Below are 288,358 nucleotides of genomic sequence, written 5' to 3' on the forward strand. Positions count from 1 at the left end.
TAGTGCATTTTAAAATTGATCTAACTTTACTATCTAGGTTAACATTTATTTTACTTTTTTAAATTTAGACCATGTGTGAAACACTGCTTACACAATTAAATTGATGGAGTATTTTGACCTTGCTGTTGAAACCTTCTAAGTCAACAGATGTTAAACTGATACTGCTGAAACCGAACAGCCTGCGCAGAGCATAGTTTTTTTTTCTGATATTATGTTCAGTTTATTCAATCTATTCGCTTTTATCAAGAATATATGATGCAAAGTGATGAGAGATTTAGACATCCACTACATTATATAACATCGCATAAATAAAATGTTTAGAGTAAATTATAAACCGTTTTTTTCTTTTGTTGATTTTAACTCTATAAGCGTAGAGTTAAAACACAACATTTCAAATGTAACATACATTTATTTTTCGAACCTAAAACATGTTTATTGAAATAGAAACAATGAAAAGGTATAAAAAATACACCATTTAGCTACTTTATATCACATTCTATTTGAATAAAATTATAAGATTAATAAAAAACAAACATAGCCCTTTCCTCCTTTCTAATATCGTTGCAATCTACATTTTAAATAAAATAAGTACTTATTTTAGATATAGTTCTTTGTAATATCTTACAAGTAGACGGTGGTGGAAGATGTCTTCCCTACAGCGACAAAATTAAAGCTAGAAAATTAAAAGCAGGCACATGAAAGAGGAACCCCTCACAAAGCTAATTACAGATAAATCAATAATGGAGATTTTTAACAAGCCTATGGGAAAATGAATAACAAAATCAGACTTACAAAAAACTATAGAATACATAACATTGAAAGAAAACCAACTGTGTAAAATCGTGTATATAGGTGTTTGTCACACAAAACACAGAGCAAGTAAACATAGTTTCAAAAATTTTAGACACAACTACAAAAAATAAATATTATATAATGACAAGCATATTGGAATGCTAAAGGACAAACACGACAAAATGATTATAATATTGCAATTGACATGTCTCTGTTAGGCAGGGACAAGCATTTTTACTCAATATACAGTTAAATACAATCCAACAACAATGAGCCGTGCTGTGCATTTCCCTTCCGATATATAAAATAATACTCTCCTCATAAAATTATATTTACACAACTTAATTTAATAAATTTGCCATCTCACAGCAAAATTAAATGTAATGTAACTTGTATAAAGCTAATTTCATCACTTATTTAATATTATTAATATGCAAGTTTTAGTTCAAATAATAGCACAATCAGATATAAAGATATAAAACATCATCAATATGTAATTTCTTTTATTAAGTTAGGCCAGAACAACAATTTAATATCAATTTGTGCACTGAAAAAGTTTAACTAGTTTGTAATTATAAAATTTTTATTACAACTTTTAAGTAGAACTAAACCTAAAATAAGTCAATATAAACAAGAATAAGACAAAATATAAAAATGTTTAATTAAATGTAATTAATTATATGGTATATTACACAAACTTCCCTTGGAAAAACATTACCTAATTGTTTACATTTTGCCAACTTGGAAGAGTACTAAAAAGCTTTCGTCAAAGTATAATTTGTTGATTACAATTTCAACATTACAATGGATAACTATAAATTTTAATTCACTTTAGCTTGCTCTATTAAATATTAATAAATAGTTTTATCTCTGTTAGCGCCAGTCGTACTGGTCAGTATGTACAGACAAGAAGAAAATTTTATTTGGAGGACTCAACAGTTTTGTGGAAGCGGGTGAGCTAGTATGAGTTGATGGGTGCACAGCTCAGGGAGGGAGGAAGGGGTCTAGGAGGGGCGTTCCTCGTTGATGGTGGGGGTGGTGGCAGGGGACTTGCGGTTGGCTTCGGCTTCACGCAGTGCCTCTTCGAAATTGACCATGGAGTTCGAGCGAGATGTCGTTACTTTAGTCTGAAACAAGTATTGGGATACATGAGAACATATACGGAACACTTTATGACATGATACTTTCTAAGACACGCATCTTTGTTTTTAGTACAGTATTTTGGTAACACTGTTAATTCCTGATTACCTAGAGAAATAATGAGGATGATTATATAAACTATCCAAAATAAAAATTGAAAAACGGAATGAGGAAAATTTAAATTCTATAAAGTTAGTTAGATATCTTTTCAAAGATTTTTCTTTATTCCACCTGTCATGTTTTCTGTATCAAAATCTTAGAGTATTCAATAGTTTATTTATTGAGTCACCATAATTAATCCAAAATATGGATGACCCACTGCTAGATAATAAGCAGTTGACTGTAGTTATAACAGAGCTACTATTTCTCATTCTGTTCTGAACATAAAGTTCCTTCTCTGTATCCTTTCATGGAACGTTCTGTGTTCATTACCTCACCATTTCACCTCCACATAGCTCATGCAGTTCTGGTGGTCCAAGTATATTTTTTACAATGCTAGCAACATAGACAAAGTGGAAAACTTAAATAAAGATGAAACAAAATACGAAAGTGCTGGTACCGACACACTGACTACAATTTAAATCACCAGATTCCCAAGTGTAGGAAGGTGGACATAGCTCTTGCAGCTCTGAGGGTCATTTCATACTTGCCTCGGTACCTGATACACCAGTACTGATTCCTCCAATCTACCAAGATGTGAACCAAACTTATAATGAAATCTACATTCCGAGATAACCGTATTCTGCACCAACTGAAATGTATGATGAATAAATAAATGTATGTATTAGTGCCCAAAAAACAATGCAGGTCTTTACCGTATCAACTTAGTTATGACAGTTAACCATTTCTCGAATTACTGCAACTTTATTGTCCTTTGACCTTTTCACCCCAAAATCAACAGGGTTCTTACTTGGACCAAGAAGATCCTATGTACCAAGTTTCAAATCTCTGTGACCTTTCTATCAAGAGTTATCACTCAAGACAGACAGACAGACAATTATACAATTTTAAGAAGGACCTATCAGGTCCTGAATAAAGTAATTTTTGAACAAGGAAACATTAATTTTTAATTGGTTATTCCTATATCTGGTGTGCAATTCAATCGATGCATAGACTCCAATCACTCCCAATAACACAAATATACTGGGTAATGAGGCTGTCATTAAAATCATACCATTGCTCTTGTACCACATCCAGCCAACCAACATCATAGAGAAAAAAAAATCAATCATTGAGTATTAACATCAGTTGCATTATGCATGGCAGAAGATATAAATAACAATTTATAATTTAATCATCAAACATTTTTAACAAAATTCAACTATTTCTTTATTTAACAAATAAAAATAGAAATTTTTCTATTCTTTCTTTGTGGGGGAAGGCGTAGGTGAAACAATATGTATTCAGTTGATAAATGGAAATGTACAATATTTAAAGCAACAATTTCTGGGAAGCTTTTGTCAGCTACTCCATATCTTCTTGTTCAAGTGCGGCTGGAAGCTGAGAACAGCAGCTTATATATTTATTTACAAGGTGACTCGTAGTGTTTATATTTGGCTCAGAAAATTGTAACACTGTTTGCACTGGTCTTTAACGTTAATCATGTATGTCTTATTCTCATATTACAGATATTTTTCATGAATATAGGAAGTGTAATAAGACTTGATGGACACAGTGTATACATTAGGTAGTACCTAATGAAAATATTTGGTCGTTATTAGACTATTAGTTAAATTATTTACACACATAAACATGCTTAGTTATTTTAACAAGGTTTTATCGTAGTCTTTTATATGAGTTATTATTTCTTTCACCAACTTGATTAATATTATTGTTATCTTACGCAAAACAATAATATTTATATCTGTTATATAAGTGTTTAAGTATTAAAATGTATGGAGTAAAAACCGGAATGATCTGTAACACCGAACCGACCGAAATGATATGTATTAACAAGAACTAACCAAGGAAGGATAACAAGTTCTATATGAAGGATAGAACTAACCAAGATAAACTTCACTATACTGTTGGAGGCAAACTTGGCTGAAAAAATTGTATTATTTTTCACAGAGGGCTAATTATAAATTTTTGTTGACATATTGAGAAAATGTTCGGTTTTACACATGACAAGTTTAACTCAAACTCAATAAAAGCATAATATTTTGTCATAATATAAACAGCAAATCACTGTGAAGATATCAATATGGAACACAATAAACTAAAAGAATGAATCTTTTGTTTTAAAATTAAATTTTTTAAGAGTAGCATTGCCACTTACAGAGTTAAATATTCTACTACAAAATATTGACCTATATTTGTATATATCAATATTTATGAACTAAATGTTATATATAAACAAATAAGAATTGTCTAACTACGTCTAAATCACAAAACTATTATATTATTATATTATATATTATATATAATAGTTATATTATACTTAGATAAACTCTATTTCCCATAGTTTATATCTGCTTAATCTAAAATTAGGTTAGTTGGTTAACCATTTAATTTTGTCTTTGCAAACAAATCTATAATTTTTACCCTCTAATTAACAAAGTAGTTGTTAAACACCAGAAATTCAAATCAGACATGCTCAAATCAACAACAGAATGACATAACCTTCGTTCGGAAAATCACTTCTGATAAACTACGAATTTCGGCTGCTTTGGTCACACAAAGTCGTCAAACTGCCCTAGAACAGGGCTACATGTTATAAAATTACCTAAAATGTTTGCTATATTCAGTGACAATAGTTTACTCACTAAACTATAAAAAAATACTGATAGTTAAGTACATATTTAAATTAAAGTTAAAAAAAACTGACATATAGCTTGCAAACATTAAAAGAAAAGTAACATGATTTACAGAACCTTATCTATGAGAAAATTTTGAGCGAGTAGGAAAGTGACACCATTGTTACTGTAAACTTAGAAGATTAGGAACTAATAGATTTTTTAATTGTTTTTAAATTCTAGTATTAAATGTGATCCAACTTAAACCCCTTACTATTTTGAAACTACCTGATTTTCAATATTTTATTCAAATTATGTTATTGTCACCAAATCACAAGTATGATTATTAGCATAATGAGTTAATATTAAAAGAAGATTGATCCCATCAGAGTGTGTATAGATACTTTATGGTAATACTACAGCTAAAAAAGGTATGCTATTAAACATCTGGAGTTAACAACATCTATCTGTAAGTCTTTATGGGTATCCATGGACTCCCCACAACTGGTAGTGTTTATAAACTTTTCATACAACTGCAATAAACAATATTTCCTAATTACTAGCATTACATGTTTTGGCACTGTTATTTTCTGTTATGGAGAGTAGTCTGATTAGTTTACAGCACGTAACTATCAAGTTTCAACTGAAATTCTCACTAGATGACTGCACAGTTAAATGATATTCATTCCTAGAATCTCTAAGAACACCTTATAAGTTCCTGTAAAAGTTTTGCTTAACTTCAAACAAAATTTGACAGAAACTCCATCACAAAAAAAACCTGTGCACAAGATACCTGTCACTTTAGATCACCTACGCTGTAAATGTCCCAAATAGTGTTTGTAAAAGTTTGATTTTACAAGGGTTGCTATTTATGTTTCTGGCCTAAGGATGAAATTACAAGAATTAACGAACAAAATCGGTTTTACTGTTTTTAAAAATTTTCTCCATGAAGATTGATACACTTGTGCATGCGTCGGAACCAATTTTCAAAGCACTGTTCTACTTCGACTCAGGGACTTCTAAAACATGGGTTTTGAATGAAACAACTGATTCTTCATGTGTAAGAAACCGTTGCCCACATAGCTTTTTCTTCATATTTGCGAACAAAAAAATGTTAGTAGGTTTTTGTTCCAGTTTCAAAAAACTCCGTTGTTTCAGTTGATCTGTGGCAGCTCACACATTGTCATGATGAAGAATGATGCGTCTTTTTTTTTACTTTTCCCAAAGTTTCTCAAAGACTTCTGGCAAACAAATAGTGGTGTACCATTCCAAATCGACCATCCTACATTGTTCTAACTGCACAGTCACCACATGACTGGTAATGCTGAAGAAACAGGCATCCATTTACTTTGATGTCTTTCTTCCACGAACAACTTTGGCTGGAATTGGCTCATCTTGAAAGACCCCATATGGTGGATTGGTTTTGATGCACCTTGAGTGAATTACTTCAAAATTTTCTTGCACCAATCAACACGAGCCTCCTTTTGAGCATTTATCAGGTTATGCAGTATCTAACGCGAACAAACCTTTTTTTACATGCAAAATCCTATTGATGCTCGTCATACTAATACCTAAAGATGCCTCAATCTCATGATATGTCACATGACGATCATGCTTTATCAGCTCATGCACAGCATCAATGTTTTCTTTCACAACAACCGATATTGGAAACGGTTCATACTGGAGTGATCATCGTCCATAAATGAGTTTGTTTAACCAGTTTTTTACGGTGCTGTAGGTAGGCACTTTATTACCATAAAAGGAACTAAGTTAATCTGTTCACTCTTGTCTGTTAGGGCACGAAAAAAGTTATGCAAAGTTATTGCACGAAAATGTTCACGATTTAATTCCATTTTCATCTAAGCTCAATTTTTCAACCTGGTGCATTAACACTAAAAATGAAATAACAAAATGTTTTGGTTGAGGTTATGTTTAACAATGTGAATTTTGCATTGGAAACGTCAGCTTGCGCCTAGCAACAATAAGTGTTACCAAGCCAGAAACATAAATAGCATTGCTCGTACAAACATCACTAAATATGGAGCAAAATTATGATTATAATAATTTCATTATCAACCAAAAGTAGGCTTTAAGCATCTAAGAAAAGCTCTGTTACCTTGACATTTTCGTAAGCTGAGCCGATTTTATCTTCAAACGAGCGGAAAGATTCTGAATTCTTCAACGCACCAATTTTTGACGTCAGTCCAGACCCAAGGCCACCCAGGATAGAGGTTGTCTTCTCAGCCGTTGTTTTTATCACAGATTCAGTCTTTTGATATCTGGAAAGCAGTACAAAATAAAAAATCTGAACACAAAAATAGGCCAATCATACTTAATTATATCAAGTCAGAAAAGGGATTTTTATAATTTATAAAAACATTTAAAAAGAACAACTATTAAAATAATAATTATTTACAATGATCAAAATATTAAAATAATAAACACTTGGGTAACTAACAATCAAACATTAACATTAGTCAAAACAAATTAATTCTAATTTCAATGATAATACTTGAGAAATGTCATATTTTACTGGGAAAGTTAAAATAGATTTAAAACAAGATGAAATCACTATAGAAGTTTAATTTAAATTTTAGTTCACCTAAGGCATGAATAAAAACTCAACTACTGTAACAGCTAATCAGGATATTTTATCATCTTGGAAAACTTGTTCTTAGAGATATATTAAAATTCCTTTGAAGAAGTCACGGAAGTCCATATAGAAATATTGAAATGGGAGAGAAACTTTTCATACCTTAACTTATTGCTTGAGCTAGATTTTGCTTACAAAGGGTTAGCATATGCGATGCTCTTGGAAATAACATGCTTTTGTTTTCACATAGAGGGAATAGTTATGACTTTCAACATTTTAAAATAATAAAAGTATTTCATTATTTCCTACCATCATACAGGTATTGTGCTAAGCAGTCCCTTTTTTTTAACCCTTTCTGAGTGGTGGCCAACTGACAATGCCCTATACAGTAAGCTAGCTCATTTGGAGTTAAAAAATAAATTTTGGAAAAAATATTTTTTGTATTTTTATTTAATAGCTTTAGTTTATTAGTTTTGCTTTCATTAACGAAATAATTTTTTATTATTTTTATGACCATAATTAGTGTAAAACACAAATATTCGCTCATTTCTTGTAAAATTCAATCATATACAAATATATTTTAATTTGGAATACATGTGTTACACTAATATGTATCTTATAGTTGATAATGTAAATGTAAATCGTGATAATAGAAGGTTAGAATCCCTAAAATCATAATCCCTCTCTGTGATACTTTTGTTCAATACATTGATGATATTATCTTCGAAAATTGGTGTTTCTTGGTTTGAAGATCATTTTATAAATCAACAGTTATACACTTACACAAAAATACTTGGTCCTTTCAGTTGAAGTGCAGTAAACTGACTAGTTTAGTAACAACAAGAAAGTATTTATTCAGACAAACTCACAAACTCAGCAAAATAACTCACAGCTGATGTTAAAACAGTATTGCCACCTCACGAATTGAAAATGTACCCACGAAAATAAACAAAATTACTATGTAATAGTTTTACAATACTATGAATAACACAGGAACAATTTTATGACTGCTATATTATGTTAACATGTTTGACATAAATACATCTGTTAACACTTTTAAGTGTAAATCTATGTAATGTGTTTTGTCAAACACTCGCAATGGACAAACCAATGTATATATGTCCAACATTTAGGAAGGGTTAATATTTTCATAGTATGAGAACAGCTGCATTATTAAATACACATGTTTTATGTAGCATTTTACTTGCGTGAAGATTCCCAAACCACACAAAAAGTTAGCAAATAAAGTTTTACATATCTTTAACAAAACATAGAAAAGAAATTTTGCAGCAAAGCATTATCAAATCAGTATTCAGTTTGTACAAATAATTTATTTATTCATTAAAAACTTATCAAAATAACATAGTGAGTCCTCAAATGTTCGTAACACAGTTCGAATTATCTAAAACCTCCAAAGAAAGGGCTCAAGTCACAAAGGTAAGATATACAGTTTATATTAAAATGCTCTTTTCGACTAAATATTATATATATTTTTATCGATTGCATTGAATTTTCCACTCATTTAACACACTTGTCCTGTAATCTTGTAAAGCTACCACTAAGTAGATTTTGATTAACTTAAATAATTTCATATACAAGGATGGGAAGTAGTCTATAGCTCTATAATTAAGAACATCATTATTTAACTAATCATATTAAGGCAGGTGGCAACGAGAAATGTTGTCTATTACTACAACACACACTTTATTATACCCTGCACCTTGGGTACACCAGGCATTAAAAGCTTGCATTTGTCATGTTTTTCTTATGTGTTTATCAGTACTAAAGTGAGAGATTAGTAGATTCAAATGTGGCTACAGGAATGTCAGATTACATATCAGACGCATTGTGTTAAGAAAGCAAGCTGTGAGTCATAGTGTTAGTTCAGTGAAAGTGCTCTGTGTGCTGTGTGAAGGTACTGTTCTATCTAAGGAGATTGATCCTATCATTAGACTAATGCATAAATATTCACTTTCCTCTGTTTTTTGCATAACGACGAACATCAATAGTTTGAAGCTGTTGGGACTGGGACAGATGATGAAATGAAAATAAATATCAACATCATTTCAACGTAATTCTCGCAAAATACTATTAACAATCAGTAATTTAAGAGTAAAATTAATTATAACTCTATTAAATTGCTGAAATGTTGAATTTAAACTATAACCAAATTAATCTGTTAATAAAATATCAGAACTTAACTGATTGTTGTAATTTGTTTAATAAATTATTTTGACACAATTGTTTATAACGTATCAATTATCTGAACTGCCTAAACTAATTTATACATCCAACTACAAGGGTCATCCAGAAAATAAGGTCCGATTCCTTATTAAAAATAAATAAGTCGATCGGTGCCAAGTCGGGGCTGTACGCCGCCGGGTGGTCAATCTACTCCCAACCAAATGATCTGATGAGATTTTGGATTTGGATGGCAGAGTGGGGTCTGGCATTGTCATGCAACAAGAGGACTACAGATGTCAATACGCCACGTCATTTATTCTGTATTGTTCGCCAAAGTTTAATCAGAGTATCACAATAAGCAGCTGTATTTATTGTTCCTCTTCGTTCCATAAACTTAACTAACAATATTCCATGTCTAACCCAAAACATGGTAGCTATAACCTTGCTTGTTGAGATTGTTTGTTTAGCCTTGACTTTAAATGGAAACGTTGTATGATGCTATTCCATTGACTGGCATTTTGTTTCTGGTGTTATGTTAGAAACCCATGTCTCATCACCTATGACAATGTTCTCTAAAAGTATATCGCTTTCCTCATAATATCGGACCAAAAACTAAAGAGCTCAACCCATTCTTCTAATTTTGAGCTCTTCAATAAGCAGCCTGGGAACCAAACATGAACACAATTTGCGAAATTTCAAATGTCCACAAAACAATTTTGTGTTATATTGTTCTTACTTAAGGTGGAAATTCCAATGCTAATGATGAAATGGTAAAATATCGATCCTCCGAAATCTTTTCGTCATCTAGATTGATCAAATCTTCCATGATCACTGATGGCCAGCGAGATCGTGGATCATCATGGACATTTCCCCATCCATCTTTGAAAGCTCTCACTTACTTTCCCACTCTGCTGTTACTCACCGTATTAGGGCCTTACACCTCACTTATCTGTCTATGAATATCTGCTGCTGGAACGTTCCTTGCTTCAAAAACCAGATAACTGATTGTATTTCACATTAGGGGGTTAATCAATTGTTTTGAACATCTTAAATTCGCACATAGTAAACAGCACTCTACAACGATTTCACTGCAAATGGCGTCGTTATATGAAGGGTGTGCTGGGAGTCAGCGCACATGCGCATTGCACTGTCCTTTCGAATAGTTACCGTGAAATGAACCTTACTTTCTGGATGACCCTCGTACTTCCACTTTCACTCAAAACTCAAGTAAGTGATGCTATTGTTAACAATTAAGTGAAAATTTGCCATTTTATAGAAGGACTTGTTTCAATAATAACAAGCTGCACCCATATTGTCTCCAAAATGTCACGAAAAACTATAATAATGTGTCCACGGTGAATCTAATGGAAAAAGTTCTGTTGAACACTTAACTATAACTTAAGTTGTGTGTACTTTTAAAACATTCCTTATATTAGTTTTCAACTCCAGCAGCTATCTCTTTCATACGTAGGTAAGTAAGTTATATTTACTACTAAATAGTATTGACATTCCAGAAATTTACTTTCTAATTTATTTTAAGCTGGTAGTGATGTCCCCAAACGTATATAATTAATATTTCTTAACCCAAGATTATTTATAATTCCTTTGGCATTAAATACAAGACTTTTATCTGAATATCAAACAAATTGAAGGAGAGTATATCAGAGTTGGAATGTCATGGGGAGTTCTCTGCTAGTGCTAGCAATTGTACTCTATGGAAGGAAGCAGGAGCTAGTTGTTCCTAGCCCAAGCATAAGTGTACAGTTTCTCATGCATAAATTGTTGGCTGGTTCTAGCCTTCTATAACTGAGTTTTTGTTCACAAAAACAATTGTCAATAGAAATCAGTACAAAGTAATCTCCACACTCACAAGTCACATCCAATCACTATGGCTAATTAGTAATAAATTAATTAGTGTGGTTTCCATATTCAGAATAGCTTTATTATCATAAGAATTAAAGTCTTTTTGTAACTTTTGTCTAAAAGTGAAATATATAAAATTCTCTTATTATTTTATATATTATTTGGTTCCCATTTTTTTCCTGAGGGAAAGAGACAATTGTCTCCGCACTTAGTTCTAAAAGGACCTTTGCGCCTCACTTATATTTGTCCTCAGAATCTGAGACTTACAAAGGCCGATCAGATTTGAGAACTCCTGTTCTCTCATGTTCTTGGGACTGAAGAGATATTTTCTTTTTTTGGTTCCTTACTCTTAAGAACACATAACGAAATTACTTTCAAAATATTGCTTCTCTAACGGGTAAATGATTAATATTAAGTAAGATACTGTTTAGACATTCATAAATGCATAATTAACAACATTAAATTTTAAAGTTTATAAATTATTGTAAATTTTTTGATAAAAAATATAAATAATTAAAAAGATTAGTACAAAGTAAAATTTTGATTTCTGAATAAGATATGTAGAGTTTAACCTTAATTAATTTGAAAACTATAGTTACTAACATGTATTGTTAAACAATATATTTCATAATAATTTCTACAAAAATGATATACGAATTTTTATATTAGTGTAAACATTTATTAAAAATAGGAAGAAAAAAAAATTATAGTAAATTGATTAATTTAACAACAATCAACTGGAGAACATACAAAGCCGATAAATAGGCCTCCTTACAATTTCTGATTCTTCTGAGTACAAATATAAAAAATAAGTAAAATTTTGGAACACCCCTCAGTAGACATTACATTATAATGCATTAAGATAACATGCAATAAATCTCTGCAATGTTTTGGCAATGCCAATTATTCTATTAGTGAACAAAATATTTTGATTTTGCGTACCTACCTTGTATACATCATAACGTATTCTACCTCACATTGAACTAATTCATGTTAAAGTATTTATATAAAGGAAAAAAAAATTGTGTACAACGTTTAGATAAATGTTAAAGGAAGCTAAAGAAGGAAAGTACAAAAGCCTTTCTGATAGGATTCACTTAATGATAGTTTCAAAATTGAAATAGGTTTAAAATATGTGTAAAGTACAAGAAAATATGTAAAAAGGTGAGGTAAACTGTATTTTTTTCTTTTTAAACAGAATAAAGGAACAAGTAGAGGCTGATGAAAGTCAGGGTCTAGTGCCATTACTCAGGGTGTTCACTAGTTTTCATAAATTAAGACTTTTTTCTTCTTTGATTAAATTATAAATTAGTTCACATTTTAAACATTTACTTGAGAAAATCCTCAATATCAAATTTATATACACTAATTTACTGTTGTGACCTTCTGTACCATCATTTATGTTGTTACCATTAATTCAGGGGAAATTCTTTTAAAAATAATTTATTCTTTTTATAGAATAATTTAATCTTCTTCTTTGAGTAAATTTTAAAACATTTATTTCAACCACAACCTATGTTTAAAATGTAACATGTTATACATAATCTTACTCATAAAAACATTTAAAAATATGTTTGAATTCTTTTTAACATTTAGTGAATTATAAATTTATGACTCTTCAAAAAGTATATAAAAAACAAACTTTATCCCCAAATTCTGTTTGAAACCTATCTTGTCATGTGTAAAAACCCCAATATGTGAAATTGAATATAAATATATAAATTTGATTTAAATTCTTTGTTAATTTTAAAAATATATATTTTATGATTTACAAATGTAATCATATGAATGTGTTTATATAAAGTAAGAATGTTTAAAACATTTTCTTCCCTGAATAATTGAGCTTTATATCTGATTTCAAGTGTACAAAGAAAAACATTAAATTTAAAAAAATCTATCCAGAATTGTATGCTGTTTCAGAAATATATTTTATACAACTTTAAAACATATTTATACTGTGTATATATTTCTTATATAAATTTATAATGTAAAGGAAATATATTCTTTGTTTGATTTTAGAGTGTTTAAAATTAATACTTCAATTAATTTAATTATGTAATGTAATTAAGTTTTATAAATTATTATTCAAGAAATATCACTTCTATAAAACATATGAAAATAAACATAATAATGTCCATGACAGTAATTATAGCCACCAGCTAATAATGGGACAATAAAGAAAACTAGAAAAAAAAGATAATCTAACAAATCCCAATATTATAAGAAGTTTTATTTTACCTCTGTGACTACATGCATTTTACTGAAATCTACTTCAATATTATCTACTTTAATATTAACTCCTTCAAAAGTTAAGTAACATTGAAAGTATGTAAATGTAAGCACCTGATGAAGTATAATTTTAATTTACAATCATCAGTAATTGTTTTGAAAACACAAATAATGGAATATGGTACAGGAAGATTATATCAAAATACAGAACATTGGGAATAACAGAAAATTTGTTTTTTGGCGCAAGTCCACTCAATTGTCTCTGCAACTTGTGACTTCAGTGAACTATCAGATTAGCTTTTCTCTATCCCTCTAAGCCGGTATTTAAAAAAGTGTTTTTCGCTTAAACCAAACACTGTTAGCACAAGAGTATCAGCGATAATAAAAATAACAACAAACTGAACAAAAATATACCTGATATTGTTAAAACTATTGCAAAAATTGGGCGTTTTTGATGGCAATAAATTGTTGAAATTTGGGACAACATGCAACTTACATTGGAGTCTCGACCACCGCCTTGCTGACCTGTTCAAATTTCTCCTCTACATTATGGTAACTGTGGTAAACAAATAAAACAACCAAGTCAACAAGTTGGACAACTTAAAATATAAATACGGCTAAGATAAACAATGCAAATAAACAAAAAAAAGAGGGTATGGGAAGGTATGAGATGAAGAATTAGTTGGAGATGAAGAAATTAGTTGGAGATCATAACCAGATAAAGATGAAGGCCAGAAATTTGCTGTGACTTTAGTTAGAGGGAAAAAACACCATGCAAATGTTAGTTTACACACTGAATAGGGCATATGGAAATGAATGTTTGTACTGTTAATATAATTTAGTTAATTCCATGAAAATATTTGTTAAAAATGTTTGTGCTTTTTAATATCTGTTCTTTTTCTTCATTAGAAAAAGTGTACATTATATTTGTTGGTTAAAATTTTATAATAATTATTAACTTTAGAAGCTGTTTTGTATGAAGAACACAAAACTTAAAAATTCCTGAGACTTCCATTTAGTGTGGACATTAAATTGTCTTAGGTTTACTCGCCACAAGATTATACATGCCTGTCACTTTGAGGTTATGTTGATAGTAATAGGAATTGAATGGTGTATTGATTGTAGGTTGTTGTTTTTATTTTGATGTTTTGTGACATTTATAGCCAGATAGCAGATAGTCATTCAGATTGCTAGTAGTACAGATGGTCTGTGTTTTTTCATATTTATTGTTTACTTAATTGATATTGGTTTGTTTTTATATTATTGGGTGCTTACATTCTTCTTACAGTGTATGAGAAAGGAAGGAGACTAGCCAAGTATTTTTCACAAAATACCATAAAGGAGTCCAACTAACTTGGTTTGGTAATGTTAGGATTCAGTTTTTTTATTTGTAAATAACGTAAACAGTTCTCGGTGTAATTGTGTGCTAACCACATATATTAGGCTTAGACAATTTATTTTACTTTGGAAATACAATTTCGGCTGTTTTATAACAACTAAGTATACCAAATATACTGAAATTTATCAAAATTGTGCAAATTTGGAATTTTATAGAAAAATCTAATATGTGCTCATTTTTATTTCTAAGAGTATAGACTTCCAAATTTTCTCTGGACTAAGAAATAAATGCTGATTTATGATTTAATTTAAGTATATCCTGAGATCTCTACATTTTTTAGCTTTGTTTATGTGGCAAAATAACAAATGAATTTTAGTAATTTTTTCCAAGATCATGATAACTTTTCAAGCAAAACAATGTTAGAATTTAATTGATTACTAAAAAATAATTAAGTTTAAGCAAAAGCTTACATTTTACAAAAAGACTTTCATGTTTTTATAACCAACTATACTATGATTGGTGGTAATATGGATCAAATAAATTATAATTTATCAATAATTTAAACCAAATAATCAAGAGTTTTTTATTAAATTTTATTTTTACTTTTATAAGGAAATTATTAATTTAATACTAGAATAAAATGGTTTAGAGGCAGTAACAAGAAACTAAAAAACACATCAAAAAACCCGCTATTGGTAGGCCGAACTACTTAGATAGAACAATATTTCATTATTCAAAAATATTTAAAAAAAAACTCCGAATGGATAAGATTACCGTGCAGTAGGCCGACGTTAACATAGGTTAAGTCAAATTTTGGAAGACATGAACTAAACTACAAGATCCATGTCTAATAAAACAGAAGTTTGGTGTTTTATTTTTGTTAAGTGCAAGTTTTAAAGATAATGTGCATGTAGTTGACATACAACATGTTCAACACTAGGGTGTGATTAGTTTATTTTAGCCTAGATTGTAGTTATGTTAGTTATTTCCTTCCTTAGGTTAGTTATTAACTGAGGAAGAGATCAGACTGCAGATCTCGATATACAGTGTTACTGATTTCTTGTATCACTGAACAATAGCAAATGTCCAAAAAAACCTGTTTCCTTATTAATCAATGGTTGCAGTTTCTCATTAAATTAAATATTTAATCCCAATAACAAAAATAAATAATATTATACCTAATATTGATTTAGATTGTAATCCCTATAGTTGTCAAATGATTTAAGTGAGAAAAACTAATATTGTGAGCATTAGCAATGTGAATAACTGTGTTGCATTTATTAGTTCAGCACATTTAAATAACATTATTCTCATTGTAATTGCATTTAAATGCAATGGTGGTCATGTTAGTTTTTTATGATGTTAATTTGAAAGATGATTCTACTCCAGCAAGACATAAATGATGCAGTTTATGTGGTTAAATAATTAATGTATCAAGCCAAAGAAAGTTCATCAACAGGCAGAAAAAATGTGTTAGTAGGGTACCAGAAAATGATTTTGATTTTTAGCACTCTTATCTTTATCACCTATCAGTGTTATTAACATGAAAGAAATGACATGAACATGGCCACAAGTTAATGAGAGGGAGAAGGAGAAGGAAGGTGCGCACAAGACAACTTACAGAGGTGCTTCTGTCACAGCCCGTCCGATCTGGCTAAGAGTGCCTTCTACATTCTGGTAACTGCAAATATAACAAGCACTCAAACAAAAACTACACGCTATCAAAATAAAATTAACGCCAACAAGGCAGAAATAAAAAAATTAAATACAAAATTTTAAACAAAAAAGGTTCCGTATATTTTAAAATTTAGTTTTGTAAAACAACTTTTACAGACGAACAAAATCCTGTTTTAAATAAGTCTCCTAAACTGTACTAAAAGCAGTGGTTAAGATTTATATTAGTAGTGTTGAATAATAATATCACAAGACACAAATGTTAGTTGCGTTTTCAGACATAAAACTTTCTACTAAAGATTTGAAAAGAAGCAGCTTAAGCAATTTAAAAATTTGTTAATAAAGCTTTGGTGTTCTTCTGTAAGCCTTCTATTGATAGTTACTAAAAGTGCGGGTTTACAAAGTTCGAGTCTCATTACAGGACAATAATGTACAGCGATTTTGTAGTAGAAAGCATTAGTTGGTTTGTAAGCAGGTTTTAAAAGAACACAGCAAAGATTACATTGAAAATGTACCCTGATGGCAAAAAAACATGTATTTATTTTTAATGTATCGTTATTTTACTCGAAGTACCACACCGATTCTTAAAAATATGTTGTATCTTCTAAATTAAACTCATATTATTCATATAATTTTTTGTTGAATGGTATTAATTACTTTCCACATTAACTGTTGACATTTTAATACAGTAGTAATCAAATTTTAACATTAAATTTGATTTGAATTATTATTACTGTTTAGTTACTGAAGGAAAACTAATAAAAATTAAAATAAATATAATAAGGATATAACAAACTCATTAAAAATAGGAAATGTTTGAATAAAACAAATCTGATACAGAAAATAAATTGAAATACTAAGACAAAGTTTTGAAAACTGTACTCAAATCTACTCCAAGCAGTATAGTAGCTAAAGGATCACTTACACGTTAGACTCCTTGACATTGCGGATACCCTGGCTCATGTCGTCCTGAAACTCCCGCCAAACACTGAATCCCAGTTTGCGTTTTAGCTCCTGAGAGGCCTTCACCTTGGAGGCCAACACGTGTCTGAGGGTCTGGATCTCTTCCTCTACCTGCACAATATCAGTTTAAATAAATACATCTTGTTGGTTCACGCTTTAGTGGAACTTCCACCAGTAAATAAATTCCAGTTGGCACAAGTCTTGGAGATCAGCCATCACTTGTAGGCCATTCCAATTAACTAAATTGAGATACGTTTACTGCAAGGGGAGAGTTTTGGCATTAAGAGATTTGTAAACAGAAATAGCTCAGAAATCAGTGCTTAAATTGAATATTAAGTTATTAATCACTATAAAATTTGTTAAAAAAAATATACATATATGTATATATACCTAATTTGCCAGGTCCTTACTTTTTACAATTCAATTATATTGTACTTGGCCATTTCTGTCACAGTAACTGTCAAACAACTTTTATATACATTAACTAAATTTGTATAAATGACAATAGCAAAATTTAATTTCAATAAACATTGAGTCACAAAAAGTACTTGCTCCGCCGGGTCTCGAACCCAGATATCTCATGTGCTGGGTGAATGTGCTACCACTACACCACAGAGTCCTTACTTTTTACAATTCAATTATATTGTATTTGGCCGTTTCTGTCACAGTACCTGTCAAACGACTTTTGTTTACATTAATTAAATTTGTATAAATGACAATAGCCAAATTTAATTTCAATAAACATTGAATCACAATATATTGGGATTTCTCTATTTTATAGCTCTTACCCTAGAACTCCCTTCAGACAATGAAACTCAACTTGTTTTTGCACTAGGATTGTTCAAGACCACTAAGTCTTTTTAGAGATAATTTAGAGATAAATTATGACTTTATCCTTCCATGATCTGACCATACCCTTCACACCATGCATGTCTTACTAAACAAAAGCTCTCTTAAATATCGGTTTAAAGTCTCTTCATGTTACACTTTTTGTAGTGAATTTGGAATCAGTAGATTTTCAAACATGCAATTGTCAGTATATCTCTTTATCTATCCACACAATGCAATTGTTAGTGGTTTTCCAAAACTATATAAAAATAAACAAAACCATAAGAGTGTATACACCAAGTCAGAACTAATCAAGCAAACTTTAAAGTTATACTTCTTATACTGTAATATAAAACTAATCCTATATAATTTAGGTATACAAGAGTTTTATACTCGTACAGGACATTTAATATAGTTTCACATATCAGTAAAATAGAACACTGTTTTAGTGAAAAAATTCTTTGAAAACAAGTAGTTTTGCTCTGCAGCATAGACAAAACAGTGGCAAGTAAAATAGAACATTGTTTTAGTGAACAAGATTCTTTGAAAACAAAGTAGTTTTGCTCTGCAGCGTAGACAAAACAGTGGCAAGTAAAATAGAACTTTGTTTTAGTGAACAAGATTCTTTGAAAACAAAGTAGTTTTGCTCTGCAGCGTAGACAAAACAGTGGCAATCTAAACATACACACTGCATTGTTGATTTGACCTTGGCCTCTGATATGACTATAAATGCAAATAAACACGTACATAGCCATGAGAGAACTCATACACAGCAGCTGTGTAATGTAATCTTGATGCTTTAGCAAAAAATTAAAAAAAATTTAAATTCAAAGCACAGTATAAAGTAAACAATCTTTGTTTTTGTGTAAAAACAAGATCTGGTGACTTGAACCAGAATAATTAGGAGTTTTATAATATTTTATGCAACACAAGCAACAACCTCTAAATTTTACAAACAACAATGTCAGCACTGTGATAAGTAGGTGTCGTCCACGATCTCGAGTGATACTGTAGATCAATATCTGTAGAGAGAGTGAGACAAGAACATGATTTCTCTTGCCTCACTAAATCCGCACTTGCAAGGCTTCCCAGGCCGCAAACATGGGGCTCCACTCACAACCCTCAAAAATACCTGATCCTAACTGAAGGATTAAGATTTAGGATAAAATAAACCTTCATTAACATTCAGAATTAGGTTCTAACATCCTCATCCTTTACCTTATGTATTTTAAGTTATTAGCAAAATAATTTTATCAATATTTTAAATCATGATAACTGCTTAATTTAACTGGTTGAATTATTTGTTAACCCAAGATCAATTTTATATTCATAGCTGTTTCATAGTAAGTCAACTACTGTTCTACCTATGATGTGATTTACAAATTTTCTTTGAAGTTTGCTATATACATCTAAAATAACTTAAAACAGTATTGCAAATAAACATAGACGCAAAATTACCCAAACACAAGGGCTTTGGTATAATGAAAAGGAAAGTAAGGGGATTAGATTAGAGAAAATGAAAAACCACAGTATTATGTTCAACATAAAAGTCCTATTAGAAACAAAACATATTCTTAAGAAACATTTCTTTTTATCTCCATAAGTCTTAGGTCTTCTTCCTTCAAAAACTTGTTCGATATCTACTACGTTATTTCTTTCCTGCAAGTAGCTTTTAACCACTTTCGTGCTGTGTCCTTGATGTCGAAAGAGCTAATTTTTGACAATATTAATCCATGACCTAGGCAGTCAAATGCTTTGCTCAGATCTAGAAAAGAAAACACTGCGAACAGTTTTTCCTTCCTCAAGGCTGTCTATGAGGTGTTCAACCGGATCTACAAGGGCACTAGTGGTTAATTTTCTAGACATTAAACCATTTTTTTTTCTCAGATAGATTGTGGATTATCTCCAAGTAACGTATGAGACGTGTCAATATAACCCAAAAATCAAAAAGATGGCCCTAAAATTCTGTAAACTTCCTTTTTTGTTTGAGTTTATATTGCCTTGTTTATTCAGTGGGTTAACTTTAGAGGTTTTCATTCTTCAAGAAAGATACAGATAGGGATTTATTGATAATACAAACAATTGGTGTAGTAACTTAATGGCTGCAGAACTTCAATATTTATAATTATTTGTGTTATTTATTTATATTTATTTGTGTTTGAGAGTGCCGATGGGTCTAAGTCGTTGGACTTTGGGTCCTGAGTTAGAGATAATGCAGGGTCAAATCCTGGCTGTGACCATTGCACTTTTTATCAGTAACATTGACCTTGTACTGTATCGACTCTCCCCCTTATTCTGTTTGATAAGATCCTCGCACAGGCCAGTGGCCCTCTGTGGCCCATGAGGGCAGACAGAATAAAGCTTAAAAGGGGATCGGCCTCTCCTTAAAAAAAAAAAATAATAAAAAAGACAAAATAAAGACAAATTTATCCATTCTACTCCTCTCAATATCTCTTCTGATGTTACTGATGGAACTCATTGAGTGCTGTACAATAACAATCTCTTGGTTCCTAAATTACTCAAGTTCTGGGAGAAATGTTATTGATCAGAGTATCTTTCCAGATGTACTGGTGGCAATCTTGATTTTATACATATAAAAACAATGTTAAATCTCAGATTACTTTTTTGCCCTTATTTTTGGTTATAGAATTATGGGAGGTGTCTTGTTTTAAAAATATAATTCATACAAATCCAATCACGTCTTTAGATTTTTTGTCATAATTGTTAGACTTGAAAGTGAAATCTCAAATTTAACAAGTTGATTATTTGTTCAAATTTATCCACTGGATTCAATGAAGCTTAAAAGCCAAAAGAAGAGGAATATTTTGTATCACTATCTCATTCATAAATTTATATGTACACTTTTCATGTAAATCACTGATATCTGATAAGTTTGGTGTTTGTCTTTTACTTCAAAGGTAATGTAATCAGTTTTTAGTTAGGTTAATTGAAAAAGTGTTGATATTACAAAATAGCTTAAACTTATTTTATTTTCAATTGCTCAAGGAGTTTTCAATAAACTCTATATTAAAATACGATGCATATTTACATTTAACAACATTTTTATACATACATTATTAAGCTAAATAACAAAACAAATTTCTTATTGTAGCAAGTAATACTTTGTGTTTTGTAATAACAATTTAATAAACTAATAATACTTTTATGATTTATAATTATTGTACCACAGTAACACAGTAATGCGTAAAGTTAATTACTCCTCTGATTTCTCTACTAGGAATTTTAAAGCAAGAGCAATATTTTTGTATCTTACCATAATTCAATTGTTAAGAGTAATGGATAAATGGAAGAAACACAGAACTATTAACCAAACAACAGCTGTTGGCTCAGAGATAATAAGGTTATTTATAACTTGTTGATATGTGGAAATCTTCTATGATTGGGTCAGACTACACTAATGGAGTTTGGGTTGAAAACAACTTTCAAATTATAATAATTTGGATTGACAGTCAGTTGTAAACTACCATAAACCTGAAATTATTATAATTTTGTTAACTATTTTAATGCAGTCAATCTGGTTAGTTTATAAAATATTAATTCTCCAATATACTTAATTTATTCATTTGATATTGTATTGTCAAATTGTGTTATAATAGTATGTATTATGTTTACACAAGATAACAGTCTGTTTAATTACTTTAGTTTTCAAAAATTATAGCTGGTAAAAATGTTATCTTTAATGTATGTCCCACATGAATAATGTGTGAGACTTTTTTTTTTAAATCACCAATATGTTTTTTAGATCTTTTATTTCATTTACTTATCCAGTTAAAATTTCACAGCTGAACAAATATTTGTTATTATTAACAATCAGTGGAGTAATAAGTGGAACCAGCTGACAATAAGATACTATTAAGAGAATATGTTCAGTGAAATATTATACAAATAAAATGTGCTCCTCCGTAGATTAGTGGATATAGTCACGGCTCTCTAACTGAGAGATCACGGGTTCAAATCCCGGGGAGGAATCCAATCATACAGGAATAGCAGCCACAATGTATTAAACAAGCCAGCATAGCCAAGAGCTGAGGTTTTAAAAGAGATAAGAAAAAAAATGTGCACCTTTCCAGAAATCTTTAATGTTACATCGAGTGGTGAATGATAGGATAAAGCCAAAGTCAAAATTGTTTTATTGTACATTCATCAAAAATTACAATATTGACAATTTAACAAAATGGGGTTGGTTTAAAATTTTTAGTACTACATATTGATTTAAAAAGATCCATAATAACGTTTGTACATAATTAAAACTATCTCATGAAATAACTACCTTTCAGGACTAAATCAGAAGACCAAAACAGACTGACACCTGCATCAAAATAGCTAGATGAAGATGATTGTTCGGGAAAGTTTATCTGTTGCCAAAACAGCAAAACCAATGTCACCATTGAAATCAGCAATTCTTTCTGTTTAGAATGGTATTTAAAATGTGGTGGTCTTAATAACATGGAGTGGACTTAACGCACTACATGTAGTCTAATTATACTGTACTAGCCCTAGTTTGAAGTTACCTTGGCAAGCTCTGCTGTCCACTCCTGCTTCTGTCTCTCCTGCTCCTCAGGGCTGAGCCCTGCCAGCTCGTTGATGCCAGAATCTGGAGACACATCGGTCGGGGGCTCTTCTGCTGCAACAAACGCAGTGTCACTTACTACCTGTCACATTTACTTCTTGTTTTGGAATAAAAATAATACTGTTTGACTTAAAAGTGGTGCCTTTAGAATGTAATAGTTAAACTGGAGCAGTTTGATGTTGAAGTTATACAAATTTTCTATAATACTACTAGTATTAGATAAGACGCTGTGGTGGGAGTGAGGGGAGGGGGATTATTACTGTCAGCAATAATATATTTATGTAGGTATATTCTCACTCTAGCTAACAGTCTGGGATGATGTTTGTGATCAAAAAACATTTTGATCTGCTACCAGTTGTAAATACGATGCTAAGAGTGATATACTAAACAATACAATAGCTATAGTATACAATGAACACTCAATGCCACAGTAGTTTAAGCTATTTGCAGTCGTACAATTATTTAATACTATTACCAGTAATAAATTGGTACTAAAAGTGTTAAATGTAGAAAAAAACTATCTGTAATACAAAAATATTGGCTAAATATATTTTTTAATGAATTAACAAGTTTTGAATTTAACTACTCAATTTTTGATGCACTGAACATGTTGTAATATAAACCCTTACAGTAACTTAAATTTTTTCTACCAAAACAGGTGCCAATTGAAATATAAAGATCCAAAATGTGTGGCATTATAACATAATGCATTCTATAACAGTTATTTTTGACTAGGAAACTAGAAACTTATGTTGAAATTTCCAGTTACCTACCTTTGGTGTTTTATTTTTCTGTTAGACAAGTTACTTCTTAACTAAAAAATAATCAATATTTTAAACACAATATAATACTAAATTTTTGTAAACTGCAGTATTTGTTCCTTCAAATAATCTGAAAATAAAAAAAGATTTCCTATGTAATTTTAGTATTTATTGTGTAATTATTTTTTGTAAAAGTAATAACTTTCTTGAGTCTTTTGTTTCTTGACTAACACTTAATGCAGCTTTATTATTTTAAAAATTTTATGCAAGAAAACTTAATACCTATAATTTTGTTACATTACATTTTTTGAAATTATTGTGTTGTATTTGTGGGTTATAAATTATAGTATTACATCATTTATCAACTATTAATAGCCTACACAGTTATTTTATCCAATGTTTATGTTTTTAATGCAAATATTATAAAACTTTTGTATATTTCAGACTTTGCACATTTCCTGAGAGAGTGATATAAAATAAGTTTACATAGTACTACTTATTGTTAAACTTATAATTTTTTTTTTTTAATTTCGTACATTTCATTTTTTATGCAAGCAGAAATGATCCTAGAATGATAAATATTAATTGATTTTTAAAATCCTTGCAAAATCAGTAAAATCAACCTGTCATGTTTAAAAAAATTCCAAGCTTGAGGATTAATGGCTTAATTTCACTTTTAAACCTAAGCCAATTTGTTTTAGTAAAAACATATTCAACTAATATTTTACTAAACTTTCATGGTATTGGTACTGTTTCAAACGTACAATCATTATTGTTTTAAACTACAATTTTTATTTTGAACTTTATATTCACCAAGTGCTTTACAGATAAAATGTTTAGCCAATGCAGAATAAATGGTTATGAAAAAGAAAGTTTAGATATCAAATTTGTGAAAATTCTGATCCAAAAATATGTTTAATTTCCTTGTTAATGACAACAAACAAAAATGAAGGATCTTTCTATAATCTATAAACATATTTCTATCTAGGTAAGAACCTAAGAACAATGACTGCAATCCTTAGCCTCTGGCATCTCCTCACCCTCCTCCTCCATAGCAACAGGTTCAACAGTGTTCACTAATCCATACACTTCAGAATCATACATCACTTCACTAGTCTGTATGTGACTCTCCAACAAAACTGAACTGACAAATTATGACTGCACTCATGAACATTGTTGATGCGAACGAAAGACCGTTACATCTTACATCGCAATAGATATCGAAGGTCAGGGCCGAAACACTTCAACGGCAAGCCACGCTGCTAAATATGCAATCATTAACCATTAGCCAACAGTAGAGATATACCTAATGATATTGTTAGCTTTATATAGAATGTTATCTTCATCAAGTGTGATGACTTATTTACCTATTAGCTAAGAGAGAAGTAAATTTATACTAAAAGTGGATGACTAAAGATATAGTATTATAGCAGTTTTGCTCTTAAATTAAAAGATAATTAAAAGAATCACCTGTACGTGCCAATTCTGATTAATATAATATGTAACAGAGTTAAATAAGAAAGTAATACTGAGAAAAAAGACAAAAACAAATATACACACACAGTTAACTCTTGATATACTTAATAACTGACATTAGTCAGCCCAACATGCTCAGTACTCCATCACTGTATGATTCTATGGTAACAGTACCTAAAAGCTGAACAACGCCTTGTATTGTATATTTTAGATTAAGTAAATTTTGACTTCATCTATATATATATAAAAATGAATGTTTGTATGTTTGTCCTTTATGGAATCGTGAACTATTGGACCGATCATGATGAAAATTTGTACGTATATGTATTTTTCCACGGAGAAGGTTTATAAGCTATGCCCATCCCTTTCCCGATTCAGGATTCCGCCCCACTGGTTACAGAAATACCCATAAGAAATGCATTGCAGCAAACATATGTTAACGTCTTTTCAAATTTTTAATCAGCTGTTCTTTGTAAACATATATTACACTTATAGTTTTAAAGCATAGAGTAAGCTTAAGAGAAACGACAAATTTTGTTTAAACTGTTTTTGCAATCACTGTTAAACACAGACTTTACTATCCAGATAATACAATTCAAATTTGACGTAAAAATTCACCTTTAACTGCAATATTTATTTAATATAAAACCATGCTCATGCTTGATCAGAAGAGTAATGCAGATATCATAATTACTATCTTACGTTGGCTACAAATATAAAGAATGTTATAAAATCAACCTTAGTTGTTTTTTTTTTTGACAGAAGTATGGTTCTCAAAACTCCGTGTGTACATATTCTCTCGATCGAGACAACAAAGCAAGCTCAATCGTGGCATCGGAGATATAACTAATTTAATCTAAAATTTATTATAGTAAAAAAAAAAATTTACTAAGTAATATAAGGACTTCGGTTCTTAAGATTTGCGTGCGAAGCCGTGGGTAACAGCTAGATAGAGGCAGGAATATGGTACATACCTTCATAATACGCCCAAGAGGCTCACGATGGAACGACTATCAATTATCTCAGCAATGTTTAGAATGTGATAGAAAAAGAATAAGTGAATATAGTGTACTGTTTTCAACGGGAAATTGCGTGCGAAGCCGCGGGCAACTTTTGCAAAAAATTATTGAAATGCGCAGCAAAGCGCGCCGGGCCCGCTAGTATAAAATAAATTGTTGAATAATACTATTGATAGTAGAAAAGAACATTATTGTATGTCATAAATATAATTTTCTTCATTGATTCCAAAAACATTACGAATAAATCTCAATACATGCGTACAACATTGAAATTTTATTATTTATTAATGTATAATAATACAAATTTTAGGTAGATTTAAAAGAAAATTATGCCCGACTTATGCAATCAGTACTATGATATGACTTTTAGAGAAAAATACATCCCCTTCCATTAACTTTTTAAGAACTTTAAAAAATTAAATTGTTCTCATTTAAATACACACATTCTAACCAAATGGGTAACTTGGAGTAAAACCAGAAGGGTTACCTTCTGGCTGGTTCATTCCTTCCAGTTAAACCTACACTGGGTACAGCAAAAACCGATCTGTCACTTAAATCTGAGCAACCCTTTGGATATCCGGAAGAAGCACCTCACTAACTGCAAATATCAAGATATTGGGGTGCAAGAGTAGATCAATAGGTTTTCTCTACTGTGGGGAGTGACTTGGAGGGGGCTCTCTAGGTGTTGTTAGCCTAGACATAAGGCGGGCAACCCCTGCCAGCTTTGACTGGAGAGGCTGGTACAAAGCTCCCCTTCTTCCAAGGCGAACATGACCAAAATTAATGCCCAAAATTCTTCCTTCCTCAAGGATATTGACCGGAGGCAGCCTCTACCCCTAATCTTACCCATCCAGAATATCCTGTCATTTGGGAAGCAGCACCAATGTCCTATTAGGAACTAAGTGCAATGTTTAAGCTTCTTGTCCTAAGAAAGGGAGTAAGGCCTTGGGTTATTTAATTTTAAATATCATTCTGAAACAGCTATTCATTCAGTTTTATTAAAAGTAATCAGTTTATAACCTATTTAATCCTAAAGCAAAAAAATTAATGATTTGTATCAAAATTTTATTAATTCAAACTATGATATTAATTCTATATGAACATCGAAGTTGGAAACATCATAAATTTAAATGAATATATTACATTGTATTTTACAACACCTTTCATTAAAACCACTTCATGTTTCCTGCTTAAAACAGATATTGTGAACTTCAACATAATTCATTAATTTAAAATCACATTATGAATTGTGTTTAAGTCATATAACTCACTATCAAAGACACGAGCAAAAACTACTTGGCATAGGGCTGTTTTTGGCAGAATACAAGCATTCCAATTGGTACCAGCTGCTTCTATGTAGAAATATTTTTTTCTGAATGAACGCTTGATGAATCAGGGATATTTTCAGTGAAGTTTGGCAATATAGTAGCTGATATGCAGTTTCAACACACTTTGAACAATGGCTGTGATCATGTACTACAAATTTAAGATTTTCAACTAAATGGAAACTGTAGTTTAGTTCACTGCACATTTTAGCACAGTTTTTATAGTGTATATTTAAAATTGTATTTGCAAATAAAGTAACCTTAAATGGCAAGTTTTCGATCGTGCCACTTGGAAAGTTTTTAACAAACTAAAAGAACTGAATATTCCTATCAATTTAAGAAATATTCCTTTCAAAAGCAACATGTTTCTGACCATATTTCTATTTAGTGAAATTTTCCTAGTTTTAATACATGATATGCCATAAAGAACACTACACAGTATTACTCACACAATTAATACAGCAATGACACTGCCAACCTGAAGTTAGTCATGCGATTGCCAACATTTTTTATAACAGATAAAATTACATAAAAACTAAATTCATTATTCATGGATTCCTGGCATATATTTCCTTTAAGTATAAGAAATGTGTATTTATTTTAAGTTATAATGCACAGCAAAGTTTTCATTGTTTACATGTTTACAGCATTATTAATCTTACATCACAACTATTAAAAGCTTATATGTACATCATTTACTGACAGATTTTTATGATCTAGGTGTAAAAATGTTTGAGTTAGATTAAGCAACTTTTATTATTCTTTAAAAATTATCACATTTTTGGTTTTTACGGTATTAAGCTTCAAAAAGTTTCAACCGTCCACCATCTTGAAACGTCATATGATAATATAGTATTTTATTTTCCTCGTGATTTTAGACTGCAAGAAAAATAAATTGTACCAAATGTGAGTTTTATAACTTTACAGTTTTTTTTTTAAGTAAAAAAACAAATACAGACAGAAAGGCGGTAAAAAAAAGAATTAGACCACTGGTTCATTTAGTTTTTAATTCCTCTTGGTCCATGGAACAATATGCTACAGTTTGTGTAGAGAGTTTTGTTACACCCTGTATATGCTCACAAAATTAATTTTTACATACCCTAAGAAATATATTCTGCACTGAATGTTAAAATTCCTGGAAATATATTAACTTATTTCTTTTACATCCAACATGGTTTAATCCTTAAGGTTATAACTCTAAACAAGAGGATTGCACTTCAATGCTGGGAAAGCTTGAAGCTGACTTAAAACAAAGATGGAAAATCTTCTTTCAAAGAAGTAATGTTTAATTACGTTTTGGGGTGCAATGTCTAAGTTCCGATAAGTACGCTTACCCATTTTAAACCTACCATCTGAGGTCCACCATACTAAAACCTAATTAAATAACAAATAACTTATATGGTTTCTCAAACTGTACTTTTCCTATCAAATTATATCTTAGATGAAAATGTACGAAAGTGTTTAAACAACATCTATTTTACCATTTTAGATCGTTTATAATCATACATGTGGTAAAGATTGCAGTAATGTGACCAATAAGTAACACGAAATAAAAGGATTCATCAAATAATCTATAATATGAAATAAACAAGAAACAAATTAATATCACGATCCTCAATACAGAAACTTTCAACTGAATAGATATAGTTTACAAACTCAAAATACACTAAAATAGAATCATGCATCAGGTTTGAGTACTATCAGTTAGAAATTCACTATGTTATTTTGAATTTCTTCTTTTATTTTATTATATACATTTAAAAACTTTGTAAGGTCACCATCTTTCAACATTATGATTACGATATGAAACAGTTGAAATATAGCCTAAATACTTACTTTCAAATGTTTAAGTAGCCTCTATATTGAGACATTAAGAGACAAAAATATTACAACTTAAAAAAATAATTTTAAATACTTAGTAGGTTTAAAAAAAATCGTGACACTTTTTGTGTATACTGTTAATAGTCAAGAAAAAATTTTTACAAATGTAACTGTTACCATCTTGAAATTGTTTATTGAGTGGTAGCACAATAATTTTAAATGAATGTTTAAACCCAAAGTCATACCACATTAGATTGGATTCAGATAGAAATTACATTACTGTACTTATTGTAATCATGTTGTCGTTATGTTATTGTATACATATTAAAACTTGTAAAACCTTATGATATATAAAAATTACTGTAAAATTAATAGGAAAAATGTTGTAAATAACGTAAGCATTCTAAAACTTTGATATAAGATGTTTAAAAGCAGAGATATAATTATTCCATGAGCAAAATTGAATGAACTCCTGGATGTTTTTTGAAAATTCCGCCATAAGGACAATTGTGAGGGCAAATAAAAAAAAAAAAAAAAACAATCTAAAAGATATATATTTTCTACAGTACCGGTACATCTTCTCATAGTTTGTAAAAGAGGCGACAATCTGAATCACTGAACTTTCCGCAGTAAGTGGCTTGCTGGGCCAAGTATAAGGATAACCAGTCATTGTGCTGGCTCAGTCCCAGAAGTTCAGAGATGACATTAATAATATTGTCCTTCATCCTGCACAATCACTTGTGCAAAATCTACGGTTCACAGCACTGAGTTTTTATCAGTTATGGATTAACATCATAACTGTCTAGAATATTATCCATCATTAGGAAGTGTAAATCGTGGCATTCATATGAAATACACCAGGAGAATCGAGCAGACCACCAAGAACTATGTTGGGCATGTTAAAAGGGATCAATATTTTGGTATCCCTTATTTAGTTACTTTAGATTCTATATGTTGTAAATAAACAATGGATTGGTCATATGTGCCTCAATGTGAGCATACAACCTTCCCACAGTGTGATAAAGAGCTTTATAAGCTGCATACTCTTTTTTCCTTTCCCTTTATTTTGAGCTTTTTCATTCATGTTACTAGCAATGTAAGTTTTCGTTCAGAAAATCTCACCCCACACTTAAGAATAGGCAGTTGCAAACAAACATTCTTGAAAAGGATCAATTTATAATCAGGCCTATAAGCATAACTAACTTGAGGCATACTATTTTATTTATTATTTACTTCAAAATGTACTAAACTTCACTTAATCTAAACAATACTACTCCTAATTACTGAAGTATGTTACTTTAATGTAGAGGTTTTAGAATTTATATTCGTTTAATTCCTCACTGTCAACGTAGTAGCCTTAGATGTTGGTGCTTTAGTCGCAAATGTGAATGGAATTAAATTAGTACTTTTTAAATAATGTGTTTTGTCTTATGATGTTGAAAACGTATCAAAACACAACCTGTCAATCATCCACTAAATGTGAAATAAACTTGCAATGCAGAAGGCATAGAGATCAGCAAGGATAAATCTGTTATTAACCATGGACAGCACCTTATCATTATTAAATCTCTTAACAATTGTATTCCACTCTAACCACAACATTAACCATTGACAGCTTGCAATGTCTATACTGAAGTTAATCAGATCCTTCGAGAAGTCTCAACCCTCCCTGAAACCCTAAAAATTAAATGCTAAATGGTAGTTTCTGAAAAATGTAAAGATGTCATTTTTCTAATTAACTGATACAAAATGTATTACAGTATCTCACAATGTGTGACACAAATGACATTTAAAATTTAAACTGGCAACCAAGTTAAACAAAAATACGTTTTTAGGGACTAAAACTTTCTTGACCACAGTTTATTTTTGAAGATTCTAAACTATTACTTCCACTGATGAGCAAAACAAAATTATTTAGAACGCCACTTTCACCTATGTGTAGCCAGCTGTTTACCTCCTCTTATGAGTTGTAGGAACCTGGAGTAGCCCTTATGCCCAGTGATGCGCGCCAGATAGGGCTTGCTGAGGTCCTCGAACCTAACCTTCACACCACGTATCCACTTGTTGCGGCCCGCGCGTCTGTCGAACCACTCGGCCTCTACCAGGCCGTCCTGACCGGAGTCCAAACCGAGGCTGACGGGCTCGTCGAACTCCTCCTCGACCACTACGAACACACACTCGTCCTCTTCACCTTCCGCCACGGCGTCGAAGCTCGGAGTCGCGACAAACGCGTAGTAACAGTCCTCCTCGTACTCGAGTGAGGCGGGCCCGTCCCCGTCATCGGCGCCATTCGTCCGATCGCCCATACGGTCTGCCTGAGACTGGCTGGCGCGGCGCTGCTGACGCTGGAACGGTCAAACGGTACCTCTCGCCACGTCACCCCTCCCCCCACCCACGCATCTGTCGCTCCAGTTCCAGCGCTGGACCCTCTTTCCTCTGAATCTACAAGGCCACCGACCGTAGCGTCGTGCCGAATGTACACATTTTCCACTCCACAAAGCTCCATAATTTCGTTAATTACTTTTTCTTGTACTATTAAAAAAATGTTAGTTGGGACGATAATGTTACTGAGAATTGTAGCACGGAATTTGTTGGTATCCATAGTCTTAAGCAGTTCGCTATTTATTTACCCTTAAATTTGAAAGTAATTCTAGTGAAGACCCTGATTTTCTGCAATTTCAATTACTGTAGCGTAGTTATAAATGACATGACGGTTGAGCTTTCGGACAGATTACAACGTGCTCAAAATTAATGTGTTCGCTTTATCTCCAACCTTAGACGATATGACCACATAACACCCTTCATCAATCAGTTACACCTGCTAAAGTTGAATCTACTCCGTCAGTTTAACATTCTTAGCATGCTACATTCTATTTTGTATAACGATTATTCCCCTTTTTATTGGTCTGAACGCTTTTCTTTTATTTCTGAGACAATCAAGTGGAATACTCGACGTGGAGTCTCTTTGTTGTCTATTCCTGTTCATGTATCTTCTATTTACAGTAAATCATTCACAGTCTCTGCTTGTCGACTCTGGAATAATCTCCCGGAGATGAGTAAAGACCATCTGTTTCGGGTCTCGTCGGGTTGACGATTTCATGTCATAGGGGTATGGGACGATGGCTTTGTACGAATAGTGATGGGTGAATGTCCGTTAATTTCCTTCCAGTTTTTATTATATTTTTTTTTTTAGTTTCATGAAGAACCTTCTTTTCATTTTATTATGTCATGTATATATATATAATGTAAAACAGTAATGCAGACTATAATGTGGCTGTTTTACACTAATAGTATTGTTTATACATTTATGGTTAGGTGTAAGAGAGGACTACACAGTTCTAATCTCGCCAATTGAATGTTTTTCCTTATGTTCCAAAAATACTTTTTTCATTTCATTTCATTTTTTTATCTGGACAAATTACCTGTTATTAAAGATGAACTTCAAATATTTGGGACCTCCATAAATAAGTTTGAAGAAAATCCTATTCTGTCCGTAGGACCAAAACCCATGAAGTATATACTCTTGCCAATACACATCCACTCCAAATGGCTACTGTAAAAGTACTACCTGACTACCGGTACTGTGAGTCTACAAACTAGTGGTATGACGTAAAGTATCTAGTTTTTTACGTATTGAAATAAAGCAATGATGACATATGTTATCTCCAAGAAAAACAAAGAAATGAGTCTAAACTCAGAATAAATACGGCATGGAAATTCAATGGAATGATGATTATATTATATCTCTGTATAAATTATAGCTTTATTATTTCACAACTATATCGTATTTGGAATAATTTACTTTATTTTCACTTCTTTGTTGAACGTTCAAGTTCAAGTTCATGAAGAAACAAGACAATAGTGTCTTAAATAGGCATGCAGACATCATCGAGCACTTATTATGGAAAAAATTGTGGCGATTGCCTTTGCCGGTAAGACGACCTCGACGTTACCCCATGACCTTGGCCGCCGCGAAATACAACACCGCTTCAGTGTTTTATTGGTCTGGAGAAGTTAATTGGCACCAAAGTTACAAGTTTTAAATACAAAATTAGATTTACTCACAATTTTAAACGTTATTACTCATATTAGAAAACCGTTAGATCGTAATTTTGTAGGCCTTTGGAATTAGACACACACTTACAGGCCACCTAAAGTCTATGTCTAATAAAGTATCTACACAATTTATTGTTAAGGTGATAAAATTAGTAAAAACTAACGATTTATTAAAAAATGTGACCGAAAAATAAATTATTACGTTACAAAATACTATTAATAGCTGACGGTTGGTGTTCTATCTGCTTTTGAAAAATACGTAACATACGTTTATTAGAATGATGCAAAACTAAAGTAAATAGAATTTTGATTAATATATCAAATTTGGAAAAAAAACTATGTAAATTTTAAAACAAATTTCTAAAGAGACTAATAAAGGTGAAGAAGTCAGGACAGCATAATTACTGAAACATAAAAGTTTAAACGACTGTTGTTTATGAAGTAGTGTTGAAGTTGAAGTAAGGTCAAATCACGTGATGCAATGTAGGAAGTCCGAGCTGTCGGTGCCATCTCCGTATCAGTCCCTAAACTGCCAGGCGTGCATTCGTCTCTTACATGTACCAAAAGTAATATCAGGCCTCAGAGAAAAAAAACAATATCTTTCTAATTCTCGTCACTGTTAATATCGCGTTTTTTACGAAAACTTATTTTGATTATACTTTTATGCATCTAATAACGGATATAAATATCTATAATGCACCTCCCCAAGCTACTTCTGCATGGCTGTAAGTACAACCAAAATACGTTATTTGATTTCTCTATAATTCACTAGGATATGTTTCTGAGCTGACCGGATATAAAACCTCCTAAATATCTGCACGAGTGCATGCGCTCTATCAGAGGGCATCAGTAAAGATGCACCACTAATGCTGCAGGAGAGGCAGTAACTCGGCCCGACGGCGCAGTGTAGTCGAAAAACTTTTCGTTTTCATGACGTTCAAAGTAAAATTTTCAAACTAACAACTACGTTTCCCAGTTCAAACCGCATTGAAGCTTTGCTTACACAATTCAATTCTTGGCATATTTCGGTCTCGTTGTGGAACGCCCATCTTCAGCCAACACAAACACGGTATCGGTTTAACATCTATAAACACATTTCCTTGTGCTTGCAGAACAAAATGATAACATTGCACTAACACTTTGCACAACAATACAAGAAACCCAACTATCTAACCAGGCGTTATCTCTCGCTTGACGATAATCATTTCAGTTTATTATGGAGCAACAGGTTTATAGACACGTAGAAAGTAGCAAAGAACGCCAAAACTGCTACAATATTTTTCCACCGAAAACATTGTTTCTTCTTAAACTCTCCATAGAAACTTTTGAATGGCGTTTACCGGTCATTTTACTGGCTCCGCCAAATACACTGCTTGTCGATAGTTTATTAATGTGCTTAAAGTTTATTAAAGCCCTCACTAATCATTTCCGACCAAAAAATACATTCTAAAATCGATTGTGGTAATTAATAAATTTTTTTACAATAATGTAATGTTAGTGAATTCGAGTAATCTTTATCAAATATTTAAATTTTTTTGTTTTTCTTATGTTTTCAATGCTATTTTAGCCATTAAATAGTTTAAATTTTAATGTTTAGTGTTTCAATTACAATTTCGTTTTATATTCATTTCCACAATTTCCACACAGAGAAAACATTATAAAATAGTCTATATAGGTCTATTATAAATGCAAATTTATCACAAAATGCCCTCTCACGTTACGAAAAGTTCACCAGCTCACTGAAAACAAAACCCTAGTTTCCGGCACCAAGTTGGGTAAACATCAAGTAATCCAGTAACATACAATTGTCTCTGGATCTCTTGCTATATTCTGAGCTATTATTACTAAGTTTAAAGTAGACAAAAATGAGCCATTGGTTGACATTTTTAACAAGAAAATGTCTCAAAAAGTAGTAATTTTTTAATATTAAAAATAAATAAGTAACCCAGCAGTAATCCGCGGCTTCTGACGTAATGTCCTGGTAATAATAGGGGCAGCATAGGCATATCCTTTTTTAAATAGCATACCGAACACTCCTGATATAGTGATGAATATTTAAAATAATCAAATATCGATATTCCAATCTTTTTTGCACTTCCCGTCTGAAAACAGTACACTATATTCACTTATTCTTTTTCTATCACATTCTAAACATTGCTGAGATAATTGATAGTCGTTCCATCGTGAGCCTCTTGGGCGTATTATGAAGGTATGTACCATATTCCTGCCTCTATCTAGCTGTTACCCACGGCTTCGCACGCAAATCTTAAGAACCGAAGTCCTTATATTACTTAGTAAATTTTTTTTTTACTATAATAAATTTTAGATTAAATTAGTTATATCTCCGATGCCACGATTGAGCTTGCTTTGTTGTCTCGATCGAGAGAATATGTACACACGGAGTTTTGAGAACCATACTTCTGTCAAAAAAAACAACTAAGGTTGATTTTATAACATTCTTTATATTTGTAGCCAACGTAAGATAGTAATTATGATATCTGCATTACTCTTCTGATCAAGCATGAGCATGGTTTATATTAAATAAATATTGCAGTTAAAGGTGAATTTTTACGTCAAATTTGAATTGTATTATCTGGATAGTAAAGTCTATGTTTTAACAGTGATTGCAAAAACAGTTTAAACAAAATTTGTCGTTTCTCTTAAGCTTACTCTATGCTTTAAAACTATAAGTGTAATATATGTTTACAAAGAACAGCTGATTAAAAAATTTGAAAAGACGTTAACATATGTTTGCTGCAATGCATTTCTTATGGGTATTTCTGTAACCAGTGGGGCGGAATCCTGAATCGGGAAAGGGATGGGCATAGCTTATAAACCTTCTCCGTGGAAAAATACATATACGTACAAATTTTCATCATGATCGGTCCAATAGTTCACGATTCCATAAAGGACAAACATACAAACATTCATTTTTATATATATAGATAATCAAATATCTATATTCCAATCTATTTAAAAAAAAGAGTCTACTTCCTGTCTGACATGGGTGAGTGTTATAGTTTAGTTTGTTTTATTGCCGCAATCAAGAAAATATGCATTAATTGAGATCTACTTCTGTCATGAAGCATCTATTTTCAGCGCTTGTAATCTACTTCCGGTTTAAGGGGAAGAGTAAAAATCCTTCCTGCAACACTACTAAATAACCGTTTATAACGTATTTAGCGTGATAGAAGTTTCATTCTTTATCGGACTGTGTTCCGGGAAATAATGGTTCGTTGAGGCATGTTATTCATTCCTGTTTTCCTTAGGCCACTGTAAAAATGCCAATCACAACGTCAAAAAACCTAACCAGTTTCTAGTATATTATGTGTAAACATTCCTGATTACAGAAATAAACAGTTCCGTTACTTACAAGACTATAAATATACTAGTTCAACCCAGATTATTCTAATTAGGAAAACAATTTCTAATAGTTTTGAGAAATGGTACCTTCGTACCTTGAAGGGTCCTATAAATATTCTAAAAGTTCCCAAATTGTGTTCCCAACATTTTCAATGTTAAAATATTATGGCAGTAAACGATTATCTTCATCATTTCCATCTTCTACGCCTGGCTCTAACCTACAGAGAGCTATAATGTTATTGCTAATCACGCCCTGCTGTAACATATTGCCAGATCGTCTAATGTGGCGTCTGACGTTGGAAAGGTTGGACGATTAGCGACGTGATCTGAGGTCAGAAAAGTACCGACCGGAAGTGCTCCTGGCCATCAGTGGGGACTTCGGTGGCTCCTTCCGCGACACCACAGACTTTTGGCGAAAAAAGAAAAACATCCCTCGAGATAGTACTTAAATTCAAGTTAAGATCAAGATAGCGGTCATAAATGTTATCTTTAACTCTGCCACAACTAGTAACATATTTATGATCACTTAACCTAAACTTACTTACCGTATATCCCGTAATAACATGTAGTAGATAGGGACGGATTGGTCTCATTACCATCATCGTCTCTTTTTCGAAGGCATAAAACGAGAACCGATTATCATAATGACATGTAAATTTGATAGTAATTAAAATAAAGTATGCTCTTGTTAATAATGTATTTTTAGGTGTCCAGTAAGAAAAACTCTTCTAAAAATAGTACCTCTGGATAATACCAAAGTACCAAAATTCCCTCTAGATACTCGTTTCCAGCTCTACTTCTGTGGAGGCAATTGGTTTCCAGGCTTTCTTATATCTGACAATATGCTCTGTATGAGTACTGCTTTGCTTCTTCGTTGTTGGCAGAAAGAAAAATAAGTCAGACTTCAACTTCAAGAAACCTGAGTACCAAAATGTGTCTAGGTCAATTGGATTGTAAATTGGATAGAGCATGGTATTCTTTCCCCTGTTGTGTCTTGTGTATTATTGGAATCTGTAGCAGTGATCTAATTGATTGCAGTTTGCTATTCATATAGCTTGATGATTCCTTGTCCTTCTTATATTGTATTGTAAAGTTAGTACCATAGCTACTGAACTAACCAGAAACTGAATGGAAAAAGAAAACATAAGTTGTTAAAAGTAACTAGGAAGCAAATGGCTTTGTTTAAACTCTACTTTGGCTTTGTTTGGTCTCCTGGAACCAACCTAACTAAAATGTTCTTCTCTTGAGGTGTTAATACTATCAATAATACAAAATCAACATATTTCCTAAAAACAGCAATCTAATCTGTATTTTAGCTTTCTCAATCACACTTTGGATAGTCTTGGTAGGATCACTGAAAAACACTTGGGTTTCAATACTTGTATTTAAAAATATTGCAACAAAAAATTAATCAATCAGGACTTGTTATTAGCTAGTAAGTGTTCTTGTTACCCAGCAGGGAACATTTCTGGCTGGTTTATACCTTTCAGTTGAACCTACCACTGGGCACAGCAAAAACCGATGTGTTACTTAAATCTGGGGAACCATATGGATGATCAGGAGAGGCACATCACTAACTGCAAATTTCAAGATTCTGGGGTTTAAGGGCAATTCCGTAGGCCTAGTCTACTGTGGAGATGACTGTTGGAGTTGGTGGGATTTGTTAGGGAACAAAACTAAGAGATTCTTGCTAGCCTCAACAAGGGTATGGCACCCCTGCCTACTTTGATTGGAGAGGCTGGATCAGAGCTGGCCTCCCCTTCTTCCGAGGAGATATGACTTTGAGATTAAGTGCCCTAATTCTTCCTCATGGATCTCGATAGGAGGTGAACAATGTTTATTTGCATCATACTTTAATGTAGATGTAATGGAAACAACAAATAAACCACAACAGAAATTTGAATTTCCTTTCTCTGATAGAATCATACGGTTTTAAAACACATTTTGCATCACCAACTAGGGTTACTTTTAATACAAATTCATGCATTGATAATATTTTAACTTTTAAATTTAAGTCATCCTTTGAATCTCAGACAATGAATTTGGAATTGGGTTTGTCGGATCACAGGGCAGTCTTTTTAGATATTTCTAAAGATCTTATTTCTGATAATGACAATACTAAACTTAGAGTAAAAAGACGGATTTTTTCTAAAAAAGCTCTTTATAGATTTAGCAATTTTACAACAATTTTACTTTTGCTGACAACTGTTCTAATTTCTTTAATTGCTTTCAAAATATATTTGAAGAATCATTTCCATTAAAATTCTCTGCTAACAAAACCAAACAATCCAAAAATAAAAAATTGGATAACAAAGGAATTCAAATTTCAAGCATTAAAAAGAGGGAGCTTAGTAAACAATCCAAATGTTATAAATTATGTAAAAAATTATAAAAAAAATTTCAAAAATGTCTGTAATAAATCAAAGCAAATGTATAATTCTAATTTCATAAAAGATTCTTAAAATAAAAAATAAAGCTGCTTGGCATGTAGTTAAATCTGAGCTTGGATGTAAAAAATCTGTCAACAATTTTCCTGATGTTGTGTTGGATAGTGGTAGGGTTGTTAAAGATGGAAAGGAAATTGCACAATTCTTCAACAAAAAATTTGCAGAATTGGTCAAAGAAATTAAGGCTCAACCTTGTGAACAAGAGGCCCTAAATTTAGCACAAACTGATCTTGAATGTCAATTTTTTAAGTTTAATTTTGGTAATGTGTCATCAGATAATGTTGTTAAAGTGATAAAATCATTAAAAAATAAAAAATCATCTGAAAATACCTGAAATACCTTGGTGGGATGAAATACCTTTGGACGTAATGAAACATGTAATGTATAATATAGCTGTTCCTTTATCAGTTGTAATTAATCAATCATTCAAAAATTGTAGTTTTCCAAAAAATTTAAAATGGGCTGAATTAAAACCACTCTATAAAAAAGGGCAAAAACAAAATCCAGATAATTACCGTCCAATTTCAATACTGCCATCATTTTCTAAAGTATTTGAAAAATTAACACTAAACCAAATTACAAATTTTTTAGAATCTAATTCAATTTTGACTTGTGATCAATTCAGATTTAGGAGGGGTCACAGTACATTAGGGGCCATTAATAAACTTGTAAATAAACTTGCCTAAATAAATCTTGTGGATTGAATCTTATTTATTTAGGTGGCTCCTACTCCCTAACCTTACCCATCCTGAATATCTTGTCACTCTGGAAGCAGCGCTTAGGTTCTTATAGGACTAAGTGCAATTTATAAGCTTCTTGTCCTAAGAGAACAAAGAAAAATAAAAGAAAGTGTTCTTGTTGAATAATGACTACTATATTCAACTTCAAGTTTATCTCCACAGATATTGTGGCTGATGCTGTTTCATGATCTATAGACTTAGCACTATTAATTGTCTTACTGTACTCATCGAAAATAACAGTGCACAGTGACTGATATTGTGACTTGGTGTAGTATAATAGAGCTGATATTAGGCAAGAGTCCACCAGGATGAAAGAATGGTATAATTCTTTGTACACAGACAAGGCAAGCATACCAGAAACTGCAACAGTGTACAACAGTAGTGAACTGTTTCATAATGGTGATGGGCCATATAAAGTACTGGCCCCATAATCTTAACTGATAGCCCATTTCACTCCATACTGCTGAATTTTTTGTCATTCTGGACTGTTTTGAAGAGAACCCAAACAATTACTATGGTTAATTCTCAATAAAGTTGAGAGCTATGATCAAATCAGATATCCGTCTCACCTAAATGTAATACAAGGATTGCAAAAAGTTCTGTGTGATAAAGCAGTCTGAGATAGGAAATGTGCATGCATCTTTCTGGTATTGATTAATGGCCAGGCTAGCATAGCAACTAACTAGGTGAGAGAGAGAAGGATGGATTGCGTGTTTCTGGACTGACTGATGCCAGAGAATGGTTGGTGGAGCATGACCATGATGCATGATCAAATGTCTTGAGGTAGGGATTTCTAGACATCTCAGCCTACTACTTGTAATAGTGGTTAGAAACAAAGAAAAATACAATTCTGTGAGGTTTTTAGATGTTACCTGAGCTACAATAACGATAGTCAAGCAATTTACAACTTAAGGCAGTTTCCTGCACATTTATAACTAATAATATTAATTTTACAACAAATATGAATGGTATGTTTTTGTGGAAAACTTTATTTTATTTCATTTAAAACTGAATTTAATTTGGTGATTAACTTAATAGTTTTTTTAGATATTTGTGAAAAACTGTAAAACTGTACCTTTGAACTCCTCCAAATAATACAACTATATATACATAAAGTGACAGACATTTTGATATTTAAAAATGAACCAACTGAAATAGGAACATTTTATTATATACATTTAAAAGCTACACTCTTAGGCTATTTTTCAACCTAATCCCTGTTCAAATGGAAACATTTATCACAACGTAGCACAAGTTGTTCGATTCCAGCTTTGTAGAAATCTGCCACCTGAGATCTTAACCACTAATTAACGCCAGTGTCACTATTATTGGAGAGCTGCGTTGTGAGCCAGGTCTTCATCGCTGTAAAGAAGTAGTAGTTGCTTGATGCCAGATCTGGACTATATAAGGTGGATGATCAAACACTTCTCCAAAATCATCCAAGACTTGTTGTATACGATCGGCTGTATGAGGACATGCATTGTCGTGGAAAAACAACATTTTTACGCTTGTTTTGTATCACTCGCCGTAGCTTCTGCACTATTTCACAGTACCTCACTGTGTTGATTGTTGATCCTTGATCAAGGAAATCAACCAGAATCACACCCTTAGCAACCCAAAAAACAGTTGCCATAATCTTTCTCGCTGACAGAGTTTGGAGACGTTTTCTTTTTTTCTTTCTTTTTTTTGGGAGAATGTGCCCCCATTCCATAGACTGCATTTTTGTTTCACAACTGATATGCTTCACTCATGTTTAATGACCAAAATAACGTTGCAATCGAGAAGTTCGTTAATATGTTTGCCGCACTCATTAAAGAAAGTTAACAATGCACCAGTTTTTTTTTGTGATCTTCTGTAAGGAGTTTTGGAACCCAACCATTGTTAAATAGCGATTTTCATGAACTTTGTCATTGATTTTCAACATCAAATATCTTCAGTCACTAGACTAGGCCGACGGCTATAACTATCATCATGAACAATACACCACTGCCTTACTCTACTTTCACTCATTCCATTTCCATAAACTTCACGCAGTTTGTGATAGATTTCAATTGGTTTATGGTTTTTTGCTAACAAAATCCTTAGCACTGAACACACTTCACCAGTGGCAGGATTTTAAATTGCATTGATGTATACTGAATGCCAGAGGGTTTTAACACCAAGATGGTGGCTGTAGCCCCGCCTACTGCCACACCATTCAAAGACGTCTGTCACTTTCTGGATAGCCCTCATATTTGATTTGCATTCAAAAGATACTTAAAATTTAATCATGCACAATTGTTAGCAACAGGATCTTTCCAAAGATCTATCTAAAGATCTTTCCACCAAGTACTTGGGCACCACATACTCCAAAATTAGGACTAAAACATGATTGATAACTCTGTAATTGTTATTGTCATATTTGCGCTTTTAAAGAGCTCTATATAAAAACAATACTTGCTCACAATGCGATAAGCTGAACCACCTTAGATTCAAAACTTCTTTCATTCATCATGGTTTTCAATTCATCAGCTCAGGAAACCCGGCCATCGCCTAAATGAATCTCCTCTGCACAGCTTCAATTGATATATCTGTATAACTTGCCTTTATTCCTGACAATGGTGGCATATTCAAGATTGCTTCAGACCAAGAATCTCTAAAGACCATGACACAAGAAAAATTCAAGAAATATTATGAAAAAATCAAGATGAACCGAATCACAAGACCCAAATTTTTCCCAAAGCAACTCTGCTAATCGTTCAGAGAAGATTAACTTGGAATCTATGAAAACACCAAGCTTCTTCACAATGTGCTTTTTCCCAACAATTAATGCTTTCTTTCAATGAATGTTATAATAACTCAGATGCTATGTCATTTATAAACAACACACAAAACAGTGGACTCAAATAACAGCTTTAAGAAACTACAATGAACCCCTGACAAGAATACTTCACATAGATAAAATATCTTCTAACCGCATTTTCCATTACACATAATTTATTTCAGGATTTGAGTACTGTACTCTATTTATTGAAAGGAAGGAAGAGAAAACTAAAATGTGGATCGTTTTCACAAGCTCCAATCAATGCAAACTCTAACGCTTCTAAAGAGAACTTACTATGGGGAAAGCAAATCAAATAAATAAGTGCTCAAGCTATTTTTTGAATGTCTTCAAATGGATGAGACTAAGAAGGGCAGTTCTAATTAAATAGTTCAAGAGCTAGTGAAGATATGGTGTAAGTCCCAGCTTGTGCAAACATACCTTTAAAGTGTTCATGCTTGCTTATGCGGTGACAGATTTTGTTGAAAAAAATAAATTGGAATAATAATAAAAATGGCAAAATAGTTGGTATCTTGTACATTTTTATAATTGATACTAAATACCTTTCTAAAAATTAAAGTATACTATTTTAAGAAAATTTTCAAAGTTGTTTTATATCATTTTAGGTAATGTGGCTAAAGTAAACATTAAAACTCATTTGTATAGTATTTGAATCATGGCCGCAAGTTTAATAGCAATGTACATGTTATTTGTGTCACAAGCTGTCAGAAACATTTAACCTTCAAAATAGTAAAGAGTAATTAAGTATTACTGTTATATGTATTACATTTTATAAATACACACATACACTTGATATTTTTTATTGATCATTACATTATTGCTTAGATATAAAAACGGCTGCAGTATAAAAGACCCAACACTCGAATTATCGATAATATCGAATCATCGATATTCATGAATCCTCGATATAGCTACTTAAACCAAATTATGTTATAGGTATTTCAAATTCCAATATAAAAAGTAATAATGTTATGGTGAATAAAAAACAAACTAGGCTACGGCTATTTATAAAATATAATAAACAAAACAGTAAAGCATTTACTTTCTTTTTACTATTTTGAATTATATACGTGCCTATCACAAATAAAACATGTGCATAACTATTGTACTTTCTGCCATTGCAGATGGGCAGTATTAGTGTCAGTAACAGGTAATTCAGTGGTAACCTATTACCAGGATGTTGTTATTTCAATAACAGCTGGGGCTATTTCATGGAAGCAATGAGGCTAGGAATAGAAATATTACAATATAAAATGTTACTATACGATATAAGATGGTTTAGATTAGGTTATTGTAAATGTTACTAGTGTACTAAAGTTAAATACAACCATTAGCTTGAATTTGGGTACTATCTCATGGGAAGTTTTTCTTATTTTGCCTAAAGTACGGAGTGACAGGTGCTACCAAAGCCTGTACGGATGGCCAGAGGCATTTTTTGAAATATTTTCTCGTCCTAGATCATACAATGTGATCTAACATCGAAGAAGTTGGACAATCGGGACATAATATAACGCTGGAAAAATAAATAACTGATCAGAAAAGCCCCTGGTCGTCAGTGCGAGCTTCAGTGGCTTGTAGATAGAGACTTCATAATACCCAATGATTGTGTTGTATAGTGAAAATTTCAATTAACCCGTTTCTAAAATATTTATTAGTTTATCACTCAATGTTACATTGTAGTGAGTTAGTTAGATTTTTGTATAATAACATGTTACCATGGTAACAGGTTACTGGAGCATTATATCTCAACACATTATTTTGCAATAAGTTATTGACAAACAACAGTATTTTTCATCCCTAGCAGCCATTACTCATATACCATACACATGATTTTTTTAATAAATTTGGAACAATAATGTCAAACTGAATAATTATGTTGTAGTTTTTAAGATTGTACTATAGTGAAGATATATTTTTATATGTCAAAGAAATATATGAATTTTAGAGTAAAGAAAACAATACAACTTTGTTTATAATTAGTTTGAGCATTGTAGTATTTTAATTTCTTAAGAAACTACCCAGTTGGGTAAACATGTCAGATTTTGTTCAAATCGTTCTAACCATGATTCAAAATTATTCACCATTCAAGTGTGGGATGCTTACCATACTGCAGCAATAAAAACAGCTGAACTATAATATACTGAAAAATAATTTTAAATTCCTATAGCGTAATTCGGTTTGACATTTTTTGTTCGATAGGGATAGTTCAGATATTAATGAATATGGATTAGTGAATAGTAGTGGTGGCTGCTTATTATACTGCAGCCAATTAAAATTCTTCAAAAATTGTTGTACAATTAGGCTATAGTTAGCGAACAACTATAAATATCTTTTTGGAAATAAAGTATGCTATTTATGAAATTGTTAAAAAAAGGTTTTAGATTGTTTCAGGTAATGTGACTTAGAAGAAGAAATATTATCCGAAAAATCAACAAAAATGTCAAGTGATTATAACAAACAAGCAACCTGTCATTGTTGATTAGCTATAGGATATCTGAAATTGTAACAATCAAGTTGCTGATAATGAAACTTTAAAACAATATACATGTATTGAAGAGGTTATTCTTGTTCTTAAATTACAATGTTATAGATAACTCCCCTACCCATATATTATTACTTTTACCTTAGACATATGCCTAGTCCCTAAAAATGTCATAGCCTATGATTGTAGGTAATTATAAGCCAAACTAATAACAAAACTAGGGCTTCGTCCTTCCACAAATTCAATGTGTACCTCCACCTGTTGCTTATACTACCAGTGGCTACTAACATTATTCATTATCCAGGAATTTTACATCAAAAGGGTTATTATAACGCCAAGTAAGCAGAACACCACCCTATCAGAATAATAATGACACTAACCTGATGATAAACCACTCATTATTGCTTCTCAGTACGTAACAACTGTCAGTTGGATTTTATTTTAATTCAAGTGTGGCACAATATTAACACAATCTGTTAAACTGTCATGAATCTTTGAAAAGTCTTTCACTTAATCCTTCATTAATTTGCAAAAACACCTACACAACCAGACACGAACACGAAAAACTCTAGATGATGGTTGAGGAAACGAAGGATTAATGAAAAAAATACAAAAAAATATTATTAATAATAGCTAACACGTATGTTTAACCAACCAAACAACGCTAAACTACCCTTAGTAAATTTTCTTTGCGTGAATGAATGTACATGTTACGTCGCGTGCCACATCCTACAATAAAGAAAACCTTGTCATATTAGCTTTCACTGGTAAAGTTTTTAGCCAAACTACTGAAACTTTAGATAAAACTAAGGAGATCATTTGTAATGTTCCAGACCTAAAACGCTGTGATCTCATTGCAGTATTCAACTGGCTATCAAACCAATCCTACCCTGTAGTAACTTCAAACAACGTAGAACACTGTTTCTCTACCTTCTGCGCTGACCTTAGCTCTATAGTGAGAGCAAATTGCCCTTTGAAAAAAATTGGTGCCTCTGTTTTCCCCGTCATGGTATTCTTCTGATTAAAGGACTTCATCATCCGTAAAAAAACTGTTCACAAGCTCTACAAGTCAACCCTTAAGTATGAACATCCTGTTAAACTTCAAGCAGCTCAGGTACCATTGCAGACTGTTGGTCTCTCACTGTCGTCAACGTTTTATGAACCGCATTAACCAGTCAGTTATAAGCAACCCTAAGCTCCTCTGGGGCTTTGTAAACCAACTGAGACATGTATCATCTTTCCCCACCAAGATTACCTTCGAAGGTATGACGGCTGAAGACTCCGATTCTATCTCTAACCTATTTGCTGACTACTTCTCCACAATCTTCAAGGAACCAGCAAGTGAGCCCCCAACTTACAACTACACCAAGTCAAAGAACATATCAATCTGGCAAACATCTGCTGTGACCGTCGAGAGGAAACTAAAAAAATCTCAACCCTGACAAAGTAGCTGGTCCTGGCAACATCCCTCCTTCTGTACTGAAGTTCTGCAGCTCAATTCTCGCTCCTCATATCTCCATCTTTTGGAATTGCTTCTTCTCTTGTGGCATATTTCCCTCCTGCTTAAAGCCCGGTTTTATTGCACCTATATTTTAAATCCGGTGACCGCACAGAAGCCAAGAACTATAGGCCCATAGTTATCCTCTCTTCTCTCTCAAAAGTATTGAATCTCTCATAATGGATGCCTGAAGTTTGAGCTGAAACACACAATTATTCCTGAACAACACGGTTTTATGAGTGGTAAATCTACAACCACTAATCTTGCCTTATTCCACCACTACATAACATCTGCATTCTCAAACGGAAATCAGGTTGACTGCATATTCTTAGACTTCTCTAAGGCATTTGACAGAGTGAGCCACAAGCACCTTATGGCTAAACTTGATGCCATGGGATTCTCAAACTCTCTTTTGACGTTCCTTCATTCCTATCTCAGAGATCGTAACACTCAAGGTTAGATGTGGAGGCGCTATTTCTCGGTCATTAAGTGCTTTATCAGGGGTTCCCCAGGGATCTCTCCTCGGGCTCATCTGTTTAACCTCTTTATAAATGATATCGACCACTGCCTTGGAGTTGAGCTGCTACTATTTGCTGATGATGCAAAGATTTTCATAGAAATAAACCCTTTTACTGATCACCAACTGCTTCAATCAGCACTTTTCCATATCGAAAAATGGTGCCTTATGAACGCTATGGACCTTAATATATATCTAAATGCGCTGTGATGACCTTTTCAAGATATTTTACACCCTGTCTCTTCAACTACTCTCTTTACAACACCGTTCTTCATCGAGTAGATAAAATAAAGGACCTTGGCGTCATCACAACACCAACTCTTCACCCTGCTGAGCACATCCAATACATCTGTAATAGAGCAAACTCAACTCTTGGATTTATCTTCCGCTCTACTCGTAATCTTTCAGTAGACGCCCTGCTGATCCTCTACAAAGCACTTGTTCGTCCTCCTCCTGGAATACAACTCTTCCATCTGGTCACCTTCCCAAGAAGGACTCAAAACACAACTTGAAAGAGTTCAGCATCGTCTTGTCAGAACAGCTGGTTCAGAGATGGCCACCACTACATGAATGTTCCAATTGCTGGTTATCAACTACAGCATGGCCTTGCTCCTCTTGAGGCTCGTAGAAAGATACATGATCTTATCTTTCTCCACAAGATCATCATCGGAAGCATTGATTGCCCGCAACTACTCAACAAAATCTACTTCCAAGTTCCTGGGCATACGAGAACTGCGAGACACCTTTGCAAGACTGTACTATTCAACGACCTACCAACAACAGAGTACGATACCTCGACTTCTACGCAGCGGAAATGAGATGGGACATCTTGTTGACTTCTTCGCCACCAGCCCTGCTAGATTTCGAGAAGAAATCATTAAATTAGTATATGGCACTCTATAATTCTGTTTCAACTATACTTTTTTTTTTCTGTTTTTTACTCGCCTTTTTTTAGTAGTACTTTGTTATATATTATAGTCTTTGCATTTAAATTGTTCGATATTGTTGTTGTATTTTATAGTTTATTGATTATTTCATGTACCTGTTTCTCGTTGATCTTGTTTAATCAACCCTGTTTTGCTTGACTCTCTGTGCATCTTAAATCTCCAAACTTTTCTTGTTATATTGTCAAATGGTTACCTGTTGTTGTTATTGAATTATTGTTATCTATTGATTTAGTCGTTATCAAGTTATTGTTATTCAATTGTATCAGTTGTTGTATTCGCTTGTTGCACTCTTATTCTATATTGTTATGTTATTTTACTATGTAATGGTATTGTAAAAGTACGATTGCCGTGGAAATAAATAAATGAAATGAAATGAAATGTAAATCAGCCACATCAATCCAAAAGTGTTAAAATTTAAAATGTTGGAATTCATGCTTGACCCTGAGCTGCTTTGTAGTCAGCACGTTGATAGTGATTGTACGAAACTGGCCCATGCAACATATTTACGTAAGAAACTTAGGGTTCTGCTTAGTAAAAGTCAATTTATAACGTAGTACAACATGGTTTATTTCATTTTCAGCTTTACTACTGTAGGATCGCACTGTATTTTGTGACTTAATATTACACCTCCAGAAATGGGCACTTCCCATAAGGTCTACTGCTGGACAACTGGACGATTAGAGGCACATCTATACAAACAGAATGAGAATGTTACGAGTGTATATCTAATACATTCTGCTGAGCCCCACTGAAGTGAAGTTACTCTTGAAAGCAACACTATCTTCCAAATCTGAAAGTCAGGTGATTCCAACTGAGAGAGTTACAATACGTAAGTGAAATCTAGGCTTTCGGGTAGTGGTCAACTCTACTTGATTTATATGTTTTCCAAAGCATTTCAGAGTGTGAATCACCACCACCTTTTTGCTGGTATAAATGGTAGTTTTTTTATTTAAGACGAAAATGATGTTACAACAACTCTCCCCTGACCCATTTATCCTGATCAGTGATACAGATTTTAAGTATTCAAATAAGCATAAAGTTATTGCAAAGCTCATCACCATTATAGTCTAGATCTTTAGTTAAGATCTTTTAATTAATAGAAGATAATTTCAGTGGAAACGTCAGTACTGAAATCATGCTTATTTTAAAGATAAATCTCAATTTTAAAACATTAAAATATAAAATACTGAAGATCCTGGGACGTGATAAATCTATTCTTATAGAAGTAGTTTCTTTTAAGTATAACACATGCTCACAATTATCGAATAAATTCAGAGCAAAGCTATAGTTTAATGTCCTCCAAGTTTAGTAAGGTAGCTTTAGTTATGTATGGTTTTTTGGCATATTCATCATTTACTCTTCTTGCAGAACACGATACCTTCAATTTGAAAGTAAACGTCCTTTACCTTGACCCAATACCTTCTGAGAGACTGAAATAACATTCTCATAAATCTTGATGTAAACTTTCTTTTCTCAATGGGAATGAGTTAAGATAAATGTTAGTAGCAGAATGACTACATTTTAGGATTTTTATAGAAAAGAAATCTTTACATCCCCATCACCGAACTCAGTGTTTCACATATATAAATTAAGCCTCGTGCGAAATTCCAAGTATATAGGTCAGATAGTTTTTTTTTAATATCGTGTGGACGACAGACAGAAATGAAATTTCTCCAGCCCCACGAGGGCTAGGCTTCTAAAAGGCCCAGGCAATTACAATTACTGTTATCTAATTATTGAGACTACAAAGAAAGTTTGAACATGAAATATAAGTTTTATACAACACAATGCGCATGGATGTACCATACTAGAAAGAGAATTATCAAGTTCTTACGAAGGCCGCTTCATTATCACCAAAAAGTGCGAGGTTTCTGAGATCGTATTGCAAAACGATGGAGTCGGTACTACCACGTATTATACTAATAGTTTGTGTTCCGCTGGTGTTGGCTCAAATTGTGATTATACTTGTAAACACTACTCTATTAGTAGTGACAGTTGCCTGGAATGGAGAGGAGCAAATAACTAAACTTTTACAATATTAAAACAATGCTATAACACTGATAGTTTGAAGAGTGTAGGCACTTTGCAAAACATATTGTATGAATTTATTTACCATGCAGAATATAATATAATTATATAACAGAATTATAAAATCCGCTCAGGAAACAAGATTAGGCTTTAATGAAAAAAGGCACCAACTTTTTCAGAAACATATGGTTACTCACGTTTCGTATCTTTTGAAGAGACAATAACTTTAAATCTGTTGCCAGATCTTCATCGGAAACAGCGAGGTAATAAAATCTCAGATGAAGACATATTAAGCGTAGGAGCTTAAGCATACTTAGACATTTCCAGCATTTTATGTATATCTTAACTGATAAGAAACCTAAACAGTGGATGAAAGTTTCAGAATTGGTTAGACACAATGAATGAGGACTATGAGAATAAAATGAAAAGTTGTCTTGGTTTCTCACTACAAAGTATGGAGTTGACAGTTACTACTCAACCAGCCACTCTTACTTAAAGATAGCAGTAAAACAAATGGTACGCCAAAACTCTAAATAAATAGCAATCATATGATAAATTAAAATTTACTCGATAAAATGTCTTTGAAACTCTTTGTAAAAGATATCAACTTGTGAATTAAAGGCCCCGAAAGAATGTGTCCATGTTACACATTATTAACGGTTCAGTATATTTACAAAATGCTATACAAGATAATAAACTAAAAACATTAATTTAAACACATCCATGTCAACCCATTGGCTCCCTTGACACGTTTTACACAAGAGTTGTATTATCTCTTTGGTTTAATAAATTCGTTTAGGGCGATATGGCTTATAACGGAACATATGTGGAAGTATTTTTTTGTCAATTTGAGCATTCCAATATCGAATCTTTTGTCCCTGGAAAATTCTTGAAGTCCACTCACTGATGGAAATTCAGAAAGTTAGTTGCGAACAAATAGCTGATTGCAATCAACAAAATAACAAATGACACAACAGGTATTAATAACTTTTCCCAACCATATTCCTCTATGCGAAAACAACGAGAAACGCGTGAATCGATTATTTATTGTATTATATTAGATGAGTGAACAAGAAACAAGAGGTGTGGAAGTGAGTTAGAAACTTTGACTGTGGCAGTGCAGTTACATGGTTAAGGACTTTAGACCGTAGCCACTGAGTTGGCGGATGTAAGACAACAAAGATACGAGGGAGGTTTTCGGGTAGTTCCATTAGGAAGAAGCAGGATACCATAGATGGTACTCCTAAAGATGAATTCCATGTAAGGAATCGACGCTGTCGACGCTTAAGATGTTTGGTAAAGCAGCGTGATGCTTGTTTTTTACGTAAATGCACTTGAAGAAGAGGGCTTAATATCTGGTTCTCGTAGAGGGGACGAGAAATTTGAGATTCACGTGAAGTGATCAAGATTCTTGGATAGTTGATCACTTCATTAATTACCTTAAAGAATAGATACATTAGGTTAAAGATAGATGTAGTTGAGCTTCAGTGGTAAAAAAGGCCACGTTAAAGTAGCTGTAACCCAATTTCACACCATTAGTGGTAGAAATGGTTATCCATTGTTTGTGTTGTTTAAAGAATTTATATAGCCTATGGGTTATTGTTCTTGTTACTGCTGTTGTTATTGTTGTTGTGACCCTATTTATTTGTTTTTTGTTATCTAATATGTTGTTATTCATCAGTGTAAAATAGCCGTTGGGAGAAATAAGAAATAAAATAATTTTGAATAATTCTAAAACGTTCAATTGGCCGCCATTTTGTAATGGGTTAAGATAGAAACCTCTAGTGTGCGTTGTTATTTTTCTTTTATCAGGAACTTCAAAAAGAGTGGTAACTCGATGGGCTTATCATTTAAAATGTTTGAGTTGCTCCCAATATGTCCCATTTTCGGTTTGCAAACAAAGTAGTAATTATTCCCAAAATTACTTCAAACCATGACATAAAAGTGGACAGAGTTTAGATTTTAGTACCGTATGAGCTGTTACACTATTAACAAGTGATTTCCAGATATTTTATTTACTCTGTATGTAAAGTGACTGTAGATTTAAGCATACTAAACACATACTTACTTGCTTATACTTGTATTCTTCGTCAATGGACGGATTTCCCGTATAGACTGCGTCAAAAGTAAAAATGTTCATGTCAAATAGTTTATAAAAGTTACATATTTACATATTTACATTTGTAGCGGTGGGTCACCCAAACAGTGGCTTTTCTTCCAGCTCCTTTAAGGAATAAAGCGGCCTCCTTATGAGCTCTTCATGCAAGGCTGTCTTGAACTTGGTATGCTCAAGATGTCTCACACTTAATCGGCAGCAAGTTAAACAGCTTTTGACCATACCTAGGGAAACTCCTTAGTGTACGGAGAGTCGGCATCGTGCGATGTTTAAGTCCCGGGCTCTGCGAGTGTCATAGCCGTGGATGTCGCTTCTGGAGGGCATACTGAAAGACTGCTCCCGTACCTGCAAGATGGAGTTGTAGACGTACTGGCTGAAGACTGTAAGGATATTCAGGCGGATGAAAATTGGCCGGCAGTGCTCCAAGTATCCTGAAGAGGTTATAATTCTTACAGCTTTCTTTTGCAGCTTCAGCACGTCTTCACAGGCTCCAGAATGACCCCATAGTATCAGTCCATAGATAATGTGGCTTTGGAAGAGTGCATGATATGCTGTTTGTAAATAGGGTTCCGTTACCTGGTTCCTTAATTTCCTGAGGAGGCAGAGCACTCTGGAGAGTTTGACACAGACCTGAGAAACATGTGCCGTCCACGTCATTCTTCGGTCCAGATAAAAACCGAGCAATTTTTACGTTATCATTGGTTTGGGAGCCTATGTCTCTCTTGAGTGTGCATATCAGGTGCTGGGTTTTGTCTGGGTTTAACTGCAAATGGTTGACTTTCAAACCATTGTTTTTGCCCTGTCCAGTAACATTATTGCATCATGCCTCACTCTGTTTTAAATCTTTCCCTCTTGTTGTTAAGGTTGAGTCATCTGCGAATAGGAGAGAGCGACCCTCGAGTTCCAGGTCATTGACCAGTATGAGGAAAGAGTAAGGGCCCCAGAACAGAACCCTGAGGCACTCCGTGCTTGACCAGCAAGATCCCCGACTGCGCACCCTCCAGAAAGACGGCCTGTTTCCTGTTTAGCAGATACGATGCTAATGTCTTGTGGACCGTAGAACCTATTCCATAGTGGAGACAACTTGTGGAGCAGTAGTTGGTGTGATACGCAGTCGAACGCCCTGCTGAGATCGCAGAGTGTAAGCGCCATTGATTCACCCTCCTCAAATGCCTTGGTTATTTGTTCAACTAGTGATAATATTGCCGTAGTAGTGGAGTGGCATCTCCTAAAACCATGCTGCCCCCACCATGAACAGGTTGTTTTCTTCAAAGTATTTCACTAGCTGAATTTTCATGACACTTTCCATGACTTTGGCCAATACCGGGATTATCGATATCGGACGGTAATTTGCCAGTTCTTGATGGTCGCCCTTCTTGTAGATGGGGATCGTTCTAGATATTTTCATGTAGTCAGGAAAAACACCAAATCTTAGGCAGCAATTTATGGCTTTGCATAGAGGGTCAAGCTATAGCGTCCGATGACGGACTTCAAGACTTCACCCGACATGCCGTAAACATCCTGACTTTTGGAGGACCTAAAGTTCTTCACTAAAGCGGTAATTAATTTGGGGCTTAACCTCTTCCCATTCCATAAGTGTGCAGTTAGGTGTTGGTAAAAAAAACCCAGGTCCAGGCTCACATCTGCAGCCTGCGGAAACTTAGATACAAATATCTTCGAATGATTTGATGAAAAGGTGTTAAAATCGTCAGGGTACCTGGATATGAAAATTGTTGAGATTTTACCTTGTTTTGGTTGATAACTTGCCAAGCCGCCTTGCATCTATTTGGCGCAGAATCGATGTAGGAGACGTTTTGGGCTATTTTGGCCGCCTTCAATTTACCCCTGTAAAATTTTTAAAATACTTACGGTACTGGGTGTCAAGAATGGGTTTTACCGCTTGCTAGAGTTACTTTCTTAGAAAGGTCATGCAGCATTAACACATGCAATTTAAGGTGTTTTCAACTCATCAGTGAACCATTTCTTGCCAGAACTTCCTCGCAGCAGGCCTCAGAGTTACTTTAGGTTTAGGAGCACCAGTAGGAATAAGAGGAAAAAATTCATTGAACTTATGACAAAAACATGTGAAAAGGGAGTCAAAAACTTCCGGTCCGTTTCTTACCAGTTCCACTGTTCCACCGAGTGATACTTGGAGCCGTAGTCAGTCGAAGAGAGAATCTACCTTAACCAACAGCTTGACATCATCGGCGAACGTAAGACAATAAACTTGAAAATGTTTCGGAATGTCATTTATAAAAATTAAAACAGAAAACGTCCTCCCAGGGAACTTTGGCATAACCCTGATTTGGCTACAATTATAAGAAGGGTAATTATGCATATTAATTAGTAGTAATCTGTCCTGACATAGGTTATGAACCACTTGAGTATTGGCTTAATTTTAAATATGTTGTATTTACTGAGATTGGATAAAATGATAAAGCCTTTGAAGTCAAGGTAAAAGACGTTGACTTGTTCGCACGGGTAAAAGGTGAAGGGATCATTTTCTGCATGGAGAGTAAACTATGAGTCTGTTACAAACCATACATAACTAATCTTTGTTCCTTAAAATCTACGGCCTTTTATATATTACCGATCTTCATATTTTCTGACTACAACATAGAATTTGATCCATCATCTACAGCTTCTTGCTCGTTATTGGATTTAATTTCGCAGATTAAAAACTCGGGAACTTCGTATGAGTTGAATTCATATGAACTAATTATTTCATTGCGAATTTGCTCTCTCCATTAGATTTCCTTTCTTCAAGATCTATGAAAGCTTGAAAAGGTAATCTATCTTGCGATTAGAGTGGTCTATTTGTAGTGATATATTTTGTATGAAATTATTACATTTCTTATTATTGCTAAAAATCCGAACTCCGTCAAGGAAATACTCTCACCAGAAAAAAAACCAAGCACTAGAAGGTGTTTAACTATATTGAATAAAAAAATTTGGTTTTTACAAAGACACAATTTGTATATTTTTGAAATAGGGAACGGATTACAATGCTCAAAACTCCTGAATATTTTTAAACAGCAAGGAAATTCACCATTTTCAAGATTCATGTTTTGCAAATATAATGATTTAGTTGATAAACTTATCTTGCCGCGTTTGCTGACAACGCTGTCTTGCCATTTTATTAGGAACGGTAGATACATACTCCAAAAATATAATAAAGTCAAGTGAATAATCATTTATGATATAAAATTCATTATTTTGATTTATTATATGTATTAATATTTTACAATCCATACTTTTACACCCACACACACATTTTGATGAAATTTTGACTCAAAAACTCATATTTTAATGTTTTTAAACAACAGTATTTTTTGGAACGTAATTTATGATATTTCAGGATATTATTAGTTAATTGATTACATCTGCATTAAAATTGTGAGTTCTTAATTAAAGAAAAAAAATTAAATAATCAATTCGGTAAAATAAGATGTTATTCTGTAATAGTAGAATTCGGACAAAAAGCCCCTTACATTCCTGCTGAAAAATTACCCATGCTGTATAATCACTGAAATATTTCAGTGTAAAGGTAAAGGTGAACGCCAATCACAAAACAGCATTTCGAATCTTTGTCCTTTTCATACTCTCATTGGTCAAAACAGCTTAGTTTTACCGGCTTTTCGTATTTTTTCTTTGTTTACCTGTAATTTTAAAAATGTGTTTGAGGCGGACTGGTTTCGAGTCTGGAGCATCAGAGCGGCTGTGGATTGGGGACGGGCAGAGAAGTGAAAGTTTGATCGGGTCGGACGTTGGCAGTTTGAGTTTCGGTTCGTTTGTGGAAGTGTTTTGTTGATTTAAAAGAAGTGTGATGTCTTGTCGTAGTTTTGCCTTCGTTAACTTTTATGTTAGTTAGTGAGATATCCGATATCCGATAGAACCGAGTAGGAGAACTAATAATTTTGTACAATCTCGAAGGTAAGTCAGTACTATGTTTACCTGAATATGAATAAATAGACTGATTATTTGTACCAATTAACTTAGGTAGGATCATTAGAAATACCTGCCTTCACTTTTTAATTTGATTTACATTCTATCAGGTCTTTATCCCAGAGTTATTATACAAGCTATATTAGAAATCCGTAATTAGGCTTTATTACATGATGAGTTAAAGACAGATTACACTAGGCTTGGGAAAAAATGGTTCAGTTTTAACATATTATTGTTTTGGCTATGGAAACGAATCCTAGGCCTAGTAGGCCACTTGGAGAAGACTCATGCAGATATTAGGTTATGCCTATTTCCTATGAACAAATTCATATTGAACTTTCTAAACTTGTTTGTGCCTTAGACAATAATGTCATTGTAAGTAAGTTATCATTATTCCCCAGAAAAACATTTGAAGTAGTGGAACATAACTCTGGTAGGTATTATGATTTGGAATAAAGAATCTGGAGAAGGCCCAAGGTCATGACATTTTTGTAATGATTAATGGTAGGCTAAGGCTACAGTTCATGTTCAAAATAAGATTCTGGTCAGTTTATTTAGTCTTAGCGTGTTACATAACCCTCAAGTTGGCAGTTGCCACATCAGTAATTCAGCATTAACCCTGGAACGTTCAGTATTATTTTGCATAGGCTATTAGAATTTGGGTGTTAGGCCTATTGTAATTTAAATGGTTTTAAAAGCTATTTAAAACAAAAAATACAAAATGGGTGATTTGGGTCTGGTGCATGTAGAGCCTATATAGGCCTAAGAAAATCACTCGTCCCTACCACGCAAGCCAACCACTGTTAATTTAAGGTGGGCCCTCCTATTGGCTTTACCACAGACCAGTGATTCATAAGTGTATACCAGATCGCGAAAATCCCTAACGTCAGGTGCAAAAAACGAATCCGTGACTCCAAGGCTAACTCCGGTGTCCAAGAGTGACGCCCTAGACTATACAGCCATCCTGACTTGATGTCTTGAATGTTCATGTAGGCTAGCTCACTTAGTATACCTGCTGTTGCTGTTTGAGTCACCTGTATTCAATGGCAGTTCTAGGGTTAAAGGCTTTGATGTGCCAATTATTTACACCAAGCACATTCTACATAAGTTGGGTAGGGTACGATAAGGGGACCCGGTTTTTTATATCGAAATTGACAAACGACATCACTTAATCATAACCACCGTTATAATCAACCTATATTAATTAATTATTTTGAACAAATAACTTAAATAATCTATATCAACAGCTGTAAACACTTTCAAATAATACACGTAAGGTAATATTTCAATTTTACATATAAGTAACATTTGATTATTAAAAATGGCACTCAATTTTAGAAAACTACACGACATTGCTTTGAAAGATGATAAGACATGTTTTACGTGGCTTCAACATGTTGGACTCGTACCGAAAAATCCATTATGTGAAATTGTGGGAAAGAAACAACTGTAACTGTGAGAGGAGCAAATATTGTCGTCTTCAGTTTTCCTAATTTTGCTTATAATAATTTATTTCATTACTGTAAATATTAAATCCATATTTTAATTTAAAACATATGATTGTTATTGAAGACTATAGATACTTTTATATCGATTGATAGTCTAGAATTTGAGATGCGAATATTAGGTATCGATGATTACATTCTTCGATATAAAAACCGGGTCCGCTTATCGTACCCTACCCCATAATTTAACAAAATATGCAGCCTGCAGGAAATGAACACATTAACAGGACAAGTAATGCAACATTTAAGCACTAGTGTACAATATAAAGACTAGCCTATATGCTTATAAATAACAATAAAACAGTATATTCTGAAGGTAATAAATTGTTGTGGGTTTTTCACCAAAACTAGTCTTCTAAACTAGCCTATCCTTAGCCAGTACTAAGCTTAGCCTAAAACAAAAGTTATGAGACAAGTTACTTGGTACAATACACTAACTAGAAAAAGATTGTAGTGGATGTAAATTTGTATAGGGTAGACTACAATTCATTTATCATCCATGATATTTTTCACATTAAGATATTTTTGTTGCTCAGCATGTGAGATTAGGTCAATTGAAGTTGGATGCCCAAAGAAAACAGTAAAATATAAAATAAGTTATTATAATAAATCAATGTTCTCTTTTGTGTAGGCCTACTTGAAGACTTCACAATGGCAGTGTTAGCACATAGGGCATAATGATTATGTGAGCTTGTATTATATTTTTTACTCTTAAGCATTTCGGTTCGTGACATTCTAGAATTTTGATATTTTATTGATAGATACTATCTTGAGGGATGTTTTCCGCCATATTGCAGTGCAGTAATACCATCTGATGGTTGAGGGCATTACCACAGCCTGTATATTCAGTACTAGTTCCTGTTCCATGATAAAAAAAAAAAACAAAATTCACCCTTTGTAGAAATTGTTCTAAGTACTTTTATTAGTTTATTCACTTTCTAAACTCTTACCTTTTGTGAAAAGCAATGTTATTTGAAGGGGCTGATGGTAATGACTCCGGCTTGCAGCAGAACCTGTTCCACGTAATTCTTGTAAAAGACTAAAAACTTCACTTAAGGTGATATCTTGTCACTTAAATACCTTAGCGCCTCCTCAGGTTGGACAAGATAAGTAGTGTGGCATGGCTCGTGGGCTAATGAACATCTTATTGCTGCCTGCACCTAAATTTATCTTCCTGTCTTCAGTTAGTCTGCTTTTTTTACTTTTATCAGAAACACAATCAAGTAATTATAAATTAAACATTGAATAATAATCACGTGAACCGTAGTTAAAATTAGAAAATAAAAATATAATATTTTACGTAGCCCTTAGACCTACTTTTTTTTCATAAAGCCTATTTTATCTCACACATACAACCTAAAATATTCATTTAGTAGTTTATTTTAATAGTAAAACTTTTGGGTTGATCTAGTAATTACTCGAGATTAAAATAAATTTGTTTATGTACCGTTACAATTTAGGCTAAATGTATAGAAAGATTTTTGGTGTATCTTATATTCTCACTTTAGTTTTACAAACTGTTAAAATAAATTAAAAACTAGATAGCTAAGCTATTTCTTGGTACACCAATGTAGCTTATAAATGTACAAAATTAAGAACCAAGATTTTTATGTCATAAGACAATGTAAGTATGCTATGGACTGCATAACTAAACAATAAATAAACTGAAAATATATAATACATTTACTAAAATGTAATTAGACCCAAACTAATATTAAGTTTAATTATGATTTTCTCTATGACAATACAAAACCGTTTAAATGATTCTTGGTGGCCTCTTATTATACTGCAGCCCAATAGGAATAATATGACAAACTAGATGAAGATTATGAAGTATAAAGATACATTATCAAATATTAGGTCTCAAAAGATACCTTAGGCCTGGTTGTTAATAAACATAAAAATATTGGGTTCAAATAAATGCATAGTCCACTAGCATATTTAAATAGCAAATTTAGAACATTCAAACTTGAAGACCATTTCATTAATAGGATGACAATTTGTTTATTACTTTTGGGGATAGGTATAACTTGGCATTTACATCATTTTGTTTTGTGGACCATTTTATATATATGACTTTAAGTAGGTTGAAAAATACTGTTTGTAGATAGAATGTTTTTGCTGTCAACTATTTTGAACCAAAGTGTCTAGATGGAATTTGAAAATAGTTTGACTCTGGAGAAGATTAAGTATCTAGGTTCTGTAAGCATATATAGCTGAAAATGGATTAATACAAATAAAACAAGTTATGTTTTTGATGATTAACACACGTATTTTGCTTGTGTACTCTAGTTAACCCTTTCGGTGCTGGGCATTTTTTCGGATTTTTTTCTAGAAGTGCTAAAAAATTTTATACGATTTATCCCAAAAGTGCTAGGGTAAAAATGGCAATTTTGCATGCTTTTACTTAAAAAATCATATTTTACTTATTATACACTTATTATATTGCCAGATACTAAATTTTATCTGAAATTTATCATTTTTACAGATGGAAAGTAAAAGCAACAAGAGCACACCAGCAATGGATCCAGGACTTTGGGCAAGCCCTGACCTGTTCGCTTGTCATTCGCGTAGGAGAAGAGAGTTGACAAGCACTCCGCATCTCAGCTCTTGGACATTGTTGGAGAATAGTGCAGGCTCGTCTAAGCAAGACAGTGGCTACTGCTCTCAGACCCCAGGTTCTGGGGAGTCTTCTAGGGCTCTGTGTTGCTCCCATAGTACACCACAATGCAGCTGCCAACCCAATAAGTTTTACGGGTCTCAGTCATCACCGCGTTTAGATTTCCTGCAGAGTACCTCTGAAAGCAGAACTTCATCTGCACGTCAGTTTCCTACCCGTATCAGCAGACCTTTTGATTTCTACGATGAAACGATGGATACCTCTCTTTACCCGGATGACATGGAGGTGGAGGAGAATGAATCTACAGAAGGAAACCAGTTTGCCTTAAGTCTTTCAGAAATTGGTGAAGAGAAATCTATTGACTTCGTTGAAAATGGAGTTTGTCTTTCTTCGACTACTCCTGAAAATATCGATAGGTCAAGAGAAGTGCAAACTGATAATACGGCACACGAGTCTGGATTTGAGTCTGAAGATTTTTTCAGTCCTGAGACAGAGGTGTTAGGTTTCAACACAGTGAGCTCTAAAGTAAAAGTCGGAGATACACCTCGTAAAAATGATTGTAATTTTCGTAATGTCACCAAGAAGATAACCACTCTTAATTGGATTGTCAAATCTTTCTCCATGAACGGTGTTGACCGGTTGGATTTCTTGTACCAGTTAGGAGTAAAACGCCACTTTCCCCATATTGTTAGTAAAATTTTAAGTTTTCTATCTGAAAAAGATTTGGATTCTGTTCATAACGTTTCAAAAACGTGGAGAGAGATCATGGTCAAAGACACTCCAGCCCATAATCGATGGACACTCTACTCAGCTACCATGCAGTTGAGAAGGGAGAACTTAACATCACCAGTAAGTTACCAATATTTCCTTTGGTTAAGTAAACAATGTATCATTTATTATATTTAATCTACGATATTCCTTGGCTGTAGAGTATTATTCTCTAATGTTAGGCTGTACTTTAGTAGTACAATTTTAGATTCACTAAAGCAGTGCTAGTGGTGGTATGGAAAGTTTGATGAATATATAAATATTTTATTGGTTTTGGTAATGTACTAAACAAATTGTTTCTTAATATTTCAAATTTCAGTAACCATTCCTGAATTAGTGTAAGTGATTAAAAGGAATTAATAATGGATATTTCATCATGCAGCCAAGTCGAACCCCTTTCTCATTCTTATTACTTTTAGACACTAGCTCAGTTACAGTTTCAGTAATTTAAATATAATTTTCAATGAATGTTCATGACAGTGTATAGTTAAAGGGCATTTTCCAAATTTAGTAACAGTAACATTAAAATATGTATTAATTGATTGTATCATATTTTTGTTTAGTACAGTACAACCTTGTTATTGTTGGTCTGAAGCCAATAATTTTGCTTATGAATTAATTTTTTTATATATTATATGTATTATAATAAAAAAAATTATATAATTTGTGTTAATAAAACCACAAATTACGTGGGAAATTTGAAAAATGGTTTATTCTTCAGAAAATTTGACTTTCTCCGCTCTCTTAACATAAAAAACGATCCGGATTAATTAGGTTCAGATAAATGAGATTTTATTGTGTAATCAATTGGGTGTCTTCTTCCGAAGACAGACCCTTTTGCATATAATTTAATTTATTCATATTTAGAACATTCATTTGGTATGCATCAATTTCTTTATTTTTAAATCCGGAAACATTTTAAAAATGTTTAAGCTAATTTTAAATTGCTAAAATTTTAAAACGAAACATAACTATGCTTTTCTGTGTTGAGCTAAAATTTAGTCTCTAAAACATCATTTTCTAATAATCGATCAAAAAGTTTTGAGATTTGAAATGGTAGGTGGACTTCCCATAATTAAGAAATGTGGTCCAAGTTGATCCATCAACATAAAGAACATTTTCCATCAACATTTTATTATAATTTCGTGGGAATATGGAAGTTATGCAAGATCTTGTAAAGGAAGAGTGTTTGAAACACATGTATGTAATTTACCCACATCAAATATAATAACCCCTATTATATTTGAAATCTGTTAAAAAGTTTGGTTTTTTTTTTTTCAGACAAAGCTTGGTAGCTCAAGGAGGCCTGCGCCCTTCAGTCCTCTACACAATCTAAACAACCAGATAAACGTTCTTGGTAGGAATAGCAATGGAAACAGGAGAAGTCCTCGCCATAGTCCTACAGTCAGTCCTGAGAGTGCCAGATTTCGTTCTTTCCAGAGGGTAAGGAAGATTTATTATAAGTGTAGAGTTAGATAAATAAAATTTGGAGTAGTAAATCATTTAAAAATATTGTTTTTTCTGCAAGAGAAATTTAACAAAGTGTATATTTATACTGCATCTTCATTGTGTATCTTGCATGGATTAACTTTTTATCTTATGAGAATCTCTAATGGTTCTCTTTTAAACATGTACTATCTCAATTTAAGTTGTTTTTCAATACAAACAAAATAAGATCGTAAACAGTTTTGTGTCTGATTTTCTGTGCATTTGTGTATGGGACAAAACTTACAAAACCCATTGCCAACAAGATTTATTTATTACTTAAGAATAACATACAAACCAAATATTAAAAAAAGGGTGATTGCAGAATACCCACGGCATTTAAAAATGATACTTACCTGTAACTGAGAGCCATTTTGATCATTAATGAAATCGCTTTACCAATCACTGAATGGCAACCAGATCGCTCAATCTTCTTAATAGTTTACTTTCATTCGTGAAACTTGTTGAACCATTGATAAATATGGCCAGTTGTTTTCTTAAACCTCCAAAACGAAGGCGACCATTTCAGAAGTACTTTTGCCGAGTGAAAACAAAATTTAATCATGTAGTGCTAGTCCAGTGAAAGCTCCAGTTTTGACATTTTCCACCATGACAACAACTAAAATTATGGTTTTTTTTACCTCATGTGATCATCACTGCATTAGAGTTTGGACGTGACTGTTCCCTGGTGGGTGCGTTGCTTTAAAGCTTAAATTTTTCTGCACAAACCCCACCAGGGAACTGCTGGCTACCGAAGTTGCAGCTCAATAGCCACTCTCATTGTTGTAGAGTCACACTCAGTATAGAGATCCAAGTTCGAGTCCTTGCAGAGAAAGGAAATTTTGTTCAGCTATGTATCCGCTAAATAATGAGCAGATTGTAATATATTATATAGAATATATAAATAAAACATGAATGGTTTAATGAGAAGATTATAAGTACTAAATTTGTATTCCAGGCAGCCAGGTCTTTGAAGCAGGGAGAGCGATTGCTTCATTGTCCTCGGTGTCACTTCCCGTCACACGACCACGGTAGCCCAACCATCATGTGTTCCCGTTCTGGCTGCCGGCACCGGTTCTGCGTGTGGTGTCGTAATGAGGTGGTGACTGGTAAACGACACGACTGTCCTCCCCTGTACACACCACAGTTACGCCGTACAGCACACAAACTGCCACCTATCGGTAGTAAAAGCTGCAAGCGTAACTTACGTCGTCTGTGATCACATAAACATCACTGCCATCATGGACAACAACCCGGCTCAAGTCATGTTCCTTCTAATTTTTTTATTCAATCATTATATTTTAATTGTTATGGCCAATTTTGTCATTTATGCTCTCTTCTTTAATGTTATTCATTGAACGTTTGTCATTTTCTTTTTTTCAGTTTTTCAGTTCCTACATAATACTTGCCCTATTTTTTGTTGTCCTTATTATATACATAATATTACTAAAGTATTAACACGTCTATAATTCTGTTATTCATAATAAAACTACTTCTTTAATTTGCCATAACCTCAATAACTAAAAGTTGAGTGTGTTATAAAATGTAATTATTTCTATTGTATTATATATTTTTAGGTATGAATCTTTGAACAAATAGTGTTTTAGTTGATGTTAGCGAATATTTTTTGTCTGTGATGTAAGAAGTTATCAAAAAGAAATGTACAATCAATGGTTTATATTAATTTAGGCTATGTGACCTTTCTGTGTAATAAATGTAAATAAAATATTTTGTAAAATTCTTCTTTAATTATTTTACAAAGCTGTTAACAATGTATTATAATTGTAAGAGTAGAAATTTATATCATAATTTCAGACAGCATTTTTACTACATCTGCTAACCTAGTCCAAAAGCAAACCTCATAAAAGTATTTTGCAAGCAATGGCAAGTATTTACAGCATTTAAAATGTTAGCATGATATGTTCTCTATGTTTTGTCTGTATTTTATGTATAACATAATATTAGAATTAATTTCATCATTACAGTTTTAAATTTTACAAAATTAAACAAGTAATTGAAGAAAAGCGGGAACACAGTAATGTACAATAATAGTCTGTTTAAATAATATGTGTTTAGTTATAATATTCTACATAATTTAATCATTACATCCGTTGTACCTGATAAATTTTATGAAAGTAATGTAAAATATTAAGATGATAGTAGATAGTTAGTTGTAAGTTTGAATTTCGTATTTTGGGAGGAGGAAATTGTGGTGAAACAAAAGTCTGAATAAGCTTAAAAGTCAATGAACGTAATTTACCCTAAAGTTTATTTGAATTGAACACCACAAAAATACGATTTCTCTCAGAGTGTTGTAAATTTTGTAAGTAGATTAGACTTTTTAAATGAAGTTATATTTATTAAATGTATTTTATAAAAAAACAATAGTCGTAATTTCATCCTTGATTACAATTTTCTTCATAAGGGCGTTCAGTCATTTGAAGTTTCATAAAAATAATCTTTTTTCCGTATAAAATTAATTGATCAAATTCTATTTTACACAAATTATTTATCTGACCCAAAGATGGTGTCATTTAAAACATATGCTTTCGTTTTCATTTAGTCTTTCAAAAATTATGTATCTAATAATTGTCCAGTGTTTTATTTTTGATTCTGTATAACCTTTAATTGAGAATCCAATTTTATTCTTTGTGTCTTAATATAGAAATCTTTATTATTCAGTAATTCTTTAATAATTACTGACAATGGAGAACCATGAAAATATAAAATATTATTGTTTATGTTGTAGTGAAGAATAATAATAACCTTATTCAGAGCTTATATTTAATTCCAATGAAATAGAATTAAGGGTTTCTGATTAATTTAAAAAGAGCAACTCACTATCAAATTAAAAAAGCTCATTATTTGAATTTTTTTATATTTTTTGAAATTTTAGACAAGTAGTAACATTTAAAAGCAAAAATAAAAAATGTATTTTTATTACAAAAAACAAATTGCAATGCAAAAAAATGAGAACTGAACAAGATTATTTTTCTCCAAGTAATTGGGCGGCATTGTTTTTAAAACTAGATTTTTTTTTTTTTTAACAAATTTGCTACCAGTGGTTTGTATATATTTTTGGGAATGAGTGGAGAGTCCTTAAAAGTTTACTGTTCACTGTTATTGAACTCTGGAAGAAGCTTACTTATCAGTCTTAATCTCTGAGGATCGTGACAAAAAATCTGTTTTTAACTTAATTTTGATGTTATCAAATTGCAATGGGTATAAGTGAAAAAGACTATGCCCAAGATAAGCAATTTTCAGATAATTACAAAATAATTCATAACTTGCGTTCTAAATGTTTCTCTATATACTTGTTTTACTAAAAAAAAACTATTCTGAGTAGAACTGCCATGACATTTGAGTTGATGAATGTACAGTTGTTTTTTTTCAGTGAATATACATTTTTTTTATTTTTAAGTTTCCTTCAGTATAACATAAAAACTAAAAATATTTTTATTGCTGGAAGATAATTGATGGGAAAATCTCTTAAAGAAAAGTAACTATGCAGACCTGAAGTGGACAAAAATAAAAACTTTTGAAGGAAAATAAATTGGTTTGTATTTTTAAAAAACATATATTTTATAAAACATAGTCTAAACCTTGAAACAAATTCACTAAAACAGTAAGTAGGTGATGTATTCACAGTATACAAACTATTATTAAAATTAAACATGCTAGTTTATTTTAAGTTTTGTGGCCGAAAACTATTCAGTGACTAGAACCAATACATTAAACAAGTTTTCCAAGGTTATGGAATATATATACTGCAAATTTATTCTTGCGTAAAAAAATTACCATTATACAATATTTAACCCTCTGGACCATCAGTAAAAGGCTGTTACCAGACCCATGACCACCAGTGCCCTATTACCCAAAACCATCAAGGCTCAGTGAACTTGTTAAGTAAACAAGTTCACTGAGTTGTTAAATTGGGTGATCTTTGTCATATTGTAACGAAGTCACCTGTGACTCATAAGATGCATTATATCTGTGCATATGAGTTATCTGTGACTCATGAAGCACTATAGTGCTCCAGGTAAAATTGGTGGAACTACCAGATTGTGTTCTATTAGAGAGCGCTATTGTGTACATTGTTTACTTTGTAACTGTCAAGATCTACCCTGTAACTTAGGGGCTAAAGCAATAACATGGTAGGCTTCAGCAATGACAGTAGCTGAAATGTGAACAAGGGAAACAGCTGCACATCTGAGTCATGGATGACTCGTGCCGCACGTGCGAAATAATTGTAACAGCGTGGCCACCCGACCGGAAATTTTTCTGGGAACCGGGCAAATTAAAAAAAAATAATTTTTTTGCCACCAATTACTTAAAAAAATCATTATATATTTTGAAAGTTTCTTGAATCATAACATAATCTCTTTTGCTTCTTAATCTCGAAACATAGTATTTTACGCGACGTGGTTCGTGAAATTGTGAATAAAGATAGACATATGTTCGTGAGCTACATCTGACGTTGGTTGATCTAAGGTTACCTCCACTAGTGTAGTGGAGTTTATCTTGGTTAGTTCTACTCCTGTGCCTCCCTCCTCCCAAAAATCGTAACAATGAATTAGACAATTAAAATCGATCGACCGTACGAGCGGTATGCTTTAAGCTGTAAAGCGGTAGTGACCGCGATACAAACGGAGTTTTTGTACTTAAGTATTATTTAGTCGTCAAAGTGGAGTCTCCGGACGAAATTTTTCAACTCTTATTCTTGAGTAAAAGTGTTGTTTTGGAAAGACGCGTGTTATATAGATAGGACAGGCCAAAACTGTACAGTGTTGTAAACTGGCTAAAGAGTTCGGTTCGTTGAGTAATATAATGTTTGACGGTTTGATAAGAGGCGCAGCCCGGTTTTTTGAGTACACCAGAATGTCAGTTGGATTTTTACAAAGCTTGATAAGATATCTTTTGGAGAAGAAAGTAGTGGATTAGTTACAACAAATAACGTCGAGAAGGGGGCGTTTGCGTCCTGTTACACAGCAATGACAGAATGAGGGGTGAGCGGCAGGAGAAACATTTAATGGCTACAATTGGTGGCGGATAAGCGCCATAGTGTGGTACTGCCCTGCCGCTCACTTCTGGCTAGTGTCGAGTGTTTCTCATATATACAACACAAACGTTAAACTTTAAGTCCCGCTCGATCCAGCGCTTAGCGCTAACCACTCGTACCGTGGCCCAGGCTTTGGTTGGTCTATGAACGATTGCTCCTCACACACGTTCCGATTGTCATCAAATAACATAGGCTAAAACAAAGAAAGAGATGTTATGTTTTGATATCACGGTCACATCCAAATTTTGACTGAACTGCGTTTACACGGCAAATATGGCGTAAGTTTTGTGTCTGTAAAAATCGCTAGTCTACACGGGCGCAAGAGCTTAGCGAGCGCTGCCGCGACCAGTGTCGGACAGTTAGTTACAAGAACTGGAGAACAGTGTCGGCTATTAAAATTTCAATTATAAACATTGCCGAGATATCACTGCCGTGTGTGAACAGACTTCGTCTTGACTCCTGGAACAACCGTAGTGATACAACTGTAGCAAGTACTTGCGACAGTTCTCGTGAGTGAAATTGCTTATCGTGTTCACATTATGCTACAGTAGTTGTGCAAATTCTCTCTCAACTTTACTTGACAGTGTAAACTCAACTTAATGCTGTTGCTAGTCTACATACGGCCAGCCGATCGAATCAACCACGCTCGTCAGTTTTCGTCGTCAGAACGGCATTGGTTGAACGACGGTTGGAAATCCCGTTCAGTTCTCCGGTCAACTATTTACAGGAACGACTTCTACGCACACATGACGATCGTTCGGACGATTCTAACTGTTCAAACCAAATACAGTAGTCCAACGTGCATGAGGATCTTTTTGTCATGTTGTTTCGTAGTCCTTGACTATAATCTAACGATACTGATGCATTCTTCATGTATTGGCCATTATTAGTGAGATATATTCGGATCCACGATACTTTCTCGGGGCTGTAACCAGGGCTACCACCAACTATGAGCATCTAGAAAAGCATGCATTATGCATGAATTTCGGATTCTGGAAAACGTGCGTGTGCGTGAATTTTTATAATATCCCTGAAAATTTTACTATTGATAGATCATTTCCGATACTCGATACTGTGCTCTTTTCACTCCATTCCGATACCAACAGAAGTGCTTAACTATGCTTGCAACACGATTTCACAACATTACTGATATGGAGAAGCTAAATCTCGAATCATAAAATAAGTCTTGCTAAAACATTTTTGTACTTTCAGTCTCAAAAAATGTAGATAGACAGTCAAATTAACAAACTTTGGCGCTCCGCCGAGAGTCTGCGGTGTCTGTCTATTCGTGGACAAAAACGATCGGCAGTATGCAAATTTCCGATTGGTGAAACACGTTTTTGTAGTTCTTTGTGTATAAAAGTATTTAAAAATATACAGCAACAGAATAACGTGATATTATAAATTTTAATTGAAGTTCGTTTGTTATGTGCCTATATTTGTCAACGGTAGCGTGTCTGCTGGTTCTAAGCGCGTACTTTAGCTCCTCGATAGTAAACAGACGATCGCTAATTTGTATTTTATCCGTACGTCGTACTTTGCGTAGTTGTAAATAAATATATTCTCTATTAATATACAACCATACATTTTTACGTAAATGTAATATGTTGTGGAAGCTCATTTTATAACCTACCATTTCTATTACTTGAAAGGAGAAATGACTTGGAATTTTAAATATATTCATTTCCCTGAATCTCTGCAAATTCCTTTGAAGTAACGTGGTATTAGGCTTCCCCTCCCCCAAAAGATAAATTAGTTAAGAAGAGTTCAGATGAAAGTATTTGGCTTATTTGTTGATTGTACTGAACCGATCTTGTGTACCGGCGAAATCATTGTCTCGTACCGAAAGTTCGTTCACCGCTAGACCTCTAGCCGGCAATACTGGGCTGCAGTCTGCTCCACGGTAGCGCTGTGTTCGTATTTGTTTGTTATCTTTGTATTTCCGAATTGGATACATGTATTTTCTAAAAATCACAAAAAAGAAAGTTATTAGGTATACACAATGTTATATCGATACATCGAAAGACACATAGATAAAAACTAAGGAGCTTAAAATAGGTGATTTCACAGAATTTCTCGCATATCGCTAGCAGCTTTGTGGCATTTCTTGCAAATACTGCGTGACGATAAAATGTCATCGTTGCACTTGGCGTAGGGTTGAACACAGTACCACAGTTGTCTATTTTGTTTGAAAATAGACTGGATAATCAGAAATATTCGACCGCGAATTTGAAAAGAGGTCTTGAGTCGCCATCCTGTGTAAGCAATACAGTTCATGTTCACCCACGATATACGCAATAATACTGTTTATTGTAATAATTATAAAATATACATCTCCACTTAAATAGCCAATAAAATCGGAGAGCCGATCAATCGAACGTAGGCGTTTTAACCTGAACGTTGGTGGCCGATCAATCGGATGTTGGTGGTTTTAACCTGAAACTTGGTGGTCCGATCAATCAGTCATTGGTAGTTTTCGTCTGAACCTTGGTAGTCCAACCAATTAGAGGTAGCGTCCAATAGGTTAATTCAACAGTCTTTCTCACACATGCAATCATAATGGTCCTCAAAGATTAAACATGAGGACTGAGGAGATTCTATCTATTCCAGACAAAATTAATAAAGTGTTTATATGTCCAGTTAACAAGTACTTGGAGACATTAACTATCAATTTCTTTACATCAACAATTTCTTCTGAGATGGAGTGGACTTCATTGAATAGTTCAACCTGATACATGACTACTTTGGTGATGTACACTATGATAATGTTGACTACAATCGTAATGTGGAAACTCACAACCTGTATATATATATATATATATATATATATATATATATATATATATATATATATATATATATATATAACATAAAGGTAATATTTGACAGGCTATGTCTTTGCTGATATGTTTCTTCAATTAGTTTTCTGTGCCAAAGCCTAACCACCAATAAAGCCACAGTTAACATTTATGAAGACCACTCCATCTCAGCAGAAATTGTTGATGTAAATAAATTAATATAACTGAGTGTGATATACCTAAAACAGTCGGAGAGATATTCTTTTGACTCCAAAATCAATAGCATTCTTCATTGGACTAAGAACTAGTGTACCAAAGCAGAAGGGTCATTTCGGGCTGGTTGAATCGAATCTATTTTGGGTACAGCAAAAATCAATATGTCACTTAAATCTGGGCAACTTATGGATGTCCAGTAGTAGCACATCACTAACCGCAAGATATTAGGGTGCAAGGGAAGATTGATAGGTCTAGTCTGCTGTGGGGGATGACTGTGAAGTTCCCCAAAGACAGTTTGCTAGCCTAGGCTTGTTGCGTGAAGAGTGGAACCCCTGTCCGCTTTGACTGGAGAGGCTGGCCTCCCTTCTTCCAACAAGACGACTGAGATTAATGCCCAAAAAAATCTTTCCTTATAGATCGCGACAGGATGTGACACACGATCTGAATATTCTCTTACTCCGGTAGCAGTGCAAAGATCCTATTCTTCTATGGGGCGGCCTATTGCCCTTAATCATCAAGGGTCAATCTGAAAGCACACCTTGAGGCTGACCAGTCTACTGTTTCAGCAATTCTACAAACCGCCGAAAACAACCGATCAGGTCCTTCTAGGGAAATGTGCTGTCCTTGTCCTGCTATTGCAGGACATTCTAAGAGCAGGTGTTTCGTTTCGGGTGACTGTAGTACCATTCTGCTCATTCTCAGACCCAGATGCAGCCTCCACTTTCTCTACTGTTCAGTGTGAACCCATTTCAAGACAGCCCCAAAGGATTCACACCTAGAAATACCACAGAATGGTCGAGGTTCCATCTTATTGGTCGTTCAGCCCAAGTTGATCAGGGCAACTCTTTAGTTCTCAGATATCCCCTCATGACCAGGAATCCAACAAAGAGTCACATTGTATTTTAAATATTGAGCAAATAAGTAATTAAGAATACAGGTTGAGCATGATATGAACACAACCATTTCATTTTTTGTATTAACTATTAAAGGCTAGAAGCCTTAGTTTAAACAGCTTAGTTAGTCAATAGATACACTTTCCCATGTTTCTGTTATACTATATTATTTCACAAGTTTATTAATTTGTATGGTCTTCTAATAACTTGTGTCATGAAAATTTATCTCAATCATTGGTAACCTGATTGGTTGTTCCAATATAACTGTTTAAATGGAAAACATAAATAAATAATAATGAACGAGTACATACATTTATTTATAAATCTTGCTTTTAGCAGGAGACCTACGCAAATAAAAGTCCTGATATTACAAAGCGACCTTTTGGCCATCCTAGTCCTAGCCCTATACAGACAATCTTAAGCAGGAAACTGGATTTTCCCGAACATTTGCCATCGGGCAGGCAATGGTATTAGGAAACCCATGATTGATCGACCGTTTGGACTTCAACGTTGCACCAAAACTTGAACTCAATAACCACGTACTAAATTTTCAAAACAAATTAAAAAATCTTGGTCTTACTATGAGCTCAAGTCTTAAGTGGAATGACCAGGTTACGATAACGTGTAATAGAGTATTTGCTGGCATTCACAGTTTAAAGAGTTTTGCTTTATATCTAACATTCAGTGTCAAGGTTATGCTGGTTAAAACTCTCATACTGCCACACTTCAACTACTGTGACACTGTGATCAGTGACATGACTGTTGAGCTTTCGGACAGGCTTCAACGTGCTCAAAACTATTGTATCAGATTTATTTTCAATCTCAGACGTTATGAGCATGTGACTCCATTTTTCAAACAGCTATCACTTCTGAAACTTCAACAACTTCGCCAACTTCACATTCTTTCAACTCTACATTCAGTTATCAGAAACAAGTCACCTGTTTACCTGTCCGAAAATTTCAAATTTATTTCCGATATAAGTGAGCGACCTACGAGAAGGGGATCCACGTTACTCTCAATTCCTGTTCATCGATCGAACTTCTTCAGTAGGTCGTTCACTGTTCAGGCATGTCGCCTCTGGAACTCTCTTCCTGATGATATCCGTATTATAGAAGGTCGGGCTCGTTTTGGGGCGGGGGTCAGGGACTTGTTGCTGGGCGGTCTGTAGGGGTGGCGGATGGCGGTGCTCGTGGCGTGCTTGTGGTCAGGCTGTGTGTTTGAGAGAATGAATGTAGCAATAACAAGAAATTATTTAAAAAGTAAATTGTTAATTTAAGTTTTAATTTATCTTTGTTTGAAAATTTTCTACATATTCAGCTGATAAATTTGATTTTTAATTATTACATAGTAGTATATATTTTGGTTAAATTTAAATTTAAAATGGAATTTGTTATAGTTTTAAGGTCATTAAATGTGAATATGTATATATATATCTGTATATTATGTGAGGTTGAGTGGTAGAGAGGGCTAAATAGCCCTAACTCCGCCTCTTGAATAAAGGCATATTTCATTTCATTTCATTTCATCGTTCAGTGATACAAAAAAACCAGTAACGTTACGTTTCAAGATCTGCAATCTGATCTCTTCTTCAGCTAGATAACTAATGTAAAATCTAGGTAAAAATAAACAAATACCAGAGCGTTGTGACATGCTTGACAAGTGTTGTGTGTCAACTTCACTAATTCTAAAACATGCACTTAATAAAAACAAAACACACCACTAATTATTAAAACCGAACTACAGAATACAAGTAAAAATAAATCTGCACCTGCCGACCAACCACCTACGACTGTAAAAATCACATAGAGTAAAACTTATTTAACAACAGCTGGTTCTTAAATTGGTTAGCGGGTGTTATAACCAATTAAAATTAGTTTGTAAGTGGATCAAGAATTACTGCCAGAGCAACAAGTGTGTTTTAGTAAGCAGTTGTCTTAAACCAAACAAAAGCACTTTCCTACGATTACACTGAAACTTTGGTAGGCTTAGCTTTACAGTCAAATATACAAAAAGCCCATCTAGAGTGGAAAAGTTTTTGATTGAAACTAAATATAAATATAAAATAATAGTTTACTAGGTGAGCTCCTATTTAGAATAGTATTTTAATGTTAGGCAAATAAGTAATTTAGAGTTTCAAGTCAGATATACCTAAAGTTGTACAAAAATTAAAAAAAAATCTTTGTTTAATATTGGGCTCACATTTGAACCTTGATAAATGAAATACGTGATTACCACAGTTGAGTGATGTATAAAGGTCAAGTAGTTCATTCACATTTTGTCTGTAATCTTGACATGATTACTTGCCTAATTACTGTACATTAGTTAGGCAGTTTGGGTCTTACACTGTACGATTATCAGTGTTCTAACATTTATTACAGTACACGTTTTCAAAGTGATTTATGTTAAAAACATAAATTTTTACAGCACAGTATTTAAATTACAGTTTAAATCGTGTGAAAACTTCTAGTTTGGAAACTTTGAGTGGAGCAAAAAAATGCTAGTGTACTTTATCTGATTTAGGGTCATTCACATGACTGGACAATATAAATTTTTTACCAAAACAAAACTTGCCACTGTACTCCCATTATTTTATAAGTATATTTTACAAATAATAGATTTAGAGCCTGTTAAAATAATTTCAAGTGCATCAAGATTCGAGCTTCTCTTGCTACAGTCGTGTTATACAATGTTAAACGCACGCTAGATTTAGGGTCAGAGTGGTAGGCTTTTTTGTTCACCCTACAGCAGACAAAATCCTCTGGGTTGAGAGACTCCCAATGGACCTACTGTTTTCAATTCTGATATGGAGGTAGTTTAGGTTAGGTTAGTTTAGGTTTGGGTAGGTTTTAGGTAGATATAGGTAGAGAGGTGGTTCCCACACCAAATTTCAACCCTATTAGTTAAATGATTTAAATGTTATCCAGTATACAGTCACACTCAAAAACAGAAACGTGCTGTTTCATCAATTAGTGATAGAGACTCTGCTAAATGCTTAGCCAATTAAAAACGTTTTAAACTTAATGTGTAACAAATTTAGAAAATTAAATTACAAATATACTTTATAGTCGGGCCAGTTTTTGGTTAAATAATGTATGATCCTATTGGACCTTTTGTTACTAAGGAAAACAGTATGGCACATCATAGCATGGAACATGTGTAGATATACTGTAGATAGATGTGCTTACTTAAACAATGTTTATAACTTTGAGAACCACTAGAAGATTAATAGAATATATTTAATTTGGCTGACTTAATAAATCTAACATAATTTATGTACTCTTTGATGTATTTTATTTTATGTGTTAGCTTTATCACAGTGCTAATTAATTTTACTTATACTCCAGAACAATCTTCGGGTGAAATTTTTGTTAGTAAAAAATATGACAGTGGCTCACAGGCATAATGAAATAAGAGATAACAGCAATAAATAAATAATATATTTAAAGTGTAATTACATTTTGTACAAAAATACATCATATCTTATATTTAAAATAGAGTACTTTGATATCTTTCTTTGAACATTTGCCTTTACATTAATATTGGCCAATGTCTCAACGGTATGCAAAAATTAAAATTTCTTGTCCTATCTGTATTACAATCATTCAGCAGAATCAGACACAAACAGTAAAATATCTCTTCTAAACTATGTCACTGTAATTAAAAGAGCACCAACTTATTTTGAATACAAAGTAAACTAAAGAAATGCTTACTCCATCTTGGAAAATACATTAAAACACTCCAGGATTTTTCACAAAGGTAATTTTCAGTTTGCTTACAATGTATGAACAAAATAAACCTTGTTTAATGGAGGAATATAAATAGTGGGCATTTGAAATATGCTCTTAGTTATTTATCAGTAATTAAGTTGCATATTTGCCTTGAGTTAAACACTAATTTTCACTGTAAATCAAAACATTTTGTCTTTTAAATATAAAAACAATACTTACATCTGTTAAACAGTTATTTACATTGATTTATAAATCTAGTATTTAAGTAACTAGTTTAAAAGTAAATAATAGTAATAGTGCTTATTAATTACATTTTACCCTGTGAAACATTATTCAAAAATAAAAGAAGGCCTTTATAAAGGTTTACATTATTATGGCTTGATCAAAACAAATGAATCAGAATCGAATAAATAGAATTCAAGTGGCAAGAAAATCTGAGGTATTAACTTTTAAAATTTGAATAATTATCTGCTGGTCCTAAACCATCCAGAACTCGTGAGCTGATAATTTATCAAAGGTTAAAATGTCAGCTAACTGACAAACTTGGTAGACGTTTGAATCAAGAGTTTATTATAAGTCATGATTTTATGTAACTTTTACAAAAAAGTTCACATAGTATATACCTGTACAATGACTAACTAATGAGTATTTAAATGCAAACAAGTAAAATAAAATGCATTTCTCCATTATAAACATAGCACCTTTACAAAAAGTTCTGATTCAGTTTATAATATCAAAATGCTTAATGTTAATGTTACAAAAATTTTGTAGACTGAATGTAAATTATTATCTACAATATTGTAACAGATGCTAATATTTTTCAATAAAAATGTTTTAAACAAAACTTACAAAATAAATAACTTAACGATAGAGAGTATTGAGTGTTGTTATTATATATCTTTATTTAAAAAGAAAAAAGACTAGTTAGTACAAGTAAAATCTTATGTGTTTTGAATAGATTATAAATACGTAAAATGTACAAAAAAGATGCAAATATTACGAACTAATATTGCTTGGTGCCATCTACCTAACATTTTACCGATGGGTGAGAGTATACATACTGAAGTCCACATGATTGAATGCTTATGATATCACATTGGTGAATACTAGTATTTACATAAAATTTATTTATATAGATCTTAACTGGAAAAAAGTACAGTGAACACTTTAAAAAATATTTGGAAGAAACAAATTTCCATTCATAATAAATATTTTCCTTGACCCTTTGATATAAAATGCAAAAATACTAATGAAAATAATTTTGAAATACAGAAAAGATATATATATATATATATATAATATATATATATATATATATATATATATATATATATATAAAGCATATTTGACAGACCCATTAAGCAAAAATTAAATTGTTAATTATACTATTTTATCTGCTGCTAGCATAATTACTATTTCATTAGGGTCTATACACCAATTGACATCATTTCCTTCTAGAACAAACAAATAATTTTTTCGTTATACACTTCTATATGTTCAATTTGGCAAGAGCCAAGCATGTAAGAGTTGTATAGAGTAAAGGTCACAATTTATAAAAAACCTTTTTCCACAGGCTTTTAAACATGGTGTTCACTGTACTTCCATAGTGTGGCTCACAAATATAACAAAATCTTCAGCTTTAGAATGTGATTAATATCATGTAAGGTTTGAAAAACAATTTTTTAAAGAGATTATGCATGATTTTTGTAGATGTCTTAGAATTAAGAAAACTCATTTACAGCACTTGCTTACTGAAAGTAGAGAAATCACAGTGGAAATAGTTACGGGCTACAAAATAGTTTTGTAAATGTCAAAATACCTTTTTGCCCATATTTCACTAATCTGATAAGAAACACTTTAAACTAAGTTTACTGTCATGATTCCTTTTGGTATCTAGCACATTAAGTTGGGTACAATCGTTGAGTATTTTCCAAATTGTGAAGGAAATCACAGCATCTGGGTTTTGCATATTTTGGCAGTGGTGAAGTGCATTAGCCAAAGCCCATCACAAACTTGGGGATTTGGTAGGTCAGTGCAGGAATTGCCATGATCACGGACATCCTAGAACAGTTCAAAATGTAATTAAAAACTGAAATAAAAATAGTAAAATTTACCCATTGCTAGCTAAAAGCACATTGTGTGTGCGTCCTACCACTTAGTGAAAGTCACACATGCTAATAATTTATGTCTCCCAAAAATATTTTCACTCATTTTACACCACGCATCTGTACTAATATTAGCCAAAATAAAATAAAAATTCCTAACAGACTACAGATCCTAGTAGAAATAACAAATCCTAAGAAATATCTCCTAATGTAAAATTTCTTATTATATTTATTTAAAAGAAGTATGAATAATTTATTATTAGTTTTCAGAGGCTTAAGACATTATTACTACACAGCTGATATCTTTTTGTGTCATATTTGTATCAAAATCATTTAAAACCGTGAAAGTGAAACAAATATGAACACTTTATTTTAATTTGGTATACTCGTATAACTATAGTCTGGGAATACAAGAACAACAATATTACAGAAGGAAAGTTAGGACACTTTTCATGTATAGAATAATAATATAGAATTAACATAAAAATAATGATATAATTATCTTAATTTCTGGTCTAGGAAAATAATTTTTTTACCAAAACATACAGCTTTTTCAGGTTTTTCTTTTATATTGCGACTGATTAAGAACAGCTCTCATGTTTTTTGGGAGCACTTAGGTTAAAGACAAAACGTCACTGAGTGAAGTTCTGTGTCGGTTCGGTGAGAAGACAGTTTAGTCATACAGCATATTTCTGGTTTGATAAGGCTGAGTGATGGGCCACAGGAGCCATAATTGTCTTCTTTCCTGCAGTCTCGTACAGTAACAACCATTGTATTTCTTGATAATTCTGCTAGAATGTGTTTCGATGCTCTTAGTTAGGTTCGGTGTTTTGTTTTTTTCACAGTACACAATAACCATCAGTTAGAATGAGCTCAGGTGTTCTGTTACATTAGTTTTGTTTGTATATGGCAGTCGGTTGTGTGTTTTGTTCACTCCAGAACTTCAAATAAATGTAAATAAAATATTTTGGTTTCCTAATTTTTAGTAAGTATAAAATATGTTTTAGAATAGCAATCATTTCAAATAAGAATCGCTACGAGTAAACTGAGTACTGAGTTCAGATGTTCTGTTACATTAGTTTTGTTTACGTGTGGCAGTCGGTTGTGTGTTTTGTTCACTCCAGAGCTTCAAATAAATGTAAATAAAATGTTTAGTTTCCTAATTTTTAGTAAGTATAAAATATGTTTTAGAATAGCAATCATTGCAAATAAGAATCACTACGAGTAAACTGAATACGTGCCACAGACAGACTGCTGCTGCCGCACCATCTGCCACTACGAATAATTCCAACCACTAAGTGTTTTTCACAGCTCGTAATGGATTAATGAACTTTATCAAAAGAAAGTTCATAAAGACTCTAAAGTTCATAAAGCATTAATTATAATTAAAGATGAATTGAAAACAAATGGCCAACACCATCAATCAGCTGATTTATCTATACGTCTGAAATCTCTCAGATAAATTAAACATGTACTGGTGATCTGTTGACCAATCACACAATCCGATAATGAAGTTCTGACACCAATCCATCTGTGAACAAATCAATTTGAACATACACTGCAGAATTAGCATACAGTAGAACCCCTCATATCCGGCCTCGGTTTTACCGCACCTCGGTTTATCCGGCCACTTCCCGGAAGCCAATATCGAAATTTATTTACCACGGCTTGCAGACGCGCAGTTGCACGCACAAGTCTCCCACGACTCTTGCGTTATTTTTGTGTATCTATTTGTTTACATTTTCCTGTGTTGTCCTCAGTTGATCTAATAGGTTTAACCTGTAAACAGTTCGTTGATTATTTCCAGTGCGGTTAGTACAGTACAGTACAATTGTTTTGTTTCGTCAAGTGCTGTGTACTGTAGGTTGGTTTATCCGGCCGAATCGTTATCCGGCCAGGGGCTCGGTCCCGTGGTGGCCGGATATGAGGGGTTCTACTGTACTGTAAAATCGACAGGTTTTGTTGAGAAATCTATTCAGAATAAATTTGCATAAATGTCATGTTTAATTTTATCACCTTAGTTACTAATATCATAAGGATTATTTTGGAAAAATCTGCAAATCCCTATTTTAACACGTTAAATGCTGAAAATAAGTATATGCAATCCTCCTATGGCTAAAAATATTTTATGTTGATGTATTTTAGTTCGTCTGAAGCCAATATTTGTTCATTCGCTGCTCAGCAGCACTGGTAACACAGACCAAAACCGACACGAGCATTCAACGTGTTAAATACATTTATTTGTTTATAAATCCATAACTTTGTTATAAAATCCATTTGTTATAAAATATGACTGTTTAAGAAAATTTGCCAAAAATTCATCTCCTTGGATATATTACTTACAATATTATTTATATGGTAAACCAAATAGGAAGTAATATTCCATTAAAATATCAATTTTACACTAATTAACACTTGGAATTTTAGGAGTAAGTGTACGGGTCAATTCCATTAATCAAAACAAAAAATTAATCTGAAATGATAAAAGTCAAGTTTAAAGTTATAAATAGGTTAAGGTTATAAATATTTTAGAACAACTGTAACTTTCTATTATCACATCATTATAAAAGAGCTAACATGGTAACGATCATTAAAAACATTTAACAACAAATAGTAATTTTAATTTAAAATAAGTGGTGATTTTAATTAAAAGGCTACACACTAGAAGGAAAACTAGAATTGAAAACATTCAAGTTTAAGCGCACAGAGAATCAAGACTGAGCCATCACCAATATGTATCTTCTCATTGACCATTCATTATTCTATTTTTAAAAGTCTAGTAAAAGATAACTAAAACTTACTAAGTTTTTCTGAAATTAATACAAAAATAACTATTTATTCAATACATTTAAGTTTGCTGTCAGGCAAGTATATTGTGGTTCAAAACAGTTTCAATGAATTTCAAATGACAATAATTTCTTAACTTCTGATTTGTGAATTATAATTTCTTCTACTACGGTTTTCCGACTTGGAAGAAAGATTAGGAGAAAGAAAACTGATAATTTTTTTGTTATCGAAATCCACTGCATATTTGCAATTAAAATTTCTTTAATCCATTAGTCTGCTATTTTTAGTGGCCTGTAGGGCACCTGCACTAAAAAATTAAAATGGTCAAAACTGCAGTTTTATATATAAATCATTGTAGTTTTATTTATGAATGTTGTAATTTTGGTTTTAACATTCTTCTTAAGAATTAAATTATCTACAAATTACTATATAATATTTTTATTCAATTTTTAAAATGCCTATACATGTTTTAACTAACAAAATTAGAATATATATATATATATATATATAAAACCACAGTTTACAAGAAATTAGTTTAAGTCTTCCTAATTAAACATGTTGTTACATACATTTCCAACAGCTATTTCATTACCAACAGCTATTTCATTACAAGTTATTAAAAGCTATTCTAGATGAAGCTGTGAAGCAAACTTACCTGCGATCACCACCACCGTCAACATCACCTCTAGGTTAGACTTGTATCACCTGAGGGACCCTGTGACACAGATAACACTAGTACCTCGACCATTACATGCACATGGTTACATTATCTATGTACAACTGTCACCTATGTTAGAGAGTATTTACATTTTCTAGAACATGAATTGGCTTTTAATTGTATCCTTGTTTAGTCAAACAGGAATAGAGCCACTCTACTAAATACGTAAGTAGGGGATTATCTCTTGACTAGTAACTGAAACTTGACTTTACATTATTAACTCTCGTTGCAATTTGTATTGCACAAGTTGCATAACAATGAGTGAAGTGGTGTGAGTTATCTTTTACGGTTTAATTCATAGTTTTATGTATTTCAGCTTGATTTTACCTTATTGTCCTAAAGCATACCAAAAGTATTGGAAAGTTTATTTATAAACTTATAAATAGACAAAAGTTTATTTATAATCTTAAACTTCAAATTGTATAAACAACAAAATTATTAAAGAATGGAATCATGAAGAATTTGGATTCACTTACCATTTGTTGGAAGCACATGTTTAAGTTTAATTTAAAATTATAATTCACAGTTAAAGAGACTAGTGTATCTTAAATTTGTAACCATAGCATGTGCGTTAATGTGCCAATAATAAATCTAAATTATTAAAAATAGATTTTAAAAATAAAAGAGAACACTAGCCAAAGATTGACTAATGTAGTCTTCCTGCGGCAGAATTCTCCAAACAGGATATCCAACTAACTACAACTTGCACGAGAGTTGATTACTACTGAAAACCAGCTGTTGACATTATCTAATAGTCGGTGCTGGTATCCATGGACATTGACAAGCTATTAAGTAATCATCATTGACACTGTCTCAGTTGCTCAAGTTAAGCTCTGCATTGACTGTACAGATAAAATCAGTAATCAGCAATGATTCTCAAAGACAGTACTATAGCCTATCTGTTTATGTGTGTTTTAATAAACTTTCTTGTTCAGTGTCTATCAGTTTATGTGTTTTTCAACAAACTTTCTTGTTCAGTGTATATCGGTTCATGTGTTTAAAAAAAAATAAACTTTCTTGTTCAGTGTCGGTTTGTGTGTTTTAACGGACTTTCTCGTGTCATTCCTGTAAACAAATTTTAAAATGTGTTTAAACATTCAATTTTTTACTTTAATCTTTTATATATATATATATATATATATATATATATATATATATATATATATATAGAGAGAGAGAGAGAGAGAGAGAGAGAGAGAGAGGAAACACTTGGGAAATTATACAGAGTAAAACATATTTTATAACATGAAATGTATTGCCAAAAAGTGTAATGTTCCTAAGGGATGGAAAAAGAGAGGAAATTGTGAGGAAAAAACAAATAAACAAAGGAAACATTGATGTACAAACAAGATATCCCCTAAAAGGAAGATTTTGAGATCACAACAAGAATTGTCTCAGTACATTCTTGGAAAAAAAACTTTCAATAAAAATTTAAAACTTCAACTTTTTTTACAAAAATGTTTAAATTTACTAAATGAAAATGTAGTTAGGTCAGTCAGCACCCCAACTTTTTCTGGCGAATTAGCATCTGAGGTAGATGAGGGAAAAATTAACTTCATTTTAATAGTACTCCTGTTAGCATGAAACATAATGATGATATTTATTCAAATGATGATATTGAATGAAATGAAAATATTTAGTATTTCACTTCCCATTTTAAGCAATGATTGGATACTGTATGATAGCATTGATAAGTATTTTGAAATATTGAATTTGAAAAAAAAAAAAAAAAAACTAGTCAACAGTGATGTATACCTGGTGAAATCGGCTGTCGGTAAAGCAAATAAATATGAAGATTTAGATTTTATCACTAAACTCTCACAAGCCGCGATCAAAGCTCTAATATTGCACCCTGCTGAAAACAGCTGTTCAGAGTTGCCAGTCAATGTGAATGCAACATAGAAAACCTCTACTTTTGATTTAAAGATACAGGAAATGTATGGACAAGTCCATAAATGAAAAGTAACAAAAACATTCACCTGTAAAAAGAAAAAGAAAAAAACATGCAACTTGAAAGAACTGAGAAAAATCATTCACAATTATTTACTAACTGATCTGTCAAAAGATTGACTTACAGTGGTTAAAATTCATTTGGAATGGTTTAGGATTTTTCCTAAAGTAGGTTAGATTAACGGTATCCTCTTATAAAATATGGCTTCAGAGTAACGATGAGATCCAAATAACACGATTGCCGACATGTACCATTGTTGTGTTACAACAAGAGAAACATGACATATCAAGTACTGTATACACTCTCTTCACAAGGTTCAGTTAACAACAAAACATTGTTCTTCAAAACCATAACTACAAAGTCAGGAGAAGCATGAATAAAAATCATACAAAACATATATACTACTGAAACATATATGTGATGTTGATTTCAATTATTGGTTTATTGTTTAAACATACAACATTTTTGTTGCTGACTTTGACTTTGGTGGCCATCACAATATATTTCGATTGCTAACTATTTTGTATTATTAACTTCATTATTTGTTTAAAATTTGTTTTTGACGATAGCAGGGTTGTTAAGATAATAGGATTTTTTTCGAATATTTGCCAGTGTTCAGTGATACAAAAATCAGTAACAATAAGATTCGAGATATGCAATCTTATTTTCTTTTTATTACATGCATTTTTAGAAATAGTGTGCATGGAGTTGAAACAACATTTTGTTTATAATTTTTGACTAATGTGTTTCATAACACTCTAGTATAATTTGTTTATTTCAAACTAGATTGTAGTTATGTCTTAGGATAGTTATTGACCTGAGGAAGAGATCAGATTGTAGATATCAAATTGTTGAGTTACTAATTTTTGTTACTTTAACTTCAAGTTTCAGGAGTTGATACCTGAAGAAGAGACGAGGTGAAATAGCAGAAGTGGTGTTCCGTTATTGAAACACAAAACATTGTACTTGTCTGCACAACCCTGTTATTTGATCAAATCATCCATCATCAATATAACTCGAAATAAAGGAATCAAGTAGTTAAGTAGTAAGTACCATGCATTCTGTGAAGAAGTAGGGAGTGAGTTTCATGCATTATGTAAAGGTAGGTCGTGAATTCCATGCACTGAGAGGAGGTAGGTAGTGAATTCCATGCACAGAGAGGAGGTTGGTAGTGAATTCCATGCACAGAGAGGAGGTAGGTAGTGAATTCCATGCACTGAGAGGAGGTAGGTAGTGAATTCCATGCACTGAGAGGAGGTTGGTAGTGAATTCCATGCACAGAGAGGAGGTTGGTAGTGAATTCCATGCACAGAGAGGAGGTTGGTAGTGAATTCCATGCACAGAGAGGAGGTAGGTAGTGAATTCCATGCACTGAGAGGAGGTAGGTAGTGAATTCCATGCATTATAAGAAAGTAGGCAGTGAATTCTATGGGAGGAGGTATCAACTTAAAACCCAAAAAGTAGTTCACATACGATAATGCAAAGCCGTTGTAGAACCAGGCCCGCCAACCGACATTCGTGTTGGCATCAATGCGGCTCTCGATCTCCTGACACAATGTCTTCCGATCGTGGGATCGCCCTGAGCGTAGATCACAGATCAGACGCTTCTTACATTCGGCATCACACGACGGCCGCACGGGTGAGTTCTTCCAGTAGAATCTGAAATGTTTTCAGTTGAGATTTAATAATACATATTACATGGCATGTCAGCTACACAAAATGAATTTTTTTTGCATCTAGAAGAAATTCTTAACTCTTTTCATGTCTTGAACCAATTTTTGCTGATTAGCATAAATGTCTACAGTCCAACACATAGCAATTTTATATTTTTACATTTTTAACCACCCAAAGACTTAAAAATTACATAAAAATCTCAGTATTATCTATGCTAAACTGTAAAAATACTTTGGTATATACTGTAATACTGTATAGTATATGTTTTTTAGCGTAAATACTTTTGTGGTCTTTAAATTTTATATGTTTTGTTGGTGACATATAAGGACATACAATAAATCTAATATCCTCTACACATTTCAAGTTTTGTATGCATGTTTAAATACAACCCAAAACAAAATAATCATTTGAAAGAGGCTCATACATTTATATTGCTGCATAGTGAAATAAAGGCAAAACCAGCAGCTTAGTACACCATTTTGTTGCAATGTTGTGGTTGTTCAAATTGAAAAGGAATTCACAGCCTAATTTAAGAGCCAAGAGATATATTGTTTCTGTACAAATGTTGTTGAAATTTTTTTTTGTATTTTAAAATTAACCTATATTAATATTTCAGTTGCCAACAAATTTTAACTACTTCTTCTGACTGAGCCTTAAATGAAATGAAAAACCCTTTATTAAAACACGCAAAAGTTTAAAGGACTATTTAAACTTCATGGTGCCTTCAAGCAATGATAGCAGGAAATTAATTGTTATGTTGTAAATTATCAAATTCTTCAAATGAGGAAGAAATTGAATTTACAGATCATGGACTAGGATTAAAAAACATATAAAATAGTAAAACATGTAATAGTTAAGCTTAATAATTGTCAATGAATAGCTCAATAATTTCTAACTATTGTCTAATTTATTTAAAATTTAGTTACACATGTTTTTCACTAACTGACCATAATTTTCTGTAAGTTACATCAACATAAATAGCATGAATGGCAATTTTCAAACCACTATAAAATCCTCTTAAAACTTGAGTTTTCTAAGTGTACTCAATAGGAAAAGAATATATTAAAAGAAACTAAATTATCATATTTATACATGAAACAAATAGATAGACAAATAATATTTAGTCCTCCTCCGTTGACTAATGGTTATAGTCTCGGCTCTCTAACCGAGAGATCACCGGTTCAAATCCCGGGGAGGTCCAATCATGTACTTTGGCAATAAAAAACCAGTGCACATCGAAGCTGGCATAGCTAAGATGTTGAGGCTTAAATAAGATTAAAAAAGAACAAAAATATTATAGGTTCCTTTCTTACATAAAAAAGTGGCCCAAAATCATGTACCTGTAATACAGGTCAAAGACAGTCTGGTTCTCAGCCATCTTGTTGACCAGGTTGTCCAGTTCTTGTGGCAACAAGGAGGGTATCTTGAACGCTGACTGCATGCTGTACAGTTTGTACCATATCGGGTAATCGTACAGGTTGGCTTCTTTTAAGTTCATGATCCACGTCTCATGATCCACCACCATCTGTAAGTATGACAATGTTGTAACGAACTTGATTGAATCATTGTTGGTGGGTTGAATACAAATAATATAACATTTGTATTACAGATTTGAATTGATCTTCACAATACAAATTAAACGGATTTCAAAATATTCCTCCACAATCTAGAAAAGAGTTGAGGAATCAACTTGCTGACTGCATTACATGAACTAAGAATCTGTTACATGTAAAGTCAAAGCCAAATGAAAACCATTTTAGTTATAAAAGTAGTTTACTAAGTGGAAGAATTTGTGGATCAATGACAAATTCCTCTGATGTCGTGTTTTTGTTGCTCATAAAATGAAATATATTTATATGTTTTCATTTATTGTAATAATTCATATTTTCTGGAAGCAATGTATCAATAAATCATTTGAAATTTTTAATGCCACACACAATTATATAATAGTACAAATTAAATTACTTTATTATTTAAATTTTACACTAACTGTGACATTATGATGTTAACTTCTGCTATTCAATAATTATACAGTAGACTCCCGTAAGTTCGGCCACCTCGGGACCGGACCCTAGGCCGAACTTAAAAGCGGCCGAACTAAACCGATGCCTATTTAAAAAAATTGCCCATTTATTGTTTGCAAGGGTAAATTTTTCAATAAAAGTTATGGAAATAACCGTAAAATTAACCTTTCCAAACATTACCAACACAGAATTAACTACTAAACTAATTTTAAATTTTGTACTTACCAATAAAACACGGTAATACTGCATATGTTGGGAATCAATGCGTGTAGGAATCAACACTTGCACATAGAATACAACACAGAGTAACGCTTTATTTACAAAACCACAGACCTAATGAAATAAAATAAAATAATACAGTACTGCACTGTACATTGGTGGTTTAGCTTCTTAACACTTAAAATAATCTGTCACTTTTTTCTGAATTTTTGTTTCTAATGATTTTTTATGTGCAAACTCACGCCACCTCTTAATAAAAAATTACATCGACTGCAGTTGCTTCTTTTTGCTGTTCGATGTAAGTAGCTGCCAGTTGCAAAGCTGCTTTTCCTTCAGCGTGGCTCATTTTTATTTTCTTCGTCTTCCTCTTCAATCTCAGCACCATCTGCGTCGTTATTCATCTCGTTGTCCTGGCGAATGACACACATCGACGATTTCGTCATCATTCAGAACCTCGTTGTCTAGCTCCTTTTCCATGTTGATCCACTCCAAAACATCTTCTTCAACAATGGGACCACAGTTCGGTTAGTTGCTGAAGGTCGTGCAATAGAGCTGCATTGTCATCAGGTTCGCCATCAAGAATGTTGTTTGGCTCATCTGCTGTTGTGTTTGTTTTGATCTACGCTATCTTCTATATTTGGCCAAAGTTTTTTCCAAGACTTTACAAACGTGGATGGTGGTATTTCGTCGTATGCCTTGGCCGACATGTACACAACATCCTTCATGTTAACTGACTTCAACACTTTGGTAAGGTCTAAGCTGTCATCAGTCTCCAGTTTGGAAAGAACTTCCGAAAGTAGCTTACGACGAATACTTCCTCTTGAAGCACTCAATGACCCCCTGGTCCATCGGCTGTTGAAGACTGGTTACATTGGGTGGTAGGAACAGCAGTTTAATTTCTTTTTCATCGTCACACTGAAGATGTTCATCATGAGTAGGCGCGTTGTCAAGAAGTTAGAAGTGCTTTTGGCGGGGAGTTTCGATTTTGCCAAATGTTTTTTTCACTTTGGGAACAAATTCGCATACAAACCATTCTCTGAACAAGTACGTGTCCATCCCACGCTGATTTCTGTGACCGATAATACACTGGGAGAGCGTCCATGTTTAATGTTCTTAACACGCTCTCGGTTTTGCTGCTTTGCCAATGACAAATAGGAGGTAACTTGTGAGTCCCCGAAGCATTTGAACACAAAGGCGACTGTTATCCTGTCTTTGCTGGTTTTAAACCCTGGAGCAGACGTTTCTTGCGGGGGTGGCAAATGTTTTTCTAGGCAGAAGTTTAAAATTTAACCCCAGTTTCGTCAATGTTGTATATTTGCTCTGGGCAAAAGTTTTCATCATCGATAATTTTTAAAAATCTTGCAGAAAAGTCGGTGGCCGCTGTTGGGTTTGCTGATAACTTCTCACCACAAACTCCAATAAAATGTACGCCGTGTCTCTTTTTCCAACGAGAGAGCCATCCATCACTAGCCACGAACGCCTCTTCTGGTTGAAGCTTTGAGTGTAAGATCATGGCCTTTTCTTTTAATATTGGTCCACTTAATGGCGTTCCTCGTCTTCGTTCTTGAACGAACCACAACCATAGAGCATCTTCCACCAATTCGTGTTTGGCCTTCCTTAGTGTGCAACGCTTTTCTAGAACTTTTTCTCGGTATCAATTTGTGTACAAAAGCCTTCAATACTTTTTCTGTTGCGTCGCCAGTCGTTGACTGTACTTTTGCCCACGTTTAAATCCCTTGCAAATACTTTGCACGGATTCTCCTTTGTCTAATCTCTCCAGAGCTTTGTAGTCTCTGTTCCATTGACTTGTACTTACGTTTACGCATTTCACTCATTTTAAAAAACAGATTAAAACACGATGCAAAAACAGTTTTTGTTCAAACACACACGCACACAACACAAAAACTATGAAAACAACAGTACTGTACATACACAAAAGAAATCACAGAAACCCAACGAGTAAATAAACAACAGTACAAAAACGCAAACTAAAAGAAAATAACTGACTTTGTAGGTCTACTGTAAAAAATGACGAGCACCACCCAGTATGAATGTTCGAGACGAACTGATGAGCTGTTTGACAGAGCAGTAAACTAACCAAAGAATACAACGGCACTGTTAGTAGAGACGTGCTGCCCGCTTTCTGGCTGGCGCCAAGTGCGTGTGACTCATGCTCAGCGACCGGCCGGAGACTAAGCGGCGGCCGAACTAACCGAGGCCGAACTTACGGGAGTCTACTGTACTATCAAAGCAAGTAAATCAAACAAAATCCTATGAGGAACATTATAGAGGCACCTAATCTTTTGTACACTCGTTAGTTAATACTCAATAAAATAAAATTTTCAACTAAAGTTAAACTTTATTCTAACTAGAGAAGTTGAAAAATAATAAGAATTCTGTGATGGCAAAAAATGTATGTTTTAACAACAACTCATTATTATGATCTTGTATGGTATAAACTATTTTTTAAGTGTCAAATGAAATATTAAAAACTATTTTTTAATAAAAAAAAATATAGATAATGTGTGCGAACAACTCTAATTTATGTACACTTGAGAGGTTGCTCAGAAATGGTTTTAACTGTTAAGTAAAATTTGTTAAAAAATTATTACAGTGAAAGCTATTTACCTAAAAATTCCACACAAAGAATATGACATAACAATAATCCCAGATTTACATTCCAAACTTGATTTTCCTTACTGCAAATACGGGTTATAAATTCTGTTACAAGAATGTAATGCAATTGGACCTTGTGGCTCTTTCCATCACTTAACAATTTTAGGACCACCACTCAACAGGCTGACTGCTTACAGAGTGTTCATCTACCTCATGTCACTTATTGTTCGAGTATCCTTTCCTAAAACACTCTTACCATTTTCTTGCTACACACAAACACCCATTAACAATAATTCCTCCTCTTCTCAACAAATGGAGCAAATCAGGTCATCCAAAACCCGGCACATATGTGTCATGTGAGTTGTGGCCTACAGGAAGATCAACTACTAATCTTAACAAGGATTTCCGCAGGATCTGCCTCTCGTACACCTTCAATAATATAGGTCACAAATGCTTGAAATCTTTTACTGCCTGTGTCCTGTATGCACTTCTACATATTTTCTAAAACTGGTGCCAACCATATAATCAGACATTACAATTTTTTAACTCATTGACTTTATATTTTAAGAAAAACTTTGAAATTTAATACAATAACATTAGAAAGCATGGAAATCAGAGAAACTACCATTTGTTGATTTATGTTTTTTGCATTCAGCAGAGAGTAGCCATGAACTTAAACAAGCAAATAACTGAAATTGTAGTAAAGGCCTAATTAAATAAGAAAATTTAGTAAATAAAGTGGGCAGACACATGTTTATGGCAACTTAAAGTCCATTAAACAACAACAACAAAATGATTTGTGAGTTAGACCCAACGAATGATATAAACTATTATGTAATTATCACGATTACACCACTTTTGGTACATGAGTAATTAGGTTCCAAACTTGGCAGTCCTTAATGTTACTGAGATAGTAGGATCAAATTAAAATCAAAGCAACTCTGTCAGTCTTACCCTGGTAGACTTGTCATGGTCGCCGTCTACGTAGTATATTCTGTAGCCAGGATTGAGGTCAGCGTAAGGTGTGACCGACGGTCCCACGAAGGCGATGTTGACAGCCCTGCCGAGGTCCTTGGTGTCGTAGAATAGCTCAAACTCATCGTAATGGGTGTGACCAAAGAACTGTGCTGTTATCGTTGACTCATATCTGTGACATTATTTCATTAGGTTCCAAATAAAAAAGGTGTAAAAACAAATTGGTGTTTGATATTGCATGTTGCATGTTGAGTTTGTTCGTGAAACAAGGTATATCCATTGCTCTCGACCTCCAAGGATGTCTGGAAACTGTAATCCTTGTAACAGAGTTGATGAAATCTGCAACTCCTCAGTTACTAATCAGAACTTCAAATTTAAATTTTATACACTTCAAGGTATTACATACAGTCTCTACTAAATTTAAAAAAATGGGGGCTCCAGACAGAAGTAGCACACTCGTACTACTTCTACTAGTTACATGCTAGTGAGAGTCAATTCTACCATCATCTCACAACACACACACACTTAAAGTTGTTTCATAGTAATCATCATTGAACCTGTCTATGACTGAAGTAACTAAACAAAGTCGAAACAACAGAAGCAGAACTCCATTCTGAAGGATGGAATGGTTGTAATTTATCAATGCAGGCTCTATCAATTTAGAGCTCAGACTAACGCTGTGGCGTTGGGTCAAAATTAAAAAAGCATTACATGCATCAGCTTCGATGCTCGGACATGTCAAGCTTTGGTTTTGAAATCTAATAATAGATGATTGGAAAAGTGGCAAAGGGTTAGTCCCTCACTAATCTTCAAAAGCAACTAACCTGTATTAATAATAGTCATAGTCACCTTAATTTACAAATTCATTGAGAACAGAGATGAGTCCCTCAGTAATCTTCAAAAGCAACTAACCTGTATTAATTAATTATAGTCATAGTCACTTTAATTTACAAATTCATTGAGAACAGAGATGAGCCAGCTTCACCTAAGTGTTTTTTGTGAGCCATAAGGTAATACAATGTTGATAATATGTCACATCCATACAATCAATTTAAAGTTTAAAATTCATAGTAGCCATGGAAAAACCCCTTCAGACTTTAGTGTGGCCGGTTCTTCGACCATTGGTAGATGATCTTACTCAATATCTGGTGGAAGCGATGAGCTTTGATTTCCGTCAGGAAGGATATTCAAGTATTTGGCATCTATGTATGATGGTGGTTTCTCAAATATAGTTAGGCAGTGGAAAGGAGGGTCATAATTGTTGGCTTTATTTGTCTGATAATTTTGGATATCTGCTCCTCTTGTCACATTTAGCTTGATTGCAAAAGTAGCTATTTCCAGGATGAAAAGTTCAATAATAGTTAGGATGTTGAGATGTTTGAATGAGCCACTGCAAGAGTACAGTGGGCCTAGGTCAGAGACCATGAATTGCCTTTAATTGCGTTGATAATTGCATAACTGAGTTAAGGATATGCAGCACAATGAATATGATCGCAGCTATCAAAAGAAGCACATCTAGACTCTAGACAAAATTCGTGTTGGTCAGCTCTTGGCCCATCTGGAGATTGTGTGGATTCCCACAGTCTTTGTATGATTGTTAACTCTGGAAATTGTATGGATCCTTCAAGGAATGAATGGACCTTAATGGATTTCACATTGACGTGGGTAAATAAAATTATTTTAAATTCAACTGTTGGCAGGTCTTGAACAATTCTGTGACTAAGTGTTGGAAACCAAACAGTGAATCACAGCAACTTAAATCTTTGTTCTCTGTGAGTTTTCACGGTAGGGTTGGCAGATCTCCACTCCTCTGCCACAATATTTTAATTGTTCACAGCAGCAAATTGTATGAGAAAATGCTGTAATCGTCGTAATGGTACTTTTTCAAGCTCTTTTACCTATAAACTGGAGCTTATCTGATATAAATAATGTAAAATAAAAAAGAATTAATTTGAAATCTGGAAGAAAATTAAAAATATAAAAGTGCAGTGGTAGTAAATTAAATTATTTACATAGTGTACTAGTATTAATACTAAAATACTAGTAGTAATTTAGCAGTAGGCTACTGTTAATACACTAAAAAAAGCATTTTATGTACCAATGCCTTATTAAATTTACTGAAAATGTAAAGTGAAAGCAAAACATAAATTATAGACTATTCTAGACATCAAAATCAATTTTAATAATACACATATAACGTACAATTTAAACTGCAACAAAACAAGTACAAATTTAAAATATGTACTAGCTAGTAGTAGTTTGAAAAAGAAAGAAGTAGGGGCACAATGCAGATTGTTGAAACCTTTGTAATGTGTGTTTTTAATACTTAGAATTAGAGAGAGAGCTGCTCTGCTGACCTGTTGATGATATCATAGTAGTTTCGACTCCAGACTTTGAGACAGTCGCTGTGGCCGGGTGGTATGTGTCCTATCACATGGACCTTCTCTCCGCTGAACTCTGCACTCTGCAGCTCGTAGATGAACCACTGCAGCTCCTTGGCTGGGTCTGTACTGTTCAACAGCAACCACCTGCCAAAAACAGACACTGTTTGAAAATCATCACAATAAATTCTAAGAATCTGCCTATGAGGGGAATGTTCTAAACACTTGAGCTATTGATAGGTGTTATGAAAATCATATCTTAATATTTGAACTTTTTAAGTTTTAAAAATTTGAAATATCCAAAATTTTATCTGAAAACAAATTGGAAATGTGTTGAAAAGTAACAACTGTAACATATTTTTAGAAAAATACTTCTTTGGTAATCTTGGACTTGCTAAAGCTTTTACAAGGTAACAACAAAAAATACTGCGAAACCATACAACTTTGACATTTTAAAACACCCTGTATATACGAGAAGCAAAATAAATACAACTGTTATTTTCTAAATGATCAGTGGATCAAACTACCTTTACATTGGAAATCTTTAAAAAATAACCCCTACTCCTCTCCACCCAAAGTACCATTTGGGGAATTTTTAGGTGTTAAACATCATTTTCCCAAAATCTTTGGGGTCAAAATATAAAAGTTTCGTAAAAATGAAGGTTTCTCGGTTCAGCCACTATACTTCACGCACAAGTGATCTGCCTCACCCTGTATTAACTTATTGTATTCAATGATTAATACTGCTAATTCTCAATATCCACAGGTGCTACAATATACCTCTGTCAACTTATAAATACTAAATGTTCCATTTTGTATCTGTGCCAGCTTATGAGACAGTTCCACGGACAAACATGTCTTAAACTTGCATGGCCTCCTGACTACAGGTCACAGTGCTACATATGTATAGCACATTGTTCCAGAGGTACTTTCATAACAAAGTAGAGGAAAGCAAACAAGGGGTGAAAGGGAATATTAACATTTTTGGCACATTTCACTGAAAACTCCTCTCTCTTTACATTCACTGATCTATATGGAACTGAAAGAACATTGGTTTTAGAATACAAAACATAAAAGCACTGAATTATTCATAATACTAGTTGTAAAAGTTTCAGTAAAGATTCATATGCAACTTTCTCACTTTCAGGTTAATTTATAACAAAATTAACAATATTCACCAATTAACAAGAGAATGAGAACCTTCTTCAAATTATAGAAGTAAAGCTTTCAAGATTGTCACTGTAAGATAAATACAAAATACATACAAACTACAGAAAATTGAGAGAAAAACAGAATGAAAAAAATGCTAGAAAAAAGGTAAAGAGGTGGGGGTGTGGTTTACCTACAATACTGACATCTAACTTGTACAGCCTCTAGAGCTCTGATAGTCATCTTAATTCATCTGTTATAGGCCATACATCTTCTAGAGAACACTATAGTTATACCCAGAATTCAATTTCTAGAACTAGAGGCAGCAGAACTGTAACCTCCCGGACATCTACTGTATAATGCCTCCCAGAAGATCATCTATGACAGCTGAGACCCCTCTTTAACTTCTTGTGCTGAACACCCCATTAAGAGTTTTAAAGTTATATAGCACTTAAGAAAGGAGAATGAAATTTTCAATTATAGTTCCATTTCAATTCAATTCAAATGGGCTTCATAATTGAAAAACTTTCCTTATTAGGCTATGTAAACACCTTAAAGAAAATAATAATGTTTATGAAAGTCAGTTTGTTTTCAGAATTGGAAGAAGGACACAGGATGATATTTTAGGTTATTTAACGAAAGTTTCTACCATATCGGACAAATCAATCTCTGCTGTAACACACCTTTTTGTGAAAATAACATACTTCCCTCTCTTTGAGACACATTTTCGATATGGCCTAAAAGTTTGGACACTTGTATGGACATTTATATGTCCTTTACAAATTTAAAAACATTCTCGTTTTGCAAAAACAGCTCATTAGAGTCCTTTCTGACCTCCCAAAGCTGAGAATCCTGTAGAGAAGTTTTTAAAGCACAGAACATCTTGGAAATGGTTGCACTATACTTTCAGGAAGTAATCCTGTATGTCGATGGTGAAGATGGCCAAAACTGAATAGCATACACCAACACAACACAAGATATGCCACAAAGTACATTCTACCCAACCACTATCCCACATTGAATGGTAAAAAACCTTTGTACATGGGTAGAAAAATTCCTACTGAATATACTTTAGAAACATGCCACAATTATTGTATTATTCTTTCTTGGCAATATTTGTAATCTTAATGATGACAAATAAAGATGATTCTGATTCTGACCCTTCAAGAGCTTTTGGTGATCGATATAATTACTCTATTATTTTTAACAGTTAAAAATCCTACCTAATTATTGATATAATGTAAAAAATCAATTTAAAATAATTCATTTACAATTCCACGCATAATGCCAAAGTGTGCCAAATGGGATGCTCTGTATTGGGCCTGTTTGTATTTATTGTGTACATAATCTGCCATTTGTGTGAGTAACTGTACAAAAGCAGTTGATACTTCCATTATCATCATTTATTTACCAAAATCAGATCTATTACAGTTCTTCAATTTGATTTTAATAATGCATACATATGGCTTAAAGCAAATAATGATATTTAAAATTCTGAAAATACACAATTTATAAGTACTATAGTTGACAATAAACCAAATTAGAGGAACAGCTTAGTACACCATTTCGTTTCAATACGGCAGCTGTTTAATTTTTCTTAAATTTACATCTTTGTTATTTATGAACCTAGATAACAAAATAAAATGTTTTGGAGTGCTAATTAGATTTATGAACCATTTTATAATAAACCATTTTTTTTCTTCATATCCCAAACATTTTTGAGATATTGAGTACATGTAAATCCCACGAGAATAAATTAACAGAATTTCAATTATCACAAAATCTACCTATTTCTTCTAACTAAATCAGTAGGATTATATACTCATAAAAATAAATGTATTTATTCAATTTTGTAATATTTTAGCTTAGGAAAATAGTCCTTATTATTCTTTTTAGACTTTTCAACCACCATAAAACCACACTAAAAACCACCTTAGTCACTTGAAGACATATTGCTTCAATTCCTAGAGTAAAAATATTTTGATGAAATAAATTACTTCTATTACAGTTGTTATTCCTAAACTATACTCATGTAACATACTATTATAGTCTAGTCCATGACAGTAAACAAAATATAATTTGTGTATTTATCCCATACATACAGCACCAATTTGCATGAAGATTTGGATTTAGGTTCTACTTACTCTGTATTTCAAAATCTACCTTGTGCTGAGGGTTGCTTTTTTAGGGGTAAAAACCACCCCTATTTGAAAATTGTTTGTAATCCCCCCCCAAATAGAGCTTGTAATCAATTGAAATCATATTTATATAATTTTAGTGAACATTAATTGACAATTTTTAATATAATTTATGATTTATCATATAATTTAATATAATTAGTCAATTTTGGCTTTTAACAGCCCCTCATGACAAATCATTAAAAAATAATAATTAACATGTTTTTAAGCAGTTACAGAATTTTACATATTTTGTCTGATATCTCAGATATGGGTGGTCTTAAAGGTCTGGGACGTATTTTATTCAATTTTTAACTTCATTTTACATAAAGTCCGATAAATTTAACATCAATAAATCTAATTGAAGACCCTGATTTGTTGTTTATTTATTGCAAAGATTATTTACAATTATAAATGATTTTAATTGAATCGTAAATTAAACACACTTTATAAATTGATTTATCAATTCTCTACCAAAATACTGCAACATAGAGGCCACATGTAGATCTGAATCGTATTGAAAAATAAAAAAATTCACTTCACTTTGGTTCCTAATACTCTCTGACTGTAACGGCTATAGATGTAAACGTTTACCATAACTCTGACGTTGAGTTACCAGTTTTTGTTGTTGCAGTAGTTCATGTTTAGGGAGATGATGCGGAACCCTGGCCGCACGAGCACACTGTAGAACGCACCGTGGCGCACTGTACGAGACACTGATGCCGGCAGCCACTTGCGCCACTCCACGTCCAGCGCGTTGTACAGCCACTCGATACTGTAGTCATTGTGGACGAACGGAGGCGGAAAACTGTAACAAGGGGAATTTGGTACTTGTAAATTGAACAGATCTCTATGTTTATTTAACCAATCTTTTGTAAACAAACAATTGCCTTTAATGAGTTTGACTCTTTTATAAATATCTTTCATCACAAAAAATATGTGACAAATGTTATTAAATTAAAATACAATTGAACTGAAGTTAAAGAAGCTGGTAACAATTTCAGTACTTACCAATAGAATTCTCCTTATTGAAATAAAGACAAATAATATTCTTTTATACGTTAAGTTTTAACTTGTATAAAAAATGTAATTCTTCAAAGATAGAACTGAAATGTAACAGCATTATTATAATCAATGATTATAAAGTAAAGATAAACAAAACACATCTTTAAAAACCACTCATATTTATATGTAATATGTTAAATTCATATTACAGTAAAACTATTGTACGTGCTCATTTATACATTACTGGACAGAAAATTATAACATTACAACTAAATAAATTAGACGTCATATATTTAAATTACTTATAAATTACAAAATATTTGTACTACACAATTTACATAATAAACTGTTTGAATTGATTGTTACACGTTCATTATATTGTATTTTCATTAATTTAAAATTTTATAGCATTTTAGATTTAGAAAAACATAGGTTCCACTGTCACAATGTGAAAAATATGTTTTACGGAAATGTAATGAATTTTGGCACACAGAAGAAATATTCCTACTAACTCATTACTGTGTCTGAAATAGTTAAAAATATCAGACTTGTATGATGTAAATTATATAAAAATAATAGAATGGCTGATTGCTATTATTAAAGGATAACATTACTTTTACGAGAATATACTGCCACATCAATAATGGTAATGAGCAGTGACACACACACAACTCATAAATAGTTTTGACCTTAGTTATTTATGTTCCATAACACTGACGTTGTCAATGTAAGGATTCACTACAGGGCTTCTCTTTCTAATGCAATATTTACCCAGGAAACGTTAAATGCAAACCTCATCATTAACCTCATCATGCTCTTGCCTTATCATTAAATTTAAAATTAACATAGTTAATTCTTGTGAGTTACCAGGGAAGTATATAATAATGTTCATAAATCCTTAAATATTACAAACTTTCCAGATACTTTTAATTTATAATTATTTAAATTATAATTTTTATTCATTCAAGCTAAAAAAGATTTTAAAAAATGTATTGTATTAGAAGACATCATAAAAATTGTTTATTTAAAAAACAAGAACAGAATGTATCGAAAGAGGTAGTGCACGATGGCCAGACTGGCCTTTTACATTCTGACCCTAAAATCTACATAGCTATTTCTTGGACCAAGAGGAAGGAAACTTTATTCCAAGTTACAAGATTCTACGACTTTTCTATCAAGAGTTGTCGCACAGACAGACTGCCCTTTAACTTTTAGACTCCAAAATAAATCAATAGCGATCTTTTTCTTTGCTAAGAGAAATCCGTATACAAGTTTTATGTCTCTAAGACCTTTCTGGTCTATAATAAAGATTGTTATTTTTCCTTATTTATCTCATGTGATCTACATTAAATTTATTTGTTTGACTTGTATAGTGAGTTTAACCCAGCCTTATTTGCCATAGACTTATCAAGTGTATCTTAAGGCATTTTGGAATGGCTTGTAATGCTTTTTATGCAAACAATATTTTTATGTATAAAATATAAAAAATAATACATACGACACATACAAAATCAATAAAATCAGGATCGTTGTGAACATGTTAACGTGTGAACAGCATAAAATTATTGTCCATAAAAATAGTGATATAAAATTAATTAATAGAAGAGAGAACTAATATCTGACAGCATTATTATAATCAATGATTATAAAGTAAAGATAAACCTTTATATGTAGGGACTATACATATTTATACGATTATCAAATATGCTATTTTAATAGGTCCAATCCTTCTTTAAAATTTGATATTACAAACTGATCCATTGTTAGCAAAAACTGTTAGCCGGTGTCCTTCTTCACATTATGAACTTCAGATTCTAGTGCTGTAGTAAGTTTATTTGTACATTTTATACAGTACTGTCCGAATTTATACCATTTTCTCTTTGTTAAACCTTTACAAAGACTTCTAAACCAGAGGGCAGAGACATATAAGAGCTTAAACATACAATTAATCATATACTGACACGGACAGCGGGAATTCCCTCACATTCATTTTTTGTTTTCATGTTTTTAAATAGTAAATTAGGTCTCATTGCTATTACATTATGGTTTATACAGAAAATTAAACATTAGTATATTTAATATAGCCATTAAAGCAAGTAAAATTATTGAATAACATAAATTAACATTTCATTCTCCGTTATGATTAGTAATGCAATAACACGTGCAGGTGTGATTCCCTCACATCTTTAATATTCCTCAACATCAAAATGCTTTCCTGGTCTTTCATTCTCTAATTTTATAATTACATTCTTAACACGAGTTTCTTCTCCTCCCAATTTTATATTAACTTAAAGAGGAAGCAACGGAAAGCAATGAAACAACATAAAAGTTGACAAACAAAAACGTTACACGTTATAGAAACAGTATAAAATGATATCGAAGTTAAAAATATTATAGAATGCACGGGTGGGGAAACCCCACCAAACGATAATTGAACGTCTGTATATTGACTCTAAATATTCAAGACTAATAGAGACTACAACAGCGATGTGCAGGAGTGGTAGATGAAAGACGTCGTAGAGACACATCCTAAAATAAATACGTATTCTGACTCAGTACAAAAACCCCAGCCCTGGTGTCACATAGTGTTAAAATATATTGGCTTAGGGTAAAATTCAAGAAAAATTAAACATTGTGTTGACATGCACCTGTTAACTGGAGCTGATTCGTGATTTCCCAGAGCTGGGAAGATAGGTATTCCCGGAAACAGCTGAGTCATCTGCTCCACTGTTTGTTTTAGCACCATCAAGTTCTCTTCCCGAGTCTGATTCCAGACATCGTGAGGTGGTAAATCCCCCGTCCATAGAATGTAATCTATGTCCTGGACACAAATTTGAGCCTTAGATTCTAGGATAGAATACTCGTTCGTTAAACAATATATCAATTGTTCAAGTATGTATGATGAACTGGCACCGCTACTTTATCAGTTAACTGATATTTAAAACTTTTTAAAATTTAATTTTTTATATGAGGCTCAAGGAAGGAAATGTTTGCACTTGGCAAGTAGAGTAATCCATGTACCTCCACACATCATTGTAGATATAAAGGGCTATCAATTTTATCCTGTAGCCAATGAGGTGATGTTAATTAAAGTGATGCATTCATTTTTGGTTGGAATAATTGTCAAACAAATTTTTTACCTTAGCCCTTAAACATGCATTTTCTGGAGACAGCAAATATAGAAAATAATGTTTGATTATTCCATGAGCATTGATAGGCATTTGAAGTAGAATTTAGGCACATCTTTTATTCAGGTTTAAGGCAAGGATATGAATTTTTACAATATGTATTTGAAAAATGTCTGGAGGTGAGTGGCATTTGTTTTACTACAAAATCAATTTTCTTAAGAAAACTAAAATCATAAATAATTAAAAAAAAAAAACAAAGTGACTCCCCAACATATCATCACCTCATCACATATTGTAAACACTCACAATTTTATTTCCACTAACTTTTGTTTGGGCCTTGAAACAAAATTGCCTGAATTTCTCATATTAAAAGCCCATGACTCCACATAAGGGTGGGAAAAATGTTTCAATTTTTTCTACTTTCAAGGAAGTTATCTTAAAGAATTATGATTTTATTTTTTTAACTCTCCTAACTAAAAACTGATTGTACCAGCTTAGTAATCCAAATACTCCCTCATTTGGTAGTAGATACAATATAATATCTGTTCTGTTCTAATATCTCCAGTTACTGAACACAGAAAGTGGAAAAATTCAAAGTGCAACATGGATGGATTATACATGAAAAAAAAAAAATTAAAAAATGTGTATTAAATGAACGTGTTATGTGTTCTTTGTGGTGGCACAACCTAGAATATTTAAATGCGCTGGCACCACCAAGAATATTTAAATGGGCTAACTGAAGCTTGAGATTAAAAAGTATATATAAAAAATATCAAAGTAGGAAAATAGAAAAACATGAATTAAAAAATAGAGTTATGAAATACTATAGGAAGAGAAAAGCCAATTATGAAAGGACTTCTGGAAATATGAGTGGAAGAAACTAGACGGCATTGCTACTGACCGGGTGTGTACTAGCAATGTGTTGCAGCATGTGGTCAACTGTGCGCTTGGGCGAGTCACACTTCCGGTAATCACCCCATCGCCCCGCCGCCATGGCAGGTGAGGGAGCGGGCCCGTTAGTGAGCCGACAGCACAACGGCTCCTTGCAGTCTGCGTTGGTCCCCTCCTGGTAGTAAGGGATCGTAATGTGTGTCCGAGATGTGGAGGATCTTGAACGTAGCTGCAGTCGCCTAGACACACCTCTACAACATCATGCTCCCATCTATTGACTCCTCCACCACAGGCATTCAGTTACCATATCAACGAGCAACTATGTAACACTGCTTATTATAGTTCAGTTTTAGAGAATGTAATTTATCACATTTTCTATATAAAAACTAATAGGTCAGAAATTTCAACATTTATAGAAGAAAACAAAAATGATAAGCGTATTCTAAATGAATGAATTCAGTCAATACTAATATCTCTCTGTAACACTATAATACTCAGAATATAAAATAACTTGCATCAAATAATTTTATGTACTGCTAGTTTTGAAAATGCTCAAACATACATGGTTATTAAATATAAATATGTATTAAAATTTAATATGGGTTTCTTTTATAACAGTTCAATGTTACTGTGAGTTTCAAAATGTTCTAAACCTATCTTCACCTGGGAAGAAATAATTAAATTTCTATAAAAAGATACTGGTGCTGTTACCGAATAATAATTATTTAATATTTTATAAATTATACAGTAATTTATGTGAATAGTTTAGCTCTAGTTCACCTTCCTCTTAGTGCAGCGTCTGAAATCTTTTTGTCACACACTTAACTCCCGGAATCTGGAGTCATGTTCATCTGAAGGGATAAAAAAACTGGAAGAAGCTCAAAATGAACTCTTCACATCGTTTCAACATCAGATACCCAGGCTACAAAATATGGTGTATTCCAGATGAAGAGTTTTTTCTCACTATCCAGTTTACTTATTGAACTGTTTTGACTAGAGGAATTTAATATTAAGTTTTAGTTTAGGGTTTTAATAAAAAATTATAAAACAGATTATAAGAAAAGATTCACAAGATTCAGCAATTAAGTTCTTAGTAGAAATTCATTAACAACTTATCTTTAATTTAACTTTATAAAATTATATTAGAAGGAACAGTAGAAACATTGTAAAATGTAGTGTTCTTTAAAAAGAGTAGCCTAAATAAACAAGATGATATGTTATTCACCGATGGAGGTACAGGAGGTTGGATTGGCGGCTTGGGTACAGGTGGGAACACCACCTGCCACTCGTGTGTCGGGTTGTCCACATCTCCACAGGCGTCGCCAATAACAAAGCTGCAGATCTCTTCAGGACCGATCTTTAACCTCTTAAGCACATACACCACTTCCCCCTGTATAGAACAGATCGAAATGATCAATCAGTACCCAATACTAAACTTATATAACTTATAAACTTCTTCCTCTACAGGAACTCCTTAAAAACTGCAAAGGAAAAATTTGGACTTACTTTTCAAATTACTCTAAAACGAACAATAAATAACTTATTAAATGTGAAAGATACTGATCATAACTACAATGTTGCATGCAGAGGTTCAAGTCTATTGCTATTTTATTAGGTTAAAATATGTGCCACTGTCACACGTTAAAATGTCATATGATTGAACTCAGTTTGTTTACAAACTTATTTATTCTGCGGTTTTCTCGTTGCTATCTTTGTTACCCATATAAAAATGTTCGCTAACATTCAGCCAAATGCCATGGAATGGCACGCACCATCATCGGACAAGAAATGAAGATCTTTAAATCAGCTTCTTCTCGAGATATTATGTGTACAGAAACACAGACACACACACACACACACACAGACATTTTTCCTGTCCCTTGACTGATAGGCTTTGCTAGTATTCAGCCAATAATAGGAATAAATGATTAAAATTATTTAAATCATTGAGAGATTTCAAATCCATCAACCTGCGTTAAAATTAGTAATTTCATTTCAATATTGTAACAGTTGAATTGCTAGGTTTAAAGCAAACCTAATAAAAGATGTAACTTACCCCAAACAGCTCTGTGATGCCCTCACACACTCTGGGAGTCTGTAACTTGAGACTGACACAAAACTGATAGGTGATCTTTACGATGTCATCCCTTGTCTTGCCGGCTCGAATGTAGTGTTGCAGCAGACCAGCGCCTGCATGAGAGCAACACGTGTTACCCATTTTGAGATAAATCAATAAATAAGAGCAAAGGGCAAACAATTTGTCAGATTTGAGAAACACATGCAAATAGCAATTGTAGGCAAACATACAGGGACCATAGAGAAAAATCTGCCACTATGTACTGGGCTAGTATAGGCCATACCTGCCTTGCAAGCGGTGCAGGACATTTTGGACATGACACTGGTCTCAACCTCCTGAACGACTTGCTTCAGGTTCATCAGTTTCAAGGCCTTGTCCACGATTCGAGGCAAGTGTCTTCCTGAACGAGAACCAGCATCTATACTCTTGATCAGGTGAGAATAGTTCATCTGGAACAGTCCACACATTGGATACTGTATATATTTCTTGTACCACAGATTCTTAAACAAGTTGCTGAAATTCATTGCATGTAGTTAGGATTCACTAAAAATATTCTTCACTTTATAAAAATTATAATCCGTGAGAATTTATCTCACAGAATGTTATATCAGTGAGATGAATTTTCATCTGGATATTTGAAATTCCCTACTTGAAATGTAGGTTGAAATTAGTGAATAATTTTTGACCCAACCAAAGATTTTAGTCAGCAATCTATATCATTCTTTTGTTTGAAGTTTATTTATGACAATGGAAGGATTGTGAAGGAAACAGGATTTTTCCAGACATTTGCCATTGTTCATTGAAACAAAAAAAATCAGTAACACCTGTATGCTGTAGTTCAGTTTTAATGATTAGTGTTGTGTATAGTTTTTTTATTAAGTGCATGATTTAGAGTTAGTGAAGTTGACACGCAACATGGTGGTTGTGATTCCTGACTTAGGCGTGCCACAATGCTTTGGTATGATTTGTTTATTTTAACCTAATTTGTAATTATGTATTAGGTTAGTTATTTACCTGAAGAAGAAATCATATTACAGATCTCAAAACGTAAACAATTTTAATAAAAAAAAGTATTATTGATTTTTTGTTTCACTGAATGATGGCGAATGTCCGGAAAAATCTTGTTTCCTTCACAATCTATACCAGTTGGAATATCAGCATTTGAAATAGTTTATAGCATAGAATATAAAAAATGGTAATGCAGATAAGTTTGTGAATTAATTTACAATGGTGATAAAAGCTGACATCACCATGAAAGATTAGACTGAATTTTATATATGAATAACAGCGAAGCGCAGCTACCAACCTTAAGCATCCGAAAAGCCTCCATAGTTTGCTGTTCCATTCGCTCATCATTGAACCCTGGCAGTTGGTGCACCTGGGAGCCATTGGTTACCATCAGTACAGGGCTCTCGTCTACATCCGTCTCACTGCTCAGCAGGGCATATTCCTGCCACATCCTTAGATCTGTCAGGTTCCATCCTTGGATCCCTGCTGGGCTTCCTGCAACCGACCAAAACACTCATGGCTGTGGAAACTTTCTTTGCCTTATCTCATTATCTAATACAAATTTAGAGCTTTTAGTCAACAAAATACTTTTTAATATTTTACTGAAAATAATATTTAGCTCTTAAGAGTGGGAGTAGTTTATTGACATGTATTTGCTTATTGGAGCAACACATTAAAGATAGATAGGCCTTCAATTTATTCTGTAAATTCTGTAATTACAGTACTGAAATCTTCTTAAACCATAATTGAATGCCAAAGAATATTGCATAGACATTTTATATCAACTCTATAAGAACATTTTGCTCTGAACTTCAAATCTCTCCACTTCACTTGCCTTTCAAGTTTTAAGAAAAATTACTGCTATCAGTAATTATAGAGATAAATACAAGAGATGAAATTTTCAAGAACTCTTATTATCTTTGAGTAGTTACTTCAAAGAGTTGTGCTCTCTGGTTTTAGGGTTCTGCAACTGTGATGTAAAAATGACGAACTACTGAGATCATCTAAAATAAGACCAAATGGCTAAGAAATTCAAACAGACATCCATGCTACTCTCGAGAAGGGCTCTAAGAAGGTATCGCTACTTACGGCTTCGGTCTCTAACTACATTAAAATGACCTTAAATGATACACTAGCACAACTAAAATCTTTAAAACTAATCAATCAAATACCACAGTGCATTGCGTAGACTGTAGCATGGAATGAACTCATGGCTCCTCATTAAGTAACCTTATTTATATCCACTTCCTTATTTATATCCTTGTTTATAGGGTGTGACCTATTAGCCTTTAACTTATACATTCAATTCAACTTCCAGAAATAATGGTATCATCCACTGATCTTCACTTATCTCAGGAAAGCTAGGTATGCCATTTCAAATCGGATTGATTATTATGACACCCCTCTTCCACTGCTGGAAAATGCAGAAGAAGCGATGGTTAATATTTTTTTCTACTTTTATTTTTGGAAAAGAGGGAAGTTTTTTTAATCACGTCAACCCTTCTGAGCTGAGAGACACATTTCTACAAAGCAACATATTTTTATGATGTCAATGATTCAAATACACTATTCACTTTTACAAACATAAAATTACATATAATACAACTATGCTTATAATGAATATTTTTCTGTTTTACGAATTTTCTTTATAATCTAATGAATTCCACCCCACATTCAGTGAACAGTGACATTAAAATCTGTTCACAAGCAACAATTTCTCAACCGAGAAAATTACCATTGCTACATAAATTGTTTAAACTTTGCTCGGTTTGCTGCTCAGTTACAGGGAATTTTTAAAAGCCATAACTGATTCGATACTAAACAAAAGACAATGTTTTCTCTTTACATTGTTTTACACTGCACCAAATATAGAGGATGTCGTATTCCCACAAGAGTGTAAAAAGTGCTACTAAATAGACTGGACACGGTGAAGATTGGTGAAGATTTTCAATGGTCGATTAGTTTCACTTGGATGACCAAAGATATTGGACTGAACCAGTGGAGCATGATGCTGTCTCCGGAAATTTAGTGTTGGTTTCAAACAATACTTACACACACTGCTGAACAGTGAATGGGCCATAACATAACGGAGTTGTATTAAAGTTAACTAGTAGACTATGTTGGTTAAAAAATATTCATAAAAAGAATAAGTATTTGTATAACTTTTTACTAAGGATGTCTGTTGTTATTCTGAATTGACTTATTTTTATAACACAAGTAAGACATAATTTTTTGTTTATAAATTAGAACTTGAAAAACCATTTTATTTCTCAATAAAATAAATAATGTAAAAAAATATTGTCCCATTGTTTCCTTTTTTTTAAATAGGAATAGCTTTTAAAATGTTCGACTAATTGGGAAAAAGAACCAGTAATGAATAAGAGCATTAATTCTTCACAAGTAAGCTCAGAAGTGACCATTTGGAACTTCTATGATCTAAATAGCAACTTTGTCATAACAAGATAATTTGTTTAAAAAAATAAAGAGTGTTGCATTCTTAAAAATTAATATATTTAAAAGTTTTACAACTTTGCCAAATTTTTGGTAACATTCTTGCAATAAAATAATTTTCAATAGTTTTCCATTATTAGAAAGACAGTATCAATATGGAATTGTATAACAAGTACTAGTATACATTTTACCAGCTTCTTCTTATTGGAAACTAAATGCTTAATATATGATCAAACACTCCAATAAATGACAATTTTTTATTTTTGTGAGGCCTTTCGTGCTCAATGAACACATTGTCAGACCCACATAACTGGTATAAAAGTAAAGTAATAATACAAACAATTTGGACTTAAATAAAAACATATGTCTTGAAAAGTACAAAGAGATAATATTTTAAATATTTATTTAAGTCTAAATTGTTTGTATTATTACTTTACTTTTATTTCAGTTATGTGGGTCTGATGATGTGTTCCTTGAGCACGAAAAGCCTCACAAAAATAAAAAATTGTCATTTATTGGAGTGTTTAATCATATATTAAGCAAGTACTAGTATAGTAACTCACAATTAATGAAAAATTGATTAAATACGTTGAACAGTATATATATATATATAGTTTATAAAGAGTATTTTCAATTTTATAATAAAATCTAATAATACATAATGAATTAATTCAATTAATAGATGGTTATCAAATGAAAATCTACACGAAAAGCTACAAAAAGTATGAAATACCTGTATTTTATTATTCTAATGAACACAAGAGAAAATACCTATCTGAATTCTTCCAACCAGTTAAATAATGATTATAAAACTACTTGTATTAACTAATCCAGAACCTGTCAGTGGTACAAAATTGACCAGTTCAATTTCATTTTATAACCGGACCAACTCAATTTCATAAAGCATATATGGTAATGAGCCATTTAGCAGAATGAATTATTTAATAGGCACAGCGGTCTGTGTTTTGGATTGATTTTTTAGCCTGCAGCATCTGTGGCTAGGTGACTTAGACAATATGTTTGTAATAAACTTTGTTTTGTAAATCTATACTTTACAAAACACTTACTTATATTACTTACTTACTACTATACATATTACTTTTTACTTATATTAGTCTTATTTAACTTTTTTATTGTTTTATAATAAAAGCAAATTAAAATTACCAAAAAACCTTTACTATTTACTACATTTAGAAAATTGCATTAAAATTTAAGGGTAAATACAAAAGCCTTGATTATTCTTTATTGGTAGTTATTCAGAAGTTACAATCAAACTGAAAATAAATCAGTTTTGTGCATATAGCATAATTGCAATTGAAAGGGGACAGGCATTTTTATTATTTCAATTTACCTTGCTGTAAATGTACAGGGTGTTAAAAAATCTAAAAAAGCCCGTTTTAACAGCTTTTTTATTTTTACTTTATTTAACAACTTATTAAACTTCAAATGTTACCAAAAATTACTTATGGACCTACCCTTCCAAGAAATAACCAAGAAAGTCCAGTTCTCAAAATATTTTAACATTTAAAAATTTTTTATATTTTGAAAATTTAAAAATTTTATAACTAAAAAATATATAGTTGGAATTAAACCAAATTAAGGTGGTAAAAACAAAAAAAATTGTACTTAAAACCTTGGCTACATATCAAGCAATTTCGGTTATGTAGGGAAAAATAATAATTTAAATTAATTTATACCAATTTGTTCTCAAACAATCCTATCTAAGCAATGTCCTTATAAAACTCGTAAAATTGTTGCAGGTCCTCAAACTCTTATTTTCCTTTAATACTAGCCTAGTTTCAATGTCTGTCAATGAGGATGCAAGGCAATTTATCTTCATGTTATTGTGTTTTTAGCTTATCTGAAGCTTGACCATCTATCTTTATCAGCTGATAATGTGTGCATTGTTCTTCTGGTAAACAATAACAATAGTGCAGGTTTTGTCATTGATATAAAACTTAACCTGGTGTACTAATTTTGAAACAGCCAATTCAGTACCCAACAAGCAAATGATAGCTAAGAAGCATTATCTTTAATGTTTGTTACTCTTGCAACAATTTTAATACTCAGTTTCTGAAACTTAATCCCCAAAAATTACAGTACAATAATTTTGTTTTGTTTGTAATTTATTTATTTAAATTTTAAAATGGCTTACACCAGTGCTGAAGCGTTTGATACGTTGATTTTGGGTGAGTGTTAACAAAACTTCAATGCAGCAGCTGCATTGTATTTTGAACGGTTTTCTGAAAGACATCACTACTCACAAAAGGTATTTCGAAACTTAACTGATCGTGTTTTCAGTCGCGTAGTGAGGATTTTGGCGCCATGGAGCGACTCAGTCCCTAGCGCCCCTTCCCCGACTTTTTTACCTACATGATCAATCAGTGCCGACAGTTCACCTCACTACCGTAACAAACGTTTTTCTTGCCCATCATTTCATCAGCAATGTAAGGCGTCTTTGACCAAACATCATTTTTTTATAATAACTTACAGTCTACTAATTCTTTATAAAGTTTTGTTCATTGTAAGAGTTTACGTGTATAGCAATATGTATTTAAATCTCAATTCAATTCCATAGGGTTTGGAATGAAAGTACAAATTTCAATATACTTAATAAATATGTATTGAAAACCCTAGTTTAAATTTGAGTACATTATCTAAAACGTGAACATAGTAGTTAAGTAGTTACAAAAACCAACTCGCATATTACTATCTTAACTAATCTTCTTTCGTGACTTCATGCTAGCAAACTGTGTTATTGTGTCGTCCAAGTTGATGTGCCTGGCTCTGCTGCGCTCTATAGATATGGTTGCTAAGGCACTCAGACGTTCTTGGGACATGGGTGCTTGCGAAGATAGTTTCTTTATCAGTTTAAGTTTTGAAAAATGATCTCTCTGCACTTGCAGGTTGTAACAGGTAGTGTCAAAAAAATCAAACAAGCATTCACAACATCTGGAAAGCTGGAACCAATTTTGAGCAAGCACTATTAAAGTATCTGCAAGATCCCTTATACTTTTGAGTTTTTCCACGTGACTTAAAAAAACAAGTTTTTAGCCTTACAAGCTGTGGACCTAAGTTAAGGGAGACGTCATCTTGGTAGTTTAATATCAAAATTTTGCTTGATTCTAAGATTTCTTCATCACTTGCTCCAACTAAAAAAGAAGGCTTCAGACATTGGAAACTACTCATGTGAGTAACAGCCTCAAAACGCTCTGTCAGCTGTGTTGTGATTATGTCAAGGCTCGGTTGAACACCTCAACCGGAAACGTTTCTCATTGTCTTTAATAGGGGGTCATCAACGTGCACTTCATCAAACATTCTTGTCTTCTTTTTTGTTCTTGAGTCAATGAAATGTGGTAAAACTTTTCCATTGCAAACAAAGCTTAGTTTGCATCTGCTTTAACGGTTTGCCACTCATTCCTAAGTTTGTTAATTTTTGTTTTGAGATTTAAGAGCATTTTTGGTTGCGTGTTCCAAGTCTTCTTCGGTACTTTGAAGTTTTTTAGAAATGGTGTCCATAGTTTCAAAGCAACACACTTTCAATAACTATCAATATTACTGTAGGAAACTGCTCAAAATATTTCAAAAGTGATTTAGCTTGGTGTACTTCTTCTTGGTCTTTACCTTCTAACGTTAGGAAAGTCAGTAGTACTTTCATTATGTCAAAATAAACCACATCGAAGAGCGTCGACGGCTTGATTTCTTGAAGTCCACCTTGTTGGACACACTTTCTTTAAGGTTTTTTGTAACATAGCCGACTTAGTCAACAGTGCCCATCTTGACATAGTTTTAAAAAAATACATAAAGACTTTGAACATTATCAAAAAAGGTTCTGATTTCAGGAATGTTTGATACTGAATCGTTGATTACCAAGTTAAGGGCATGAGCACAACAGTGAATATACTTAGCTGCAGGATTTTGTTGTTTTATTCTTGCTTGAAGGCCTGAATATATACCACTCATATTAGCGGCTCCATCGTAGCCTTGCCCTCGAACTTTAGATATATCTGAATACTTTTCTATGATATTAAAAAACAACATTTGATAAGTATTCTGATTTCTGGCTTTCCACTTCCAAAAATCCCCCGGACGCTTCTTCTATGACTAGTTGTACTGGCCTGTCGCCTTTCGTCAGTTTTTATCTTTTATATAAACGAAACACTGTACTCAGCTGGTCGGTTTTCGCTATATCTTGAGTTGTATCAAAGATAATAGGACACATAGGGGCTTTTTTTCATTTCTTCCTTGATTTTCTTTTTTTATCTCTTTGGAATTCAGGTTGATCAGCTCATTTTGAATCTGAGGACTAAGGTAGTTTAACACTACGTTTTGGTAACTTAATTAAATCTGCAGGGACCTGGTCATATCTTGCTGAGCATATGTATTATCTCAAGGAAATTTCCTTTTCGATTTAGTTGCATCTTCATCGTCATTACACAATCTGTGCTCTCTCAGTGGTTAAGTCGTTTGTAGCTAACGTAATAAGGACGTCCACCACTCGCCTTAAAACTTGTCTCCAGTAATCAGTGGCTTTTTTAATCTCCTCCAGATTCTCACTATCAACTGTTAGGCCTAACTGCCAGCGATAGTATATTTCACACGCAATTGCATGACTTTGCGAATCTTCTTCATGGTCTTTTATGTTTCGACCTAAATGTACCCAATCAGACGTACCTTTCGAAAATCCCACATCAGTATAGGCCATATTGAAAAGCCAGCATGGCTGACAATAGCAAACATGAGGATGTTTGAATAGCATAACCAATTACGTTTTATACTCAATTGGTTTTCTTTATTCTTTTGAAAATACCCATTTCTCGTCAAATCCCCTATTTTTATTTCTCCCTTCTGATTCTTTTGGAAATGGCCCTTTAGGCTGATGAGGGCCTAATTTTATTATTTGCCGTTTTTGTTCGGCGCTGTAAGAGTGTTTTCAAAAATTACCCTTATCAGAAGAACTTATAACAGCTGTTACATTTTCTAAAAGGTTCCTGAAGAAGGGCGTGGTCTTCTGCATCTTCAGGTAAGCCTACAGGTTGTTTGCTCCAAGTCCTCATCGCTTGTAGGTACTTGTGAGCTACAAGTGGGTTCTTGAGAAACTGCAACTACTGAAGGGTCCCTCGAAAAGTAGGTAGATAACTTCTTTACTTTCTTAAGTTCAAGATTTTCCTGCGTGACTTTTCTCTAACCTTCGTTTCCGATACTCAGCACCACTTAGTTTTTTTGACATTATATACCAAAGGTAATAAATCAACACCACACAAATCACATCACAACAAAATAAATAATATAATCAATACTTTTGCACTAACGCTAAATCTGCAATCACTACGCAAAGGTAAATTGATGTAAGTCAATCACTCGGTGGGTCTGTTACGGACGCTTTTGTCTCAGCCAAGGTCAATGACAGACTGACTGACACAAAGACACTGCACGGCCGTGATGTGCGTGGAAGGGGCTGCTTCCCGCCATTTTATCGTCCGCCCGCCGCCCCCCCTGTCGCCCCCGCCCTGGAGCGGTGGCTCCACTCGCTCCTCTGTCGCTACGCCACTGCGTGTTTTAGAAACTGTACATTATGATTACAATAAACGTAAGAAGATTGTGAGGCCAGTTAGAAGCGAAAAATCTGCCAATGTTTTAGGGGCTCCTCTTAAAAACCCACAGGACTCAAGCCGAAGAATAGCAGCTGACTCTGGGTTGAGTCAAATGACATTTTTGAGAATCCTTTATGAAAACAAGATGCACCCCTACAAGCTATCGTTACATCACGAGCTTAGCGAAGCTGACTATCTTCAGCGTATCAACTTTTGTTTATAGGCTCAAGAGAGAATAAATAAAGAACCTGTATTCTTTAATGATGTCCTCTAGTGTGATGAGGTAACATTTAGAAGTAATGGCGAGGTGAATTGCCATAACATATTGTATTAATGGTTCTTCGAGAATCCATGTTGGATGCATGCAGTAGACAATCAAATGTACGGAACACTGGACTTGCAATGTAGCATAATTGGAAACAAAGTAATTGGCCACCACTTCTTTGAAGGAAATTTAAATGAAGATGTGAACAATTATTTCCTTAACAATGTCTTGCCTAATCTACTGATGGGTCTCCCGAACAAGATTAGACAAAGAATATGGCTGCAGCAAGATGGCACCTATCCACATTATGCTACCACTGTTCATAATACAATTAATTAATGAACAGTTTTGTAATACACTAAATGAATAGTCGGTTATCCTGCCCGTTCTCCAGATTTGACCTGTTTGGACTACTACTTTTGGGGGAGATTTAAGGGTATGGTTTATGCTACAAAAACCAACTACCAGGTGGTCAGAAATTTCATGAAATCTGAATAATACATTTTTTAAATCAAGTGTGAATTCACTAAGCTTTCTAATTTTGTGATTTAATCTTTAACAATAAGTGTGTGTCCCTAGCTCTCTCTACCTTTGTTTTTTGTAAACTAAACTTTGATACCTGAAATGTACAGTTATATTGTCAACTTTACATGTTTAAATTTACGCTTTTATAAAAAATATCTCTAATTCCATTTATCATATTGTGTTAATTCAAGTTTAAAAAATCTGAAACAGTTTTGTTGAGTCAAATATAACAGTTTAAATTAAGCCCATTATATTGATCAATTATTTAATCATTACTTTCTGTTTTCTTAACTTCGTGTCCTCGTTGCCTGGTTGGTTAGCCAAGAGTATCTGTACACTTTCACTAATAGCTTAATTACTTTTACCAAAGAATATTGGATCTATGCTTCTACCCACTATATTGGAGAGTAATTTGGGCTTAGTTGAATAAATACCATTTGGTAAATTGTTGAAAAAAGTATATCAATAAATACAGCAATTATGAAATTACTTCACTGAGAATTTTAATTTGAGATTTATTTTATACTCAATTATAATTATAATAGTTTGATTACAAATTTTCACTAAAACATTGACTGTACAATAATAAAGTTTTGTTCATATACAGTTTCTGTTCCTGATATTTGGAAAACAATATCAAAGGTGCAAGGTATGTTCAAAGAGTAATAGGAATATTATTTTTTAAACAAATATTTATTTATCATCTACATTAATATTGTCACCTTCAAAAGAGTCCTCCATCAGATATTATGCACTTCTACTTGGGCTTCTTCAAATCCTCGAAACACTTCTAAAACTAGATCTTTGGCATAGCCTTTAGCTCTTTTAGTGATACTCTTTTTAAGGCATATATTCTTGTAAAACAACAGCCATTCAAAGTTCTTCTTATTTTTGGAAATAAAAGTCACATGGATTGTCTATCCAGAATGCCTTTACTGGGATGATTGAGCCTTAGATATCTATAAACTCATGTTTCATCAACAGTTATAAAATGTTCAAGTAAATCTGATTAATTTTTCACATAAAATTTGGTACAAATTCTTTTATCCATTTTTTAAACATAGGAAAACCCATTGAGTTCTTAACACATGTCTAACCTTAGCAACTGCCACTTAAAAGAAAACAATGACTACAGCTGGAAATTTTACTATACCTATAGGAGCATAAGTACCAACATCATTTTAAAAATCTTGACAACCAAACTCTCCAAACTTACAAATCTTAAAAATTCCCGTTATTTTTTGAATACATTTTGAACGTTATTTTTTTATTCAAACAAGAATTGCTCGTAACTTTTCTCAAATTAACTTAATATTTTAGATAATAAGTTTATAAATTCTTTACTTCACAATTTCTTGCACAATTGATCTAGTAAAGATGTCTCAAGTTTTATCTAATAAATAAATTGTCTAATAGTATATATTTTTATATCCTGGATAGTATCAATTTTTTTATCTTTTATTCATCATCTCCAAAAAAGTTTAAGTTTAGGCTTAAAATTGTAGAAAATAAGTATATTGCAGCCTATCAACTGAATTCCTAATTTTGAAATGTTAAATACTAATGAACACATTCTAATACTCTTTAACGGATTATTTTATTGAGTAATTCAAATGAAAAAGAAGTTAAAGTACGGAATTGTGCTGTTTTAAATTTGAAGCATTTATTTCTGTACATTATATAATATAAAATTGCACATTAAGACACCTTCAAACCTTGACGTTTATTAATACGTTCTAAAATTGAGGGTTAAATACGATATAGCAGTTTGAGATGCTAGATTGATTAATTATCACACATATATTCCACAGTAAATTTTTCACCATTTAGAGAAAGCCAATTATGAACAAACAATTTAACTTGTAATTACAAGCAACTACAGCTGATTTTAACAATTTGATATGTCAAGTTGGAAGTTAATAATGGCTCTATTTGTATGCTCTAACACTAACTAATTCCCAAATTGCTCTACAACTACACTCTTGATCCAATTCATATGTTTTCTCCTGGAAAGAGCAATAACGATCAAATAACCTAGACTTTATTTAACAATAAACATTTAAAATTATATTACGTGTAGTTGTATAACGCTACAATATATTAAATCATTGTTACAAACGCATATTAAATACAATATACATGATAATACAACAATATCATACATGATAATATTTTTACAAACAAAATCAGAGGTCCCAAATGGGAGCCTTGAAGTCTTTAATTGCCAAGAATACTCATAGATTACTCCCACTACATCATACGCTAACTGTGCTTCCTGAATGATAGGATTTGATCCAGTGAATAATGCCAGGCAAACATCCTAAAGCCTAAAGATCCATCAAAAAGGCGATTAGGGAGTTAAAAAAATTCTGGTTGAAAGTTAAAGTAAATAGTCTTTAGGACCAGCAACTGTCAAAATGACAAGATTTTTTTCTGATGATGCGGTGCTGATGTACAGAGAGAAAAAATGGTGACTCACTTATAAAGAGAAAATTGCATAAATATTTCTCACAGTATGATATACTTGAACAACAGAAATTGGTCTAAAATTATACATAGTCCTGATCATTTTTGGATAGACATGATTTCCAGCTGTTTTACAAAGACTTTTGGGAATAGACATAGATATAAGTTGTTTTACAAATGAAAGGAAACCCTTTAGGAATAGACTGTGGTTTTACAAATGAAAGGAAAGCCTTTTGGGATAGACATGACTATCAGGTGTTTTAAAAATGAAAGGAGAGCCTTTTGGGATAGACATGACTATAAGTTGTTTTGCAAATGAAAGTAATGCCTTTTGGAATAGACATGACTAACAGGTGTTTTAAAAATGAAAGGAAGGCCTATTGGGATAGACATGACTATCAGTGGTTTTACAAATGAAAGGAAAGCCTTTTGGGATAGACATGACTATCAGGTGTTTTACAAATGAAAGGAAAGCCTTGAATAAATTTGAACAGTAAAGTAGGACATTGATATAAGAGAAATATCTATTATAAAATACAATGACCTTGACCTCAAATGCAGAAATATTGTTAATCCAATAATCTGAGTTAATTTTTAGACTACTAATTGCAGAAGGATATGAGCACAAGATCAACATTTCACAAATTGCCATGTTCATATATGTTGACCCGCACAGGGTACTCAGAAAACTGTAGATTAGGAGCAAAGTTCTCCCCAAAATTTGAGCACAGTACAGTGGAATGTGTGATGATTCCATTATGAGCACAGGTAACAGGACAAATGGAGAATCCCTCCTGTCCTGGTAACACATTTAAAAAATTGGCTGGGTTTGACTTCAGGTCACCTTTAACCTTTCTAGCATGCTCCTTTCTAAGGTGATCCAGTTCTACTTTCACCTCTCTTCTCAAGCCAGAATATGCTAGTCATTCGTTACTCTGGGCCACTTCAATTTTCTATGAGCAAAAACACTTCCTCTTAAGCAAATTAATTTCTTGAGTGAAATTCTAATCCTAGTGTATCCACCTCTAACACTTTCACCTTTTCCTAGGCATATTATTCCTCACACACATGACGATTAATGTATTTAAAGTGCTCATCAACAGCACTGATAGAGCAGATTTCACTCTGGATATAAAAAGAACGCTAGTGGGATAAAACCCAAAATAATCCCCGTCTTGGAAGCAAAAGCATTCAGCCCAGAGAGTTTTACAGCCAACTGACACCATGGACGAAGAAGATCTCAGGGGTAGGTGACCCCGAATAGTAATGTAATGCAATATCACAAAAGCTGAAGGTAACTTGGTTGCAGTTCCAAATGGATGATATCTAGGAAATTCTGATCTCAATGGAACTATGACTGTTAAAAAAAGCCATAAATAAAAAAAAAATTAAACTATTCCAGATTTGGAACAAAAACAACAACCAAGGAAAAGAGCGCTTACTTATGTCATAGCCCTGACGAGTAAATTCACTCATCTCGGAAGGTAAATATTGATATAATATTTATACATTATTCATTAAGTCATTTTTCCTTAACAGCACTTAGAGATAAGTGTTGGAAACATTAAGATGAACTGATCAGGATGAATAATTGCAAGAAATAAAGTTCTTGAGTTAAAAAGTTATTTAACCATATATTTTCATGGAGGGAACAAACAATACACCACCCCATTATTGTGCAGTTGGTTTTGTATTTCCTCTGTTCTGTAGACAATGAATTTGTCAGGTTAAAGGAAGCTTGATATGAGTATATGGTAACAATATGTCACATACTGGTACATCATTGGACATACTTCAGCAGATTGGTTTGTTCACTAAAAGTAGAAACTGTGGGAGCAATACTAGATCCTCAGAACACTTACGACTTGTGCAAACAGTAACTTTAATACACTCTTTTAAGCAATAATAATAGTAAACAAGGACCATTTGACTACAAAAAAATATTGCCTCATTCTCAGTGCAGGACTTAATATATTAAAACTCATCTTATGATAAAAAAAAAAAAATAAAAAAGATAACAAAAAACCTGCTGTGATGAAATTAACATTAAAATGGAATTTTGCAAGAACAATTAAATTTGCCTTGCCAAGAAATAAGCCAAATCAGTTCACAGACCTAGCGAGATATCACCTCATAACAATATCAGAGAGGATAGCACAAGAATCACTACCAGCTAACACCACCGACGTGGTCATAGGTCAGTCTGAACCATAAGAAGGAAACAAGCAAAAGAATTAATAAAAACTCCTGAACTGTAAGAAAGTATAAAGAATATCAGGCCCAGTTGTTATGAGCATTAGAATAATTTACAACAAAACATTACTACAAGTATACATTATAACATACTACTATACAATTTACTTTCAATGCCATCTTCAGTTTCAAATTCCTACGTGTTTCTTAATTTCTTCAGATAGGTACTGATAATGCTACCATCACCATCATTGGCAAGTAGATTTTTGTAAATTTCCGACCATCATCAAGTTGGAACTTATGAAGTTCTGACAATAACTTTAGACCATTTTTTAATGTTGAAAACCTTGTCACAGTTTAATAATTTTTCTTACCTACATGTGCATATACATTGTTTGATATTTGAATTCAGTCAACGAATAGACAAAGAACTAACTGGCGTGCTCTTTCTTAACAACTGATCAATATATCGACCCAAGTTTCATATTTTATGATCACAGAGTCCTTACACGCAACTAACTGGTAAACACTAAATTATTCAGTACAAGGCTACTGAACTACAGCCAAATTCAGGTGTTATATTCCTTTCTAACGGTATCAAAATAACCGTTGTGTTAATTCAAAATTATCCAACTATTCAAGAGATTTTTAAATATCTTATGAATGTAAAGAAAATAAAGAAGAACAAGGAAGGTGTACTAACCAAGAAAGGTCCTCAATACAAAATAAAGTTCAGTCCATGAAGAAATTCAGTACAAGGAGTACTGAGGTTAATAATAGAGTTCACAAAATAGCGAGAAATCAAGACAAAGTTGCCCATAATGAAAAAATTCTGAGTTTTACCCCATAAGAATAATGTTTAATTTCAAACACGTTTACACCCATATTTCTGGTCGTAGAATTATGAGGGATGACTCATTTTAAATACATGATAAATATGTAGCAAAGCGCTTATTAGTTTTTTTTTTTAAGTGAATACTTTTTTAATATTTAAACAATAAAAAGTTAATATAACAATATTTTAACATCATTCCTATGTGAAAAAAATCAAGATAGCCACCTTATAGCTGGGGCTACTTAATATTGTGTCTGATTTGTACCTTGAGATGTACCGAGAAGAGTGAGGAGAGAGATGAACAGCACTGCTACCACTGGTTGCCTCATAGCACCAGGGCTCCCCTGGAACATCCAAAATGTCTGTTAGATTACTAAGTTTACAAACAAATAGTTTGCGAGAAAAGAGCGCCATAACAGTAAAAAACTAGTAATCTGCTGATTTTAATGATTATTATTCTTCCTAAACCACCAAGTGCATCAGCCCCCTTCAAAATTAGTTTCTATACACACCACTGCTCTGTGAACTGGACAACATGTATTATCTACATTAAATAGTACCGTATTCGATATCAAATCAACAATTTGTGGTTTTCCAAATATTATACACAGATTATTGTTTTCGTCTGGCAAAATTATCTCCTTTCATACAAGGTTTAACTTAAAGTTCTTTACTTATGTATAAATTACACTCAGTGCTTGGAAAACAAATAAAACGAAGCATTGTCAACAATCTAATAGCTTACATCGTAATGTCACAAAATAATGAGATTACGTTTCTGGGATTTTCAAACTGGTAAAGTACTGGTTGTATGAACATTGCTGATTTTGCCATATTGACAAACAGCTGATATATTAACTCTGACTGAGCAATTAAATCCAACAAAGTATAGCACATAATACACCCCATAACAAAAACAAGATGCACTGACTTAAAGTATTTTTTCAACACAATATTTGTACCAAAAACTTACAAGCTACAATTTTTTTATTGATATGTACAGTATTGAACCAGTCCAAAACAATTAACAGTGGCGGTAAAAATATGTATAATAAAATTATAAGTTTACTGGGAAATTACTACATCTTTGAAGAACATTTTTAGTTTGAATGCAAACTCACTGATAATGAAAACAATACACTGGAGACTGAAAAGCAAACATAAATTAAATTTTGGGATGTTTGTGGAAATATTTGATACCATAAGGATCTGATAGACTGTATACTGAAAAGGTACTGTCACCACGAAAACATCTAGGGGGACATAAGCTCAACGGTCATCCTCAAAATTAACCACAAGAAATTAAGGAGGAAGGAGCATCTAAATTAGTTTATGCAGTCTAACTGTCTCGCCAAGTGCACAAAGTGATTGCACTACGATAGATTAGACACAATCCTAATAAATCAAGGCGTATAGTGGAGTAACCGAGTTTTCTATTTCTATAACTAGCTATGGTTGGAAGGGTTGATTCAAGGGGAATAATAAGTTTAGTTCCATAAGGACATCTCTTTACCCGGATTACACTGGATGGCTGCTGCGTAACCAGACAAGGCTATTTTGTACTTGTGTCAAAACAATTCAGAATTAGTTTTGAACGTCTTCAACTTCATCGTCAATTTTTTGGATCTCATTAAACGAATAGGGACTCCAGATTCTAGTCTGCGACAGTTCCAGATTTCAGACACTTCAAGAAGCAAAAGGTGAAATAGAGCTAACTGTACCATTCCCATTGAATCAAACCTTCCTACCATAGCCAAGGAATGTGTAAATTTATTAAATGTGAAATCGCAGATACATGTTGTTCACTATAAGACAGCGCCTCACACACATTAAAAACGTAGATGTTTAAAAATCGTAATTGGTGGGAATTATGGATCTTGCTGGAGAACCAGGATACAGAACGTGATGATTGGATAAAACCAAAGATCCAACAATCTTTTTCGCTTTGACACGGATGTTACTGTAGCGATAAAGGACATGTTTCTGCACACAAGCAGTGTTGGGCGGACAGGGAAGAAATGCAGATCTGCTGAGCCTGTGCCTGATGCTGGAGCGAGGAGCAGCAGCAAGCATGCGGTACTTTCACCTGTAACACTGACCTTGACCCACTACCTCGAGCTCGCTGTCGGCCGTGCTCGTGGGGTTGCCATTAACATCGAGACAAGAATCCGGGACAATTTGCCAGAGATGTGCGTTTAATTGAAGATCCGATTTCCCAAACGTGCCACTTGCAATTCACCTTAATTATGAAGAAACCTTACGCGAGTTGCATCTTTAGTGGATGTTACAAATCAGCACTGATTCACATTGAATTACTTTGTTATTTTGTACTGTCTGTATTTATAACCAACTCAATTTTTCCTTTACATAATTTCTCCATTAACTCTAGTAACAATAATTGATTTTTCTTTAAGGAAACAGTATTTTTCCCGACATTTGTCATCGTTCAGTGACCAAACAGTGAACGATGGCAAATGCCCGGAAAAATCTTTTTCCTTCACAATCCTTTCATCGTCAAAAACAAACTTCGAACAAAGAATTGATTTTTTCTTTATGTTAAATTCATAGTTCTTTTGAGATAACTTCCCTCCAGTCGAAAACATTTTTGATCGCTCCACGGGAAATTAAATGCATCTATAGTATGAATTTTACGTAGTTTTGTAATCTAGCCAAAATAAAAACGGCTGAATATAACATGTGCATACAAGTGTAAAATTCGTACATTACATACATAAGTTATAGCCTTAGGGGGAGTGACACGATGTTTATTAATTTATGAACCAAGGAAATTTGAATTTTTAATAATATTTAAAATAATTAGGTACCTGTTTTTAAATATATTTTTACAAAATTACATTTTTTATAAATAAAAAAAACATGTCACTCTTTGAAGCTATAACTTATGTAAATGCTATAACAATTTTTCATTTTTATCTTCAGCTGATTTTATTTAGGTCTGATTACAAAATACCTAATTTTCTACTTTAAATTCCTGTAATTTTAAATGGAGTGAACATTATATGTTTTGTTTCTGTATTCATGGAAGTTACCCTGCAGAGTTATGGACTTAACATAAATAAAGGCTAAAAACGATCGTGCCACCTTAAGTGTTTTAATACTATAATTGTTTTAGTATAGTGTAAAAATGCTTTATTACTTAACGAAATTTACACAGAGAAATGTAGAATGTTCTCTTATCCGAACACAAGAAAATTAATTCGATTTGCCACAAAACATATTTATTTAACGAAAACAGACGCGACGACACAAAGGCAGTTTGCGTCATAACAAACTCACGCGATTTACGAAACAGCTGATAGCCTTTAACTCACGGATAACAGCTGTAGAAGCCAAGCACGATCCTGAATTACAGTTGCGAGATCAAGTTCGCAATGCGAGTCCAATTTTTTACTGGTAAAAAATTTAATAATTTTCAATAAGTTTTTATGTGCAAAAATCAATTATTTTACAACGGTTTGTTTTTTGTATTTTTACAAAATATCGTATTTGATTGTATTAGTTACTAGCATTGTAATTCAGCAATCGTTGTTACTGAACTTCTGCATTCAACTTTATCAGTTGAAGTGTTGGTTTTAAATAAATTCTATTTGATACGTACGGTTTTTAATTCAATGCTGCTTATTAATGTTTTAAAGATTATTGCATTCCTATAAAATTAATTCAATTATATTGTGCATTGTGCAGTCTGCAACTGAACAATAATAAAAAATATATTACTTTTTTCTTTTTAAACTTTTTAGTGACATAAACGAATTTAAAAAATGCGTTCTCGAGTACATTTACTTTTATGTATTCTATCGACCCTTGCTGGATTTAGGGTAGTACCGGACACATTGTGAAGTTCCAAAAACAGTGTATTGCGGCCATACTTGAACTCCAAATACAAAATGCATTAATAACATACACTATACGCTACTCTCGACGACCACGTATCTGACAACTTTGACAGCCGTGATCTTCAGTATACCACACGCTCGTGTACAGGGTGTATACATCCATTATACATCACCTGGACCGTTATAGTATCCAACTAACATTACACAGTTTTCATTTCTCCATTTGCAGCAATAGAAAGACCGTAACATTCTCGTGAAATGTAAATCGAAACAAGACCTAAGTGTGCATTAATACATAAACGGTCTACACTCAAATCCAATACAGGACAACACTTTACTGGTGAAAATGTAATAATTTACTAATAAATTAATAATAATCAAGATAAAGAATTTTTGTAATAATCGCACAACAAATAGTCGTACAAAAAAAAAAAAAAAAAAAAAAAAAAAAAAAAAAAAAAAAAAAAAAAAAAATTCTACATAGTAACTAAAAAAAGAACTATAAAAACTACATATTATAGCAAAAGAAACTTTCAGATCTGCAATAACAATTTTCTTCTGGAACTCCACCGAGAACACTACCTATGTTCAGAGTTCGACAGTATATAAACCACTTAACAGAAGCAATAATTCTGCTCAAACAGAAAGTGGTGCAGCGCGAGCGGCTAATCACAGAGTTACAGCGGTACAGGGAAGGTGAGTTGTAAATAATTGCTATGGGAGAAAGTCCCACGTCGGCGGGAGGCTGTAGATCGCGTCTCTGGTGGAACTCCACCGAGAACACTACCTCTGTTCAGAGTACGACAGTATATAAACCACTTAACAGAAGCAATAATTCTGCTCAAACAGAAAGTGGTGCAGCACGAGCGGCTAATCACAGAGTTACAGCGGTACAGGGAAGGTGAGTTGTAAATAATTGCTATGGGAGAAAGTCCCAGGTCGACGGGACGCTGTAGATCGCGTCTCTGGTGGAACTCCACCGACAACACGACCTATGTTCAGAGTTCGACAGTATATAAACCGATTAACAGAAGCAATAATTCTGCTCAAACAGAAAGTGGTGCAGCACGAGCGGCTAATCACAGAGTTACAGCGGTACAGGGAAGGTGAGTTGTAAATAATTGCTATGGGAGAAAGTCCCAGGTCGACGGGACGCTGTAAGATCGTGTCACTGGTGGAACTCCACCGACAACACGACCTCTGTTCAGAGTTCGACAGTATATAAACCACTTAACAGAAGCAATAATTCTGCTCAAACAGAAAGTGGTGCAGCACGAGCGGCTAATCACAGAGTTACAGCGGTACAGGGAAGGTGAGTTGTAAATAATTGCTATGGGAGAAAGTCCCACGTCGACGGGAGGCTGTAGATCGCGTCTATGGTGGAACTCCACCGACAACACAACCTATGTTCTGAGTTCACAGTATATAAACCATTTAACAGAAGCAATAATTCTGTTCAAACAGAAAGTGGTGTAGCACGAGCGGCTAATCACAGAGTTACAGCGGTACAGGGAAGGTGAGTTGTAAATATTTGCTATGGGAGAAAGTCCCACGTCGGCGGGAGACTGTAAATCGCGTCTCTGGCGCCGGCGCGTAAAAGACTGAAATTTAAAATCCGGAACATTGTGGTGCTGTTCAAGAAGACTAACACGAGCTCAGAAAATAACGTTATGTTTTTGTACGAGAGACCTTGGCCTACTTCAATTGAAAATTATTATACACATTTTAATTTACTATCTTGTACCAACTTACTGATAACTGTGTAAATTGGCCATTATGCACTTAAGTATCTTAATGTTTAAGTAAAGTTTTAGCAAAGTTTCCTAAGGATGTTCACTGGAAACAATGCATTCGTCACTTTCTTTACAATACAAGTTCAACATCCTTATTTATTCTATGATCACTTCTTTGTAAAGAATGGAATGAATTGTTTGTTACTTCCGCTAGATACTTGAATAAAATATCCTGGCATGACAAAATGTTCATATTATCTTTTGTCTACTTTATAACCTACGCGGAAAAATAAATCCGATCTGTCATAGTTAAAATACTTTTTTAGTTTTTTCAATATACATTGGTTAGTAATAAAAAATCTCCAACTTTGTTGTGCTTCATCGTTGAGATATTAAAAAAAAGTATACACTAAAAAACTAAAAAGCGTTTGGATAAGTATTATATATCTTTAAAATGCTCCTCCATCATCCATAACACTATGATAAAAAAGAAGGGTGTAGCCTACATGAGATATAACATTGTTCTTATGGGGAAAAACTTAATGTCATTTAGGTGGTAAGCAGATAATGTCGACTGATGTGGGCAAGACTGGGCAAGGACGTAGCCTATTGGGGTTCCAAGGGGCCCGGATCCCCTAAATTTTCAATTTTCAATTACTTTTTAGTAGACTACTATTCCTAATTAAATAACTCAGTATTACTAACATGTATTGCTGAAAGATCTTTCTCAACAAAGCAACGGGTCAATAACTTTTAAGGAACAAAATGGGGCATTACTCTCTGTCCACTACAGAAAAATATCAGTTGTCTGTACCCCCCCCCCCCAATTTTTCTGGCTACATTCTTGAGAATGGGCCTTGAGAGCTTTATGTTTTTTCATTACAAAATTACGATAAGTTATTAATCAGCTTACCTATAAGCGTGCTTTAAATACACATAGTACAATCAAATTACGTTTTCGTTTTCGTTTTCGCGATCGGTAATTTCCTTAGAATCCCGATCAGCTATCTTCCGCGAATAAACAGCATCCTCGGCGATGCGGGAACGTAAATACAGAAAATACTAAATGTAAGCCAAATGTTAAGTATGCCGATAATTTAACAATAAAGTTATCTATTTTCGGTTTTAAAACACAATGTACGAGTGAAACTCATTTTAGCGATGGTTAATTTCTGTACTGGCGATCATCCGAGAAGTTCGCAGCGGATCTCCGCACAGTCGATTGTCATGTCCCGTCAATCAATTAGCGAATCCGAATATGTGCTGAAGATTCGGTGGACTTGTTTCGGGATTCGACCTCGACAAGTGATTTTAACCAAGCCGTTAAAAGATCCATTCACCCGTACACTTGATATTTTCAACAAAAGGAAGGAAAGAAATCAGATAAAAACTAAATTTAAGAATCCCAGATGTATTTTTTTTTATTTCTTGATATTCCCAAGTTTTCCAGTGTTAGAAAAATTTACCTAAGAATTATAGGTTTTCCCTGAGCGTAGCGTAGCGTAGTGATTATTTCCCTGATATAATCACTTTTTGAAACCAACTAAATAGTTCCAATCACTGTAATGGCGCACCCATTTGAAATTTACACATACTATTTCTTTTTTACATGTTGTACATAGCAAGATCGCAATTAAATATTAATCAAATTAATAATGTTAGTAAAAGAGTCCAATACATTCACAAAAGTTTATTTTCTCTATATCTTCTACTTAATATGGTCATTGTTTGTATGAGCCAACTTTGAGTAGGCTTGTAAACATAAGATAACAGATTAGAACATACTTACTTTCTTCTATGGAATTTTCTTGCGCCTTGTGATACACCTTTTAAATAAAAAACATCTTTATTGTGGAGGCTAAGTCAGGACGTAAATGTCCTCTCTGCCATTTTACATCTGCGATCAAAAAAAGGAAGGCTTTATAATAATGATTGGCGAAAAGTAAAAATTGATTATGGAAAAGGTGAATTAAATAAATTCAAAGAGAAAGTGGAACATAAAAATCAGTAAACCCAATTGTTCTTACGTATAGATCTAGAAACAAATTCATATCTACGAGTTTCTATATGAGAGCTGTTTCGAAAACTTCGATCTTACACCATACAAAGAAAATTTGCTGCCTCTTATTGTCCCTATTATAGGCACTAAAACCCCTTACAATTAGGCAGACTGCTCACGGTACAGAAATTTGCTCCTGTCCTAAAGTACTGGGTGTCAGACACCCCTTTCTACAGCCTAACTGAATATTTTGAATCTGACACCATTCCCTTCTGCCAGGCTATTTAAATTAATTTGTTTTTAATTTCTGCATGTGTTTATATTATCTGTATATTGCATGGTCCCATACTCTTTCAATTGGTATATGGACTGGAATTAATGAGCCCGGATTAAAATGGTGGTTCTTAGTCATATCGTGACTGTTTTGTATTCTTAGATGTAGTCTTTCAAAAAAATGTATGACTAGTTTTAGTTTTAATATCCACAATATTATGCCTAGTTATATTTATATTTGTATTAGTGAAAGGCCTGTTATATATTAATTAATTAATTAGTGCAGGGACATGAAATAATGCACACTATTTGTAACTCTTAGTCAAATCTTTATTTTCTTACATGTAGTAATTTTTTAATATTGGTTAGTGTTTTAATTTTAATACCTGCATGAATGCTTAGTTTTATTTATATTTTTCGTACATGACATGATGGACATTGGTGCACGAACTCTAATTATTGCACGCAGCTAAGTTTATTAGTTGAATGTAGTTTTCACTAGACGTAGCCTATTACAATTTGTAGATCAGCTGAATAAATCATTTGATTCATTTGCTACGACTATATAGCATACAACGCATTTCTCCTTTCCCGCCAAATCCTGGATACGCCGCGCCGCGCCGCCACTGACACTGCCACTGCCAATGCTGCAGGCATCACTCATAACCTCAAACCTGACTGAGACATCAATCAGAGGTTATTAGGGTCAGTGAACCACGGAGCACCGTTATTCTGCCACTGTACAATTCGGGCCTGACAGTTGATAACGCACGCAACCTCACCTCTCGCCGCTGGTGACACTTCACTAATCGCTCTTCTAAACACACACGGATTGTTTTCATTAACCCCTCCAAAACCGGATTTTTTTTGGTCTTAGATTAGTGATGGGAGAATCGAATAGTATTCGAATACAACCCGGGTGTTCACATATTCGAATATCTCGAAATAATGAATTCGAATATTTTTGAAATGAATACAATTTCTCAGGATGAATCTAATTCAAACCAACAGTATTAATTCGTTTGGACAAATAATATTCAAGAGCTGTATTCGTATACAAGTATTCATTGGAAGGTTTTAGATGTGTATATGAAAAGAATAATTAAGGGGAGAAGATTAATAATTTGAAATAATTAAATAATTTGCAAACTTGACAAAATGTACAACTGTACAAATATTAAATTAATAAATACATTTGTAAACAATAAAGACAAAAATGAATGTTTATTTCATGATATGTATTTGTAAAAACAAAATATGATTGACGATTTTTGTCTTCTATAAATTTCTACAACCATTGGTGACAAAGCCTGCAGTAGAAAGAATCTTTCAGACGGGACTGAAGTAGCAAGTAAAGAAATATATTTTCTGAAGTTCATAAATCACGGGTGTAACATGTTTGTAGGAGGCACAAAAAGGCAAAGGACATTACCACCTTTTTGAGAGGGAAATTTCAAATAACAAAAAAATTGATTGCGGGAAGGAAGTAAGGCAAGTCTAGACTTTTCTGTTAGAAATACTCAACGCAGATAAAGTATTCTAATACATATCGAACACCGTATTCGATTCTTTTAAGTATTCGATTCTCCCATCACTATCTTAGACGAAAAGAAAGCAACCCTTACTTAGTGCCTTGCATATCTGTTTCAAATCTGTCTTGCAGAAAAAATAAAGTTTGCTCCTGATACTAGTATTTGATTTTTCCTTGGCAATAGAGCTTATTTCACAACTTTGGATTATGAACAAAATCGCTACTTTGGTTTACTTGATCTCAAGACAACTTTGAATCAATCAGAATTAAATACTGCACTGAACGAACTCTTCATTTTACCAGGCAAAGTTAGAGTAGATAGTCTTGATTTACTCGTAACCAAAACACATATGCATATACATTATCCTCAGTTTTGATCGACATTTTCAGATAGATTACAGAAGTAGGCTATTAGTAAAAGTTTTGGATAGAGTATGGATCAACATTGACTTAAAAGCATTGGTATAAAGTTTGGAAATAGTGATAATTTCAATTTTTTGTTAGCACCTTTCCAAAACCAATTTGATTGGATTGTATTCATTGGATACAGCAGACTTCCTCTGAACCTAACTCGGATCAACTGCCCAATCAGAATCCGTAAGCTTGATCGGCCCTTTCTTGGATGACGTGTTAATAATAATAGAAAATAATTACAATCCAAATTTTGTTTATAAATAACAATTAAAATTGAATGTTTATCTCAAAAATTAAACCACTGTAATGGTGTATATATACCCTTTGAGGATTTTTTAAAATACTTTGATCCATCCGACCTTTGCTCGGTCCTATCGTGGTCGATTGAGAGGGAAACTGCTCTAGTTGAAATTTGTTGCATGCATACGAGTGGGGGATTAAGGCTGTCCTTCTCCAAAAAAAAACCAAATATTAAAACTTACCAACGAGTCATAGTTTTTATTATATCTTTAAACAGTGCGCTTAAAAGTAAACCCATATTTGTGTTTGTCGATGATTAAAATCACTCCTGTGAAAGTACCTAAATCCCCCTCCCTCAAACGTCCTAATTGCACAGCACACAGAATTACCATTCCATACCAGAAACAGATGCTTAACATTTATGCCATTGGGTTATGTTTGAAAACAATGGTTTACTGCAACGTTTTTTGTAAATGACAGTTTTAAAAACTTGTTTCTGTCATGGCAAGATTTTTATTTACTGAAACTCTATGTCTTGGGGAACGCCAGGTTTTTCTAAAGAAACAGTTTCTGAAATAGTTTTGTGTTTTCTGATAAATATTTAGAATCTTCATCTGTATTCATTATTAGGGTTCCTCTAGGATTCTTACCGACCCTGGCGGACTGGAAAAATTAGTCTTTCTCGTCAGATTTTCCATCTCAAATCGAATTTGATCCACTTGCTAGAGAAAGCAATGTGTTGAAACAAGCCAGCTTAGACAGTTTTAGAATGATTATATTTTACTCAAGGGAAATCCTTATGTTGAACAATAAATGAACTTGGCTTAGAACTCCCCACGTGTTAAGAAGATGATTAGTTATTTATCTCCATGATGACACCAAGGTAGTGTGAACAGCCTCTGTAGTTAGCAATAGCTTATGACTTTCACCACAGTTATCGTGGTGTACGGATTTCACTCCTTTCTTTATTTGTACATTAATCAAGGTCATTGTGGTTTTTGGTCTGATCAAAGCGGCCAACAACGCGTGTACCGAGGAATAGCTCCATTTCGGTAAATCTCGATTAAAATTTTTGATATTTTTATCAGGACGGCAAAGGGAATGATTGCAGACTCCAGAATAGTCAAGATCAGATGTAAGAATCCGTCATTAGTGGAGTTGATATCAGTTTTAGTGGACCCCAGTAGAGCATTCTTGTGATAGAAGTGCACGATGAGCTCGATCGAAATGAATCTGATTGAAAGTCTTTTGCATAATGTAAAAAGTTATTGTAATTTTTCGCTCAAAGTACGAGAAAAAGAATATTTTGATTTAACGTTTGATGCAAATTGAAAGCTATAAACATGCATTTTTCTTTAATAAGTTAGGCGGTTTAACTGAAAAAATCGGTGCCTTTGCAAGCGTAGACTCGCTTCGACTAACGTCTCTTTCATTCTGGTTTAACTGCAGTGCTTCCCAAAGTGTGCGCCGCGGTTGAGCGATAGTGTTTAATAAAATATCATTTCGTGTGAAAAAAATTAAAAATATACAATTATTATTACCTTTACCCGAGACTAGATTTATAATGTCATAACGAATTATTTAATTATAATTAATATACCTAAAGTTTCAAAAATTACTTAAAACTACTTTTATGTTGAAATAATTATGCAAAAAAAAAGATTGCTATGTCATAGCAAGAATAGAGTCGCAGACGCACTCAACACTATTTCTTGGAACGTGTTGCCTTGACACTACACATCACTGCACCCAGACAAGCCAATAAGCATGACATTGACTGGCAAATTGTATGTAGCCTACTGATAATGACAGTTCAATAGCAGGTCGAAAAGAGGGCTTCAAGCTCCGTTCCAGCGAAAACTACCATTGAGATTTGGACCAATGACATGATAGATAGAGAAACATTAACCTCCGAACATCTCATTAAGGAACTGCACGATATACTTCACACTGTTATCGATGCAATCAACTATATTAAAAGCACTTCAAGTAAGTAAGATTGTTACTTATGTCCAAAACAAATGTACAAGGACATGGGATCTGACCGCTTATGTTTTATTGTACAGTAGTTCTTTTTGGTTGTCTCTTGGTAACCCCCTTTCTAGGGTGTTTGAGCTGAGACACGAAAATAAATATATGCTTACCAGAAGGATAAAACCATGCCATTGCTGATAAATTTATTGATAAGAACTTCCTGTCGAAGAAAGCCTTTCTCACTGAAGTAAGTAATTGCAAGAAAAGAAAACAAATGTCTTAAACCTGTCAGATAAAGTGGAAGGTTAAAAAACTCTATTGCGGAAGGATATCATGGCTAAAGGTTTATACACTAGATATTCCGCCTTGACGCAATTTATTGAAGAAATATCTTTCGAAACTGAGTGTATTTTGATCAATATCATCTTAACAACAACGTCGACTCTATAACGTGGGTATCAAATCCATTTAACAAATAAATGTATCTAAACGTTGAAGAGTGTTAACAACTGGTTGAATTCCAAACAGATACTTCGTTAAAGATTGGATTAAAAATGAATTATTTGCTCGAGTTTTGGTGTAACGTCGAAAAAAGTTAAAACGCAAATCGCCAGGAAAACGTTGCTTGTATTTATACCCTTTGCTACGTCCTATCTTGGTGAGGTATCAAAATACAGACTAAATTTAAAAACTGAAAAAGAAGTGTATGTTTCAGTTTTGAACATCAGTCGAGATGTTGTTGTAGGCCTACTAATTCAAGGAAAACATCTCATTCTTCGCATATCGGACAAAGCAAAGATATCCGATTGGCATGTGTGAAACTTTAAAAGAATATTACGAACTGTGGTGAATTTGAGTAGATAATATATGTCTAGCTAAAATAGTTTTTAAAAAGCAATCATTGAATTATTAAGACAATATTTAAAATATTAAACGCTCTTTATTGAACTTACTTCCCTCTATACATTTACTTGTACTACTCAAACTGAAACAATAATATAATAACAGTGTTCTTATTTAAAATTCAGTAATAGTGAATAGTACATAGTTTTACATAATTTATTTAAAATAGGGTTTTTACTTTATATTTTTACGATGGCTAATATACACAATATGCATGCAGGCAAACATTTTTCCGATTTGCATTAACTATTATGTGAATTATAAAGTCACAATACTCTATTGGTATTCTTAATTGACTCTATTGAGACGAGCTAAGGGGGTGGGACGCTGAGGAAAGTAGTACAAACCCAAAGAGAGCCTCGGGTCTACAAAGTTTGGGAAACGCTGCCTTAACCTAATAATTGTGTTTACATTGTGGCTTTGATGAAGAGTAGTTGGTTTACTTGCCTACTGATTATGCGTGTTATCAGGTTCTAGTATTAATAAAATTATTACAATGAGGTTTAATAAATTATTGAAATACAATTGAATATACAGATAAAAACAGTTAAAATAAGAAAAACTAACTGAACTAAGATACAAATTAACATTTGATCATATCATCTCAACAAAATATGAAAAACCTGTACTCTATTAAAACTAACAGTAACAGCTGTGATTAAAACAGCCGAAATAAAACAGTACCTAGACAAAATCATAAAACGACAAATTACTGTGTAGTTTATGTTTATAACATTTTCGTATCGTATTATTCTTGTTAAACAAGTTTACACGACAATAACTTAATGTTGTAAACAACATTACTTAGCACCTTGAATTCAATACCTGCAGCGCAATATCTCTGAGTAAACAACGACATATTTGTAAGTAAATACGACGCAGGCAAAACTTGTTTACGTCACTTCCTAATTTTATTTACTTAAAACGGTAAAACAATGGTAAAAGTTGTTAGATAGACAGAATAACAATGGATTTCATAAAAACACATCTGTCTAGTACTTAATTAATGCAAAACACGATGTTAATTTCCATTTTGAAATTTCTTTCAGGGATAATATACCTGTAAATAAGAGTGTTGAATTTAGCTCAAGTTTACCTTCTCCTTAGCGCAGCGACTTTAATATGATGCTGTCAAAGACTTGATTCCTTGAATCTGGAGTCATGTTCGTCTGAAGAGATCCTAAAAAAAGAGGCGATGAAGAAGCTCAAAATCTACTCTTTATATCGTTTCTATATCAGAGTTATATGTAGAAAACCCGGTTGCTCCACAGTGCTTAGAGATCGTATATAAAACATTCTATTGCACTCAATTGTGCACCTGATGAGACAATGAGAATATCTCTTCACATAGATTCACTATATTTTATAGTTCAGGTGTCACTGATATCAAAACGATGTAAAGAGTTCATTTTGAGCTTCTTCGTCGCCGAAGTTTTTCTTTTTTGGATCTTCAGACGAACATTACTTCAGATTCCAGGAGTCAAGTCTATGACAGCGTCAGATTCCAGACGTTGATAGGAAGGTGAACTGGAGCTAGACCCAACATCCACATTGAATCAACTCTTCCCACCATAGTTATTCTTTGTTTGAAGGTAATTATGTATTAGGTTAGTTCTTTACCTGAAGAAGAGATCAGATTGCAGATCTCGAAACGTAGTGTTACTGATTTCTTGTTTCACTGAACGATGGCAAATGTCAGGAACAATCCTGTTTCCTTCACCATAGTTATGTTGATAATATAAATGTTGACTTTGAACATTAGCTACAAATAGTAAATTTATTCGTACACGATAGTTGTAATTTGAATTTGAAATAGATCTTTGAAAATATCTATCAAGAATACAACTTAATGATTATAAACCAATTATTTTCTCAGAAATTCTTTTAAATTCCAAATGGTATAACTTCAAATTTTAATTATACACATTGTAATACCATCGCGCTGCTTTTTACTACGTAAAAATATACTGTCCTGCGTCAACAAGCGCATGTTATACGTACTATGGAGTTTCAACTACATTTCTTTATATGTATTTGAAGATTCTGGTTTCGATCCATTGGTTCTACAGCTTCTGACTACAGGCCGGAGTGTTGCCCCCCCCCCCACCGAATCATCTGTAGTTTTGTAATGTTCACAAAAATACAGGGATATCTTAAAAGGGTGGTGTTCCCGACTCCTACTCCCACTTAGCTCGCGTCAGAACTGTCACTGATTCAAATAAGACGATTCTCCCCGACGCATGTTTGAATAAAACATTGATTTATTAAATTTCTCACTGTGCATATTTTGTGAACATTTTCGAAAATGTGAATAACATATTTTAAACATTCTTTGAGTTGGTTACGATAAGGGATGTAAAAGTTTGATTCTTACACTAATTTTCTTTTTAAATACAATGAGAACCAGGAGGAAATAAAAAGTATGCAGCTAAAAATAAAACATCTATTTAATAGTGGCCTTAAAGTTTTAAGAGTTGAGTTCATATTAACTTTAATTATCTAATAAAGAAAATAGATGATTTAAACGAAATTTTGGAAAGAGTTTCACAAAAATACAGGGATATCTTAAAAGGGTGGTGTTGTTTTTTTTCGGAAAATTTATTCGAAAGCAATAAGGAATTTTTGAGGTACTCCTGTTAGCCTTTAATCAAACATTACTTAGCAGCTGTTGTAACCACTACGTTTGTTCCGTTGTTGGCGGAAAATGTAGTGCTGGCGGAAAATGTAGTGCTGGCGGAAAATGTAGTGTTGGCGGAAAATGTAGTGCGTAATCTGATAAAACAAAGCATATTGTGTATTTGTTGCTGGCTGGATCAAAGTCCGTCATTTTAGTTTAATGAGAATTTTTGAAGTTCACCTAAAAGGTATATAAATGATTTACCTTACTATGAATTTACCACAGTTTTCTTAACTACTACAAGCCGTACGACTGATGACTTTGGGATGAAAACTTTTCTGTAAACAGTGACTCCTATCGAACAATGTGAAGTGTCTAAATCTGTAAAGCTAGCTTCAGCTCAAGAAAGAACATTTTGCCGGCTTTGAAAGAAGGCTTAAAACTATATATCTAGAAAAACTCAAGTCTTTCGAAGTGCTCCTTAATCACTTTTCAGAAAGGATCGTTGAAATTAGCGTAACATCCGTGTGAGTGCGGTTCAGGGCATTCCGGACCGAACAAAAGAGATAACAAATCGCGTCTTTAGAGAATATTAGGTTTGATGTTACACTGAGCTTCTTCTGCCTTAAAGACGTGAAGAATTAAAGCGTTTCGCGATTTGTACCAGATCGAGAGATAAGAATGATGCCCACCTGTGATAACTACCACTACTTGTCCTATATTCTATAGAAGACGACGGGCAGTTTGAGGAGGTGACCAGCTCATCGCACGAGCACGAAAGTTCACATTTGTTCCAGACCGAGAGGTGAGTAGATGCCCATCTGAAACAACGACCACAAGTTGTTCTACTTTCCCCGGGCGATGACGGGCAGTTTGAGGAAATGACCAGCTCATCGTGCAGGAGTGTGAGCTGTCGGCTCGGCCTCGACCAGGACCACGGACCACGGAACCGGAGCCGGTTTGGTCCGAGACCGACCGTTTTTGTGGTTACGTTTGTGGGTCAGTCCGGTGAAGGTTTTCTGCTAAACGTGGGCGGCTCAAAAGTTTGACATAATGTAATATTTGTCTTTGTACAACAGCTGGAAATCTTAGTCTATCTCTATCTCTCTGTACATTAACAGATCTTAGCATCAGACAAATTAATCACCACAGTAATAGTTTAAACTTTTAATACTGACAGAAATTGGACTTTTTATCATAAGAGACATTTTATTTTATATTTTGAGTTGTAAAAGTTAAAGAACTTTAAATTTTGTCACAAGCAGTCATTGACTCACCCCTGTCTCAGAATTACGTTGTTGCGTTCAATAAGGTTATATTATCAGTTTTATTTTGGATAATATCTTTATTTCACAGTGATATTCATTTAAAATACTTTTCCTGATAACAGAAAAACATAAATATTCTTGATGACTCCAAAAAAACATTTAAATAATAATTTTGGAACAAGGTATCAAAAACCCACTAAAACAATATTGTGATTTCGGGTCATTTTCGTTTAAGGGCCAGCATAAAAGACCCTAGCTTGCCTATTCAAAACTCAGATCACGCGATGCTTGCTCTTTTAGAAAACAAATTAACTCGAGCTTGCAAAGTCCAAGCCCAGATCAACTCACCACGCTTTATTGAACAAGAAAAACTAAGTATAACTCACAGGACTAACGCAGGTTTCATTACAGGCAAAAGATAAGCGGCGCGCGTTTATCACTGATAAGATAAGACGAGTCTATACTAGAAGTAGTACCTGGACTACTACCCTACGAACTAATAAAACAAAAAAAACGATTAAATGCACTGTCAGTCAGGTATAGTATGTTTGTAAGGTGCTGGCCCTTAAACGAAAAAGACCCATGATTTCTTACAGATATGAAGTCATATTTTATATTATGACTTAAGTGAGCAACGCGTTTTAAATAAACATGTATCAAGGATATCAGTAATTTCCTTAGTACATAAAACAAATTATTTACTTCAGTCACATACATACGGCAAAACCCCACAACTTCAGCCGTTTTACGAAAACCTGATTTCAGGATAGTCCATATCCTTGGGAAAATATCGTGTTTTACGCTTTTTCAGTCTTATAACGAAATCTAAAAAATAATGTGACTATAAAAATTAAAAATGAACGGACCAATCGCACCACCTTTGGACAGCCACTTCTACAGTACATGTGCCCTATAAATCTGAGGTATACAGACACTACAGAACAGTATATGGGAAGTATCTGCATGATATCTGTATGGGTAACCTTACATTCGATAGCATGTTATCGCACGTACAAACATGGACGTTTCCCTCTCAGCAGCCTTTCTATCCGTTCAAGAGCAAGAGTATAAGGGATAATGGAGGCCAAATTCAAGGAGTCTTGCCAGCAACCGCAACCAGTATACCGTCGATTACAAGCTATGCCGTTTACAAACTTCAGGAATTCAGGATACCTCTCGGTAGCAACCGATAGGTCGAAGACCTCTGAACCCATTTCCAATACTGGCACTAACACATATCCCGTTTTAATGATCCACTGTATCACACTCCAACGTGTCGGGATCTCCCGGGCCGGCCGACCGAACCGGTTGGGGGCGCTACGTCCACGTGGTGTTGAAAGTGTGCTGCGACTTCGGCGTGGGAGTAACGCAGCTCTCTTCATCTCGGTACAAATCGCGAAATCCTTTAATTCTTCATGTCTTTAAGGCAGAAGAGGCTCGTGTAACATCAAGACTAATCTTCTCTAAAGACTCGATTTGTTCTCTCTAGTTCGGTACGGAATGCCCTGAACGGGATCCTTTCTGAAAAGTGATTAAGGAGCATTTTAAAAGACTTTAAGATATATAGTTTTAAGCCTTCTTTAAAAGCCGGCAAAAAGTTCTTTCTTGAGCTGAAGCCATACTAGCTTTACAGATTTAGACACTTCACATTGTTCGATAGGAGTCACTGTTTACAGAAAAGTTTTCATCCCAAAGTCATCAGTCGTACGGCTTGTAGTAGTTAAGAAATCTGTGATAAATTCACAGGAAGGTAAATAATTTATATACCTTTTAGGTGAACTTCAGAAATGCTCATTAAACTAAAATGACGGACTGGAAATGATCCAGCCAGCAGCAAACACACAATATGCTTGGTTTTTATCAGGTTACGCACTACATTTTCCGCCAACACTACATTTTCCGCCAACACTACATTTTCCGCCAACACTACATTTTCCGCCAACACTACATTTTCCGCCAACAACGGAACAAACGTAGTGGTTACAACAGCTGCTAAATAATGTTTGATTGAAGGCTAACAGGAATACCTCAAAAATTCCTTATTGCTTTCGAATAAATTTTCCGAAAAAAAAAACATCACCCTTTTAAGATATCCCTGTATTTTTGTTAAACTCTTTCCAAAATTTCGTTTAAATCATCTATCTTATTTATTAGATCATTAAAGTTAAATTAATACGAACTCAACTCTTAAAAGTTTAAGGTCACTATTAAATAGATGTTTTATTTTTAGCTGCATACTTTTTATTTCCTCCTGGTTCTCATTCTATTTAAAAGGAAATTAATGTAAGAATCAAACTTTTACATCCTTTAACGTACCTAGCTCAAAGAATGTTTAAAATATTTTATCCACATTTTCGAAAATGTTCACAAAAATATGCACAGTGAGAAATTTAATAAATCAATGTTTTATTCAAACATGCGTCGGGGAGAATCGTCTTATTTGAATCAGAGACAGTTCTGACGCGAGCTAAGTGTGAGTATGAGTCCAGAAGCGCTGTCACTGCGCATGCGCAAATCGCTGTATGACGGCTATTGTTGAATCATGCGTATTTTCCCTAATGACTACACTCGAAGGTAGCGACAATGTTTTGAAGCGAGAAGCCCAGTCTGACGTATTTTTCCTTCACAGAACCGGGGGCCGAAAGTAGATAGTGCTGGAAGGAACAGTGCTAAAAATTAAAGGAAAATTCCATTTTTAGGTATATTATTACAGGTGTGATCATTAAGATCTAACTGTAGTGGAACGACCTTGAGTTTTCCCCCATAAAAACAACGTAAAACCTTGCGCAGTTTTGCGCCCTTATTTTTGATCGTAGCCTTATGGGACATGTTTTCTTTCAAAGATTAATACGCATCCAAAGACTTAATTTTTTGTAAAATGTGTTCTTTTTTACCTTTAAAGTACAGCATAGTTTGAGATTTTTTTCTGAAAACCAAATACAAAATATAAAAAACCACAAAAAAGCGCTTGGACGAGTATTAATTATATCTGACATCTTCTATATAAAATGAGACATCTTCCATAATATTCTGATACCACAAATAAGCCCATAAAGCGCATGTGGTTTAACATTGTTCTTGGGACTACAACCAAGATGGCTGTCAATACAGCCAGCTCTTAAATTTCTGGCATCCAATACGTATATAGCTTAAAGTTTGAAATAAATATAAGCAAAAATACAAATAACATAAGTAAAAGATCAAACTTTTCTTTTAGAGAATATGGGAAAATTGCCAGACAAATACGCTTTATTTTTGTTTTGAATAATTTTAAAATTGCGTCACATACTTACTTAATACTTACGAGTAGATATGGAAATTGAATTTTTACTACTCAACTTTCGTGTCTATTCAGACTTCATCGTTTTAACATCATGTAAAGTGCCTTGACGATCATGTTATGATATAATAAAACACAATTCTACCAATATTTTAAACACAACGTCGAATTAAAGCGAACTTTAAAACCACACAAAGAACTATAACAAAAACATAACGTCAAACATCCGCTCGATGTCGCCACCTGTAGGGACAACAACAATCCCCCCCCCCCACCGGACTTGTACTTAAATCGGAGCAAACATTCTTTATCTGTTGCGTTAATTACGCATATTGTAAGGTGGGTGATTTTTCTCCCTCAGGTACTCGCCCTGTAATTCACCCAAACATTACACTGAACATAACACTCTAAATTGTTTCAAGTGATATAAAACCACTTCCATCAATTTCTCCCAGGGGTCCTAAATATTCTTAAACGTTCTAATTCGATCGTGTACTGTATTTGTAAATAAAAGTTATTCACAACTTTCCCCCAATTATAACAGCGACAGAAATAATAGGACGTAATAATGACGAGCCACTTTCAGGTACTCTTTATCTTCAGGACACAACACTAAGAAGTAGCAGCTAGCACACGTGGTATGATGATAACGGACATGAGGGACACAATACTGTAATTACAATTAAAGAAAATGATAACCGTGTGAAACCAAAACAAATATGATTAGTGATAAAGTCAAAGTTTGACTTTCAAGTTCTTGGAAGTTATAAACTTCAATAAGAAATATTTAAATACTTTATCACAGACAAAAATCTCCCACCGAAAAGATAATTTTAGCAAAGCAACATACTTTATTGCTAATCTGTAAACAAACAAAGCAGTCACTAAAGAATTAGAAAATATCATATCAGACAACTGAATAAACAAATCAGTCGGACCATAAGATAAGGGGTGCATTTTCAGATGCGTAATGGCATAACCATAAATGGATTACCGCTTTAAATCTTAAATGTTTTCATCACTTATATAGAAATCGAGTTGTTAAATGTACGTAAATAAAAACGTAATATTTAAATGTAATTTCTGGTGCTTTCTTATTATTGCACTGAAGAACATCTCATACAATGTGGAAATAATTACTGCAATATAAATCAGGATTTAAAAATGATTCGCAAGTTTAAGAAAAGTAGACCACGCTTGAAAATTATGATGTATTTAAAAATTAGTGAAATGTGACCCAGACAACGTAGTGAGTGACAACTGTGACAAAACTGAATGAAATTCATTGATTGTTTTACACGGAATAGCACCTAAAAAGGATAGATTACGGGACATAAGTCCTCCATGATAATGCTCTTTCCTCATTTTGTTGCAAACCGCCCATCTAAAACATCCGTCTACAAACCGCATATTATGTGCGCACTGCGTCGCGTCGGAATAATTGCTTCTATTTTGTCTACGTTTTTATTTATCTTTGTGTCATTGCATGGTGTAGGCTACTATGTTTTCATCTAAACCTAAAACGAAACGCTAATACGCTGTGTTGTTGATACCTGATGACATCACTGTTGATACGATATCACTGTCTTGATAAAACGCGAATTTACGTCGCAACGACAAAGAACCATCAGAGCGTAAATTAAAAATTAATAATGTATTGTGTTTTTACTAACTAGGTTTATAAATTGTTATATAATATATACACAGGAGACCACTCCTGCTCACCGTGTTTCCCTGCACTCTGCATTCCCTAATTCGTAACTTAAAGATGAATGGATAGTTATTAGATATGCTATCAAATCTCCCTCGTCCTCAACACAAATTCGCGTATGTATTTTTATATTTACGTAAATCATAGTCCCCAAATCTCAGAACTACCTTAGTTAGAAATACTTCAGTGCAGAGCAAAAGTATGTTGCATAACAGCTGAACCTAGAAAAGCCAAACTCGATTACCTTTGTGTGATTGAAAACTACACTACTGTATATTGTTTGTTTAACAAATTTGATAAATTTAGCATTCTCTAACTTGGAAGTAACTAAAAATCATAAAACTCACATCAAGTGGCGCATATATTTTTTTAATGTACTAACGAAAGAGGATGAACAGAGAAAGTTAGAGGTTCCTACCAAATATAGGTACATAATGACTGCCATTTGAAATATTGGATATTGAACAACCCATACATAGATCTGTAAATCTTGATAAAACCCCGGACTGAAAAACTGGAATAAGGATAGAGCTAACTAATTAATTATATTTAGCAGCGAAAATTGCCTTAAAAAGTGTAAAATATTCTAATAAAACATGTAAAAATACAATTAATTGTGAAAGACCACTTGGTTTAGACTAAATTTTAAATATTTATTTTCAATAGCCGATAGTGATTTTCTCCCCAGTCTCTCGCCTTCCCTGGTGGATACGACGTGTATTGTGCAGTGCTGTCTGTTTTGTCCAGTGATATTGTTTAGGTCTATTCCCACCAATCTTGACACTGACATAAGCTTGACTTTTGACGTAAACATTGTTCCGTTGTCAGTTTAGACTCTGTCAAGTTCATCGCCAAACATTGAAGTATTGATTTCTTGTGTATGCTTAACCTTTAGATGTTTTGACGCCTGAAGAGGATAGAAATCTAATCGTCAAAAAGCAGGGTTCTATTTTTGTAACATATAACGATGGCAAATTATCGAACTCCTATTGATGCATCTTTGATTTGACATATCAAAATGATAACCACATATGAAATCTACCTTCTTCCGACTGTACGGAAAGGTTTTTTATGAAACGCTAAATGTAAAAATGTAAAATGAAAAAACAATATTCAACGTGAAAACCAGTGCCATATCTTGGTATGATCTTTCATGTTCTATTTTGTAACAACACCCAAAACCAAAGGCAATGCAAACCTAGACACCTCGCTAGGATTAGTCAACAGAATGCATAGTGATGCGCTACGGCCCGTTGAAACGCGCTGTGAAATCTGTTCCATACGACTTTCGTGTAATATCTCTTCTGTTATTTAAGTTAAGAATATTCGAATTCCAAGTTTTAGTATCATTGCTAGATTTGAAATACGTTAGGTGAATCGGAAGCTATCACGGCACACTACCTATAAATGACATAAGCGCACCTATTACAATAATTTAGCCTACACTATGAAACAACGTTTACCAGTAGAATGCTTCGCCACACTTCTTAAAAATCATCACGGAAAATCAACGAATGAACACGATTCCACAGATACGCTGGTTTCGATAACACGGCGTTCGATTCAATTTTAAGTGATTTTACTGATATCTACTCTCACAAATACAACGCCTTTCTGGAATTGAAAACCTAGCCTAAGTCATATTAAGATTTGAACCAGAGCGGAACATTCTTTGCGGACAATTGCCACTGTAATGTTGCGGAAGCGTTGTGCGTCTTGTGGGAAAGAACAGCGGTCGGTAAGTGTCGAGCGTGAGTGTGTTGTAAGAGGAAGACGGACGGTCGGACCGACAGAAGCATGTTAATCACGGACTAACGGTCCGGGCCGTCTGGCCGTGACCCTCGTCTTTGGAATCACTTGTGAAACGGACGAACATGTAAACTCCGTTTGAAGGGTTAACGAAACCAACAGTACATAGAATCTCCACACAAATTGCAAAGTGATTCGGTCTAATATTGTTCTTAGCAGTATTCAATTTGGTACAGTATGACGCTTCTAGAGTAACCCAGCGACTATGATGTAGAGAGAAATAAACAATGATATATATATATACTTGCAACAATAACTTTCAGTTCTGCATTATAATGCGCATTTATAAATGCGTTTACCAGTTCGAATTCAAATCAAGAAATCAAACTTGCACCCTGTGAATTAACAACGCCTGGAATAGACTCCAAGCAGCGTTTGGGTAAGTTTGAACCCTTTTCTTTCCATTCTGTACTTTTTACTGTTCGTTATTTTTGTATGTATTAATACCTCCCACACCTGACGAAGAGGATAGATTCCAATCCTCGAAACGTTGTGTTATACCTTTTATAACCTTTAACGATGGCAAATGTCCAAAATCCTGTTATCCTTTCAAACCTTCCATCGTCAATAACAAACTATTAAACAAAGAAATCAAGAAACTTGTTACGAATTTTTTATTATGATACAATACTATTTTTAAATACCTTCGCTCTGTGGATGACTCTCAGAAATGCTAACATGCGTTAAATTCAATCTAGTCGGATTGTGATTGTATGACGGTTTAAGACTTATCCTCCCCTGAAGACAGACGTACGAAAAATGTTATCTTTAAGAACATTTCCACTGTATTAAGATATTACAGTAGTGGGTAACGATATTTAATAAAAGACTAAAATCATTTAGTAATAGGCTTGATTTGACGTGATTTCTCGTCAAATTACCTGCTCTTAGATGGAGCTAAAATATAGAGTACAGAATTATTTTTAAATTTATTTTTATGTTTTTTGAAAAAATCAAAATCTTCAGTCAAAAATAGACAAAGATTTAATAATAATCCATTTTGTAATTATTAACATATTCGTACAACCATTACAAATATAGGGTTTAATTTGCACATGTTGAAACTTACCAAGCCTATCTATACGCGGTGTGCTTCAGGAGTCTGATTTGGGGCTCTTGTTGTTCCTAATTACAGCAATAACCATATATAGCCTACCTTTTAAACAGCTAGAGCCTTTTTATTTTTATCGATTACACTACTATGGTTGTGACAGATGACCCCAAGAATCTCAATTATCTTCTAGAATTGTTAAACGTAATGGACTAATAGTGCGGAGCACGTAGTTGTTATAGGGGACTACAATTCTTAACAACAGGAAAAGTCAACGTGGTATTTCAGGGCAATTTAGTTATCCAAAATTGAATTAACGATCAAATAAAAAATCTCAAGGATTTAAATTAGAGTTAAATGTTTGAGTTAAATTAGAACAATACTAGAAATGTGTTTTTAAATCACAAAATAACACTTTTGTATTTTTTTAAACACTTATCACTAAATTCTGATACATTCTAATGTTGAAAACTACTAAATTCAATATTTATAATATAGAAACAATTGTCAGGAGGCATTGCTCTTCAGCCTCGAGGTAAAAATGCTCCTACAAACGAAAGGAAACGAACATGCTTTATAATAGTAGTATATAAATTTCCACTTTAGCAGTTTTAGAATAGGTACTTTACAATTCACACACACAAAAAATAGTAAACACGAATATAAATTTGAAAAAAATTGGAATTGTATTAAAAAAACTTGGAAGTCAAGCATTGTAGACGTGTTAGCATCATCCCAAAACACATTTTTAGGTAGATAAAAACAAGCAACGCTAAAAGATATAAAATATGTAGCTTAAAAGCAGACATGTTGTTCATCATTTGATAAGAGATCTATTACATATTATGAATTATGAGTACTTCAATTCCGAGGAATACTAATTTAACTTATCGCAGCTAAATAAATTTCAACGTCGCAAGTACACATTTTAAAAGGAGTAAAAAAGGTTTTCTACGTGTGCCTTACAATTATTTGTCTGTATTTCATTTTAAAATTTAAATGGATCCTTTCAAAGTTACACAATAAAACTACATACGTTGTGACCAGACACTTTTATGACAAACGTAGTTCGTGTAAACATCTACGGTACTTTCACCTAAGTATGAGTCGCTCGAAGCTAACAGATGAAGAAAATGATTCTTCTTTTCCGTCCTTCTCGGACACAACTGATAAGTGCTTTAATCTAGTCTGCAGAAGAACTCCCGACAGAAGTTCACTCCAATAGAGAAAAGTTTGGCATCTTAACACGGAGATTCGACAACACTATAATTTTCATCCGTCTAAAAGCCCCGTTACTAAACTCTCCTCGAGGGAGAAAGTATTACATTCACGCTCCACTGGTCGCATCCAATAAAAACAGAATGGACACTAGTACATCGTGTGAGGCTGGCCGGCGCGGCGGTCGACGGAGGTATGGAGGGTCGCACCGGTGCTCTAGAAACGACACTTCCGGCCGAGCGACCTACTTCCGGCGCGGTGACGTCACGGGCCCACGTAACCACTCATCAGTGAAATCTCGCCTCAACAGAATAGTGTAATGTGCGACACTGTTTCGAACAAAGACATCTGAGTTGACATGAAAGCTGCAGAATGATACAGCTAAAATCTTTCAAAGTGACAAGACGGCAAAAATAACATTCAGCATGCTATACTGGCTGATGTATATTTCGATTGATTGCTTGCTTCCTATTACCTTTACCTGTATTACAATTTTTTTCTTCGGCCACTTCTCGAGGATTCAGCTTTGCCAGTTTTGAACAGTTTGTGCTATCAGTATCTACGAAACTCAAGTGAAGAATAGGCAGCATACAGTGCCCATTATGACCTTTTCATCTCCAGCAATACCACACAATTCTGAAAATTGTGATTTCACCCCTCTCCCATCACTTCCACCTCCATTACTCCCGAATGGTTGATGTTATTAAATACTTAACCTAAAAAGAACTTATCCGTGTAAAGATTCTAATGGCCCATATAACCTGAGATATGATTGTATGACATTTTCAACCACATTTAGTTACCTGCAAAATTTTAACTCAGTGAATATATTCCAGTAGTGATCGTATAGATCTTTATTGACCAAACAGTATGCCATGCTTTTGAACATTTTAATTTCAACCACCACCACCTTATCATACGTTGCCTATGAATGGTAGATGTTACAAAAATATAATTGTTTATACAAAGTTTCCTGTTAAAACCCTTACAATCTAAGAAGTGTTGAAGATTTTGAAACCTACTTACAGTGCTAATTAAGTAAGACCTATCCAATCTGTGCCGTTTATCGTGTAAATACTGAGTATTTTCCAACGACAGATCTCATAGATTGGATGTGTGGGAATGGCACCCACTAAAACCCACAAGTCCTGGCAGACTAGTCTGTTGCTTCGGTTTCCTGTTGCCCTGACTAAATTCCAGTTACAAAAGTACCGCGCTCTTCCTCATTCTTGATCTTAAACACTCTTCGTACGCGGAAACGTCCTTCAAAGTTGACTGACCGATCAAATCATCTTACCGATAATTGTATCCGGCGAGAGTTGGCCGATATCCACCTCCAGCCGCCTTCCATGTCCTCCCACCTTCTTCTGCACTAGAAGAAAGTATGGCAGGCGTCATCGCTCATGGCATTTCCATACTGGCATACCGAGCTGTTTATCTCGCCTATCTTAAATAGTCAGTCTCAGCAAAAAGTCATGTCCGGTGAGAAACTAGGTATATACAGTAGAAATTTACCTCTCCATGTTTTCATTCCCAACCGTTCTTGTAGGTTCATCTCGCTAGATTTCGCACCAGCCGTCCATGGTGTGCACTTGGACATCACCTCTGCTAAGTGCTCTACTGATTCTGCAAACCGTCGTTCAGCCACAACACGATAAAACGATGCTATCCAAAGAGTACTCCTCCTTGGAACGCTGATTATCTCCTTTCTGTGTCATTCCTGATAGCTGAGTGTTTAGCGTCTCACTGTACCATCCCAAAGACCAGGGTTCGAATTCTGGTATAGGCACGGCGTTTTCGTACCCTAACAAATAGTCGTCTGCTTCTAGCCTAAAGTCAAATGACTTCTTCCTTTGGCGGTCCTTTCGATACGGATCCACCCATCTCGCGATCACATGACATTACGAATTACGCAACGGGCATAAGTATTCGACGTTTGCTCGCAACAGGACCTCCGATAGTGTTAAATGATGCAACTTCCTAGAAGAGGCAATCTCTTTCTGTTTTATCTGCCGCTGAAAAATGATCTCTTGAAAGTTTGGCGTTCAATGTCACTCGTAGGTATCTTACACCACGTTTAGTTTCGACAAATGGCATATGGTTATAACGGATGGTACCCATCCTCCTTCTGGAGAGCACTGTTCTCCGTTGCCAGACTCAGTCGCGACCATCCGTCTATATTAGCTATCAACGCATGACGAACATATGATTCTATAGCACACGAGAGTTTCATCCGGGGGATACTATCATAGACGATGTTCCTCAGATCCCGTCCCAGGAGTGATCCCTAATCCCTAAGCAGCGCTGGATGTAATTTCATCCCCTCGTGGTCGAATATGTAAGCTTCCTATTATAGACGTAGTTTGTATCATTCTCAGTTGCATTGAGCTATCAAAAGTCGTTAAAGTGGAATTGTTACACAATTTTAGTTACTCGGAAAAAAATTATTTTGGGATATTTAGTTTTTATTTGCAATTAAAGTGTAATATCTATTGACAGAAGATGGTCTTCTTCAAAAATCTTTGAAGAATTCAACTGTGTTCAGCTATATTTCGATGCAGTGTGCGCCGGAACATTCAAGTGAGTCGGCTGCCAAATTGCTAATGAAAATAAAAAAGAACCAAAAAAACTTAGACGTTTATTGAAACCTGTCTCGTAAGCTTAAGAACTAAGACTACCTGAGTATTAATTACAAAAAATCCGATTCCAAAATACTTGGTTTTGGATATATAGAAACATCACAATCAAGTGGATTTAAAACCTCAGGTGAAATCTTTGGTAAGCTATAAGAATCAAAGTAAAGGAATCAACACAAAGCCCAGTTACCTCTTTCCAGTCATTCCATATGGTTTTTCAGTAAACACTTCATAGTTGCTTGCTTGTATGTACTCATTGCATGTAAACGATTGCAGTGTTGATGTACTTTATTTGTTTCATTTTAAGGTGATTGTAAGTAGGCTATGAGATAAAATAAATAAATTATACCACATAATTGAATTGTACCAAATCTCTTGTTTTAAAATTCCTTATTATAATAAAACATTCTGGCCGTTTCTATTCCATCATCAAGTACTAATTCATCAGTCTATAATTTACTATGTGCTGGTAGCTATCTTCTCTATCTATGCAGCCTCAAAACATAATTGCAGACAGGTCATACAGATCTTCCAACAAATAAATCTTGATCCTGGCAGCTTAGCAGTGACATTGCTAGAAAGGCTATAATTATCTCCGATTGGGATTAATTCAGTACAACAGCGACCTTCTACTACTACTAGTATTGGAATTAAACTGGATTTGCTAGCAACCTTCATTGGCTATCTAATCCCATATCCCCAGCTTTAAGCTCAATGACATCTCAAAATTGTCAATAAATCCCTTATCAGGCTCAAGGCAACATTATAAATACACTGGATTTCCCAGCTATCTTATCTGGCCAGAGGGTATAAAAGATCACATCTTTTCTCAAAGTTTGGATTGAAGGCTTTTTAAGTGCAGAATTAAATATTATATTTTAACAATAGTACAATTTAATGTATATTAAATTACTACAAATTTTTGGGAATGATAACAGTGGGTTTTTCGTACCAATGAAATTGAATTAATTGTAAAAATTTCATCCATATTATAAGGATGTTATTGAAAAAAGGGGTTAAGCTCAGTTACATAAAAATCATGGCATCAAATTTCGGGTAAAGTTTACAAGAAAATTGAAAGTTTTTGTGGTGGTATTATACAAGTTAGGCTCGCATTTAATCAAAATCAATTAGACATACATAATCCAATTGATCCAACTGGTCTCTATCATGGTTTAGATTGTATTATTTAAATACCCAAAATTAAAGTTCAATACTTATAACTTTTAAAATTAGCATATTAATTAAGATTCGGTTTGATCATTTGGTCAAGTACACAATGGGAAATAGTTACTTATAAAAGTGTACAGTTGTATTGTCCTTAAATCAGCATTTATGAGTAAATTTGACTTAGTATTATTACAACACTAGCAGTTACCCGAAGCTTCACATGTAATATTGTAGGCTTCGTAAGTATATGAGTACTTCTGCTTCAAGTGAATTATATTTCCTAAGCCAATATTGAATTTTCTTTGTTGCCACGATCAATAAAATATGTCAATTAGTATAAATATTATATTAATAACAATTGTAATTTACTACAGTCTTGGTATTTTTTGTGCCATATTGATTTTCCCTTGCTTTCCCGATCACGAATATATATAGATATATTTAAGTTGATGTTCCACTCGTCGGGTCCACATGACAAACATTAATAAAATATTATTCTTCCCCCCAACAATGCAAGAAAGGATCCTGTAAGCTGTCATGAAGATCTACCGGGTCCGCTTATTGCACTCTACCTGAAACGACCTACACTTGTAATTCAGTGTTTTTTAAGGAATGGTGTGATAGTTTTTATCCAAATTAATATTTCAATATTACAATTTATTTAACTTATGATTTTAACTTATTAGTTACAGTAATTTATAACGTAAAACAATAAACAGCAAGAAGTAACAACTTTTATGAGAATTTGAAAATGACGATGAATATGAAGAAATTATGTGAGATAATATTTGTTTAAATGCCTTCAACAAGTGGACCTAACTCCAAGTAACCCACGAGAAGAACCCTTTTTGCAAAAGCAGTTGGTTTTGTGGTTTTTTAACGTTATTATAAAACTGATACGTTATTATAAAAATTGTATTATATTTTTCTTGTTGCTCATGTATTATAATTTTTGTTTTGTACAATTAATATATATGTAGTATAAAATTGTTATTTAATATAAAATGATCAAGTTCGATAATAACAATTGAATAACGAGTGTAGGCCACTTATTAAAGTATCTCGATGCCTCATCTGTATCTAAAAAAGTGTTTTGTTTACGTAATTCAACTAATTAAAATTAGGCAAACAACATGAGAACTCATCTAAAATTCCAAAAGTTTAATTTGTAGTAGCCTATCAATGTTCTAGATTAAGAAATTCCTGTTTATTGTGGCAGAAAGTGTGTATAAAAATTTGAACTAAGAACAACGACAATTTTAATTACTGTGTACTATATTAATTTATGGAATAAAAGTACAGTATACCACTTATTACTTACAATTTCTATAGTGTATGCAGAATTCAGAGCATTAGATATATGGGTTATTTTCATAATATCCTTTTTATCATTGAAATTAAAATGAATTATTTAAAAAGTCATTATATACAAATAAATATTTTGGATTTTAGGCACCGACACCAACATCAAACTATAAAAACTGTAAAACTATCACTATCACTCTCACACAAACTATTTACAAACACAACTCATACACTGTGTAGCCTACGACTAAAACTGTCTGCCAGAACATAACTGCAGACTAAATAAGTAGGATAACAGATGGTTGGAGGGGTAGAGAAATTCAACAAACAGCTGGTTTAGTCTTTTTTTTCTTATGAAGTCAGCTGACTTTGTTCATGAACATAGTTTATTTATAACATGACAACTCACATTCTCTCTACACTTTCGAAATTGTATGAGAAAATTATGAAAAATTTTCGGTATATTTGAAAATAGTGAATAATTAATTCTCAAATCAAATGTTTGGTTTCCAATCTCATAATTATAAGGTTCATAAACTATGCTATTGAGAATATATTTATGAGAATTTGGAAGAAAATTGCATACTAGAGACGTGTTTTTAGACTTACATTCTGATCATTTTTGGCATCAATTTTTGCGTTTTGTTGAGTTCTGGCGAACGCTCAACATAACGTGTAAAAATAATTGCAATTAAAATTATATTCTTATTTGCTCTATTTAACATGCCATTTTGTTATAAAGACGTGTGAGCAAGAATCTTACTATGCTAATAAATTGATTTAAAACATTAAAAATGACAATTTGCCCAACCAAAACTGGAACAAATATCTTTACAGTTCGCAGAATGGAAAACCCTCGGACATCGTAAGACAAATCCAGGGTACATTCCATACCAAGAAAAAGACATTTTGGAAGACTGCCAAAATTATTTTCTTTACTTAACACGAAATGGACTTTATTAGAAAAAATTAAGAACTGTATGAAACTTACGATAACTTATGTATATTTACTGGGTGTGGGGTACTGCTTCATCAAATGCAATACAAAGTTACAAACTTTTACAAATCAAGTACTGAGGATTATTTTGAAATGCTTTTGGTTCGTGCTAAACACTGAAATTCACAAAAAACAATTGAAAATCAAATCATGTTCTAAACTACCCTTTTCCGAGACGTTTCCACAGGTTATGCGTTCGATGTTATAATAAGAAGAGCCCGACTCAAATTCAGATTACTTCAAGATGTGCTCCCACTATAATATGTATTTCCTAAAATAGTGTATTTTAAACACCCGATGTAATACCGTTCTTGTATAAACTGTGCCAGAGGAGCCAAAAGGCTGTTTCGCTATGTGAGTGTATTAATATTCCTAATTTTTATATCAACTTGTAAATATGTTGAATGGTTCATAACAATTTCTCAAAACACGCCATTTTTACTTAGAGTAATAAGTATACGACACTTCATATGTGTTACATAATTAAAACTACGATATAGTTAAAGCATATTGAAAGATATAGTTTATACTTATTTATAAACTAGTTCTCCCAGTTGTATGGAATAGCAGCAAATTAGTTTAAGAATAATAGTACCTATAAACTTAGCTAAACCGTTGACAACTATTTTAAGTGTTTCATTAGAACCTCTAATAATAATTATCTAAAATTTTAATTTTGATCCAACCATCTATTCCAAATGTTATATCTCTACGTCAATATTCTATATAGGTGAATTCCCTTAGATATCTTAACTCTTTCCTTGAGAAATTAAATATTGTTTATTGATATACAATTCCTTTTATTCATCATTTTTGTGTAAGAAGAAGCCGTTCCACTTAACCTTTATTCTGCCTGTCATCATGTACGATGATTATTTATTCACTGACTTGTACGATGATCTTATCAAAGCAGAATAAGAAGATAGTACATGTTCGATGGTACTGGTAAAAAGTGCTGTGATCACAGACAGGATTTGAACCTGTATTATCTCTAGCACTGATCGAATGTAAGAAGAATAAAAATGTAAGACGCCTTAGACATTGCAGCAATCTACCCTCCGTAACTCTCGGTAATCATGATCTCAAAAAGTAAACATGAGCCACGGTTTTAGAAGCAAATGTTATTTTCCCATTTATGGTGAGATAAGCACAACTATTTAGCAATCAAATAGTATGATTTATACTTAAACAAAGAAACTAAGTTTATAAGGACAAAATAAAATACATCTTATTGACAAAGCGTGTTAAATAAATAATTAGGAGATAAAATACGGTGAAACTGAGTATTGCATTTTTGTATTGAGTTTATTAGAAAATGTTTTTACAAGTTTCTCATAGACCATTAAAATACTGTATTAAACTCATTACTCAAATCTGGCCGAGTATTGCGCGTTATACGTGAGTAATATAACATAATGATAAATAGAAATATATGTTGCTTGTGTGTGTGTGTGTGTGTGTGTGTGTGTGTGTGTGTGTGTGTGTGTGTGTGTGTGTGTGTGTGTGTGTAATTATTTCAATAAACATTGAATAACAGAAAGTACTTGATCTATACGAGATGTTTTAGGTTTATATATGGTTGTAAAGGTTTAAAAAATGTGGTTGTATTTTACATATAGAAGCCTACGATATGAGCCAACTTGTATTTAAATGAAAAACGCTCAAGTCTAATGTTATTATACTGTATAAAATACTATAGTGAAAAATGTAAATATCGCGAGATCCTTCAGTTCCCTTCCTGTTATGAGATCGTCATCATGAGTTTCTTTAGGATTATGTTTGCCTCTATATAGAAAAGCCACCTTATATATAAATAAATAAATATATATTCATATATATATATATAAGGATTATATATGAAACACCATTTCCTGATGCAATTTAAAGGAAAATTTCACAATAAAATGTTATCAAAAAGGCTTTAAAGATGGCCGCCTCCTTGTCGTCTGTTTTTCCTTTCTTTCATATACCTTCAATGAATTAGCCGACTGTAGTAGGTTGACAACATGGCATCAAGGGGTTTGGTTAAATATTTTAGTGTAAAACATTGGAATTTAGTTAGTATTAGTTCAACTGGAAAATTTTCTTTTCGAGCTCATCACAATTGCCATTGCGGGCAGTTATTTGGTTCTGCAGTTATTCTTGCAAGTTCTAGATGCATACTACCGGACAATCAGGGTAAGTCACATCAGCTGATTTTTAGACTAGGGTAAGGTTTTTAATGTCTGTAACTATATTATTGACATAAAACAATATTATTGATAGACGGATTTTAAAATATTGTTTTTCTTCACCTTGATTGGTTAAAAACATTATACTTGAACTTAACCTTGTATTATACTGTAGCCTACTCTTTTAATTAGACTAGGTTAGGCCTACATTTAAACTGCTTAACCCTAAGCTAGTAGTCATTAAAAACCGTGACTATTGGGACCCAGTTTTATTTAGTTAAACTTAATACTCTTGGGCTTAAATGTTTGATTTAGCTACTTCACAATATGTGTTGTTTTATTTGTGTTCTAAAAGAAAAGACTGCAGTATAATAGGCTAAGTGTCAAACAACCAAATTATCGATATTCATGATTATCAAATCATTGATATTCATAATTATCAAATCATTGATATTCATAATTATCAAATCATCAATATTCATGATTATTAAATCATCAATAGGGTAGGGTACGATAAGAGGGCCCAGTTTTTTATATCGAAATTGGCAAACTATATTATTAAATCACAACCATCGAAATAATCAATCAATACTGATTAATTATTTTGAACAATTAACTTAAATAATCTATATCAACATCTCTATACACTTTCAAATAATGCTCGTAATGTAATATTTCAATTTTATACAAGTAACTTGATTATTAAAAATGGCAGTCTATTTTATAAAACTTCAGACTTTGCTCTGAAGGATGAGACATGTTTTTCGTGACTTCAACATGTTGGAATCGTACCGAAAACCCCATTATGAGAAATTTGTGGGAAAGAAACAACTGTAACTTTGAGAGGAGCAAATATCTCGTCTTCAGTTTTCCTAATTTTTTTATATAATTTTATATAATTTGGTTGATCACTGTAAATATTAAATTCATATTTTAACTTACAACATATGATTGTTATTGAGGACTATAGATACTTTATATTGATTGATAGTCTTGGATTTGAGATGCGAATATTAGGTATTGATGATTACATTCTTCGATATAAAAAACCAGGTCCGCTCATCCTACTCTTCCCCATCAATATTAATGAGTAACAAATCCTCGATATAACTACATAAACCATATATTATGTTATAGGTATTTAAAATTACATTATAGTTAGGCTGTTTTTGTATCTTAAAAAGTAATTTATGGTGAATAAAATACTATTTAGGTTATATGTATTTATAAAATCTAACAAATGAAATAGTATAACATTTACTTTTTACTATTTTTAAGGATAAACGTGTTCGACACCTTGATACAAAACATTTGCATCGCCATTGTTCTTGCGGTCATTACAGATGGGCAGTATTAGTGTCGGTAACAGGTTAATCAGTGATAACCTATTAACTAACAGGACTCTGTTATTTCAGTAACAACTGGGCTGAATGATTTGGTGGTCTTTTAACGACTTTCTGGTATTAGGTTACTCTGTGACCAGTAACTGCCGAGACAATTTCACACAAGCAATGAGACTAGGAATGGAAATATTATGCTATGGAATGTTATTAAGCGATATAAGTAGGTTTAGATTAGGTTGTCATAAATATGTTACTTAGTAGCCTAGTTCCAGAGTTAAAGATAACCATTACAAGTGCTCAAGTGATATGCTCTTGAATTTAAGTACTATCTCAAAATTTGTTTTTCTTTTTTTACTAGAAATGCGGGGTGGCATCACTGAAGCTTACTCCATGATGGTCAGGGGCATTGTCGATCGGTACTTTCCTGATCTCAGATTATCCAACTTCTTTATTGTCAGATCACATTGGATGATCTGGGATGTGATCTGAGATTGGGAAAGAACAAATCAGAAATACCATTTCAGTAACAGCATGATGCTAATACCATGATTGGGTCGGTGGGTAACATAAACCACGGTAACAGGTGACCTGAACGTAATACCTCAACACTTTATTTCTTAATAGGTTATTGACAAATTACAATTACAATTTTGCCTATTTTAAATAAAAAATAAAAATCTTGTATGGTAGCACAGCTTTATGAATATTTTGTAAATAGCAATTTGCTGTATACTTTCTAATTTGGTTTCAGACCCAAACATTCTACTGTAGATGCAATAGAAGCAATAGTTGTATTTATTCTCAATGGTTTTGAGGATAATCTTGTCAGTTAAAGTCTGATCGACTTGATAAAAACAAAACCTTATTAAATCTAGTATTAGATTGAAATCAGAAATCAGAAAGTTTTATTCATGAACATCAAGTACAGAATAAATGTCAACTATTCATATAAAATCAGATAAAAATAGTTAATGATAATACATGGTTATGTGTTTCTTTAAAGTTCTTTAGCACAGGTCAAAAACTCTTCTAGGTTGTAGACAGGTTCCCCTAGCAACCAAGTCTTCAGTCTTCTGTTCAGAATGTCTGGGCATCTTAGGTTGGAGTAGATTGTAGATTTTTGCTCCTGTGTATGATGGTTTTTTTTTTTTAGAAAAGAAGGATTTTCTGGGTATTGACAGAATGAAGTCTCGGGCATGTCTAGTTTAAAGGCCGTGCAGATCACCATTTTTGGGAAGTCCTTTTTTCAAAGCATTTACAATGACCTCAACTACAAAAATAGCCACAACATTCAATATTTCTATTGGTTTAAAAGCTTGCCTGCAACTATCTTGCCATTGGAGGCCAGCCATGGTCCTGATAGCTTGCTTTTAAATAAGCAAGATATGCCGAAGGTTCTTTGCTTCCTCCCCATAGAATCACTCCATATCTAATGTGTGATTCAAAGAGTGCATGGTAGGCTATCTTTGTGGTCAGTTGTGTGCTTAGAGCTTTGGTCTTTTTAATAAATCAAGGACGTATTGAATGTCAGGCACAATGAGTAATATTGGTGTCCTATTAAAAGCCTGTTGTCAAGAATTACTCCAAGATGCTTTGTCTGGTTGGATGTTACAGAAATGTTGTTGTCCTTGAGTTTACCCAAAATCATTTGAGTTGTTTTTCCTTTATTAAAAACAAGGTTGTATGCTATACAGTAGTCATGAGCCATGTTAATCACTATATGTGTGGCAATTTACAAAGCTTTAGCATTTTTATCATTGGTTAGCAGAATGGTATCATCAGCAGACATGATTGTTATAAGGTTCCATGAAAATTGAATAAATATTTCAATAGTTTTAATTTGAACAGGTTTTGATGTGCTATTGTACTAACTTCCAATTTCTGTTACGTAATTTCCATTCTTCTGTAACTAAGCAGCTTAAGAGTAAGACATTTAATACTGTTGAAGAGTATTTGGACTGTTATATGCTGGATATTGTAATCTAAATTTGTTTTATATATGACAATGCCTATTTTAACTTGCTTACTTAATGGAAAATAACATTTTTGGTTCTTGAAATAACAGTACAAACTTCCCACCTCTAGCGGCCATTACTCAAATATCATACATATGATTTAACTTTGTTTGAATTAATTTGGAACAATAATGTCGAACTTAATTCATTTTAGACTTTTAAGATTGTATTATAATGAAGCAATATTTTTTTGTGTAAAAGAAATATAATTATACGCATTTTAGATTATAGAAAATAATACAACTTTATTTTAACTAAGTTTGAGCAGTGTAGTACTTACAATTACTTTAGAGAGTAAACATGTCTGACAGCATTTAATTAGTTCTAATTGATATTTGATTCCATTCGAGTGTTAGGTGCTTATCATACTGCAGTCTAGAAAAATGCTTATAATTAAAATAAAACAGAAAACAATTACATTTAGGTAGCGTTAAAAGTTATTAAAACATCTTAACAAGTCTTCAAACACTAAAACGCTTGTCGCGCTATGACAAACATGACCAAAATAACAAAGGAAAGATAGTGAATAAACTTTGTCACATATAGGATGTTTAAGTAATATAAACTGTACGTTTCTGAAAATAGCTTAACATTTGGGGTCAAATATTTATTTTGTGTACTCCAAGTTAGGTATAAAATGAAATAATATTTCTGTAAACTTTATGAGAATAACAATATTTCGGATGTTTGCCATGTTCATAATGTTAGCATAATTCAAAACCCTTGTTAAGATATCAAGCATTTTTTTTTTTTTTAATTGGAAGGTTGCAAGATTTTATCTTTTATCTATAACACAAAGCTTAACTAGTTGTAACTCAAAACGGAGCTATTACCACAGTAGATCAAGTAAGCAGGGATGTAACTAAGCAGGGGGAAGTGGGGGCTCATGCTCTAAGTGCCAAAATTTGAAGGGAGTAAAATTGGCAAAAATGAATAAAATAATAATAATCCATAAAATGTGCAACTAAATTGGAAAATAACGTAACAACTGCAGTTATCAGTTATGCAAAAGTGTACATTGAAAGATATTATATATAAAATTAGTATTTATTCAATTCAAGCAGATTATAATTAGTCAAAAGGAAGAACCATTAACTGAATAGAAGTATGGTCAAATGACCATTAATTAGTATTAGTATTTGCGGTTCATACTAGAGTTACAATTAGATACTTATTTTATTTAGAGTGTACCACGAGGTTCCAATTGAGTACTCGTCCATTGAAGTTGGTATTTTGCTCCTGGGAACTCGTTGACGTGTTGCAAATCTTGTTTGTTTCTGGTACAAGTTAGAATAGAGTTAACTGACATGACAACTTAGCCAGATTCTATTCAGAATTTCTACATGGACTTACTGAATTGACCTTTTCACAAATAAAACATCACTGTAAGAACAATGTAACTAACATTATTATGACACATCTTTTTTGTCTTAGCTGATAATGGGATGCTGTTAGTTAGATGGTACATATTATATTTCTTGTAATAGTTAATACTATCATTTTCTGCATTTACATTTTTCTTTTGATTATACGAGGGTAATTCGGATAGTAAGGTCCGATTCGTGTTAACTAGACAAACCGTAAGCGAGCAGGGAAATGCGCATGCGCCCTGACTCCCGGTATGCATTGCGCGCAGAATGACGCCATTTGCAGTGACATCGTTGTAGTCTGATGTTGTCTGTGCCTTTTTAAAATGTTTAAAACTATTGAACGTCCCGTCGACTGTGAAATACGGTCTGTGATACGGTTTTTGACAGCAAGGAACGTTTCAGCAGCGGATATTCATCGACAGATAAGTGAAGTGTACTGTCCAAATGAAATGAGTAACAGCAAAGTGCGGAAGTGGGTGAGAGGTTTTAAAGATGGACGGGAAAATGTCCATGACGAACCACGATATGGTCGGCCGTCAGTGATCACCGGAGATTTGGTGATAGCCGTTGATGAAAAAATTCGTGAAGATCGGTGATTCACTGTTTCTTCATCAGCAATAAAATTTCCAAACGTGAGCACGTTGTTTAAAATTGTTTTTGAAATTTTGGATTTTTGCAAATTGTGCTCACGTTGGGTTCCCAGTCTCCTTACTGAGGAACACAAAAAGAGAAAAATGGGTATTGTTCTTGAATTTTTGATCCAATATCATCAGAAAGGGGATAACCTTTTAGACCACATTGTGACGGGTGACGAGACATGGGTTTCCCACATAACCCCAGAAACGAAACGCCAGTCAATGGAGTGGCGTCACTCGACATCACCGGTTAAAGTGGTTAACAAGACTGGTTATCGTCGCAGGCAGCCGACTTCTATGACACCGGCATTCAAAAACTTGTAGATCGTTATGATAAGTGTTTACACAAAAGTGGAAATTATGTAGAAAAATAGTGATTGATGTCAGGAATCAAATAAAACAAGTTTTTTGAAAAAATATGGTGTGGTTTTTTAAAATAAAAAAACGGACCTTACTTTCCGAATTACCCTCGTAAAATGGGTTGTTTTAGCATATTTGTCTTTAATATTTCTTATAAAATGGAGATGTGTCTTTGAAAATGAAGTAAAATTTATTCAGCATTATTAATGATATCTTAAAAGTTTATTTTGGACTCCCAGATATCATAAGAGGATTTCTTTATGTGAGGGAAAAGCCTAAGACCCAGCACTTAGTTCCAAAAAAGTTTGCATCTCTCTTACTTGTATTTAACCTTCAAATCTCAGGTTTGTGGAAAAACCATTAAATTTGTGTAGGCTCTTGTTCTCCAATATCGCTTGAACTCAGTTATAAGCCCCTAGGAATTTTTCCTCGTGTTACATAATGTGTCATAGTTTAATAACAAGCTAACAATGTTTCTTTTACAGCATTATCCGGATTTGGAAATCAAACAAGTCAGAGAAAGTTCCATACAAGTAATCGTTTGTTGAAGAAAAAAGACTACTATGAAATCCTTGGAGTCTCCCGAAATGCTTCTGCCAAAGACATTAAGAAATCCTACTTTCAGCTTGCCAAAAAGTACCATCCTGACACCAACAAGGATCCTGATGCTGTAAAAAGGTTCCAAGAAGTTTCTGAAGCTTATGAGGTACTATTATAGCATATTAAACTTGTTATAACATTAGCCCTAGATATCAATAGCGTGTATGAACTAATAATTTATAAAATGTTTTAAGATGGTAATTTTTAATGTACATTGTTTTTGAGAGTCAAACAACTTCGCTGTCGTCAAATTCAGTGTGACATGGAGGGTATGTAAATTTCATCAACATGTAGTTACTTTTACCACCACCACCACCACCACCACCACTAAAAAACAAGTAAAAAAATCATTTTTTTGGATAGTTTATGCATAATGTTTTTATGATAGATACATCTTAAGTTTATAAATAAAACAATATAAAAACTTATTTATAAATATATTTTTCTAGTTTGATAAAAAAAGCCTTCTCTTAAAAATGTGTTAATGTTGTTTACTGATGAATCAATCCATTAAATGTCAAACAATCAAATATAATTATTTTTGTTGGGTACATGATTGATATTAAATTATGTTATTTGATTATTGTAATCAAAGCAGTGGTTAACAATGCATCCAATACATTCAGTTGGAATAGAAATGTGTAATATAAAGTGTCGACATGCATGGGGGAGGGGGGGTTGGTTGTGTCTTGAAACCAACAAAGTACGGGGACACTCCTAAGCACTAAAAGGTTTAAACATAGTGTTCATTTAAAATTTTGTTACATTTAAATAAATAAATATTGTAGTTTTTCTGTATTCGCAAAGTTAACTGCAAAGCATGTTTTATTCATAGAGTTATCTGCATAATTGTGGATGAAGTGCTGAATGTTTTAAAATGAGACTTTAAAAAAAGTTGTTGTAGTGAGTGAATGTGTCTGATCGGAGACATTACTTTTCTTTTAATGTGCTTGAGATCATTGAGTGTATGATAACAACACATAAACCAATGATAACACAGTTAGTTCTATGCACTTGTGTTTGGTTATTGTTTGATTTATTTACCTTCTAGAGTTGTAAGCACATGTGATTGTAGGTGCTGAGTGATGAAGGCAAAAGAAAAGAGTATGACTCATGGGGAGCTACATCGGAACAGATGGGTATGGGAGGACCTCCACCAGGAGCCAATCAAGGATTTGGTGCCCAACATTGGCAATTCCATTCTTCAATTGATCCAGAGGAACTATTCCGCAAGATCTTTGGAGAAGCTGGTTTTAAGGCAAACAACTTTGGAGAAGAGTTTGCTGATTCCCAATTTGGTTTTGGAGCAGCTCAAGAGGTTAGTTAATTTGTAAATAAAATATAACTTTCAGATTATTTTAACTACAATGTTTTAAAGTAGCATGCTTATTATATGAGTAGGCCCCTTTGTTTCACAATAAATATGAAATTAAATCTAAAAACTATTGAAAATGGGAGAAAGATAGAAAAGAACAGAAAACAAGGGTCGCTCTGAAAGTTTTTGAGATATGATGAGTTTTCTGTTAGAGTTACCAAACCTTAACCCAAAGAAAAAAACCCTCAAACAACAATGCACTTTTGAAGTCGAATCTTTCCGCTCCTTAAAGCACTCACTCTCTTAATTTTTGGAATGGAGTCATATTATTTATGAACCTCATCATCACTTTTGGCTTCTGAATAGCAAAGACCACCATGCATTTGTTTTTTCAGATTGAAGAGTAACCAAAAGTCGCACATAGTGACAACCAGTGAATAAAGGAGTTGCTCCATTGTTTTTATGCCATTTTCGGCCAACAACTCCAAAGTTTTTGTAGCTGTGTGAAAAGAGGGCATTGTGTGGTGCAAAATTAAACCTATAACATTCAAGTGCTGAAGAAATTTTGGAAAGCGATATTTGGTATACCAATTTGTTCTGACAGTCCTTTGTCTTTTTAGCTTAATAGCCTTCACCAGTGTCATACTTCTGAAGAAAACAGTGTACATTACTTTCTTCATTGATCATTGTTGCTTGATCATTTCGGGTACAGCTTGTCTTCCAACATCCAAACGTGACTCTCCTCAAGTCTGCTGGCTGATTCACACTCAGCTTTTTACTTGTCTGTCAAATCGTGAAGTGCCCATCGAGACACAACAATCAAGCTTTAGCAGCCAACAAAAGAAAACTGATAATACATCAAAAGCAATCTGGCAATTTAATTGTTAAAGAAAGGAAACAGCTAAAATTGACAATGAATGGCGAACAATCAAACAATCCACAAACAATTGCTGACCATATAAATCTGTACTTTACTACCATTGCATCCAAGGTATTGGTGAGCAACACTCAGCACTCCAGAGCTAACCTGCTAGTGGTCCAGGAAACAATCATCTATAAACTTGCCCATTTGTCTTGCACAAATGAGGAAGGAGTAAAAAAATAAAATTTATATATTTAAGCCAAATTGTGTTCAGGAGTGGATGAGATCTCTACTATAAAAATCAATCATTATTGTGACGAGCTAAAAACACCTCTTGTTATTATAATCAACAAATCTGTAATAACTGGCCATTTTCCAACAGGTTTAAAAGTTGCAAAAGTATAACCAAAATTCAAGAGTAGTTACCACATGGAGGCAAGCAACTACCGACAAATCTCACTAATTCTTCTAATTCCACTTTCTCTAAAGTAATTGAAAGTTAGTTTTGAAACAGCTTATGGATAACTGTGAGCAGAATAACCTACTCACAGAGTTACAGCATGGCTTTGTTAAAAAAGTCAACCACCACAGCTATAACTGAATTGAACAAAGTGAACTAACTACCACCACAATGCTTGACTTCACAAAATATTTTTATTGCCTGGCACAAAACTTGACATTAGTAAACTGCAACATCTTCAAGTAAAAGGAACAGCTTGTAAATGGTTTAAAAGCTATCTAGAAGGTAGGAGTCAGCTGTTCGTGATTAGGCACACGTCGAATGAAAGAGTACATGTAATAAGATCTAAATTTCTACCTATCGCAAGGGGTACTATTAACTAACGTGGCTTCTTGGCCGATTCATATACACAGTCAAGGAGTTCCTGGACTGGAGTAGCCAATAGAACACTACTGGACTTATTATTTACATTGATTTAAAACCTTATTTAAAACTTGTTATCTTGACTCAACACTGTACTCAATGTGTATGTGATTAAAGAATGAATTGATTTGATTTGTTTTTTTGATTTGAGGAGTGCCATAGGAGTCAGTTTTGAGTCCAGTTTTATTCATAAATAACCTGATCAGGTTTTTAAATGAACATTGTTCTGCACTTATGTTTACGGATGATCTAACACTACTCATAGTTGGAAACACATCTGTGTGCAAGAAACTCATGTATTGCTTTTAATATGGCCTACCAGTTCTGTCATGCTAATGACTTACCCTTGACAAAAACAAAGCAGCTAACGTTTGGCAGAAGAAAAGAAGAGATCCCAACACTACCTGATGTTGAATGAACACCCCAAGCAAAACTTTAAGGCATGGCAGTAGATAATAATATTTCATGGTCTAACCACATTGATGTTGTTTGTAAGAAATTAAACACTGTATATACGTAATCAAGAGAATTGGGCACATCAGCCATTTGTCCACAGCAATAACTGTATACTACTCACTTTTTAATTCTAATTTGGAATACAGTATAGTCATCTGGGATTGTACTAATGAAGGAAACCTACAGCGAATTCTGGTAGCAAAAAACCATAATCTGGAAAATCCATAATCTGACTCATCTTAATGAATATATATCAATTACTGTGTACTGATTATAGGTGTCTATGAGGCTGACATTCACTCAAGCAGCAAGAGGGGTCAACAAGGAGATCACTGTAAATGTGGTAGACACCTGTCCCAAGTGTAACGGGTCTCGTACCGAGCCAGGGACCAAGGCTATCCGCTGCCATTACTGCAGTGGCACTGGCTTCGAGACAATATCAACGGGTAAGGGAAAAATTCCATTTCCATAGATTCCATAGATCAGTAAACATGTCACATTTAGTACATCTAAATTGGTTAAAATTTACTGCTATCATAAACTTAAGTAAAATACATTTTGTTTTGGAAACTAAATAATAATACTAAAGTGTTAGTTTAATGTTAGGTATTTAAGAATTTATCCACCGAATGAAATGTCCAGCTCATAAGGGAAAATTTAAACTAAAAAAGTAAGTTTGTTTAATTTGAAAGGGTAGGGCATTGAACAATTTTATAAAAGAATATTTAGGCCCTTGTTCATATATTTTTAGACTATTTATAGGGTATTGCTATATAATGTGTGTAATTCAATATAAGGAGATGGAAAATTTGTAAACTATAATTATTAAGCAAATTAGTATATCTTTAAAAAATGTTTTAAAAACTTCAAAAATATAAATACATGGAGGTGTCAACATTTTATGAGTTACTCAAAAACCCTTTACATAATAATTCATTTCAGTTTAAATGGTGCATTATTCGGTCGTAATACAGATCCTAATCTATGATTTCTGTTTCACAATAAAAATACATATTTATTAAACTTGTAACTAACTGATAATGTTGCAGGGCCGTTTGTGATGAGGTCGACTTGCCGTTACTGCAATGGAACTCGCATGCTCATCAAGTTTCCTTGTACCGAGTGTGAGGGCAAGGGAAGTAACGTTCAACGTAAGAAAGTTGTGGTGCGAGTTCCTCCAGGTACAGTAATTATTGTTAGTACTGATAAAATTCTTGAATGGTTGTGTACTTACTAAGAGGAAACATTAGTCAGCTGCCAGTCGCACATCTGAGGGTCCGTTTTTATCACGGAGCTAAAGTTTCACCCTTTGCACTCGGATTCAGACTTACGTAATAGTCCTTTTAAGCTCTTGGGGCCGCTATGGGTGGCCATGAATGTTCTCTGTATCAGATCGGAGATTTACGACCACGTCCTGTTCCTGAGCTCATTCTTAATTCACGCTCTCACGTTTTTCCTGTTCAGCTCGTCAAGCCACTATGTGTGGCCCACTGTATTGCACAGTTATAGAATTCAATCCTTATCCAGTTGTGGCTGGAAAGTGCTGCAGTCTCTCAGCCAAATAAGGAACTAAATTAATATTTCTCTTATTGGCAGCACACACCATAGTTTAGCGTTATTTTTATCTGAGTGTCAGTGCCACTGTAGCTGCTATAGTATAATACTATACATTTAAAAAAATACTTATGCATTTGGTGGAGCCAAACCTTAAAATATGGAAGCGAGTTTATATTCTGTTGATATTAGTGACCTACTTAAGACTGATTGTATTTTTATTTTGCAAAGCTGAAACCTACTAAATTTTGTAAGATTGCACTTCAGTCCCAGTCATTTAAAGAGCTGAAGGTCAAATAATGTCATTTAAAACAAGTAGAAGTGACGTACATGTTACGCAAGCGCTGAGTGTTGACGTAGAACCCAACTGGTCACTAGCTGTGGTTCGCCGAGCTGAGAGGACAATCTGTAATTTAACCTGAGCTGAGCAAGAAACCACACTTAATAGCCTGCTTAATGCAAAGGGTTAAAAATGCGTTATCAAAAGGAACTCATCTCAGATCTGTGCATTTTTAACTTCAGAAACTTACATTGTAGCATCTCAATGGTAATGAAAGGTTAAAAATACAATTCTCTGTAAATACTAATGGTTTATATTCAGTATGGATTTTGTCATAAGGAAGTCCATTAAACTGAATTATAAAGATTCCTACCCATCATACCATCCTGGTTGTATAAATTATTTTGAAGTGATATTTTAAGAGTCTCATGAATATAGCACTATAGGTAACCGCTTACAAAAAGACATTGGGCGATTTCAGTTCATGCAGGGTAGGGTAAATACCCCTTTACCGCTGTGATGCTGCCCTCTCCCAGTATCCCCACCACTGGATTGGCACTAGCCAGTTTATTGTATTTACTGTAAATTTAAGAAGATTAAATTAAAGTTACTGTTTTACAAAGAAAATACTGAAAAATAATCAATAGTTCTGATCAAATGATTTCTAAATAATTGTGTTTCAATTTTCTTCAGTGATAAAAAAGTCAGCAAGCTTTTTTTTTCTCTGGCAGGAGTTGAAGACGGGCAGACAGTTAGGTTACCAGTGGGAAACAAAGAACTGTTTATCACTTTCCGAGTGGACAAGTCCGACTATTTTCGCAGAGATGGACCAGACGTTCACACAGATGCTGAAATCTCCTTGTCCCAGGCAGTCCTGGGTGGCACCATCAGGATACAAGGGATATATGAGGACCACACTGTGCAGGTAATGTGTTTACAATCCTCCAGCTCTAACTCTAGTAGAGTTTCAACACAAAAGACCTTGATTTTTTGATGACATTTGTTGAAAAATTCAACTTATGGCAATGGAAATGGGTTTAACTTCACCAATTTTTGCATAACTGTTCTTTATCTAAAAATAACTTGAAAAACAGTAATAATAATTTTACTGCACTAATGTAAATATAGTACTAAAATTTAATGTAGTCCTTTTTCTAAAAGCCAATTCCTTCTCTTCTTTTCTGAATTCATTTTCTTGCTCTACAGTATTGTGCTGCCCTCGTCATAGGAATCACAAAGTAATGTTGCTCAGGATGTAAAACACTACATGCTCTTAATACAAACATGTCTTTTTTATTGTGAGTATTATAACACAAAAAAGAAACACATACACATTTTTATGAAAATCCAGGTGCCTAACAGGTGAAAATAAACATACAATGCTAGTTATCAAATGTTGCTTTGTTAAAAAGCTCATGTAATATATATATATATATATATATATATATATATATATATATATATATATTATATATTTTCAAAAAAAGGAGTGCATATGTATGTGTGTATATATATATATGTATATATACATACATATACACTCCTTTTTTTTGAAAATTCAGGTGTCCTGACAGGTGAAATTGAACATAAAATGCAAGTAATCAACTATTGATTTGTAAAAAAAGCTGATATATAATGTGTAATATATATATATATAAAATATGTATATAAAATATTATATATCACATGATATATGTATATAATGTTTAAATGATATAAACTATACATTTCTGGAAACAGCATACAATTTTTGGTCAAATATACACATTGGTTTTTTTTAGAAAGTAAAAAAAATTACTAAAACGTGTTTCTCTGTTTCCTTTTGAGAGAAAAATTATGTATGCAAGTATGTGTATGTAATTATGTTACATTTGGAGTATTGTTTGTAGTTAAAATAAGCTTTAGAAAAATACATTTTTTTTTTTTTTTTTTTGCCTTTGGCGCAGTGTAGCGGGTACTGCGGTTATCGCAAGATAACCAGATCAAGCAACGCCGAGCGTGGCCGCTGTTTGGATAGTTGATCGCTGAGCGATCCTGTCCTTGCAAGCGGCCCGCCTGCCCGGCCATTGGTGGTGATTCGGAAGTCACCTTTAAGCCGTTGGTCCCCAGGTTAAGTGTTAGAGAGGGCTTCTTAGCCCTAACTTCGCCTGGTAAAATAAGACATTCTTTACTTTTTTTTTTTTTTTTTTTTTACATTTCCGGGTACTTTAAAAACTGTGCTACTACAGTAAGTTTGCATGCCACTTCTAGAGTTAATTAACAAATTTCAGGAGAAAGTTGTCAAAGTAGATCTAAAATTACAGTATGATTTTATAAAATTGAATTCCCGTTGAAGTAAGGTAGTATCACTCAGTAAGCAATTACTTGCAGATATCACCAGGAACATCATCCCATACAAGGCTGCGGTTGAGCGAGAAGGGGCTGAAGAAAGTGAACACAACGAGTGGCTACGGAGATCACTATGTCCACATTAAGGTCAAGGTACCCAAGAAGCTAACGGAGAAGCAGCGAGCACTCGTATTGGCATACGCGGAGCTGGAAGATGACACACCAGGAATCATTCGTGGCATCACATACAAGAAAGATGGTGAGTAGCCTTCATCAATCATTATGTCAAACATATTTTAAGAAAAGAGATTATAAAAGGATACAGATGTTATTGGCAATTGAATTAGGATTCCCAGATTGGTCTACCTTATGTTTTTTCATTTATGAAAACATATTTTACACTCAGTTGAAGCCAAAATGTTGCCTACCATTATTGTAATTGAAATAAAAAGTTTTTTCACACATTTTTTGATTATTCAGGTAAAACCATGGTTTTAAAAGTCAATGAGGTATATTACTGAAATGGTTTTGTTTGTTATAATGTTTTATCTATAAATAAAAAAGTACTAATGTTTTTGAAGAGCAGAGTTTTAGCATCATTAGTTTTCTGACTAATAACTTAACAATAACACTGTGTGTAATATTTTTATTATAATTTATATGAATTTTAGTCCTAGAAGAATGGAAATACTCATATATTTCAATGTTGCTTTTTAATAAAGATGTGATATAAATTCCGTCACTATAGCTTTAACCTTGAAACTGGCAAAGTCTTAGTTAACAACACATTTTTCCTGCCATGAACTGGCAGAGTCGTAATTTGTGATGCATTAAACATCATCTGCTGTTTATGTCATCTTTCAAATCTTTATTCAAATCATAATAAAAGTTATATCATTGTAATCTGCAGATTCTGTGCTTTCTTTTAATGTACTTACTGTTACACATAAAACATTTCTTTATATTTTATTAGCTATATGCTTATAGCCAAGTCTAAAGTTTTATCTTATATAAATGAACATTAGAGAAAACGTATAAAAAGAAATGTTTACTGCTTCATACAAGACTTAGTCAGTCTCTTTTGTTTACCTTTGGTACAAATCTCCCTCTTCAAAAGTAAAATTACACAAACATTTCAAGGTCATTATTTCCACACAGGAAGTGTTGAGCTGTTGCAATATTTGTTATTACATCTTCCAGTTTCTTCATTATCAGAATCGTTTTCACTGTCCTCTGTTACTGTTGAAGAACAAGCTGAAGAACATTATTTATATTTTCAAATTAAAATTATTAAGCTCTTGTAGGTCTACTACAACATTGTTAATTTGTTATTACATTGCATATATTATTCTGAACACCAAACATGTTGACAAAGAATACAAAAATAAAAACAAATTGGACTAGAAATTCAACAAAAATAGTTTTTTTTTTAATTTTGACTTATCTACTTTTTAAAACCAATCTAGATAACAAGGATAGCCAGATAAACAAGTATGGATAAACGTGATTGTACTGCACAGTTTTGTTAACATGTTTTCTTGGTAACAATCAAATTGTTCCCAACATTAACGTTCTAATATTTTTACCAAATTCAGCATTCGGTTTTCTTATTCTCAAATTCACAAGCCAAACTTCAGTTGCATTTCTTGATCTGATTGCAGCATATACCAAAAGTCTGTTGAATGGTGTCTTTGTAAAATGTTATGATATATGTTACGTCTGTCCTCATACGCAGAAAAGGTCATGTTTAGGGACCTTACATATAGAGTGTACCGCAAGGGTTTGTACTTACTCCTGTCCTTTTTAATGTGTACATTACTGACATTTCAAAAACATAATTTAGAAAGTTTATGTGTGCTGATGTTTAACCCTTATATACAAGAATACTCAACCAACTGAGCTGGTTGGTCAATCACCTAAAATCTGTTAGCTCAATTTTAAACCAACAAAAATGGAAGTTTGCTGTTTCCACTTGAACAACAGCTTGGTCAATCTGAAGGGAAAGATCATTCTATTCGATGGAAGAGTACATCTCAACAGCGTGGATGAAGCAAGACTTGTAGAATATTCATTGTTTTACAAAAATTGTAACATTGCACTGACGTGCCAATGTAGTTGTGTGGAATATTTTCTCGCAAAATAAAATTCTTATTCTCATTATACATCCTTTGATGGTGTTGAGATCAAGCATACCAAGCAACACCCTCATGACTATTGTATTGATCAGTTGATTTGTCAGTAAAATGCAGTATAAAAAGTTGTATTTTAATTTGGTACCACAGTTTTAGTACAGTTTTGTAGTAAGGTATTTTCCTATTTGGATAAATAATGTTTGTTAGATTTATTTAATTTATTTTGATTACTGATAACACATAAACATGTTTATATGGGAGTAAACATGTTTATTATTCTTCACTGGAATCTTTACAAATACCAGTCAAAAGTATTGAAGACAGCTGATCATGCAAAGACCATTAATAAAACAAATTCAGCACTTGGATCTAAGAATATTCTTTTCGTATATGAGTATGTAAGAAAGCATAAACAATTACCAACAATAATTAATTGAATCGGCACATACTAAAAGGGCCTCAGTCAAAACAACCTACTTTTGAGAAAAACAAAAAAAAAACTGTTTCTAGAACATAGAATTAATAACAAAAATAAATAAAAAATACCACACGGTAGGACAGGTATTGGTTAGTATTTTTGTAATAAGAAAACATTTTTATGAATTATTTGTATTTACAAAAAAAATCTTGAAAGTGTCAGACTTAGGCCCTTTTAGCATGGAACAGGGTTTGCAATGGAATAATTGAGTTCAAAATCGTACTTTTGGAATATTTTATTAGTTAAAATGAGGCCAGTTTGCTTTTATATGAATATAAGAATATACAGAAGTAATATTTTAATTAACATTATGATCATAAACAGTTTATGAATCATCTTCAGGAATGAATGTCCCCAGATTGGGAAGAATTGTTCAATTTTGTCAAATCGCTTGGTGTCAGTAAAGGCTAAAAACATTCTTGCCAAAGAATTATTCTTATTTAGCCCCCCGCAGTTGTCGGAATACACATGAAGCTCTGTGTACTGCGATGAGACCTTCTGTAAGTAGTCATATACAAACGAGCATACCTCATTGGGGCCTTTCTTGGCAGTACCCTCATGATACAGATAGATTACTGCATCATTCTTGTTTATGTCATGTATGCAAAACACACTAGTTGACAGCTGGCGAAGATAGATAGAATGTCTCTTGGACTAATAATGCGTGTGACGAGGTCCTTTTAGCACAGAATTGTGAAGCTATCCTCAAATACTTGGTTTCCATAGAGAACTTAATTTTCAATTTTTGTGACTGAAGCCCTTTTAGCATGTGCCGATTCAATTGATGTAATTATTAAATTTTCAACTGATTGCAACAAATTTAGTTTTGTTGTTAAATTTGCTTTTGGATACTTTTAATTGCCGTCATTTTGAATTGGAAAGCTATAGTATTTATTTACATTTTTGAAAAAATAAGACAGAACAAAAATATCCTGGAAGTTGTACCAAACTCTTGTAGTTTTTTTCTTTCCAACAAGTGTCGTACTTTGCATTAAGTCAAACAATAAAGTTAAGAATGGCAATTCTCTGTTCTAAAAATATACATATATTTATATATATAATTGGTTTTAACAATTTATTTGTCTTAAAAAACAAGTTTTCTGTTAAAACGTACTAAATATATAAAATATTTTTTAAGCTTTTAAATATATGTATACTAGGATTTTATTTTTTTTTAATTTTAGTAGTCATAAAGGGCAAGGAGGAAAATCTATTGTTGTGAATAGATTCTTAGAACTTATAATTCTAATAAAAGGTAAATTTTAACTTCAAACTATGCTCCCTCCTTCGCTAATTACTACCAATGTTTTGTTTATTAAAGAAACCTAAAATACAAACAACTTGTTATTAATTTGCTTAACTTGTTTGTACTTTGGTTTGAAGCTTCAATTAACTTAAGATTTGTTGTAAATGTTTGTTGAGTTTAGATGATGTAATGATGATTATAAATACTGATGATAGACTGTATGTTAGTTTGGGTCACATACCATGGCTGTTTATCTATCACAATGAGGTTCTTGTATTGAAAATATCCACCAACTATAAATTTTATTCTAAATTGAAATTGATTTAAACGAATACTTAGCTTTATCATTCCTTTATGTGCATCAGAAACCGATGTAAACCTTTATTGTAAATATTTGTCATAGAATAAAAATTCCGCATTAACTTGTTAGATCACATTTTAATGTGAAATTTTTCTTATTGTAGTCTAACACAGTACAAATATTTTCCAAATCTTTTGTAGCATAACTTGTAAAAAGTTTCTGACAATAAATTTTCTCATTGGCTATTCTAATTAAATTTTTCATTTTGTTCTAGGAAACCCTAACATAGATGAACAGCCAATGGCAGGTTCTGAGCAACAAGTATCGAAAGATGAAGGATTTTTAAAGAAACTTAAGAAAACTATTTTTGGATAATTTGTTATTCTGTAAGTGTTAGTAAAAATAAAGTAAATGTTTTATTTCTATTTATGAGTATTTAAAATTAAACTCCTTCTATATACAGTACAAGAAATATTAAGTGTGGTTTAATTATTATAACACGAGTGAGTGTTTAAATAGTCGTATTAATATTAATTTAAGAGTGGCGGGTTGTCTAAAAATAATTTTCTAAGTAATTTTGAAGCAATTCTGGCTGTTTAAACAACTTTAGTGGTTCAATATGGTTTTGGTACCTGAGGTTTTTAAGTACTAACAATTGATTACTTACTCAACAAAATATTTTTATACATGAACCTAAATACAGACACACTAGATAGAATATATGATACTAATGCTTGCAATGACGGTGGATGTCTTTTTTAACTTTAGCTCTAGGCAGATTGAATCTAATAATTAGCAAGATTTGTCACAGTGTACATGACTATGTTGATTGGTCATAAAAAAGCTCATTTGTTCTTACAATATTAAAAAGTGCAATTTACAAAAATATTAATAACAAAAACTTTAACACTGGTATTTTTTGCAAACTCATCTAAACAGTCACATTATATTAATATGACATGTGCATTTGTTTCCATTGACATCTTAAAATTAATTCTTTATTCTCAGATTTGTAATGTGTTTGAACAATTAATTGTGAAATGGTATTGTAAGTGAGTATTTAAGGCATGGATCTCCAAATAGCATAATTTGGGTTGGTAAGCAAAACAGGTGCAACAAAACATTTATAAAAAAAATGTTTGCCAGACATTTGTTTATTTTATTTTTTTAATACTGGAGAGACAACAAAAGGTTTAGAAAACACGTTTATTAATTTTTTATATGGCATTATTGTACAAGTATGAAATGTGAGGGGATGTGTTTGGTAGAATATCTGACCATCTTAGGTTGAACATTTATCTTCTAATTGTGAGAATACATTGTAAGAATTTATTAAGTATTTGTGAGGACTAACTCAATATGTAAATCTGATAAACTTCATGAATTGTGTGTGTGTGTGCGTGTGTGTGTGTATGTATGTATACATTTTGAAAATATAGGGTATATACTTTTGTTCATAAAGTTACTAGCTGATTTGTGACATTATGTTAGATTTGTGAAATAAAGATTTATCTTCTACATCAAAGGAGCATTTAGTACCAATTCTTAGTATTTAAGTATATAGTTATATGGAACTTTGCAGATATTGACAGTTATATTGAAAAATTATAAAAGACCAATTAGTTAGTACTTAAGTTCCATTCCATCTTAAAGTACATATGAAACTATGAGAGAACTTTCGGCTAATAATACGAGGGCCATCCGGAAAGTAGTACCCGTTTGTGAAATAAAGACACAGAAGTAAATATTAACAAATATAAACATTTTTATTGAAAAGAGCATACCTTAAACTACTTCTCCACATAATCTCCAAGCAAATTTAAGTATTTGTCATAACGTGTGACGAGTTTTTGTATTCCAGCGTCATATTCCTCCGCCGCCAGCCGATTGAAATACGTAGTCACGCCTTCTTTAAGTTCTTCATCGCTGTCAAATCTTTTTCCCGCCAAAAACTCTTTAAGTTTTGTAAAGAGATGAAAATCTGAAAGGGCCAAGTCCGGGCTATACGGTGGATGGTCGAAAATTTCCCAATTGAATTACTGCAGAAGTTGTTGTGTTATCCCCGCTGCATGAGGCCTGGCATTGTCATGGAGGAGAATGACGCCATCAGACAATAGACCTCTCCGTCGATTTTGTATTGCCTGCCGTAATTTCTTTAATGTTTCACAATACGCATTAGCGTTAATAGTGTCTCCACGGGCCATAAAATCAATAAGCAGTACACCACGTCGATCCCAGAAAATGGTTGCCATAAGTTTCCTGGTGGACAGAACAGTCTTGAATTTTTTTGGTTTCTTTGGTGAATGAGTATGATGCCACTCCATTGACTGTCGTTTACTCTCAGGTGAAGCATAACAAACCCACGTTTCATCACCAGTAACTATGCGATTCAAGAACGTGTTTGCTTCATCAGAATAACGTTCCAAAAATGTGAATGCAGCAGCCATACGCTTGGTTTTGTGCTCATCTGTAAGCATGCGAGGGACCCACCTTGCACAAATTTTTGAATTATGCAGATGGTCTTTGACAATTTCATGAACAATTGTTCGAGAAACATTAGGGAAATGTTCACAGATGTCATCAATTGTGACGCGCCGATCGTTCCTCACGAATTCGTCTACTAACCTCAGCAGTTGATCTGTAATGACAGATGGTCTCCCTGAACGCTCATCGTCGTGTGTGTTCCCCCTCCCCAAGTTGAAATTACGACACCAGCGCCGAACAGATGACTCTTCCATCACATTGTCTCCATACACTTCCTTTAATTGGCGATGAATATCACAAGGTCAAACGTTTCTTGCGTTGAGAAATTTTATTACAGCCCTCACTTCACAACTGGCGGCGTTTTCAATTTTTTTAAACATTATGAACTGCCACAGAAACAACACAGGCAATGCTAGCGTCACAGAACACAGAACGCGGCGGAAACGGGTACTACTTTCCGGATGGCCCTCATATTATTACCTGTTTTACCCAAGATTTTTGAAGATGTTGTTTTGAAACAAGTAATACCTTTTTTTGAAAACTGGTTTGGTTTTATAAGGTGTAAATTGACAACACATATTTTTAGATTGGTAACTGTTGCGTTGAAGGTCTTGGACAGATCACAGAATACTATTGGTATGCTCTGCAATAATTCCATGGCTTTTCATTGTGTAAGCACAATGGTGGTTGAAAAGTTATGGTTTGAATGATGTTGTAATCTTATGGTTTGCACCTTATTTAGAAAATTGATTTCAGCAAGTTGAAACAATTTGATGTGATAGTACCAACTATTATTCTGTATGTAAAAAAATTGAATGTGGACTCCCTCAAAGATCAAAAGTTAATCCATTCTTGTTTTCGACAAACATTAATCTTGACTCCAATTTAATATTATTTGCAGACATCACTGCATTAATTAAAACAAATGATATAGATGATTTTATTTTGAAAGCAATTGATGCTGTTATTAATATTAACCAATGGATAAATTCAAATTGATTTTAAATGTATTAGTAAGTATGTAAATGAAATAAGTGAACCCTGGTTTATTGTGCAACTCAGAGTGATGAAAATTAATGATGCATGAAAATATTCATTACATGCACTAAGAGTTCATGCTAACAGAAACTCCTTATCCATTGTCCAATACCACAAATTACATTTTTTACCTTAGGAAACATATTGCTTTGCCATAGTTAAATCACAGTCAACTGTTTTATTAATAAAAAGCAATAAAAGTAAATAAATGTTAGTTTCAAATTAGTTAGGTCACTTTAGAAAAATTGTTAAAATGGCTTAATCCTCAACAAACAACTTGAAATTTGCCTTAACAACATTTAAATTGTGAATGTTGCATTTATCTCCAGTTCACCTTCTTCTTACTGCAGTGTCTGAAGTCTGGTGCTGTCACAACTTGATTCCTGTAATTCGAAGTCCAAGTCCAATCATCTAAAGAGACCAAAAACGTCAGTGATGACGAAGCTCTCTTCACTCCGAAGGGTATTAGAGCAGGTGTCTTGGGAGCCAGACTTAGAGCTAGCTTTAGCTTTAGCCTAGGCAAACTGGCAACTGTTTTTCAGACTGAAGTTGCAGCCCTTGCGGAATGCGCAAGAATTAACGTGGAAAGAGGCTACAAAGGTAAAACCATCTACATTAACTCGGACAGCAGGGTTAACTATATTAACTACATTTGCTCTGCAGGCCTTGGCCAACCATGACTGTATATCAAAGACAGTATGGGAATGCCATAAGGTCATGAAATTACTGGTGAAAACCATGGGCATAGAGGAATCACAGGTAATGGAGGGGCAGACAGTTGTGCTAACTTAGGAGCCAACTCTTACTGGTCCTGAACCAACGTGTGGGGTTTCCTATAACTTAGCACGGAGATCAGTTGCCAAGTGAGTGTTTAACAAACACCAAGAACACTGGAGGAGAACTGAGGGGAACGTACAAGCAAAGCGGTTGCTCAATGGACAACCAAGGAACATTGCAGCAGATGCCCTTAGAATGAGTAGAACGGAGATCTGTAATACAACTGATTTTATTAAATGTCGTTGGATATTCCGAAGCAAACTGAACAGAATAGGTATTCTAGTTTAGAAAACATTATGCAGGGAAAGTGGCAAGGCTGATGAAACAGCTGAGCATGTCATATTTGAATGTCCTGGATTACAGAGCAAACACTGAAAATGCCTAGGTTTTCTTAGGCATACTGATTAGGGATTGGAACAGGAAAGCATTATTCAGATGTCATGGTTTTGTAAAGGCCTGGAATTTGACATAGCTTAAACCTGCACAATAAGCTAGATGGCTGAGAAACAATTAACAGGCCCAGGAAACCTGGTCCTCTGTTATAAAAAAAGCTCTCTTCAGACTCCCAAGTATGTAAGGGTATCAGTTTCCTGAAGATTTGCTAAGGGGAAGGTGAACTGGAGCAAAACTCATTCATAGCTACATAACGTCTGCATTGCTATCAAACTATAAAGAACACTTATATTGTTGTTATGGCTAAAATTAATTTAATTAAGTTAAAAAAGTCATTAGTTTAACAATAATGAGTACACCTTTACTTTTTAATATATCAATAATTTCATTTCAAGTTGTTAATGGATGATTCATATTTTAGAACAAACCTGGCATAATAACTCAACTCTAAATAATAAAAATTATAGATTTGTAATTTAAACTTCTCTAATAACTTACTAAGAACCATATAATTAAAACAATTTTTATAGTTTTATCCGATCTAGTTATTGTTATCTTTTAATACTGAATTTAGTGTTTTTAGGCTGTCTTTTACAAACAGAAAAAATCTTTCTATTTATTTGAAACTTTCTATTTATTCACCCATCTATCTCTGTGTTGTATCTTTAATATTTTAACAAATTTTTATAACTAATTTACAAAAGTTTTTAAAAATATTTATATTCAGAATTAATATTATATATCAAAATATTCTAGTAGTTAATTGTGAACAAAGTTTTCCAAATATATCTAAATTTACAGAAAACAAGGATTGCATATTTTACAAAAAAGTCTGTAAATCACCTAAAAATAAAGTAGCGGTTAGAGAAAAATCAGCTACCAGTTCTGTTGGTATGAGGGTTAAAATGAAATGTCACGTGACCTTGTTCGAAATATTTAACTTATATTCAAGATAGAATCCAAGATAGCCACCAAAACTCATTATTGGCCAAATTGTTGTATGGACACATACGGCTAATTCTGAGTCACCAAGGTTTTCCTTATATTCAATACTTTATGGACAAATCAACCTTTTATGGCTCTTCACAGGTTATAAAATAAAACAATCAGCTGATCAAAGTGTAATTCTATAGTAATTTGTAGATTCTTATATCATCAAAGGTCTAATTGGGTACTGTCCTTAGGTTGTATATGTATATAATTTTATTAGGCGAAGTGATAAATATATCCAGAACAATGGATTGAAGAAGAATTAAAAATGAGTACTTCTTACATACCGTTGTCTTTACAATAGTACATACATGAGTATACAACGAATCAACTATGAATATCAACATTGAAAATACAGCACAACAGTAACATTTTATCAAGTGCATAAGTCAAATTAATAAACTTTTAAACGAACAAAAACTTCTTAAAAATTATCAATACCCATTTTGAACTAATATATACTGGAATTTTATTTATCACAGACTAACTTCATTCATCTAACAACATTTAAATCATTAAATACTGTTTCAAAACTGTTTTGATTTCAAACTGTGAAAAAGTTTTTTGTGATGTACACTTTGTAGTTATAAATAAAGAAAACTCCACCTGAAGATGTATTTGTAATTGACCTGAAATAAATGTTTTAAATAATCACTGCATGGTTTGGCAACTTCAGGATGTAAGTAATACTGTTTTTCTTCATTTTTCTTATTAAGTTATAAAATTTCTCTTTCTTGTATTATTATTATTTCTAATTATAGGAAATATATACTTATTATTACCAATAATAGTAAGTATATAATTGTTTTATTTTCTTTATAAAACTGCTATAAGTGTTTTTCTTTGATAAACATGTTGGGGCTATATTTGTGAAATGCAAGGTACATACATATGGTTTTTCCCGGACATTTGCCGGACATCATGATTTTTTTGTTTCACTGAACGATGACAAATGTCCGGAAAAATCCTGTTTCCTTCAAAATCCTTCCATCGTCAAAAATAAACTTCAAACAATGAACACATATGGTAATGATAATAAAACAGATTTTTATTATCAACAGATATTTATTATGTAAACTAAGAAAGTAATGGTCTGCAAACTAAAACTACTCATCTTTGTGTTAAAAGCACATATTTTTTCTTTGTATGGAATTTATAAAACAATAAATGACAAAATTATTACTATAAAAAATTGAATGTAACTAATTATTTAATAAAAATTTTTTAATGTTAATACAGCACGGACAAATTTAAAAAGAGATGATCTGTAATGTGGTTAAATCTGTAATTTTTAAATTAAAATAATTTGAAAAACAATAATGATCTTTTAAGGGACAAACCATTAAAAATACTTCTTCATATTTTAAATTTATACTTTAGTTGTACGCATGGATGTAGATTTATGTATATATATATATATATATATATATATATATATATGCATTACTATATAAAAATTAATTGTTGATAAAAATAGTTCAATTAGGGTTTCTTTCTTTACCCTTAAAATGAATAGACTATAGAGTAATAGATGTATCATTTTGTTGGACTTGAGAACTTGCCACTGTATTGATAATGTACGTATTTCACGAGTAGCAAATGAAGGGAAGTGTACAGTCAGACTGTCATCCATCACTCCAGCTCTCTGCCCTCGGTAATAGACTTTCACTCACTTTGATGACCCCTACTCTACTTTTCCCTCAAGACCTTTTTCTTAAAGCTGCTCAGTAAAATCAAATGAGTGTAATTTACTTGGAGGGAAAAACATTTTACGTTGAACGCACAGAATGAGTGTAAGTTTTTTCTATAAGTTTTTATTACATTGTAATGACAGAAGACATATTGTACAACAGATATTTTCCTATTGTCTATAACTCAGTTTACACTCTGAAATTTTAACATTTATATCATCAACCATTTTTATTTGAGCCTAATTAAAAATAAAAATATGCCTAAATTCCTTATATAAATGCCTCCAATTTCATGTAGAATGATAAAAATATTGTTTCTCCTTTATCTTTAATCAAGGAAGTTATTTTAAAGGGCTATGAATTTAACACAAAGAAATATTTTCCAAACTTAAAGTTTGGAAAATGCACACTTAAAAAATTTTCCTTGTTAGCCATTCAATTTTAGTCAAGATTTTGCAAGAGCTGCAACCATGGTGGCAACTACGTAACGGCTCAGTAATTTTAATATTGGTTTTAACAATATTTATCTAAAAAGTGTTATGCATCATGAGAAAGATGAAAAACAAAGAAATCAAATATATATGACCAAGCTTATAAAATGTAATACAATTTTTTTAATTCTAAATTTTGCAAACTCAAATTTTACATACAGTACTCTCAAAAATGTTTTTTTTTATATATTTACAATGGGTTTTTGTATGTATAAGTAAATATACTATAAATAATGTAATGTTTAAATTTTCTTATTTTTCTCTTAAGGAATATTAGGATGTACAGATATATTTTTTGGAACGTGTATAAAAAAAAAAAACAATGGCACTATGATAAAATAGCAAATACCAATCAGTTATCTAAGGAACAAGAGACTAAAGATCACACCAAATGAATACTAACCAACTATATTTATGGTTGCAGGTAGTAAACTTTGCTATGAAGGGTCTGATAATGATCTCTTAAACCAAGTGCGAGAGGCCATCAGTGACCCGGAGAAGACTTCAGCATCCGTTGAACCGGAGAAGATCGGCAAGAAAGTGTCGGACAATGTGGAACACCACTCTTCCGACACTAAACGTGGCGAGTTGAACTGAGTTCTTATTCTAGTGACAAATAGCAAATATTTACCAACGTTAGATGATAGTTGATCGTCTTTAATATTACCAAACCCCATCAAATTCCATGATCACTATTAATAAAGAAATGTTAAGTCTATTTTGTTAACTTGATCATTAGCAATGTCTGTGTTATTTTTTGTATTTAAGTCTGAACTTTGCATACGTTATGTTAATAAAGTTGGCTTAATTACACTGTGCTTAGTGATTACATTGGGGTGGTTTTAAAATTTTGTTTTTGATTGATTGTATGTGCCAAAAGTAGTCTCCATGGGGGATTTTCAACTATAAGACATCCCCCTAATTAAAAGATATCTTCTGTGGAAACTACAAGTTTAAGTCTTGAGTTTTACTTTAAAAACAGAAAATGAAAACTTTAAACAAAAATATTATTTACGTGGTAGTTATTTTTATTAAATACTGTACATACCATAAAGGTATTTTTATCTGGAAATTACCTTGTGAAAAAAGAAACCTTATATTTTTTGGAACCTTTTTGAGGAGGTCGGGTTTGAAATCAGGTTTTTATTGGAAAATGTCCAGGTTATGACAAAATTTAATTAAAAGTATTAAATTAAAAAACATTAACTATGTGAATTAATTGAAATAGAATCAAATGACAAAAGTTAATTCTACAATTAGGAAATAAGCAGTGTGTCAGTTTAGTACAAAAATTGGTCTTTTCTAGTCTTTTTGCTTGCATTTATATAAAATCCGTCAATAATTTACGTAATAAGTTGGAATAAGTTTGATATGCTATTTGATGTTTGATATATAATTAGCCGTGGACAACTAGTGGTAAAACTTGTTCCAACACCGGTGTGACAACTAGTTGGCCTGCAAACTCTAGCCTGGTTCAACCAGTTGTATAACAGCATAGTTCAAAGTCATCTCAGTTAAAATAAGAACAGCTGTTTGAGACAAAAAAAAAGTTTGAATGCTCTAGCCTACTGTGCATGTGTACACCGACATTGTTGTACAACAGTGTCACCATTAATTGTAATATAATATAATATACTAGCTGTTTCCCGCGGCTTCGCACGCTTTTCGTAAGTTTTGCCCGCGTATGAGCATTTCTGGTTGAAGTAAATTATATTTCCAACCCCGATGTAGATTTTACTTTGATGTCACGATCAAGAAAATATGTCAAAAATGTATTGTACATGCATAATGTATTTTATTACAAAGTGGTCTACCACTCAACCTTTAAGTTCAACCAAAAATTTAGTTTAGACAATTATACATCATAACTTAGCGCCTTCAAATAGTGTTTCACTGTTTAATATACGTATCTATCTCGTAATTGCAGGTTATAATGTGCAGGCGCTTTGAAAACTTTTCTTCATTTTATTCGTTTATATTCACGACATAAGCGAATAATTCAGATAATAACTATCCTATCTTCTAAGTTAGACTAAATTACGGATACATGTGAAATTTGATTGAAATTGGTTCAGTCGTTTTGGAGTTTATTGGCAACATACATCGTGACTCAAGATTTTTATATATATAAGATGTCTGGCACATACTGTACAGCTATGCCCTAGCCGAGACACAAAAAAGTGATGGAGCTGTTGCAAGCTCTGGACATTGTAGTCAACTACCTTTTTTAGTAACTGATGTTCCACGGCTAATAGGCTGCACATACTGTACAGCTATGCCCTAGCCGAGACACAAAAAAGTGATGGAGCTGTTGCAAGCTCTGGACATTGTAGTCAACTACTTTTTTAGTAACTGATGTTCCACGGCTAATAGGCTGCACATACTGTACAGCTATGCCCTAGCCGAGACACAAAAAAGTGATGGAGCTGTTGCAAGCTCTGGACATTGTAGTCAACTACCTTTTTTAGTAACTGATGTTCCACGGCTAATAGGCTGCACATACTGTACAGCTATGCCTTAGCCGAGACACAAAAAAGTGATGGAGCTGTTGCAAGCTCTGGACATTGTAGTCTACTACCTTTTTTAGTAACTGATGTTCCACAGCTAATAGGCTGCATATACTGTACAGCTATGCCCTAGCCGAGACACAAAAAAGTGATGGAGCTGTTGCAAGTTCTGGACATTGTAGTCAACTACATTTTTAGTAACTGATGTTCCACGGCTAATAGGCTGCATATACTGTACAGCTATGCCCTAGCCGAGACACAAAAAAGTGATGGAGCTGTTGCAAGCTCTGGACATTGTAGTCAACTACATTTTTAGTAACTGATGTTCCACGGCTAATAGGCTGCATATACTGTACAGCTATGCCCTAGCCGAGACACAAAAAAAGTGATGGAGCTGTTGCAAGCTCTGGACATTGTAGTCAACTACCTTTTTTAGTAACTGATGTTCCACGGCTAATAGGCTGCATATACTGCAATGCTCTCTGACCTAGCTGAGACACAAAATTTTGACGGAGCTGTTGCAGGGTCTGGACACTGACGTCAATTACTAGTACAATTACTTTTAGTGGAGTAACTGACCTTCTATGGCGAATAGCCCAAATTTGATTCAATATATGCAACACTACCGTGAACCGGTTTTACCACTAGTTGATGTCCATGGCTGATAGCAGCTTTAGAGTTATAGTCTGAAAACGATAAATGATTTCAACTTCAGTGGAGTTACTTAAACAACTTAAAAAGTGTTTACGTGTTAAATGGCTGGCCTAAACATGGGATATTTTTTAAAATTGTTATATAATTGGATAAAATCTCTGTTAGAACTGCTAGCTGTAATTTTGAGTGTTTTCATATAAACATTCAGTAGTTCAGTAGGATAAACACATTTTTGATCATACTCCCAACATATTATTTTAAATGCAAAAGTGTTTAGCAAAATGGTCTCTTCTGTTACAATAATGAACTTTTATGTTTTATCCTAAAAACCAATAAATAACTACTTAATAAATGTTAACCTTCGATTTTACTATGTTAATATGTCACACAAATCTTTTGCCTGATTTGCAAAATATAAGTATTGTCTAATGGATCTAAATCAGATTACTGCAGCCTGATTAGGTTAAAGTTAGCAGGTAGGAGATCTTTGTATAGACTACTTATGTTGATTTTGTTGTACAAATTAGTTATTTTCATTTTGAGACATTTTAATGGGTTTTCAAGGATAAGTCAAAAGTTAGTGGTTTACTGAAGGTAGAAGATATTGTACTGGCTGGGCTGAAATGGCTTTTTATTGAGTTAAAATAAATATATAGTGGGTATTTAATGACAAAAATATACAGTTAAAAAAAATAATCTTTTGAGTTTCTGTATTTCAGGGTAAGTGTCAAAATTTAAAGCTGTAGTTATGAAACAAAAGTCTCAGGTTAAGAGGGCCTACTTATGGAGATATGTAAAGTAAAAATATTTTTACGAGTAGGCCAAGCTTTCCATGTTGTTTATGTAAGTCAACTGAAACCTATTTGTTTGTATTTTTAAATATCCTGATTTAAGGGGACCACTTTCAGGACACATTTACAAATCGATCAACAATAAAACAAAAACCACCCAAGTGATTATTACCCAGTCTTGAACCCTTTAGTTAAGTTTTGAATGTTAGTTAACTTGCAAACTAACATTTCCACCATCCACCTGTGCTGTAGGTATAGTTATGGTTAATAAATATCAGTGGAACTGGTGGTATAAACAAAATCTAACCGAAATAGAGTGGTATGTTTGGATCTTTTTTTTGGAGTCCCTAAACAAAACCCAAGAAAGACAAATTGCTTAGTTTGCTATAATGAATGGACAAGGTTTAAACTACTTTCTATCAGTAAATTTGAAGTAAAACTTTCCTTGGAGTAAAAATGATAATTATAACATTATGTTCATTTTGTATGAAATCTGATGTTTTTAGACATCATGTTGAGGTAATGGTGCATGTGGCTAATAATATGTACTGGGTGTCACCAGCAGGTCTTTAGCATTTTTTTGTTTTGATCTCGCAATAAAAATTATGGATACTATTTTTCTGATAAAACTAGATCAACTATACATATGTAGTAATATTTCAAAATATCTGTGTAGAGTAATTTTAAACTTTTTTAAACAGAATGTTGGCTTAAACCTAAATTTCAATGGTAAATGTATTAAAATTACTATCAAACACAGATGTGATATATGACAGAAAATTATATGCGGCAAACTCTTAAAGTTTTAAAGTAATCTTGTCATTTTCGAAATCTTTGAACATTTCATTTTTATTAAAGAATTGAACAGTTTTAATATTTAAAGATATTTCAGACAATTTGATGTGCCTTAATGAATGTTAGATAATAGAACAACTGATATGTGAATGAAATGAATTAAAAAAATACATGTTACTAATGTCTTTGTGCTTAAAAATCTTAAATACAACTTCAGAACTCTTTATTACTCAAAACACTTTTTTCTGTGCATGACATTACTTGAATATAATAATCTAATTTAAAAACAAATGAAATACCCATCTGTTAACAAATCTGTGACTTGATTTTAGTTTTACAAAACAAGGCCATATCCAATAAGAACTATAAGAAAGAGCAATTAGATGAACTGAAAAACTTGTGTTGTTTGGATATAGAAATTCTACATAAATTAAATTATGGATGTTCAACGGAAGTTAAGAACCTATATTTAGTTAATTTGTTCAGTTCTTGGGGTTAACGATTATGCATTGATGAAGATTTACTGTAAATGTTGAGTTTAGCTCCAGTTCAACTTCTTCGTGCAGTGTCTGAAATCTGACACTGTCACAGACTTGACACCTGGAGTCTGGAGTCATGTTCGTCTGAAGAGATCCAAAAATGTCTGTGACAAAGAAGATGAAAACATCTTTTTCATTGTTTCAACATCAGAGACATCTAGACTACAAATAAAATGTAATCTAGGTGAAGACGTACACTCTTAGTCTCATCAGGTGCAAAATTGGTGTATCCCTGACCACCAGGTTCCAGTTTGTTGTAGAAATGCTCTATATGAATCTTCATCGATTGATGATCTTCAATTTATAAGAAGACAATAGGAGCAGCAGGATCTCTAGACAGGGGGGGAATGTTACGAAATGTAATTAGGAAAGAAGAGACACGCAAATGTTTGGGTGAAGTGTGGGTTGATATGGACGAGTTGGAGCTGCTGAAGAAAATGGAGATAGGTTTGGTATAAAATGGCCCTCTATATAACATTCAGCTCTAATTGACAGAGTGCTTAGATGGTATTTAGACTTTAGGCATTGCAGATTATTTTTTGAATTTTAGTAAAATTGTATGTTTAAATAGTTTAAAATGTATTATATTGTGACAATAAATGACTGTTTGTTTTATTTATGAAAGTACGAGGGACGTCCACAAAGTAACCTCCGTTTTGAAATAAAAAATAAACTAGTTTAGATACAAAAATTTTATTATATAAATGTTAAAACTGCAGCTTTTCTCTACTTTTCTACATATTCACCATACAAATTCAAGTACTTATCATATCTTTTAACAGTTTTTTAAATTCCGTCTTTAAAAAAATCTACCGCCTGAGAATGTAGCCAACATGTTACAGCGTTTTGAAGCTCTTCATCACTCGCAAACATCTGAGATGCAAGCCACCGCTTCATGTACGGGAAAAGATGGAAATCACTGGGAGCCAAATCCGGGCTGTAGGGGGGGGGGGGGGTGGTCAAAAACGTCCCATTTGAACTTTTTCAAAAGTTCTGTCGTTCTTTGAGCTGTATGAGGGCGGGCGTTGTCATGGACAAACACAACACCAGATGTCAGAAGACCACGACGCTTGTTTTGAATCGCTCGTCGTAGCCGTTTTAAGGTTTCACAGTAAGCTGCAGCTGTAATGGTCGTACCACGCTCCATAAATTAAACGAGCAAGATGCCCTTAGCATCCCAAAACACTGTAGCCATAAATTTTCTCGCTGAAAAAGATTGGCGAGCTTTCTTCGGCTTGCTTGGCGAAGCGGTATGACCCCATTGCATTGACGGACTACACCTTCGCTCATAATGTTTGGGCCATACACCGCACTCAATTCACGATGAATTTCAGCTGCTGTGTAACTTTTCGACCACAGAAATCTTATTACACCACGCACTTCACACGTGGCGGGATTTTCTATCACGGCGCTCATGTTTTTACGTTGTACCAAAAGAACGCGCGATCGCACGATGCTCTTCCTTGCACAGCTAGAAGCGTACTGAACGGCTGCGCACATCGATGTGAGAATCGCGGCGCTACCCCCACTACTTATCGTGCCACGCCCAAACGGCGGTTACTTTATGGACGACCCTCGTACTTAATCATAACACCAGTTGTTTTATAATAATTGATGTTTAATGATCATTAATTTTCTTATAACAATTTATTGAGCTATATTTCTTGTTAGTTACTAAAGATAAATCATTATTGGAGCGATATCTACAACATGAGAATTTTGATGGGGACCCTAATTCTCCAGACTAATCCATGCTATGATCCCACTGGTTGAAGACATTTGAAGAATTTTTCAAGAAGTTGGAATCTAAAAAACTGAAATAAAAAATGAAGACAAATTGAGCTTATTAATCAATCACCTAACACAAACAGTGTATGAATTAACCCATTTAGTGCCAACGTCCTGTTATCCGGATGTCTAAAAAACTATGCATAAAGTGCTGTATGTTTACTGGACGTTCTAAAAGCTAAGTCTAAAATGTCAATGTCTGGTTAACCGGACGTACGGAAAAAAATCATAAAAAATCCAAAAATATACATTTGATTGATTTAGAAACATTTATAGACACAGACAAAACTCCCACAAGACTAGAATTTAGTATTTCTCTTGTGGTTGACCTTTCAAGACAGTGACTTTTAGAACAAGAGTATAGACCAAATGTTGCTGACCTAACAAATGTTACACAGAGGTGTCCTGCCAGAGGTCACAGGGGAGATATAAATCCTTACATGTATTTTGAAAAGATTTCCAATGATAGGGAGAAGAACAGCTGTACTGGTGGCGAGAGAAAAGAAGAGACCTGGCCCGTGCCGGCGCACAGCTGTGTACTAGTGTGTTGCCGCGCAATAATTTCAGGCGCTTCGCCCCACAGCCAACCCTGCGAATTGTTTATCCTAGCAATGGAACAGTGAAACAATAATGGAATTACGAAACAAGGCGCGGCAACATACTAGCAGTAGCGCCTGCAAATTTCAGATAGGCCAGAATCCAGGTCTCTTCTTTTCTCTCGCCATCAGTATTTGTAGTGCAAACAGCACAAATGCTGGTGGGGAGAAAAGAAAATCAACATTTATGTGCAGAAAGTGCAAAGAGGGTTTGTATCCCAAGTGATTTCCTTTTCCTCACAGCTAGGTTTTTGAGTTTTTTTGTAAATGGTATCCCACTTGAAAAAGTTTAACTTGTATAATATATAATTTACAGTTTAGTTTTACTCGTGTGTTTGTTAATTTTATCTGTATTTTCCTTAACTGTATATCTTATGTAAAATCATGAACTGTTTTTAAGACCTCAAAAGTTGTGTCAGTTGTTTGATTTGTAAAAAATGCCATATTTTTTTTACTTGTAAACATTTTACCATTAAATTTTAACAGGTGTTCATAATTTAGTGAACTTTATAGTGAATTTACTGAATAGAGCGCAACTGTTTTATTTTATCAGTATAAGGAGGTCCAAATTTAATGAAAAAAACCAAAAACTTTTCATGTAAGTAAATGTTTTTGAAATAAAAATATGTTAACTAAAGTCAGGCTATTTTTAGAATTTTATTCCAATAGATTGAATTTTTATTTATTATTAGGTAAAAAAAATATTAAATTTGTTTAACAAATAACAGAGATACAAATTATTTACAAACACATTGCAAAAAGGAATAGAAACCCTCTGGCACTGGCAAGTTTACACTTGTAATAAATGCTTGGCACTGATAGAGCACAACTTGAAAAATACCTATGGCACTAAGAGGGTTAATATCTGACTGTATCAAATATGATATCACATTAAATTTAGTACAAATTTATAAATAGACTCAGTGGAAACTAAACTGACGAGACCATCTTACAATATTCAGACATTCCTAAGTGTGAAAGATACATTTTTTTCATTTATTTCAGTGTAGTAGTGGCAAAAATTTAAATATAAAGATTTTCAACAGAAAATATGCTTTTTTCATTTAGAAATTAACACAAAACTAACTCAAAATAAAAAAATAATAACTATAATACGATATCTTGCTAATACGCCATTGAAATATTAATAGCAATAAAATGCATGAATGTTAACTGGTATTTTTAAGCTAAGTTTATTTTTACATTATAATTAAAAAATCTTATTACTAACTAAAATTCTTTAGAAGACTGTAACAATTTAAAGTAGTTAATACACATCAAAACGCTTATTAGTTTTTCAATATTTTTACACATTATTCGAAAAAGTATCTAAAAATTATTTCAAAGCTCCCAAAGTACACATTTCATAAAAAATTAAACACATTTGGATGCGTGTTAATTATATCTTTTAATGAGACACCTCCCATAATGCTACAATCAAAAGTAAGGGTGTAAACGTGCATGAGATTTAACAGTGTTCTTTTTTGGAAAACTCAGTTTCATTTCACTATATTTCTTCATTATATTTCATTAATCATTCATTATATTTCTCTTTGATCCATTCACATTTAGCTTACGGAATAAGCATTTATGGAGCAACAACAATAAGTAATTTAGATAGGCTTTTGGTCCTACAATAAAAAACTTTGAGAATCATGAAAAATTTAAGATATACAGATTATAAACATATTTTTTCTGAACTTGGAATTCTGACAGTATATGGTTTACACATATTTGAATCAATAATTTATGTAAAACAATTTTTTGATCCGATACTACAAACCAATAAACATACATATAATACTCGTTTTAATAGACATGTCGATCAACACAATCTTGAATTTTACAAAAAGAAAACATATTACAGAGGTGTTAGATATTTACATAATTTACCAACAAAATTTATAATGGAAACAGATCTGTTAAAATTTAAAAAAGAAGTCAAAGATTATTTAACTAATTTGTCTCTATATTCTTTTGAGGAATATTTCAATAAAAAAACCAATTAATTCATTTAAAGAAGAATTGAAGATAAATTGTTAAGATGTTACAATTGTATTTTTTTTTACTTATATTTTAAAATTAATATTAGTATTTAGTTTCCATTGTAGTGACGCTATTCTTTGTACCTTGTACATATTACAGAATAAAGTAGTTTGACTATTGACTATTGACTATTGACTATTGACTACATCTGCTCTTAATAAGATTGGTTTTGGAGCCCTAAATATATGTAAAGAGTGTATGTTTATAAGTGATGATATAAACATTAAGACTGTTCCAAAAGAAAGTTCCAATATTCCTGTACTGGTGTCTAAAAAATTAAATAAGGAAATCTCTTGTTTGAAGTAAACATCTGTATTTTAAAAACAGTCTGGAGAAATGGTTTTTGTTGGCAATAACAAGGATGTAGCTCAGTCAGTTTGATTGGACCTCTCCAAGAGCAAACTCAAGTTTGCTTCATCGACTCATTAAAATGTTCCGCTTGGATCAGTGAGTGCTCACTCCCTCTGTTTACTGGGAGCGTCGATAAACCGGAACACTGGTGAATTTCAACAACTGTACAGTACTACAAAGTTGGTGGCAGAACCAATAGTGGCTCTTATTTTTGGAGTTAAGTTGTGTTCCTACCTATAGTATTTAAAATTCAGTATATTTACTTTGAAAATCACTTGTTTATTTCTATTTAGTTATTGTGTTGATATTAAAAATACAATTTTTGTTCATTACACATTTTCTGTTGCAAATTTGCTTTAAATTATCCTTGATTTTGTAAATTTTCCAGACAATTTTTGACATAAACTATATTTTTAAATTTTAATTTAAAATTGGTAGTTGCGGGTGGCATGAAATAGTAATTCTTAGGTTCTTATCGTAATAATGTGTTAGCTCATAATTTTATAAGTTAAAATTTCAAAACGTTTTTTATCCCCAGGAAGATAGACTACTAATTGAAGGATAGGAGAAAAGTATAAAAATGTCACCACAAATTATTTCAAAATGTAATAAATAAATGTGTACCTGTACTTTTCATACAATAAGTATTGAGTTACTGCTCTTTTATAAAACAAGTATAATATTTTAAGAGCTGGATGTTATTAAGAAAATAAGAACATGATTTTTTTGGTTTGTTGATAACAATAATACAAAAATAAAGCAACTTATAAATAACTCTAATATTAAATTTAATAGTGTTACAGGTATTCAGATCTTTTAGTATACTCCTTGAGTGAAAACTAAAATTATCCATGCACAGGGTGTTTCAAAATTTATTACGTTAACAAATTTTAGGAAATGATTAATCATGCTAAAACAAAGAAAAAATTTCCTACAAATATTTGTCTCATTCATCTTTTGCAAATTGCTATGTCTAAATAGAGAAATAGTCCAAATTACAATCTTGTAGTTTAAGAAATCTTTGAGTTATTAATTTATATATAAAAAACACAAACACACATATAGACCGAAATCAAAGCATTTTAGATCATGTATTTATAGGAACTTTTTTCTTTGTTTTATCATGATTAATCATTTAAATTAATTTTGAAACACCTTATATAGTATCCATATGAAAAATTCCAGTTAAATATGCTTTAAAAAACGAATTATATCCTTAGGAAATACATGAATTGTACATTATGAGTGTACAATAATTGTTAATAATGAAATTATTTTGGTTGGAAATGCTTCAAAAGCAATAATTATCTGTAAAAATCCATAGTCGAATTGTGATTCAAGAACCAGTTGTATTATCTCTAAATAACATGTTCATAATAATTTGAGTTTATATTTTAGAAATAACAAAGCTAGTCACAAATAACCGCTTAAAAAAAAATGTTTTGAATGTCATAATGATTAAAATGTACAAGAGATAGCAGCATGTATATATCCAATTCATAAATACAAAATTTAACAATAGCAATATACATGGGCTTAAGAGCTAGCTGGCTGTAGTGGTGGACATCTTGTGTTTAACCCATTGAGTACAGTGTTAAACGTCATGCATGTTTACAATCTTATTTTTAGTTGTAGAATTATGGGAGATGTCACATTTTAAAGACATAAATCCAGTAATAATCATCCAAAAGCCCAGACTGTTTATGTACTTCATCATTTTAATATTAAAATAGTATAAACTTTACAAGAAAAACTAAAAAGCGTTTGGATGTGTAATAAGATTTTCAAAATGAGACATCTTCCATAACGGTACAATCAAAAATAGGGTGAAAAAGTGCATACGTTTGACATTGTTCTTATGTGGAAACACTAAAGGTCGTTTCACTACTACTTCTACAACCCTTAATCTCTTACAATTGCTATAGATACTTGATGATGTGATGAGACAAGTGTTAGAAAAGAGGTGGGAATACGGAAAAGATACAATGGTAGCTTTTATAGACCTACAGAAGGCATATGATAAGGTACTGAGAGAAAGGATATGGGAGAGTATGAGAAAGAGAGGATTGCGTGAGGGAATAGTAGTAAGAATAAAGAACCTGTACGGCATATGTAAAAACAGGGTGAGAATTGAAGAAAAATATACGGAAACTTTTAAAACAGAGAGAGGAGTAAGGCAGGGAAGCATATTGTCACCTTTCCTTTTCAATATTATAATGGATGAAATTATTCTAGAAGAACAAGGAAACAGAGGAGCAGAAGAACTTAAGACGATAGCATATGCGGATGACATAATGGTATGGGAAAATAGGGAAGAAGAGTTAGAACGAGAGTTGAACAAATGGGCAAAAGTGGCGAAGAAATATGGTTTAGAGATGAACATACAAAAATATAAAGTAATGAAAGTAGAGAGAAGGGAAGGAAATAACAAAGACGTGTTAGTTGAAGGAAAAAGACTTGAAAAGGTGAAGAATTTCTGTTATTTAGGAAGTATCATAACAGATAGGGGCACAATAAGAGAAGAGATAGGAAACAGAATATGGAAGAGTGGAAAGTTTTTCAATATGGTGAAGAAGATTGTGTGGAGTTGGAACATTGGGAAAGAATAAAAAGTATTGATGTATAAATCTTATTTCCAACCAATTTTATTATATGGAGCAGAGACGTGGACGTGGACTAAAAATGATTTAAGCAGATTGCAAGCTGCAGAAATGAGATTTTTAAGAGGGATAGAGAAGACTACAAAAAGAGATAGAATAAGGAACGAAATAACCAGAGAAAGATGAAGGTAGTTTCACTGCAAGAGATAATGGTAAGAAGAAGAAGAATACAGTGGATGGGGCATGTGAAGAGGATGGGAGATAATAGAATGCCTAGAATAGCACTGGAGAAGGAGGAAAGAGGAAGAAGACCAAGAGGAAGACCGAGAGGAAGATGGGAGGACCAAGTGTGGAAAGACATAGAGAGAAGGGGAATACAGAAAATGCAGGTGGAGGAAGAGGAGACCTGGAATGACAGACAAAAGTGGAGGAGGCTGTGTACGACGACCCGTGATAACGGAAACGTCAGATGATGATGATGATGATGACTTGATGTAAAAAAGCTTATTTTGTAAAGGTCTATGATTTATTTGATGATGAATAAGTTAAAATATATTAATAACTAAATTCAACTCAAAATAATTGTAAAGTTATAACCTTAATCTAATTAATAATATTTCTCTGTTTTTTTTTTTATTTTTTAATTTTTTGTTTTTGTAATTTACTATAGTAATAATATTATATTGACAATGTACCAGTTTGTACATAACAAATTTACATATTAGTTATGAAAAACTGTTTATGAGCAATAACGTTTTTACTCGTAAGTTTTAAAAAAAATTCAATGAAACAAGAAAATAGTAATAATATTTGAATGAACTTAGCTAAAATGATAGAGGGGATAGTAGTGTTATTAATAGTAATAGCAGTAATCAGTTATTATTACAGTGATTAGTATAGATTTTTCAAAAACATATTACAAGATCATTAGTTATATTAGTTAGTACCGGTAATAGTTCAATGAGTAGGAAATGTTCCAATAATTTCTATTATCTTATTTTTGTGACCCACAAATTCATCATTACTGTAGTAAAATGCTACTGGAACTAGAAGATTGCAGCTTCTTTTTAGTAGATATTTATGTTTGTTTTAAATTTTATATATTCTGGTGAAATATTGAATAATTTGACCCCAGCTTGAATTGGAAGGTGTTTAAAATAAATTTACGTTGTTGTAGCCTAGGTGATAATTATGAATATTCTTTCCTACTTTATTACTTCAGTTTGATTTTAAAATATATAATTGTGTTTAAAATGGACGTACTAGGTAGATTCGGTATCTGTAAGTACCTGAAAATGTTTCAAAATGACTTTCCTAATTAATTTTTTAGAATTAGTTTTATATGCTAAAAAAAAACTTTTAATAGTATTGTTCACTTGATTTTCTAACCCAATTATTCTGGGAGTATAACAATTATTACAATGATCATTTAAAAATAAACTTCTGTTGAAAGATATCTTGCATCTCAAATCAGAACGACAAATGCAAAGAGCGTCGTGAAGCTTTTGTCACAATACTTGACAGCCAAGACAAACCACGTTTCCGCCACCAATACGTGGTATTCCAAACAGTCAATCCAGCAGCAGATTAGGATTTGCATGATCGTATTGAAACACACCTTGGAACTGTCAAGAATATGTAAATGGGAGATTTTCTCTTCAAACTCTAGAGAGAAAGATTTCACTGCACTTTTGTTTCTGGAGTTGAGGATTGAGAAAAATATTCAATCTCTGTTTTGGTTTAAAGTTTATCGTTTGAAAGGATCTGCATAGTAATAAACTTAAATACAACATTTAAATAAATGTATCTCCTGTTCCTCAGAACAGATATAGGTTATCTTTTGAAAGGATCTGCATATTAATAAACTCAAATACAACATTTAAATAAATGTATCTCCTGTTCTTCAGAACAGATATTATGCCTATAAAATATTAAGTAATGAATATGCAGAAAGGTTAATATTTAATATTTAGATACACTGAACACATCAAAATTAACTTAAAGTACAGTTGTATGTTAAACATCATACAATATTTAATTTCCGTGGTATGTTTTTTATCTTTTATTATAATCTTTTGCTGAAATGCTTTCGTAAATAAAAAAATCTTTATATTATTAGAATAAATGAAAAAATCTGAATATTATTTCATTTAAAGTGCAATAAATATGAAAACAATCATACATATTAGCATCAGTTTGGGAATTTAGAAATTAAAAGCATAGTGAAGTAATATACCTGTACTACAGCAGCTCTTAAAAAATAGTTTGGTCTGAATCTAATTTTACATCCCTTGCCTAATACAGTGTTGCCATTTATACATGTATGGAAAATGATTCATCCATTTCATCATTCTGTAGCAATAAAGAAAAATCATCAGCTGTTAACGCAAACAAATAAAGGTACATTTAAATAATTCATTCATCGATTTTGCAGACATCATGTAACTCAAGCAGACTGTTAATGACCATAGCCATATCATAACAGAAACAGCTAATGGTCAACAGCAATATGGCAACACTGCCTCAAAAATCACTGGACTATTTTAGTACGGTCTGCTCTAATGGTAACTTTAGACTATTAATTTGTAACACACAGCAATGGGAAATATCTAATGTGTAACAAATTCTGTTATATTTCATAAATCATTGAGTTTTAAGCAATAGGCTGTAAAAAAGTTACAAAATTGTAAAAAACCATAAAATAATAATCAGACTTGAGCAACAAAATTAAAAAATTCCTCATAAAAGTGGCTTTTTGACATTCAAGATTTGCTACAAGTTAAGTTTAATGCAAGTAACACGTGTTTTGACAAACCAAAAGGGAACTAATTAAATTGACAAAGAGAGGAACAATGTTCCTCAGTTTTTAATTTCTTAACATGAAATCAGTTATTGTGATATTTTTATTGAGATTATAAAGTATCTTGTTTATTACTTTCCTTTGTTTTATTACTTTTTATTGTTGGTAATTAATAACCTAGATAAATTCATAATATTAATTTTAATTTGATTAAAATATTATAATTTAATTTAATTAATTTTAAAAATAGTTTGTAATGAAGTACTTTACAATGCAGGGTAGCGGCCTACGTTACTGGGCTCTGAGAAGCTACAGTGTTAACATTCAGTTCCTGTCCCAAGCCTTTGTTTTTCTTCTTACTCCTTCCCAACAACCCTTTATTGCACCCTTTTCAACCCATGTTTTGATTTCATTTACAGTTCTTTGTATAATAAAGTTACTATTTTATGTAACTAATCTTTCAAATTACATAAGACACTATGTTTCTCAATTTACTATGTTTTACAGAACATTGAATAATTCTATCCTTCAGTAAATATCTACAGTGGTCATATTGTAGTAAATATCACAATTGAAATATATAGTGGTGGGAGGGAGGAGATTTAAAAGTTGGGAAGAAACCAGTTAGCGTTTAAGCTTTCTACCCAACTAAGAATAAAATTGGGCAGGATTTCTTTTGCATCTTAATATACTTTTAAGATTTTGTTCCCTTCAGTGAAGAGTAGATAGAAATTCTAAATATGTATTAAATATAAAAACGTAATTGAAATAGAGTACTATGTTGGAATTCCTAATTTATTTTTGTCAAAAAAATCTAGGAACGGATGTTATGCATTTAGAATAACATTGATAGAAATTATTACTCGGGTTAAGTGCCAATAACATTCTTGAATACCTTTATCATTATAGACTTTGTTAGTTTGTTCAGAAGTTAAAAGCAAAAAACTGCTTCCCTTTATGTAATTTTCTAAATTAGTGTAATAATATGGTCATCTGACTTAAAAAATGCCAAAACTATGAAATTATCTCATTACTGTACTTGTTTTTGTTCAAACATAACCTAACATATCAAGCTTCAGCGCTAATAATAAAATAAAATAATAAAATTTGTGTTCATGAAATAATATTTATGGAATATTAGACCAATTAGCCCAACAATTATTAAAAATATTCTAAGCAAATTTACAAAATGTGTAGTTCAATACTAAAACTGTAACGATTACTTGATTTTTGTCAAGGCCGTCAAGGTTGTTTTTGTGTTAGTATTATTACATTGTGTTGTATATAATCATTCAATCCAGTTCCCGTGATAGTACTGTATGCGTTTTTTATTAGTATATTGCTATTTTGAGTTGTAAATTCGACTTTCCAGAGAATAGACTTTGCATTCATATGGGGATTGTGTGGCAGAAAGTTTGTTCGGTTAAGTTAGTTCTGTTCTTTAAAGCACAGGTAGCGCTACAATACTAAATCTCTTGTTCACAGCTGTTTTAATCCATTTTAATCTTTTAGTAATTACCTCGTTTTTAAGAATTAAATTCAAAATGTTGGATTATTATTAATATTGTCAGAGTTTCTCAATATATCTTGTGTTTAATTGTTTTCTGTAATATATTTATAATTGCTCCGTTTGCCGCTAGATGGCGCACAAAGCTACAAATGACAACAGCGTTTAGCATTGGGTGCATCATTATCTTCTCATAGACTGGATCATAATCCTACACCACGTCGCTCGCGTTCGACAACGCGATAACGTTTTGAACAGCGATAACAAGCCAGAAAATCAATACTGAGAAATCTATTTTTGTCGATTTCATTTTGTGAATAGAGAATTGGTATCGAGAATCTACCACTCTTACATATACATTGTGTATGGTGACAAAAATATACACAACTGAATATACTTTTAACCTAAAAATCCTGTTTAAAATTAGCCGTCCGATAATTAGGAAATAATATGTCCTGTTCCTATTTTGTGGGCACCAATTAGACCTTTTATTAGAGTTTGCACAGTTTGGCAATGCAAAAGCATTATGCATTTGTAAAATTAATATTTTATAATATACGTAACATGAAAGTTTTAGATTATACAGCTGTATATACATGTCTACAGAGAGTATATTTGGTTGTTTAGGTTACTTTATTGATTTATTACATTGTGTATACCATTGTATATAATGTGTTATTGTAATATTTTCAAAAATAAATCATGTTCTATTCTATTCATACTAACCACAACTTACTTCTATTAGTTTTATATAGTACTGATGTAACGTCGAGTACGCTGATAATAATGTTTTGAGAGGTAGAGCAAACAAGCGCCCGATCACCAGAAGAATTTAATGAGCTGATGGCCCAACAACGATCGTGATTTACTTGAGAAGTCCAATCGGTCTGAAGGATGCTTCTTAACTTTCAGCAAACTTCGACCTCTCTGTCTTTCATTCTTGACTTTTTTGTTTGGAAGTATGGTTGAGAGATAAACATAAGTCTTTATTTTAAGACCTTTTCTACTCACGTCACTTAAATCTCTGAAAGTTTCGTAGACGAAATAAGCTAACTTATATAAAATGAAATACAGTGGCCTAATTCAATGGCGTAACTAGGATTTGGTTTTATGAGTGGTGAATTTAATTGAAAAGCACATCACACCGGGAGCATAGAATAAATATAAATTGATATAAATTAGATAGGCATAACTCAAAGTAAAATATTAAACTGTTTTATTTTAAAACGAATTGAATTGTTGTTATACATACATTTTTAGGGCTTGAAGGAGAGGGTGGTTGTCTATCCCCACCATTCCTCCCCCTAAGTTACCCCACTAGACATAATTTGAAGAAAGGAGGAAAGGAATAATGATGACACATACATTTCACTGTGCTGATTATTAAAATATACCGGGTGTCACAAAAGAATTGTTAAATATTTTTCAAATTTGGAAGTTACATACAATGGAGACTATATTTTGGACTAAAATTATCTTAGAAGTTGCTAATTACAAATGTTATTCGAGGGATGATCCACCGACAAAGTTGTAAAAACTATAAATGTAGATGTATGCCTATATCAAGCTGTACCGCATTCTAGAGGTTCATTTTAGTATTGTACAGAAAAAAAACGGATTTCAAAGAACTGGCTCAGCCACAAATTTCGTCGGTATTTAAATAGGTCAATTGTGTTGATAACAAAAAATAATGTATATCCGCATCTTATCAACTTCATCAACTGATTCTACTTAAACATTGTAATGATTTGATTGATAGTGGAATAAAAAATCTGCATCTCGATCCTTAATTTCTTCTCATAGATATAACAATTAAAAAAATTTGTTTTGTAACTTAAAATAAGGATTTTATAAATCTAAATCTTCAAAATACCAAAGGAATTTTGCTCTCATAAAAGTAACGGAATTTCAATTGAGTGAAATTGTCTAAAAAGTTCAAACCATCTTGTTAAAATGCAGCCATAGTATGTGTCCCAAACGGTGATTCCAAGGTCATTTAACTTTATCTTTTGACATGTTTCCTGGAAGCCTGCAGTCACTGACCTACATTTTGTTTCTCAACAATATCACACTAATTATAAAAAAATTAAACAATTTGTAGCGCTGCTGCTTGAAACATGTTGTATTGCTATCCCATAAATCAAGCTGTAGTTCTTATAAAAGTACTATGTTATATCACTATGATTTTTTGTATTTATTAATGGGCACCTAACACGAATAAATACAAACTCTAGTTCTACTTACCTTGTTGGAGTATATACGTTGTAAAGGCGGTTAGGTGTGGCGTAGATGATAAGTCAATGGTTTCCTCGAAAAGTGATAAAAAATTTGTGCACACTCTCACGTCTTAGTACCCTTCATAATACACCGAAGACTGGTAGTTTTAGGTTTTGGCACCACACGGTACTAATTTCAAATTCAGTTATTTAATATTTTTCATGCGGATAATGGCAATATTTATAATATGTTTTCAATAGCAACCATTATCTAGACAGCAAGACATAGTCCTGAAAAGTTCACTAATGTGATTACACCATAAGTAAAATCTTTTCCGCCCACTCGTTCTAGTTTTATTTAAGTTAGGGTTTATAACTCATTAACTTCAATATCAAATTTTCTTATCTGCATGTGAAGTAGCTGTCGTTTTGCTGGGATTCCGAATATCCAAAAATACCCTTTAGAGAGAGAATTTCACTAAGAAAGGGAACCTTATTTTATTTCGTAAATCACAGAATGTTCCCAAACTGTCCCAAAATAAGCAGACCATCAGAAAACTGCATTATAACTGGGTTCAGATGTGTAAAAGATTACATGTAATTCGCAAATTTGTGATTTAAATATTCAAAAAACTTTCTCAGATAGCAGAGAGAAATTTTGCAGAAGTTCAAGTCTATTAACTCTTTGGTTGTTTGATAAAGTTGGTGTAATAGGTTTTCGATCGGAATAACCTTTTGCATTTACAGAGGAAATGTATCAAAGCCCTTTGACATGGACTGTGGTGGACGCACCTTATTACTATACCTGCTGTCCTTACGTCGGTACATGACTTGTCTAGCAGTAAAGGTGCCTTTAGGAATATTGCAATTCTATATTGCAATTCTAAAAACTTAGTATATACGATGTTTTGGTTATTCCTCGAGGAGTTGAAGGAATTTAAAGCGAAATTTTGAAGATCCGAAAACTGTTGAAAATAAGGATGTAAACCTTTTACAGTATGTAAATGAAAGGTATAAAGGGATGGGAAAATATTTTTATTTATTGAAAACAAAGATAATTTCCATAATAAAAATGTTATTTCTGAAATGATATTTGATAAAATTCATTTTCTTAAGTCAAATTAATACACGTTACTCCTTGAACCTACAGCTCAGACGCACTAAAAACGGGTTTAGTTTTACTGGAGGAACTGAAAGAATTACAAGCGGAATTTTAAAGGTCCGAAGAAAACTGTTGAAAATAAGGATATGCACCTTTTACAGTATGTAAACGAAAGGTGGATGGATGGAAAAATAGTTTTATTCTTATAAAAAATATAATTTCCATAATAAAAAAATATTTTCCTGAACGATATTTAATAAAAATAAATTTCTGGTCATTAATAATTACATGTCGCTTCCTGAAGCTAAAACTAAACACACTGTACAAATTAATTCAAACAAACTCTCCAATAATATAAGTTTTATTTTTTTGATGCATATGAAAACATTTTTATAAAAAAGAACCAAAATAATCTGGTAAACAACGAACCTGGGCCTTTTCAAAATTCACCGATACTTTATTTGATCTAACTAAATATCAACTTTATTTTTTATATATGCATATAACATACTGTGCTGTCATAGAATATTATCTCTTTTTATTTTTAATGACATATGTTTTTATTTAGTACAAAATTGTTTACGTTATTATTCTTATGATTACTTTTATTCAGTTGTGTGGGTCCGAAGATGTTCTCATTGAGTACGAAAGACCTCACAAAAATAAAACTTATATTATTGGAGAGTTTGTTTGAATTAATATATAATTTCCAATAAGAAAAGAGCTTCAAGAATGTAGGCTACACTGTAAAAATATTACGTTTCTATCTTCAGAAGTTCTTATTTTGGCCCGATAGCAAAATTGTCTAAATTTCTTACTTTAATGCCTGAATTTCCTCGTAAGATGATGAAAGGGATTTTTACCTTTTCTGTCATTATGGAATCCTTATTGTAAAGAGGTACGTATTTAAAATATAAACATATTGTTCCAACAAAAAATATATTGCGCTACCTTAAGTGATCCATGAGTCACGCGTGCATGGAATTTAAATATATTATAATTGTATTTAGGCACTGTTTTGTTTTAGCATATGACAACTTTTTACTTTGCAACTGAATTCATATAAACCACATGATGCAAATTGGTTTCAATTCAGATTTTTGAGGAGTGCATAATCGTACACTATAATGAAACAAAAAGTTTGAATGTCCTAGTTTGAACAATATTCCAGAGACACTCTTCCAAGAATGTTGTCCATAACGGACAGTTCGGATAACTTTGTGTATTACGTTACCGTGATGTATGAGGTTCCTCGGGGACTTCGTGATCTAATAATAGTTCCTCCACCCTCCTGGGTATGTGCATTTTGTGATCTTTTTTTCATAAGCCAGAGGTCGGAACTAAGATCAATCGTTAAATCGTTTTGTAATAACTACCAATAACGTACAAATGTAGAACGAAATAATGTTTCAGGCGTAATAAGTTAGAGGCGTAAAAATGTAAAAGACTAGCATTACAATAACAATGTGATATGATGCATTTTTAAGGAATTTTTAAATTTAAATGTTATGTAAACAATTAGAAGATATTGATTGAGTTAAAGTATTAACACCATTTTTATAAATACCTAAGACTTTTTGATCGAGTGGTCAGTTATCCAATAACATTGATTAATATTAGTACATTTTCCTTTCGCGGATATGGAATAAAGTAACGTGAAGGAACATTAATATATTGATATTAAGGAAGTGCACATTAATTAATGGCTTCAGTTAATGATCTAATACCACCATTATTAATTTATATAATTTTAGATCCAGCATTACAAAGTTACTACTAAGTAATAATAATTTTGTGTTTTATCGAAATTTAATCCATTTTTAAGTTTGAGTAGAGTAACATATATTATTTAATGAATAATGAATATACATGAGCAAAGGCCTCATGATGGTTTTCCTCTTACTATCATGATAATTAAGAGGAAAATTAGTTTGTTAATGTTAACTGCAAATGTCCAATTTATCTAAAAAACAATATTAAATTTGATATAACAGCTCTTATAAAATTAAATTTTGATAATCGGGATTTAGTTGGTTAATTTTTAAAATTTGTAAAACATTTTAAACACAACTCTCTTAGGTACATTCCTTAACACACAAAAATGGTTTCTGATAATCGCCTAGAAGTATACTTTTAAACTGTTTCAGTACAAGGTAGTAGCAGTGAATTAACCAGCTAAATATAAACAGTTGACGTTTTTCAGTAAACATTGCTAATATAATTTAAGAACTTTTACTTGTCTCTAATGGTTTGTTTAAATTTGAATTGCCAGCTTGAACTCGAAATGTAAAAGACTAGATTTTCTTAATATTAGGATCAACTCATTTATGATCAACTTGTTAAGAAGGAAACAGGATTTTTCAGGACATTTGCCATCATTCAGTGAAACAAGAAATCAGTAACACTAAAAATTACGTTTCGAGATCTGCAATCTGATCTCTTCTTCAGGTAAAGAACTAACCTAATACATAATTTCAAACTAGGTTAAAATAAATCATAAAATATAAAATTACATTTAAAAAATTTAAACATTTAAAATTAAATTAAAATATAAATTACAAAAATATAAAATAAATTATAAAATAAAAATAAAATAAAGTGTAAATCTTTACAAAACTAATACATAATTACAAACTAGGTTAAAATAAATCATAAAATATGAAATTACATTTAAAAAATTTTAAAATTTCAAATTAAATTAAAATATAAATTACAAAAATATAAAATAAATCATGAAATAAAAATAAAATAAAGTGTAAATCTTTACAAAACTAATACATAATTACAAACTAGGTTAAAATAAATCATAAAATATAAAATTTCATTTAAAAAAATTAAACATTTAAAATTAAATTAAAATATAAATTACAAAAATATAAAATAAAAATAAAATAAAGTGTTACTGATTTCTTGTTTCACTGAATGATGGCAAATGTCCGGAAAAATCCTGTTTCCTTCACAATCCTTCTTCCATCTTAAAAAATAACCTTCAAACAAAAACCAACTTGTTATAATACGAGGGTTTGTCAACTTGTTATTCAACTTGTACATTACGAAGGTGAATGAAAAATAAACACTCACCTTTCATAAAGTAATACTGCTAAGTCCCATGGAAGAAAATGGAAAGGATGGGAAGCAGGAGGAACATAAACGGAATGAGAGTAAAAATGACGAGCCGAGTATCTAGGGATTTTGGAACCTTTCAACTCTTGTTTATGCATATTCGACTGTCCAACTGTAGTGAGGCTGTAGGAATGAAACAAATGTTCCATAACATCTTTCACGATGAAACAATTTTGGAAGTTAGATGCAAAACGCTAGACCCTTGAAAAATATATCTTGTTATAGATGAAAACATCTATTCAATTAGAAACAATAACGTAATGATCATCAATCAGAAAAACTATCACTCTTAAACACTTATTTTAACTTAGTTTATATGGCCTTTAACTTATTACTTTTCTACACAGGGAGTAACAAAAATCTTTACACAAATTTAGGATATTGTTCAGGAGCTAAAAATAAATACTATCAATAGTCTAATCTATTTTCATATACCGTCTGTCTGTCTGTATGTTTTTAGGTTTTATTTAATAAACCAATAGAGATAACAATCTAAAATTTGTAACAATTTTTTCTGCAGTTTCAAATCAATATTATCGTAACAATATGGTGGATGTTTGAAGTTTTTAAAGCTTAATATCGTAATTAAACTTAATTAAAACTGTAATATGAAAATACATCAGAACAATACAAGTTGCTAAATCTAATAATTACAAACATTTTCACACCTACTAAATCATAAAAATCGGTCAGTAAGTAATGTAGATATAAGCTTTTAACTGTTGTAATGCAAACAATGAAAATTTGTCGTGCGTTACAACCGTTAAAGCTTCATCTTCATTATTCACTGACCGATATTTATGATTCAGGTACGTATCAAAATGGTAATTAGATGTAGCAACTTTCATTATTCCTTACAAACTGTCATAATATTATTAGTGTTTGCAGTATACATTTTAACCGGGCATGAAACACATCCTATTATCGTTCGTGTAGAGTTTTGCTACACCCTGCATGTTTTGTTCATATAATACCCAAATGTACTGACACAGAACAATATTTTGTAGGAAAAGTGTGACTAAATGCACAAATGCAAGAAATAATAATGTAACACTTTATTAATGAATATAAAACAGTTAAAAAGACATAATTAGTTTGCACTTTTGAATCATGTGGTGGCTAACATCTTCAACATGGCTAAGGATCTTCTACGATATGGATATTGGAGAAGATATTCTTTCTTCATGCTGTCTCAAGACCTGTAACAAACACAATAAGTAAGAATATTGTGGTTACGATTTTGATTTTAATGTGAAATCTAATCTAGAAATCACCACATCCACACCACTTCTGCTCAACATCTTGCCATTGACATGATTACTTCAGGTGTTCTGAACCAGTTAATTCCAAATACTCGTATGTTCTTCCTTACTCCAGGTGAGGCTAATCCATTATGAACACATGGACGTATTCATAAAACAAAATAACTACACCAATCCGACTCAGAGAATATTTTTACAGTATGGAGTGTGATGGTGGAAGGAAGTTTCTGGCTATTATAAACCTACTTCCTGCCAATTACAACTTAGCAGTAATTTTCCTGCAACAAACCAGATATGTGAAAGATACATCAATGCAGGCAGAGGTAAGTGGGGCCATTAGAAGATTCTCATCTCTGGAAACCACATCAGAATCGTTGGTCTTGTAAAGATAAGTGGCTTGGAATTCTGTCCCATCGAGGGGTAATATTTCAAAAATTAGTCCAGGGCTTAAAGAAGAACAAAATACAAATAAGACATATGTCCAAAAATGTTTTGTTTCCGTTTGTGTCTGTGTGTATTTTGTAGAAAAAAAAGTTTTTAGTAAAAATATTCAAGATATCATTTTAAAATTTGGTGTACTTATTGTGTGCATCATTAAATAAAATCATGAAAAATAACACGGTTATGTCATTTTATGTTTCAAAATGGCGATATTGAAACACTGTTGCCAACTTTCGGAAGATAATGAAACGTACTGGTATTCCAACACAGTTTAATATTATTTAGATAAAAGGTCTATTCTTGACAGAGTTTTGTAATTTTGCTATCATTGGTTTTGCGGTTAAATTGCTTGGGATTGAATGGGAATTTTTTGAGAACGGAGAATAGAGTTAGTAAGATTGAAACTCATGATTAAATATACAATGTAGGAGAGTGCATTTAGTATTTTATTAATTGCAGTTTATTATTTTAATTGGATTGATGTTGGACACTTTCTCATTTAAAATAAAATGAATCAATATTGCCTCAGTAAAGCTTCAAGGATTGCAAAAACCAATTCCATATCAAATGTATAGAGAGTAAAAAAAAAACCGTTGACATCACACATTTCGTGCAAAACGGTAATTTTCATAATAAGCTACCATCTACTATTTACGTTTCCTATCCTCATTTCAAGGAATTTCTCTTGTTCATGACTTGTAATAAGAACGTAATTTGAGCACCTTTAATCAATTCTTCTGATATGGTTTCATTTACTGACTAGATAGCCTTTTATAGTCTTCCATAGAATTTTTATCTTCAATACAAACCAGCGAATTATGAAGTAGATGTTTATGGCTGTTTTAAATGACGCGAGAACGTTGGGAAAGAAGTACACTTATTTGTTACTCGGGACTAATTTGTTAGTCGAGACTATTTGTTACTTGGGACTGAAGTGGTAGCGTAACCTATATAGGCAACAGATAGTGAGAAAGTAAAACCGGTGGTATATCTGCTGTCACATCAGGGAATCCCAATACAATTAGTTTGTCCATGCCCGGCACAGGAATAGGAGATAACGGGGAATATAACTATAGACAATAACACTTTAGGTTGATTCTGCTAATCCAAACATGGGATAGGAGTATATCAGAGTTCACTAATATACTATGCTTTAGTAGTAGATATGCATCACACACCCTTTCTGAAATACCCCAATTTTTAAGTAACATTGAAAATTAATAATTATACATGAATAATTGTTGAGCTTTAACGAAGCCTACCACTTGAGAGGCTAGAAAAATTTCATTTTTGTCTGTTTACGTATATGTCAGAACGCACTATACCTCAAACACGAAACGATCTAGACTTGAAATTTTGCATGAAGCTTTAATCTTATACGACCAGTACTAAGTTCGAGGATGGTGCATGTCACTACATAGGATTTGGCTGAGCGTTAGCGAATATTTTCACATTGGTCATTATGGGCAACCATGATGGGATCGAGAAACTTAATTTGTAAACATATTGCGTACAATTATACTTGATTTGAACATGTGGTATTTTTATTAAGTAGAACAAAAAGATGATAGAGTGGAAAGTAAATGTTAAACGTCGGTGACAAGATTTGATTTAAGTACACTCTTGTGTTGTAGAACCCTAACTACGTCACCGGCACTTTTTTTTTATTTAAATGCTGCTAAGGAACCAAACCAAATGAACAAAATTGTGAATGTACCGTTGCAAGATATCCCGAATAATATTTCCTCTGTACACTTTAAATTTTGTTGAAGCTTCATTTCTACATAGACAAGGATGTTTTCAATGATGGTGCATAGCCAACCATGGAATTTGGCTGAGCGTAATTTTTGTGTCACAATTTATTTTCTGTATAATTGTCTGTCTGTCTATCTGCCCGCAGACCATCTCGAAGATTAAACGATTAATTCTCGCCTGTTAAGCGACATCTGGTTTGGCGTACCCGTACTTAGTAATATTATGTAATATTTAAAGCAATAAAATAACATTCTCTCCAACAATATTCACAAAATATTTAATTTTACCATTCCTTATAAGGAAAGTTCGCGTGTTTCTTGCTAAAAAGGAACACGTTTTGCAGTCACTAATAGACATAATATACTTAATTAATATTGGGAAATTAGCGTGGAAGAAACATAACTTTTTATTTAAAACATTTAATAGCGGCATTGGGTATAATTGTATCAAAACGCCATCTTGTAACACTCAAAAGTCCGTTAGAATGTTCAAGAAAATAAAGTTCTCCGGATATTAGCCTACTACACCTTAATTGATTCTTAATAGTATTACAGGTTAAGCAACTTTTGGTCGCTTGAGGTTTTTGTTGGGGATCAAGGGAGAGTGACTTTGAATAATTTAAGGTCATTGCAAGGTCAAGCTATAAAGGTCAAATGACTATGAGCTATTCAAGAGTTATTGCTAGGAGTAAAGGTAAAATGACTATGAGTCATGTAAGGTTATTTTTGTGAGAGGTCAAGATCGATACTCTGATCTTTTAAGTTTATTGTAAAGTGAAAAGGTTAAATGACTATGAGCCATTCGAAGGTTTTCTAGGAGTAAAGATAAAATGACTATGAATCTTGTAAGGTTATTTTCGTAAAGAGTCAAGACCGACACTCTGATCTTTTAAGTTTATTGTAAAGTGAAAAGGTTAAATGACTATGAACCATTCAAAGGTTTTCTAGGAGTAAAGATAAAATGACTATGAGTCATGTAAGGTTATTTTCGTAAGGAGTCAAGATCGACACTCTGATCTTTTAAGTTTATTGTAAAGTGAAAAGGTTAAATGACTATGAAACCATTCGAAGGTTTTCTAGGAGTAAATATAAAAATGACTAATGAATCTTGTAAGGTTATTTTCGTAAGGAGTCAAGATCGACACTCTGATCTTTTAAGTTTATTGTAAAGTGGAAAAGGTTAAATGACTATGAACCATTCGAAGGTTTTCTAGGAGTAAATATAAAATGACTATGAATCTTGTAAGGTTATTTTCGTAAGGAGTCAAGATCGACACTCTGATCTTTTAAGTTTATTGTAAAGTGAAAATGGTTAAATGACTATGATGAACCATTCGAAGGTTTTCTAGGAGTAAATATAAAATGACTATGAATCTTGTAAGGTTTTATTTTCGTAAGGAGTCAAGATCGACACTCTGATCTTTTAAGTTTATTGTAAAGTGAAAAGGTTAAATGACTATGAACCATTCGAAGGTTTTCTAGGAGTAAATATAAAATGACTATGAATCTTGTAAGGTTATTTTCGTAAGGAGTCAAGATCGACACTCTGATCTTTTAAGTTTATTGTAAAGTGGAAAAGGTTAAATGACTATACGAACCATTCGAAGGTTTTCTAGGAGTAAATATAAAATGACTATGAATCTTGTGTAAGGTTATTTTCGTAAGGAGTCAAGATCGACACTCTGATCTTTTAAGTTTAAATTGTAAAGTGAAAAGGTTAAATGACTATGAACCATTCGAAGGTTATTTCTAGGAGTAAATATAAAATGACTATGAATCTTGTAAGGTTATTTTCGTAAGGAGTCAAGATCGACACTCTGATCTTTTAAGTTTATTGTAAAGTGAAAAGGTTAAATGACTATGAACCATTCGAAGGTTTTCTAGGAGTAAATATCGCTACCTCAGAGCAACAGTGGGACATGTTACCAAAGAACCCTACTTTCGGGAATCAGCGATCAAAGTTTTTCATGTTAGATGATAGCAGTTTACTTCTTAAACATTTGCCTAATTGAAACTAAAAAAATTACCAAAGTGTCATCTGATACATCTTTAAACAGTTTTGCAACAGTTACTTGTAATTAGTACCTCAATATGGACATAAAAAATATAAAATAAAGACCTGGCAGACGAATGTCCCACTGTAGGCACTAATAAATCATACTTTTCCAAATCCTTGTCTCAAGTATAATATTTACACTATCATTTAGAATAATTATTTTTAATGATAATAAATAATGATGAAATAAAACATTGTATTTTATAAATTTTTTATTTACATTTTTTAGAAACTTTTATTACATACAGCTTTAAAAAAAGTATTAAATTTATCAAGAAAACATTGTTTTAATCATCTTCATCACTGCTGTCCTGGGCTATTAAATGACCTTTTTTTGAGCTTTGTAAATTACAATACAATTGGTGATGTGCTTTAGGAATTAAGTTTTTTGCTGAACACAATGATAATAGATCCTTTTCCTTATTATTTGAAATAAGAGGTGCTTCGGTATAAGCTTTCTTCAAAACTACTCGTAACTCCTTTACACTCTTTCTAGATTTTTTTCTTGTGTCAATTTCTTATGAAATGTTCGTCTTTATAAGACGTCTTGTAAATCAATTAATATTCATTTTCTTTTCTCACTTTTACTATCTTTACATCGTTCCATGTACATTTCTCATCATCCTTGTTTATAGAAAAAATTTTTGCCCATGTCTTCAGAAAGCTTCTTCCAATCGTAGAAGTCTAGAGTTTCCATTTCTTTTACATTATACGGTTCCCCTGATATTTTGGAGGTCCTAATAAGCATGGATATTTTCACTAGGAATATAAATTGGACCACTTTTCAAAATTCTTTGTTTATCTCTTTCAATGCAGGAATGAATACTGTCTGCTTCATTTTCCGTATGACCGACTATTAGGTATTTATGTGTAATACTTTCAATATGCATGGTTTGAATGCAAAAATAGGTACATGGCAAAGACATACTTGTTCTTATTTTGTGGTACAGTGTTATCACTGTAAAATATTAAATTCTTCTTGTCCTCACAGTGTTCCTTAATGAATTCACAAACGCAGCTTGCAATTTCTTCTATACCTCGGTTGCAATACCTTCGTTCCATAAATAACAATAACCTTTTTCTTTGTGAAGTATCCTTATTAGAGAAATGTCAGCTATTGTAAAATTAAAAACATTCAATTTAGAATTGTAATAAAATAGTGAATGCTTTACCCTATGGCAACTGGAATACTGCCCCTAAATCATACACTGCTAACATCAGGTTTTTTTGTCACTAGCACATTTTTCCTTATCCTTTTATTTCTCCATTCTCGAAAGTGAAAATACTTCTTCTCTGTGCTTTTTCAGATGATCTTCCTTTTCTATTTGTCTTCATCGTTCAAGAGTTTGTACTCCTCGCATTTTAAACATAAATCCTTCTTTGGCTTAAAAAAATTATATTTAACTTGGTATTGCAAACTGATTCATACAAATATTCATTTACGTAGTTCAAACCTTTAGTCTTGTTTTCTTCTTCATACATCCTATACATCATTGATAAGTTTAAAAACCCACCTTCCAAGTATTCCTTATTTAGTTCTTGCCCTACAGTAATGGGATTCAATCCGTGGGGGAAATGATTTATGTGTGTTCCATTACTGAATTTACTAATGCATCTTCAGTTTTCTTCTGTTTTCCCATGCTTTCCTCTTGGGTCCTCCCCCCCAGTAAAACCATAAATCTCACTTTTTTATGAGAGTAGATATAAAATTGTTAGAAAGAGCAAATGTAGATTTAAACATTATTTACAAACTCGCTCTCCTTCTACCATCTATCACAAGATAAAACGATGCGTTGCGTTTACGAGCTGCAAGTGGTCGCTCATTATTGTTACTGGAAAAAGAAATGAGTTTTGATATGTAGTCTCTTTTTCTTGTAATGTCACACAGATTTTAAAATTTATCAAAGATTGTCTTGCTTACATGCATTTGAAAATTTCAAATTACGCTTTAAAATGCATTTGTCAGTACATGATACTCCTATAATTACAAGGTCAAAAGCATTTACCTTTCACAAGTTCTGACTTTTGTTTATTCAATATCAGCCAACTTTTTGGAATTATTAATTATTTTTAATGTTCTGGAAGAAAACATTGCACAAATTGTGCTAAAGAAAACACTTTTAATCATAAGAATAAACTAAACAGTTATGATCTTAACCTTATTTCAACACAAAAAACAGCTGGTGTAATATTGGGACAACTTCAGTGCACTGAAGACAGAAACAAAGGATTAAAAGAGCAAAACTGGGACAACTCAGATATCCCACTGTTTCCACTATAATATAATGGAAAAACAACTAAGTGTTCCATCAGGATATCTTTTATATTGCTTTAATTGTTAGATATCTTGGGAAAACCCACTCTAGCACTGAAATCTACATCTCCAATAGAATCAAAACCTATCATAACCTCAAAACACTAAAAAATCTCAGATGTCCCACTGTTGCACTGAGGTAGCGATATAAAATGACTATGAATCTTGTAAGGTTATTTTCGTAAGGAGTCAAGATCGACACTCTGATCTTTTAAGTTTATTGTAAAGTGAAAAGGTTAAATGACTATGAACCATTCGAAGGTTTTCTAGGAGTAAATATAAAAATGACTATGAATCTTGTAAGGTTATTTTCGTAAGGAGTCAAGATCGACACTCTGATCTTTAAGTTTATTGTAAAGTGAAAAGGTTAAATGACTATGAACCATTCGAAGGTTTTCTAGGAGTAAATATAAAATGACTATGAATCTTGTAAGGTTATTTTCGTAAGGAGTCAAGATCGACACTCTGATCTTTTAAGTTTATTGGTAAAGTGAAAAGGTTAAATGACTATGAACCATTCGAAGGTTTTTCTAGGAGTAAATATAAAATGACTATGAATCTTGTAAGGTTTATTTTCGTAAGGAGTCAAGATCGACACTACTGATCTTTTAAGTTTATTGTAAAGTGAAAAGGTTAAATGACTATGAACCATTCGAAGGTTTTCTAGGAGTAAATATAAAAATGACTATGAAATCTTGTAAGGTTATTTTCGAAGGAGTCAAGATCGACACTCTGATCTTTTAAGTTTATTGTAAAGTGAAAAGGTTAAATGACTATGAACCATTCGAAGGTTTCTAGGAGTAAATATAAAATGACTATGAATCTTGTAAGGTTATTTTCGTAAGGAGTCAAGATCGACACTCTGATCTTTTAAGTTTATTGTAAAGTGAAAAGGTTAAATGACTATGAACCATTCGAAGGTTTTCTAGGAGTAAATATAAAATGACTATGAATCTTGTAAGGTTATTTTCGTAAGGAGTCAAGACCGACACTCTGATCTTTTAAGTTTATTGTAAAGTGAAAAGGTTAAATTTCTATGAGCCATTCAAGGTTATTGCTAGGAGTAAAGGTCAAATAATTATGATCCATACAAGTTTATTGCAAGGAGTCAAGGCCGAGTGACTGATTCATTTAAGGTTATTGCTAAGTATATTACTATGAAACATTTAAGGTTAGAATTAAAAAAAAAGAAAAAAAAACAATCTGGCATTGAATGAATTTAACTGCGTTTTACAATATTAAGTATCATAACTATGTTAATGAACAAAGCTAACAGTCTGAACTTCATTAAACAAGTTCTTTGACTTTGCAGAATATCAAATATCCGGGTTAGACAGCGAGTGAAGCCTACTTTCAGCAGAGAAGGAAACATCCTACACCTTGCTACTAGTCACTCATAAGAAGGGCTTGATGTTGTTATCAGAAATAAGCAGATAACGTTTTCAATTTTCCGCCTCTTTGTTGTCTTGATGTGGTCTTGATCAGAGGGGAAATGAGTTCACTGTTGAGTACTTCATTAACTCTGTTGATAAATTCCAGGGCGCTGTTCGTGCATGTTTTCTTTACGTTGCGAGTATAACAGGTGATAACATTTGTCTAGGTTAGTTACCAATTTAAAACCATTTTTAATAAACATATTTAGCTATATTAGTTTTTCCGCTTGTATGATACAATGTTTCATATCGGTCACCAATACTAAAAATTTATTACACAAATATTTGTCGCTAAAATAACTACATTTTAAGTTACTCTTATTTATACCTATACAGTAACATATTCTGTGCCACTTACGAATACTAAAAATGTAATGTTTTATAAAACTAGCAGTTACCCACGGCTTTTCACGCAATTTTCAAAATCAAAGGCCATAGCTTTCTTAGCAAAAGCATTTATGATGTAAAGTATGATGGAGCCATACAATTCTTTAAAAACACAAGCAGACGTATCAGGTACATATTTCAGTATCCATTGGTTGAGAGAATCAAAACGTAAATATAATTTTGACTGTTCTAGTTTATGTTTTGTTGTGTGAATAAATGTATACATATAAGTCTCGAAAACCTAATTTGTTCGAAAAGTGACAACTTCTATCTGTTTAGATTAAATTTCTATCTAAGATATTTCAAGTGCCATAGTTGATTTGAATTGTGCCTCGATCAAGAAAATATATATTAAGAAAAACCAACTTCGATTAAAAAGCACCCACTTTGGGCTCTTTTAGTTTACTTTCTTTTTAAGATTTTTCAAGTGCCATAGTGATAGTTTGCTTTTATATCCTGATAAAGAAAATATATAATTTACCTACGACTGAAAAGTTGCTTCGGTCCAAAAGAGTCAGATACGACAGATTAAATTCACTTCCGCTATAATTTATTTACGGGTCCGCAGTTAAGTTATGTTGTTGCATTGACCAAGAAACCAGATTAAAAAGTTTATTTGCGGTCTGCGATGTTTCTGGTGCTAAAAGTTGATTTGATTTCTGATAAAGAAAATAACTTCAGAAATGCTAATCAAAATGTAAACTTCAAAAGAGAAAAGTGGTTATTGTGGGTTATTTTTTGGAGATAACACACCGTGAAATTTCTTTGATCTTTTTGAAATTTAAAATTCCGTAGTACATTATTTTGTTATTAAGTCGTAAGGTTTAGTCATTATTAATAATGAAAGCGCTCAAAAACATAAATTTTTGCAATATACAGAATGTTTCTATACTTTTCATGATAAAAATATTGATGTATCATACATAGGAACCTTCCCTAGTTCATAAAGAAGCCAACAGTGAAAACCGTATCAAAATCTGTTGAGTAGTTTGGAAAATGGCGATGTACAAACAGACCAACACTTTAAGCAACTTTAATTATACTATGTATTGATATGTTTAATCAAAACAAACACATTTATAGCTACATTAATTAGAGCATAGGATAACAGTAATGTGTTGGTTATCAGTGGTAAATATTTCGTTTACAAAACAAGTTTTGTTAAAAGCACACACTTTTGGAGGTAGAATGATTTCCGATCAAATCATTCAATTTTCTGTGCAATTAATTTGCACTTATAGGATACAATCTATTGTGTTCATTACGAATACAAAAAATGGCATGTATAAAATAACTTTTGTTAAAATAATCACCTTTAGAGCTACATTCGTTTGCGCTTGGATACAAGGAAATATGGCTAAATTACGTTATCTGTCTCAAAAACTTAACCTTTCCTATGGTACTATAATTACTGACATAGAAATGCTACAAGAAAAAAATGCCTTTACGATTGTTTAAAAACTACATTAGTGTATAATGTAGGAGGCATAGTTGTCTCTTTACATCACGAGATAGAAAGTATTTCTAGTTTCAGAACGGTTTGTTACTAATGCCTTTGATCATCAGTGCGGGGCAGCATAGAAGGCAACAGCAGTTGTCCGCGGCTAAAATATTTATAAAATAATTTTCGTTAAAATAAACACATTTCGACCTAAATTTATATGCATGTAAAGGATTAAAAATTAAATTCCATTGTCTGCCACAAACACTTTCTTTGTGCTAGTTTAATTACTGAAATACGTAGAATTTTAATTACTGAAAATTACAATGCTAACCTAGAAAACAACCTTTAGGGTTTGCTTCAATAAGATTTAGCAAGTATTTCTAATTTTAGAATGGGCTTCCGATCAAATTTATAGAAGGTCTGATTATGATGGCCTGGAAAAACTATCTATTATAAATAATAGAGGATTAGGTTTCGCGGAAAGATAACGGAATCTACTGGATAAAACATTTGATAACGTAACAAATCAGTGCAAATAGAGCTATAATCTTTTGAGATATTTCATCAAAGTATTACGGTATAATACTAAATAAAATGTTTTGCAACGCAATACATCTGTATTAAAAAGCGAGCCTAGGTTTTTTTGTTATAGCCAATACACATGATGTTCTGAAATTAAGCTGAAGTTATAAGTTGTGTTATAATAAAAGAAGAACTTTCACAGATTAATGTGCACATGTTTAGTATTGTTACTGCGTTAACTAATTTTAAACACATATAGCCAACTTCAATAATATTAAACTTTATAATTCTACTCAATTATAGTCAACAAAAACATTGAGACAATGTTAATAGAGGTTATTGTCTTGCTTGGCTCTAGAAACAAAGAAAATGTCCTAAGACTTTCTCCATATCAATAGGTAATATCTTTGATAGTGTTAATTACACAAGAGATAACTCATCCAATGCTATAAAATGGAGGCTCGGAAAAGGTGAGCGCTCTGTCAGCGAGAGGCCCAGGTAGCTCAGGTATTTTTTAACAATGAAAGTTAAGTGGCGCAGCCCTAGCGTCGGACCCCAGAACTAACTGAAATAAATCGCAGAACTCAGCACACCTCACCCTTATGATTGATTTTTTTCCTGTTGAAACAATACAATTAAAGGTTGTATGTCATCAATGATATAAGAAGGAGTTCTAACTTAGTAACCATTATAATATTTGTATACATTTCTATTCGAAAGAGTTTGTATTCTAAACCAATTAAGCAGGCTATTATTTATAATCATTTGGTTATAAAAAGAATCAAATGGCTAATCAATAGTAGTATCTTTACATTTGTTCAGAAGTTATTTGCATTTCACCTGAAACATGCTTAAAACTTACAAATTAATGTATGTAAACAGGCAAACGTCACTTAATTTATGAACAAAAGATTCCAATAATTATGAAATTTTATTTTTGTTCATTATAGTATTTTATTCCAACAAGAAGAAGCTGGTAGAATGTAGGCTAACGTTAATTAAGCCCATTGCTGAATTCTAAAAAATGTAATTAAATTATTTTAAATTAAACACTGAACATCAATCATGTTTTTGCAGAACACTAAACATTCTAGGCGTATAAACTATTCAAATTACGTACATTAAAAAAAAGTAAAACAGTTACGAATTATAATTGACACGTATTGATGGAGTGGCGAAAGAAAATAAATCACACAATGTAGGTTTGATGTAGAAAGGTAAGGATGATCAGATACCCACGTAGGACGTTGGGAGGGGGAGAGGTGCAATCCCCAGGGTACAATCCAGCCCGCGAACTGATGTGACTATCGACTTGTGTGATTGCACACATTCTGATATACGTGGCGATATGATATTCTTCTTCTCAGCCTCTCCAGAATATATTTTACTCGTGCTGGATACTGAAGGGTAAAATTTCTTTAAACAGTTTTAACAGAGTTGCTGTGTGGTTACACGCAGATTTCACATCTTAAGATTAAACTCTGTTATGAAATGAAATGAAAAGTGCTTTATTGTAAAACAAAACAAGAAATAGCATTAATTTTGTACAGACAGTTCAATACTTTTTTGTCCTGTTTAATTCAACCAGATAACAAATTATTACGGAACAGTGAACGCCTGGTATAACCGTCCGCGTCGGCTTTGGATGGCCTACTGTTACGATAATAAGTTGAAACCATATTCGCCTTTGAGGCATCAGTAACCAAACACAACAGTTACTTAGTAGAAAATAACACAAAAAATCGAAAATGTTACTATATACTAAACAACTACATAAACAGATGGAGACAGACATATCTTACATCGGCTCCATGTAATGGAAAGCTAATTGCCTGAATTTGATGGATATAGTTTTACTAATTGCACCATAAAAGAACTGGATTCACATTGACTAAGGATATTAATGTTGATATTATTATTGTTAAACTCTGTTATATTTTCTTGTAGAAAAGCAGTGAACTAACTGATAACCTTACTCTCGATATTAGTGGAGGTGGTAGAGTCAATGAAGTAAGGCAATCTAATGAGTCAGGACCAATTTGGATGTTATTGTAAGAATTATCACACAGATGGCCAAACAGATCATTTGACATTGGAAGGACTGCCCTTTGAATTTGGTTTACTACGAAATCAATAGGGTTCTTCAATGAATTTAGAGGATCACAAGTTACACGTTTCATAAATCTAACCATTCTATCAAGAGTTGTCATACATGCGGAAAGATGGATCAACATAAAGACTGCTCTTTGGCTTTGCCAAAATAAATAGAGTTCTTCATTGGGTTAAGAGGAACCCTTGCATCAACTATCAAGACTTAGAGCACATACAGTTAGACAGGCAGGCAGTCTAACATTTGGTATTAAGGTCTTACAATCATAGGCTTTTCTTAGATTATCAGGAACTTATGTACTTACTGTATATCTCTCAACATTTTAAACAAAAGTCTTTCCTTTTCTTTAGCTTCAAACATGTCACTGTGCTGACTTTCTTCAATACATTTACAAGAGATTGGTAAGGTTGTTCGAATTTTTAAAATTAGGAGGGATCTTTTTTATCTGCAGTATTTACAGATTTACTGTTTGTTTTACAAGAAAACCCGTAAGAATTATTAAAAATTTACAGTTGAATTCTCATGCAACTCTGCTTTTAGAGAATTACAACTCCTGAACTTATCGTATCTATATAGTTTAGAAACAATATTACTTTGAAAATTTACATTTACATCACTCAGAGAAGGGACTATGACCACAACACTGGATGTAATCAATTCTCTAGACCTCACAATACAGACTAAATTGATTTAGATCTTCACTTATAAGCAGATGTCAAATTATGCAATAAACCAATGACAAATCATTAAACAAATTAACAGTTCTAATCGGCTAAAGCATTCTTCTATACGGTGAACGCATTTATTCAACGTAATATAGTATAAAAAACAAAATTAAAAGTAAAATACATTTTTAAATTTTAAAACAATTTGCTTATCCCCATGGTATTATGTATACTTTATTGTTAAGGAACAGTGGAAAAATAACACCTGTAAAAAAAAAAAAAAAATGTTAACACAACGTAATGTTGCATACCTCAATTAAATGGTTATTATTATTATTACTGACAAAATCCTTTTAAATTATAAATTCAATTTTAAGGCTTCTCAACAAATATGACTGCAGAAACAAGATCGTTTATTCTGCAAAATGCAGTGACCATTATCACAAACTGGGTAATTAGAAACGTGCATAATTAAACATTTCTCAGTTTAAAAAAATTGTTGGAGAATCAAAATTTACCTTTTTTTTGAAAATATTTTTAAAAGATGTGGCAACTCTATAATTTAGCCTCTCGAATCTCATTATGGCCAAAATTATGTAATTCGAAAAACATTTTTCTTTTGAAAAAAAAAGAAAAAAATTAAAACGCAATCCTCAAATGTTTATTGATCACAAAAAGGATAAGGTAAACACTTATTATAGCATTGATATGGACTGGATGGTTATTTCCCCCCAGAAGGTATTGTATTCTTAGAGAATAAAATATTTTTTAATTCGCTCATTTTTCACTTACTTACTTATTTATTACCTAATCAGTCCAGTAGTTAGGATTCGAGTGGTACCCGAAGGTGGGAATGACTTGGCGACAGTTGCCCATAAAGTCTCTCCTGTACCCATCAGGGCAGGGGGCTACCTCCCGGGGGGGCACGTAAAAGGGTCCCCCCACCACTAGGGTTACAGCACACACCAAACACAACAGCAAAGCCAATAGCACTCTCGAGCACATTTCGGTATCTGAAGCAGTTGAATCTCTGTGGCTTTTCGTCTCGCAACAATTTCACAACAATTTGGATTCCTACTTTAAAACTTTAATAATTTATTAATAGATTGTTCTTAATGCTCATTTACTAAATGACTGTGAGATGTAAAATTTAACACGTCAAAATTATATCTTTTTGATTTAGTTCATTCCGAAAAAATGTAAGCAATTTACTTTCGTCCAGTTCGATTTTCAATTTATAGCAACAATATGTCTTGGGTAGATGTTGAAATATTTTTATGACCATATTAAAAGTTTGAATAGAAATTTAACCCCTAGAATATATTATAATTTAATTGAATTTATTGAAATATTTTGGTATTAATTAATTAATTTGTTAGTTTACAACAACAATAAAACATTTTATGATCAGTAAGGAATTAGCATTCACGTTTAAAATACTGAAGTGTGCCAGACAAAAACGAAAAACTCATGTTCTAAAATGTAAAAAAATATTGTTAATATATAATTTTTACTCCATTAATCTGTAAATCTTTCCGAGTAACAGTAAAAAATCATTGAAAAGACTGTACTGATATTGAATAAAAAGGACAACAATAGACGCAGAAAATATGCAGACAAATCAATTGAATAAAGACGAAAAGCCAAGGTGACAACTTACGGTGAGAACGAACACAATATTATCACGACAGAAACTATCCGAAGGATCAAAACAGATCAAGTATTAATGAGCTGAGATTAAGGCAGCTGTACTATATAAAACAGCTGTTACAGGAAACTGACTAACCGATATCTAACTGCCGACCGTCCTACTTCCGGTTCGCAATCGTGGTTGGCTCAACGGTAGATTAGATAAGAATTCCTTTCTGACGTGCGTACGCAGTAGACACACCTTAAACATGCTAGATTTCTAAATAAAATGATTTATCAATGAATGCATTTCAAAGCCGATTCACTTTTCCCAAGAAGCCTGTATGACACGTCAAAACTAATTTTATTAAAGACAGGTCACCAAATGTAATTTCTTAAATGGAAAATTAGAATCTAAAACTCACATTTACTCAATACTAACCTATTTATACTGTTGCCCTCATGTAACACTTAGATATATATAACAGTTTAAACGGATTAGGCGCATTAGTATAAACACGCGTCTCGAATTCCGCACTATACAATTAAGGGGATTCCCTACTGAAACTAGTGATTTTATTTAAAACATTTTTAATGATTATAATATGTATATATTTGGGTTCCTTTGGTCCTAAAATAATGATTGCCACTGTTATATTATATATATATATATATATATATATATATATATATATATATATATATATATATATATGTATTTACCTCCTCTTTGGAATTTTTGAGCTGTTTTTTAGAAAAATACATGGGATTTTGAATGTCGTATAACTTTGTAACTAATGAACCGATATTATTGTTCATTATCTCAGTTTTAATAACATGACAAGTACTAAGTTTTTGTGCATGCTCAAGTTTATTTTTCAAATTTATAGCTTTTCAAAAAAGTTTTAAAACTTTTTTTATTAATAGTATTTTTAAATTATTTTTTTATTTAAACTTTTGTTTAACATATACTAATATCCATGCACAAAAAGTTTTATAACATTATAAGTAATATGTAGTAAAAGTTTCACTGCTTTAGCTTTAATAGTTAAAAAGTTATAAGAACTTTTGTGTGAAAAATATAAAAATTTTAAATCTGCGGGAATCAGCGTTTGAAGTTTACACAAGCTATTTAGTAGCTATAGATGAAAGTAACTAACCATACTGGTACTTGTAGTCGGTGAATGGTATATTTATATATTGAAGGCATATGTAGGCCTAATAAACCACAAACAAGAAAGAGCAAAGGCTATATTTGCTATATTATCACTAAAAAAAGGATGGTTGGAGTCTGGTTCTGGCACTGGCTGACTAGACCAAAAGTAGATGTGGCGTGCTCCTCTTCAAATATTTTTTTTCACAGTGATGAAAAGTTATATTATAGTAAATGTTGTATTTTTATGGTTTCTTATAAGCCATAGAATTAAAATAAATATAAAAGTTAATTTCAATTTTTTTGCCAAAATTTATCATTTTTCAGTAGGGAATCCCCTTAATGATAAGGACTTTTCCATCGCCTCGTATTTTATATTTTTATCGAAACTATCTCAATACCATGTTGCACTATCCGGAAAAAAGGTGCTGAAAAGTCAGTAAATAGGATTTACTCCTCAGTTTGTACGCAGGTTCTTCTGCGTTAACCAATTGTGATGTAAATCTCCTGTTGGCGGGCGATTTCTTTTGTTTAGAGTACGTAAATTTTCCAGTTATGAGGTTTCAGACACTGGATTGAATCTACTGACTTTCAGCTTTGTATCTCTTATAGGATATGATTATAATCAAACAGTTATAATGTTTTCAAATATTTGTTCACAAAATGTACAACTGGTTTGAAGGTTAGTTGCGGAACTGGTCTCAATGCTGAATGTTTTAGGGATTTCCAAAACCTTATTACCAAAGCATAAGCAAGTTCACCAACTCAGGTACTGTACTAGTCTCAATGCTGAAAATTTACGGTGTTCCAAGACGTTATTAGCTAAGCATCAGGACGTTCACCACCAACACAGGGTGGAATTATTATTTATGAGGCAAAATTATTTTATTTCAGTTTTATTTTAATGGAATTATATAAATTTTGGCATTATAATTATTGGACCAAACGATTTTGCGGAAACGAGATCAATGTTCTTAGAGTAAATACGAGTATTTTAACTCTGCTAGAAATTAAACACTAAATTTGATTTTGTGTTTCACATTCTTCCTTAGAGGTTTCACATTCTGCAGATAAAAATAGAAACCTTTTCGAAAGATTCAATTAGCTACAAGTTGAACAAATTCGTTCTAACCTCAAAGTAAATGTTGCGTTATTCCGAGCTTTCAATCAAAAGAAGACGTTTTCGCCGAGCGAGGCGAGAGCGACATATACAAATGTGTTTCCTTTCCTTTTTACTGGCTGGGAGAATTGACTCCCAAATGCCATAACCCCTCCCTTGCCTTCAAGGATTACTTTGTTACTCCGATTCCACCCTTTGTCAACAAACCCTGACAAAATGTTCCGCAATTTTAACATTTCGCAGCTCTCCACATTTTTGTCTTCACAGTGCATACAGCAACTTGTATTTAGCCGAAAGGCAAACTCTTTAATACCCACCAAGAGATGTGATTTTGTGCTTTCAAAACAACATCCATTTTCTTTTAATTGGGAGCTGATGGACTGCTGGTAACATTAAATTTGAAAACCATAAATGAAAATTAAAAAAAAGAGTAAAGGAGAAAGAGAAACCTGCAAAATAAATTAAAAAGTACGTTTCAATAATACTCATAACATTTAAAGAACACAGTATTACTATTTGGAAATAATCTAAAAAAGAGGCCAATAATATTTTCCAGACTATTTCATATTATTTACTGCGTAAATGAAAGGATTTTCATTAAAACATTACTTAAAAATATCCTGTTTCCAGCACCCAATAATCCTAATCACTTTATAACTCATGAAATAGCCACTATTTTGAATACGACTGAAATATTTTAAGGATTTGATTATTAGTTTGAGTACAAAACTTAAAATTTGATAACCAAATAAACAATTATAAAAATTAAAAGTTTGCAAATAAATAAGGACACTTCTTAAAGACATAGCACTTTAACAACAACTACTAGCAATTAATTAACAGCTTGTTTACAATTTTCTTAAATGATAAAACAATTAAAACAAAAGGTTTATATAAACAATTGTTGTTCTCTTCCTGATCGTTATAATCTAAAATGCAAAAATATAATCGATTAAGTAAACGTTTTCATTTTGGTGTCCTCTATGGTAAACATCTATAGGAATATTAATTCAATTTGGATAATTTTACTTAGTGTTTTCTCAATAAAAGTTGTTACTCATGGCGAGCATGAAAACTTTCGGGATTCAACTCTACACTTAAATTTACGTTTTCTAATGCATGAAGATCTCCACTGAAATCCTGGAGGAGGTTTTCGACCTGATAAAAAAACATGAAGTTCAAAAAGTATAGAGACCTCTGTGCTACAAAAATAATGACAGCCGAATAAATATATTGATAAGGACCTTTTATTTGCGGTGCAATTAAGTAATTTAATTGAATAATTTTGAGTTTCCTGAAGTCGTTTACTTCAGGAAAGAAAATATCTGCCATAGGGGTTGTAATTAGTTTTTCTGGTAAGCTGTCCCAGTATGGTAAACCATTCCCACAGCCCAATAACTGAACGTTAAACGTATGTTGGTGTAGCCAGAGCAATGTAAAGACTTACCGATCAGCCCCACCTCTTCCTGTAACCCTTCTTTCTATAACCTCCGTAGCCGCCGTAACCACCGTACCCACCGTACCCGCCATACCCGCCATAGTATATCGGTCTGTACACCACGGGGTAGCCATACCCGTAACCGCCACCGTACCAACCCTTTCGGCCGTACTTGCGAGCGTCTGCGAGCGCAGCGAGAGCGACCAGCAGAAGGACGATAACGGCCAGCAAGCGCATGATGGACTGATGGACTCAACGCCAGACGATTGCTGCTCTAGCATGAGGTCACACGTTGGTCACGACCTTGCCCCGACCAGGATGACTTCACTTCGCACAATTTGAATAATACATCCGCCATATCCTAGCCGGACCGGAAAATCCGCAAAGAGGAGTGCGAGGATGAGTCACTTAGGCCGGTTCTCTCTTGTTTACCTCACATTTTCAACTGACTACTCACCTGGAGGAAACTGCCTGTACATTTTATGTTCCTAGCATCAGCACCAGGGTAATTGTCAAGGGTGTCGCCATCACCACAAGTAGGGAAGGCGTTTGATGTGGAATTTTTTTCAATGTTTACACCAAATATATATATATATATATATATATATATATATATATATATATATATATATATATATATAAAGATCATCAGAATAAACAAAAAAGTTCTTTTAAGCTGATCATCGCAGATCTTTAATATGGCATTCATAATAATTTCTGAGTGAATGATGTATTTTCTTCAATAAACGAGAAGACGGTGTCTGCAATATTGTATTTAACGAGAAGGCAATCTTTAATACCCACCAAGGAATGTGTGCTGCAACCGATGTTGTTTTATGTATTTCAAAACCAGCCCTGTTTTCCAAGAATGAGGATGTGATAGACTACTGGTGACTTTAATGATGAGATGACCATATAATTGTATACTTAAAATTAAAGGTTTTAAGGTGGTGCAATCGATTTCGGGGTTGGAACATAATTTTATGTCAAATTCATACCCCTTAAAACTTCTTTAAGTACAGAAAAAGCTGGAAATTTGTTGTGATACTCCGCGGAATTACAGGTATTTAAATTAGGAAATTTTTTAGTAAGTTCCAACTACAAATTGTTCAAGATAAAAACGTAAAATGTTTACTGTATATAGGCTATGAGTTATAAATTTAGGAAATGACACGTTTTTAATTCATGATGACATATGGCCAGGAAACTATTTGTTTAGATGTAGTACCGTTTAAGAAAATTACATGTTTTAAAATAGTATTTATTGTTAAAGAAATAATTGTTGTATAAATTAAAACCGTGTTAATCCATGACGTTATGACTCATGTAATACTGTAAATATTTCAAACTGTTATCTTCAACAGTATTTATGTGGGCCTGATTACAAAATTACCCAAATTTCCCAGTTATGCCTGTAATTTTACGTGCAGTGATAAACAATTTGTCCTTTTCCGTTTTTAGGGAAGCTGTCTTAATCTGCTGCGAACTTCAAATTTAACACAATAATATTGTCCAACCTTAACATTGATTGCTCCTCCTTAATTGATTGATTATATAAACAAGCAATATCAGTACAACCTTATAATAATACACCCACTTTTTAATGACAGATTTTTGACTATACGTAGAAAATCTATGAAGAAGTTTTTTTTTTAATTGGGGGATTTCAGCTCGCATATTACCCGCTGAGAAATCAAGGCATGAGAAAAATATCGTAAAGTTAATTCATAATAAAGTCGTACGAAACAGGATTCATTCTTCATCTGTCTAACTGAATCGGAATTAAAAGGAAGGATATGTTACAACAAAAATTATGCTTAGTATGAGTAAGGCATACTACATGTTGCGTAACAGATTTCGTTGAGGTTGAATGCAACGTTTCATGTCTATAGCTCATTTCATTAAGTTACGTATGTTAAGGGGTGTCAGGTGACTAAAAATAAAAAAAATCATTTTCCAGATTTTTTTAATATTCCTGAATTATTACTGTGTATTTTACTGAAAACTTCATTCATTTAAGACCATTACTTTTTTAGTTATACATTTTTGAAGTTGCGCTTGCTCAACAAGTTTCGCATGTTCACTCAACTCCCAGCATCACTTGTTATAGTACAGGTGTATTCTTAGTTGCTATAGTTACTTGATTTATCATTTGGTTGCCTTTACCTGTAATATTCCCAGCTGTTTTCATTTGAAATTTGTTCACTGAAGTGTGTCTGTTGCAATATTTCATATTGTGATTTGCTTACCAACAAGTATTGAATTATTTTTACAGTTCTTTTAGTTCAAAAATGCCTAGAGAAGTCGGTAAAGTATTCAAGAAGCGTAAAAGGGTGTTTATTGGTACACCAAAATGTCATGTAGTTAGACTAGAAGAAGTGGAGGACAGTATAAACAACTCTACTTGTGAGGTTAGTCGTAGGCCCAGCATACCTAATTGTGAACCTAGTATTTCTAGCCCTACGCCTAAATTTGCGTTTTCCGGAAGTTAACATTTTTAAGCTGTATCTTATCATATGTACCTTTTCTCAGGAACCACATGAGATATATGAACGAATCTTTAACTTGCATGGAGAATATTTTTTGCAACTATTTTATTTTATTTTTTAAAGAATTAAAAAAACTAATTTACATAAGATTAAAAAGTCTATTTAAAAATATTCATAAAAATATCAATATTAACTTAAACAGTAAAGTTTACGTCAACCGTTAAAATGTCGTATGTCTGTACAATCTCATTTGTTTGAAAATTTCTTATTTAGTGATTTTCTCGTCACCATCAAGGTTACCTAGTATAAAATTTTCGTCAACGTTCAGTCAAATCCCATGGAGTGACATGCACCATTATCGATCTCGATGTTGGTTATATAGAAATTAAATCTCGAGCACAATTAATTTCAAGTCTATAGATTAATTAGTCGAGATATCGTGCGGACTGACATACATGTAGGTAGACAGACATAAATGAATTGTTTCCATGATTCGCTAACGCTCAGCCAATCACGTTTCTTAACTAAGTATTAATATTTCAGCAAATCTTGGTCATAGTTCTTCCACTCATAAGGACTTTACAGGTAATTGAGATACTACATGTGTACAAAACAAACTGTAAGTTAAAAATCCAAAAATTGTACTTATTTAGCAATAGTTTTCTTACTTTGTGTCATAAGGTCGAATAATCTGTATGTTCCGCATACACGCGTCTTAACACAATCACTTTGTAACCTTCTAATTGGCAAAACAAAATGGAGCCTCAAACTCGGCATACATAAAAAATTTCCAGGTCTGTGCCTGTAAACACTTCAGAGCAAGTAGTATTTTGTTAAAAGTTCCAGTAAGTTTAGCAAAAACCTTCCCCTTGTAAAAACAAAGCTTAGTTTGTTATCAAACCAAATTAAACCCAATGGTGCAATCTCCAGGATAAAAACCACTTTCCACAACTTCCACTTCCTATTGGGTTATGTTATCTTGTGAATTGTGTTATTGAAGGGAAATTAAATAAAGCTGATGTAGTATGAACTGATTGTATGAGTTAATCCCGTATGGAATATCCAACACCAATCAGACACGGCCTTGGAATATTCTGGGCGGATCGAATTCAATTTGGCATGGATTTTGTTTTGGCTTAAGTCTTATCCTATAATTGAGAATAATATAGAGAGAGAGTGTTCCACGGCGAAAATCTTTAAAAGCATTGTCCTGGGAACTTTGTTTAGTGAAGGGTTTAAAACAAATTAAAGCTTCTCATATTTATTTTATGAATTTATCACAAGAAGAACCTCCGATTTCAGACAATTATAATCAGGAATTCCTTGTTCTTAGTTCAATAAAATCACATACCTAGTATTAGAGTTATTGGTTTAGTCTTAACCACTTTCTTAGAATGTGTCACACGAATGTTGAACACGAACCCTGAAATTCATATATGTTTCTATTGATTGTTCAAAAAAGGAATATAATTATTCTTACAGTAGGTACAGTTGATTATTCCATTCGTTTTTGGTAAAATCAGGATTAAAAAAAAAAAAATTTTAAATCAATGTTTTGTTCTACTCCCAATTTAAAAAGTACTCCAATTACGTTGGTCTGTGTTAATTTATGATTTTATAAAACGTTAATGTGCTTAGATATTGTATTTGAGATGTTCTCCGATATTTTATATTCTTTCAATTTTTAAAGTAATTTTTATATAGAAAACATGTTTTTATTAAACTTTAGCGAATAATTTTGTATCGAATGGGTATCGGCACTCATAAATATATATGCATAATATAAATGCATAAAATGAATAAAATCTGTTTTAAAACGCAATTTTTGTACTGATGTAAATACTTGCTAATAAATACATTAAACAAGGCATTTACATCTGTAATTGATGTCACAATACACCAGTAAATGCCACACTTATCTTTTATTTGAATCAACTGGGGAATTCTAATAATATTTTAAATGCGAAAGTGCATTTGTTTGTTTGGTTTGCATTTACACTTGAACTACCAAACCTATTGTACTGAAATTTTACATGGACATTCATAAGGTCTCAGGGGTGAATATAGACCCATTGTTATTTCGAAAATCCCTCTGGGCTACGCCTCACTGGTCATTAAAGTAGCAAAAATCCCAACTAGGCCTTTAAAAGTTAAGTAATATTAACTAAAAGAGTATGTCTAAAATGTAATCAACTGTTCTGTGTAAACGTTGTTTATTATTTTCAATTTATTTACATTTACAGTGAGTACATCCTATAAAGAATAACTATTATTTTTCATGTCGTTTTTAGATTTCATTGATTAAGTAAGTACTCCTCTACCTTAGAAAATGCTCTAAAACATAAAATGGCCAGAATTTGACTCCGACGATTCGCTATGAAGCAGTCGGCAAGAACTATGCTAGATGAAAGTTCTCTGGACTGTGTTTTTGAACTGTGTACCAATTCCAGATCTAAATGTTCAGAAATATTAACAATAGTTTTCAGTTTATAAAGAAACAAACGCGTAGTGTCATTGTTAATGTACTTTTTAGCAAATATTAAGTATTAGATCTAATAACAATGCTACTATCTAACTTTTACTATAAATTTATAGACTGATATAAACCTATCTCGATTAATTTTTGACAGAAGTAGGCTTCTCTGATCAGTGATATATATTTTATTGGTCGATAAACAAGACAAAATCAAGTATGAAATAAAACAAGAACATAGTAAAATACAATGACTAATAATATGAACATGTTGACGTACTTTTTTATCGTGGCAAGGCAAATTCAATATTGGCGTCAGAAATATAGTTTACTTGAAACAACAGTGGCCATACACGTGCAAGCCTACTAAATTGCTTGCAAAGTAGCGGGTAAGAGCAGTGCAGATATAAGAGACAATCTAGTCTAACTTTTACTTTGCATTTAAAGACCGTCATGAAACATAAATTAGTCGTCTTTTGACAAGAGCAGGCTTCTCAGAACTGTGTATGTATGTATATTTTCTTGATCGGGAACGAGGCAAAATCAGCTATGATACAAAACTTACTAAGGTCAGAGTAAATTACAATGACCATAAATATACACTTTAACATGTTTTCTTGATCGTGGCAAGAAGGCAAACTCGAACCAGAAGTGCTTAAACAGTTGCAAAACCTATGCAATTGGGAGCGAAGCCGCGGGCAATTGCTACTCAATGTTATAAATGTTAATAATGTCAAACGCATAGCTTTACACTGAAATCACAGTGAATTTGAAAACAGAACCTTATAATCAATGTAATGCTCACTTAAATAAAATGAACAAAAATTAATAATTGTTATTACAGCTATTTGGGGGTGAGAGTGATTTGATCACATCATATAAACAATACAATTTGGTTCGATCTCATATTATTACAAATTTCAGAAGTACTAGTAATAAATGGTGAAAATTAAACGTTTACCATAATCTAAAACGTTATAATGAAGTATAAATTTGACTGAGAGATTGAATTGTATACCTACCTACTATCCGTGCTTGTGACTTTTATGTCCGTAGCCATAACCTCCTCCGTACTGTACATAAACTGGAATTACTTTGTAGGTAGATACATATGCACCGCCATGGCCTCCATATCCACCGCAACAACCTCCACCACCTCCGTATCCTTTATGGCCACCATATCCTCCGTGTCCGTATCCTCCATATCCACCATAACCTCCACCATAACCTCCTCCATAACCTTTCATTTTCTTATATCCATGCCCCTCAACGACAGCAGCCACAACGAATAATAGCAGTCCCGCACAAAACAGTAGAGCCCTCATGGTAACAAAAACGGATCTAAGGTAGAACCTTGCGACAGTCCTCACTAAATACCGGACATATAATTACTTCACGGTTGTTAGGATAATTTACTGGGATTCCCTGTCTTAAACTCTCCACAGGATGTTCTAAAACAATGCATTAATTATTTAGTGATTATCAATTCAATAATTTGCAATCTTCACTAAAGTATAAAAACACGTCTTTTATTTTTTGTACTAGAGGATCTTCTTAACGACAAACAAATGTTATTATCGCAACTTTAATATTTTGCATAACATGCAACTATGTGAGAAATATTCTTAGATTAAATTTTAAGCAGGATCTAAATTATGGTTTCAAATAGTCATGTTAACAGTCGCATACCAATTCGTAACTCAAAGCAATCTTCAAACATGAACTTGACTTACAAACCGGTTGTGTAGGTTATGATTTCTACAGCTAATTAGTTCACCTTTGACCTCTAAAACGTGAGTTGGGTATCATCGTATCATCCTGTGGAATAATACTCCATCCTTTCACTGTAAATGAGTAATATATACAAATTTTCTGCATAAGAGATTAAAATTGTCCATACCTTGGAAAATATAAAAATTTTAAAACAAATAAAAAAAAGAGATTTCCTGCCTCAAATTCTAAACGAGTGTTTAGCCTATCTTATTAACGGGTGTATCGTGCAAAGGTTTTTAGTTTTTCATTTCTCAAATTATTTCCTTCTGCCTGAGAATCACTTGACTGAATCCAAAACCACAAGGATATACGCGTACATATACCAAAAAAGTTAACATTTTAAATTTAACAGCTATTTATGCTGTAACATTTTTGTTTGTTTAAAGCGTGAATTTTGTAAATAGCCACTTACAGTAAATGCAATGGCAAACTGTATGTCAAAAATATGGCTCTGATTCTGGAAGTCAGAGTGCTGGAGATAAATTTTACTCTATGTTATGGCCATTGCATATTAACAAGGTGGGTGAATAGATTAATGAATCCAAACATTTTTTAAACAGTTTATCACAACTTTGTGTTTGGGGAAGAAGGAGTTGCTGGAGAGATGAGTCAATAAAAAGCAATTCTAGAACAGTCAGCATTAAACAATAAAGAAAAAACTAGCACGGTAATTTCTTCAGTTATATATTTTCCGATGACTAACACACCTAAAGTAAAAGAGACGTTTTCATTTCGGTATTTTTTAATTCATTAATTTTACGTACAAATTATAATAGATTTAGAAAATCTGCTCCTACTCTGCAAATGCAACAACAAATGAAAATTATTCTTGTTTAGAAGGTGTTGAACTGCTAGAGAGAGTCATTACATTGACACGAGCAGACATAGACGTGAAGTAAACCTATTAGCCTGCTGATCAAAGTATAAAATAATAATCTTAAGTCACTCAAGTAATTAGCCTTAATTAAAAGCGTCTTAAAGGAAACCACAATTGCTGAATGGTTTGAATACAAAATTGCTGGCCAATTAATTTAACTATGGGGAAGTTGGGATTATTCACGTCTTGACGACCTTGACTTGCCCAAGAAAGTGTTGACGGGTCAGAGGTAATAAACAACACAACGATGATGATGACTGTACGTGATTCATTATCGGAACATCTTATTAATAGCATCATTACAATTATTATGTTAAACCAAAGCTATATTCCAGCTCATTGGTTTGCTAATTACATACTTAAAAAATAATGAAGTTTAATTCAAAGAAACATATTTAATTGGCACGATACAATAGTAGAAAGGTTAAGAAGGTATCAAGTACTCGAGACCATGTGATCATTTTTCGCTGAGGCCATGGGCTTTCAAGGTCATCCTGGTACGATCTAGTTATTCTCTTATACGGAAAGCAGCCTTGACAGACTACTGTACCGCCATTAACTGTACTGTCGGATCCAAAATTGTAGACACCAAAATTTGAAAGTAAACTACAAATTAACTAGTAGACTACAATAAGGGAGTTACGGTAAAATTCATATTGTTTATTTCTTTGTTTAGCCATATATAGTAAATAATTTACAAACACTAAATTCAAATTTTGTGTCCGTAACATCGAACAAGGGTTCCGGTTTTGGTGCTTTCAACCACCCGTAACTTTGAAAGGACGCGGAACTTTGTGATACAGTACTTTATGACCAAGTTTTTCACAAGGCATAAGTGTACTGTTTTAGGTATGTTATTTTAGAATTTTATAAAAAATGGTTGTTATTAAATTACCATCCTAATCGAGCGGTCAAAAACATTCGGCATTGGCCATGTTTAATTTACGATTTACGTATAATTGTACCAAATGGACGAAACACACGGCGTTGAATACAGCTGAGGTCATAGTAATGAATACTCGATTTGCAAAGTTTACTTCTAAAAGCACCATTTATAGATGTTGAAAATAAAATAATGTATTGCCACGTTGCTGCCAAATAGAGTGGAAATGAACTAAATGATATCATGGGGGTGGGTCTAATGGTTCCAATGTTCTATGGGGATTTTGCATACGAACTTAATAATTATAAAACTTTAAAATTGACTTTCCTTCACGTTGATGACGACTCACAAGCGCGGGCGTTAAGTTAAAATAAAAAAACTCTAAGTTGAAATAAGAGACTCGAAGTTGAAATCAGAAACTCGAAGTTTAAATCAGAAACTAGAAGTTGAATTCACCTAAAAATAAATCACGACGGTATTAGCCATTTATCGAGGCAACTTAAGATTCATGACAAACTGGACTCGTCATAAGGACATCACCACACTATTATCAATAATCTATCAATAGTTACTCTGCCAAATAAAACATTAACCAAGGTAAGTTACTTTAATATTTTACAACTTTACTTTATATTACATTCAAAATTAGATGTCTCGCATGAAAGGTCTAATTTATAATACGAAAATATAAATTTTACTTACGAACAAGCGCGCGAGGTGTTGCTCGGCAGCAGGAACGGCAGCTACAAAGTTCACGAGAGAAAAAAATAATATACGTGCCAATTAAGTTTTTAATCTGCCATGAATTTAGTTTCAAGAACATCGGATGTAACTTATATTAACCAGTAACGAGTAACAGGGTTGCAAATATATCTATTATATAAAAACGACTAAAAAACGGTACATAATCAAAAATGTGATTGATTGTATATAAAAAAACGACTAGATATGTATATATCAGCTAAAGTTGTCAATACAGTGATAGGAAATATGAGTATAAAGGGTTCTTGTACTGGGACATAAAAATGGCTGATCACTATTATACTCACCTTATTTACTCTAGCTTTATCCTTTACGGTAACGATACTTGCGACGGTACCCTCCACCTCTACCACGACCGTATCTCCTGGCCACCGAGAGTACCCCTTGTTCCGAACCCAGGTCCATGGGAGTGGTCGCCACCACGTCCAGCAGGGCGGAGCCCCCCAACAAGAGCAGGACGAGTAGAACAGTCAGCTGCATGATATCGTGATATCACTACTACTGGTGTTGCCGGAGGAGATGGATTGCTGGTGGAAGTTGCTGGAAGCGTTACGCAACCAGAAAGGACAAAAAGGACACAGGCGTGTTTCTACACACGCGATACATAAAACAAATAATCGTTTGTTGTCATGCTGCCAAGCTCACTATTTCCGGAAGGTCAAGTGTATCCGAGAAGGTCATGCTTGTCCAGTTGAACAATTCTGGGAACATAAACACTGACATCGCCATTAACACCTGGGCAACATGATGGGTGTACTTTCAAGAAGCACCGAATCTCTACTACATTCTTGTGCGTTATTCAGAAAAGGATAACCAGACAAGGAAAATGATAATGGTTCTTTAATCTGTGGGAGTGGCATATTCAAGGGAATGATCCGTATCTCTCACGCTTAAGGGCGAGGAAAACGATTAATAATGGTATTTGATCTATGGAAGAGACATACTCAAGGGAATGATCCAACTTTCTCAGCCTTTAGGCCAAACAAAGTTATTGATATTGTTCCTTTGGCCTTTGGAATAGGCATACATAGGTAAATGATCCATATCTCTCACGCTTAATGGCGAGGAAAGTGAATAATAATGGTATTTGATCTATGGAAGAGACATACTCAAGGGAATGATCCTTATCAGAGGCAGAGGCCACGTAAAATGATTGGAAATAGTCTTTTGATTTATAGACGAGGGATACTTAAGGGAATGCTTCATATCTCTCAAGCTTGAGGGGAAGGAAATGCTGTAATGGGTTATTGGTGTCAGTAGAAGAAAAATGGTTAAGGGAATTTTCTACGACCCTCAATTGGTTGATAATGTTCATTTAATGTCTATGGAAGAGGCCATGTTCCATTTTCTTCATGCTCGAGGACAAACAGCCCTGTTAGATTTCAGTAACGCCTGTTTTAACTGGACGAAGCAGCAACGATCTTCAATTTCTATTTGGAAGTGGCCGAAGAATTTTATATCATATATATATCGCTTCTTCAAGGAGATCGCAAAGTCTCCTGCCTATCTCTCCCTTCCTAAAACTGTTAAATACCGATCTGGGATTCCCAGTTTTCATTCTCTGTAAAGGAAACAAAATACTTTTCTCCAAAAATTTTATAGAAAGCTCTATAGTTGGGAGAATGTGACTCTCAAACATGAAAATTGATAAAAAACCAATTTCGTCACTAAAATAATATCTTATACTTTTAGTATTAACGGGCTTTTAAGAATTGCAATGGTTTTTAACCGTAATAACTAAAAAGATAAACTATTAAAAGCGTGGTATAAATTTTAGTGTTTGAAAACGAAAATGTTTATACTTATAGTATAATTAGTTTTTATGTAAGTTAACTGGCTACGTCAGTTTGGGTTCTGAATATAAAATCACGGCCTCTGTACTGTAATACACAGGAATATGCCTAAGTGTTATAAATTAATTTTAGAAATAAACAACGCAATTGTAAATGTTTGATTTTAATCCTAATTTTAGCTATACACAGTTTCCCCGTTTATGAAAATGAACAAACAACAATAAATTTTATTGTATAGGTAAATCATCTTAACATAACTATTTTATTACAGGACCATTGGAATAGCAGTTGAGCACTTAAACGTAATTATTTCATTATTGGAACAATCAAATAGTAGTTAGTACTATAGTCACAGTAGATCAACAAAAAAGTGACAGGAACGTTGCAGGAAAGGAACCATACAGATGTGAGAGTGATTCTGCGATTGGTGAGTACCCTGTGAATAATGAAGAGAAACTGAATCATCGGTGAATCAGTCACGTTCCAAGAGGTAGAGCTAATTCCTTGCATTGGAATAATATCAATAATGTTACAAGTAAAATCTGGGATTAAAGAGATAATAGGATTTCGGGCATTTGGCATCGTTGTATTTAGATTAAGACTTATAACACAACGTTTCGAGGTTTGATTCTAGCCTTTTCTTCAGGAGAAGAAATAATGTTATAAAACTATAATAATTATTTCCTCATCTGAATCATCTGAAGAAGGGGATAGATTTCAATTCTCGAAACGTTATGTTATATATATTTTTTAACATATAACGATGGCAAATGTCCGAAAACCTATTATCCTTTCAAATTTTCCATCTGAAATAACAAAATTTAAACGAAAAATGATATTAGGTATAATAAAGTTTCTTACTGATTATTAACAATATTGTCTTCATAATTCCGAGCTACGTCAATATTGAGCTGCATTGATGTAACGTTGTGATGGAGAGTGGATGCCTCCATCATTGTGGTTGCTGGAGGGCCTGTTGAAACCGTCAGGAAACCGATTATTGCTGCTGCTCCCTTGTTGCTGATAACTGTTGTCGTGACTGTCACCGTTAATGCTGGAAGGCCTGCCACTGTTATCAGCATAATGGTTACTGCCTACACTCCCGTGTTGCTGATTATTTCCAAAGTCTGTGTTACTCTGCCCACCTCCCGTAGTACCAGGTCTACCCGACCCCCCTTGGTACGGGTTTCCCTCAACCAAGGGGCGGCAGTTACCGTCAGAGTCCCTCTTCTGGCCCGGGGGGCAAGAGCGCATTGGGGTATCCACCACAACGAAACTGTCCTTGCCGACTCTAGAGGAGATAGCATAAATATATATGTCATATGACGAGGGGAAGAGAGGAAAACCAGAAAAATAACGAACGGAAAGAAAGTAGACAAAATCGAAAAATCTGAGAAGTCTTAAAAGTCTTAGAAAATCTTAGTCGGAAAAGGTAAGTAGTTTTTGTGGCACCTGAAACATTTATGTGATTTTCGTTCCAACTACATTTCTTGGCCGTACAAAATTAGTTTTTCTCTAGGCTAATAAATAACCGAGTCGTGATTTTTTTAATTTGAGCGGCCGCCATACTGGAACGAAATGGCGTACCAAGGTGGATAACGACAGCCGAGATATTTATAAGATAAATGTTTGTACCAAGTTTCAACTTATTTGGGCTATAAGCCCCGTTACGTAGCATATAAATATATAAAAGTTAGGAAATAGAGTGGTTTTGGGCTCTAGGGGCCATGCCATGTGAAATAGAAATTTTTCGTACGTTTCATGGTAGAATTTATTTACAAAACGAGTTATAACGGAGAATAACATTTGTAAACGATATACTAATTGCTCTCTAAGGGAAAGTAAGATAGTTCGTAATAGAGGAGAGAACTATAACGAGACAAACGAGAAATTTAGGACCAATGACTGGTAGGACAACAACGACCAACCATACCTGCACTGATCTAAACATTGGAAGTTTAAATTTCAATTACCGACAGACACTCCAATTACGTGGTCGGTTCTCTCTCCATATCCACCGTTATGTGCAGATTGGTCTGGTATAAAGTAATAATCACATGCCGCAGGCATTATTTTTATCTCGGAACCGTAACAACGCTGTTATGCACATTTTAACAAAACTGCAACGTGTGTACTGTTATCCTCTGATTAAATAATTACGCGGTGATATATTTACGTATAAATAAATTTTTTTGTAAAAATATTGTGAAGTAGCTATTTTAAAGGTAATGGCCTAAAGAGTTGTTCCAAAGCAAGGAAATAAAAAAACAGAGAGGTAAAAGTGAAATGATCAGCAAACCTACGAAGAAGATAGGGAGCACAACTTTGGCACTTTAAGGCAGCGAACAAAACCAAACAGAAAATGAACATCACACGATCTTGAACACTGGAATTCGCGGAATTCAACACATCACCAATCACCTTACAAAGCAACCAAACTGTAACTGCGGGTGTACAACCTAGTCGTTCAGTATCTTGCCATAGTTATCTAAAAGAAAATAAATGGGCTGTCTGTGTCCAGATTAGAATACCAAGAACAATGTAGGTTGTGGTTACCCAATTGGCAGTTTTCCTCCTTAGACCTTAGTTATGATTGAATATTAAGTGGGCACGTTTACAGTTCCACGTTTTACCACAATTAATCATTATCAATTGCATCATAAAGTGTATTGTCAGTATTAGTATTTATCAGTATCAACTTTGATATTGGTATGCATATACCTTGAGTAATTGGTCATTGTTATTATTTAAAAATTATGTAATGTGCCTGACCTATTTACAAATGAACAGTTCATTAACAGCCTCGTTTGTAAATGAGGAAATGCGTATAATATACTTCTATTATCTCGGAATACTGCGAATTAAACAGAAGAGCCTTGCTTGTACGAAGTAGAATATAGAGAGTACGATGATGTATGAAATATTTTCGTTTTCAAAACTTTTTGGAGCAAGATATGATTTACAAAACAAAGTATACAAAATAACTCACTTATATATATATATATTATATATATATATATATATATATATATATATATATATATATATATATATATATCGTGTGTGTTAAAAGTCAATTTTCCCTATTAACTTTCTTATGAATTTACTTATCTTATGAGTGACTTACTTTGGGGGATGTCTACATGACCAACTGAGGAGTTTTTTTAATGTCTGAACATTTTTTACTTCCTCCCCCCAATGGTTAATCATGGTTGTTGATGTTTTTTGATTTTTTTAATAACTTGTTTTATGATTCCATGTCGTAAATTCTCAAAATAACTAGTAAGTGCATGTTTTATCTGCCTTACAACAACTTTGAATGTAACTTTAACTGTGGGGTTTTATAAAACAATTAAATATTTAATAGGCCACCAAATTTGGTAGAGTAAAATTAGGGACCTCTAGTTTGCGGAATTCTTCTTCGTTTTATAATACAGGCCTTTAAAATTAGGTGTAACTTGCTAGTGGTATTTATTTAAAAGTTTTGACTTACTCCGAAAATACCTCATTTTTGGGGGGAGGAATAAAAAGTTTTATACGTAAAAGTAATTCTCAGTTGGTCATAAACATCCCCTGAAGTAAATAACTCCATATCTATTCATAAGAAACTTTATGGTGGGGAGGTGAGTGGTACTTTTAAGAAACCCGGTATTTATAATATATTTATGCTATATAACGCGGCCTTTTGAAACGATAATTGTCCCAAAAAAGCTAAGTTCGTTGGTCAGCTTGGTACACGATTTCGTTTCAATATGGCGGTCGTTTACCCTTATAAAATCACAACTCCAGTATTCATGAACCTAGAGAAAAAAAATGTTCTGGAATCCAAATTTTTCAGATCATACAGTTTTTCAGATACCGCATGCATGTAAATTCCATGGGAATAAATTAATAATATTTCAGCTGCCACAAACTGACCGACTGAGCCGGAAGGAGTATTTAAAATGCGCCAGAGTTGTTGCACTGTTTTAATCTTACCTCTACTACAGCTATTAAGTAAAATGGAATGCTAAAACTTGTTTTGCTTACCTGTACATTTTAAAATTTTCATGAGAGCCCTAGGAAAACTGTTACACATTAACACGATAAGAAAAACTTATGACATTAAAAATCGGCCTACAAACAACTTTGACATTAATCATGTAAACAGTTGTGCACAGTATATAGATGGTGCGAACTATCTATCGTTACTTTATAATTAGAATGTGCAGTGTATTCAGGAAAGCAATGCCTTTCAGAAAGTATATACGGGCCTTAGGTCATATTACTCCTATTAGTCAGTTATGTTTCCACATGTGAAGTCGAGATAGCGATATGAATGTTGAGCAATCGGGCAGACTGCAACGTGCTAATAATAAATGTAATAGAATACATTTCATATTCTTCCTATTCTACATTCCACTATTGAAACTAAAACTCCTATTTATCTGTCCGATCATAAATTGTTCTCCGATATGAGTGTACGACCTACAAGAAGGAGAACCACTTAATTTTCAGTTCCAAATCGTAGATTGACAATGTTTAATGGGTTGTTTACTGGTCAGGCTTGCCACCTTTGGAACTCTCTCCCTGACAGCATTAAAAGTATTGAGGGTCTTGAGTGCGTTGGGGCGAGGGTCAGGGACCTGCTACTGGGGGACTGTGGGAGTGACACGCGGTAGTACTTGCGGCGTGTGTGGGGCAATCTGTTTAGCGTTTGTATGTGTTTTTGTTATTTTTATTTTCTATTTTACACTGTTAATGTTTTCTTGATCTTTGATTAAGAATTATATTTACTAAGTTCATAAGTTATATTATGTAAATTATCAATTTTTATAAAGTTTAATATGGTAAGGTTTTACAATGTCTATATTCACTTATTATATGAGGTTGAGTGGTATAGACATCCCTAAATTCGCTACTTTAATACAGGCATTTTTTATTTTACTTCATAGGAAACAGTAAAGTCTACAAAGTCAATACGTGGTTTTGAAAATACAAACTATATAGAAACTAAGTGATTTTCTCATTCCGGGTAGTTTCAATTGTGGTTGGTTTATTATCTGCCATTATCTCTCACACGGCGTACAGTAAAAAACTATTGTATCAATTATACCTGGACAGGCATGTGCAGCTTAATCATACTCGTGAGGGTCAAAAAGGAAAAGGTTAAGGAAAGTTTATTTAACTAGACCAAGTTAGGGATAAGGAACCCTCCCAAACACAACCTGGTGACCACCAATGTTGCAAAGTCAGGATCGCTCAGCGGTTTTTGGTTTGGGTTTAGATATGGGGTTTAGTGAATAAACAAATCAATAGTGCTAGATCAATGCGGAGAAATGGGGTTGGGATGAGAGGGGATCCACTATCCATAAATGAATGGGATATCAGTAGGAAGAGGTTCCAAATCTCAATCCTGAATATCCTGTCACTTCAGGAGCCGAGCAGACCTTCTATATTTAGATTCAGGTCTCCTTTTTTTGTTCTTGACAGCACAAAAAGAGACTTCCTCCATGATTATTACCACGTTGATTATGGCAGACGCCTTAAAAGTAAAGTAATGTCTTATTTTACAAGGGTTTTTTTATTTTTTTAGGGCTAAGAAGCTCTCTCTAACACTTAACCTAGGGACCAACGACTTTTAAAGGTGACTTCAGAACCATCAGTAATGGTCGGGCAGGCGGGCTGCTTACAAGGACAGAATCGCTCAGCGGTCACCCATCCAAACAGCAGACACGCTCGACGTTGGTTGATTCGGTTATCTCGCATTAACCGCCGTACCCGCTACACCGCGCCATTGGCATCGGTAAGAGTTTATTAAAGCAGAAACAGATTGAGAATAATTAAGATCTCATAGTATAGAGCCGCAGGGGTTTCAAATAGTCACTTGCAATTAAAACTTTTAAAGGAAGTGTTACAGTTTACTGTCGCAGAAAAAGATCTGAAGTTGGGGGCCTGTGCGGATTAGGAAAGCCTGAAGGAAACCCCACGTGGTGATAACGGATAACGTGTTCCTACCACACTTTATCAAAGGCTCAGGAAGTGGTGATAAAATTTGCGAGAGGACGTTATCCGTGTTTACTATCAACGCACCGCAGTTGAACTAGTTTACTGCAGGAAGTGTGAGACCGACCCCTACTAATCTTATTGAAAGATATGGTATCGTATAAATCACAAAACCGCATTAAACAGTTTTCGATTTCAGTCAGTACAGTGTTTTCGACATCTATTGATAAGAAATGTAAGTTGTAAGAGTATGGGAGATGATTTGCTTGAGTAATATTTTGAAATAAAAATCTGCCGGAAAATTAAAAAGATTACGGTTTTATAAATAGTGCCATTTATAATGATTTTGTAATTCACGTATATTGCTGTTAAATTTGGATAGACTTTAATAGGCGCGGCCTACACTCGTTATTCGATTGCTGTTATGGAATGGTTCGATTGTTTTAATATCGATTGTTTGTATTTCGATATTACAATTTGTTTAACTTAGCGTATGATTTCAACTTATTAGTTATAGTAATTTCAATGTAAAGAATAAACAAAAAGAATTGACTAATATTTTGAGACTTTGAAAATAGCGATGAATATGAGGAAAATATGTGAGGTATTTCTCTCAAGTCAAGTGATGAGATTTGTTTAAGATGCTTCAACATGTGGGGTTGGCTCATGGTAACACATGGGGAGAATTCTATTTCCTCCATTTCACAAAAATGGTTACTAATATTGATATCAAGCTGGGCAAGTTATAAATATTGTTAGGTTTCTTTGATATCTAAGTTTAGGCCATAGTTGGTTTTGTTGTTTTTTGATGTTATCGTTAAATTTATGTTTTTAAAATTGTAATATACGAAATTCTTCTTGTTTACGGTAATTTATCATAACTCTTAATGTGTACGATTTTTATAAATCGAAGTTGGATAGTATACAGAATTTTTTGTTAATAGCAATCGAATAACGAATGTAGGAATTCTGTCTATGCTTCTTTAACTACTGAAATGGAAATGAAAACCAGAAAGGCAGTCTTTATGGTTGTTTGAACAAGATTGGAAAGTATTTCGTTTGCCAAGTTTCTAATAGGGCCAACAGAAATACTTACGGTCATTAATGCCTGATCCCTGCACTTATGGCAACAAGCGAAAAGCAACCTTAGAGAAAGATGTACAAGAGATCAAAACTCTAGAGGGTCTGATCATGAATGCCTAAGCCAACAGACCATAATTTTCTGGATAAAGTTAAGTTTTGGGGACAGTTAACAAAAATCCAACGGATACATGATTATCAATAGGAGGCATTGAACTGAGCATTAAAATTGCTGGAGTAAACATGAAAAATAAACAAAATCTTTCAGAAATAAAACAATAGAAATAAAAACTTCAACAGGAATGTACATTTCAATTATGAATTGGGAAAATTAATTACGGATTGCTTTGCACCAGGAAAATTTCATCATTGTTTCACAGAGAGATAACATTAATGATTTACTCATATAGACACTCATATTAGAAATGTTGTTTGAGCAGACCATTACTGTTGTTTCTCTGTTACACATTGATGAAGTTTTCCTCTATAAAATATCAAAATAAAGTATACCACAGTTGCATCTGTATTGCATATTTCTAAAACTGTGTCTTGTGATTAAAGGATGATTCTTAAAAATTCAGTCCTCTCATATTGATTTAAAGAAATAATAATCCAGAAAATGAATAGGTTATTAAATTTGGAAATTATGTATCAACTTTTCATGGTAAAACTTTACTATAACATAGCTAAAAAAATTATTTTGTGGGATCGACAATAAGCATTGACTTTAACAATTCTATATAGATATAGAGGGGTTTTGTAATTATTACAGTTTATCTATGTAATTAAAAATAGTTCATGCCATAGTTATTAACATAAACAATTTGGTATTCTCAACATTAACATTTAATTAAACACAAACAAATGTTAATGGATTTATATTAGATAGTAAATGTTTCACCTTTGAATTTAATTGAATGTATTTATAGCATTTGCATTTAATGAGTAACATCACTAACATTACTGAATTATAATAACACAAAATATGGAATGTAATAACGTGAAATTCGCCGTAAATTCTACCGTTATTTCGATATTTGATCTGGAATTTAATACAGACTTTAATTACTTATCAATGGGAGGCAACAATATCTCGCACTGCAATATACGAGTGAACCTATTATATTATTAGGGCTTCTCTCTCTAAGCCTATGGAATATCAATTGATAACCATAAACATTGTACGTATAAACGGTTCAAACAAAGTTGCACAATTTTACTGATCTGCGCGGTGTTTGAACCAGAAACAGCGCCACAATCTTACCTTTATGCTACGGTGGCGGTCTCAATACAAAGCACCAATTGTAATGCAGTCGTTTGTAGACTCGGACAATAAATGTGAAAATTTGCATCGGAAACAGTATTTTAAATAGTGATTTCTCGATTCAGCATCATGTTGATTTAAAATACCTGAGATCTGTTGATAAACTTACACCTCGTACACTTCTTTATTGAGTTCCATTGTAATTTCTGTCCCGTATTTTGTACTACATAAATAATTATTCAGGTATCAACTAAGAATGAAAATATGAAAACGCTTTCATGAAAATAGATCTAGGAAGTTGATTTGTAAATAACATCTCCCCTAATATCAGAATAACGTTATTTTAAACAAAAACTAGGATATCAAAAAAACATACTTCATACCAAAACTTTTAGAAGTGTCCATTACTTTGGACGCAATTTGGGAGGTTATTTAATTTGTAGCTTCCAGTGGTTTTGTATTTGCGGTTTTATGTTCAAATAAAAAAAGTCTTACTCTTCGATCCAAAATTCGAACGTTAGTCACAAAACAACTAGTAGAACTACCATAACCGGAGTTACATTAAATTTCCCTGGTTTATTTCAGTGGCTGGAATATAAAGCTAATAAAAACAATAAATTCAAGTTTTTATGTAATTTTTGGCGATTTTCTTTTCACAATAGCAGCAACTTGTAAAATTTATAACTGGGAAACTTGCGGCCCGATTAAGACAAATTATTATACAATACAAATATAACTCATCTGATTTGGAGTATGGCATTTTATAGTTTTACGATTATTTGAAAAACTGTTATTAAATTACCATAATTTAATCTTGATTGGTACGCTAAAAAAATTTGGAATTGTTCTCGTCAGAGAGCTCTTACAATTTTTCATCTTGGACGTATACTTCTGTTTACTACTATTTAAATTATTTCATTACTAACAACACATTTTTTTGTTCTTGTTAATTTACAGCGGTCGGCGCCAGCTCGTTTGAACTTCCAGACAGGTGGTGGCAGAGAAAGGAACTTGACAGAAAGTCCGAGTAGCGAACTCCGTGCCATCAGTTACGGAACACTCTGTATAAAAGGAAACGTCTAATTCACCTCCTTGTCACATTCTACTCACCGAGCTACCACACAGGACGACAACGACCTCCAGCCATTCTGTGATCGGGTGGACATCCGGCCGAGGAGTCCCGCAGGGGCACTTTTATTATGTTCTCCTGAGCCCGAGCGTTCTCGTCAGGGACCTCTAGTTGGACGGGTTCCGGGGTAGGCGCGGACTCGCCGATGCAGATACCGAACAAACACCACCCCAGAGCGGGGGCGGCGAAGACGAGAACCAGAAGACACCAGAGGAGCGGTCTCATGGCTGTCACTGAGCGATAGTAACAAGGTCGTATCGCAGATAAACTGAAGAATGCTGATTACGTTATCTATAACTCCGAGTTGCCTCACAAAGTTCTTGGTACCTTGTGATTGTTTGTGATGTAAATAAATGACATTGTTTATGAAACATGACATAAAACTATAAAATGATTTTAAATGAATTATTACTAAAGGAGAGTAGGTAGAATTCCGTTATATACACAATAATGTTCAACTTGTATAGATAAACAACGAACTGAAACAATTTCGTTCATTTTTCCAAATTGTAATATCCCTAGTCAATGAAGTTTCTTCATAATGTATACAAGTTTCTGCAAGTCTCAATACTTTGTCAATACATTTATTACACTTCTTGTACTTGTTTACGAGTATTGCACACCTTAACTAGCTAGTTCAATAACTGCTTAACTCTTTACTTAGCCTGTATAAATTTAAATAGGTTCTCCTGATCTACTCTCGATATTGTTAGAATTTCACTATCTATAGTCAAGAAAAGAGTTAAAACCATTTAATAGAGCCTAGACTACAGCACATTAAAGTTTCGAAATTTTAGTCTTGAAAATAGAAACACATTATGGTTGTGCTTGCGTTAGTATCGCACACTTTGACCACTTGATTCTGTTTCTTCCGTTTCTGCGATAACGCAGATACGAGCTCCTCGTAGGCCACCTACACGGATTGATCATAAACCTCGGAGAGAAAGAGTGGGGCAGATCCGAGCAGTTCCGACAAATACCGAACATACGGCTGATCAGAGCCGAGCAGTTCCGACAAATACCGAAAATACGGCTGATCAGAGCCGTGCACTTCCGACAAATACCGAACATACGGCTGATCAGAGCCGAGTAGTTCCGACAAATCGCAAATATGCAGCTGATCAGAGCCTAGCAGTTCCGACAATTACCGAACATACGGCTGATCAGAGCCGAGCAGTTACCGACAAATACCGAACATACGGCTGATCAGAGCCGAGTAGTTCCGACAAATCGCAAATATGCGGCTGATCAGAGCCTAGCAGATCCGACAAACCGCGAACATGCGGCTGTTAAGCGACCTCATTTCGGAACGTTTATGATTTCTATTATCTATTACGAATTAGTGAGTCGTTTTATATCAGAACATATCTGAAAAACATAGAAATGATATAGAACGTATACTACCTTAATGTTTATTCAATTAATTATATTAATACTGAACTTTCTTTACGCCTCCAAAGACACTTGACAAAATGTGAGATGGTGCACAACGAATATAGTGTCATAATTTGCATATTGGCTTAAAACAACGGCACATATATATTTTTTTATTTCATTGGAAAGCTATTAAAATTAATAGGGTAAAGTAACACATTCATAAGCATAACTGCAACATATTTTAATATAGAGTCCTTAATTGGTAGTACACAAATAATAATTACGCTACAAAAGCTGTAATAAAGAGTTATCATAGTAGATGTGTTAAGAACTAGAAACTAAGTGGATTAAAAAAGAAACTTGTGAGCAAATGTTCTCTAAAACATAAATATAGAAATGTGACAAAATTAATCACAACTATCTAACTTAAATACCTAGCATAGCACGTGTAATCGTTAATAAATACAACTTTTTTCTAATTATATTATAGTAATGTAACTGACAAATTCAGTTTAAGATCATATACGAGTATAAGTTTGGTTTACAATATTAAACACCACTTTTATGTTCAACGTAAAAAATATCTATATAAATCTTTAGTCCTAGGAAAATAATTTAGTCCTACCGATCTCTAATGCTGTGAATATTAATTTCGATGTAATATCAAGGTTAAATGAAATAAATGTAATTTTGCTGCATCCTGCATTATTCAGCTTGAAAATATAATTTAAATGTACGTATGTATGCTGTACCAAACTATTGAAGGGTGTTTAACTCAGAGTAAAAGCTGAAAACACAGTGGTACATTTTAATAGCTTTGCCAGGTACGGAACTAAATTAAATCCAGAATAGTACGGAGCGAGAGCACGTGGGACTTCTCATTCCACTATTCCAATACACGGGCTATCTGTAGTTGGCAGGAGGGGTCCCTCCATCCCCACTCTTTCTCTCCGAGGTGTATGATCAGTCCATGTAGGTGGCCCACGAGGAGCTCGTTAAAGCAGCTCGCTGTCTCATTCCCTCTACAGTCCTAGTACCGGGAATTAGTTATCTGTCTCACCTGCTCGTCTCTCTCATTCCTTCTAAACCCTAGATCTGGCAGTTTATGTAGGAACAGGGTACTATTTTATGTTTTGCATGCGTTCTTTTAGAAATGAATAACACATATTCTCATTCTCAATAAATGTAGTAGTTTGAATTACTGTCTTCATAAAATTGTGAAGTTTATTTCTGTTCCAATTAATATACTCTTGTTTTGTTATATATTGATTTTATAAGGTTAAACTTACAAATTGTGTGAAAGAGGCGTGAGTGATACAATGTATGTCTAAATGGTCTATTGTCAGAATGAATGATTAGGTTAGGTAGGACGATTGTGATACAATGTGTGCATTGTCTGTTCACAATAAAGTTTATTGTTATTATTATTATTATTAAATGTAACATAGTGGAAAAATTAACTCACGTTTTCCAAAATAAAAAAGACAAACCCTCTAATCATACTTACATACAGTACTTACTGTAAAAATTTGAAATCCTCATCATCAGACGTTTTATATTGGGCCCGATTATAAAAAAGATCCAAAGTGACTAATTATGGTGCTTATAATTTCTCGTGAAGTGTAGTATCTTAAAGGATTGTGACCATTATTTGTAACAAATTTTATTCAACCCAAATCGATTGCACCACCTTAATGCACCTACCACGTACGTGAAATCGTGCACACCACGATACCTACCACGTACGTGAAATCGTGCACACCGCGATACCTACCACGCATGTGAAGTCGTGCACACTGAGATACCTACCACGTACGTGAAATCGTGGACACCGCGATACCTACCAGGCACGTGAAGTCGTGCACACCGAGATACCTACCACGTACGTGAAATCGTGCACACCGCGATACCTACCACGTACGTGAAATCGTGGACACCGCGATACCTACCACGTACGTGAAATCGTGAAATCGTGCACACCGAGATACCTACCACGTACGTGAAATCGTGGACACCGAGATACCTACCACGTACGTGAAATCGTGGACACCGCGATACCTACCAGGCACGTGAAGTCGTGCACACCGGTACTACGTACGTGAAGTCGTGCACACCGAGATACCTACCACGTACGTGAAATCGTGCACACCGCGATACCTACCACGCACGTGAAATCGTGCACACCGACCGCGATACCTACCACGCACGTGAAATCGTGCACACCGAGATACCTACCACGTACGTGAAATCGTGCACACCGCGATACCTACCACGTACGTGAAATCGTGGACACCGCGATACCTACCAGGCACGTGAAATCGTGCACACCGCGGTACCTACCACGCACGTGAAATCGTGCACACCGCGGTACCTACCACGCACGTGAAATCGTGCACACCGCGATACCTACCACCTACGTGAACTTAACACTGTTCGTAAATATTAAATACCAAAGTTCGAAATATGCATTGAAAATTGAAAATGTTTGCTGAAAATATAGAATGTCATGGCGCTTGGTATCATATACATTTCATTCCACGAGATAGTTTGACGGGTGCAAGGTGGATAGTTATGGTGCGATAGTGATAGATTATTATAAATACTATCTTAGATTTTACAATGTTTGGAAACTAGTAGACACGGACCTGTTGGTTATAACCAAACCTACAGTTACAATCGCCAGTAGTAGTATACTAATAAAATATCCAACTAAAATATTATGATCTAAAAGTGTATCGATGTACTAGTTTACGTTTTGTATTACATGAAAAAAAAAGAATATTTTATAAATTGAACCAATATTGTTTTGTGAAAAGTGTACTTGTAAGCAGAAAATAAATGTTAAAATATTTAACAATCGGTTGAGTGTACTGATAAGTATTTTCAGAGTCTTGCTAGTGATTTACAGCTTGCGGCGTAAGTCTGGATTGACTCCTATGAAAGGAAAACGGTACAAAGAATAATAATGGCGTCTAGTATGACATGATTGTAGGTATGTGGGTAACCTATAGATCGTATGGCATTTGGGTAGAATGCTTCAAACTGGACGGGGATCGTTTGACACATGATGTTGAAATGCCTCATTCTCAGGACAACAAGTATTAAATGTGTTTTAAGATTTCTTTATTTTCATAGTAATTATGGCCTATAAAGATTGTCAGTTAGAGTTAAAAAACAACGAGTACTTTGAAAGAGGTACGTAAATGTAAGATTATGGATTTTAAAATGGAGGCCTCTGCTCCATAGCTTCTAGCAGTAGTGCTCCCATATAGGCATCCCATTGTGTGTGCTCGCATTGTAAAGATGTATCCAGACGTTGGTCTCACCCTGTATAGTCAAACGTAATGTATAAAAGTAGCATTACAGTTTAAAAGAAAAAGTTGAAGAACACTTACCCTATCAGCAGCTTTCTACATATGCCACGTGAGTCCCTATATTCCCTCGGGTTTTCGCATGGGAAGGCAGGAGGATCTATTATAATTCCGTTGTTTTGTACGTTAGATAAGATGCTTGTACCGCCGAGGTCACAAGAGGTAAGATGTGATGACAGAAGAAGCGCAACGAAAACGTGAAGTAACAACCGTTTCATATTGACGACTGACTCGAGGAACAAGATGAGATACGAAAGGTCAGCAGTGCAAATGCGATAATGAGCAGTCCTAGTCACGTGGGATGGTTACGATAGTCGGCACGTCATAGTGTTGTCTTTTGTTGCCTGATTTAGGACTTCCTGCTTCTAGAGCCATTTGTTCTTGCGTTACCATACAATGGCAAATTTAAATATACTCGGAGCCCATGGTCAGTGCACCACTTATACAACATTGTAAGATCAGCATTTAGGCGGTCAACAGCAATATTGATATCATCCAACTGATAGTGCGTGTACATTTGAATGTCGTCAGCATATAACATTGCTACATACAGAAAGTAATTAGTTCGAGAAGTCTGAGTGCTGTATACAGGTCGATAACCGGACTGGTATTTGAACAGGACAATATTTACATTAACATATGCGCTAACCTGTTTATACACAAGCTTATCAAGAATCTTTCCTAGAACATACGATATGTTTATAGACCTGTAGTGTTTACATTCTAAAGGATTATCTATCTTAGGTAGAATTAATGCTCTCTTCCACTGACTAGGATAAACACTGTTATTAAGTGAGTAGTTAAAAATGTAACATAACACAATGTTTTATTTCATCATACACCAATTTGATGAATTTTAATGGTAAACTATAATTTCCCACTGCATTGTAGGAAATATTTTAACCCTTTCCGGGCCAGGCGGCAATATATTGCCGCCTTGATATTCGTCGTTTTCTTAAATAAATACGACGTCAAATGATTAAAGTTTTATGTTTTTTTATTCCCTGGTATATTTGTAGATAGTTAATACGAATATAATTTTTATTTTGAAGGTCTATGCATTTTTATTTCGTAATTGTCACGTGAGATTATCAGGTGACTCGATCTATTGTTGTTAATTCTTTATGCTTTAGTGTAATCGTACTATTGTATGCTGGATTCTTCTTCATTATTTTATTTTGTGGTTGTAAATATTAGTAGTGTTACCTGCTTAGCTATTGTGTGTAGTAGTTACAATGACTGACAATTTGCGATCTCACGTGAGTGAAATTGTAAGTAGCATATTTGTAAATAGAAAAAGTGTAAATAAATTTCAAATAAAATTGTGTAAATATTTCTTGGTAAATAGTGTTTTTAACTGTATTGAAACTGCTTATAGATCCTACAATCATCTGTTTACCGGTACATCCATATGTGAATATTTATTTTAAGTTTCTTGCAGTGTAAGAGTCAGTTGCTTTATCACTTGTTGCGAAGTACAATTATGCGTATTTATACAAAATGTGTCATAAAAAATTTATTTATGAGAGAAATAACACAAAATTTTGTATGGTTGTTCCTTTGTAAATATACAATATAATAACATAGCTTCCTACGGTAAAATTATTTTTCCTTTTTTAGTTATTTACAAAAAAAATAAAAAAATAATTTTTTTTTATGTAATCCATTAAAACATTATTTTTTTAAAATTTTAAATTACTTAAAACTACATCTATATATTTTTTTGTTGATAGTATATATCTATACGAGTAATTTAGGTCATTCTCTAATGTTTATGAAAAGTTATAAATTTTAATCTAAGAGACTGCAAAATCGCCAATTTTAGCCTGGCACTTTTGACTAGTCACAAGGGAATATGATATGTGAAAAAATTTTGCAACATCTCATATTTGGTCCTGGCCCTGAAAGGGTTAATCTAATTATAAATTAATTCTAACGTTACATTGGTAAAAACAAAATTATTCTGAGGCTCTCCTGGTTTTATCTTATTTCTATAATATTCAATCAGATTATTGTATATACCATTATTAACACCACAGAAATAATTATTAAGATCCTTAATATTTACAATAGGGTCTGAAATATTTTTCTGTTCCTTACCAGCACCCCGACTATTTAAAATCTTCCATAAGTCTTTGCGCGATTTTTGTTCCTCTAGTAACGAACTAAAATGTCGATTCCTCGCATCTCTCTGTAACCTCTTAAGTCTATTTCACAACTGTCTGTACTCTTCCCAGTCCCCCACATTTTTTACTCTAACATAACGCTTATATTTAGAGTCTCTTTAAGGGGATTCAGCACCCAAAAACCGAATTTTTTATAACATTTCTTTTCTTTAATTTTATAGAAAATTTAATTCCAAACAAGAAAACACCATAATAATGCCAAATAAATGCATATTTGGGTGTGTAATCTGTATTATTCTCAAGCGCTGCAAGCGTTGAATTCACATTATTGTGTGAGGCTAGCGCGTCGCGTCTGTCTTGTTTACAATAAAGGCTGTAGACTTTGTATTTTTCATTTGTACGTTATATAGTGCTACATTAATTCTAAAAATATTCTATCTTTATTTTTAGACGTCTATGACAGACCAATAGCAACAATGTTCTTTGTTTACTCCATCTGTCAAAAATATAAACAATAATCTGCTGTCTGCTTTGTAATTGTTTTATTTTGTTGTTCAACGGTGCTTCTATAAGTAAAAATAATAGTTTTTATTTGCTTTTACCTAGTGAAATGGGTAGAAAAAGTTAGAAGAGGCTTTCTCTCAGTCAAAGAAATGCAAAGAACATTTCAGAGAGATAGAGGAGTGTGAATTCTGGTGATACCTTAGACCTAGGCCTAGGCCTAGTGTGTAGTGTGAGTGAACCTGTTCCCAATACAGAAGAAAATGAAGTTACTAGTGATGAAGATGGACCAGTTACTAAAAAGTGATTTACGGGTTGAGGCGTAAGTCTGGATTGACTCCTATGAAAGGAGAACGGTACAAAGAATAATAATGGCGTCTAGTATGACATGTTTGTAGGTATGTGCGTAACCTCTTATGGCTGGATTTTTTTAATCTGCAATGTCGATTTGGGTAGATTTTTTCAAACTGGAAGGGGATCATTCGACACATAATGTTAAACTGCCTAATTCTCAGGACAGAAAATTATTAAATGAGTTTTAAGATTTTTTTACTTTTGTAAGAATCATGTCCTGTAAAGGTCGTCAGTTAGACTTAAAAACCGCGATCAATGGTACTTAAATGTAAGATTATGGATTTTAAAATTGAGGCCTCTGCCCCATAACTCCTAGCAGTAGCGCTCCCATACAGGCATCCCATTGTGTGTCCTCACTTTCGGCTCACCCTGTATAGTCAAATGCAATGAAAAAAATAGCATTACAGTTTAAAAGAAAAAGTTGAAGATTACTTACCGTATCAGCAGCTTTCTACATCTACCACGTGAGTCCCTATATTCGCTCGGGCTTGCGCATGGGATGGCAGGAGCAGATATCAAAATTGAGTCGACTTCTACGTTAGATAAGACGTCTGTACTGGAAAGGTCAGTGTCTAGGTCAGCCGAGGTAAGATGTGATAACAGAAGAACCGTAACGAAAACGTGAAGTAACAACGATTTCATATTGACGACTGACTCGAGGAACAAGATGAGATACTAAAGGTCAGCAGTGCAAAAACGATAATCAGCAGTCCTAGTCACGTGGGATGGTGCGAAAATCGTTACGTAATCGTTTTGTCTCTTTTGTTGCCAGCTGTAGGAATTACTACTTATAGACCAATCTCGTCTTTTGTAACCATACAATGGCCATTATAAACGTATTCGGCTGAGAGAGAGCCAAAAATGTGTGAAAACAGTGCCACCCAAGCAATGAAACCACCAATATTTATTGGAAAACTTAGACTCGAGAGCATATAAAAGGGAAAACCCAGTAGGTGAATAAGTTCTAAATTCCAAAAATCCTGCGACATCAACGGAGTTTCAATGTGGATGTTAAAGCATTGCTTCAGGCATTTACTAACACCACTAACAAAATCAATCAACTTTTCATTTCAAACCAGAATCTTTCCATCAAAATTGAAACTGCAAAAGTCATTTCAATGTAAAAAAGATGATCCTTTACAAACCAACAACTACCGTCCAATTTCCATTTTGCCGGTACTGAGCAAAATTTGTGAGAAACATTTCCTGGTATAACTCAAAAGTTTTGATATTCTCAGCCCGACCCAATTTAGATTCAGAGAAAAAAGGAGTTCAGTAGACGCTGTAACTAACCTCATAGAATATGTTGTCGATGGACTGGAGAGACGTGATCACGTGCTCAGCGTATTTTTCCACCTCTTCAATGCATTTGACTGTGTGTATCATGAAACACTGTTGCACAAGTTAGAAAGGTTTGGTGTACGGAGTCTTCCTTTAAAATGGCTTGGATTAGTGTACGAGAGCCGTGTGTGCAGATATGGGGTGTCTTATCCTCAAAAGTAAAGATCAACCATGAATTCCCAAAGGGATTTATCCTTGAGCCAGTTCTTTTTCTTATTTACGTAAACGATCTGAACCCATTGATCCAGAATGGTTCGGGGAGGGGATGTTCACCAACACGAGACGAGAGGCAGAGGCAACTTTCGCTTCCAACAGCACAGGACAAATGCGTTCAGAAACTTACCATCCCAAGTAGATGTCAGATTGATAAACAGTCTCCCTGAACACACCAAACAACAAAATGGAAAACAATTCAAAACTCAATTGAAAACCCTTCTGATTCCGAAAGACATGGTGAAAAGTGTCATGGAGCTTTTGATAATTTCTATAATTATATATAATATATAATAGAAAACCTTTTAGAAAAATATGTATTTTTCACCGGGGCTGTACGTGTGCAGCTGTTGGTTTACCGCTTGTTTCTAAAGAGAAGTAAAAAATTGAGAAGACATCATCAATTTTGTTACTCAAAGATTGCATTAGCTATTATGGCAAGTGAGGAGATACAGCAAGTGCAAATTTTCCCTACAGCTTGCTTATGCCAAATAAAATTGTGCAGTCTAAGAGAAATCTAAGAACTGGTGAGAAAATATCTGTAAATTGTCCTAAACCAATTGTAGAGCACACAAAAATTATTGAAGGGACTGATCGGTTCGATCAAAGATCTGTTTTTGAGATGGGGTTGAAATCAAGAAGGTGATGGTTGAGAATATTCTATTTTATAGTGGATAGCTGTGTTATAATGCGTTTATTCTTTACAGTAAAGTTCAGAAAGAATATACAACATCTCAATTATATTTCAGGAATCGTCTCGGCCAGAGACTACAAATTATTTTTCTAATGAAGATCCCTGACGGCATTTAATTGTTGACTTAGAACTGTTAATTGTTGCTATATCGTTCTTGAAGAGACATTCAATAAGAATTCTGCTGTATGCTATACAAAAATGTTTTTTCTCTCATTACTTTTTGAATAATGATGAGTTAAATTGGAGAAAGCTTAAATTTTAAACAGAAAACTGCTTTCTCTATAAGCTTCAATACAACAATCCACAGTAACACGCAATATATTTTCTTTTACTCTAATATATGGATGAATACTACCCAAACAGTAAAAGATTATTTCCGATGTAATATAAACGTTAATGTGGTAGACGTATGAATCGAGACGTTTTCAAGAGAAACAAGAAACAAGAGATAAAGAAAGGTTACGGTGTGCCTGAAGAAACAAGCCTTAGAAACGTAGGTTTACACCTCCTTAAAGAATTAGAGAAATATCAAAGGTGTCGTCTTTGAAATACTAAAACTACCAAAAAACGGCCCTTTTAATTTAAATCTAGTTTGTAATTATGTGTTAAGTTAGTTACCCGAAGAAGAGATCAGATTGCAGATCTCGAAATATAGTGTTACTGATTTTGTGTATCACTGAACGGTGGCAAATGTCCGGAAAAAAATCTGTTTCCTTCAACATACACCTCACTTTGAGTCGTGTACCCAGGCCAAAGGCTTTATTAAAGGAGTCGGAAATAACCGAGTGCTACCGACTTTAGCTGATTCCAGTCTGATGCACTCGGTACTCACGGCTTGGTGTAGGTTGGTAATAAAACAACTCCTCTGGCTATTTTCTCGCGATACGTGTATTATTTAATGGATATTTTTGAAACTGTTACTCACATCACTCTACTCTACCACCTTCAGTGCAAGTGTAATCATGGACCGACATTAGGACAGCGATGGAGGTGTTTAGTGGTTATGTGCCATAATTTTGACAGAAAATGCCATTTAAAATACGATAATAACTGTATAGCCGGCACTGTAAATATTGCACATAAGCCAAACGGATCTAACGATTTTCACGAAATGTTTCACACGTGAATGACATTACCCGACACTATTGTGAAACATTACAATGGTTGAAATTGTTCTTTTCAATCTGTCGTCCTTGTAAAAATAGACAAAACTGATCTTTGCCAAGTGAAAATTGTCTATAAACACACACACACACACACACACACACACACACACACACACACACACACACACACACACACACACACACACACACACACACACACACACACACACACACACACACACACACACACACACACACACACACACACACACACACACACACACACACACACACACACACACACACACACACACACACACACACACACACACACACACACACACACACACACACACACACACACACACACACACACACACACACACACACCAAGTTTAAGGAAAGTAAGTAATATCGATTTTAAGGTCAATTCAAAGCTCCATAGTGGTTTGAACTTCTCCCAGCATCCAAACTTTTTTCATAATTCAAAACGGTTTGAATGATGAAAGTAGTTTGTGAGGGAAACTACTATGGAGCTTGAAATATTAACCTTGTCATTTACATTACTTGTGTTGCTATAACTTATGTATGTGTTTTATTAACAAGAATTTCCTTTGAACTAAGATCCATTTTTTTGTTTTCAAGAGCAACGCCGGAAGCCTCGCGTGTGTTGTATACCTCTTCTGACTCTAAGTTCGTTGGAGTTTCGGCAGGGTATAGATGGAGCTCTTGCTATAAAATGAGTGCGTTGTGTCGTGGCGTACTCAAAGGTGAATCTAGAGGCAGCAATGACCTCAAAGATAGCGATCACAAACACTGCTGCGAGTACCAGATACAACCACCGCATAGCTGCAGGCTTCAGAGAGATTGTGAGTTGCACAGTATCCCATAGCGAGTAGCGTACGTAGCAGTGATAACATGAAAGGTCAGGTTCGAAGTGCTGACAGATTATTTAAATCACAGTTGAGAAGATATACATGCAAATAGCAGAGTATACATTTAGTGTAGATAAAAACCATTGGGATTTTCCAAATTTAGCAGATAAATCATATTAGAAAGCAAGGGTCAATATAGATAACATTAGGCCGAAGTACAATTATTCCACAATGGTAGAATACAAGTAGGAGTATATGAATTTAACCTCAAACAGATAGTCTTAGTTTTCAATTATCATAAATAAGAAAAGAAGATATATATTAATAGGAGAATCAACATTACTAACTCCTTGTTTCGTAAAGTTTCAACGTCGTCACTTCTCTGGAAAACATATCTTTCATCTAGGAAAATGCCTATAGTTGTGTCAAAGGTATCCTAATTAGTGTACCCTTTTAGCAATTGAGAAACACGAACTTATCTGGTCTCTGAGACGACCACTTTGTATCGCAGATTTTTAATGTATTGTATTAAATTTTGTGTTGTTTACTAAGGACAAGTATCTGAGAAAAAAAGTTGAATAAAAAGTGACAGGATTTTCGGGATCGGTGAGGTTGAGGTTTGGGGTGGTCTTCTTTCGCGATCTCATACGAGGGGTTTTCGGGCTGTATCTGTCATCACCTTGGAAGAAGGGAAGACCAGCTCTGGTCCAGACTCTCCAGTCAAAGCGGGTCGGGCATAGTATTTCCTCTCATGTCCAGACTTAACACGAAGGGAGCTCAACCCATTCCAACAGTAGACTTATCGATCCACCCTTCCACCTCAATATCTCGAAATTGCGGTTAATGATGTGCCGTTCCAGGAAATCCATAGGGTTGCTCAGATTTAAGTCACAATCGGTGTTTGTCTGTGTAGGTTCAAATAAAAGAATAAACTAAACAAAAAACCACAAGAGAGTGCAGTTGAGGGAGGAGCCTATTTTGCCCGTGACCTTCGAGCGGCCAACGAGAACTGAGCGACGTTGCCAAACTTGTTCCCCGCTGTAACCACAAGTCGCGCGAGTCCAGCGTTCTTAAAATACTTAACCGTTACGCTCGAAAGAAATGTTAGAGCTGTCTTGAATTAATTAACTACGTATTACAAAATGCAATTTTACGGTCATTTAAAAAAAAAGTACATCTCTGTAGCTTATTTCCATGTTGAGTTAAATGGATTGAAATAAATTATTGTATTATATTACTCATATTCGAAGATCGTAGGATTAAAATCTTTAGCCGAAAAATAAATAAAAAAAAAAAACATAAAAATACCGCAAAAACGTAAATTTTCCGTAACAGTTAGATAATGCCATTATCACTGATATATAATAAGGCATTACATGTTTGCATAGTATAATCATGTTATGTTAAATGGATTTTTCAATTTGGTAAGAAAGTTATCAAATACATCTGAAATATATGTTTTTTTTCCATAAATATACTTATTCAGTACATAACGGTGGGAATTGTTGCCGCAACGGTTTTGTTACGCACTTCGGTTCTCATAAATTTATAACCATTTGAAAGCATTTTTCCTACCTAGCTATTAATAGTCTTGAATCTGTGTTATGTAAAAATTTTTTTCACACGTGGGTGATTTAAATATTTAAACTGGCCATAGTTTAAAAATCATACAGCACAAGTATTTTTATAATATGAATGCACTTTCTTATACAATTCTAAAGTAACGATTTTCTATAACATCCAATGAAATTTGAACACAGTACATAATAGATGATGTCAGACGAGTGAAAATGTGGAGGAAACGGGTGAAATACCTGTAAACAAAAAGCCGCACCAGCCAGCAGTGGTGGTAATACCAGACGGATGACTCTCATACTGTTTCCAAGAAACAGCCCCTTCCACAGTTCCCTTCCGATCTCTGACCGTCAGTCAGTGCCTATTGTCGCTTAATCAGTGGCGGTTGAAAATACTGCATTCTCTTCAATTCTAGTACGAGTATATTATTTTGTACTGAAATTTACTGTTGATGAACGTTTTCGTGTTTAAGTGTTGTTCATTGGTAGCTATTATAAGTGTACCGATTATTTTCTGTGTAGTGTCATTAAATTGTAATATACTTGTTATTGTGATTCCTTATTTGGACAAAATGGAGTGTGATGATGTTTGTTCAATTGCAAAGCCATCCGGAAGTAAGAGCGGTAGTGGAAAAACCCTACGTAGTGGAGAACGACGTATTATTTACAACGTTTACAACTTTTTCAAAAAACTGTCGTGACAAATTTCCGAGAAACTCTAAACTTTAAGCAAAAGTGGTAAACTGTGTGCTGAGGCCTGCGGTGTAAGTGAAAGAACCGTTAACAAAATAAGTAAAGAAGCTAAGCTGTCCGAAGAAGATGGGCCTTCATCATCAGAAATTAAGTTTTCAACGCCAGGAAAACAGAGAAGTCGAAAATCAAAAATAACAGGCTTTGATGACTTTGAAAAAGATGTTTTGAGACGAACTGTCCTTTCGTACTACGACAGAGGGGAATTTCCCACATCAAAAAGAATCACGCAGGATCTCAAACAAAAACTTGATTACAACGGATCGGTAACTTCAACAAATAGGTTATTTAAAGGCATGTTGGTTTTCAGGTATAAGAAAACCAATGATGGTAGAAAGTTTTTATTGGAACGAAATGATATTGTAGCGGCTCGTTTTAAAATTTTTGAGAACTATGCAAGAGCTTAGAGAATCTGGTGATTGTAGGCCCATATATTACCCTCGATGAAACATGGGTTAATGAAAACCATACTCGAAAATACATATGGCAGGACACGACTGAGTCTGGTGGACTAAAGGTTCCTCTCGGCAAAGGTAGAAGATTAATAATTTGTCATGTCGGCTCGGCAAAAGATGGGTTTTTGCAAGAATGTAAGTGGGTTTTTCTCGGTCTAAGACATCATCCAGTTCGGACTATCACGATGAATGAACGCTGAATCGTTTAGAAAATGGTTTAAAAAATTGCTATGCATTTTGGAAGAAGGCTCGATCATCGTCATGGACAATGCTCCATACCACTCAGTACTCGCCGAGAAAATTCCAAATTCATCGTGGAGAAAGGAAGAGATTCAAAATTGGCTGTCTCGAAAAACATACAATACTGTATGAAAGAAACGAAAACCCAGAACTTATAATGAGGGTTCTCCCATATAAAACCCAACAAAAAAACTTATGAACTCGACGTATTAGCCAATGAAATGGGACATACAGTTGTTCAGGCTCCCTCCTTATCACTGCCAGTACAAATCCATTGAAATTGGTATGGGCTCAAGTGAAGGGAGAGGTAGCACGTAATAATAAGACATTTAAAATAACCGACGTTGAGAAACTTGTTCATGATGCTCTGGACAAAGTGACTAAAGAAGACTGGCAATCAAGAGTTCAGCACGCAGAAAGCCTTGCAGCAAGCTGATTTTGAAAAGGAATGTATCCGCACAAGTGTTGTAGAGCAAATAATTATAAACTTAGCAGACAATTCTGACACGAGTAGCAGTGAGGTAGAAAGTGAAAATGAAGAAGACTCCGAGGTTTTGGCTACGATATTGCCGCCTGAGAGCGAATAAATAATATACAAGTGCAAAGGTAAGAATATTATTAAGTCAATCATGCTTTTTAACGTATTTCATTTTAAAATAGTAGGCCCTAAAAGTTATTTAGTAGAAAATTTGATTATTTCATAATTTAAAAATATAATTCTTCGATAATTTTAAAAATTGATTATAATTGTTATAATTTTTTAATTATTTTTATCAAGCAACACGTCAAGCAGTGTCCGATATAAAGCAACATGTATATTAATTTTGTGTGTGTTTAGTAAATCGTTTAAAATCACTGAAAAGATTGTTGTATCGTATGGAAATAAGCAAGTACTTTACTCTGACTAACTGACGGGACGATTGTTTGTTTTAATCGATAGTTAGTTTGTAATAACACTAATAAACCATACAAGTAATTTAAATATAATATAGCAAAACTGTCAACGCATTTTAAATATTGTTTTTCAATTATATTGATAAGTTTTAAATGTTCAGTATCAGTGTTAGTTGTGACAGCGCAGCGGTTTATCAGCCACAATGCGCCAGCCGTGCCGGGCGGCAGTTGCAGTTGTGTGGCAATGTCGCGCAGGCCTGTCCATTCTATTGGTCGCCGCCAACTGCACTCTCTGGTGGTTCCTTGTAGGTAGAAGTGAGCCCTTATGAGGGCTGCTTTTATTGAAAAATTGGTTTCTATAAATAACAATGGTAAATATAAAAGCTAAACTTTCGAAAAATGTTTTTAGTAATTTGTAGTAGTTTTCAATGGAAATTATCGTACAAAAATACCATTGGAGGTTTGAAATCAACATTAGGAAGTTCAGAACACTTACGATGTCAGCAGTCTTCTACGTCTACCGTGAACATCCTGATATTCCCCAGTGCCTGAGCAGAACAGAACTGCGGTCACATGCTCCCCAAGAGGCAAGCGGTCTGAGCTGGGAGACGTATCAGAAACAACCAAGTCCTTGTTCGACTGTGACAAGTAAATCCTACCTTTGAAGGTTAGTTATAGAGGCGATAAATCGGACGAGGTAGGCTGAAGTCCAGGGGATTATTTAAATAGTTCTGATATAATCCAACTAACCTAATAGACTATCTGCATGTAATCTATACTAAAAGCATGCTTTTATTCATTAAAATGTATTATACTAAAGTAATATCTTTGCGGTGTATACGAACTGTATTTGGCAAGTATACTTACGTTTCCTGCAGCGCCCTCTTGCGTCTCGGTATTGTCGGTGTGGGCAAGACATGATAAGGGGGTTGATTACGGTATCGATTCTTAGATTCAAACCTGGTGCAGCTCCTGTAATAGCCGCGAAGACTACAACTATGAGTACGACTACAGAGATCCACTTCATCTTCACGATTAAGGTTGATTATCGGCTTATCTGTTGGCTTGACCTTTTATAGCTTTGCTCTTGCAACACTATTCTTATCCGTGTGGGATTTACACACTCTCATTGTGGAAAGCTGAACAAAATAAATAATTGGTATATATTATTTTGTAGACTTGTTGTAACTGGAACTCCTTCGTAACAGTTACTTAAACTGAATCGCAGAATCGCATCAACGAATAAAAGGTTTCATTAGAATAACCACGACAATGCCATCTTAAAACGGGTTTCCGTCTCTAACGGCTTAAGACTCCTCTACTATCCAACATTACATAGTCATATTTGCTTCGTTGACCGATAATCTGTCCGTTTATGTTTTTACGTAAGATTTGCACACATGGAACTCGAAAAGAGTTAACCATGGGTCACAGTGAAAATTGAGGGTAGCTCGTAGTGTAAGAGCTGAGAGTATTGTAAAATCACACAATTATTAAGAAGATTTGCACATATGGGGCTCAAGAGGAGTAAGGGTCAAAGTGATAATTGAGGTCACTTCGTAGCCTACGAGCTGATGGTATTGTATAAGCACACAATTATTAAGAAGATTTGCACATATGGGCTCAAGAGGAGTAAGGGTCAAAGTGATAATTGAGGTCACTTCGTAGTCTACGAGTTGATGGTATTGTATAAGCACACAATTATTAAGAAGATTTGCACATATGGGCTCAAGAGGAGTAAGGGTCAAAGTGATAATTGAGGTCACTTCGTAGTCTACGAGTTGATGGTATTGTATAAGCACACAATTATTAAGAAGATTTGCACATATGGGCTCAAGAGGAGTAAGGGTCAAAGTGATAATTGAGGTCACTTCGTAGTCTACGAGTTGATGGTATTGTATAAGCACACAATTATTAAGAAGATTTGCACATATGGGACTCAAGAGGAGTAAGGGTCAAAGTGATAATTGAGGTCACTTCGTAGCTGATGGTATTGTATAAGCACACAATTATTAAGAAGATTTGCACATATGGGACTCAAGAGGAGTAAGGGTCAGAGTGACAATTGAGGATACTTTGTAGTCTACGAGCCGAGAGTATTGTATAAGCACGCAAACTGGGATTTCTTGAAATATATAGAGAAAATTCCACTAAGACAGAAATGGATCTTCAATGGATCTAGTTTAAGGACGAACTACGAGGCTATTAAATTGGTAAACATATGAATCGGTATGAAAGAACAGATAATGTAAATAAAATTTAAATCAGTGTCATCTAACCATGTACACAGAATGCACTGTGCTTATGCATTAACTTACTGGCGACCTTCAGTTTCTTTATCTAGTTGTCTGGCAGTGATATGACTATTGTTTACGTGTCCCACGGTCTGTTTTAAAATTATTTTCAGCTAAGACAAATATTGTCTGAGAAAATATTGTTTATATTCTTAACCCCTTTGGTAATCTTGCCTTTCGACCTCCATGAAACCTAAAACGACTGACGACCGATATATTTTGTAGGAGAAATTCTTCACTTGATATAAAGAAAACCAGTTTGTATCCTTATATCGTACAATGGAAAATGCCCCCCGGCTTCTGGGCTATCAGGGATAGAGTGTGGCTGACGGAAGGATAGAAATCCTTCAATGATAAACATAGTCAAGTTTATATGTTTAAAAAGGTTTTCAATATATATTGTATTATTTTACTATAATTAGTTTTGTATAATTCAATTTAATCAACACATTCACGTGTGCACGTTAGATACATGAAATTAGCTTGCTTTGGCATTGTTACTACCATAACTCAACGAGCCATTCGCTACAATTTGAGTAAAACGATCGGGCGCAGCGGGCCTGTTCTGATTGCAAATGAAACGGCAAAGCGATGAATCTGTCACAAAATGCAATATTTAAAGGGTGTTGAACAGTATATATTGTAATATTTTATTATAATTAGTTTTGTATAATTCAATTTAATCAACACATTCACGTGTGCACGTTAGATACATGAAATTAGCTTGCTTTGGCATTGTTACTACCATAACTCAACGAGCCATTCGCTACAATTTGAATAAACGATTGGGCGCAGCGGGCCTGTTCTGATTGCAAATGAAACGGCAAAGCGATGAATCTGTCACAATAATGCAATATTTAAAGGGTGTTGAACACTATATATTGTAATATTTTATTATAATTAGTTTTGTATAATTAAATTTAATCAACTCATTCACGTGTGCTCGTTAGATACATGAAATTAGCTTGCTTTGGCATTGTTACTACCATAACTCAACGAGCCATTCGCTACAATTTGAGTAAAACGATTGGGCGCAGCGGGCCTGTTATAATTGCAAATGAAACGGCAAAGCGACGAATCTGTCACAATATGCAATATTTAAAGGGTGTTGAACACTATATATTGTAATATTTTATTATAATTAGTTTTGTATAATTCAATTTAATCAACACATTCACGTGTGCACGTTAGATACATGAAATTAGCTTGCTTTGGCATTGTTACTACCATAACTCAACGAGCCATTCGCTACAATATTTGAGTAAACGGACTTGCACTGAATTGCTACAAGGACGATAACTAAGGGTACATACAAGAACAACGGACTGGGTGGCTCGCAAGGTAGGCATATGTGTTCTTATATGATTACAGTATTGATATATGTATACATTAGTTACGTAAAACTATTATGTACGATTATGTTGAAATTTCGTATAAACACTGAAACGATATGTTTATCAAATCATACAAGGAACCGAATTTAGAATTCCTCACTACAATCCTGAAAGTTTTTAAGTGCTACTGACTCTTTGGTGTTGTTTATGGAATACTAGTAAATATGGCATATAGATTCAATTGATATTTGTAAAAACTGGTTTACTTTCAGACTTCTCAGGGCTCCAAAATATTGATTGAAGAAAACTTAAAATTCCAATTATGTTAAATTGAAGTACAAAACCGCGTGTAACAGCTAGTATTTAATTAAAGCTGGGGTTAAATGTTTGATATGCCAGTTTAAATTGTACATTATATAAAAAGATGAAAAAAATATGTTTGTTCAGCAGACAGGAAAAGTTATGTACTGTATTTTGTCACACTATAGCTTTGTTCCAACATGTCATGTTTCCCTTAAGTAATGAGTCAAATTAGAACATTGGAATTTATACAACTCAAAACTCCAGGTGAAATTTCTTATGACTGGTTAGAAGTGGTTGAAGTGTTAAGGATATCACCTGCCCCTTTTTCTAACCCACAGAAGTCGATCAGGGACATACTCGTAATTTGATGACATTTTTAGAAAGTAGTAATTTTATAAAAAATTGCTCATTTAAAATGACTAAAAATTAAGGAAATAATGTATTTAACAATGAGACTACCAAAAGTCTTAATCGTGATATATAAAATAGGATTTGGACTTCTTCTAGAGTCGTGTTCCAAAACATATATCTAAAAATATCTAAAATTAAACAGCTTTTAGACTTACTGGACCATTAGTCTGCATTTATTACATACTGTTCGCTATTACAGCAATCAGTTATGATAGCGGATTTTCAATCTTCTGAAAGGAAATATTTATAGTATGTAACCTGGTAGACATCGTCGAAAAATAAGAAGTTTTGAGTTTCCTGGTCAATTACAATGCCTGTTTATATTTAGAAAGGACTGCAATGTTTTGGATTTTACAATAAAATCTTTTTAAGAATCAATACAAATAAGTACTTAATTGTTTAAAATTAAAAATCGTGATATTTACAAGACACAATATTGTTCTTAAAAACTACTACCTTAGGTAGATTGGTTACCAAGGACATAGATCATTTTATGCTGAGGTCCGGAGTATTATTCAATTAGTTCTGATATAATCAGAGGTATCATTGTTTATTTCCGACTTCACAGTTCTTCACTAAACTCACTTCACGTCACTACAGTGTATTATTTGAAAGTACTGTTTTTGCGGTGTAACAGAAACTGTATTTGACTAGCGTAGGCCTACTTACGTCTCCTACAGCGGCCTCTCATGTCTCGGTAGTGATCGCGCTGTGGGCAAGGCCTGACACGGGGGTGTGCTACGCGGGATCGATGAAGCAAACGTCCGGTTTTCGGAGCAGCTCGTATAAAAGCCGCGAAAACTAAAAATAAAAGTACGAGTACAGAGGTCCACTTCATCTTGACGATTGAGGCTACCCGGCGGCTTATCTCATAATTTGACCTTATAACTTTGCTCTTGCAAAGCTATTCTTAACGGTATGGGAATTACACATTTTTTTTGCGGATAACTGAACAAAATAAATTACTGTCACATCTTTGTAAGGTCGTTGTAATTGGAACTCCTTCGACGAGACATTCACCCGTTGCAGAATTGCGACAAAGAATTAGGACCTCTAAGATGATTTACAGATTAGAGTGAAAATTCAGTGAGAGTAAAGATTAAAGGTAGCAATTGAGAACTGAAGTACTAAGAATGTTTGCAGATGTGTGAATTGGGAGGAGTAAGAATCATAGTGACAATTATGGATACCTCGTAGTCCAGAAGCCGGTTTATAGAGGAATTTTCACTAAAAGAGAAACGATTATTCAGCGGTGCTAGTTTAGTTGAGGAAGGTGGGAAAGTATGAAAAAGAAAAACATATGAAACGGTATGAAAGATAGATAACGTAAATGACTTTTAAATTAGTGTGTGCTAAAAATGTATAAACAAGGTACCTACTGAAAGTGTCGTTCTTCACTCTCATTATCTATTTGTATACAAATATATGGGGCTTGGTCTCTTTCCTCAGGTTAAGTGTTAGAAAGGGCTTCTTAGCCCTAACTTCGCCTGGTAAAATAATACATTCCTTACTTTTTTTATATAACATTACTATTTTTCATGTGATCAACAGTTGGTTTTAATAGTGGTGACCAGTGAAGTTATAAATGGGTTTAATAAATGTTGTAATGTTGTATTATAATTAGTTTGGTATTAGCCAATCACTGCTGCAAAATTTGATTTAATTAACACGATCAATTTTACCAATAGTTGCGTATTTAAACTGAGGAAAATTAAGGAAAAAACCGTACCAAACAGTGATTCTACCAAAATTCTTCATAGTGGTACCCAAAACAGAACTTGGACTTTTTCTACAGTGTGTTCCACGATCAGGAGCTTACTGAAATACGATAACCCCACCCACAAGACCCCCATGAATTTACCCTGATTCCTCGTTCATACACAAGTAAGCTAGTAATCTATTGTGTAGGTTTTTAAAACTGTATTATTGGCTAAGTAATGCAAAACAATATTTTGAATAGTAATTGGAAGCATGTTTTTCGGGTAAACATGCTATCGCGCTTTACTCGATTTACGTAAACATGTCTCTTATTTCAGGTTTGCTGCCAAAAAATTACTGATAATAAAGGCAAAGGTAGAAACCATTTAAAACAATTCTACTTTAATTCAATGGCTAAGGAATATCTCTTCAGTCTACTACATGGGAAAACCTAAAAAATAAGGAGGGTGTTAGAAAAATTAGTGTATCTTCATTAATTTATTTTTTACTTATTCAAACCACTTTATATATCGTGAACACATTTAAAGTTAATGCTAGTATTTAAATTTATGCGATGTACATTAATAGTGACAGTATTAAACTCTTGTTTCAGTGTAGTATTATAAGTTTTATTTAGTATCTTAGCCAAATTATAATGTTCACTAAGGTACATAGCACAATTTTCCCTGAAGTTTCGGTATTTCCTCAATAAAATATATTTTAGTAAAAATATGAAAGGAGGTTCATAAATGAATATAATAGAAAATAATGAATTATAAAGTACAAGTAATACTAACTTAAGTTGGGCAAATAATATTGTAAAATTAAAATAATATTATTGTGCTATCCATGGTGGTTTAAAATTTAAAATTGAATTGACTCTAAAGATAAAACATGAGCAAAGTAGATTTCTCCCCTGACTTCTTCATGTTGAAATGTTAATGATATTGTATTGGAATGTATAAAGACTGGCATGAGGTTAGCTCAGGGTTCATTTTAGATTTCACTGAATCTTAGGTGAAGTGAATAATACCTAGAATCTACCGGTTAGCATTTACCCTCTATAACTAGCAGTAGCTCAAATGCGAGTGAATAATCAACTGCTAACACTAGTTAGATACATCTAGGATATATTAAAAGTTTTCAGGAAAACCCTAAGCAAGTGCTAGGAGTAGCGACTGTTAGGCCTAGTAACAACTAGGTTCATATTGTGTAATTTTAAAGGCTTTAAGTAGTAATACTAACTTAAGTTGGGCAAATAATATTGTAAAATTAAAATAATATTATTGTGCTATCCATGGTGGTTTAAAAATTTAAAATTGAATTGACTCTAAAGATAAAACATGAGCAAAGTAGATTTCTCCCCTGACTTCTTCATGTTGAAATGTTAATGATATTGTATTGGAATGTATAAAGACTGGCATGAGGTTAGCTCAGGGTTCATTTTAGATTTCACTGAACCTTAGGTGAAGTGAATAATACCTAGAATCTACCGGTTAGCATTTACCCTCTATAACTAGCAGTAGCTCAAATGCGAGTGAATAATCAACTGCTAACACTAGTTAGATACATCTAGGATATATTAAAAGTTTTCAGGAAAACCCTAAGCAAGTGCTAGGAGTAGCGACTGTTAGGCCTAGTAACAACTAGGTTCATATTGTGTAATTTTAAAGGCAATGTGAATTAAATGACATACAAAAATCAAACAGGCAAATAGGACAATACACCTGAAATCGTGAGAAGAAAGATTTATGTGTATGAATAAGCCGGGGAAAAACCAGTGTTTTCAAAAGCACCTGGGAGCATATGTTGGAACCCCACGTTTACTCACCACATCAAATACAAAAACAGACGCTGAAGTGTTCATTGAAGCCCAGTCTGAGGAAACTTTGGAGCAAGGAAGGATTTAAAATGCAAATCAGTTAAAAAACGGAAAATTGTGAAATGGCATATGAGACCGAAGAAACAAAAGATCTTTCAATTCCCCAACTGCAACATATAGTTAGCATCAAATGTATTTGAACAAACTAAAAATAAAAAGGGAGAAAATGAATATGCAAACTGCCACCATAGATACTTGCTATTTGCTACAGAATCCAACTACATCTTCGCAACTAAAGTATATCTTGTCGATTGGCAGTGTAAAGTCAAAGCATGAAGATAAACTCTTAAGAATGTTTGAAAATCTTAGTGTTATTTATAGCATTATCTAAGTATCAAACATCGTGAATTTTTTCTTCTGACATCACTAGATCTTAAACTGGCAGATGAATTTAAGTAAACTGTATTGAAATCTGCATATTATAATGAACTTCATGGTGGATTTTCTGGAAGATTATTTGTGCAGATCACGGTACCCACAACTCAAACAAAATCAAGCTCTAAAACCAAGCAGAAAATTCGCAAGAACTAGAATATTGTTAATAATAGCAGCAGACTGTTCATATCAATAAAACAATAAACTATTGACACTTGATAATTAATTTAATATTTATTAATGATTTATTGTAATAGAGTAAGGCATGCAATTACTGTATTACAATTTATTACAAAAAAGTAATATCTTTAGGTGTAAGAGAACTGTATTTGGCAAGTATACTTACGTATCCTGCAGCGCCCTCTTGCGTCTCTGTATTGACCTCGGCGTGGGCAGGGCCTGATACGGGGGTTGACTACGTTGACTCTTTCATACACAATTTCAGTGTTAGGGGCAGCTCCTATAATAGCCGCAAAGACTACAGCTATGAGTACGACTACAGCGGTCCACTTCATCTTCACGATTAATGCTGAATGGCGGCTTATCTGTTGGCTTGACCTTTTATACATTTGCTCTTGCAACACTATTCTTGTCCGTATGGGAATTACCCATTCTTTTTATTGATAACTGAACAAAATGCATTATTGGTATATCTTTTCTTCAGTCGTTTAACTCTCCTTGAAAGAGACACTCAGAGACTTTTGCAACGGTTCCGTGTCTGGGTGGGCTTAGCACTCCTCTAGTATCCAACATTTTTTAGTCCTATTTTGCTTAGCTAACCAATAATCAGTACGTTGGTTTATCCTCTGGCGTATACGCCTGATATTGTAAATAGTGACGCTGCACATTATTGGGATCCTACTAAGATGATTTGCATATATGCGACTTGAAAATATCAAGGGTCAGAGTCACATTTGTGAACACTTCGTAATTAAGGAGTCGATAGTATTGTATAAGAATTACTAAGATGATTTGCAGGTATGCAACTTGAGAAGCTTAAGGGTCAGAGTGACATTTGTGGACACTTCGCAGTGAAGGAGTCGTTAGTATTGTGTAAAAAGTACTAAGATGATTTGCAGATATATCACTTGAGAAGCTTAAGGGTCAGAGTGAAATTTGTGGACACTTCGTAGTTGAAGGAGTCGTTAGTATTGTATAAGAAGTACTAAGATGATTTGCAGATATACCACTTGAGAAGCTTAAGGGTCAGAGTGACATTTGTGGACACTTCGTAGTGAAGGAGTTGTCAGTATTGTGTAAGAAGTACTAAGATGATTTGCAGATATACCACTTGAGAAGCTTAAGGGTCAGAGTGACATTTGTTTTCACTTCGTAGTGAAGGAGTCGTTAGTATTGTACTCGTATAAGAAGTACTAAGATGATTTGCAGGTATGAAACTCGAGATGCTTAAGGGTCGGAGTGAACATTGTTGTTTTAGTTAAATGGTATTGCAATCTGCAAATACAATACACTTCATGGCGGATTTTCTGGAAGATTATTTTTGCAGATCACAGTTCCCAAAACTCAAACAAAATCAAGCTCTAAAACCAAACACAAAGTAGCAAGAAGTAGAATTTTGCTAATAATAGCAACAAACTGTTCATGGCAAGAAAACAATAAACTATTGACACTTTATAGTTCACTTAATAATTATTAATGATTTATTTTAATAGAGTAAGGCATGCAATTACTGTATTACAATTTATTACAAAAAAGTAATATCTTTGCGGTGTAAGAGAATTGTATTTGGCAAGTATACTTACGTATCCTGCAGCGCCCTCTTGCGTCTCGGTATTGCCGGTGTGGGCAGGACCTGATAAGGGGGTTGACTACATGGTGTCTCTTGTATAAACGTCTTGTACTTTGAGCAGCTCCTATAATGGCCGCGAAGACTACAAATGTGAGGACGACTATAGAGATCCACTTCATCTTCACGATTAAGGTGGACTGACGGCTTATCTAATAACTTGACCTTATAACGTTGCTCTTGCAACGCTGTTATTAACCGTATGGGAATTACACATTCTTCTGGTGGAAAGCTAAACAAATTACATTATTTGCGTATCTTTTGTTCGGTCGGGGTAACTGGAACCTCTTTTTAAGAGACACTTAGTGAATGAATGTTACAGAATCGCGACGAATGATACGTTTCATTGGAGCTGCTACGACATTGTGACCGAAATGCGACCTTTACAACGGTTCCGTTTCTGTATAGGCTTAGCACTCCTTTATTATATAACGGTTTTTAGTCCTATTTTGCTTATTTAGCACTCTACTGTACAACAGTTTTTTAGTTCTATTTTACTTATTTAGCACTCCTCCTGTTTAGCACCCCTCTACCATACAACAGTTTATTAGTCCAAATATTCTTAACAGTTTTTAGACCTATTTTGCTAATAAAGCACTCCTCCACTATACAACAGTTTTTTAGTATTTTGATTATTTAGCACCCCTATACTATAATACAACAGTTTATTAGTCCTATATTGCTTATTTAGCACCCCTCTACCATACAACAGTTTATTAGTCCAAATCTTCTTAACAGTTTTTAGACCTATTTTGCTAATAAAGCACTCCTCCACTATACAATAGTTTTTTAGTCCTATTTTGCTTATTTAGCACCCCTATACTATAATACAGCAGTTTATCAGTCCTATATTGCTTATTTAGCACTCCTATAATATACAACAGTTAATTAGTCCTAATTTACTTATTTAGCACTCTTTTTATTGAGCATTCTTCTACTATACAACAGTGTTTTAGTCCTAATGTGCTTCGCTCAGCAATAATATGTCTATTTAAGGTTTAACCTCTGGCGTATATGCCTGATATTGTAAATAATAACGCACCGCACACTAGAGATCCTACTAAGATAATTTGCAGGTATGTTACTTGAGAAGCTTAAGGGCCAGAGTGACATTTGTGCGCACTTCGTAGTGAAGTATCCAATGATATTGCATACGTATATGATAAATTGCAGGTATACAACTCGAGAAGCTTAAGGGTAAGAGGGACATTTGTGGGCACTTCATAGTGAAGGAGCCGATAGTATTGTGTAAGCCCAAAAGTACTGTGATGATTTGTATGTATGCAACTCATGGAACTTAAGGGTCAGAGTGACATTTGTTTTCACTTCGTAGTGAAGGAGCTGATAGTATTGTATAATCACACAAGTACTATGATGATTTGCATATATGAAACTCGTGGAACTTAAGGGCCAGAGTGACATTTGTTTTCACTTCGTAGTGAAGGAGCCGATAGTATTGTAGAAGCTCAGAAGCTGGCGTTTCTTTAAATATATAGAGGAATTGCCACTAAGAAAGAAAGCGATCTTCAGCGTCACTAGTTTAGATGATCATCGAAGTGGGAAGATATAAGAAAGATTAAACGTATAAACGGTATGAAGTAACAGATAATATAAATACATTTTAATCATTGTCAGCTAACCGTGTACAAACAAGACATTGAACTAAAAGTGGTAACCTTCGGTTTATTTATCTATTTGTTATGCGTTGATATTACTATTGTTTATGGGTCCGACGGTTACTTTTAATTTTATTTTCAGCTAAGATAAATATTTTGTGAGAAAATATCGGTTTTATGTTTGATTATCTTCCTTTCCGGTCTCCACGAAATCTAAAGCAACTCTGGACGGCTACTTTTTTAGAGGAAATTTCTAATATGTAGAAAACAAGTTTGTGTTTTGTGTACAATGGAATTTGGATCTCAGCTTATATGCTGTCAAGGATGGAGAGTTGCAAACGGAAGAGTGGGAATACTTCACCCACTCTTGAGACCAGTCAAGTTAAAATCATTATAAATGGTATTAATAAATATTGTATTGTTTTATAGTAATTAGTTTTTTATACAGTTAAATACAGCTGTAACTTCCATTTAATCAATATATTCACTTTTACAAGTTTGAAGGAGTTTATATTTGAGGAGTGAATTTTGAATTCCATTCCCATAGGTATAAACGTTTTAAGAGCTAATGACATTTTTTATTATGCTATATTATATTATATACTAAGTTTATTATTAAATATGGCATATAATCTCCATTGATGTTTGTAAAAACTGTTTTACTTTCCGACTTCTCAGGGCTCAAAAATGTTTAGTGGTCAAGAATTTAAAAGTCCAAATATGTAAAATTGGAGTACAAAAGCAACAACTAGTATTTAAATTAAGCTGGAGTTACATGTTTTAACTGTCAGTATGAAATATTTTGATGACAAATCAAATGCAACTCAAAAGGTAAGAAATTGTTAAACGTTACGATTGTCCAGCAGGAAGGTTAAACTCTGTAATGTATTTTGTTGGAGTATAGCATTCTTCCAATGTAAAGTACTTAAAAGCTTTCTAAATTAATATTTAAAATTAACACTCAAATATTTCGTCGATAAACATTTATGTACTAACATTTAATTAGTGTTTTTATTTATTACATTTAAATATATATATAGTCACTAATGTGATATTAATTTCCTTATTTTTAATGAGCTTTCTCTTTTATTAAGTTTTATGTGACACTGATAGGTACAGATTGACCTTTTAGTAATTATATGTCAATGAGAGGTAAATTATCCAACACTGGTGACCAAAAAGTACGATTTTCGGTGGTTTCTCTATTGGAATGCCTTAAAGAGGTTGGTTGATAGAGAAAAATTCTATGTTTAGGTTTTTGGTTGCAATAACGTGGTTAGGGGATACGTAGGAATTATAGTGTCCAAACTGGAGTTAAAAGTATAATATGTGGGTCGGGACCAAACAAATCGTGAAATGGTGGTTACTTTTGAGAATATCCTTCACTGATGACCAAAAATACAAATTTATTCTAATAAGTGGCTTTTAATCTCTTTCCTAATAGAACCCTACAAGAGATAGGGTTTCAGTGTGAAAATACATTTTGTAATTTTTGAAAAAAAAAAACATAGGAGCTGAAGGTTGAATTTAGGTGTCTCAACTGGAATGTATATGGTATACGACTTATCCGAAGTTTAGTAAGCATTAAGAACATAACATTACAGGGTGTGGGTGTTATAGATTTTTCCATATGTTGATAAATCGCCTAGACACGGGAAATGGGCAATCGGGCGTTAGGTCTTTCAGAGGTGTTAACGGTTAAGCGACTGATTTATCAATGTAAAATTATAGTGGGGGTATAAGAGTTATAGAATCAGACTAAATTAGGGCGTTCGTATGTACAACTACGAAAAAACCCATGACGTCAGGCTGAGGTCCTCATTAGAAATAAGGCGTGTCTAAAAACAACGAGGCCGTCACACAAAATAGGGCGTACATAAATTCCAACTAGCAATTAGGACTTTAAATTCTTAGTCACGTTACCATTCATTACCGGGAAACTTCTGAACCGTGATATATGATATCTCGAGCTGGTTCGAAAGTCTCTTTATACAGTAGATATACCCAAAACACACATTGTAGACTTCCTCACCGAACAACCAAAAGATAACCAGCCAGTTGTATCTTGAAAATTATTGAAGTATGTCAAGAAGAACGTAGGAGAATTCGAGTAAGATATTGGTTATTATAAAAATAAATTAGCATGGGAACACATGCAGTGATTTTTTTTAAAGTTTGTATCACCTGTAAATGAGTATGTTTTGAAAAGTGTATTATATTCTAATAACTAGCATTTTAAAGATCTTTCTTCTTGAGGGTTATATGAAACTTGAGATTGTACAACAGTTGTAGTTGTAGAACCGATTTCGATCTAGTGGTAAACATCACTCATATATCACGTGTGCTTTATGTTAAATAGTTTTCATTATATGCCTATTGTAAACCGCAGTTATAATACTGGAAAGAATTTAAACGGGGACAATTAACCATAATGGTAAGAACTACTTTAACATATATAATTTCCAAATTAAAGTTTGGATAGCAATACTTGTAATTGTTAAGAACTCGAGAGGTACTTAAAATTGTGACAATAATTGACCGTCTGTCCGTTAATACGATACACCATAATAGAAAGATTCTAAAGACTAAACTTTGCACAAAGCTTCATGTTGGTCCAATGAAGAACTTTTTTTATTTTGTGATTAAGAGGCAGAACTTAGTACATAGATTCCTCTTAATACAAGGAAAAAATCAATCTATTTAATTTTGGGACCCAAAGATCAAATGACAGTTCATCCGTCTGTCTGTCTGTCTGTGTGATAACTCTTAATGGGGATGTCGTAGAGACCTGGAACTTAGTACATACGTTCCTCTTAATCCAAGAAAAAAAATCAGTCTATTAAGTTTGAGACCCAAAGATCAAATGACAGTTAATCCGTCTGTCTGTCAGTCTTTGTGATAACTCTTAATGGGGATGTCGTAGAGACCTGGAACTTTGTACATAGGTTACTCTTAATCCAAGAAAGAAATCAATCTATTGAGTTTGAGACCCAAAGATCAAATGGCAGTTCATCCGTCTGTTTGTCAGTCTTTGTGATAACTCTTAATGGGGATGTCGTAGAGACCTGGAACTTTGTACATAGGTTCCTCTTAATCCAAGAAAGAAATCAATCTATTGAGTTTGAGACCCAAAGATCAAATGACAGTTCATTTGTCTGTCTGTCAGTCTTTGTGATAACTCTTAACTTAATGGGGATGTCGAGAGACCTGGAACTTTGTACATAGGTTCCTCTTAATCCAAGAAAGAAATCAATCTATTGAGTTTGAGACCCAAAGATCAAATGACAGTTCATCCGTCTGTCTGTCAATCTTTGTGATAACTCTTAACTTAATGGGGATGTCGAGAGACCTGGAACTTTGTACATAGGTTCCTCTTAATCCAAGAAAGAAATCAATCTATTGAGTTTGACACCCAAAGATCAAATGACAGTTCATCCGTCTGTCTGTCCGTCTGTGTGATAACTCTTAATGGGGATGTCGTAGAGACCTGGAACTTAGTACATTCGTTCCTCTTAATCCAAGAAAGAAATCAATCTATTGAGTTTGAGACCCAAAGATCAAATGACAGTTCATCCGTCTGTTTGTCAGTCTTTGTGATAACTCTTAATGGGGATGTCGTAGAGACCTGGAACTTTGTACATACGTTCCTCTTAATCCAAGAAAGAAATCAATCTATTGAGTTTGAGACCCAAAGATTAAATGATGGTTCATCCGTCTGTTATGTTCTGTTGAGTCCTTCAAAACTCTGTTTGGTAAGTTTGTTTTAAATGTTAGGCAAGTGGAAGGGCGCTCAGTAATATTGAGGATGCCACAATAATGCCAATACTTGCATGCAATATGTTTGCTGTAATTATTCATTACTGCAATATATACTTTTGAAATTTAATCTTATTACATCACGTTAGTTTTTATATATGTTTCTTGTATGAGTAAAAGATTCTGATTGAGAGAGCGAGTTATCATATACACTTTGACGTCATAAGATACGCCCAGTAACCATTGCAGCTGATGAGGGAGTTACCATATAAACTATGACGTCATAAGACACGCTCAGTAACCATTGCAGCTGATGAGGGAGTTACCATATAAACGATGACGTCATAAGACACATTCAGTAACCATTGCAGCTGATGAGGGAGTTACCATATAAACGATGACGTCATAAGACACTCTCAGTAACTATTGCATCTAATGAGAGAGTTACCATATAAACGATGTCGTCATAAGACACTTTCAGTAACCATTGCAGCTGATGTGATAGTTACCATATAAACGATGACGTCATGACACGCTCAGTAACCATCGCAGCTGATGAGGTAGCACAGCCCGAGTGTTGGGATTGGTTTTGCCGAAGTGGATATCGCACCAGGTTTCCACATCATTGGGTTAACTCGGACTGTTCGGTTTTACAGGTCAGAACGGCGGCTCTTCCTTTATATTGCACCCTTAAGCAGTATAGCCTTCTTACTAAAAATACATTGGCGATTGGACATTACAGTTCTGTCAAGTGGAACATCCATGATGGTACTATATCTTTAAAAATTGTATATATACAACAATTGTATATATACAATATATATATGTAATGTATATACACAATATATTGTATATTGTATTACATTATATATTGTATTGTATTATTGTACAATATGTTGTATAATTGTATATAAAGAACAAGTTTTTATATTTAGGTAAAGCAAAGTTTTACAATACAGTATTTGGAAAGTTCATCTACCATTTGTGAAAAGACAACTTTAACGATGTGCTTAATGATTGAAAACTCTCAAATGAGTTAACTATCACAGTTATGTTTCATGTTAAACTTATGTCAGTTAATATGTGACAATGCAAACTGTTGTTATGCATACTGGAATTATGCAAATTAAAGTTTTTTTAGTACAGTCTTATTTTTGCATATTTACAAACATTTCGGCTCAATTTTTTCTATAACCCCACATTTTTATAAAACATGATATACAAATATATTCGGAATTAACACTATTCACCGAGACAAATAATTTGCGATAGCAAAAATTTTTTATAAAACATATATTTTATATCGAAACTATTCTAATAGTTTTAAAAATGTCAAGATGTTTGATTCTCTTTTCAGGTTTACAAATAAATGTCAAGAAGTTTTTGATTCTCATAAGCAGTGAGAGGGCCCAGTCACTTATCTCTGTTGACTACAGACGGACATAGAACAACTGACAACTGACTGACGGGATTTTCCCCTCTCCTCTCCTCTCCAAACTACATGTAGAAAAATCAGTTTTCACTAAGTAATCATCCTATCTTTATTAATGTTTGTACACTCATTATTTTTATTTTGTTTGTCTACTTTCTCTACAATATTGCTAACTATCAGAATTCTAAATTCATATCCACAAGTTATTCTACTTTAAATAATTTCTTTCAATTAAAATTTTATAAAATCTATCTACACACTGCTCAAGATAAAATTCCTAATCCTAAACATTTCTAAACATTTCAACTCGAGTCTACGCACATGCTCTATGGCCCGTGTAGGCTTTTTCCCATGTTACTTTTAATTATACAGAAATTAGGTAGTAAATTAACTGAATCATAAACGCTGTTTTCATTAGATGTGTGTATATATATACTCGTCTTCGGCTCGCTGGGGGCTACGCCCCCAGGCCCCCAAAGTAAGTGCCTTAAATTCGGGGATAACAGAGATTTGGGTTTGCTAAAATTCGGACATGAGGTAATGCCAGGAAATTCCCAGGGGGGTTTAACGTTACCAGGGGTTAAGACATCAGGGGGTTATCTGGTCATACCAGGAACTTCCCTGGGGGGGGGTTTAAAGTTACCAGGGGGGTTAACACATCAGGGCGTTTAATTTACTCAGGAGGTTATCTGGTCATACCAGGAAATCCCGGGGGGGGGATTAATGTTATCGTTGGTTAATGAAACACCCCAGGCCCCCTTCCGGATTATGCCCCGATTCGGGGATAAGCGGAACTTGGAATTAAATTGGACCCATTTTATTGAATATTTCAGTTTTATTCAAAGTTTTGACTTTAATGGCATTTTACGGGTTAACCGTTAGAGATACGACAAAAAGTGACTGGACCTTTCTTGTCGGAAATTTAATTTTATCTTTCGATTCTGTCGTCAGCTCTTAGCTGGGAGCTTTGGTTTAACCAGGACTATATATATACACATAATTTTTCAATAAACATTGAATCACAAAAAGTACTTGCTCCGCCGGGACTCGAGCAAGTATTAAAATTATATATATTTATAATTTTAATTCCTTTCTTTATTTCAGTATATGGCTTTATTTCTTAGTGGTGTAAGGTTTTTAAATATTATTTAGTGTTACATTATTTAAAGTTAACTATTTAGAATTGTATTATTTGAATATTATCGTAAATTGTATTACCATTTGATATCCAAATGCTAGATTTCTTTTCAATATAAAATATTTTACCTGTTTTTCAGTTGTTTGCGGAAATAAATGTGAATTGCTTTGAAATATGCTACAACTGCTCTCAAATTGTTTCCTCTCTTGCCCGTTCAAAATTCTTAAATTTTTAATTTTTTCAGTGGAATTTATTATTGTAGGTTTTAGTTTCCTGTGGAAGCTGGGGCACCAAAACAGTGAGTTTAAAAGACAGTATATAAAATTAATTAGGTTAGATATTTTTCAAATTGATGAAATAATTCTTTAGGCAGGCCAAAAACGGTAAAGTGATTGACATCCAATTTAAAGGGATCCGGGATTCAAACGTAGCACCAGCTGTATAACAGTGGCTTCATAAGCAACCTTGTTTTTAAATAATCGGTATCCAAGGCTTTCTAGGATAATGCTATTTCAACCCCGAGAAATAATTTAGAATTATTGAAAGTGGTCAAATATCAGAGCCCTGTCGTTGAAGACCATGGTCGTTTTTCTACACTCTCGAGACCAGTACATTCACAGTTCCATTTTATAGTTTCTCTATTTCACGAGGTTTCCATACTTACTAACTTAAAAACAAGTGTGGCGCAGCTATGAAATAGGGGAGACCCAATCGCTTCTAGGTGACCATTATTAAGTAATGCGAAAAGGCTGAAAAATGTACTTGGCTAACTAATGAAATCTTTGAAAGGATATAACAGGATTTCGGACATTTGTCGTCATATAGGGTATAAAAAATATAACACAACGTTTCGAGGATTGGAATCTACCCTCTTCGTCAGGTGGGGAGGCATTAATACATACAAAAATAAAGAACAGAAACAGGCAAAGAAGGGAGAGAAAGGGGTTGAAACATAACTAAAAGCTGCTTGGAGTCCACAATCACAAAGAACGAGGATCACAATCACTCATCACACCAGCACAGGCTACAGTGAGTGTGATTTGTGCTCGGGACTTGTATCCTGTGCAGTGACAACAGCCTGTACTCCAAGCAGCTTTTGAGTATGTTTAACTCTTTTATGTTCCTTCTCTGCCTCTTTCTTTTCTTACCTGACGAAGAGGATAGATTCCAATCCTCGAAACATTGTGTTATATCTTTTATAACTTATAACGATGGCAAATGTTCAAAATCATGTTATCCATTCAAACCTTCCATCTTGAATACAAACTTAAAAAGGAAATAAATAAAATAACAATTTTGTATGTCCGCCTACAGTATGAATCTAAAACTAAATAACCTATAAACTTGAAATTATGCATGAAGTTTCACTTCTGTAAATGTGGTGCATGTCACTCCATCCATTTTAGCTTAGCGATGGAGAATATGTTTACGTTAACCTTCTGAGTGGCTATGTTGGCAATGAGGAAATCGTGGAATACTTAAATTTGAAAAAAATCAGCATAATTCATAACGAGATTGTAACATGCGACATATTAACGCATTATAACACATCCAATAATATTTTATGGTGACTTGGTGTGTAGGGCTTTTTATTTATTGACTGATATGAAACCCAATGTAATGAACAAGAATATGAACGTATCATTCATTAGGCATGATATCTCGAGAAAGACTTCATATGTATACTTGAAAACTTGCATGAAACTTCATTTCTACACATACAAGAATGAGTTCTATGAAGGTATATTTGCACTCATGAGATCCAGCCTATTAATACAGCCTGTCGCTCAGTAGGCTGGCACAATATATATCTTGTGTGCCGGGGGATGTAAATATTTTTTTCTGTATGATTCCCTACCTGTCTGTCTAGCTTGATATCTAAAAATGAAAAAAATGCAGTAGACTCATATTTTGTGTGCAGCCTGCGAAGCCTATTACGTGACACGACGTGTTTTGTAATATTTTCGGATATGTAGTCTCTAAAGTTTTAGTAGCCTACTTTTTTTTAAAGAAAATTAGGTGAGATAAAAATCAACCATGTGCTATAGGAATTAGAGAGGTTGTTAGTGAGCATCTTGGAAGTAATCTATATAGACTTCTTTGGTACTTAGTAGTTAATACAATTTAAGTTGCCAAAAGTTTTGAGGCGTAAACTGAATACACTTTGCTTTACTCGTCACTTATTTTATTCTACTTGTGAATGTAGAATATACATACTCAGTACATATAAATATAGTACAATAATTCATAAACACTACAATCTCGTCCTTCCTTTCCCGAATTTAAGAGCAATATTAATTACAAATAACTATCGGAAAAAGACATTACTTTAAAAACAGTAAAACATTTTGAAATTGATGCAATTCTTTAAATTAAAATTTCATTTGAATTCAAACTTAAAACGACTCCGAAGTGCTTGAACGGGTTTCCTTCTCATGACGAATTTTATCAAATCTGAAAAATTCTCAAAATAATTGTGAACAAGTATAATATTCCAAACCCCCTCTTTTATTATTATTTCTTCAGTTAACAAACTGTTCAAAGATGATTTTACTAAGAAAGGAGTCAAAGTCCCGTTTTTGGAGGATGTCGGTTGTAAAATAAGTAAATACAAATTCAATACCTTGAGTTTACATGTTTTAAAAATGTATGTAAACATCAATGTTCAATTACCATTTATATACACAAAGAGTATTACTCAGCCAGGTCTCGAATCCGGTTCCTTCTCTTGTCGGGCGAGTATGGCTACCATTAAACACTCCAAAACTGATTTAATGGTTTTCATACTTGACTATTTTTGTATGAGTGCAACAAAAACACATGATCAGAAGAACACGTATTTACCTAAATACTGTTATAAGAATGCATTCAGTATTTATAAAGCGCAATAATTCTAATTTGAAGATGCGCAAAAAGTACTTTACCACAATGGTTACAACTAAGATATCTTACTTGTCAGGCAGACGTGCTACCATTACAGTAAGGAGCCATAATCTTTTTACGTTTACTTCTTTTTCATTTGGTCCTTTCCTTGAAATAAGTAACCTTTTGAATATCATATACCTGTATTGTTGTATTAATAATTAGAAGTTAGCCAAAACTTGTTAAACTGGTGGTTAGTTTACTATTGGCTTTGTTTACTATTCATATATTCATATTTCACAAAAATTGTATGAATTTAACCTTTAAGTGTGTCAAATTGAAGATAAAATTTGAAATCATACCAATAAATTTAAATATTGAAAGAAAATAACTCAAAATACAATAATCAACACAATAATTCCTTTTGTTTATCGCCTCAATTAAATTAATGGTTATCCACAAAAGAACTCTTATTACTTCCTTTTGTCAAGTGAATCGCTTGAAACAATTAGGAATAATCACAAAATTATTAAGATTGCACAAATTTCCGTACTATATATTACATGCCATCAAGTCCGGGGAGGGGGTAATAAATACAAGTAAGTAATTAACACATTTTATTTTAATAATATAATATAATATGCAGGAAAAAAAATAAGCAATGCAATATGTTTAACTTTTAAAATAAAGGTGACACCATTTCACCTGAAAAAGGGCCTTGAGAATACTCCGTGTTGCAATTCAACTTTTATTGGACGTGCTGCAATGTTTGATATGGTCTATTAATGTGGGTAATAACCTCAGGTTTGACTTTAATATTGAGTCGCCTGGAAGCATGAGGAGAGCTCATACTCGGGTTGTAAACTTGTTGATGATTATTCATGACCTTTTGATTACCCACAACCGAAGGTTTCTTCTCGGACAGGTTTGCTTGAGTGATGTACTGTCTGCGAGGCCAGACAAAACCACGGGGTAAAATTGCGTTTGGGTTGAGCTCCTTGGATATTTCTATTCAATATACCAGAGTTGAAACTTGATACCGAAACATTTCTTACCTTATTAGTATCGAGATTTCTGGTTTGGAAATTCCTGTTTTGGTTATAGTAGTTGGGTCTCCTGAATTGACTTGCAACACTAGAATTTGAATTTTGGGCTTGAAGATTCCTATAGTTGGTTCGACCGGCATTGGAGTTTCTTAAGGGAATAATTCCCCTAGGTGCATCAGGATTTGGATTCCCCCTAAGAAAATGAGCGTCACGGTTGGTTAAGGAATTTCTAGGCTGCGACATCCAGGTTCGCCTTTCAGGATTGAAGCCTGTAGCTTGAACCTTTCCGCTCCGTACTGGCATCACAACCTTGCTGGCCGAAGATGCTGGATTCTGACGATCCGAAAGGTAAGGGTCTGTGGTTGAGGACATGGGCTGGTTGTTGTCTTCTGGCCTGCTGGACCCCAGGTGCCATGTAGTTTGGAATGTACTCCACTCGGACTTCGGGGGAGAGTTTTAGATTAGTGCATCTAGGTTTGCGGACATACAGTCCAGAGTCTGCCTCCGCCTCATTTGAATGGCTTGAACCCTGTTTAAAAGATTAACGTTATACATTACAGTATCTCACATACACACAGCAAAATATAGGTTTTAATAATATTATGCACACAATAACAATGAGTGTTTTTAACCATTGAAAGTAGAGTAGTACAATAGGGTTTTCTTATCTTATATGTTAATATTACCCATATTCGTTCATCTTATAAAATGACAAATTATAAATTCGAGTATATGTAGGACCAACTAGACATACAACCGGTGTATTGTAAGATTTCTTAAAGAATTCTAATTTAAAATTCTTTTATTTTCAGAAAAGCATTGTATACATTGCAGTATACATTATATAAATGTATCTAATCCTCTAGCCTTGCTAATCAAGGGAGAAAATTTGATTAAAAACAATTATATCAAACATACTCTATATAAATATTGTTTTACATAAATACATCTACATTAATATTAATTACCTGACTTCAGCAATAAATAATTATTGTAATAATGAATAAGTAAAAATTATTTATTAATATTAAACATATTCCTTTTTACAAAACAAAGTACAAAAATTCTTTTTGTTTGAAAATTAAGAAAAAAATTGGAGTCGTCAATTGATATAAAAAAAAATATAAAGTTATTAGAAATACAATTGAAAATTCTATATTTAATACAGTTGGAAATTCGTTCTTAAAACCATTGTGAGAGATGTCTGCTTGCATGTACTTTAAAAGAGAAAGTTGCCTATGGGGTTATCAGTGCTTCGTTCGTTTAACTGTAATGATGTGTCCAAGAGAATGGGAATCAAATGTGATGGCTGATAAACCTGAACTGGAAGATATTGCTATGTGTTTTATATTGTTTCTTCTTAAATATGTTCATTGTGAAATGAACATGAAAAGAGGAGTGACTCATTTCCTCAGAGCGGGTGGTAGGGTAAAGTACTAGTAAGGTGCTACGTGAATGCGTCACTCTTAAGTTACGGATTGCTGAATGAAAAAAAGAAACAAAGATCAGGTCTTTGTATAAGTTTAACTTTTCGGAACAATCAGCAGAAAAGAAAGAACTGATAAACACTCATCGTGGACCTTAGGAGAGGGTTTGTAACGTATCCCCTCCTAATATTAGCATACTGATTAAAAAAAAAACTCATAATTACCCGCGAAATGGACAGATATTTCTCATTCAGCAAATATTCTGATGTGGTTATTGATGAATGTTATTTATCACGCCATGAAACTATACACAAATAACATTAACATCTTTTGGTAGAGTTTCTTTTTTAAATTAAAGTAAATAATAATTAAATTAATGTTCTAGTAACGATTTTTCTTTAGTTTAACATTTACATTTTTGTGGTAAACTGTAAATTTGTCTAGATGTTTTGAAGGTATTACAAACAATTTTAATTTGGTTTTTTTTTTATCTCAAGATTCGCTTTTAACTTACTAAAACATTTTGTCGCTATTTCACTCGAATTTTTAGGAAGAAATAAAGTACTAAGATAATATTGTTTTTGCTAATTTCAGGCCTGGGAAAAGTCAGTTGACGACAAAAAAGTAATATTTTTTACAGTGTTTTTTAATAAGTTATGACATCAAGGCGTGAAATTGCTTAAGGAAGTTACATTATTTGAATTACGTGTTATTTAAGATAATTTTATTCCAATCTCAAACAGCTCTTAATGAAATTATACTTTTTATAATTAAAATGTAATTTCCTTCAGTCATATCTCGTAGATATACGTATTATAACACCGTAGTAAAGACATCTTTAAGAGCAATAAATAATTTTTTCAAATTATAGAAATAACCAAACAAAAAACACGAATTGCACCATTTTACTATTGCCACTCTCTAGATTAGAGCAGCCTTGCATAAAAATAGTCCAATGGTGGATGGTGGTCTCAATCCACCCGGTACTTCCCGTGACCAACATTGTTGTCAGTTTTACGTGGTGAAAAAATGACTGATAAGTCTGATAATCTGTTGGATTGAACAAACATCAGTTGTTATCGTAACAAATATTAGTACGTTTGTTTTCAATCATTTGCTTTCCAAACAACAAACAGACATTAATGACTCATCCAACTCATACCGGAAGCATTTACCTGAATGGTCAGGAACGACGTGGCAACACCGGACTACTTGCGTGTGGGTTGCTGTAGTACATTCATTCATAGAGCTCACTTGCAGCATACTTATTAACATTAGTGTACCAGAGGTTTCGGGTTCATAAAATTACACAAGGACTATATAAGAAGAGAAATAATAATTTAACTTAAGAGTTAGCTAAAACTACAAGTACTAACGAGAGTTTAAAGATTTAAATCGTGTTTAAATTTGCGTTTCCCATTAATTCTCGTTATCATCACACATGAAAGAACTTAAAAGTATCACGAAGATGCGCCACATATTCTACACTAGCATGACCACTAATTTGGGGAAAGTGCAAGACATATTCTTGTTGTACTAACAATATTGCTTTGAAGTACTATATACTAATTTTAAAATCCGAGTTAAGTTCAAAAGAAAACATTTTTAGTTTGTTAATACAATTTTAGTACACTTGAAGGTACCTAGAGCACCTATGATTAACACATAACGACATACAACACTTATTATTGATGCCATAAACTTAATAACACAAGCTTTTTCTCACCGTTGTGTTGTGGACCTGTCTGTTTCTTATTACCTTGAGCTGTAGAATAGAACCTTGAAATGTTGACTTTTATTTTATCTAACTTAAAAACTAATGTTAGAATTGGGAAAAATATAACTAACTGTAGTGTAAAAGATTTTGTTTTGACAATCAAAACCCAAACAATTCACATGGATAAAAAACTGATACGACGAAAAATTAAAGGACACGAGAAAATTTAACGAAAGAGACAAACGGATGAATTACCTTGTCCCCCATATTTTTAAGGGTCTTCCTCCGACAAGATGAACCTATGCGCCAAATTTTAAATCTCTAGGATCTTTCTATCAAGAGTCAAAAAACGACGGACGGAGTGACGAATAGACCGACGGACAGATTGCCATTTGACCTTTTTAATTAAAAAATTATGAAGGATCTTCCTTAGACCAAGAGAAAAGTAAATTGTACCAAGCTCCAAGTTCCAAGGCCCCAAAACCTTTTTATGAAGAATTTGAACGGACGGACAGACCTTTCGATCCAAGAATATATGTGAGGTTTATTTCCTTGGATCAAGAGGAACCTTCGTATCAAGTGTCAAGACCCTAAGACGTTTCTTCTTTTAAGTCGTTGAATTATTTTTATTACACTTCATGGAGGCTTACCTAGGATCAGTATAACTATAACGAGTAATGGCTATGGTGTGATCGGACATGTGACAAATTTATCACCGTTAGGTATTTTATTATACTACATGGAGGCTTACCTAGGATCAGTATAACTATAACGAGTAATGGCTATGGTGTGATCGGACATGTGACAAATTTATTACCGTTAGGTATTTTATTATACTATATGGAGGCTTACCTAGGATCAGTATAACTATAACGAGTAATGGCTATGGTGTGATCGGACATGTGACAAATTTATTACCGTTAGGTATTTTATTATACTATATGGAGGCTTACCTAGGATCAGTATCACTATAACGACTAATGGTTATGCTGTGATCGGACATGTGACAAATTTATTACCGTTAGGTATTTTATTTTTTATGAGCAGAGTTAGTTTTTTTCAGAGGAAGATGCTTTAAGAAAAATTCAAATTTGCATACCCTTTTTCATTGGAAATTGAAAATATTTTACTTTAATTCGAATAGTGCGTATATTTTACAATATTTTACTAACAACAAGAGTAACTTATATTGTGTAATGTCACCTACTAAATATATCCGCAATAAATAAAATCCTGAAATTAAAGATTGATTTAGGGATAATTATTTAGTTTTGATTATGTAGATAAATGGAATTGTATGTGTTAGAATGTCTTGAGCTCAAAATAAGAAAGTAACACTTTCATTTGCTGCCTTCACAATCGATGTATTTGACAATTAATATTCTTGGTATCACTTCCATTGAATGCTTGGACTGCAAACACGTGTAAAAAAATTTAAATGAAATTGAAAATTATAGTGTTAACGTTAGCAGTTATTTCTCATATTACTTACTTAGCTTCTGTTATTAAAAGTTGCACATTTGAATCACTTCATTCTTATACAGAATTTGGCATATTGGTTAGGGGCACCTCTTAAATTTAGGAGATACGTAAGAATAATGATGAAATATAATGTCAGAACTTGTATAATGTATGTTACTTTAAATTGGTTTTAAATAATCAACGATAAATTGTAATAAATCGTCCTAGATTAAGTTGTGAGCGTTGCTCTGAAATATGCCGGTAAAAGAGGGTTCATTGGTTGTAAAAAACACCAAAATGGAATATGAGCATAATATAAAGGTATGTATATATATATATATATATATATATATATATATATGAAGGTAATATTCTAAAATTTTCTCCAATCCAAGTAACTGGAGTCGTATATGGAGTAATGAGACTAAGATTTGATGTTATAAATATTTATTCAGTAAGCAATATGTATTAAACTCCTTACTACTTACTGAATACATATTTATAAAATAAAATGTAAATTAATTTAAATAAAAATATAAAATAAATTAATATATAATTAGGGAATTACTTTTCGCTCCTACAACGATTGGAATTATTAGGATTGGAGGACATGTTTTAATTATTTTTTTAACCTATCTGTATGGTGATGGCTCCCATCTACACTTGATCCTGCCTTTACGAGGACAGCCATATTCAAGATGATCTTCGACCTGGATATCATCCTGTCATGGTCCCTAGCAAGTAGCTTGAAACTTAACATAGAAAAGTGGACTGTTGCATTCTCGAAACTTAATGACATTAGAATGAGTGTCGTGTTACACGAGAGAGCTTGGCTGTGTGCTTGGCTAAATGTCTCGTTTGATACTGGTCAGTGGTACAATATATAGGATACATTTTTTTACACAGTTTCAAACTTTTTGGGAGAAAGTTATCGTTTTTACAAGCCGCATTATATAGCATATGTATGCTATCTACCCTCGATCAAAAGTTATATAGCATATAAATGTGCTATATAAGCGGCTTGTAGAATCAATAGCTGTGCCAAAAAAATTGAAACTTTGTAAAAAAACTTATCATTTATGCGAGTACATATATGTATAAGATAATAACATTATATGAATTCTCTTCATACAAAAATAAAAAACCAAATATTGGTAAACTCTTTATAAGTTTTCATACGTCTTACCGTTCTTCTTCAGACGCAACATTGTATAAATATTTGCAAAATTGAATTATTAAACTACCTAGAAATAAACAAGAGAAAAGAACTGCAATAGAACAATAAACAGTGAAAAAATACCTCACGGCTGAAGTTTCATTAGAAATACCAAAGAGTAAAATTACAAATTTTTATTAATTAACGAATGTTCAAACCTAAAGGAAACTTTAATTTTTATATAAGTATTTGAGTAGTTTCGCTTCATTTCAAATTAAATCTATTTATATTTTCATTAGTATGCAATACGACATAATGGACGCCTCTTAATTTATAAGAGTTTTCAATTTTGTCATGATTGTGTTCCCTGGAATGTAAAGCGAGGGGCTTATCATCTCCATGAACAATACTGTAACGGTGATCTGTCATTCTGATACGAAGAGTGTTAGAGGTTTGGCCAATGTATTGTTCATTAAAAAATTACAATTTAGGTGATATATTATATTACTTATATTTCAATTAATATTTCGTTTAATTGGATACGTGTTATTAGTTCCGTTAATGTCTTCTGGAATTATTATTACATTTCTAAAACATGTTTTTATTTACCAGGGGTTTTTGTATATATCGAACGGTTTTCGGGATATTGATTACTTATAAACCCCATAAGAATTGTTTTATCATAGTGAACTGGCGATAGGATGCTGAAACAAGGTCAAATTTGGTACAACAATTTAACTTATAAATATCTTACTTAGTTCATTATCCAACTTGATACGCCATTTCCGTATTAACATAACAGCCATTCAAACCTTAACAATTTACAAGCCATTCATGAACCTTAATAAAAATAAAAGAGTATTCTTGAATGCTTGTTACTTTTCCTAAACTTTTGATGTGAACAAAACTTTGCATCTCAACCAGTTTTAAAGATATTTGTTTATTATTTGCTTAGCTCATCTTATCAATGAGAAATAAATTATAAATATTTTACTTGTCCAAAATTTTACCCACTTCTTCTGATTGACTGATCCAAAAGTACGATTTTTATTCACGAATGACTTAAGTTTACCTGAAAAATGTAAAAACTGAGATCCGCTTGTAAATAAAGGTATTGCGCCTCTTCACTGTAGCATACCTCAGTTATACACTCGTGTAATCCTTTGCATAATATCCTGACATATTATTCTAATGTAAACCCCGTGATAGAGCACTGCAATACAGCCCAGTTTGCTACAGTTGAGCATCAGTTGTATAAGTTCCAAACATTTGTTATCCATTTACCTTTTTTTAATGATAATTTTAAATATCTTCAGGCGAAACAAATTTTCATATATTTCATAGCCATACTTATCAGAACAGTAATGGTCAGATTTTCTAGATGAAATACTGAAATATTTAAATTGAAAATATTAATAGAGATAATATATCCAGACATGTAAAAATCATTCAAAACTTTAACTATTTTACCATTTCTTATACTGTAAATCTTTAAACTGACCTATTAATTTATTAGAATCATTACACCAATATAAAAGAATATCAGAAAACTGCTACAAGACTACTTCTTATCTTAAAATAAACTTCATCCCAATCGAATTATTTCTCAATAATACCATGATGTAATTTTAAATTAAAATTGCCTGCATTAATAACACATTAAATTGTCTGGTTTTGTTACGTATAATATACATACTCATATGTTAGTACCAAAATAATAATCTGCAAACGAACTAGTATAATTCCTTTAAAATAATTTGATCTCTAGACTTTAATTTTATATTATTTACTGAACCAATTAATTTTAATGTGTGAGCGAGAAAGTTAAGTGATTTATACTGTAATATTTTACTAAATCAGTAAATTTTTTAAAATTTACAATTTTATCATCATAGTTTCATTAAAACTCTATAAAATCAAGATCAAGTAAAAACTAGAATTTTAAACCTAATATTGTTTAATAACCCAATTAATTGTAATGAGTGAGAAAAAGATTAAGTGATTTACACTGCAGTATTTTACTAAATAAGTTAATTTTTCCAATTTTTTTATCATCATTATAGTTTCATTAAAAATCAAAATCAAGTGAAAAAGTATTAGAATTTTGTAACTAAAACTTTACCTCAAAATATAAAATTATTATTTTGTACAAAATAACGTATTTCGGCAATTAAATATTATATTTACTATAGTATTTGAAAATGAAGACACTTACTTCTAACTGTGCAGTAGATTCTCCACTTACACCAGTATAAAAAAGAAGGAGGCATAAGAAAATTTGAAAACTGAACTTCATTCTCTCAACTGAAGCCTACCCACAAGAGCAAAAAAAGAATCGTTACTGCTACACTTGTTCGCGGTG

At 33.2% G+C, this 288,358-nt stretch overlaps 6 protein-coding genes across 28 annotated transcripts in view; 2 read left to right on the forward strand and 4 right to left on the reverse strand.

Annotated features, from left to right (window-relative positions):
• Nucleotides 1–474: 474 nt before the first annotated feature.
• Nucleotides 475–31,666, reverse strand: LOC124362059 (tumor protein D54). 9 transcript variants are annotated; one of them, XR_006922416.1, is made up of 8 exons: nt 31,288–31,665; nt 22,873–22,985; nt 17,475–17,623; nt 16,497–16,556; nt 14,033–14,092; nt 6,784–6,946; nt 4,555–4,622; nt 475–1,919 (listed from the first exon to the last, which is right to left on the reverse strand). XR_006922416.1 is itself a non-coding variant. In XM_046816221.1 (8 exons), the coding sequence occupies exons 1-7, from the start codon at nt 31,637–31,639 to the stop codon at nt 4,583–4,585; spliced, it is 942 nt and encodes a 313-aa protein (XP_046672177.1). In that variant the 5' UTR covers nt 31,640–31,666; the 3' UTR covers nt 475–1,919; nt 4,555–4,582. The 9 variants fall into 9 exon arrangements, 8 of the variants coding, with proteins under 8 accessions (XP_046672177.1, XP_046672172.1, XP_046672171.1 ...); XM_046816221.1 differs by having other exon boundaries at nt 4,555–4,627; nt 31,288–31,666; XM_046816216.1 differs by lacking the exon at nt 4,555–4,622 and having other exon boundaries at nt 22,873–22,982; nt 31,288–31,661.
• Nucleotides 31,667–56,020: 24,354 nt separating this feature from the next.
• LOC124362060 lies at nt 56,021–65,056 on the forward strand. The gene is made up of 4 exons (XM_046816225.1): nt 56,021–56,281; nt 60,287–61,267; nt 62,468–62,629; nt 63,630–65,056. Exons 2-4 carry the CDS (start codon nt 60,287–60,289, stop codon nt 63,888–63,890), a joined length of 1,404 nt encoding a protein of 467 aa, XP_046672181.1. The 5' UTR covers nt 56,021–56,281; the 3' UTR covers nt 63,891–65,056.
• A 12,285-nt stretch (nt 65,057–77,341) lies between these two features.
• Nucleotides 77,342–149,850, reverse strand: LOC124362061 (sphingomyelin phosphodiesterase-like). Its single transcript, XM_046816226.1, is given in 15 exon segments — nt 77,342–77,427; nt 84,401–84,586; nt 85,942–86,126; nt 90,415–90,607; nt 92,793–92,963; nt 96,759–96,950; nt 99,796–99,968; nt 101,177–101,353; nt 101,355–101,405; nt 102,392–102,556; nt 103,223–103,356; nt 103,527–103,692; nt 104,550–104,746; nt 118,846–118,924; nt 149,586–149,850. Coding segments are annotated over 15 exon segments (2,193 nt in total). The 5' UTR covers nt 149,640–149,850; the 3' UTR covers nt 77,342–77,357.
• A 2,654-nt stretch (nt 149,851–152,504) lies between these two features.
• Nucleotides 152,505–179,570, forward strand: LOC124362062 (protein tumorous imaginal discs, mitochondrial-like). 2 transcript variants are annotated; one of them, XM_046816228.1, is made up of 9 exons: nt 152,505–152,744; nt 158,946–159,166; nt 160,136–160,378; nt 162,854–163,022; nt 163,626–163,757; nt 165,142–165,335; nt 166,781–166,997; nt 171,170–171,281; nt 179,184–179,322. In XM_046816228.1, exons 1-8 carry the CDS (start codon nt 152,573–152,575, stop codon nt 171,268–171,270), a joined length of 1,449 nt encoding a protein of 482 aa, XP_046672184.1. In that variant the 5' UTR covers nt 152,505–152,572; the 3' UTR covers nt 171,271–171,281; nt 179,184–179,322. The 2 variants fall into 2 exon arrangements, with proteins under 2 accessions (XP_046672184.1, XP_046672183.1); XM_046816227.1 differs by lacking the exon at nt 171,170–171,281 and having other exon boundaries at nt 152,506–152,744; nt 179,184–179,570.
• A 23,644-nt stretch (nt 179,571–203,214) lies between these two features.
• On the reverse strand, nt 203,215–268,532 carry LOC124362064 (putative proline-rich receptor-like protein kinase PERK6). Of its 14 annotated transcripts, none has more exons than XR_006922424.1 (3): nt 235,256–235,915; nt 233,814–234,243; nt 203,215–203,373 (listed from the first exon to the last, which is right to left on the reverse strand). XR_006922424.1 is itself a non-coding variant. In XM_046816233.1 (3 exons), the coding sequence occupies exons 2-3, from the start codon at nt 234,032–234,034 to the stop codon at nt 203,367–203,369; spliced, it is 228 nt and encodes a 75-aa protein (XP_046672189.1). In that variant the 5' UTR covers nt 234,035–234,243; nt 235,252–235,894; the 3' UTR covers nt 203,215–203,366. The 14 variants fall into 14 exon arrangements, 6 of the variants coding, with proteins under 6 accessions (XP_046672189.1, XP_046672191.1, XP_046672187.1 ...); XR_006922419.1 differs by lacking the exons at nt 233,814–234,243; nt 235,256–235,915 and adding exons at nt 217,355–217,575; nt 218,223–218,557; XR_006922418.1 differs by lacking the exons at nt 233,814–234,243; nt 235,256–235,915 and adding exons at nt 217,359–217,575; nt 218,223–218,533.
• An 11,270-nt stretch (nt 268,533–279,802) lies between these two features.
• LOC124363823 overlaps nt 279,803–288,358 on the reverse strand; it is an 8,640-nt gene continuing 84 nt past the window's right edge. Inside the window, exons 1-2 of the mRNA XM_046819086.1 lie at nt 288,212–288,358; nt 279,803–280,764 (exon numbers count right to left, since the gene is read on the reverse strand). The exon at nt 288,212–288,358 is cut by the window's right edge and continues 84 nt beyond it. Coding sequence (XP_046675042.1) covers nt 280,492–280,764; nt 288,212–288,292 — 354 coding nt within the window. The 5' untranslated portion in view covers nt 288,293–288,358 and the 3' untranslated portion in view covers nt 279,803–280,491. The remainder of the gene's footprint in view (nt 280,765–288,211) is intronic.

The sequence above is a fragment of the Homalodisca vitripennis genome, chromosome 5 (genome assembly GCF_021130785.1).
Source record: "Homalodisca vitripennis isolate AUS2020 chromosome 5, UT_GWSS_2.1, whole genome shotgun sequence".
Lineage (NCBI taxonomy): Eukaryota > Metazoa > Arthropoda > Insecta > Hemiptera > Cicadellidae > Homalodisca > Homalodisca vitripennis.

Coding starts and splice junctions, on each gene's coding strand:
- LOC124362059 (XM_046816215.1), bottom strand. CDS start 31,639: ATGGGCGATCGGACGAATGGCGCCGATGACGGGGACGGGCCCGCCTCA. Junction 22,986..31,287: donor CCTACAACTCATAAGAGGAG/GTAAACAGCTGG, acceptor CGTTTGTTGCAG/CAGAAGAGCCCCCGACCGAT. Junction 16,557..17,474: donor AATGTCAAGGAGTCTAACGT/GTAAGTGATCCT, acceptor TTATATTTGCAG/TTACCAGAATGTAGAAGGCA.
- LOC124362060 (XM_046816225.1), top strand. CDS start 60,287: ATGGAAAGTAAAAGCAACAAGAGCACACCAGCAATGGATCCAGGACTT. Junction 61,268..62,467: donor GGGAGAACTTAACATCACCA/GTAAGTTACCAA, acceptor TTTTTTTTTCAG/ACAAAGCTTGGTAGCTCAAG. Junction 62,630..63,629: donor GATTTCGTTCTTTCCAGAGG/GTAAGGAAGATT, acceptor TTTGTATTCCAG/GCAGCCAGGTCTTTGAAGCA.
- LOC124362062 (XM_046816227.1), top strand. CDS start 152,573: ATGGCATCAAGGGGTTTGGTTAAATATTTTAGTGTAAAACATTGGAAT. Junction 159,167..160,135: donor AAGTTTCTGAAGCTTATGAG/GTACTATTATAG, acceptor ATGTGATTGTAG/GTGCTGAGTGATGAAGGCAA. Junction 165,336..166,780: donor ATGAGGACCACACTGTGCAG/GTAATGTGTTTA, acceptor AATTACTTGCAG/ATATCACCAGGAACATCATC.
- LOC124362064 (XM_046816229.1), bottom strand. CDS start 234,206: ATGCGCTCTTGCCCCCCGGGCCAGAAGAGGGACTCTGACGGTAACTGC.